The 278,830-nt window shown below is 43.0% G+C and overlaps 3 protein-coding genes and 2 long non-coding RNA genes across 5 annotated transcripts; 2 read left to right on the top strand and 3 right to left on the bottom strand.

Annotated features, from left to right (window-relative positions):
- The first annotated feature begins 35,268 nt into the window (after positions 1 to 35,268).
- LOC134488563 (septin-4-like) lies at positions 35,269 to 55,835 on the top strand. The gene is made up of 12 exons (XM_063291042.1): positions 35,269 to 35,418; positions 36,062 to 36,385; positions 37,465 to 37,558; positions 38,444 to 38,530; positions 39,634 to 39,757; positions 43,150 to 43,284; positions 44,467 to 44,584; positions 45,321 to 45,422; positions 46,304 to 46,400; positions 48,044 to 48,206; positions 53,526 to 53,625; positions 55,681 to 55,835. Exons 1-12 carry the CDS (start codon positions 35,269 to 35,271, stop codon positions 55,735 to 55,737), a joined length of 1,551 nt encoding a protein of 516 aa, XP_063147112.1. The 3' UTR covers positions 55,738 to 55,835.
- Positions 55,836 to 59,734: 3,899 nt separating this feature from the next.
- Positions 59,735 to 61,100, top strand: LOC134494047 (uncharacterized). The gene is made up of 2 exons (XR_010067634.1): positions 59,735 to 60,286; positions 60,363 to 61,100. It is a non-coding gene; the product is annotated as an uncharacterized LOC134494047 (long non-coding RNA).
- Positions 61,101 to 65,682: 4,582 nt separating this feature from the next.
- Positions 65,683 to 114,649, bottom strand: LIMK1 (LIM domain kinase 1). Its single transcript, XM_063298934.1, has 16 exons — positions 114,454 to 114,649; positions 112,597 to 112,693; positions 91,335 to 91,473; positions 84,700 to 84,809; positions 82,302 to 82,493; positions 81,275 to 81,380; positions 80,988 to 81,154; positions 78,988 to 79,171; positions 78,808 to 78,894; positions 78,228 to 78,359; positions 76,744 to 76,803; positions 75,540 to 75,605; positions 71,646 to 71,793; positions 69,636 to 69,691; positions 68,532 to 68,689; positions 65,683 to 67,353 (listed from the first exon to the last, which is right to left on the bottom strand). The coding sequence occupies exons 1-16, from the start codon at positions 114,509 to 114,511 to the stop codon at positions 67,191 to 67,193; spliced, it is 1,923 nt and encodes a 640-aa protein (XP_063155004.1). The 5' UTR covers positions 114,512 to 114,649; the 3' UTR covers positions 65,683 to 67,190.
- A 4,530-nt stretch (positions 114,650 to 119,179) lies between these two features.
- On the bottom strand, positions 119,180 to 163,140 carry ELN (elastin). The gene is made up of 31 exons (XM_063291041.1): positions 163,118 to 163,140; positions 161,860 to 161,942; positions 159,569 to 159,649; positions 157,234 to 157,323; positions 155,050 to 155,094; positions 154,254 to 154,301; positions 153,999 to 154,070; positions 153,256 to 153,288; positions 152,950 to 153,024; positions 151,985 to 152,029; positions 150,434 to 150,475; positions 149,473 to 149,517; positions 148,349 to 148,453; positions 147,224 to 147,289; positions 140,085 to 140,249; positions 138,482 to 138,535; positions 136,658 to 136,789; positions 136,495 to 136,542; positions 135,232 to 135,429; positions 134,263 to 134,316; positions 131,770 to 131,859; positions 131,584 to 131,601; positions 128,571 to 128,630; positions 126,574 to 126,831; positions 126,377 to 126,424; positions 125,211 to 125,249; positions 123,921 to 123,992; positions 122,039 to 122,077; positions 121,318 to 121,341; positions 121,163 to 121,210; positions 119,180 to 119,334 (listed from the first exon to the last, which is right to left on the bottom strand). Exons 1-31 carry the CDS (start codon positions 163,138 to 163,140, stop codon positions 119,309 to 119,311), a joined length of 2,226 nt encoding a protein of 741 aa, XP_063147111.1. The 3' UTR covers positions 119,180 to 119,308.
- Positions 163,141 to 163,256: 116 nt separating this feature from the next.
- On the bottom strand, positions 163,257 to 197,070 carry LOC134495205 (uncharacterized). The gene is made up of 3 exons (XR_010067794.1): positions 196,695 to 197,070; positions 164,659 to 164,706; positions 163,257 to 163,299 (listed from the first exon to the last, which is right to left on the bottom strand). It is a non-coding gene; the product is annotated as an uncharacterized LOC134495205 (long non-coding RNA).
- Between the last annotated feature and the right edge of the window lie 81,760 nt (positions 197,071 to 278,830).

The following is a 278,830-nucleotide window of genomic DNA, read 5'->3' as shown; positions in this document are numbered from 1 at the left end:
TAAGTAAAATCCAATTTAGTTTATGTTCTGTTCCTGTCCTCTTCTTTAACTTGACTCATCTACTTTTTTCACTTATTCAAAGGCTTATGGTAGCCCTTGATCTGAAGAAAGGTTTGCACCTATATTTTATTTTATTAATCATTATGATGTCTGTTATTGAGATTGGGTGATAAACTCTGGAAGCCATTAAACCTTGGATGCCGAACGGGACGTTCAGAAAACTGGCTTGCCTATTAAAATGAGCAGGGTTGGCTCAGGGCCATGAATGTGGGTTCAGCCCATCAACTGGAAACAGCAAAAAATAGCACTTTTGCTTGGGACCTTGTCTGTGCAGAAAATCTCCTTGACCACTGAATGATGGGGAAATGTTCCATTTAAATATATAGGAATATATTCAATAATAAAACAGCCTGTGTTTGCTGGCCGGGCTGGATTAGTTCCAAAGCAAGGCCCTTACGGGAAGCCGATGACTTTGAAGTGGGAAAGGTTTGCTAGAGATGGGAATGTCCTACCTGGGTTGTGCCATGCTCCCCCCCCACACACCCCCGCGACCTGCTTGGTTCAGCCACAAGGTCCTGGTGGGGAGGGCATCAAGCAGGTTTGGAACCAGTCGTCCTCTTGAGCTCAGAGTTCTGGCCAGTACCACTAGCAGGAACGAAAGGGTGAGTAGCTCAGCCCGCTCTTCCACTCAGCAGCAGCTGCACTGCAGTCCCTAACCATTTTCCCTGTCTCCGTTCCAGATGTCTCAGACAAGATGTACGCTGACATTCTCTGGTGGCTGAAAGGTGGGTGCTTGGAGCTCACGATCTCCACTCTGAAAAGACAAAAGCATGCCTTCTGTTTTATTTCACTTGTCCTTGGCTCGCAGCCTTTCCTGAAAGATGCATCTCCTCTGTATTCCTTGCTGTACTTTACAAACATCAAGTGCTGTGGGAACAGGATGGTTTAGTAGTTCCTCCACACTACTAAAGGAAATCTTTTGATTTCAGATATTAATGAAAACGTGTCTGTTTTGCTTCTGCTTTTCAGAGTTATATAGTGTATGGAAAATGATGTTGAATTATTATTCCATTCATGGCTATTTGATTAGCACATTTTGCATTTATGGTTTACTGCTTAGGACATAAACCTATATACGCTTAATGGGAATAATCCCCACCAAATTCAGCAGGTTTGACTCCTGAGTAAGCAATGAGCAAGGCTGCACAGTGAATCTGTTTCAAAGGGAAATGGTTGACTTGATATAACCCATAAGAGAACTTCATTTATATACAGTGAAGGGGATTCTACAGAGTTTCCAAATATTTGGGAAACGATATTTGGGTACAACTCTGTTTATTTGGAGAGTCACTTCCATTGAACCCAATAGAGCTTCTAGGTAGACATGTAGAGGATTTCACTGTTAATTACATTTGATTCATATGAATGCAACTCAACAGCAGACATTCCATCTTTTTTTAATTAACATTGCAAAGGTCATTTGCCATTTTTATTTCATACGAGCTGTGGCAGAGGTACCTTGAAGTGCGTGCATAACTATGAACAACAGCTTTGACTGCCTTAAATCAGATCTAGGCTGATAACAAGCAAACATGTGATTCATTATCTAAATTGGTGCAATTGGCTAATTCACTCTATTTAAATAAATTTATCTACAGCAAAACCTCAAAGAAGGTCTTTATCTAAGCATTCTAACAGAAAGCAGTTAGACAATTAAGTGGGTAGCAAAGTAGTATACGAGGATACTTAGATCTGGAGAGGTTTTTTTCTCCTCCACCCATTTTAGTATTAGGTATTGAGATTGCATTATGAGGAATTATATCTAAAAGAAGTAAAGGCTATCATTAATGCGCCCCCCCCCCAATTTGGGGCTGTAGCATTATTCCTTGTGTCAGGGCATGCTGGGTAGCTTCAGCAGATAACAAGTCCAACACCCATGATAGTGGTGGAAACTCCAGCTTTAAAAGAAGAAGCTTTTAGGTGAATGATACTAGTCTTACTGGAAGGGTGATAGAATTCAGGCAGGGCGAGGAAGCCTTGAGGTGGCTCCAGCTAATAGGTTTTGGAAGGCTGAAGGCTGAAATGGATGGGAAGGACATGAAAGCATGGATGAAGCCAGGATTTTCTGCTTCTCTCCTGGATTTCAAGGGAGATAGGGGCTGTTCGTTTATTTTTTGGAATCACACTAAGATGGTTTACGGGCATAGTTTTTTCTGCGAGGCCCATCTCGAAACTGTGAGAAATTATGCTGCTCACTTTTGGCAGTTCTGGCGAAAGAGGTTTCTGGGGATTGCCAAAAAGAGATTCAAGGGTGTATCCCCAGCCCTAAGGGAGTTGTGCTACCCTCTGCTTAGGATGGAGGCTAAATATTGCATGGCAAGTTCAGCCGGTGTTACTAATCAGGAATAAGGTAACTCTCTCCCTTCTGAGACCATAAACATTGTTTTTTTAGTTTGTGCTAGGTGGTGTCCATCCTGAGATTTTAATCCCTTTCCTGCAAACTGAGGATGAAGGCTGCAACCCAGAAAGCTGACAACCAGATGTAATAGGCAGATCTAATCTCTTTTGCACTCATTCAGGGCAACAACAGAAAAAAGCAGACATGTGCTCAGTGTGCATTTGTTGAACCTGCCAGGCGTAACCTCCTCTGTTCATTGCGAGGGAGGGGATCTTGATGAACAGCCCTGCATATGAATCACTCCTCCTCTGTTGTAATGGAGAGCAACTGGTATGGACAGAGGAGTTCCAGTTTGAATTGGAGCTCTGCTAGTGGTAGAGAAATTTTCTGGGTTGGGATGGATGTGTTTTCAAGTCAGGTGAAGCATCATGCTGACTCACAGGGCTGGGCATACTTTAAAAATGCTTTGGACGGCCCTGAGTGCTTCCCTTTCCTGTATGTTAAAGTAGCTTGACTTGAAAAATAATAATATCATCTATTGCTGGGGGCTATGGGTATAGCCAGTGTTTCTCAACCTTGGCAACTTTGAGATGTGTGGACTTCAACTCCCAGAATTCCCTAGCCAGCCAAACACTCAGCATGGCTGGCTGGGGAATTCTGGAAGTTGAAGTCCATACATCTTAAAGTTGCCAAGGTTGAGAAACACTGGCTATAGCCAATGGGCAATGCTGTTACACGAATGGATGATCGGTCCAACTTTTGGGGGCAGTTATTTTGTTCTTTGTCAGTTTAAGGGGCCAAAGGCCCTTTTAAAGACCCTTTTCCTGGGTGAAATGAATCCCTTATGAGCTTCTCTTTCAGTTCTAAATTCCCCAGTTGGTGATTTTGGTTCTACCCTCTTGGAAAACAGGGGTCCTGGAGTCTGTTGTGGCCCCAACTTTCCCTCCTGCTCTAGGTTGCCCATTGTTAATTGTTAATGTCTTCAATTTGGTGATGCTGTAACTATAAAAGTCTAATATGGACCTTTCTCTTTCTGTCTAATCCTTTATCTTCTGATCGCTTTTCCTTTCAATTTTGGAAATGATGACTCCTTGGAATCTCCTGCCTCCAGATGAAGAGGTAAGAGAGAGAGAGAGAAATTTTCCATGTAATGAGCTCTTCACTGTTTTAACATTTGAGAGACTTACAAACCCAGCTGGATTTGGTTTCACCTGTATTCTATCCCCACTTCTATTTGGTAAGGACTGTTCTCACCTCAAGAGTTTCTGGAGTAGATAAAGTGTGTGTTATGATTTGGGAAGAGGCATGATGTTAGATGTCCTTTGTTTTCAATCATTAGTGAACTGTGTGTATATGTATGGGTATGTATGCACTCAAACAAGCTAAAAGGTAGCCCAAAGGATCTTTAAGTGTGGTGTTTGCCCAGCAAATTCTTATGATGTTGGTTTCCCTTTCTGAGGGCTCATAAATAAAAATGAGTCATCCTGGGAATGCTCATGTATCATAAAAATAGGGTAATTGTTAGCTGGACAAGCATCCACATTAGCAATGGAAAAAAAGTAGCTCAGGCAAATATTCAGGTCTGAAAAATGAACACATTTCTTTTACACATACAGGTGGGTTGATCATCTCTGCTATAGAATAAGATAGAATAATTTCAAATAGATCCAGACAGGCTGGGATGCTAAGTCAAAACCAACAAAATAACATTTTATATGTAAAGTCTTGCATTTAGGTACCCCTCATCCTCCCTCAAGTCAGTCACTGTGTTCTTCTACCTCCCTGACCAGAGAATGGCTGGATCTGACCTGTGGGCAAAGCCCAAGTCTGCTTCCCAGGGCCATCCAGAAGTTGCTACCAAGTTGTAATTTTTAATGTGAATGAAAGGGGAAGATATTTGATACATAAATTAGCTAAAATTGCCATTTTGACCCAGTTTATTGTGGTCTTGCCTACTCCCTGGCGTGTGGCCCCCAGCATCTATCTCTAGTTTACTAAAAAGTTGCACACCTCTTAATTATAGAGCAATCTCATAAGTTAATACAGTAGAATTCTTCCTGTAGGTGGCAACATTAGGTTAGTAATCAGCCAGCCATTCTGCAGCCTTGTGAGAGGGTTATTTAGTACAATAAAATTGTTTTTCAGCCAAGAGAAACCAGGACTGCCTCTGTCCTAAAGTTGGGTGGAACAACCTATTGCAAGAGGCAAAATGCTGAGGGGACTGATGAAAACACCATCTGGTTTTTGTAGGGTGCAGGGTGCTTTACTGAGAATGGGCTTGCACTAGCCAAAATGCTCCTTCCTCACATTTTGAAAAACTAGAAAAGACTTCCTCAGATATTCACCTAAGATAACAGTTCTGATGTAAAATCTAAAAGTCTTTTGTGAACCAGAGTCTTTGGTTATCTAAGTTTTAAGAAGCATCTTTGGGTATCTTTTTGTCTTGCTGCCTGGAGAATGTCCAAGGCTGGACAACCTTTCAATATATAGAGAAGATGAGGTCCACACAGATAGGACATGGCTGCAAAGTGAGTGTGGTCACATGTAGATGACCACTGTTGAGCTTTCTGTTCCTTTTTTGTTGAAGTTTGGGAGGGCTGCATGTTTTACTACTCCATTAAACATATGTTTATACAAAGGAATGAAGCTTACTGCCCTTCAGATTTGGTTTACAACTCCTATAAACCTTTGCTCTGCGGTCTCCAGCATGGAGCCCAAGGATGGCTGTAGGCCTGTGGAGCTTTTTCTTAGCGCCCACCAGGTTTTCTGCCATACCTGATTATCATATTATGTCTAAAAAAGATAATTTAAAAATATGGGGAGATGGCATGTATGAATATAAATTGCCACCTCTGGCACTGTCTTTATTTCCAAGAATGCCCCTCTGCCCTAAATGAATGGCATAAACTCTCTTAGATGGGTAAAGCCCAGAGCTGTGTTCGGAAGTGTCCTAGCCTGTGCCATTTTGCAAGCCTGTCCACGTGTTGCCACTAAACAGTAATGAGATTGACAGTTGCTGCTCATACAGAGCATTGACTATACATTCCCTTGCCTCAGAGAAGTTCCTCCTGACTGAAGCATTGCTGGGGAGATTCCCCATGAGACCTCCCTATTCAGGGGAAAGAGCTTTTTTTAGAAAAAAATCCAAGCCATTCTTCAGCAGGAAACAGGGTAACATACTTGGGCTGGAAAAAGGAACTAAAGAAATATTGCTTCTGAGCTTCTGATCTAAGGTTGCTACTGTATGAGAATTTGGGAAACCCAAGAGAGCAAAGAGGAAACCTTTTTCAGGAACGCCATTTGAGGAACAGGTAAATAAATACATTTAGTCAGATATTGACATTGAGATATATGCTTTATATCTAAGTCTGCCATGAGAACCAGTTTGGTGTAGTGGTGAAGGCACCAGGCTGGAAACCAGGAGACCATGAGTTCTAGTCCCGTCCTAGGCACAAAGCCAGCTGGGTGACTTTGGGGCCAGTCTTTCCTTTGAAGAAGGCAAGGGCAAACTGCTTCCAAAAATGTTGCCAAGAAAACTGCAGGAACTAGTCCAGATGGTCACCAGGAGTCAGTACTGACTCGAGCATACATGCACAATTTCAAAACTTCTCTCCCAGAAATTTTGTCTCCTGCTTTGGTGTAGTGCCTTGATAGTTCTCATAGCTGCTGCCTATCTTCTGAGGGATGCCTTTAATCTTAGCGTATGAAAGAAATAGAGTTCCCACAGCCTATGTGCCACTTGGAAAATAAAAGGAGAAAAGAAGAAGATAAACATGAAATAAATTATGTAGTGCCGTACACATCTTCCTGCACTCAGGTACCAAGTGTGTTCACTTCTGCATGGCTATGTTCATACAACTGCTTAACCAAGTTAGGTAAAAACCTAGTGGTTCATGCACACAACATGTTAGGCTTAGTTGTGTTATTTTTTTTTATTGCTTTTGCAACCCCAGCCAATTTGGTTAGTTTATAGGTCAGTTTTATTACCTGGAGCCATATTTGGGTTTTTAATTCAGCTTTTGTGCAGGAAGAAATGGAGTGCCACATTTAAAACACCAGTTTATTTTTCTCTAAAATATGGATTATACTTTGAATGAACGAACAAACAAATGAATGAATGAACGAATGAACGAATGAATGAATGAACACAAGCTCCAATCTATCATAGAAGGAATGCCTGATAAGACATTTGTCATTGCAAGTACATGTATTTAACTATATACAAGCCATTTCAGTAGTAGAAAGTTTTGGAATTCCCTCTTTGGAAGAGTTGGGAGAAAGACAGTTGTCTGGAGTTCTGGAAAACAGCAGGTAGACAAGTAGTTTGACTTGATCTTTAAAGCAGGCCCAGGCAATCTTTGGAAGACAATAAGGGCCACCATTAATACTGGGGGAAGGGTTGAGAGCTAGGATGTGGGTGGGAGCATGCCATCTGTGGGCAAGGTTGAGGTTGGAGTTTATTTTTAACCATGCTTTAGGGCTTTTGCTACAATTGTGATATGTTTGCCATCTAAAATAGCAGACAATGATGCTGTCAGTTTTCCACAATTATATTGTAGATCATAAGAAGGAACTTGGGGGCTCCAGGTACTCTTTCCTCCAACAACATCATCCCTCCATTTTACTGGGAAGTGTGAGAATTCAGAGCCAAGTAAAGAAGCACATGTTTTTTCTTTGCACACTGATGGTCTCAAGCAGGTTCAATAACCAGCATCTTCAGGGCAGGAAGATGCACTTTTTCTTTTTCATGTATTTGAGCAAATGGAAGCAAGGGGTAGATTGGCCAGTTATTGTGTTGCTGATATTAGGTAATTTGTTATCCAGTTTGGCAGAACAGGTGTTTGGGGACTGTGTGCAGTCTGTGGGTCACTGAGTGGGCTACCAGATACAGGCTCCAAAAATACAAATTATCACTAGATGGCAAAAAAGAGATATAGTGACTAACTCTTTGCTGCTATCTAGTGGTTGTCCTAATTTTTGGAGCTTTGATCAGGTATCCCTAGCCACAGGAAATCCTCCTTTGAAGTAAGGCTAAGAAGGAATTCTGCCCAAAACCAAGGAAAGCCACTGCCCATCAGTGTGGGCCTACTAGTCCCAATAAGATTCTGTCTTATTCCATGTGATATATTGCCAGCAAATTAGTACACAATTAATTGCATTCCATTTTGCAATTTCTTCTTAGATTCAACTTGTCATTATTATTTTTAATTGCAACACCAGCCAGTTTACTGCATAGATGTTAAGCTCTACTAAAATGTTTGTTCTATATAGCAAAATGGTATATACTATTGAAAGAAAAGAGTTGAAAAAGAAACCAGTGATTAAAGCCTCCCTCCCCCACTCCATGGGAAGATAAAGTGACTTAGGGGCACAAGGGAGGTTATCCAGAAGCAATTAATTATTCAGTCAGTGTTTAGTAAAGGTTGAGCAGGAGTGATAGTATTTCCTTGGTCCCTTTGCTTAGCTACTGCTTTTCAGCTAAGCGGTGTGCACTATTCCTATTAAAGGGTCTAAGCATTTGGGTTATACATTACTATAATGCTAAGCATTGGTGTTCATCAAGGTTTGGTCCCATAGATTTGTGGTATACAGTACTGCAATTGCACTTGTTGCTTTTTTTTCTTAACCTGGCAGGGACACTTTCCAGTGCTTTCTATTTCTTTCAAAATATGTATGATTTTTAAAAAATATTAACAGTATGTTAGAAAGCCATAGAATGATCCTATAACCTGTTATAAAGAGTCCAGAAAAGATCCTACCACCATGGTAAGTGACAGGCTGCACCATACAGATTTAATAGCTTCCTGTTTAATTCCCAGCTTTCTTTCATTAGCTAAGGCTGGTAGAACGGATTGAGATTTATCTCCTCTCCTGTGTGAATGCTGTATTCTCACAATCACATGTAAAGTAGGCTAGACTCAGACTGTGATCGGCCCCAGATGGACTCAATAATGGGGTTGTACATTCAGCTGTCTCCAGCCAAAATCCAAAATGCCAATCTCTATAGTGCCTTTTGCAGGTTCATTATTCTACGACAGTCAATTCATTGTAATTCATGTGCCACTGTCCTTTTCTGTTTGTGTGTGTAAATGCGTGTATATGGGTTACTTTAGTAACCAGTTTAAATGTGTTGTGTGAATGTAGCCAGAAACTAATCAAATAGGCTGGATTCACCCAACACACACAAAAAATCAAACCACAGTTAGTGCTAATAAAGCACTGTGTGTTCTGTGAATGCAGTAAACATACCGTGTTGACACAGTCACACATATGTATATAGATGTGGATCAATTTCAGTTGTTTGCATTTCTGGATATTCTTGGGTCATTCTAGACGGTTACAGTGTATCCTACAATGTCAAAATATAGCCCTGTACAACAGCTTCATAAATAAGGTCTCAGTTAAAGCTCATTATAGAAGGATTGAAACAACAAGGTGAAAACCTGGAATTAATGTTACTGGAAATCTTTGCTGAAAAGAACAACCCTGTATGTAAACATTTTATTACCCTGTGGTAATGGGGAAGGGCATTAATGAATAATGTCATGCTAGGATAAGGGCTGGTATGGCATTTCAGTCTTTAATTTATCTTCATCGGTCTGTAATTCACCTAATTGCAGCACAGATTAGGCTAGGCTGGATTTGAAAACCTCAGCATGGGAACAACAACTACAGAGTCATTTTCTCTGCATGCCTGGAGAAGCTTCACCTACCAAAATGGTAGTCACATCATGTAACTGCTAAAGGCCCAGGAGCAAGAGCAGAGAAAAAAGGGAAGCTGGGAGGGGAGGGGAGAGGGAGAGCCATCTGCCTGGGCATCCCACTCTGCAAGAGGTCTCTGGCCCCTTTGGATCGAAAGAAATGCCTGGGCAGCCAGCCAGAGGCTTCCCAAAATAATTGGGCCTCCATGGATAATTATAGCTCTCCCATGCCAGCCACAGGCTGCAGACTCCAAATCTGCAGCATGCGGCTTGAGAATGGTCCACCCTGCTCCATCCTATCCTATCCTAGCTGAGGAGTTAACTTTTATGCTCTGACATTGGAGTCCAGGAGCCCGGATGGAAACAGAGGCAGGAAGGAACACCAGAAGGGATGCTAGAAGGAACAGGGTGGCAACTGATTTACCGAGCAAAGTTTGAACAGTCAGACCAGCACTGCAGGATAATTGGCAAACAGTGATATATGTGCTTGTCTAAGTGCATCTGTGTCAGCTTTGTTTTTATAAAAGACCCAAATGTAGAGATTTGGGGAAGGGAGAAAGAGGGAGGAGATGAAGAAACTGGTGGTATATACCACTGGGCAAACTCTTGTCCAAAGCTGGGGATGCACCACTTTTTGACTATGATGTCTCTGTGATGGGGGGAGCATGCTTAAAAAAATCCCTGTGTGGGCCAAGATTCCTGTAAGCTGTAGTAAAACAAGCCATTGCTTGCCTTGATGCGTGACTCCGTCTCAGTCTGCTCCAGGAGAGCTGTTTATATGCTAGAGGAGCTGAAGGTCTTTGGCCATCAGGCACACAGCTCCCTCCCACTTTCTACTCTGATTCCCTTGGATGGTGGAGGCTGCATTTACAGCATCTCACAATGGGTGCTGTTCTCCCTGTCCCAAGCACTTGTAAGTGGATGCATCTCTTGCGAGCAATCTGCATCAGAGCTTGCTCTGATATTCACTGTATGTTCTCTCCATTACTACCTTCACAGTGTTGAGGATATTCTCAGGGTACCATCTTCATCTAAGGCAGAATATTTTAGCCTCCTCTGCTTTGGTCTCCTGGCTGTTCATGCAACTGGTTGTTTAAACTATAGTGTGTATATTAGCTGCCTGCATCATAGGCTTATCTCTTTTGGGAAGGACTAGTCCTACCCACACTCCTTAGAGAAGACAGAGTGAGAAGCAGACCAGCTAGAGCCACGAGACAGCATCCATTCAGAAGCATTGCCTGTATTAGCCTTGTTCAGATGGGTGCAGCATGTGGCGGAATTAGGCTGACCATATTTCCTTGAGACAAAAATGGGACATTGGGATGGCAAAATGGGATGGGGTTAAAAACAGGACATTGGGATGGCAAAACAGGGCAGGGCTGGGCGACAGGCTGGATCGGCAGGCAGGAACTTCTCCAGCTGGGAATCTTTGGATTCCTTTGTTTGTGAGAGGCAAGGCTAGGCTGGAGAGTCTAGTGAATGGTTGTCCCCGACAAGCTGTTCCCCCTCTGGCTGTGCTTTTACGTTCTTTTCTTCCTGCTGTTTCAAGGCAGGAGCCAATCAGCTGGCCCTTTGATCACCGCCTATCAGCTGATCCTGTTTTTTTCTTTTTAGGTTTCCCGCCGGGTTGAGCTCTGTGGCTTTTTTCCTGCCGTTTCTGCTGAGCTCCCCCTCCTTCCACTCAAGTCAGACTGCATTCTGACAGATTCGTGGGAACTTTCAAATTTTTAAGTAAGGTTTTAAGAAAACGGGACAAAATGGACATTTATATTAAAACAACCGGACAGTCTGGAAATGTTAAAAAAACGGGACTATCCTGTTCAAAACAGGACATATGGTCAGCCTAGGCAGAATGTAACCATGTGCCCCTCGTGTGGGATGATTGAAAGCTGGCATTCCTTGGACTTTCTATAACAGGTGGCAAAACCGGATAGGAAAGGTGTGTGCATCTTCTGACAAATGACACATCACAAAGCTTGTGGCATATTATGCTGAAGAATGAGAGGCAAAAGATTCTGCTCATTTTAGAACCTGGGCTGTATTTCTGATGGCTGACAAGTCCCTTTCTTTATCCTAAGTTTTGCCTTGGAAATCCGAGAAAAAGCTTGATAGTAGTATTGCAAGGGACAGGAGAAAAAAATCATGCTGCATCCTGGAAGGTCAAAATGGATGATGCACAGTAATCCTGAATCTTGGAGAGATTAGTTTTTGGCATCTGTATTTCCTCTTTCCCCATTTATGATGGAGCTTTCCTTGATCCATCCGTTAAAAATGAGTTTTCCCTAAACAGTGTAAGAAACATTGAGGTTCAAGGCTTACTCAGTTTTTTCTAATCCACAGCAAATTCAAAGGAAATCAGTTACTTTTTTTTAATAGAGACAGTTTTGCTAGATTGCATTGCCAGATTGCTCAGATCCAAAATCAAATTTCTGCAAGATTTGTTTTCATGTTATTTATCTTTCATGTACTTATTTTAATGTTCTGTAATTCTCATATCCAGAGAGGCTCACATACATAAAAAGCAAACAGTGCAATAATGATGAAATTAATGGGATAACTTTATTAAATCCAAGCTGCCTGATAGGCCAGATCTAAAAACGTAAAAGTTTTGTGAGTCTATTTACAAGTTAAGGTGACCTTGCTCAATTTGATATCTTTGCTGGATATTAAAACCTTGCTAAAAAGAGTCAATCTTAGTAGTTATGCACATTTAATATTTTTTCTTCACTAATTCTGATTCAGTATTTTCTTCACCGATACTGATCCTGAGCAGATACTGAGGCTATTTACCGGAAAGCTAAGAGATGATTACATTAAGATTTATAGGCAACATAACTTTCAAATGAAATAGGAATTTTGTGGAATTTCTTGTGCATGTATAGAAAAAGGCCCAGTTAAGTTTACCTTGATCCTTGGCTTAATTTCACAACCCAGTTCTTGCAAGCACATGTGGCTACAGTTGCCCAAGTCCCTGTCTTCTAAGACACTTTACAAAAACTTATATATCATACAGTTGAAAGCATTGCAAATAGTTTCTTTCATGTGCATATATAGTGTATGGTTGAGATTAATCATAGAATTCTGAACATGCTTGAAGATACTTTCTTTCAAATCTCTGAAATCTGGAGTGGATTAAAGGAAGCTTCTCCCCTCTCCTTCTTATTTCCCATCTCCTGATGCTAGGTTGCCGCACACACAGAATGCCTGGTGTAAAATAAGCTTTTTGCATGCTCAGAAATTCTTCTCTCTGTTCTGTCAGCTTTGTTGTACTCAGAATTTGGACCTGAAATGTGTCCAAGGACTGAAGCAGTTTTTTTTCTTTTCTTTACTGATAGCCAAACCAGAAATAGTACCCTTTGTTCTTCTAAATGAGTGCATTTCTAAATTTGGGGATTATTTCTTTTTAAAATCTTTTCAGGCTGAATGCTAGCTCTAAGATTACAATTCTGCTATATCTAACTCAGTACAGTTCTGAAGGTGACATTCAGAATCAGAGATTCAGTTCCCAAAACAAGTCCTGGGAATCAGAAAGTTCTGCATTCTTCACAAATCCAGAAAAGCCCTCATTATTTATCCATCAAGACGTACAAGACGAATGCTGGCACAGGAAGCACGTACTGCTGGTGACTCTGCCCATGGAGCCACAACCTTATGCAGATTTTTGGCCTCTGAGGTTTTTGATAATTTATAAAGCAATCTAGCTCAGATTTTTTAGGCTTTGCTTATGCTCAAGGAACAACTGGCTGAGCAAAACAAGCCTATTTTTAATTTTGCATTTGCACATCCTCACTTTGATTAGGCAAACTCGGCCTTTATGAGACTGGGTTAAGCCTAATGTGAGAACAGGGTACCTTTACAGCACATATTTCCAAAGCTGGGGAAAACTCGGAAGCGTGCGCAATTCAACAACTAACTAACTAACTAACTAACTAACTAATTAATTAATTAAAAATTTATTCACCGCCCATCTCCCCCTCACGGGGGGACTCAATTTGCAATCCGACACCTTGCACAATTCCCGAATCACACTCCTGTACAGGCTTCTGAAGCTGGCTCGGAGGGTGCCATAGGCATTCTGCTTATGCTCAGAGGCACTGCCCTTTCAAAGTTCTCTGGGTCCGGAGTGGGAGGGCTCCGAAGTTATCATCAGGATCCTGCCTCTGTCTAGATGTCTCTGCTGCGGCTCGGGGAGAGCTGCGGCTTTTCCATCCAGGCTGCTGCGGTGCTGCTTGGCGGCTCCCCCTCCCGTCCAGCCACCAGTCACATGCCTGCCTGCCTGCCTGCCTGCAGCCTCCGCTAATCCTGCGCCGGCCTGAGAGGGACGGGGCGAGGCGAGCAGCTTCACCTGGCGGCGCGGCGGGAGTCGAGTCGCCGCTTGCCGCCCCTGCAGTGGTAAGCGGGGAGTCTCCAGCGGGGCGGCTGGGCCGGGAAGGCAGGAAGCGGAGCGGCTGCAAAACCCAGTTGCGGTTGCGCGCCACATGCCGCGGTTGCGCCGAAACGCGCTGCCGTCTTTCCCCGGGGACCCAAATGCGGAGTGCGAGAATGGTTTGCGCGTCGTTGGCGCCCGTCGGGGTGGTTGCTGCGTGTTCCTCTCCAGCCGGGAGGGAATGCCTTGCATCTAGGCCGGAAGCCCCGCACTTCATCCCGTCTCCGGGGGTCACCCAGGCCGATGCCCCGAGAGAGGTTAGAGAATCAGCGGTTCCTTGAGCTGCAGGCAGCGTCGGAGAAAGTCGGCGCTGCTGCTTTTCAGCCCCGAAGTTTCTCCTGGGATTCGTCTGGGAGAGATGATACTCCTTTATGGAAGATGTGGGAGTTTTTATACCATAGGAGGACAGTGGTCGTCTGAGCGTGTGCCGAGTTTTTTTCCTCTTTTTTAAATTTCGGGCCATTACGTAAGCGAGGAGGCAGCGACGTATAGGTTAGAAGTCGCGTTTAATCGTTCCTACTTTAAGTCTGGGCTGCACGGTTAGGAGATTGGGGAGAGGGGGTTACTTTTCTGTGCGAGCATCCAAAATGAACCTTATCCAAATTTGATGAAATAGGAGGCCAGACGGTGACAGGAAATCTGATCTCATCCCACCCTCTCTGGCTCAGCTTTTTAACCTGCAGAAATGGGTTGAAAATACCAGCCTATCTCAATAGGCCATTGACTATTGAAATAAGGTGTGATATATGCAAAGCATTTGATTATACTCTCAATAGCTGTTTCACCCAATTCCCTTAATTGGATCAGTGGATCAGTGAAGGGCTAGCAGATGCATTACACTGTAACATGTGGTCAATGCTGACCTTAGTTTTTTGCAGCTTGTGTGCTGTGCAAAACCAGAATGTTTAGTTAGATGGTAATTTCATGTGAATCCAGAACCTGGATTAATTCAGAAGTAGGTGGGCTGTGTTAGTGCAGGCAGAGTGAAGCCTCAGCATTATGGTCTTTCCATAGGCCACTGTCTTGATCTGTTTGGGGGTCCCCTACCACAGGATGTCTCTTCCCTCCCAATAAAAGAGAGAGGTGTTTTTCCCAGGATTGGCCTGCATTCAGCCCCTGCTCCATGTATTGGATGGATATTTGGAAGAAGGTGCTGCATAAACAGTCCAATAGCCTGGAATTTGAGGTAACAACAGGTACTGAGGCTGTCCCACTTATATTGTTTTGGGAGGGCATTAGACAAATTCACGGAAGATACTGACTATCTGGGAGGGGAGGAATAATAGCGGCTACTGTTTATAACAACAACATAAAACTTCCAAGTTTTAGAGATTGTCTAGATCAGCATTTCTCAACCTCAGCAACTTTAAGATGTGTGGACTTCAACTCCCAGAATTCCCCAGCCAGCTGGGGAATTCTGGGAGTTGAAGTCCACGCATCTTAACATTGCTAAAGTTGAGAAACACTGGTCTAGATGAATATGGGCTTGGGAGGGAGGGAACAGCAGAGGTGGTCTGTTGTTTTATTTATGTATTTAGTTGTGTGATTTATATCCTGCCTTTCTTTTAGGAACTCAATGCAACATACATAGCATTCCTTCCTCCAATTTATCTCCACAGTAACAATAACCTGGGAGGTAGGAAGGTCTGAGAAGTAAGTGGCTGGAAATTAACAGGCTGGAAGTTTTTGGCTGAGTGTGGACTGGAATGCTGCTTCAGCGTGCTCCCTGTGTTGCGCTGGGATGTTATGTGTTTGGTCTGTGCTCAAAACGAGATCTTTGAGTAGATGGAACCTCCTTCCAGAGCTGGGTTCCAGCAACGTGAATCAGTTCTGGTCCTGAGAATCAGAACATTTTTTTCCCCTTCTTTCTCACTTGGTCTGACTTTTTTTTTGGCCAGCAAATTCTTATTCCCTTACCACGTTCTGGATTAGCAAGCTGTCTCCCTTACAGCTTTTATGGCAGCTTTTTACGTCACGCAGGAGGACATGCCAGTGAGCATGCCAGATTCTTGCATATTTTCAATTCTCCTGCTAGGAGCCAGCCGGCCATTCTGTGGGAACAGGAAACAGCTTCTCAGGGCTTTCTCTCCCTTCTTTTCTGCCTCAGCTTTGCTAGCAAAAATAACACAGATGCATAGTTGTAATCAGTGAAGGGTTTTCCACAACCATTTGACATGCCGTCCTGGTATAGACAGAATGGCCAACACCCTACCTTCCCTTAATATTATTACTTTCAAACTTTATCCCAAAAATTAAAGTATGGAATGTGTTTCAAAATCAGTTTCGAAGCAGAATTTTTAAAAAAATGATATTTAAGAATTTTATGGTTAAAAGGACACAAGACCTGCAGCAATACGATGGAGTGTGTTCAAATGCACCTGTTCAGGATCTCAGACAACTAGAGAAGCCAAGCCCTTTCTCAGGGAACTTTATTACATCTGCCTCTTTTCTTTCCTTTCCTCTTATTTTTCAGCTGACAGCCAGTATGCTGAACACACCCAATCTTTGTTGGATTTTGTTTTGTTTTTGTTTTGTTTTGCTGCCTTTTATTTGTAAAAAAAAATGTAAAGCATTTCTTCTGTTTTCTCCATGGTCCTGTTTTCGCTATTTATAGTCAGCATTTAGTGTCTTTGTTGTTAGAAGGAATGATGATGATTGTTGGAAATCTGCAAGAGCATTTATTGTGTGCATTTGAAATTGCAAGAAATCAAAGTGTGGTTCGGCCTGTTTCCTGACTGGTTCAGTGGGTTCACGTTTTGGGAAATGTGCTTAAGGCAAAAAGATTATATAACCCCGTTCCACCTTTTTGGCACATGTCAGCAAGTACTGAAATAATTAGATTGGTTCAATGTTTTTCAAATGTCCTGATTCTCGGGAAATTGGAAGGTTGTTTTATTCAAAACCAGTCAAGGAAGCTAAATATATCAGAGGAATCTGCCTGTTATATCTTTGTCTTCTTCTGAACAGAACAGCTCTGACAGCAGGTAAAAAATAATTACTTATGCCCAGAGAAGATGCTGGTCAGAAAACAGGCAAGCGCATCATGCAGAGATCCAGAGAATATTTTCTTCTGATGGGACATGACATTTCTATATCTCTGAGCTGAGAATTATTGAATAATGTGATTGAATTTCTTACAGAGAATTAAATGCATTAAGACACACACACAGAAAAAAAAGACTAGCACAGTAGACTCATACGGACATATGATAGGCAGCTTCTTGAGTGCTCATGATCTCTTCTATTTTTAATACAGATGGTCCTCACTTAACAACGGTAATTGGGACCAGAATTTCCATCGCTAAGTGATAACAGTTGTAAAGCATGATATCACGTGACTGCATTGCTCAGCAGTGGCAGTCCTGGTTGCCATCATTAAGCGAGGATTGCAGATCATTAAGTGAAGACTTCACATGATTGTGACTTGTGACTTCCTGCTGGCTTCCCACAAGCAAAGTCAATGGGGAAGCCAGCAGGAAGTTGCAAGTCTCGGTCACAATGAGCCTTTCCTTAGGCAGCTTGCAAGCAGGCCGGCAGGCAGGGGGTGGGTGCTGCAGCCCGGCACAAGAGCAGCTGGGCAAGGGGGTGCTGCAGTGCGAGTCTGGGTGGGGCTCCTCAGGAGAAAAAGCAATGGGAGTGACTTGTGACCTTACCTGCTGGCATCCCCATTGACTTTGCTTGTGGAAAGCTGGTAGGGAAGGTCGCAAATGGCAATCACATGACCATGGAACACTTCAACCATCGTAAGTGTGAGCCAGTTGCCAGGTGCCTGAATCATGATCATGTGACCGTGGGGGTGCTGCAATGGCTGCAACTTTGTGGACCAGTCATAAGTACCACTTGTTCAGTGCTGTCATAACTTTGAACAGTCACTGAATGAGTGGTTGTTAACCGAGGACTACCTGTATTTTATTTTTGCAATTTCTTATTGTAGAGTTCCTGAGACCTTCACAGTGAAAGGTTGGAGGTCCCAAACCTCCTCTTCCAGAAGTCCTCTGGGTCTTCACAGTTTGGTCCCACTTCCTGCTTTGGGGTCATGGCTGCTGCCTGTCTTCCAGGAGATGCCTCACCTGGAAAGTACCTCAAACCCTGGTATATGGGAGATAGGTCTCTCACACACCCTGTTCTGCCTTTTTGGCAATTGAAAAAGCAAAAACAAAAATAATCTTGATAGTGCCTCCTCCTGGCCATGTGCCAGCCCTACAAGATAGACCGAATTAAGAAACCAATGCCCTATATGTCAGGGCTACTTTTATTGTAACAGCTATGGTAACAGATCTTGCAAGTCTGAATGTGCTTCCCCCTTCCCATATCTACATGTGAACTAGGGAGGAGCTTGTCTGAGATGTTTTCCTAAGTTATTTTCTTGGCCTGGGCTCAAGCCCTGCTTATCTGACTATTGTCTTGGTAGCAGGTCTTCCTTCTGTCCTTCAAAGCCATTCCCTACGCCCTCCACACTGTGAAGCATAGAGGTGCAGTGACTAGAACATCCAACAGTTCCTTCCCCTCTTGGGAGAGAAATCTATTTCACAGGAGATAAAGAAAATCCAATTTTATTAGAAAAAAGAAAAGATAAAATCCAACCCCCCTTTTAACTAAGTATGTAAATGCATTCAGTGTAAAAGAAGATAATTAAGAACTGCCCAGATGATGGTAGTTCAGCAGCCTTGCAAATTAGTTGAAAAAGACAAATTTAAATAAAATACAATACTCTGGACAGACCACAAGATGGTGCTGGTCTGCTACAAATAAAAAGGCCTGTAATATAGATACTACAGAAACCAAGAAGATTCTAAAGAAAAAGTTGTACCTTTATGAACATAGTCTGAAATATTAATGAAGCCTGAAATTAAATACCCAACTCCATACCTTGTACAGAGAGTTAAAGAACATGAGACTTATCACAGCATAGAAAACAAATTTCCAAAACAGTGAAAATTCCTGGTTATACAGAAATAGAAGACTTCCTGAAGTAATTGGTCCTCTGCTTTAATTTCCTGGACTTTTCCAGTTTTTGGGAAATTTCTGACATTAATCTGAGGCTCCTGGGAATGCTGGAAACTCTATTCTTCATCTAGCCTCTCTCCATTGACTTCCACATCTGGCTTTCAAAAGGCAAAACCTTTTCTACATCTAGTAGAGGGAGAGGCTGGGAGTGTTTTTGCTCTGTACCTGTGGTGGAATTTGGCCACAGGATAGGAGTGAACGCATTCCAAGCTGATAAGAGGACTCGCAGTTTGGAAAGCATTCACTCCTTCCTGGGAATCAGCGGCAGTCCAGAATTCCACCACAGTACTGGACAAGGAGCTCTCTTTCACTTGCGGGAATGGGGTTTGTATGAGTCTGCAATCTGGCATGCAGGCTAGATTCACAACACTTATTTTGTCAAACATTCATTTCTAGAATTCATGTACAGGTAGTTCTCACTTAGTGACCACAATTGGGACCAGCAACTTGGTCGCTAAGCACCACGGTTGCTAAGTGGAAAATCACGTGACCGCAACATGCTTACGACCTTATTTTCCCATTGGTCATTAAGTGAAGCACTGCAGTTGCTAACGGGAAAATCACATGACTGAGGCTTAATGATTTTACTTCCACTTTATTAACTCTGCTTGTTGCAAGCCGGTTGTGAAGCACACAAATGGTGATCAAGTGACTGTAGGGTGCTGTGACAGTCGTAAATGTGAGGATTGGTCGCAAAGCTATTTTTTTACACCATGGTAACTTTGAACTGTCACTAAATGAGGCAGTTGGAAAGCGAGGACTATCTGTATTAGGCTAATTGTCTCAAAAGCTATTGGTTATATCTTTCTGGGTGGGGCCCACAAAGATGTGGATTACGTCTTGTTCAGTTACGCAGTTTATGCAGGAGTTAAAAGTGGGTTCCAGACTACTTGGCTTTGAGGATGGAGTTCAAAATGTGACTTGGGGATGCATTAGTAATTTCTTATTTGTCAGATCACAATACAGGATAATTGACTGAAGGTGGCTCTTACTGTACTGTAAGAATATAGGACAGAAAGTCAAAATGTTTGCAGGCAACCAATCCTTTTGCAATGTTATAGTAAGTTGGAATTAATAATTTAGAAAATTCCTGGAGGAGATGTTTTCTAGCTCTAGGGAACCATCAGCCAAGAAAGCCTTTCCCCAAGGACCCTCATGGTTCAAATCTGGTACAGTGTGATGTGCTCAAGAAGTTCTTTTTGAAACTGATGGGGCAAAGCCCACATAAAGGTGGGCATACTTAAAGGTTTGCAGGGACCAAGACGCTTAAGGTGTTCAAACAATCTTCCTGAATTTCACTGGAAATTCTAGGAGTTTCAGTCCCAACACTTGGAGGGTGCCAAGTTCAGGAAGATTGTTTTACTTTATTAAAGAAAAAAATCAAGACTTTTGGTTTGGAGGAGCACAGAGGCTGGGGAATTATGCTCCAAACAGCTGTAGGAAACATAGGTAAAGGTAAAGCTTTCCCTTGACATTAAGTCCAGTCGTGTCTGACTCTAGGGGGCGGTGCTCATCTCCGTTTCACAGCCGAAGAGCCGGCGTTTGTCTGGAGACACTTCCTCTGTGGTCATGTGGCCAGCATGACTAAACAGAATGCCATTACCTTCCCGCCGAAGCGGTACCTATTAATCTACTCACATTTGCATGTTTTCGAACTGCTAGGTTGGCAGGAGCTGGGACTAGCAACGGGAGCTCACCCCGTCACGCGGATTCGAACCGCCGACCTTCCGGTTGGCAAGCTCAGCAGAAGATGGGCTTTCCAAATCCAAGACATAATCCTCTCTGTAAGGAGCTTCTGGACAGTCCCAGAGAGCACACTCACCAATTCCACGAATTCACGCACATGAGGTCAATATACCTGCATTTAGATACATGTGTGTGATTTGGCTTCTCTGTTTCCTGAGATCTTACAAGACTGCAGCTGAGCTTGTCTAGCAATCAGTGTTTAGAACTTTAATTAGTAGATTAATCAGGTAATGCCTTATTTGTTTAATTTGTGGAAGGGATAATGTAAATGTATTTAAGATATGTATCTGTGGGGTTGAAAAATCACCTTAATGTTTGAAGCTGTTTAGAGAAAGAGTGTGCGTATGTGCGTGTGTGTGTGTGTGTATTATGTATACACCAGAATTTCCCAAACTTTGAGATGTATCTTCCTTGGGGAGGTGCAGACAGAGTCCAGGGGAGGTGTGAAGGACCTTTTAGTTACATTGTTACTATAAATTTGCCTTTCCCAAAGTTTCATTGTACTCTTTTCATTGTTCATTTGTGTTCATGTTGGTATTTGGGTTTTTAGGGGAGGTGTGTGCATTAAGATTACACTAAAGGGAGGTGTGGTGGCAAAAAGTTTAGGAACTCCTGGTGTACACACACACCACACAGACACATTAAAACAGAAAATATTGATGATGGGTCATCTGAACGTTGTTGTTGTTTATTCGTTTAGTCGCTTCCGACTCTTCGTGACTTCATGGACCAGCCCACGCCAGAGCTTCCTGTCAGTCGTCAACACCCCCAGCTCCCCCAGGGACGAGTCCATCACCTCTAGAATATCATCCATCCATCTTGCCCTTGGTCGGCCCCTCTTCCTTTTGCCTTCCACTCTCCCTAGCATCAGCATCTTCTCCAGGGTGTCCTGTCTTCTCATTATGTGGCCAAAGTATTTCAGTTTTGCCTTTAATATCATTCCCTCAAGTGAGCAGTCTGGCTTGATTTCCTGGAGGATGGACTGGTTGGATCTTCTTGCAGTCCAAGGCACTCTCAGAATTTTCCTCCAACACCACAGTTCAAAAGCATCGATCTTCCTTCGCTCAGCCTTCCTTATGGTCCAGCTCTCGCAGCCATATGTTACTACAGGGAACACCATTGCTTTAACTATGCGGGCCTTTGTTGTCAGTGTGATGTCTCTGCTCTTAACTATTTTATCGAGATTTGTCATTGCTCTTCTTCCAAGGATTAAGCGTCTTCTGATTTCCTGACTGCAGTCAGCATCTGCAGTAATCTTTGCACCTAGGAATACAAAGTCTTTCACTGCTTCTACATTTTCTCCCTCTATTTGCCAGTTATCAATCAAGCTGGTTGCCATAATCTTGGTTTTTTTGAGGTTTAGCTGCAAACCAGCTTTTGCACTTTCTTCTTTCACCTTCATCATAAGGCTCCTCAGTTCCTCTTCACTTTCAGCCATCAAAGTGGTATCATCTGCATATCTGAGATTGTTAATGCTTCTTCCAGAGATTTTAACTCCAGCCTTGGATTCCTCAAGGCCAGCTTGTCGCATGATGTGTTCTGCATACAAGTTGAATAGGTAGGGTGAGAGTATACAGCCCTGCCGTACTCCTTTCCCAATCTTAAACCAGTCTGTTGTTCCGTGGTCTGTTCTTACTGTTGCTACTTGGTCGTTATACAGATTCTTCAGGAGGCATACAAGATGACTTGGTATCCCCATACCACTAAGAACTTGCCACAATTTGTTATGGTCCACACAGTCAAAGGCTTTAGAATAGTCAATAAAACAGAAATAGATGTTTTTCTGAAACTCCCTGGCTTTTTCCATTATCCAGCGGATATTGGCAATTTGGTCTCTAGTTCCTCTGCCTTTTCTAAACCCAGCTTGTACGTCTGGCAATTCTCGCTCCATGAACTGCTGAAGTCTACCTTGCAGGATCTTGAGCATTACCTTACTGGCATGTGAAATGAGTGCCACTGTTCGATAGTTTGAACATTCTTTAGTGTTTCCCTTTTTTGGTATGGGGATATAAGTTGATTTTTTCCAGTCTGATGGCCATTCTTGTGTTTTCCAAATTTGCTGGCATATAGCATGCATTACCTTGACAGCATCATCTCGCAAGATTTTGAACAGTTCAGCTGGGATGCCGTCGTCTCCTGTTGCCTTGTTATTAGCAATGCTTCTTAAGGCCCACTCAACCTCACTCTTCAGGATGTCTGGCTCTAGCTCACCGACCACACTGTCAAAGCTATCCCCGATATTGTTATCCTTCCTATACAGGTTTTCTGTATATTCTTGCCACCTTTTCTTGATCTCTTCTTCTTCTGTTAGGTCCTTGCCATCTTTGTTTTTGATCATACCCATTTTGGCCTGGAATTTACCTCCAATGTTTCTAATTTTCTGGAAGAGGTCTCTTGTCCTTCCTATTCTATTGTCTTCTTCCACTTCCGCGCATTGCTTGTTTAAAAATAATTCCTTATCTCTTCTGGCTAACCTCTGGAATTTTGCATTTAATTGGGCATATCTCCCCCTATCACTGTTGCCTTTTGCTTTCCTTCTTTCTTGGGCTACTTCTAGTGTCGAAGCAGACAGCCATTTTGCCTTCTTGGTTTTCTCTTTCTTTGGGATGTGTTTTGTTGCCGCCTCCTGAACAATGCTGCCAACTTCTGTCCAGAGTTCTTCCGGGACCCTATCTACTAAGTCCAGTCCCTTAAATCTATTCTTCACCTCCACTGCATATTCCTTAGGAATATTAGTGAGCTCATATCTAGCTGATCTGTGGGTCTTCCCTAATCTCTTTAGTCTGATCCTAAATTGTGCAAGAAGAAGTTCGTGATCTGAACTACAGTCAGCTCCAGGCCTTGTTTTTACCGACTGTACAGATGTCCGCCACCTTTGGCTGCAAAGGATGTAATCAATCTGATTTCGGTGTTGTCCATCTGGTGAAGTCCATGTATAAAGCCGTCTCTTAGGTTGTTGGAAGAGAGTGTTTGTTATGCAGAGTGAATTGTCTTGGCAAAATTCTATCAGCCTGTGTCCTGCTTCGTTTTGTTCTCCCAGGCCATACTTACCTGTAATTCGAGGTGTCATTTGACTGCCCACCTTAGCATTCCAGTCTCCTGTGATGAAAATAACATCTCTTTTAGGCGTGTTGTCCAGTAGGTGCTGCAGATCCTCATAGAACTGCTCTACTTCAGCTTCTTCAGCATTTGTGGTTGGGGCGTATATTTGGATCACTGTGATGTTAGATGGCTTGCCCTGAATTCGAATTGAGATCATTCTATCATTTTTTGGGTTGTATCCAAGCACTGCTTTAGCCACTTTACTATTAATTATGAAGGCTACTCCATTTCTTCTGTGGTCCTCTTGTCCGCAGTAGTAGATCTGGTGGTCATTTGATGTGAAGTGGCCCATTCCAGTCCATTTCAGTTCACTGATGCCCAGAATGTCTATCTTTAATCTTGACATCTCACCAATAACCACATCCAATTTGCCCTGGCTCATAGATCTTACATTCCAGGTTCCGATGGTGTGTTGATCCTTAGAACATCGGATTCGCCGTTCACCACCAGCACCGTCGGCCGCTAGCCGTCCTTTCGGCTTTGAGCTAGCTGCGTCATCACGTCTGGGGCTAGTTGAGCTCATCCTCTGTTCCTCCCCAGTAGCATTTTGACCATCTTCCGACCTGGGGGTCTCATCTTCCGATGGTATACCGACATATCTCTGGTTGTACTGATCCATTTAGTTTTCACGGCAAGAATACTGAGGTGGGTTGCCATTACCTTCCCCAGGGATCACATTTAGTCTGACCTCTCTGTCATGACCTTCCCGTCTTGGGTGGCCCTTCACGGTTTAGCTCATGGCATCATTGAGGTGCTCAAGCTCCAGCACCACGACAAGGTAACGATCCTTTGCTGAAGCATCTGAACGTTAATGGGTATATTTTGTTATTTTTTCTGCAATTTATCCCATATTAAGTGCTGGGGGGAAAAAAGTCAATCATTGTATGTTTTTAAAAATATGCTTTTTAACGTAGCAGTATTTTGCTGAATTCATTGAGGACAGGCCTGACATCACCTAGTGGGTATGATATTTGTTGGTTTGTAATCGTAGAATGTAAGGATTGAAAGGATTTTGGAAACGATCTAGTCCAGTGTTTCTCAGCCTTGGCAACTTTAAGGTGTGTGGGCTTCAGTTCCCAGAACTCTGGGAGTTGAAGTCCACACACCTTAAAGTTGCCAAAGTTGAGAAACACCGATCGAGTCCAACTCCCTGCCCAGTTCAGGAATCTGTGACTATAGCATCCCTGACCGATGGCCCTCCGGCCCCTATTTAAATCCCTGCAGTGAAGTAGGACTTCACACACACACCCATTGTTTCTCAGTCTGTTTTTTGGAACAACTCTAAACAATTCTTCTCCGTCATACATGACAGCCCTTCAGATACTTGTGATACTGTGGTATCTCCCCACAGCCTTATCTTTTCCAAGCTAAATATACTGACACCTTCAACTGTTCTTCATGCATTTTGCTTTCCAGGTTCTTTGTCATCTTGGTTGCTCTCCTCTGGACACACTCCAGCTTGTCACTGTCCTTCTTAGAACGTGGTATTGGTCCTAGTATTCTAAGTGCACAGAATAGAGAGGAACAATGGCTTCTCTTGAGCTTGACATTATACTTCGGTTGATACATCCTTGGATTGCATTTGCTTTTTTTGCAGTTGAATCATATTGTTGATTCGTACTCAGCTTGTGATCCACCAAGACACCCAGATCCTTTTCACACGTATTCCTGCCCAGTATAGTCCCCCACTCCATAGATTTTTCCTAACCAAATGTGGGACTTTACATTTGCCCTGTTGAAGTGCATCTTGTTGTTTTCTGCCCCTTATACCAACTTGTCAACATCCTGAATCATGATACTTTCCTCTAAGGTATTTGCTATATTCCTACCTTTGTATCATCTGCAGATTTTGTGATAATCTTTCCAGTGCCTGATTCAGGTCCTTTACATTGTGAACAACAGAGAGCCTCAGTAGAGCCCTGTGGTATGCCACTTACACTTCCCTTCAGCTTGACATGGAACCATTGATGTATACTAGTTGGGTACAATTGTTCAACCAGTTCTATATCCAGCCAACTGTAGCATAGTCCAGCCTATTTTTGGTCATCTTCTCTACTAGAATCTTGTGGGAGATAGTCAAAGGCTTTGCTGAAGTCAAGGCACACTATGTCCACCACATTCCCGTGGTCAACTAAATTGGTCATACTACCAAAAAAGGAGATCATATTGGTTTGGCATGATTTATTCTTGATAAACCCACATTGGCTGCTGCCGAGCAGTGCATTCTTTTCTAAATGCTCACAGACTGACTGCTTAATAATCTGTTCCAGAGTTTTGCCTGGTATCAACATCAGGCTGACCAGTCTGTAGTTAGCTGGGTCTTCTTTTTGCCCCTTTTTGTTGAGGATAGGAACAACAGATGCCCTTCTCCAATCCTCTGGCACTATGTCCATCCTCCATGGTTTCTCAGAGATTGCAGAGGCTTTTTAAAACCCTCACATTCCTTTTTCTGGAAGTGGGTTAGCATTGGCCAGAAGCGATGATGATCCGGACAATTAATATAGGAAGTACAGTGAGAGGTAATCCTGGCCTGTGTTGCTTCTGAAGGAGTGAGTACACAGCTCGGTGGTGCTCTGTGTCCCAGGTTAGTTACTTGCTGCAGCACATGTGGAACATTCTTTGGCTCTAACTGGTAGAGGGACATTTCTTGCTGACCTTGTTGCCAGATTGATTCATGCCCTTTTCCCCTCTCAGTTAGATTGCTACAGTACCTTTTATGTATCTCTGCCCTTAAAAACCCTTTGGTCCAAAATGTGGTAGTGTAATGATTGCCTATTCCAATAAAAGGAGTCTCATCAGTAGTTACTAGAGAAAACTAATTTATTGAATGAATAGTATGCACAGTACGAAGAAAGCTGAGAATGAGCAAAAGCGCGCCAAATACAAACGTAAAAAGCCTTGCTCCCGTTGCGAACCCTCCCCTCAGGCTAGCATAGCAACCACCCCCCCAGATGCTAGCAACCGTTAGAATCGGCCTGAGAAAGTAACCTTGAACAGCAGAGATAACCCAAACATACATTCCAGAAGATCACAAGTCAGCACAAAGGAAATTTACCAGCGTGGCCAGGCAGGCACGCAACTGCAGATATGACATGTGAAACGTTACGAGGAACCATAAACATCGGAACGGGAACATGACAGGTAGCTAAAACTTTGGCTCAAACACCCCTCTTTTTCTGGCCGCGTTGGTTACCAGGCTGCTTCTGGGCACAGCCCTTGGTGCTGATTGTGACCTCTAGACCCCTAAGTAGTTTGGGATCAAAATATTCAAATGATGGCCTGCTCCTGTTGGAACCATTCCCTCTGAGTCTTACTCCCCACCCCAAGAGGTCAGGCTCCATGGAAGCTATCTTTCTCAGTGACTTTCCAATGTCTGGAATTCTTTTCCACCCGAGATCCATCTGGCCTCACTTCCCTAGCTGGGTTCAGACACACACTAGATTCCAATGAACAATGGCTAGGTTCCTAGAGCACCCAGGCTTTTTCTACCTTTTGACCCTGGAGGAACCCTTGAAATACTTTTCAGGCCTTGGGATACCCCTGCACATTCAGGCTCAAATATAGGCCTTAAATTACAAAACTATTATATTTGTTTCATGTGTAGGCCTGTATATGCATTAACAGTGTTCTTGAACTAAAAATAAAGAATGAAACTTACCTCTTTAATGGGAAGTTGCCTGAATTCGAAATAATTTTTAAAATAAATTGTGATCTCCCAGGGAACCCCTAGTGACCTCTTGTAGAACCCTAGGATGCCAAGGAACCCGGTTGAGAAACACTGGCCTAGGCTATCATATAGTGTGAACCCAGGCTTTTTTTTTTAGGCTTCAGCTGAGAGTTGTTTTTCTCACATGGAATTTGCTGGTTTTATAGCAAAATTATACTAAAAGGGCACTTTTGTTTACTAATTTATGGAAAACCAGTAGAGTGATGATAGGCTTTCATCGGAAGAGAGTTCAACATTGAGATGTAGTCATTGGAAAGGCCTATTCCTTTGGTCTCCAACTGCCTTCTAGGATATTGGCTTACTTAGTAGGCCTTCAGTGACCATTTTAGTAAGTAGGGGGAAGAAGTTATCAGATTTGTGCAAGCATTGAATGTGCTTGAAAATAATAATCATGCTTCTGGCATCTGGTCCCTCTTAACAACCTGATTCTTACATTCTAGACCAGTGTTTCTCAACTCAGCAACTTTAAGATGTGTGGACTCTTAACTCCCAGATTTCCCCAGCCAGCATGCTGGCTGAGGAATTCAGAAAGTTTAAGTCCACACAACTTAAAGTCACTGAGATTGAGAAACACTGTTCTAGACCAAATGTTATTTCCAAGCTAAGTGAGTCCTCTATGATCAGAGGCAGTCTGCTAATGCCTGCCTGATACTATGGGCGGCACTCAAAGTAGACCATTATTGGAAATCAGCTGCTGAAATAAATAGGCTTTTCTCCCACATTATCCTTCTTAGATTATCTCAAAAAGGTCCTGTAGTCAAAGAGAGAGCAAGAAGGATTTAAACTGGTTGACAGCTTATCTGGCCGCTCAGGTTTAACTAGTTACTTAATTTCATTAACTTCTTGATATGTCTGCTTGCCAGTATGTTAAGCTGTATAATGCTTGGATTAAAATTTCCAGATATGAATAACATTTAAATTGACTGTTCATCCTCAGCAAGCCTGCAATTAACAACTCTGCCGGTTGCTGTAAATAATTACTTGATGTTTGATTGAATATATAACAGGGCTTCACACACCTGAGCTGCTAAGTCAGCTTTCCTCTAGTTCTGTTGGACTGTAGTTCTCATCTTTCCTATTTCAACCCTCTTAGAAAGATATAGGCTCATTTGAATACCTGGAAGGAGTTATCATTGTTATAACTGAATCCTTTGTGAAGGATTAGATAATGGGATCATCAGAGGAATTGTCCCAGAGCCCTACCTCTTTGATTTAGAAGTGTATTTTTATTATTTAAAATATTTCCTTACTGCATGCCATGCCTTGCATTTCCAGGAAAATGTACATTGAAACACCATTTATGCAATTTAATAGAGTGATAAGGCAAATATATATTGAAATCTATAAAACATATAGATTGTTAAACCACCAAACCCCCTCAAAACTGGTACTATAATACATAAAGATAAATCCGTGGATGTAAGTAATAGAGCAGAACCATTATGAGAGGTCAAATGACTATTTGATTTAGAGACTAGGGCAGGGAACTCTGCATGCAATTTGAGATATTCCCATTTTGCTGTATCATGTGATCTGGAGTAGAGCTGAATGAATGGATTTCTTCCTGGGGAAACAGCATGCTCTGTTTCAAAATAGCTGCCTTGATGCAGATCTTAAGACATGCAAGCATTGCTGGAATGCAGCCATGCAAATAAAAGTCACTGTCCCCCTCTTCTCTAATTTATAAGCTCTGTTGCAAAACATTCTTTTCTTCAATCTAGATCTCACATCAGAATGGAAAATGACTTTATTCGCCTTTGAGCCAGGGAACAAGCAAGAAGCTGCTTATAAAACTCATTGGTCAGGCAGGGGATGTGGGAAGACTGAATTCTCTATCTAGATTTGGCACTGGGGAAGACTGCATCTGTTTTCTCAAGGGTTCTGGAGTACAAGGGGAAAAATTTAGTCAGACATGTTAAACAAAAGCAGCCATATGCCCTTTCAGAAGCACCTTACTACACCTTGATGACACCTTAACTAAATAAATAAGTATTTAGTATTAATAAATAAGTATTAATAAGTATTAATAAATAAGTATTTATTTTCTAGGATAGCACAGCTATAGTGGAAGCCTAGGAAAAGACACAGTTTCAGATTTGAAGCACAGCATATCCACAGAATATATCAATTTTTCTTCATTTCATTTGTTAATTCATAACTCTTTACTATTTACTTTACATGCCATGGTTATCAACAGGTGGGCTTTTCGGTATTGATCTCTAGCATCTATCCTGGTTTTGGTCAATCAAGCCTTTTACCATAAGGCTTTTTAGTAAAAAGAAGGTGTAAACCTGGCAGGTGTTCAGTCCTTTCTGTGGACTTCCAAAGCTCTTGCTATGGGATGCTTCATTTATATTGAACTGCTGGGTGCTTTATGTAGAGATTTGGGGCAGGCCTATCAACCTAAGAAAACGCTATGGTGCTTGGCTCCTAGGTACCTTCAGGACCACCTTCTTCAGTGAAATCAACCCATCCTTGTGTGTGATTCCTGCAGAAGCTGTTAAAGAGCCCCCATTTTCAAGGGGCAGGGGTTGGTAGACAGGCCTATTTGGTTGTGGCCCCCGTTTTATGAAATACTTTCCCTCTTGAGGTCAGGTTAATGCCTACAAGTTGGATGATTTCCTGGAAGTTGATGATAACTGAGCTTTTCCAGGGAGAGTTTGGAGGAAGGTGGCTGGCCCCATAGGGGATTTTAGTATTATAATGTTTAAGTTGTTTTTATGCTGTTTTTATAGGTTTTGTTCATGGTAACCTTATGGCAGTGTTTCTCAACCTTGGCAACTTTAAGATATATGGACTTCAGCTCCCAGAATACTGGGAGTTGAAGTCCACATGTCTTAAAAGTTGCCAAGGTTGAGAAACCCTGCCTTAGGGGGTTCATGTGAATTGCAATGGTATGCAAATGATTTTTTTTTTTGCAGTGGTATGCAAATGATTTTTTAAAATCATTTTTTAAAAAAAATGCTGATGATACACAACTTGAGACCTGAATCGGGCCATGTGTAGACATAATTGGTACTTGAGACCTATGAAGACCATTAAAATCTGGGCTCTTCCTTCCCCCAGGCCTTGGGTTACTGTGATTGGGAGGGCCTTTTTGTTTGAGTTTCTGCTGGTGGAGGACAGAAGTTGTTCCTTCTGGGTGAAGCTTTTTATGGAGTTTTATTACTGATTGATTTTCTTTTGTATACATTAAGCTGTCCAGAATCATTTTGAGTTCAGTGGTCTAGAAATTTTATTAATAAATAAATGTGATTAATAACTGAGGGCCAGTAAATCAATGTGAATTTGGATAAGGCAGAAGTACTTTAAATGTATAACTCCCAAGTCTGAAAATTACACAAACTGCTTGGGTTACATCAGGGTTGAACTCCTCCTGAAGTAACAAGCTATGTGTTATAGGGTACTCTGGGATCCATCACTGTCTCTAGTGACATTGATGGCTAGAAGCATCAAGCATTCCTACTCAGCTTAATCTTAATTATTTTTATTTATTGATTAAATTTGTTTGCCACCAAATCCATTCCAACTCCTGGTAGCTTATATCAGGACAACATACAATAAAATGTCAGTGGTAAGAAAACAATTATATTAAAACACCCACAATATAAAAATAAAAAATGAAATACATAATAATTATGGCAGTCGCATTCCAAAAATGTTCAGCCTTCACTAGCTTCTAGAAGCTCATTACTGAGAGGCCCAGTCTGATGATGTTGCAGTTGCTGGTTGATCTTTTGGAAAGCCATGTTTCTACAAGGCCCAGGGACTAGAGAGTCTTCTCAGGGCAGAAGCTAGAGCTGAACACCCATGGATGGTTGCTTGCGGTCTGCAACAATGCTCAGGAAGTGTCGATGCCATTTAAGCCATTCCACAACCTTTTGAAGGTCATGATGGAATGGATGGATGTAGCAATTACACAGACATGATGGGTGATATTGATTAGGATGGATAAGCCAAGCTCTACTCAGAAGGTGCAGGATAGCTGGGGAAAGGGGAGTCACTGTGACCCTATTCCTGCCTTGCTCCACTCTGCAGCAGAGGACGCTGCCTTTATTGCCAAGTCATTGTCAGAAAAGCAACTTCCAGTTGAGGAAGGATGGCCAGTTTGAGTTAATTGGCAGAGCATGCATTGGACAATGATCGGGGTAGGGGGTGGGGGCGCAGATTTGACCTCTGATGGCTTTTCCAATGAAAATGCATTCCAAAAGCAAGGCTGTGAACAATTTGTGCCTGAGGGGCTTTAATACTAGTATAGGTGGTTCAGTGGTTTGATGTGTTCAAAGTCTATCCTTTTGGATTGGGGGAACATCTGGAATTCCCCAGAGGAACTATAGAGGTGTAGATGTCTCCAAGCCCAACTTCCAGACCATTCAATTTAGCAGCAAACCATCAAGTTCATTTGAACTAATTCATGCGGAAGGCTTATGATTTTACTTAGTTTTGCATTTAATGTGTTTTCATTGTTTTAGACTCCCTTCAGGGGACTCAGTAGAGGAATTGTAGAATATTGATTTTTAAAAGATATATATCAGACAGCAGTTTTTCTTAAGCCAAGGGGCATATTTTACCTTGAGTAGCATGTTGGGATTACAGACCAAAAACAGATGGGACCATAACAAAAAGTTGGCTGAGACAGGAAAAAAAATAGCGTAATATCTTTTAAATTACACCAGACACAGATAAGCTAACACTAAATACAACTTTAGGGTTACTTTCCTTCTGCCACAATAGAAATTCCATTTCTGAGACAGCTTTTGGGGGATGCTTGCGCACTCTGGGCTTCAAGTAGTGTGCACCTAACATAATGGTTGTGTAGAACCATCTGGGCAAAATTGAAAAAAAGGTAAAAATCACAACTACCACCAGCAATAACAAGATGGTTCCAGAGCTCTCTTTGGATCCAAGGTGGAGGGGGCATAGGACGGCAGAGGCCTTCCGGGTGCTGCCTCTACAGCTGTAGAGCCATCACTAAAGACCTCTTTGCACTTCCACCTAATCATGGCATAACACACCCTGGTGACTTTTTTTTTCTGTTGTGTCCCCATGGCATTGTTTTCCTCTCATTCCCAACCCAAGAGCCAGTAAGGCTTAAGTTGTCTTTAGCTGTAGTGGTGTGAAAGTTTCTGATGCTATTGAAAGGCAGCTTTAAGGTGGGTAAAATCTCTTAGGTGTCACCACCCATCACCTTGAGTGACATCAGGAGACTGCAGCAACTGGGAACAGAGGAAATAGGCGCAGAATAGGGATTGGCAAGAGGGACAACAAATTTAGATGTATTTTGCCCCCAACACAAGCATAGTAAGAGAGCATTTTGATTCAGCAACAGGGAAAAGTCCAAGGAAGATCTTGTTCTGAGTCCCGTAACCTCCATGATCTGGTGAGGTTATCCAGGCTTGTTTACTGATCCTTTGGGAATTATTGAAGTGTTTCTGTTTATTAATAATATTTGAAGTTACGGTAACTGCAATGTTTTACTTGCTTTTTTACTTATTGGCAGCACCCTTAATTGGGTTATTGGATTGACCCATCTTCTGGATTTGGACAGCACACTGATCCATAAACTATCCATATGGGCTGGGCCCCCAGAACTATCATGTATGGATGCTGAACCACCATCCAACAACTTGTGTTTCATTAAAAAAAAAAACCACACACACACAAAATCTTGTTTGTGTTCCCTGGAAAAGGGAGGACCTGGGAGAATCTCTCAGTCTTTATGGGACAGAAGCATTTTCCTTCTAAACATGTGGATTCCAAGCCTGCAGTCTGCCTAAGAGGATGTCTGAGTTCTTCTGGCTGGCAAGGAAACTACAGTCACCACCATGCTAAGCCACAAAAACCATGAAGTTAATAATAATCAAGGCTAAGTCTAATTAAGCAAGTTGTACAAATGCTGAATTTTTACCTGAACTGATTAAACATGTTGTTATATGAATATAGACATCTTTTACAATTAGGGGAGTAATTTATGCTGGCACATTGAACTTTGCATTACCTTAAAATAATACAGTAGAAAGGAACATCTTCAATACAGCCATTCACTTCTTCCAGCACCTAACAACAGACAATTTCTAATAGTAATAAATGGCAGACTGTAAAGGTGAAGGAAGTGAAAAATAAGTTACGTAATAGAGACTGTGAAAATTCCAACACTCAACCTCTCTCTCTAACTTCGACACAACACTGCTAATGTTTATCCCCACTTCAGCACAGTACAATAGAACCGATGCTAACCTCTTCTGCACAATACAATATTGCTGATACTAATGTAACCTCCACTTTGCACAAAACAGTCTCCCTAACCTTAGCCTCTTATCATGCATTTTCAACAGAAGTGCCTGTAGGTTCTGTGGCTGTTGTTACTCTAAGCGCAGCAAGTCCATGTAACAAGTGGAGTATTATTATTTGCAATGGCCCTTTCATGTGGATTTTCAGAATTAGAGACCTGGTGTATCTCAGCTATCCTCACCGTAATATTTTCCTGAGAAATGCCTGATTTCAGATGAGATGAGGTCCTCATATGGGAGTTCCAATTTCTGACCTATTGTGGACCCCTATTGTTGCTGCTGCAATATGAGCATACATAAGAAACTCCATCCACAACTTAATTCTAATTGTTCTTTAACACTGCAGACATACAAACCTCACATACGTACGCTTTCCTGAGGGAATTGATAATTTACAGGTAGTCCTCATTTAGCAACCACAGTTGGGACCAGCAACTCAGTTGCTAAGCAGAGTGGTCGCTAAGTGAAACTGCAGCTGTGCTTATGATCTTACTTCAGCTTTCCTTTGCTTTACAGACCTGCAAAGGCTGTAAACACAAGGATTGGTTGTAAAGTTACTTTTTCTTCACTGTTGTAACTGGTCGCTAAATGAGACACTCACTAAACAAGGACTATTAAATTAATTTAAGTCAAATTTAGCTTTCCGCTGGCTTCTCCTCCTCTTTGGAGTAGTGCTCCGGGCATGTCAGTCCAAGGGCAACTGCTGCCCTTGAAACAAAAGTTGTGCGCTCATATCCTATGATTTTGTGAGATAGGATCATAGAATTGGAAGGGGCCACTTGGGCCATCCTGTTAAAGCATCCCAGAGAGATAACTGTTCACCCTCCTCTTCCACATGTTCAGTGAAGCCCATCAACTCTCTAAGTAATTGGTTCCACTATTGAATTGCTCTTACTCTTCGGAAGTTTTTTCTAATGTTCAGTTGGAATTTTAAATCATTGCTCCATGTCCTACTCTCTAGAATGAGAGGGTGCAAGTATTGACCTTTTTCTGCAATACATCCTTTCAGGTATTTGAAAAATGCTAGCATCTCTCCTCTCATTTTCTTTTCTCAAGTGGAAACATTCTCAGCTCCTTCAATACGTTTTCACAGGGCTTAATTTGTACTACCTTTATCATTCATTCTTCCAGTTACGCTGAACCCTCCTGAAAATGGGGTGTCCGGAACTGAGTGCAGTCTTGAGGTGGGGTCTGACCCGAGTAGAATGGAACATTATTTCTTCTGATTTGGAAATTATACTTTGGTTATCCTAAAATTGTGTTTGTCTTCTTTGTGGCCACATTACACTGCTGCCTTGTATTTAGTCTGCTATCATCTACAATTATACAATCTTCATGGAAGTACTGTTTCCAAACCAGGTTTCCTGCATCTATACCTGCACGTTTGAGTTGTATGTTGAGCCATAAGAAGGTTCTAGACCAGTGACACCCATTAGGTTTCCAGGCTGATTAGTAATGTGAGCTTATGTCACTGCATGACACTGCAGTCTCCACTATTCCTCTGTGGGATCCATGTTGGGGGATGAAAGTATGTTCAGAAATAGATACTATATCACACTTTACATTTTATGTACAAGGAAGATATGTGCCTAAATATTTAAATGGTTGCCCTGATGCACACACATCGTCCACACCTATGACTATGGACAGACGCATCTTCGTTGCAGGGATTCACAGGAACATTGACCATGGGCAGATATGCTTTTAGCTCTAAGCATGTACAGTAGGTTGGGGCCAAAGCCTTGGTGGACTTCTTGTGCACTTTTCTATCTGCTTTATCTGTCTTTTGCTCCTTTTCACCCCTCATTCCAACACCTTCTCTTGCTTTTCAACACCTGCCCTGCCCAATCCTCTCGACTCAGGGAGAGGAGATGGAAGGAACCGTAGCTGCTCTAGAAGAATCCAAGGAGATGCAGCCCAATGAAGCAGAGATGCCTTTTGCTGGTGCCCTGAGAGAGGGTGCTAATCCCAGCCTCTTTGGGCAGACTGAAGAGCCTGCCAGCATCCCCCAGGAGCACACAGTAAGAGTTTTGCATACCCAGTGGAGTTAATCCTGAGTTTTCCTCTGCAGACCCCAGTTTGGTCTCCCCCCTTCCCCCAGTCTGGGTTCTTATTCCTAGGGCATGACTCTTCTGGAACTATCCTTTATCTTTTATCTTCCCAGTAGTACAAATGAGTAACATGCATGTATTATTTACGGATCAGAAGAGGTTCTGTGATTGTTACCTTTCCTTTCTTGAATTTGACAATGGTGAATTAATTACCAAGGATGTTCAGGTGATACGATTGCATAGCAGTTAGTTGTTAAAAAGAAAAAGAAAAAAGAAAGCTTTTTGATACAGAGCTATCCCAGAATCTTCTTGACAGGAAATACTGATCAGAGAAAAGGGTTAGAGGATATTTCTGTTACAAGTTAAATAAGAAGCAAGCTGGAGTTGCACATATGTGTGAATAGAAAGAAAGAATCTCTTGATGCTTTTGAGAGAGTCACTGGAAAGGAAAAGGAGCCTGGAGTACAGTATTAGAAATCAATACTCCACCATGAATGAGAACCTGCAGGTAGCAGGAAGGGAAGATAGAAGAAAGGATATGACACCAAGGTCCACCTCTTCACACAAATACTGTTTTCTCTTTTTGTTCTCTGCCACACCCTCCCCTGCCCAGATAAAGCGCTTTCTGAAGGAAGACCCAGAAGAGACAGAGCTTGTCCAGTTCCTCAGGGATTCCCCAACCGAAAAGACCTGCCATCGTGTGAAGCCAGAAGACATCCATCAGGAGAAAAGATCCAGCCAGGGTGGGACTGAAATGTTCCCTAGTACTGCAGTCCAGGCCATTCCCAAAGATGCTTTGGAGGAAAAGGAGCGGAAGGCCTTCTACCGCCCTCAGCCTCTAGATCTGAAACAGCAGCACATGGCTGCTCCGGCACCCCCAAGCCCATCTCGTCCCAGAAGCCCCTGGGGCAGGCTTGACCCGTATGAATCTGATGAGGTAAAGCATCTCTATCAGCACTTCTGCCATAACCCTCCAGCCTTTTCAGAATCTTCTAATCTTTTGGTGGAAAAAGGCATGAGATTGTGGTCATGGATCCTTGAAATGTGCAGGCATACTCAACCCAGAATCCCCACCCCTATTGACAGGAGTATTTTGCTTATGATGGGGAGTAAGCTTCCCCTAGAAATAATGTTTTGGTGTGCTTCAAATGCTGTAGTAATGAAATTAGTGCCCCCCAATGATGCTTTTGAGGCTGGGCATAATTGGCATTCCCATGCTGGAGAAAGCACAAAAATAAAACAAGGGCTATTTTGCTAATCAGTTGATGACCCACTGACATGAACAGTGGTTGTATAAGGGCACAGAGATCCATTTCCTGAGTCTTGTACAGAAGATTTATGTCATCCCTAAAAATGCTTTAACAAGGATTGTTTCTCTCCAGTGATACTATTCCTGTCATGAGTACTGATGGCGAGCAGGAGGGAGCCCCTATCCAGGAGGGAAAATGCATGCGTAGTACTGAGGAATTAAGCAGCCATTCAAAGAGACACAGATCAGACCCACCTTAACTTTTGGGGTTTATCTGTCTGAGTTTTTCCCACGCTTCTTCAATTTGTTAGGATTCTGTCTTATGTAGCAGTAATAAACACTAGAGACCTACTCCTCGTCTCAGCGTGATTCCTGACTGTTAGGACAATTCCTGTATTCACACAGTGTTAAACCAAGTCAGTTAAAGACTGAGTGGGTGAACTTGCACAACATGTGACGTTTAGTTACTGGTTTTTTGTAGTTTATTTGTGGTATAGAAACTCAGCCTGTTCAGTTAGTATTATTTAGTGCATTATGTGAACTCAGAAATAGATAAAATCCGTAACCAAGTTAGGTTTATTGTGTGAACGCAGCCAGTATGTGGCTTGTGTTTTGCGATTACAGGCTTCTACCTGCCTTGAGAACTTGTGGATTGGATTCATTATAACTAAAAATATCTTTTAAAAACTTATTCCAAACAAATTATTCTTGCAAAAGGCCTGGCAGTTTGTAATTCTGATTTTTCTCTTCTTTTTCCTCTCTCTTAGGATGATAAAGAATATGTGGGATTTGCAACACTTCCTAATCAGGTCCATCGGAAATCTGTGAAAAAAGGATTTGATTTCACACTAATGGTTGCAGGTATCAGTGCTGAAATTGCAAGGGCTGTTTCAGGATGTATGTTTGTTGCAGACTGAAAGCACACGATTCATGGCAGAAAACTGTAAAACTAACTTTCATCTGCCTTATGTTTAAGTAACTTGTTTATACAAGTTTAAAGAGAGGGGAAAATATATTCTGTTGCATTTGATCTATGAGATCTTAGAAATAACTCCACCGTGTTTTTATTGGCCAGTCTGTATTCATATATCTGTGCTAGTGATGCATTTGAGGTTTAAAAAGGAGAGGCAGAGTTTTTCTGCTTGGCTACCTAGGATGATTTGAACATAACAGTAGGTGATCGCATAAAGAGCTGTTTATAAGCCACTCAGTACTGTACCATTTTTGCTAATTGGTACCTGCTCCCCAGGGCCCTTCCAGTTCTGCTGTATGTGATTTGGTGGGGGAGCTTAGGAACTCTTACATATGCAATGCCCATCTTAGTATCTAACCACATTCTATGTCTTTTTTTCCAGTGAAAAAAAGTACTAAAGTACTGTAGCCTTGTCCTAATATTAATAACTTCAAAGCCTTGCTCTGCTGGATTTCTTCTTACTGATCAATGGTACCAGCTCATCTCAAAAATAGTCTTGGCTTGAATTGTAAAGTTGGATTTTATAGCATGCTTTGTGAACTGATGGGACAGTCTAACCTGCGGATACCAAAGAGCTAGAAAGGGGAAGGCTGGTATTAACTATACAGTCTTGCTATGCAAATTGCCAATGATTGCTTTCTTTATCTAAAGTATTCCTCTTTATTTAAAGTATTCCTTACATTTGCCTCTTTTTCCTTCAGAAAGACTACTTCTTAAGAACCCATCTTCCTCTTGTGTAATATTAACTGTTCCTCCTCCTCCTTTCTCCTCAGGAGAGTCTGGACTGGGGAAGTCCACTCTGGTGAACAGCCTTTTTCTTACAGATTTGTACAAAGATCGCAAACTCTTAAATGCAGAAGGTATTCATTTGTTTGTTTGTTTGTTTTGTCTGTATATGTTTTATGCCTCTTTAAGCCTTCCAACTCTTAGTACAGTGTTTCTCAACATCAATAACTTTAAGATGGGTGGACTTCAACTCCCAGAATTCCCCAGCCAGCATAGGGAAGAGCACAATAATATAATACAATATAGAAAAATATAATAACTGTAAAACAAATAGAAGGCAATAAACCAAATAGAATAATCCTAAAGCAAAACTATGTAGCGGTGAGACCAAGCTTGAAGGGTGAAAGATTAGAGGTCTCAATTCTCAGCTCCCAGAAGTCCTTTGGATCATTGCACCCTAGTTCCTTTCTGTTTGGTAGTTAACGCCTGCAACCACCTATCTTCCAGGAGGTAATCTTTATCTGGTGAGATAGGGAGGGCTCCCTTACTGGCAAATAAAAAGAAATTGATAAAATGAAATAATTCCTGTACTGCTAGTCCTGACGGTTTAGTATGAGGTGTGTGACTAAGGAAATCAGTTTCCTACTCCTTTGAAAGACAGATCAATCTCACAAGTTTTACAGAAAGTTAACTTTATTTTTTTTAAAAGGAAAAGGGGAATGGTAAAAGTTTTAACTTTAACTTTAAGTAGTCATGCACCACAAACCAAACAGTTGCAGAGGAGATAAGTAGAGAGCTGTGAAAACCACAGAGAGCATCTCAAGAGAATTTCCAATAGGAAAACCACACAAAGCAGGCGATGAAAGGGTATAGGTCTGTGGCCTTATCTATTCTGCAATATTTCTAGCTCAAACTTATTACCTACTCTTTAGAAATAAATGGATCATTGCAACAAATGTCTCCTGCATGCGTCCCCTGGATTTTTCAGATTCTAGTCAATTCCAGCCTTTAATCAGAGATGCAGGAGCAATGCTCTTTTAATCAGCCAAAGATTTCTAAAAATCAGGAATGAGGAGGGAGATCTTATTTCTGGTGGAAAGGCATTCCACAAGAGGGATCTTATTCTTGCATAGTTGACATTTCAGTTGATTTGGAACCTTGGGATTTTGGTTGTCTGGGGTACACCCTCTCCAACAAGCCTTACCCCATTCTTTCTTTCTTCTGTCTCCGGGGCTAGAAAGGATTGTCCAGACTGTGGAGATTACCAAACACGTGGTGGACATAGAGGAGAAAGGTGTGAAACTTCGCTTAACCATTGTGGACACACCAGGTTTTGGAGATGCTTTAAACAACACAGAATGGTATGTCTCCCAGAAAAGTGGAAAGGAATTTGCCTGGGGAAAGCCTTATTGTGGAATCATGGGAAACTGTGGGGAGGGAATCCCATTAGGCATCACTTGCAGGGCTAAGCTAATCCTTGGATGGAGGCCAAGACTGTGATAAAAATAATCTGCAAGAGACAAAGGCCAGCTGGCTGGAGGACAGGTAAATCCCACTGCAGGCACTAGGAGTCTTGCCCAAGAGGGTGTTTTTTTTTCTGGTGCATTATTCATCTGGGTTTCAGATAGGAGTTTTGAAATCTAATAATACTCATTAAAAAAAAAGATTAATATTTGAACTAGAGAAGAATCCTGTCTTCCTGGAATATTTTTTTTAGATTTTTTTATCCCGCCGTTATTATTTTTAAAAATAACTCAAGGAGGCAAATATACCTAATACTCCTTCCTCCTCCTATTTTCCTCACAACAACAACCCTGTGAGGTGAGTTGGGCTGAGAGAGAACGACTGGCCCAAGATCACCCAGCCGGCTTTCATGCCTAAGGCGGGACTACGACTCGTGGTCTCCTGGTTTCTAGCCTGAAACCTTAACCACTAGATCAGACTGGCATCAAATTGCATCAGATCTTAAGAAAATTACATTTCCCAATGGCATCGTGGTCTTTTCTGCTGGTGTCCAAGAACAATTGTGTGCCAGGTGCCATAAAAGGAGGGAGAAGGGACTTCTGTCTTCCTCTAGCACTCTGAAGTACTGCTATTACTAACCTGGATAATAATTGAACAGATACAAGGGGATGTTTGCAGACTGAGTCACTAGGTTTACCTTATGTGCTTAAAAAAGTCCGGCACATGTGTGAGAAGTCAGAAATCCAGTAGTTCTGGGTCAAGATTGACCTCTATACCCACATCGACCCTCTTGCTGCCTTACACAAAGATAAGAAGCTAGAGTGGCCCAGAAGAACAAGGCTTTTCTAGGCCTTTTGTCTCTGTTACTTTTTTCTTTTCAACTCCCCAGAGATATAGATAGGCGAGAGGGTGATATGGGCAGAAAGAGGAAAGGGGCACCCTGACCTGAGGCTCTTTGTCACCTTAAGCCATCGCTAATTTTAAAAATCACATGCCAGCAAAATAATGCTTAGGATCATCCAACAAAGATTAGAGCCCTCCATGGAAAAAGAGATGCCAGATGTTCGAGCTGGCTTTAGAAAAGGCTGAGGAACACCATGACATTATTGCTGATGTACACTGGATAATTGAGAAAGCCAAATACCAAAAAGAAGTCTGTATGTTCTTCATTGATTATGGAAAGATCTTTGTGTAGATCACATCAAGCTGTGGAACGTGCTTAGAAAAATAATCCCAGAACATCTCATTGTCCTTATGAGAAACCTACAGGTAGTCCTCGCTTACCAACTGCCTTGTGCAGCGACTGTTCAGAGTTACAACGGTGTTAAAAAGATAACTTTGCAACCAATCTTCGCATTTATGACTGTCGCAGCATCCCTCAGTCACGTGATCGCCATTCACATGCTTCGCAACCGTTGCACATTTTCACTTGCGACAAGCAGAGTTAATACTGTGCAGTATGGAAGGCAGAAGTAAAATCTCGTGAGAAGGCCACACGTGATTTGGGCAAGGGGCAGGTGTGGCCTCGGGAAGAAGATCTGTCACAAAGGAACAGGCCAGGTGCACCTTGTCAGCAGCAGCAGGAAGAAGACGGCGAAGGTCAGCTGGGAGCAGCAAGGCCGGCAGGGGCGGCAGGGCCAGCAGGTGCAGGGTGGCAGGGTGGCAGGGTGAGTGGAGAGCAGGGTGGCAAGGCGGCAGAGGCGGCGGAGTGCAAGGTGGCCAAAAGGGCAGAGATGGGGGGGAGATGGGGGAGTTGAAGAAGAGGCAGTCCCTTACCTTACCAAGGCTCGAGGCTGGGAGGGACAAAGCTGGGAGTGGCTTGGATTGGGTGGGTGAGTCCTTGGTTAATAACAGGTGGGATTCGGTTAATGACAGCAATTAATGACAGTCGGTTAATGACTGCCAGAATTGCCGTTGCTAAGCGATGTGGTCACATGACGTCGCATTTTACGACTGCATTGCTTAGTGATGGAAATTCTGGTCCCAACTGCCAGTGTAACTCGAGGACTACCTGTATTGACGTTTTTCAACTTTGGTGTTGGAGAAGACTCCTGAGAATACTGCGGAGAGCCAAGAAAACAAATAAATGGATCATTGAGCAAATCAACTCAGAGTTCTTACTTGAGACACAAATGACCAGGTTCAGATTATCCTAATCTGGACACGTTTGCAAAGTCCTAGCTCTCTGGAGAAGGTTCTGATGTGGCGGAAGGTGGAAGGAAAGAGAAGAGGACGACCAGCAGCAAGGTGGATGAACTCAGTTGCAGTGGCAATGAGTGCACCGTTGGAAGACCTGAAGGACCAAGTTAGGGACAGATCCCCCCGGAAAAAATCTATCTGTGTGGTTGCCAAGAGTTGACACCAACTTGATAGCACATAATTAATTTATATGTTTTTGAAAAGGTGACTAAGATGCTGTCAGATATCATCTCTTTCAGTATAACTGGGGCATTTTCATTTCTGAAGTCATTTGATACCAGATCACAAGATAACTTGATTACTGATAGATTGAGTGAGCTGGGTTGGGCAAATGTGTATGAGGGGGTGCTGCATTTCTGGAGTAGTCCTCCAGAAATAAGCTGATTTCTGAGCTACAGAAAATGTGAGCCAGTAGGGAAAGATCTGAAGGGAAGGTTGATATTTAGTCTTGTCTCCACAATGACTTAGCAGGTATGAACACATTAGAAGTCCCACTGAATTTCTCTAAGCAGCCTCTCCCTCCTCCTACAAGAGATGTTCAAAATTTCATCCTTGCCTCCATCCTATCATGCAAGCATGAATGTGCTACTTATGTATGATCTGTGGAGAAGAGAGTGGCTCGCTCAAGAACTTATGTTGAGACTGGCAGAGGTGGCTCTTGAAACTTGAGGTTTCCAAATGTGAGCTATGTAGCTTGGGTCTTTCCCTAGCCATAATTATATCACAGGCATTTATGGATCTTTCCTCCTCTTCCTGTTCCTTCTCCTCCTCCACCTAAAAAAAGAATGTAACCTCTTAGTTAATTGTGGATTGGCAGAACATAGATCGGGATGTAGATCCCTGGATGATCTGCAAAAAACTGTCAGGGATTTCCTAGCTCTTTAACAACAGCAACAATACCTCTCACAGGCCTATACTATATTGCTGGTGTGAAGAAAGTTTAGGATAACCAGTTCTGGGATTCCTTGGCTCAGCATTTTTAAATTCTGTGCATGTGATATTTGCAGTAAAGTCTAGCTTTGATTGTGCAAACTTGATGCCTGCCTCCCTCAACCTACCAATTCTAAATTATGTTCTCTTTCTTTCCCAGCTGGAAGCCTGTGGCTGATTACATAGATCAGCAGTTTGAGCAGTATTTCCGGGATGAAAGTGGCCTTAACCGGAAAAATATTCAGGACAACCGTGTCCATTGCTGCCTCTACTTCATCTCTCCTTTTGGTCACGGGTATGAACCAAACCAACCTACTCATGTTCCTGGAGCATGCTCTTTCTTAAAAAAGAAACTCTGACTAAAGACTTACTGACTGCACTTGCTGCCTAAAGGCTCTTAGCAGTTTTGTTTTTTCCTGGTCCAGCCTTTTTAACCTCATGCTCCCCAGATATGCAGTCCCTGGTTTTTCAGCCTGGAAGTTATTTGGTTGGAATGCCACTCAAGCCTGTAAAGGCTATGTCCAAACTACATATGTACTGTATATACTCACATATAAGCCCATCCACAGATAAGCCAATCCTTGGATTTTTAACAAAAATACCATGAAAAATGTGTCACTCATGGATAAGCTGACCCATATTTTTCATAGTATTTTGGTTAAAAATATGAGGGTCTGCTTATCCACAGATGGGCTTATCTGCAAGCATATATGGAAAATATGGGTATTTTTTTAAAGTACAGTATTACCATATATACTCGCAGATAAGCCCATCCGTGGATAAACTGAAACTGATTTTTAGTTGCATTCTGGCACCTAAAATTCTCGGCTTATCTGCGACTATATGGTACATTGATTTTACATGACCTTCCTTACAGCATGCTGGACATTGGGGTTTAAAGAAAAGAATTCTCAGTTTGGGCCCTTGCTCCCCAGAATTCAAATTCTTGAAGTCCTCCAGACTGATAAACTATCTAGGATACAGATGTCTATCCATGAGGGGTGAAGGTAATTGGGATAGACTCCCCTAAGTTGTTGGGAAACAGCAAAAGCCTTCAATATAAGTGACTCTAAAATGTGTGATTCAAATGGTATAATGCATTAAATAGTCTGAATGGAAGGCCAAACGTCTTTTAACGTTGCCTCCTACTGGAGTTTGGCAACCCCCAGTATCATTTGTTCTGCAGATGTTACTGCATGAAACAAGGATGTTGCATTTTTGCCAAACCATGCATATAGATTTTTCAACCAGGATATGCCATGTCTGCCAGCTCTGCCTTTCTCTTTAATGTTTCCTTGTATAATTAATTGAAATACAGTAGTAATTTTTGTGGGGCATCATTGATTGCTGCAAAATAATCGATACACATTCCAGCACATGTCAGACACCCCACTTTTCTGCTTATTGGCCAGAAAAGAAATAGCCCTTTCCACAGCTCCCAGGTATTCCATAGTGAACTCTTGTCCCTTCTTGGCAGTTTGCGACCTCTGGATATCGAATTCATGAAAGCGCTCCATCAGCGTGTGAACGTTGTTCCTGTCTTAGCCAAGGCTGACACTCTCATGCCCTCGGAGGTGGAACGAATGAAAAGCAAGGTGAAAGAGGAGATTGGAACAAACCTGGGGACACCCGTCCCACTTCCATGAACAATGTAGAAACACAAACAGAATTCATTAAGATAAATAAATGGATTAACCTAAGCAAAACTAATTGAAAAAGGAAAAGAAAAAGAAAAGGAAGCAAAAAGGGCCAAGATTTTGAAATAGTTTCTTAAGTATAAAAGTCTTAAGTATGTAGTTGTACAACTCATTGTAATTCAGATTTTAAATGCTGAGTTAATTGTAGACCATAAGGAATCATACTGACCTGTGCTTTTGATCTTCTTCGTTACATCCCCTCTTGGTCACTTTGGCTTTGTCCTGCCATCCCGCTCATCCCTCCCTCTCCAACCCGCCCACCCGTCCCTGATATCCAGACTCTGTGACCTTATATTGTGAAATCTGTGTATAGAGATGGCTTTCAGTCTCTCCCTCAAAGTGGCCACATGTATTTTATGAGAAAGTCAGTGAGGGTGAGGAGTTGGGGGTATGGTGCTGGCTGAGTGCTGAGTTTTTCATTCCCCTGCTGGCTATCTGGAGGGCCCTGATTGGCTCATGGAGAATTCTTCGGGCAGCCGTGGGTGGCTCAAAGGTGTTTCTGAGGGTTCAGGGTGGGAAGACAAGGGCTGTTTGGGGGTGCCCTTGTCTGTGTAGTTTGGTCTATAGAATGTAAGGACTGGAATCAAAGCTGTGATTGAGCCGCATCGGCTGCTGGCATGTTCTTCTGTTCTAGATTCGTGATGAAATTGATCATTTTGGGATCCGGATCTACCAGTTTCCTGATTGTGATTCAGATGAAGATGAGGATTTCAAGCTGCAGGATGAAGCACTCAAGGTGAGAGATCACCAAGAGTGGACATTGGGATCCGCTGGTTCTGCTAGATGCACCTGATTGCAAATTCAGAACAAATTCAGAAAGAAGCCCAGTTTTCCCCAGCCATATTCCACATATGCCAATGCACTGACTGTAAAGGAGCTTCTCTTAATATTTGCAAACAGTGTGTTTCATATTTGCTTGCCTTTTTTAAATTAAGGCACATGTTTCAAGATGGGCATGAAGCCCTAATTCCAGTTAAGTCATACTAAAGACAGGCAGCTAGGTCTGGATTGAACTCTTACCCTAAGATATTTTGTCAGCCTTCTCCCATCACACATAGTTATACTTGTGATTTAATACAGCTTTCCCCAGCTGGGTGTCCTCCAGATGTGTTTGGATGGCAGAATGTCAGCTAGGAACTTGGGGCATTGCAGTCCCTATACACGGGGAGACCCAAGAGTGGACTGGGAGACATGCTTGTTTAAAACTGCTGCCAGTCATTATAAACAGGGGTCCTCGGTTGGGAATCCACAGGCCCCAATACCCTTTTTGGTGCCTGGCCTGAATAACTTTAAAAAAGAAGAAGAAGAATCAATTTAAATAAATAAACGAAAGGACATTGATGGAATGCAGAGCACTCATGCATCATGTTTATTTACAACAGGGATCAGCTCTTTTCCAAGCCTTTTCGGTCTGTTTCTTTCTTGAAGCCCTCAGACCCCCCTCTGACTGTGCTGCCAAATTTGGTAGCACAGTCGATGCAAGTTGATGATGCAGTTTCCTTGTCTCTTTTCTGAGGGATGCACTCTCTTTTGTCACTAAATATATGTGAAATAGCGAAGAGTGGGGAAGGTCCCTGCCACCCTGGCTGACCCTTAATTGCCACTGTTCTCCTGCAGGAGAGCATCCCCTTCGCTGTGATTGGCAGCAACACCATTGTGGAGACGAAAGGCAAGCGGATCCGAGGGAGGCTGTACCCTTGGGGCGTCGTTGAAGGTAATCTATAGCTCCATGTGGCTGTTTGGCTCAATAAACTGGGGACAACAGCTAACGGGACTACATTGATTAAATACAGAATCCAGCAAAAATTTTCCATGTTCCCCTAGTTTGAATTAACATCCAATTACAGATGCTCTTGTGGCATGGAAATACAAAATATTGACTTTGGCAGCTCCATGTCTTAGCTTTGGCAGTAGAAATCAATAAAAGCTTCCTGTCCCCAAGCATTAGATTAGTTATTATGCAGGAAGCATGGCCTAAGCATGGTAGCTTTGCACCTTGCGCCCCATATCTTATTGGTAAGATCGGGAGGTGGGGAGGTGGGAGAATATTGACAAGATGCCTCCTTGGGGCGAGCCCAATATTTTGGAACAGGGGCATTCCCAGGGATGGTAAAAAAAGTCAAGATGGTGGGCCCAACTACACAATCAAAGCCAAGTGCCTTTTTTCACAGGCATCACGTTCACTTGACAAAGGAATGGGACTTTAGTTGTGCAGTTGTGCCCTTCTTGGCTTTTTTGACCACCCTTGCAGATGGCCCCAGTGTGGACATGTGAGGCAAAGAACAAGATGGCACCCCTCCTATCCCATCCAAAAGCCACGTGGACTGGTTGTTGAATCATCCTTCTGTGGTACAGATGACATAGCCTCCTTCAGTGCATTGAAGGCAGAAGGCTAGTTTAGGGGCAGAAGCAGGCCATGCAGCAAATACCCTTTCTTCTCTGCTGTGTCCTGCTTCAGTCTGTTCAATTGTAGAGCCAACCCCAGTCCCACCCTATCCTTTTGTCCCTGTTGGCCTTGAAAAATCTAGCTTTAAAGCTGGGATTTGAAGTATGCTGAATTTCAAGATTTGTTACGTGCCTGAAAATGAATGGGCACCAAACATAGCTTGGGAATGCCAATAGGTAGGTGGGTGGGGAGAGAGAGAGACTGATTTAGAAAATATATAATCTTCCTTCATAATAATACTAAGATGAGACCATTAAAAAAAGCTAAACTACCTAAAATGAGACCATGATGAATTAAGGTGCTGAACCTAACAGCTGCTTTAAAAAGTTCTTCAGTCTGTTACAGAGGACTGCCTGTCCACAACCCATTGCCAGACTAGAGAAAGGACTTGTGGCAAATCACCTTTAGCAGAAGGAAAGCAATAAACACAGTGTTTGTTATGGAGATGTACTTTTACTTTCTGCATTTCTGTAGTAAGGAAAAAGGAAGAGATGGCCCCCACAGATCCCAGCAAAATCACTTGAAGCTGGCCACTTTGTGTATACATGTGAAAGTATCTCCTCCAAATGTGTAGGTGGGAGTTGCATATCTTCAAGTTCACTATGTAAGACTTACCTTGAACTGGCCAGGTCTCTCTGGAGTGCAGACTCCTACGAATGTGAGAGGAGCCCAAAGGCGGCAAGCAGAATAGGAAAGCAGTAAGCTTTCCTTCATGTTTCTCCTGCCAGTCTGGACATTCAGCGATAGACATTCCCCAGGCAGGCTCCATTTCACTGTTGTTGCCCAAAGCCATCAACAGGCTTGTCACCTTCCATGGATTTGTTTCCCTTTGTGAAGTCTCTGAGCTAGAGATTGTCACTGCACCACGTGGCCGTGAATTCCATTCACTTAACTCTGCATCCTTCTGCTAGTGGAGAATCCTACGCACTGTGACTTTGTCAAGCTGCGCACCATGCTGGTGAGGACCCATATGCAGGACCTGAAGGACGTGACTCGGGAGACTCACTATGAGAACTACCGGGCTCAGTGCATTCAGAGCATGACTCGTATGGTGGTGAAAGAGCGGAATCGCAAGTAAGTTGGGGGGTGCCGTGAATAAGGAGGTGGAACTGGGGAGGAGGGAAGCTGAGCAGAGGGCACAGCTGAGCAGGATGAAGGAGATGTGAAAGTTGGGACCTGACCCCTGCTTTCAGTAACCTTGTTATAACCTCCTCTCCAACAGGTATGAGGAGGAAAGACAGGCAAAGCGGCCTTAAAAATTCCCAGGTGGAATCAGAGTCTGATGGAGACAGTTCGTCGAGGAAAATTAATACTGGCTTAAATTCACAGATTTTTTAAATTATGATTTAGGCCCCCAAAGCAGGTATTTATTATAACAGCAGATGGGTAGGGACTCTTTTGCAACCAGAATAAACCACACATGTTGAAATCCATTTCCCTGGTTTGTGCAGTTTTGTGCTAGGAGGGGCATCTGTAGGTAGGTGATGCAGAGTTTATTTATAAATCGGAATGCAAGCAGGATATATTTATTACTTTTTTTTAAAAACTCAGAAAGGTGCCAGTGTGTTGGATGTCCAAGTTGGTATCAGGTAGAAAACCCACAAAAGAAGTGAACACACAGAGAAACAGCTCTTATTGACCTTGAGGTTTTCAGCGAATTGTCCTACTAGGAGAAATATACATAAGTCTGGCTCCTTAACTTTTCCCCAGTTTTCCCCCAAATCTGATAACTTCCAGGAATGTGGGACTACAGTTCTCATTTTTCCCAATTTCCCAGTTGGTACAGCCATTGGACATGTTGGGTATGAAAAATGGGAGGTGTTCTACAGTACAGGCTGGGAAAATCAAAATCATAAGATGAAATACAAGGGCGTGTAGCTCCTTGATTCCCTTACAGGCCTTCTTCAGCTCTCCATCTTGCTTACCTGTCAAGGATGGTCTTGGGTAAGCCTTTCCTGAGGCACTGTTTCTCTTAACTCACCTTTTCCACCGTTCAGCTTCTCTCAAATCTTGCTTGGTTTTCTCATAATTCCTTGAAATCTGTCATCCTCGGCTCATTGACTCTGTTCCTCCAGAAGCCTGCTTCCGGCACCCTTGGCTGTTAACCCTTATTGCATCTCTTACTCCTTTTGCCACTATTCCTCTCTGTCCAGCTGTGGCCAGCCAGAACAGATGTTTCACTTTGTTCACAAAAGCCGTGTTTTGGCCCTGAGCAGTCAGAATGTTTCTCAACGTGCCAGTTGCACAATGAAGGAATAAACGCGGGGCATTGTTTTAGCTTGCAAAATAATACAGTAATAATAATTAGTGGAAATTCTGCTGTAGACATTGTGGGAGGAGAGGTGGGTTAGTCCAGTGTTTCTCAACCTTGGTAACTTTAAGATGAAACCCTGGGTTCGTCTATAGTGGCAGAACTTCAGAAGGGAGTCTGTTAGCACCTTTTCTGACTAACAAATGTTATTAAAAGGCATAAGCTTTTGTAACTTGCATCTGATTTCATCAGATGCATAGAGGGGCTTGAAGGATGTAGGATTTAAATTGGGATTAAGGTGGAAGAAGGGAGAGGTTGATTATGCAGATGTAGATTACATATGAGACAGATTACGAGTACCTTTAAATCCTACATTTTATGCCTTTTAATGAAATGTAGGGTGTGGTCTGCTTGGGTGGTCCTTGACTTAGTCCCAAGTATTTGGGAGCTCTGCCTGTTGGATGCACAGGCCTGATGAGCCTCTGCAACTCTTCCACTGCTGCAGTTTTCAGGCTGCATGCTGGAAGGGAAAGGGCCTGGTAGTCATCAGACTCCTCAGCTGGAAAGCAAAGGGCAATATGCTTGGGTGAGAAAAGAAACAGGTAGCAAAAGGGAAAAAAAAAGAAATCTCATTAAGGATACTGAGAAGGCAGCATATTTAAATAATTACTATATGTTGCTGCTGCTGCTTTGCGTTGGTCTGCGTGTGTTAAACTTCAGGGCAGGCCTTTCCCTGTGCGTAGTAAGCATTGGCAGCTGTCAGCTGCTGTTAGCACTTTGCAAACATTTGGGGACAGCCTTGGGTATTTCACAGGGAGGGTGAGATCCGTACGTTCATGTCTGTTGGTATATTGATAGTGAACTGTTTTCTCAGCAGCGCTGACCAAAAGTTACCATTTTCTGAACAAAGCAAATTGGAGAGAGTGTCATTGCGGGAGAAACAGTGTACAGTAGAACAGTGTTTCTCAACCTCAGTCACATTAAGATGTGTGGACTTCATCTCCCAGAATTCCCTAGCCAGCTTACTGGCTAGGGAATTCTGGGAGATGAAGTCCACACATCTTAATGTTGCTGAAGTTGAGAAACACTGGTGTAGAGAACATGGAGGAAACTGCCCGTTTTTTATTGCATCCTGATCCCTATTCAGCATTTTCCCCACATTTCCCATGATTCTTGTCCTCTTTTAATGAAGAGTATCCAACGCTTATATTTTTGATTGATTATATGCCATCAAGTTGTTTTCGACTCCTAGCAATCACATTAGCATTTACCATTTGGCAATCTTTTGCACATTTCAACCCTGCAACAAGAACCCTCCGAGACACAGTCTTTCACATCCCCCATTTTTCCTCTCACTTCCTGGGAAAGAGGATTATTTTCTTGGCAACCCCTGTTGGAAAGGATGTCCAAGAATCAGTGGTTTCAGAGGTGGGCTTCACCTCCAACTCTCTGGCTTCTGAACGGTGGTTCTACCACTTGCAGATTTAGTCCAGGATGCCTGAACCAGGACATAGAATGACCTTCTAGGCCAATGTTTCTCAACCTTCTCAACTTTAAGCTGTGTGGACTTCAACTCCCAGAATTCAGGGAGTTGAAGTCCATGAGCTTAAAATTGACAGGGTTGAGAAACACTGCTCTAGGCCAAGAGAAAATCAGGAAGCGGGGGATGAGTCTTGGAGGGAAACTTCTTCCCTGCCCTGCCTTCCCATGATGAATTGAAGCTTGGTGTCTCCATTCCCTTGTTCTGCTTGCCACCCTGTTTGGAGTGAACGGAGAGGTTCCTCATCTTTGAGATTCTGCTGCAGCGACTGTTCCATGTAGTAACAACTGAGGCCCCGCTTCCAGTTCTGCCTCCACCCCACTCGGCTCTTGGGCTGCAGTAGGCTTGTAGTTGCTGTGGACTTGTAGAGCCAGGCCAGGGTAATGCCAGGTGTTTTCCTCCAGAGCTGCATCTGTCTGGCTTCCATGTATTTCCTATAAAACTATTTTGTTTCCTGCTCATGGCTGTCTGAGCCCCTTCTATTTCGTCTATAGAGGGGAGAGCAGCACAAATTGTGGCGGACCATTGGAAGTCAGCACACCCTGTCTGTAGGCACATAAGATGCTTAACCTTACTGCTGGGTTTGCACAGTGTACTAAGCCTAACCAGGGTTACCACTAATCAGTGTTACCACTGACTGTTTACAGACTGTATGAACACAACCACTAGGCTTTTATCTGACCTGGTTAAGCATATCATATGAACATGAAGATTTGGGGGGCAGAGGGTATTGATGGGAAGGCTTATGCTTGGGATTTTGATCCACATCCTGGGTTCAGTAAGATTATCAGGGTTTTTTTTCAATTTGCAGTCTGTAATCTACTTTCCCTAATAATCTTCTGATCTGTGAAATAACGTGGCAAACCAGACCCTTCAAAAAATCTCAGGCTCCAGGTAGCTGCCCAGCTTTCTTTGGTCCCAGGACCATCTGCAGATTGATTCACAGAAAACACACAAAGCTAATTTCTGGATTAAGTCACTCCATTCCAGATGAAGTCCAGCTTTGTCTCCTTTGATTGGCAGCAGTTCTCCAGGATCTTTGACAGAGAGTAGTCATTTCCATCACTTTCTAGCAGAGATTCCAGAATGGAATCAAGAGTCTTTCTGCACACAGTGCATGTGCTCTGCACAAGGTTATGAACCAAGGGTGGGAGCACATAGACCTCAAATGGCTCTAAAGTGGTGCTGCATGATGCATGTAATAGGAATTTTCATCACTGAAAGGCCACTGTGACAGTAACATGCTACACTGCTTTTCATATAGTAGTTGTGCTCAATCAAAGCTTTTGGAGATGGGGTGGAGGGTAAGGTGGGATGGGAAATTGGTCATGAAAAAATAAAGAAGGAAACAACAGTGTTCCTCTGAAGTCAACACAGAGAGCCTTTCTTTACCTACACTTCACTTGGATTAGTCTATCCTGATGAACATATATGAGTATCCAAAGTTGCCTTATACAGTAGCATGTCAGGCTTACCAGAGTCCTTGTTAAAAAGTCCTTTGAAGAGGTGACAGTGAAATGGAAACCCATTCCTTCCATTTCTGAAGCTGATCACTTCTTCTTAAGCAAAATCCTTATTATAGTTTCAGGAATTCCTTCAAAATTGCTTGAAACAGATGATTTGTTTTTCAAGCTAAATTTTCCAGCTCTTAGAGTTCATGTACCACCCTAAACTATATTTTAACCATGATCTGTTGAACAAGCCATCATTGCTTGATTTGGGCAATAAGCTAATCATGTATTTCGTTGGCTTTGGATGCTTTGTGAATGCTCTTCCGGTTTGTAGTCCCATGGCTTATAGCTTAGTATGTTGTGTGAACCCAGTCTGTTTTATTTTCAGTAAGCTAAAATTCGGCTTGATGTATGAAACCAGACAAATGTAGGCCATAAACCATGGGTTGCAAACCACAGTAGTGGGATTCATGTATTGTGCTAAGCCAAAACTGAAGAAGAACGTTGATGTGTGAAGCTGTTTCCTGGCCTTTGACTGGATATAGTAGAGATTTGACCATGGACCTGCTGAGTTGCAGGTGGAGGTTTGCCAGCCTGATTTGCTGTTGAGGCTCAGGAACACCTGCCTAGCTTTGGTTGTATGTGTGTGAGTTTTCTTATGAGAGCATGTTTTATGGTAAAGCAGCCCTTTCTCCAGAAAAGGCTGGGGCTTTTCTGGAGTGTGTTAGTCTTGCATTGTTCAAAATGATTTGGAAAGGGCCATTAGCCTAAAAGTCCACTCTCCAACCTTATTTTCTATGCAGATTCCTACAAAGGATCCCAGACTTATAACCGCCCAGCTTCTGTTCCACTTCCTCTCTTGATAATTGGTTCCACTATCAAACCACTCTTGCCATTAGGAAGTTTTTCCAAACATGAATGTGAAACTATTAATTACCTTTGCAAGGTAACCTCAGACAGCTGTGGGAAGCCAGGCTCGAATTATATAATGGAATGGAAACCAAAGACAGCGGTTTGATGGGGGAGGCAAATGGGGTGTCTTGCAGGATTGCATACCCAAGCATTTTTCTGCCACTTTGTTCCTTGAAAATGCTTTAATGCATTTCCTCTTCTTTAATCTCTTTTTGTTTTTGATTTTTTGAAAAAAATAGCAAGCTAACCCGAGAAAGTGGGACGGATTTCCCCATCCCGGCTGTGCCCACAGTGCCAGATTCAGAGACAGAGAAGCTGATCCGGGAGAAGGATGAGGAGGTGAATAAAGGGTTATGGGAAAGATTGCTGGTGCTTGAAAGCCTAAAGCATACGGAGCTGCATTGTGCAATGTCAAGGCTTTGCTTAATTTAGCTCAGTACAAGCCAGATTCCCACATCAAGCTGACCACAGCTGGTTTAACAGCTGGGTTCACACATGATCCTGTTTCCGCAGCACACTCAATCCTATCAGCAGTTAAGTGGTGGTTTTGACCCCTGGTTGTAATAATTAGATCAACAGCAAAGCTACTGCACCTTCAAGGTAGGTGCTGGGGAATTTTGTGAGTTGATGTCTACACATCTTAAAGTTACTGAGACTGAAAAACACCAGTCTAGGAAGTACTTAGTATCCCATGAGCCCTTTCACCAGGAGAGTATGGGCAAGGCTTTGTGACATCATTAGTCCTTTCCCCATTGGCCAGGCAGACATGGTTTGGCCACTGCAGCCAGCTAACCATTCAGGGGATGTGAGCTGTACTGCTGGGTCTTGGCAGCAAGTTCCATAATGAAAAGGCTTAAATTTTCAGCCACTCATTCTCTCCAGCTCTTTGTGTTGGAGGACTGGGTATATAAATACAGGTAGTCCTTACTTACCAACAGCGATTGGGACTGGCAACTCTGTTGCTAAGTGGTGTGGTTGTTAAGCATGATGTCACATGACTATGTTGACTTACAATGTCAGTTCTGGCAGTTCTGGCTGCATCTGTTAAGCGAATCACTGCAGGTCATTATGCGTGATGTCACGTGACCACGACTTGCGACTTCCTGCCAACTTCCCCGTTGACTTCGCTTGTCAGAGGCTGGCTGTGAAGGTTGCAAATGGCAGTCACATGACCGCAGGATGCTGTGGCCGTCATAAATGCATGCCTGTTGCCAAGTGCCTGAATTGCAATCACATGACTATGGGGATGTTGTGATGGCCACAGCTCTGAGGACTGGTCAAAAGTCTTTTTCATTGCTGTCATAACTTGAACAGTCAGTGAACGAGTGGTTGGTAAGCGAGGCCTACCTGTACATCTGTTGATTGGACGTGGGTGTTCCCACCATGTGGATGGAGTGATTTTAACCTTTTGCGTGGTTTGAGTTAGTCACTCCTTGGGGGTTACTTGACTGGGGCAGCGGATCCCTTTTGGGTGTTTCTGCAATACATTAGCCACCTTATTCACCTGCATTAGCCTGCTATAGTTCAGCCATAAACTGTGCCTTACAGACTACTCTAACTCTACACATTGTGTTTAGCCCAGACCAAATGAAGACTTGGGAATGGTCAATCCTTTTCCAGACAGGGGCCACATGTTTTCTTTTTCTTTAAATTGATTGCAAAGGGCCATACTGGTTTAGATGCTAGGTTTATGGCATGATCAGAGGGGGTTGAGGTTGTTATTACCATTATCAATTAAATGTATTTGCTGTCCAACTCTCATTGACTCTGGGCAGTTTCCAAATTACTGAAAAGACATTAAAAAAAAAGGTTAAAGATGGCAGGATGACAAACCAGTGGAAACAAAAGAATTTTCAGCCTCCCACTTTTTTTTCTAAAGGGGGGGGGAGTTTCCTAGGTGCATTAAACTTGTTGATGGCTTAGCCCATTAAGGATACAATGCATTTAATCTGGTTACTGACTTAATCCATTTTCTGGATTCATATAATATATTGTTCTGTAAAGTAACTGAATGGTCTGGGTCCTTATTACATGCTAAGCCGGGGTGGAGGTGGGGCTAGCCATAGGGTTAGTCATAACCATCGTATGTGTCTGCATGACAAAAGGGACATAGCCCATTGCCTGACTCTCAGCAATGAGACCTAGGGCTGTGGAACACGTTCTCTCTAAACCTGCATTGGACCCCCACTCCGTCAGTTTTGGAAGATACATTTAGGTATCTCTGCTCAGGCAGGTCTTTACAGATCAGTTTGTTAATTTGTGTTTTGATATTTTCAATTTTGTACTTTGGGGGGCGGTATTTGTTCTGTAAGCTGCTTTGGCTATTCAGTTTGCACAGAAAAGCAGATAAATTAAGCAGATAAATAAATTCCTGCCATATTTTTCCCCCTTCAGTTACGAAGAGTGCAGGAAATGTTGCAGAAGATCCAGCAGCAGATGGAAGAGTCGTAGTAATCATAAATTGCCTGCCCCCCACATATTCCTCTACCCCTGCTGGCTGACATCCTTCCAAGGCAGAAAATGTTTACATCCCACCGGATTTCACTGCATCTCCAGTGCTTCCTTGACATACCATATGATAAACGTATATTGCTGCAATGATCGCCTTAAAACCAAAGTTCCATAATTACTTACCCATCTAAGAAATGAAAATCTCGAAAAGGCTCTACTGCAACCTTCCAACACATGAGAACTTTTCCTTTCTCCATCCAGTCTGGCTACTGATCATCTTTGTGGTGACGTTTCTACACAGTGCAGAACTGAACAATCCTGCAATCACAGCACTGAAAGGAAACTTAACTCTCATCTGACAGCAGACGGTGATAATTTGTACCAGCAACTCTGGCTGGTGCGATTCTGTTCAGATTCCTTTCTAACCCATTAGTAAAAAGGATGCAAGTGTGAAAAAGCAGGCATACCAAAAAAAACAAAAACCCACCCCATACATAAGATATTTTCTCCAAGTCCCTCTTAAAATTATTGGCCAAAATATGATAATGTACATGAGATGAAATGAGAGATTCAGATCTGTGAGATGGTAAAATGGAGAACTTTCAGACTTGCATCAGATGTTGGGAGTGCTTTAAAAGAAATACCTTCCTGGAAAACGTGAAGGCCATGAGCAGAAGCCAGCAGTAAATTCTCCCTTATCAGCCCCATTGAAATGAATGGGAGCTGCCTGAATCTTGCACTGAAAATCTTTCGACCGGATTAAACACACAAGCACTCCCTTTGCAAAAACTCTGTTTTGTTCTGTTTTATATTTATCTCTTCATAAGTGAGAGGCTCAAAATACAGAGTTTATAGTTTTTGCAAGGTAATATTAATCTTATTTAAGTTTTTCAAGCTATTTATCAAAGGGAGGTAAACACAAAGTAGAAATTTAGTCTCCCGTGCATAGCCACAAACCTGGCTGCTGGTGAATGTGCAAAATAACCAGGCTTCTTGTGAGGAATATTCAATCTCATTAGGAATTATTCCTTCTCATGTGTCCTAAGTGATCGTGTCTCTTCTGTGAATATGTATCTGCTCATACACATATTTTACTCTTCAGTCAAGAATACCTAAATTAGGACTATTCAGCAAGCAGATCTTTTAATATGTGGCTTATTCCAAATGGAGATTTCCCTAGAGGTCTGAAAAAAATGCCTGGCCCTCTCCCCTCCCTGGAGGGTCCTTCCTTAAGATCTGCATGCTGCTGCTTTCTTGGGGGGCCACTCTTCTGAACCTGCGGAAATTTCCTTCTCTGCTGATCATGCATGCTGCAGTTACACTTTAAAAGAATATACCGGAGAACAAAGCTACATGTCTTTCTCCATCCAGCAGATCAATTACTCACAGAAAGTGTTGGTGAGACACCCTCAAAGAAGAGAAACAGCCAATTCATCCTCTCTATGCCTCCCTCGCTTCAAGGCTGTTCAAAAGGACCATCAGAGTTCCAAGATCCTGGCAACCACAGCCTGTTGTGGTCTGAGCAGCAAGGCAGTTTCCTTTTCCAAAGAGTGGTGCTGGTGAAAAGTGCCCAGAGAAAACCCAAGGTGATCTTACTGAAGATACAGGTGCATCCCCCTGAAAGCCACTTGCTATTCCAGTTTGGGGTTGAAGTGTGGACGGCCTCTCCTTAAACAGGCTTTCCCCCCCCCATAGGCTCCACAACAAAAGAGAAGCAAAGGATTGGAGATGTTGGAGAGGAATTCAAAGTGCAAGCAGGTGGCACAGGACATGGACCTGTTGGAGCTAAAAGACGTTTCTGAATAAGACCAACAGCCTTTGTTCACTTGTAGCACAGAGCAGAATGCTGACACGCTGAATCAGACCAAAGCTCTCATATTACTAGCATCTGGTAATTAGTGGTATCTTTCCTCTAACCATGGAGGCTCTGTAGGAGTCAGCTAATTGCTGTTGATGCCTGTGCGCACCCTTCTGTCTCATTCTCTTTTCTAATAAGCCACCTGTTCTAATCATCATCACAAGGTCAATGAATCCAGATCCAAACAAACTTGTAAACTGGTACCAGTCAAAGCTAATATTTGTAGCTCAGGGTTGAACTGTGGAGTCCTTGGTGCTCTCTGAGCCTTGTTGTTTTCTTGCAGATGTTTCATTGCCAGGCTAGGCAACATCTTCAGTGCAAAGAGGGAGTGGGCCTTGCTCTCAGTTTATATACTGTGGCTTGCCCTGCTTGTGTTGGTAGGGGTGTTGTTCTCTCCTTGGGAGTTCTTTGATTGGGCTGTTGTTTGCTGCTTGGTTGATTGCGTGAGTTACAAGTTCATCTGGTGTTAATCTTAGTGTTGATTTTTGCATATCTGGGTGTTGATTGCTGGCAAGGGAGTGTACTGGTCTTTTGGCTTTTCTATTGTCTCTTTTGAATGGTATGTAAATGTTGTTTACCTCTATGTGTCTGTTTGAGTGTCAGGCTTCCAGGAATTTTCTGGCGTTTTTGGATTTGGTTTAGGATGCTCACAGTTTCCCAGTTGAAACTATGGTTGAGTCTGTCCGTGTGTTGTGAGATTAAGGAGTTCTCATCGTGTCTTCTGACTGCTAGCTGGTGTTCGTGGATGTGCTCTGCTAGTCTTCTGCCTGTCCGTCCTACATAGTGGCTGTTACAGTCTTTGCATTGTATGTTGTAAATAACTCCTGTTTTTTCTTCTTGGGCTATTGGGTCTTTTGGGTTGCTTAGTATGTTTTGAAGAGTTTTAGTTGGTTTATGTGCTATGGTGATGCCATGTGTTTGTAACACTCTGTTGGTAGTTTCTGAGATGTTTCTGATGTATGGCAGTGTTATCCTTTCATAGTTTCCGTTGGTTGGGTTGTAGTGGGTTGGGTGGTGAGGCACTTTTTGATAAAGTTGAGCGGGTATCCATTTTGTTGGAAGATGCTGTGCAGATGTTCTTTTTCTTTTTTCTAGGATAACACTGCCATACATCAGAAACATCTCAGAAACCACCAACAGGCTGTTACAACCACATGGCATCACTGTAGCACATAAACCAACTAAAACTCTTCAAAACATATTAAGCAACCCAAAAGACCCAATAGCCCAAGAAGAAAAAACAGGAGTTATTTACAACATACAATGCAAAGACTGTAACAACCATTATGTAGGACGGACAGGCAGAAGACGAGCAGAGCGCATCCACGAACACCAACTAGCAGTCAGAAGACACAATGAGAACTCCTTAATCTCACAACACATGGACAGACTCAACCATAGTTTCAACTGGGAAACTGAGAGCATCCTAGACCAAGCCAAATCCCAAAAATGCCAGAGAATTCCTTGAAGCCTGGCACTCAGACCAAGCAGCCATCAACAGACACATAGAGGTAAACAACATTTACAGGCCATTCAAAAGAGACAATAGAAAAGCCAAAAGACCAGTACACTCCCTTGCCAGCAATCAACACCCAGATATGCAAAAATCAACACTAGGATTAACACCAGATGAACCATCAAACAACACAATACACCCTAATCAAGGAACTATTAACTCAGGCAATCAACCAAGCAGCAAACAAAGGCCCAATCAAAGAACTCCCAAGGAGAGAACAATACCCCTACCAACACAAGCAGGGCAAGCCACAGTATCTAAACTGAGAGCAAGGCCCACTCCCTCTTTGCACTGAAGATGTTGCCTAGCCTGGCAATGACACGTCTGCAAGAAAACAACAAGGCTCAGAGAGCACCAAGGACTCCACACTTATAAACTGGGCCAGGAAAAACAGAATATTTGGTTCTTTTGTCTAGAAGGTTCAGAACCCACTGGGCATCATAGAACCATCTCTATAGCAACCATTATGGTATCACCTGCGGAAGCTTCTGAATAAAGAAGGGCCCCAAAACCGCAGGTTTGGAAACAAGAAACCCCTAGATTTTAAGCAGTCCTTTCCATCCAGCCCCAACTGCATACGATAAGATTGCAATTGGCCAGGGTGGGGAAAACGCCTGGCCTGGCCTGGCTTGGCCTGCTTCTGTGCTTCTAAGATACTTTGATATACGTACACACGTTTTTCATTGCATGGAGGAAACATTACTACCTCCTAGTATTGGTGGAGCAAACTGCTGTTACAGAGGCTGACCCCATATCCTTGGCTTCAATATTTATCCTTTATAAAGGTGCTTCAAGAGGAGGCTTTTCCTGTGCAATTAACCTGGTTTGTTCATGCAGTATATCGGGGGGGGGGGGCTGAGAATGTCATCTTCACTAGTAACCATCCTGTATTTATCCTCTTCTACTTTTTTTTTCTATAACATGAAGAAAAACTGGGAACAGGGAAGCTTTTGATTGTTATTGCTGACAGTCCTCTGTCTGAAACCATAATTGCTATCTTTCTATTGTAATATTGTGATGCTATCATTTGATATTCTTGTTGATTATTGATTACTTTTTATTAATTTATCTTCCAGGACACATATGTGGCCCTTGCATTTCTGAATTCTTTACATAGATGAAGCCAAATGCCTACTCTACAATGTCACTATTTTTAACCTTATTTAAGCATTATTGTTGTTATTACCTACTGGGGCATACTGAAAGCTCTTTGAAAAGTGTATTAGCTCTGCGCCACTCTTAAAGTAGCAGTCCACAAGGATATCCATTATCACATTCAGACAAGCTATTCCCACCTTTGCTTCAGTCCAACTTCACGGTTGTATACAAGGAGGACTGTTCTTGTGCCATAATTGAAAGTGCAGAAAACTAGAGGAAGTAGCCCCAAATTCATATTTGCTTTTAAACTTTTTAAAAAGGTTCTAACCTTCATGTTGTGAAGGTAGGCTGCTGTGGTTGGATGCTGGGCATAAAACGTGGTGGCTATTAGGTGTAGTGCCAGGATTCTGGAATGCATACAGTGGTACGGGGGGAGGTATTAATAAATTCAAGAGGGTGCTTGCAACTGTATTGGAAACCCTGCCCCTTTTTAAGGGCAATACAACACAATATGTGTAAAAAAGGGACAGGGCTTTGAACACACAATTGCCCCCATAATCTTGGGTTGTTTTTTTAACTCCTCCCCCCTGCCCTCCATGGATGCTCCTGAATGCATAGTATTGTGTGCTCTCAAGAATGCCTCCAAAACATTGTATTCCCTTATTTTCACTGCCTTAACTGCTGGGTTAGTCCCAGGAGTAACAAAAGATGAGTGTGTGTGAGAGAGTTGCAGGATGTTTAGGAACCCCCAAAAAGCGTTTCTGCTTTTATCCTATCTGTTGTCTGGGGATGGGAAGTATTTATTGAAAAGTTGTAAAAAATATATAGAGGTTTATACATTCTGGTAGTTTATTTTTTAATCCCACCAATAAAGATTGCTAATTTCAATGAGCCTGTTTGAGACTTTGGTTTTTTTAAACGTTGAGCCAAAGGAGGGGTCTGCTCCAGATGTCTATCTGAAAGTCTTTGATTTAAAGGTGGGAATTGGTCTGTGTCTGTATTGTGCCAAAACAATGAGATCTCCAATTCATGCAAGAGACCCACTTCTACTACAGAATATATGTATGTAATTGGACTATAAAGTACATTTCCCGAAGCAGGAAAATGATTGATTACTGTTTCAAAGAGTGGAGGTGGCCTTCTGTTTGGTACAGAAGATGCTTTGGGAACAGTTACCAGCCAAGGCAGATGAAGCAGCATATTCACCGTCAAGGGCTCATGTTGCCAGGGAAACTCAGGGCCCATTGCTCAGAGGTCCAAGTCGGTCTGCAGAAAGGACATTCCAACACAAAGGTGCTCATTCATAGCTGTAATCCCAAATAATTCGGATATTTGTATGGAAAGATCCAAGCCAACTCTGAGGAAAACCCCACATTACCAGTGGTGCCACTACAGACTTCTGTCTGCCGCTGGGCTGGGCTGGAGGTGGCATCATGGGGACATGCCCTTTGAAAATGGCTAGCAAGTTTAAGATGTGTGGACTTCAAGTCTCAGAATCCCCCACCCCCACCCCCCAGCATGATGAGGTTGAGAAACCCAGCTGGAGAGAGTACCAGAGTCCCTCAACCACACCCTGGCATGTTATGCAGAATGATTGGTGGTTGCTAGTCCCACTGGTATGCAATGCTGGGTGGCAGGGAAAAGGAAGCTGATGAATCCAAAGATCACCACTTTGCAACCGTCTTAGATTAAGTCTGCAAGAACAGCATCACTTCCCAGCCTCGTGGTTGAAGTAAAACTTGGCGGTTGAGACAGTCCAAATTATTTTGGACTTTTTTCCCAGCTCAAGGACAGGAGGAGTGTATCTTAATGCTGCTGTGAGGAAGTGCTCCATGCTGCTGCCTGACTGAAGGAAGAAAGGGGTGCAGCTTTTAAAGTATAGAGCAAGGAAGACCAATAGGCCTTCCAGGGGATAATGTCTGAAGAAAGAGGGTTGAGGAAAATACTTGCTGACGCTGAACTCCCAGTCCTAAATTGACAACTGATGTTGCTCTGTGGTAATGGCACTAGTAATTATACTTCACATTTGGCCTGCTCATATCACTGATCATAGATTAACCAGAGCTTTATGAATAGGCTTGAAGAAACCTGAGCAACCTTGTGATCAGCATGGGGAAATGGATTTAATTCTGGCTTGATCCTAGCCTAACCCAACCTACTTCCTAAGAGTGCAGAGAGGATAATGGGAAGAGGATGTGCACTCTTCACCTTGGAAAAACACATCTAGGATTTTGATTAATATATTTCATATAAAGCATCCTTGGTGTCCTGCAGTATATTACAAAATACAGTAAGTATCTGGTCCCTGGCTCAAGGAAACTGCAAGTTCAAATTTGAAGGGACACAAAAACTGGAAATAGAGGCCCAGAATAAATGCTGGATGTAAAGGAATATAGGTTTCCAGGCTATTCAAAGCATTCCCAATATTTCATCTGCATTATTGCCTTGTAAACCATCTGACAACCTTGTAAGGGGGCTCACTATCGTTGACTTAAGTGACTTAAACCCAGAAGTGGCTTGATAAAGTTATCAAGAGGCGAGAGTTGACATGGGAGCTTGGCAAGTCCTTCACCGCATGATTGTGACATTGGCTTTAGCTTCCTGGACAAAGGCAGTGCACGGGTCATGTTTAAAGCTTGTCTGGCTCTTAAGGCTGGAAGGATGAATGAGTGGAGCCAGATCAATGAGTGTAGCTCTACAAAGCTGTCCTTCTGAATGCCAGTAAAGGGATCTGAAAAACCTTCATACACCCTCCAGAGAAATATTGTAAAGAAAATCACAGGTGGCTACAACATGGGGGTGGAAGGACTTTTATTATTTCCATGTAAATTAATTTTACATCACAGTTTTGTGAATTCTGATCATTGTCATCAGAGATGGTATCACATTTCATTTCCAGGTCAAAGTGCGTAGAAATGTTTCAGTCTTTGTCTAATTCATGTTCCTTCCCTTAACATTTCCCATAAAGACAACTAAGGCAGATCATACGATAAACTCCCAAAATCATCAAGGTTGACTGGCTGAACAAGTAATACAAACTCTTCTCTTCAGCTGTCTTACAGAACAATGATCCTGAGTGTGCAGGAGCAGCAGGGGCTACACAACCCCAAGTGTGCCAGAGCCATGTGGAAGAGCCACCTGACTCAGGAAAACTCCACACACACTGGCTGCAACCTGCAGCACCTGAAGAGTTTAAAAGAGCTGGGGGAACAGAATGAGAAACAATGGAAGATGGAGACCAGACTCCCTAAAAGGGGAAGCAGAATGGAAACAAGCGAGTTCCCTGTGCATGACAGGATAGTGTCAAACATCCTCTGAAACCAAGATTGTAGGCATGAACTCAGAAGTCAGAACTTCTAAATGCCTTTTAGACATGCCCATCAGTTAACAATGGGACCCTTTCCTCTTTGAGACCCATTGGGCCTCGGGGAAATGGATTCCTCTTTCACCCTCCATTGCAGACCTCCAGCCTCTCTCACTTCTTGGTAGAGCCACCAGGTCTTCTGCATGGGAAAAGTGTCCCTCTTACACACAGCCATAGCTAGGAGAGACTACCTCAAGCTCAGAAATTGTGTCATGGCCCGCACACAACTATAGATGCAAGAGTCACACTTTGGGGCACAGTTTCAAGCAGCCTTCAAAATTCAAGAAAAACATAGTTAATTTCTACAGATGTACAGTACATAGATGTGCCAATGGAGCAGAGACATTTGCCTACACTGCCCTCTGAAGATCATCCATAAAATACGCAAGGTCTGTCATCTTTTGCCTAAAACATGAAATGCATTTTCAAAAAAATCTGAGCATTAGCCTTTTCTAACAGCTGTTCATAAAAATGTTGATGGATCAAGTCAGAAGCTTCAAAGATATGCAAAATCAAAATATAAAAACTTTGTTTTCCCCCAAATCTAGTACACCGAGGTGAGGTATGCTGCTCTTAAACAGGGAGTCTTGATTCTTTGAAGAGTGCACTTAAGATACAGGCCAGGCTTTGCTGATAAAAGCCAGAAAGGTTTCAAATTTCACCACAGATCAGAACTTTGTGCTGTTTCCCCAAATCCTTCAGATCATACAGTGGCTGTTATACAAACTTTCAGTTTGGAGCAGGGAAGCAAGAAGAGAAGAAATATAGGAACCTGTTTTTCCAAATTAATTTCAGATTTAGTCCATATAACAATGCGATTCATATCATAATCTAGGGACACCCCATCCTACTGTAACAACTGTTCTCAATTCCCCATGTTTCAGGACCTGGAAGCTGCATAGTTATACATGTACCATGGGTTGAGGAGAACTGCTTCCTACTGTAAACTTGTAACCCTCTTTTGAATCTGCAGAATTCCAGACCACTATTGTTAGTTTCCCCGTTTCTAAGCAAGAAGATCCAGGAAATCCACATTTTTGTAGCCAAGATGTCTGGGTGCAGGTTTGGCACAAAGGACCTACAAGCTGGACCAAAAGTCTAGGGAGGGAATTCATTTTGAGACTGCAAAGAATATTTTCTTTCTCCATGTTTTCTTCCTTCTAAAAAAACGAAAATAAAACTGTATCACGAAAACTGGCCTTCAATTAAAAAAAAGATGCTGGCAGTTCCTTGAAAAGAACAGGGGCACATGGGTAAGAGTTTAGGAAGATCCACATCGTCTCCTTCAGCACCTAACCAGATACCTCTACAGAAGCCCAGAAACTGATGGCTAGTCCTGACTTTTCTTACCAGCACTAATAATCAGAGGTAGGTTGTCCCCAGGTTTCCTAGCTGGCATGGTGAAACTCCCTCAGGCCTTCCTGCCTGACCCTCTTGTATTTGGGTTTCACAACCAATGTGTGTCCTGGGTGCTGGAATGCCAGGAGGAGGGGAAATAGTCCATTTTTCCCATTGGCCACTCACACCGTTAGCACGGCAAACCCAGAAAGTCTTCCATGGTTCAGGTTCTTATGAATGCACTCTCAGTACCTGAAAAAGCTCCAAATTTTTCCTTCTTTGGGAAATTAACAGACCATCAAGCGAATTTCCTCCTCCTGCTCTGAGTGATAAGGAATGTGCCTCTTTTCAAGTAGCAGATCGGAATGGCTGCTTCATGTCCCTGTCCACAAAAAGCTAGCAAGGTAAGGAAGAAGTTGGTTCTACCCTCCTTCTTATAACATGCAGAGTTTTAATATGCAGGGGTGGGGTTTTTTTGGCACAAGAGTTCATTTAGTCATGTAGCCCCACAACCCACAAGGGTAAGTCAAAAATGTGTCTCTGTGTTGTGAGGATCCTTGAGTAAGATCTAGCTGGACTCTCCTCTGAAGGCTTCTTTCTACCATGCTGATCATCCAGATGGAAAGTACCTGCTGCCCATTTCCAGGTAATGATCCAATAATACTTACTTTTGTTGCTGACCCTGGTGCATAGATTAGCTCAGCCTTCTCCAATCTAATACTCTCCAGATGGGTTGGGACTGAAACTCCCAGAACTCCCCAACTAGCCTGGCCTCCAGACCACTAGATAAGAAGTCTGGGAGTTGTACAGTTCTGAAGGCTATGTGGCCTGAGGAGTTCTGGGAGTTGTAGTGAAAACAAATCTGCAGGGCACCAGGCTGAGGAAGGCTGGGGTTAGTGCACATCTTATGGCTCTGTACTGAACCTGGAAAGAGTTGGCTAGATTTTCAAGCTATGCACAAAGATCTCCCTTTAAAAGGGCAACTGAGTTGTTTCCTTCTCTCTCCTACTAGGAACCCAGACTGCCTTTCTGGACCTAACAGCATATGGGAGTATGGATGTGCACACTCTCTCTCTCTCTCTCTCTCACACACACACACACACACAATCTTGCAACAAAACATTGACACACTTTTGGATCTTCAGAGGTGGGCAAGCAGTTCAAAGGGGACAGTAATTTGGAGCAGAGAAGGGGTAAGAGGAGAAGGTTTCAGCTCCACCTTATAGCTTCTCTCTGGGGCAAACTGCCTGCTTAGAATTAGTTTTTCGCCAGAAAAAGCAGCCTTGGAGTTTATGTACTTCTGGCCAACATGATTGGAACAGAAGGAAGGAAGGAAGGAAGGGAGAAGCTACGGTGTGCACACAGTGAGACATGCACACAACGCACACAAGTGGGCACTGGCAGAGCTGCCTTCACGTAACACATGTCACCTGGTTACTGAAATGAGCCATTTTTCCTGGATTTGCACAATATATCAACCTCAAATTAACCAAATAGGCTGGGTTTGCATAACATGCTAAGCTATATAAAAAATAAAATACTAACCAAGGTTAACAGTAACAGTAAGCTCAGTATGTTGTGCAAACACAGCCACTAAATCTTTAACTGATTGGGCAAAACATGTTGTGTGAATGTAGTCAGACACTGGCTCCAGGGAGCACACAGACCAAACACCTGCGCAGATCTCTCACGCCTGCCACTCCCGAGGAGCACGAAGGCTAAGCACATGCACAGACCCCCATGGCCTATTCATGGAATAACAAAGTGGGGCTCAAGAATCCAAGTATGCCAGTTCACGTCAACCCAAGGCACCACTTTAGAGGACAACAGTTTAAAGAGGATCTGTAGAGGTGGACTTGGGGGACAGGGAAGGAGCCCCCACCTTAATGCCAGCTTGTGAGCAGCTGCCAGCTGATGACAGAAGCTTACATGCTCAGTGGGGCGTGCAAAGCTTTTTGCAACCACAAAGCATACAAGGAGAAAGTCAAGGACCCCTCACTTCCCCTCCACTTTGCAGGATGCACATGAGGAGAAGGACCTAATCACAAGGAGTATTTACAAGAGCCTGGGCTGCCCCAGACAATTTCTGTGCAAGCCAGGCACAGACCGCATCCCCCAAGGAAGGAAGCAGGGAGAACCAGCTCCCAGTGGTTCAACAACCAGCCCTAGCTGGTTAGCTGCATGCAGCTGGTGGCAGGGTTCAGCAGGAGAAGCTTTTCTTCAGCCCAGCTCATACAGAGACATGCAGGCTTGGGGCTGCTTGCCTGCCCCTGCTGTACTCATTCAGACATTTCAGCATGTGCACACAGTCCACTCTCAGCTCGCCGGTGTGTCTCCCAGAAGGCCCGGTCCAGCTGCTCCAGCTGTGAACTCAGGGGAAGTTGCATAGCCAGGTGCATGCGGAGAGCTTCCAGCCACTGTTCTAACCGGCTGAAGGAAGGTCTGGAGAGAAAGAGCAGAAGAACGTAAGGATTTTTGCTTGATCAGGCTAAGAGCCTCATCTGGTTCCAACGTGGCCTGGAGGGCCATGGGCAGAGCCTGAAGTCAGTACGCCTCTATCACAGTGTTTCTCAACCTCAGCAACTTGGAGATGTGCAGACTTCAACATGCTGGCTGGGGACTTCTGGGAGCCCAAGGCCACACATCTTCAAGTTGCCAAGGTTGAGAAACATTGCTCTAACATTACACAGAACTATAGAATGTAAGGATTGGAAGCAACCTTGGAGATCATCTAGTCCAATTCCCTGCCCAGTGCAGGAATCTACTTTGGCACAATTGCATAGGAACTAGAATGAAGAGGTATACTGCTGAGGTATGTGGAGGTGCTACTCACATCTGTCACAATGGCCCCAGCTGATGTCACTGGAAACCCACAAACAGGGCAGGAAAGTGATGACCTTTCCTTATTATTTATGCTCAGTATCTAGTACGCACTCAGCCCCAAACCAAGCCTTCAGGAATAACTGCAGTCATGAGTAATATGTCCATCCTAGCTGCTAGATGGCCTTAGAAGATGATTTTCAAAATTGGTCAGCTAGATGCCTCCTGCTTGCTATATCATATTGTTTATTTATTCTCTATACCAATATCTATAACTACACACACACACACACACCCTATCTCAATCAACAAGAACCTTGGCTGGAATAAAACAAAGTCATACATGTAAAAAAAAAGAGTACAACATGGTTAAGTAAAGGTAAAGGTTTCCCTTGACGTAAAGTCCAGTCGTGTCCGACTCTAGGGGGCGGTGCTCATCTCCGTTTCAAAGCCTTGGAGCCGGCGTTGTCATAGACACTTCCGGGTCATGTGGCCAGTATGACTCACGGAACGCCGTTACAACATGGTTAAAAAGCCTAATAACCTTGGTTCTTCTGAGTACTATATATTATGCAAAGGCTAGAGGAGACTGAGGGACAGTTGCAAAAGAAAAATATGCAGCTGGGGGTGGGAGCAGCAGAAGAGCAGTTGGGAAAGGCTTAATCTGTCCCTTGAGGCTAAAGACTCATCTCCCCCCCCCCCCAAACCACATGCCTTCTTCTCCCCATATCTAGGGACTCCTCTGGCCCTCGCTTCTGGCATTATTAAATCTTCCTCCCCCCACTCACCCCTTTGCTCACCGTTTCTCAGGATCCAAATCACAACAACAAACCGCAATAGGGAAGAAGCTGGCAGGACAACAGGGAGGACAGTACCGGTCCAGGAAGCCCCGCACGTTGAGGCCAAAATCCAAGGTTCGAGGCAGGTAGTCAGGGTCAGCGCTGACTCTCCCAATGATCTGAGCAAAATAAAAAAGGAGTGGTTAGAAGCTTCTCTGGGCTGATCTAGGATTGGAGAGTAATCTAGAACGGGTCTCCAAAGATAGCCCTTGGGAGATAAACTGAGCTGCATGGAAGAGCTAAGGAGAGCTCAGGCGGGCCGGTGCCAGATGCCTCAAGGACTTTTCAAAAGTCCATGCACAGCATTTGTGTATGTCACCTCAGTAACTCTTGCAGAAATATGCATGACATGATATAATGCTAACAATCCTTACAATAATGCTAAGTTGATGAGGCTAGTACTATCATTCTCCCTTTATGTATAGGAAGCTGAGAGGGGTATATATGCCTAAAATACAGCTTAGTGAGAAATCCCAACCAGGTGAAAACTGAACTCAGTTCCCTCCCTCCCTCCATCCCTCCCTTTCTTTCCTTCTTTCCTCTTTCTTTCGCATTAGATTTATGATGGTGTGGGTTAAGCTGAGTGGGTGGGCTGAGCTGAGACACAGCAACTGCTTCAAAGTTACTGAGTGAGCTTTCATTGTGGACAGTGGACTTGCACTAGGACCTCCCCAGCCCTAGACCAATACTTTAGCCCTGCCACAGGATGTGGCAAAACATCCAGATGACCATTAGGTGGCAGTAAACAGTTAAACGTTCTGCATCTCTCTGCTGCCATCTAGTGATTCTTACAGCTCAGATGGGTAGCCCTGACCCATATACCACACCAGATCTTGGTCATAACGTTCCTTGCTGGCTGGGGAATTCTGGGAGTTGAAGTCCACACATCTTAAAGTTGCCAAGGTTGAGAAACACTGCTTTAAAGTATCCAAGAACAAGAATAGCGGATGCTTGCTTCAGGCATCTGCCAGAACTGTTCTCTGGAAATGTTCCTCTAGATTTCTCAACAGCACCATCTAGCAATCCTTCCTTCTTCCTTGAATGCTTTATTCTCCTGGGACTTGCCTCACAAAGGATGATGCCAAAGGAGAAGACATCCACTTTCTCATCATAACTTCTCCCTGTGAAAGGATGACAAAGGACAAAATAACATATTTAGCTATCAGGCCCAGAGGTCCTAGCCAGTGGTAGACTATTTCTTGGAGTTGGTGGGTTCATCAAGAATTTGGAAAGCAGCTCACTGGTGCTCTCATAAAGTGGCTGCCATAAGGGCCCATGTACTGTCATGATAGGGATAATCTGTCCCAAAGTAGCCATAAATGAAATTGCCCCTTTCTTTTGCTCCCCCCATCTTAGTTTCAATGTGCCCAGAAAAAAAGGCCAAACACTGATTGCATTGCAGCCACCCACCATTTACATTATCTAAGAATGTTCCTAGGATCAGTGTGAGATCCACAGGCATTTCTGGAAAGGAACAGGATGCTGAAAGTTGATGCTTTGCTTTTAACAGACTACCTTCCCATTGAATTATTTTCTAATTTAAAAAGAAAGGAAGTTAGATGGAGTGAGAAGTCTGCCAGACCCAAGGGACAGTTCCAAAGAGGGTCCTAGGGCAAGCCACCCAAATTACAATAATTGGATTTTCCGCCTCCAAGAAAACAAGGAATGAAATAGATGTGGAAAGACTTCAGTAGGATTAACATATCTACTTTAGTGAAAAAACCCCTTTAGGGAGGAAAGAATTTGGCCCCACTCCCTTCCCTGGAGATGACACTGCATCATTACCATGCCTCAGATGCCAAGAAACAGGATTTAAAAAGAGAGGCCCTGACCACAAAGATTGCCCCAGGTCTGCATTAAGACCTGTGCAGGCCCTGGGCATGCTATGGGTCCTGTCTGTGAGGGAGTACCATGTGGCAGAAGAGAGCCTTTTCTGTCATGGCACCTGCCCTCTGAAACATCATTCCCCCAGAGACTAGACTGGTCCCAACCCTGCTGGCTTTTCACAAGGCCTTAAAGACCTGGGTTTGCCATTGAGTCAGGGGCCCTGACGGTGTGGGTGAACCCATTTCTTGGTTAGGCTAACTGGGATGATTATGAGTTGTTGGGGTTGTTTCAGCTGCTATTTATGTTATTTGTAATTTTGTTTACTGATTTGGTTCTGATTCTAACTGTTAGCTGCCCAGAGCCATGTATTTGAGATGGACAGCCATATAAATTTAAGAAATAAACAATAAATCTTTGTAGGCCCTCAGTGTGGTAATAATCCAAATGCTTACATTTATAAATATAAATTTATATCTCACTCTTTTAAAATAATTTAAAATGAAGCTGCAAAATCAAATTGCTGTAAGAATATACATAATAAAGCAGAACTTAAATATTTATTTATATTTATTTAATTTATTTTCTATCCCATCTTTATTATTTTTACAAATAACTCAAGGTGGTGAACATACCTAATACTCCTTCCTCCTCCTATTTTCCCCACAACAACAACCCTGTGAGGTGAGTTGGGCTGAGAGAGAGTGACTGGCCCAAGGTCACCCAGCAGGCTTTCATGGCTAAGGCTAAATATACTCAGTTTTAGGATAGATGAACTTTGGTTTCACAGTTACTTTTCAGATGTTTTTAAACTTAAAGCATATTGGTAGACCCCAAACATTTCATAGGCCCTAGACACTGTTCCTGTTGTGCCTAATGGGTATTGCCTACCTTCAAAGTAGACCAGACTAGGAAACCAAAGTCATGCATGCTAATACTAGTTTCATTAGAAGGTTACAGTAACAGAATCTTGCAAGCCTGAATGTGCTTCCCCCCTCCCTCCCTTTATCCTCTTGAGAAGTAGGGAGAGTCCTATCTGAGACGCTTTCTCAAATTACATTTCTGCCCTGGACTCAGACTTCTTTTATCTGATCGTTGTCTTGGTTGAGGCTCTTGTTCCTGTTCCTCAAGGTTATTCCTTCTGCCCCTTACATAGGCAGCTTCCCAAACATGATCCTTGCTTCCTGCAGTTGCTGACCACAATTAAGCCAGCCCAGGTGGGGCTCCATCCCAACCCCCTGCCCCACTCACCATTAATCATCTCAGGAGCCATCCAGTAAGGATTGCCCACCACTGTGTACCGTTTCCTACGATCAGGTTTCTTCAGGTTTGCCAGCTGGTTCTTCTCATCTACCATTAGCCGAGCAAGGCCAAAATCAGCCACCACCACGCTTTTGTTCTGAGCAAGGTACAAAAATAATTCTTTTTTCTTTCTTTTAATTATCCAGTAGATTCAACACCTACAGTTACAATGTTCTAATGCTGCTGGCAGACTAGACAGTATTTAAGAAAAGAGAAAGTGCCATTTGTGTTCTTCTCAATATCAGCTTCAAACAGATGTGGCTTGTTTTTGAAGCAACTCCAGTATCAGCTAAACTTGATTATTTTAAATATTATTTATGTTATAGACTGTTATTTTGAAATGAACTTATTTTGAAATGAACTTATTTTATACTCACATACCTATTAATTTATTTATTAATATCACTACATCATAAGTGTCAATAAACCTTTTTAATTAGCTTTGACTAAAATTATTTCACGGATTGGGGGGTTTAATTCAACTGAAATAGACAAAGTTCTCATATCTGCCAAGTGTAACAATTAATGCTTACTGATCATGTGACAAACTATTATCAGATATTGGAGAATTTTTAACACTGAGAACCATGGTTGTGCTTGGCTTTTCTTAGAAATATTTGTCTCCAGCATCTCCACTGGTGTAGTAGGTACTAGTACATCTATAGTCTTTGGAATATCTATAGAAGTGTCCATGTTTGTGAACTTCAGTATTTTTTATCCCCTACAGGTAGTCTTTGCTTAACAACCATTTGGTTAGCGATGGTTCGGACTTATAACAGCACTGAAAAAAACTGACTTGTGGCTGGTCCTCGCACTTATGACCATCACACTGTCCCCACAGTCACATGATCATGATTCAGGCACTTGGTAACTGTTTTGCATTTACAACTGTCATGGCATCCAGCAGTAACATAATTGCCATTTTCGACCTTCCCAGCCGGCTTCTGGCAAGCAAAATCAATGAGGATCTGCATAATTTGCTTAACAACCACATGGTTAGTTTAACAACCATGTGATTTGCTTAACAACTGCAGTGATTTGCTTAATGATGGCTGCAAAAATGGTCATAAAATTGGATCAGATTCACTTAATGACCATGTCGCTTAGTGACCAATATTCTGGTCCCAATTGTTGTTGTTAAGTGAAGACTACCTGTATTTTAAATTTCCATCCTTTCAAAATAGAAAAGGTTTTCACGGGATGGTAGCTGAAACCCTACAGATGACCCACTCAATATAGATAAAAGTCAAGAAAGTATTATCATTGATATATCTGATAGTTTCACATGTAGTTTTCTTACATACATACCAATCATACTATTCCCTTTTGGAGTAAGCAAAATTGTGCAAAACTCAGAAAGCAAGTAGCACATAGTACACCAAAGGAATTTCAAAAATAATATCAGAAAGAGAGAGGGAAATAAGCATAATTTTCACTTTCTGAGGACCTCATCAACTTCTCCAACCATGACTCTGTCTTCCTGATCCTCTTGACCCCATCACTCATCCTGTACTGTATTCATTTTGCCATTCAGTCCTTGTTCATTCTCTTTATATCAGTGTTTCTCAACCTTGGCAACTTTAAGGTGTGCGAACTTCAACATCCAGAACTCCCCAGCCAGCCATGCTGGGAATTCTGGGAGTTGAAGTCCACACACCTTAAAGTTGCCAAGGGTGAGAAACACTGCTGTATATGACCAAGCCACCTCAACATACTTCTTCCACACTGGACTCACTGTTGCATTCAATCCACGTGCATTCAGGACCCGTTTGTTTTTCCCCCTGTTTTACTAGTTCTCTGTTCCTGCTGCTTTCAACTTTCTCCTTACATAGCCAGTTCTCACTTCCACATAATAAAGGGGGCAGAAGTGTAGAGAGCTATTTGCACTACTTTTGTCAAACATTAATTCCTTGAAACAGACTACTGCTTCCCTAGCCTCTAGTTTCTAGTTCGTAGTGAGAGCATACTACTCACTCCTGTATCTTTCCATCAGCATTTGAACATTTTAAAATGTCTCCATCCAGTTTTTTGTTAATAGAGAAGACTGAATTCAGTGTGTTATTTATCAGAAACCCTGGTTTCTGAGAATCTGAAGCCAAGCAAAGTAAAAAGGCATTTGGAAATGTCATGCAAAAAACCTGTAAAGTTTAACCACTGCTTTATTTGATAGATAATAATGTAATTATTAAAATAAATGGCATGGGTTTATTGTCTAACCCCCAATCCAAATGAAATTTTTAGTTTTGTTTATGAGGCAGGAATTGCACAATTATTATTTTAGGGAGCTGAAAGTATTGCAAAATTTGAGAATCCTGGTATGAAGTGAGGCAATACAAGGGTGAGCAATACCCTGGGTGGGTACCTGATTATTGAATTAATACATTTTCTAAATTTGTACGATATACTTGAAGCATAAACTAACCCAACAGGCTGGGTTTACAGAACATATTAAGCCTCCAAACTACAGCAACAAAACTAACCACAATTAAATCTAACCAAGCTTAGCATTTGATGCACATACAGTCACTAAATTTTTAAGTGATCTGGTAGTATGTGCACATCTTGTGCATATCCAGCCATTTTATTTAACCTTGAGAAAAGCTGAACAAGGGGCAATGTAATAGTACTGAATGGATATCACACTAAAAGTCAAGACCAGTTTTAAATCATTCCAGAGTGCAGAAAATGGAATAATGGGACAGATTCTGATTTAATGTTAGAAAAAGTTTAACAAGCGCAGTTTGACAGTGGAACCAATTAATGAGATAGCAGCGGGTTCTTCTTTACTGGATGTGTTCAAGCAAGACTGAACAGCTATCTATCTGAGATACTTTAATTTGGATACCAGCACTGGACAGGGAGTTAGACTCAGTGGCTTAAATCAGGATTTCTCACCCTTGGCTTCTTGGCACTGACTGGGGAATTCTGGGAGTTGAAATCCATACATCTTAAAGTTGCCAAGGTTGAGAAACAATAGCCTAAATGGTTTCTTGATCCTACAGGTAGTCCTCTATGATCCTACAGATAGTCCTCAACTTACAACCACAATTGGGACTGGAACTTCTGTCGCTAAGTGAGGCTGTCATTAAGTGAGTCATGCCTGATTTTACCACCTTTTTTGCAGTAGTTGTTAAGTGAATCATGTGGTTGTTAAGCAAATCCGGCTTCCCCCACTGACTTTGCTTGTCAGAAGCTGGCTGGGAAGGTCGCAAATGGCGATACCATGATCCTGGGACACTGCAACCATTGTAAATACATGCTGGTTGCCAAGCACCTGAATTTTGATCATGTGACCACAGGGATGCTGCGATGGTCATTAAGTGCAAGGACCAGTCATAAGTCACTATTTTCAGCGCCATCATAATTTAGAACGGTCGCTAAACAAGTGGTTGTAAGTTGAGGACTACCGGTATAATTTTATTTACAATTCCCTTTTTCAGCTTTCAGGAAAATAAACAACAAAGTCTTGGATTAATTTAAGTCAAGGAATGAGTTCTTGCCCCTGAGAAATCTACCTGTTAATTTGTTAAAAGTGTAGGAGACAATAGATAGAACAAACCTGAACTTGGCTACTAGTTCCAAGTTCTCACTTTCTTATTCACACAAACATCTGAAACAAAGCAGAGATTTGGAACAAAGTACAAAGGATGTTTTAAGTACATCCTTTTAAGAGGATGTTCTTAAAAACTAACGATGCTCTTCATAACTTACCTTCTCAAAATGCAACCAGCAACACTTTCTCCTTGCTTTTAAAATTATTTTTATTTTTTAAAAAGAAACAAACTTAAAGCAAATAATACAAATAAAACTTAAATCAATGAATTTAAAATTCGACCAGCTTACTTCTCGCACAAGGCAGTTGTGTGTATTGAGGTCCCTGTGAATGATGTTCATAGAATGGAGATAAGCCTGAAAAAAGGGAAGGGAACAGTATGGTTAGAAATTCTGGTAGACTTCTTTCATAATGCCTCTCTTTTTTAAAAGGATATTGCTGACCCCACTTTATCCAGTGCTGCTAGATGCTCTAACCCTTAATAGATATAACAAGACTGTTCCTATTTCATAGGAGGCTGAGCTGTCATTTCTAAAATAAAAGTTGACCCAACTATCATGTAGCATACATGAACCCCCTTGCCTCAATTTGCAGGGGTTGCTTCTGGACATTTATGGGGAGGGGGGTCTTCACATTCTCAGAACCATTCTTTTCAAATGGGGCTCTGGAAAATTTAGGTCAGGAGCAAAGCACAGGAAACAGATTGTGAGTGTATTTTAAGTTCATGGTTAATTCTAGCAGCGACGTGATTTCTCTAGTTTTGCGTGTACCAAATCTCTTTCACCCACCCTTATTCATAAGTGAATAAAAATGAACCCAACTGAATCAGATTCAGAAAGTTCACAAAATCCAGCATTGTGCTTACAAGACTGGCCAGTGAGTTATTCTGCAAAGCTCCCAAGTAATTTGCTTTGTTATTTGTACCAAGTGTATGTTGCCTCAAGATATGGAGGCTTCATTTGGTGAACAGCCTTCATGAATTGTTCACATACAGGTAGTCCTTGACTTACGACCATTCCTTTGGCAACCATCCGAAGTTACGATGATGCTGAAAAAATGACTTGCGACTGGTCCTCACACTTACGACCATCAAGCATCCACATGGTCACATGATTAAAATTCAGGCACTTGGCAACCGGCATGTATTTGCTATGGTTGCAGCATCCCAGGGTCATGTGATTGCCATTTGCGCCCTTTCCAGCTGGCTTCTGACAAGCAAAATCCTTGGGGAACTGCATGATTCACTTAATGACCACCACAAAAAATGTTGTAAAATTGGGTAAAAGTGGTCATATGACATCTTGTTTAACAACCGCACCGCTTAACAACAAATTTTCTGGACCCTATTGTGATCGTAAGTTGAGGACTACCCGTACTTTTTAAAGGCCATTGAATAAGATAGAAAGGAAATTTTAAAACAATTCCTGCAAGATCCTTTCTTGATGCCCCATAGAATTCCTGGCTCAGTCCGCTGCAAACTCATGCTCAACTCACCATCCCTGAAGCGATGTCTTTTGCAAAACTGACCCGCTGACTCCAGGGATACTGACTGTCCTGGAAGAGAAATATTGTTGGTGAATGAGCTATCTGGAAAAGCTGGAGTAAAGCCTGTCTGGACAAAAAACCAGAGGCATCTCACTTCTATGTGTGTGGAGAGAGTGGCAGGGAGGAGACTTTGCATCCTTTCCTTGACTTTGTTCAGACAACACACTTTACCTGGTTACCGAATTAATCCATGTTTGCACAATACTCTAAATCAAAGACCTAACGAAGAGCAATATTAACTAAGCTTAGTATATATATATACTTAGTTTTGTACTTACTTTTTCACACATGGCTTCTCCATTTTGGCTTTATTTTTGTAAAATAAATAATGACATGGTGTAATATGTCACGTTGTCCATCTGAGGTTGTCTTTACCTAATTTTAAGACCTGCTAAGGACTGGATGATTTTTTTATTATGTCCTGATATGTAAAACCATAGAATTCAAAGAGGGTGTACTTACTTTTTCCCACAACTGTACATACATACTGTATATAGGAAAGATCTCCCCCAACTGAAAGCGTTGGCATTTGTTAATCCCCATTTCTAATTTCATGTACTGTATAAATGCATGTGCACCATGTGGGGGCTTATTTTTGCAAATGCTCAAAATAACTTGCCTTTTTTCTGAATCAATCTGATTTGAACTAGGAGGAGGAGAAAGTTGGAGGAGCTTAGATATCACTCAAGTGCACAAATGTTGGGTTTGGACAAATGCTAGACGAAACTAAAGGAGCATTGAATAAATTGTGGTTCAGTATGGGAATGGAAGCACTGTCTTAACATGTAGTGTCTGTTGTTATTTCATTTTTTTATATGGCTTAGGAATCAAGAAGCAAAAAAAGTTCTGGTGGGTGTAGTTTTTGCTGGAGACAAAAAGTCTGAGTGGCCAGGTCAAAAAGTCAGATCCTTTGTCTTTCAAATTGATATGCTAATAGTTACTATGGTAACTAATGGTTAGTAGCCTAGATAAAGGTCAATGTTCTCCTGCTTCTGTGTCCTGCTCTCTGCTTCTGCATTTTTGCTTTTGAAATGCAGCTTCTGTGTCCTGCTTGTAAAAAGTTTATCTCCCTGCATGGAGAGGCAGAACTGTAAAAATGCTTTTACTCTCTGTTTTGTAGATACAGTTTATATTTGTTGAAGTTGCTGGTGTGATTATTTGATCTCTCTCAATGGCAAAGCTCTTCTGAAATTCCGTTGCTGATCCTCAGGATCATACACACACACCGACAGTGTCAACTACATCAAGATGTTAAGTCATAATACAAGTTGCTTGGGCACAGCATGGTACATGAACATAGCAATTGTGTTTTATTAACCCTGGTTTACTGTGCTGTGTGAACCCAGCCAGACTGTCTCTGCTGCTCCCCCTCCTCCTGCTCAGCATGCTCGATGTTCTCAAATTAGATCTTAATGTAAGTTCTATGCCCTCACCATGCTCTTAATTATCCCACGAAGTGTGCCTCCTTTGATGTACTCTGTGATGAAGTTCAGCCTCTTGTCTTTGTAGAGGACTCCAATGAACCTCAGCACGTTGGGATGTTCCAGGCAGCGCATTACCTTCACCTAAGGAACAAAATCACAAGATAGTTAATCTTGCATTTCTCAAGAACTCTTGGTGTTGACAGGAAACCACAGGGCATAAAGCCATCAGGAAAACTTTGGCAGTTTTATAACCTATTGGGCCACCTGTTTGTCTGTAAGCCCTGCAGCCACTTCCTAAGCTTTGGGAAATCACAGAAAGAACATTGTGGAAAATATTGTGGAGGAACAGCTAGTCACAGAATACTACAGAATAGTACATGCTCTACATGAGACCTAAAGAATTCAGAAATCCTTGCTTACAGTCTCAGAATACCAGGGATTCTTTAATGGATTAAAGAAGAGGGACACAGATTTAAATTAGGCAACATTTGATGTGGAGGAGTAAAGAGCGAAAACTGAAAGTATCCTAGCAGGAAATCAACAGAAAGGGAAGTTCTATAGCCACAGGACTAAGTGGGAGCAGACCAACCTCTTTAAGAAACGTTCTTTGGGTCTCCTCATCAAAACGGATAAGTTCCTTCATGACCATCACTTCTCCAGTCTCCCGGTGTGTCACCTGATGAAGAAAACAAATGGCATTTAGGACTTCAATGAGGAGGAAACGTTTAGAATCAGCTGGTGGAAAGGGCACAAGATGCCAAGCCTGTACCTTAATGGCCTGCCCGAAACAGCCCTTGCCCAACACCTCGCCATGAATGAGATCCGAGGGGCGGAAGATGCGATGAGGACGGGAGACAACCCGCAGTGATTCCGAGCGACCAATGTCTTTCCTCTGCGAGGAGGGGGAGCCCAGAGAGCTGGAACAAGGCGACTTATCAATGCTGCAGCTCCTCCTATGCAGAAGAAGAAGAAATGTTCTTCTCACAAAAGAACAACGTACAGATGCCCAGATCCCTTTCTCTAGGTTCAGAGGGAAACTGGGGGGCTTTCATCTTGAACCCATTTGCCCTCAATTCCAGCTTAATTAGGAGAACACAGCTTGCAACTGATCCTCACCGTCTGCGGATTAGTAAAATGCTACAGCATGGCCTTTTTCGTATGAGTCGAATCCCCACCTGTATTAAATCAGGGATGGGCAACCTGAGTTATTCCTGATGTTCTGCTGCTCAATGGCATTCAATGAGGCACATGCCTCTTGGGCTCACAGGCTCCCCCTTTTCTTCCAGCATGGCATCAGACTTCTCTGTCTTAGAGAAACCACAGCTTGCTGCATTGTCCAAACCATAGCAAACTGGTTAACATCAAGACAAACTGGTTACCACCAACAATAGTTCCCAGAAACAAGCCAGCTGAGTTATTTCCAATTACCAGAGTTAAATTTAGATCAATTTATCTAATTTAGTTAAAAATTATTTCAAGATAAACACTTCTGCTGCAGGTGCTTAACAGAGGCTGGAGGGAGTCTCCTGGACCCAAAGATCAATCGTGAGGGACAGAAAGGGGAGGCTGAGACACAGTGGCAATGCTTCTCTGCCAGGCTTGGGGCAGTGTTATATGGAGTATGTTGCAATAAAAAAGGAAAGAAATTGCAACTGTGAAAAAGCCCCAGTCTTTCGATATTTACAAATGTTCCTGTCCCTGCCTTAAGGAAAATACTGGTTACAACTGCACACCACCACACACGGTAGCCACATTTGATGAACCTACAGAACTGTTGAGATCTGTTGACCTCTGCTAGGGTATAGCTAATTCACCAATGTAAACTATCTTTACTCAAGTTCTATATTGTCCCATGCACAGAATCCTAGAAAATGCAAGCACACAAAGGAACCTTACAAGGAGGAATCTGACATACTTTGGAAAAACACATTTCCGAGGGTCTGTTGGTCACCAACGGACAGAACTGTAAATTATTAAGCAGAGAGAGGCAGTGTTTGGATAATACACTTACCCAGTTCTCTTAGCAGCTGTATCACAAATAGACTAAACTTGGTTAGTGTTAATCTTGGTAGGTTTTTTTGTGGCATAACGTGTTATGCAAACCCAGCCCATTTAGTTCCTTTACAGTCTGGTATATCGTACTAACCCAGGAAATAAGTTCATTCAGTAAGTACATAAAGGGTGATGTGTGAATGAAGCCAGCATGAGACTGGAAAAGTAGAACTGGAAGTTGGCCAAGAAGACACCATCTTCAGGTTTGCCAGGGATTCTGCTCAAAGTGGCTCTTTTTCCTGCCTGCCTCTGCATTTACAATCGCAGGGCAGCCTTTCTCAACCTGATGCCTTGTAGGCTGCCTTACCTGGCTGGGAATTTTGTGAAGTGTAAGTCCCATCCTAACACAATCTTCAGGACACTAGACTAGGGAAGACAGCACTAACTGTCCTAACAGCCAGGAAACACGCTGAGACAAGGAACTGGTCTCTAATGTTTATTGCTAGTACATAACAGGAATCCTAACAAACTGAAGAAGCGTGGGAAAAACCCAGACATATAAACCCCAAAGGTTAAGGCGGTCCCAATCTGTGAATGGCTGACCAATTCCTCAGTGCTATGCATGCGCTTGACAGTCTGGATGGGAGCCCCCTGCTCGCCATCCTTACTCATGACACTAACTGTTTCCTAGTTGCATTTCTTTAGCACGAGAGGAAAAGCTCTTGTCTGGAGGAAGGGGGATCTACTTCACAGAGCCATCTTCTACTTGATCCTTACATGACAGAGCGTTGGCGAATGGCTGAAGGGTCTGGGCAAGGTGTGTGGCTGGGCGAATGGAGGGGACTGTGCAGTTCTGAAAGGGGGCTGCTTTCAATCATCTCATGAGGGTCATGTTCAATGGTGAGCTGCAGCAGCCGGCTGGTCTCTTGGATCAGAAGATCAATCTGCAGAGACAGAGAAGGCAAGTTGGGAAGAGTGGCAGTGTACCTGATAGGCATGGGGCCACATTATGGAAGCAAAAATGAGAAGAGGATGATTGATTCAGTACTGGAAGAAAAGATCACCTCATCCAGCGGGACATGACGGATTGGTGTGCCATTGATTTCCAGAATGCGGTCACCAACATGGATGGAGTTCTTCATATCAGGGCTTATGCAGTCTGGGTCTAATCTAGGGATAGAGAATGAGGCGGCAAAGGCAGACTGAGGTTACTCTGACCTGGCACATATCTCCCAAACTAAACCTCAGGAGAGCGATACATATGCTAGAGCTTCCACTGAAAACTAGAGGAGAGGGATCAAAGCACTTGGGTTCCCTCACCCTCCTCTCACAACCAATCAACATGATGTAGACCTCCACTCTTCAGCCAGGTGTCCTCCAGATGTGCTGGGACTGCAACTCCTAAGCCATCCAGTTTGGGACTTTTAGGCATCGCAGTCAACACCTCTGGAAAAGGATTTGTGAAATGGGTAGAACTTATTAAACAGTTCCATTTCCAGAATAAAAGCAGGTTTTTACTGTGAGTTGCCCTTCTCTTGTGAATTCAACACTCATATTCACTTGATATTCTGCAGATACTTCAATAATAGCAAATATCACCAAATATTCCCTGAAAACAATATGCAATTATTTGATTCCAACGGTAACAGACTGATTGCATTTGGCAAATAATTCTTGAATGACTTCTTATTTTGTAGTTATTTGCCATGTAACACTCTTGATTATTCCATGCTATTGGATAGACAGCTTGCAAATGCATGACTTGTATTATAGACCTGATTGGTAACATACAATGGAAATCAGTATTTAATATCTGCCAGCTTAGGACAATTCTTATTTAAAGCCCATCCCAACCAAAAATATGCTAATAAGACTAAGAACAGGTGGATGTAAAAAAGAAATGCCCTTCAAATTTCAGACACATAATGTTAAAAATCTACATTTGTAATGAGAAGCTTGGATGAACGCCAAACTGTTGTAAACATTCTCTTTCATTCAGAAGACCCCAGAGGCCTGATGTGGAAGGCAACTTCAGCTGTCCTACAACTTCTGATAGACAAAATTTCCTAATGGCTGGCAGTCTGTACTCACTCGCGGACGCGCACAGTATGTGGGTGCTCAGAACTTCCATGCTTGTCAATGGAGACGGAGAAACCCCGCTTGCCTTCGGAACATGCTGGGATAGACACCAGGGTGACAGTGTGTGGAATCCGAGTGCCAGGAGATTCTGGAAGCAGCTGATCCATCACGGGTGTCACCACCATCTGGTAATAACAGTGCCCACTGTAGCATGGAAGAAGAGGGACCACAAGCTAGGACATCCATTCTCAAACTTCATGATGAGAGAGTCCAAGGGTGCCACCAGAAACTGACTGAAGAATGCTTTAAAAACCTCCTGAGAAGCACCAATATGTCTCCTCTGAAGGAGGTAACTCCAGAAAAAATAGAAAACAAAGAAAAAGAAAAGAATAAGAATTATTCTCTTTTTCTTTCTTTTCTTTTTTTTCTGTACACCTTTTATTCTCTTTTTTCTTTACTTCCCCTTCCTTCTGAGTTTAGTTTGTATTTTCTTTTACTGTTACTTTTTTCTTTTACATTGTTATTAAAACTTTCAATAAAAATTACTGAACTGGAGGAGGAAACTTTACTGGAAATAACACCCCTACCCTAAAGATGTAGTAGACTAACTTTTCTGGACATGCAAAATAAACCTCTGCTGCAATGTAAAAGAGGTAAATATTTATTCAGGAAACAAATAGCGTACTTCAAGCAATGAAAATTATTGGAGAGCTAGAGATGGCGTATTAGACGCAGTCTGCCATGTAGAGTGGAGACTCTTAGAAAGCTTATCAAGGGCATTCTATGAATGGACAGGTAACAGGTCTTTGCTGTGGCTTTCACTTGCCACTTTTTTTTTGCACTAAAAATGTTGCTGACCGTTCATCATGCAAAGCAGGAAAAAGATAAACCTGTCACTTAGCCATTTTGTAACCTCATTTTCTCTGCCTAACCCTCCTGTAGTGGTGGGACCAGCAATTCTCAAGACAGGAACAAGAAAATACACCCTCCCCGTACTGTGTCTGATGCCTCCAGCCTAACAAACCTCCTGTCCCATGAATGGGATGCAACCTGTAAGCAACTGACTAGGCAATAATGAACAAAAACTCAGTTTTATTTTACAGGGAACAGGGGGAGTATAACAAAAGAAAGTTAGATAAATCGTTTAAAAGCAAGTTCCTGAATTTTAAAAAAATGGAATGCAATAAATAGGTGATGCACAACAACAGTTGGCTATACAGTCCTAGGTTTGTACTAGGCCTGTTTCATTTTGTTGGAACGTGACTGGAACATGCAGTGGAAAGTCAAAAGCCCCCTGCTGCTGTTCCTCTGCTTTCCACCTTCAGCCTTCCTCCTCAGAACTGCTTTTCCCTGTCTCCATCTCTCCAGCACCATCAGTCTCTTGTCCCCACAGCAGTTCCATGGGTTCAAGATAAGGCTTGAGTTCTAGACATTCAACAAAAGGCTGTACAGTTTGATTATAATCAAGTTATCTGTGTAAATAAAGGTATAGTAAGTCAACCCAGCACTCCTGGGAAGGGATGGGGGCCTAAAGAAGATTCACATAGATTCTAGGAACAGAGGGCATTCCTGGCCCAATAAAGTCTCCCTTGAGTCTAGCTCAACTCCTGGTAACAAGTTGAACATGTCTATGTTGTTTTTTTGACCACATGGTTTCCTGATTTCTTCTGGCCTGTTTCCCCACTCCCACCCCACTGCAAAATACAGTCTAATCTACAGCCCTGGGATTTATTTATTTATTTATTTTTCAAATTTAGTCACTGCCCATCTCACTCAAAGAGCGACTCTGGACGGATTTCCTACTGGTCTCCCATCTAGGTATTAACCAGGACTGACCTTATTTTTTCAAGGTCAACTAAGATTGGCTAGATGTTTCTACTTGTCTATATGTAAAAAGCAGGTAGCTCAAGCCACCAGTGATTTTAAGCTGGCTTTGCTTCATAGAGTGATGGTAGGAAGACCAATCCAAAAACACAGTGCAGCTGATGGCGGGTTCTGGCTACAACTCTTGGCATATGTTTATGATCTCTTTCATAGTCTTTTTCCAGGGTGCCTCTTGCTATGATCAGGTGTGATCCTCTGCCACATATCTAAATGATCCATACAGGCTTTTGAACCAATATATATTTATGGTATCATAGCAATCTCTGTTGGTTCCACACAGCAGACTCATTGAGAAATCTTTAGAACTGTGTTCCTAGTGAAGGTTATGGAAGATAAGAGATACAATATAGGGGTTTGGATGTTGGGCTTGGATTGGGCTTTTCCAAGTTCAATTTCCCATTTGACCAGGGAGCAAACTGAGGCCAATCACTCTCTCTCTCAGTCCAAACTAAGTTACAGGGCTGTTGTTGTGGGTTTAAAATTAGGGAAGATCCCTATGACCCAATTTAGCCCAACTCCCACTTACCAGTACAGCTTGGATCGTTCCACCAGTGCATAAGTATCTCCATCACCGATGAACACTTGGCAGTTCAGGCAGCTGAAACATTCAGGGTGATATTTTTGCTCCCCGGCCACCTGGAACAGGAACAGATAGATTATGAGCCTTCGTCTCTCTTCCAGTACTTACTTCTCAACCATTATCTTTGTGGTGGTTCTTCCCAATAACCCAGCTGTATCACAGAGCTCCTGTTCAAAAGAAGAGTTGAAAGAGACCAAAGATTATTCAGTTTGAGTCCTGAAACTAATCACAGGCAGGCTCAGACACTAAAGTTCTGGGAGGACAGTGAGGCTGCTTCATATTGCCAGAGAAAGAGATTTGAACATACTCTAGAGAGGAAAGCATCACAGCTCAAAGAAAGACATGCAGGTGGGAGGCCAGGGCCATGCAAGGGCAGAAGAGACAGAAGAGAAGAGGCAGACTGACAAACATATCTGAATCAAATAAATATTTGGGTAATCCATTAATTAACAAAACACTGAATTTACACAACAGATTTAATTTGGTTACTGAATTAATCCATTTTCTGGGTTCACACAGCACTTTTTTTTTTAATCATGTGGCATAGTAGTTCAGTGTTCATGCTGCTTTTTCTTGCTGGGAAATCCTTGTGAGGTCCAGCAGCCAGATGTGTAGACTATTTAGCCGTGACAAGTCACGTTGCCCGGGATGCACCATGAGGAGGCTAGTCTACATTGCACTGAGTTGGGCTGAGAGAAAATGACTGGCCCAAGGTCACCCAGCTGGCTTTCATGCCTAAGGCGGGACTAGAACTCACAGACTCCTGGTTTCTAGCCCAGCACCTTAACCACTAGACCAAACTGGCTCTCACACAGCACATTGATTGATTGATTAACTATTTTTATATACCACAGACTTCTAGAGACTCTTGGTGGTTTACAGAATAAAAGGATAAAACATCAAATAAAATCAGCATTGCCCCACCAGAACCCAGCATTCTCCTCCTTCCTCAACTATTTAAAGTGTTCAGACTTCTGGAAAATGGTCAGGGAAAGTACCAAATGAACCTCAGGAGGAAAAGGGTTCCAAAGAACATACTGAGCAGCAGTGAGTTCTTGCTCTTCCCCTCTCTCCTCTTGCTCCTTATTTGGGGGTGGGACTCTTAACAGCCCTCTTTTGGCTGAATGAATTGGAGGAGTCAGTTCTATTTGGTGTATGTGGGCCATCAGATACTCTGGTGCCAAGACATGAAGGTGTTATAGGTTACAATCAGCAGTTTGAATTGTGCTTGGAAGCCAGTGCAGAGTTCACAGCACCAATGTTATTTGTTGTGCTCACCCTGCAGCAGGCAACTGCATTTTGAACCAACTTCAGTTTCTGGATAGTCTTTAAAGGCGTCACCTTGTAAAGCACAGTACTGTAGCTAATATGAGAGATGATGAGGGCATTGGTAACTGCTGCCAGGATATCATGCTCCAGAAAGGGTTGCAACTGGAGCATCATCCAAAGCTGGGCCAAGGACCCCCTAGCCACTATTCTCATCTGCCTTTCTGGCAATAGCAGTGAGCCTAGGAAATCCCTCAAATACTGTGCTTCCGTCTCCAGTATTATCACTGCAGAAGGTAAAGGGCCAGTTGGTTTCTGGACAAACAGCACCTCTGTCTTGCAGGAATTAAGTCTGACCTTGTTCATACCCATCCAGATCTTAATAGGCTCTAGGCATTGGGTTAGAACTTCCACCAGATCCCAGGCTCAGCCTGAGGTGGCCATAGATAATTGGGTATCTTCAACATATGGAGAATACCATACCTCATACCAAGAAATGACTTTACCTAAAAGCTTCATATGGATGTTAAATAACGGAAGGAAAGGGACAAATCCTGCATCATCCATAAGTAAGCCACCTTCTGGGCAATCTCTTTTCCCCTATTAATGCCAACTGGTACTGCCTACTCAGGAATGAGTGGAACCACTACAAAATAGTGTCTGTAACTCCCAACTTTCACAGTCAATCCAGGAAGATACTGTGACCATTGAGAGATCTGAAAGGACTAGAAGGAATGCAGTCCTCATATCCAAGTCCTGCCATAGGACATCCACTAGGACAACCAATGCCTTTTACATTCCAGGTCGAGGTCTGAATCTTGAATGGAAAGGGTCCAGATAATTCACTTCCCAAACAGCAGTCTATAACTGACTGGAGCCCCACCATACTTTCAACAACTCTTCCTAGAAAAGGAAGGTTGAAGACTGGTAAGTAGTGATCAGAATCCAAGGATGGCCTCTTCAGGAACATATGCACCATAAACTAATCAAATGGGCTGGGTTTGCATAACATTTTTTTAAATCTGTCAATTGTGTCCAATTCTCGGAGACTGCCCGGACAAGTCCTTGGAGTTTTCTTGGCAGGTTTTTCAGAAGTGGTTTGCCATTGCCTTCTTCCCAGGGCTGAGAGAAAGTGACTGGCCCAAGGTCACCCAGCTGGCTTTGTGCCTAAGGCGGCACTAGAACTCAAACTGGCTCTCTTGCATAACATGCTGAGCCACAAAAACCTAACCAAACAAAGCATCTTAAAATCTTGTGCAAATGCAGCCAATTTAATAATAGAAATCTATCTTAGCCAAAAAAAGCAAAGGATCTGCAAGCCCTAGTAATAAAAGTCAAGGAACACAGTGAAAAAATGGGACTAAGATTAAATATAAACAAGGCCAAATTCATGATAACAGGTACAACAACAACCAGCCTTAGAACTGACAATGAAGATATTGAAATGTGGATAGCTTCTGTCTTTTAGGATCAACAGTAAAGGAACAGACAGTCAGAAAATACACTGCAGACTTGCCCTTGGTAGAACAGCCATGAAAGCCTTGGAACAGATGCCTATACTGACAAAAATCAGAATAATGCAAGCCATGGTGTTCTCTATGACACTCTATGGAAGTGAAAGTTGGATTTTGAAGAAGCAGGATAGAAAGCATATTGACACTTTTGAACTTTGGTGTTGGAGAAGACTCCCGAGAATACCAGCCAAGAAAACAAGCAAATGGGTCATTGGACAAATCAATCCAGAGTTCTCACTCAGGCCACAAATGACCAGGCTCAAATTATCCTACTTTGGACATGTTATGCAAAACTGAGCTCTCTGGAGAAGGCTCCAATACTGGGAAAGGTGGAAGGAAAGAGAAGAGGACAACCAGTAGCAAGGTGGATGGACTTAGTTATAGTGGTGATGGGTGCACCATTGGAAGACCTGAAGGAACAGATAAGGGACAGATCGTCATGGAGAAAATCTATCTATGTGGTTGCTAGGAGTCGACACCAACTTGATGGCACATAAGCAGTCAATAAATCAATCTTAAGCCAAATTAATGTGATTATATGATGATGGTGTCAGCCATCACTCCTGATGTACCAGTTCTGAGTCAAGATTATCCACACTCCAGGTTCCTTCCTTGATGCTCAGAGCTCTTGCTTTACTGGAATTCCACAGGAAGTCGCCTTCTCTGCAGGATTCCCTTGTACTTTCATAATTGTCCAATTTACTGCTTCTTGCTTTTGGCAGCTGTTTTGCTCCTGTACAGGTCACCACATGCTGCTTGCAACTGCATCTCCAAGCTTTCTTTGGTATTAGCTTTAACACTTTATATGATGGAGCAATAGCTCTGCTGTCTTGGCCTCCAGACTGCACTTTTCTTCTATAATGCTTTCTTAAATCTTCCTCTATAGAAGTCTCAAGGCATCCATAAAATCAAGCCCTTAAGCTGCACTGGACTTATCACCTTCTTCTTCTCCTCCATCTCGGGCTGCTCTGATTCCAGCTTGCCAACACATAGAGCTTCAGATACAGTCGCAAGGCATTTGGAGAAAGTAGCTCTATCTCAGCCTTGCTGAGCTGGATCAGGGAACTTCTTTGTTTTTGGGTTTTTTTGCATGGGCTGAGTAACTGCTGTACATTGAATCTCCATATCCAACTGCAGCAGACACACTTAACACTTTAGATAAGCAGTTTTTAATCTTCTGAGCTTTAGGCAGCCCAGACAGCTGTGCCTGGTGAAACCTAAGCAGGATCTTTAGACATCTCCAGATCTTTCATGGAGTAAGATCCAGACTGTATTTAAAACTACCATTGTATTTTGCATATCGTATCTCCTCAGGATTTACTTCACATTTCCTCACTATCCACCGACAAAATGACTACCATGCCATGATCATCCTGCCGTGTTGAGACCTGTGCCCATAGGCTCCAAATGCTAAAAGCCACTGTTGGGTTCAAAGTTAACGTCACATTGTGGATTTCCTTCTCTGTCTTTTCTAAAAGGCTTTGTCTCAGCTTCCCCATATTTTCCATTAGTTCATTCCGCAGCTGTTGTTTTCTGTCTCACTTGGAAGCATTCAATCTCCTTCTCGTTTCTGTAGACACCTCTGACTATAGGACACTCACATAATATGCTCATCTTGGGACTGACCAACAATTCAATTTCCCTTTTGGGTTGGTGATTTCCCAGAAGTCTCATGACAGTCTCTTTAAAAATTTAAAGATAAGTATTTCTCCACTTTGCCACATAAACAATTTTAATATTCTTTATTGCACAACCCTCTTCTTTAGATTCTATTTCTAAAATTTCTGTTATTTATTTATATTTTATTTATTTATATTTCAAATTTGGTCACCGCCCATCTCACTTGAGAGTGACTGAAGAGAGTTATACTCTCATAAACTCATAGGAGACCTCTGAAGGATAGAGGGCATGTTCACATTGAACAAAAAAGCTCTGGTACCAATCTTGAGTTTTTTTTTTCTGGCCAAGCAGTTACTTCCCTTTTGGGTATTCCTTTAAAATATGAATCAGCAATTAGTTCAAGCAGGGGGCACCATCATGTGATTTTGCATGGTCAGAGATGCCAAAAATAAACTTTTTTTAAAAAAGCACATCTAATTAACAATGGCCAAATTCTCATGTGAGATCTGCCAATTTGGCCTTCTGGTGAGATTTCAGCCATTTTAATTTATTATCTTAAAATGTTATTATAATAACTACTACTACTACTACTACTTCTACTATTCGTATTATTGATATCCTCCTACTCATTATCACCATCATTATTTTAGAGGTGAGTGGGTTGTAATGGTGCTTATGTGGGCTACCAAAATCCAACTTAAGCTGTTTAATTAAGATCTCAATTTTCTACCTTCTGTGTCTTACAAATATGAACTAGAGTATTGCTTGAACTTTTTAAAAAACAACTCAGCTATGTTTACTTATGTGCATTTTGCTGAAAAATTAGGTAACTGGAGTACCTCCCAGAGAGAGAGAGTAAGTTGAGTGGACTTTGCATTTATAATTGCTGGGTTTGGACTCTGGCTGTTTCTTTTCCTATATTACTCTTAGAAAAAATAATATTCTCCAAAGCAACTGTTGTTTCCTTTGGATATGCTAACCCGTTCATCACAAATAATGCTCAGTGACAAGAGGTAGCTTGGTAATCAAACTTGAGTGTAATTGACAATACTGTTTTGTATTAAGGACTGAAAAATTAACACCATGAGTTAACTAACAAATACATGTAATAATAAATGAAAGGCAACAAGGAAGCTATATTCAAAGTATGTGAAAACAGTGCCTTGATCTCATTAGAAAGCGTGAGAACAAAACTTGGTTAAAAGCAGCAGTGCTAGGTGGTGGTGATATGAGAGGTGGGGCATGCTTTTTGGGACAGGGCTTAATACTTCCCTCTGTGCCATTTCCCCAGGTTGTCACCCCAAAGATGCAATAGGCTCTGGAGAGGGAAAAAAAGGCATATCCTGTTCACTATCATCTTCCACCTACATGACTTTGTTGGGTGTGATGGTGGCACCAAGGATGGTCTGCCTTCCCTCCAATTCACATCTCTTCATTGTTGTTTTTAAGTAACAAAAAAACAAAGAAAAGAATTTAGGGAGATCTATCCTTGGGCAGTAGCCTCCCATACCATTTTTGTTTGCCTCCCTCCCTCTGCAAACACAGGTTGCTTCATGTCCATTCCCCCTCCTCTTTTGGATGTCCTCTTCTCTCTTTTTTCCCATTTCCAAAAAGCTGAAAATAAGTGGAAGGACCATTCGATTGAAGGGGGACCCTTGGCTATCTATTCATAGTACTCCTGAAGTGGCAACATCCAGCAAAAAAAAAAACATTGTTCATGATTTGGTTAAATGCAGTTCTGAATCCAGTTTCAAAGTAGCATTTCTTGCACACCACTTCCACATCGATCAACCTCAATCACCAATGGCCATGGCCAGAGGAAAAATACGCTGGACAGCCCTAGAGATCAGAGGTGCACAACTGGGCCATCATTACTGCATACAGCCCTATAACAACCCATATCCCTTTAAAGGTGACCTCTGAATTGTCTGACCAAAGGGCAAAATTATTAAACACAGGGAAGAATAATCACAGGAATTGTATTTAATCCAGTTTAGTGTTAAATTTTCCACTTAAATTAAATAATATCATGCTGAGTTTTTCCCATGGCCCTAGTTACTTCTTTTTCCTGTCCCACTCGCTTTCTGGATTGTGATCACTTGCGCTTTTGGCCCCAAAAACGTTATGCATGTAAACCAAGTGACATAATCCAGTGATGCTTCCCTGGATGTCCTATCTTACCATGACAAGCCCTTTGGTGATCTGCTCCGAGCAGCCATGGCACAGTTCCCCAAAGTGGGCCCAGTAATCCTTCTTGCAGTAGAGACGACCATCCTTCTCGTAGTACTGATGGGAAAGCAAAGCCCCACATTCGCAGCACCTGCAGTGACAATAAGAACAAAAGTTTTCAGCCTCAAGACTTCTAATGGGAACCTACTGTGTGCAGAGCTTCCAAAACCAGAGCCTGAAGGAGGCATAATCTCACCAGTTCAGATGGGTTGTGCTGGCCCAGCATGCTTAATCTAGACAGCTACTAACTTAGCTGTTGGATCTGGCAGCACATGCTTGCTAGATTAACAGCCACCAGTTTGGGCAAAAGAGAAACCTTATCCAGTTCCTCTGGTACTGCCTTGTTCCTGTGCAATCCAGCATCTGGAGTGCTGGTGTTGCTTATGACTTCAATGGTCATTTCTCTACTGCTTATACAGGGATCAGTGACTATTCAGCTGATTAGAGCTTAGGAGGGGTGTTCTATGGCTGCCAAGCCTTTGCAGTGAGTTTTTTTCTTAAATTGGAGCACCTTCTTTTTTCTGCCACTATGTACTTCTATTGTGTTTCTTTGAAGGACCAACTGGGCAGTGCAGGAAGACTAGCCTAGAAGCGACTATGTTTCTGGGTTCACACAACACATCCTGACCGGGGGAAGATGCTTTGACTAAGGATTGATCCAGAATACTTTAGACCTAGAATGGTCCCCCTCCAAACCTTGAGTTAACTATTGTGTTTTAGGGTTCACCCAACATGCTGAACTTGAAATGACCCAGTTGTGCTGTCTAAATGTAGTCCGAGTGCAGTATTTTATATCACATAATGATATGCTCTGCAGACTAAGGGGGAGCAAATTTAAATGGCTAAAGCCACACTTCCCTAGACAAAGGGCAATGTGACTTTAGCCATTGTTGGATGATTAAGCCCAGTGTTCCCCTTCGTGGATTGCTACAACTCTATTTTCTTGGTTTTTTTAATAATCCAGCTGGGACACCCAGGGAAGACTGCATACCGGTACAACCCTGGTCAGACTAGGAAGTACTGTAAATCTACATGTATGTGGCCCTGGTGCAATGAAGCCATTTATCTAGGATGGAAATATTTTGTTGTGTGACCTTTCCTTTCAGCTCAATGGGAGATGGACTCCTTTCCAATAAGAGAAAGAGGGAACTCCATTCCCCTCTGTATCTTTTTTCCAGAAGTGACCTGCCAGATGCCTCCATGAAGCAGAGGATATGACAGCAGATTTGAGACTGATGAAAGAAAATATTTCTTCATTCATTACTGTAACTAATTCATGGGCACAAATTACAAGGAGGGACTTTAGATGGCTTTATATGGGATTTGGAGAAATTAATTGAGGTCAACCTAACATATAAGACCTGGTGGGCAAGAAGAACCTCAATTTCTAAAAAAAAAAAAAAAGGGCATGAAGGCTGGAGGTATTCAGAAGTAACCTCTGTTTCCACCTTTTTTTCTGAGTATTTTACAGGGGAGGAGCCAGACAAGCAGACCTGCTGGGGATTTCTCCTAAAGAGAAGAGAAATGACGCAGGAGATTCACTTCCTATTTAGAGCTGGCTGGTTGCAAAGCCTCTGTTTTTCTTCTCATACCATGTGATGCATCGTAAGAATCCTGTTAAGGCTACAGCGGCTGTGGGCAATTCCATTTCTGGAAGAAGCTCTGTGTCCTTAGGGTAGGATTGAGATCACAGTCAAAATCTCTTCTAAAATGCAAAAGGAAGGACAGGTCCATCTTCTCCACCCAGTTGAACCATTGCACCCATTCATAAAACTCCCAGGATTCTTTGGCGCAGGAAGTGGCAATGCAGTTCATAGGCACCAAGCTACCTATGGAAACGATGTTGGCCTATTACCATAATAAAGATTGTTTTGATTTGATTTGATTTGATTTACCTGTGGTAACGTGGAACTTATTGTGGTCTTTAGCCCCCCCAGCCCCATTATTTTTTAAAAACTACCTGAAATCTTGCAAGACTACTAAATCTTGCAAGAGTTCAGTATTCTTGTGTGATGTATTATGATATTTCAACCAAGAATGCAAAAGATTTCAATATTCTCCCATAAGATCATTGAAGTTCTCAGAGATTTGTGATCTAGATTTTGGCAATACAGTACACAAATACAGCACCCATGACACAGACATACACATACATACATATATACACATAGGTGAATCTATTACTAAGGTGTAACACCATCTAGGTTCTGGGAAATCCACTGTGCCAAACTTTCTAGAAGCCACACAGCTTTCTACAGATTAACAGTACCACAATGTGTGAGGGATCATCAGTCATTTCTCCAAGGAGCTATTCTTGATTAAGATAGGGCCTCTCAACTAGGGTTCCATGGCACCCTAGGGTTCCGCAAGAGGTCCCTAGGGGTTCCCTGGGAGATCACGATTTATTTAAAAAATTATTTCAAATTTGGGTAACTTCACATTAAAGAGGTTAAGTTTCATTCTTTATTTTTAGTTTAAGAACACTGTTAGTGCCTACACGTGAAACAAATACAATAATGTTGTAACTTCTGGCCTATATTTGAGCCTATATTTGAATGTGCAGGGGTTCCCCGAGGCCTGAAATATATTTCAAGGGTTCCTCCAGGGTCAAAAGGTTGAGAAAGGCTGAGATAGAAGAAAGTATGGAAAATCCCAAGTCTGATTAAGCTGCTTGGACTCCTGCTGATTCATAGTGACCAACTAGGGCTTTGACATCTTAGTTGAAAAGGACCCAGTACAGACTGATGAATGCGGAATTGTAAATGTGAGTGGATTATTTGGAATGGGCTGAAATGGGGAATTCTGGGAGTTGAAGTCCACACATCTTAAAAGTTACTGAAGTTGAGAAACACTGCTCTAGTCAATGGACTGAATTTGTTCCACCGACTAGGCCACACACTCACACACAAATAAATAAAACTTTCCCAGAGCAAAATAAAAAATGAACCTCAGATCAAACTTAGCATATTGGGCAGCTGCAAACACTAAGTCTTTAAGTGGTCTGCTGAAGTGACTTTCACAGAAAATGGCTGTCCTGTTGTTGTATCTAACATTTCTTCTTCCTTTTGTTTTGTATTCAACCCAAGGATGTCTGCAGGGAGGTTAACAAGTCAAGATGGCAGCCACAGCAATCAAAGCCTCTTCCCTCTTTCACATGTGTAACTGCACTTTGCTGAATACCCCATAGTGGTCTTGTTCATACCCTATGTAAATCTGTTATTCAGGAGTAAGCATTCTGTGGCCCATGGGACACATACAGAGCCCAAGTCACTATTATTTTGTGACACATGTAAAAAGTCACTTTTTGGGTGATGCCCTTAAAAGCAGCAGAGTTTAGATTGTGTGGTAAACATCTTGAATTTTTTACCCTTCCTTGGGGGTGCCCTGTTCAGCTCCCCTTCCTTTCAACTGCCAGCATTTTTCTAGAGAAACATAGATTCTTTGCACTCCTGGATAAAGTGTTATGCTTCTTGTTGCCTGATTTTCTGAAATAATCTAAAATAACTAAGAAACTTCTCACAGACCAAGTTGCTTTGAGAAGGAAACCCAAACCTAGTGTTCCTGTTCAAATTGGTTAGTTCATGAAACTTTAGCATTGTTTGTAAGCCTCTTGGGTTATTTTAGGACTGTCTTGATGCTTATTATTTACCATTTTAAATACATTCTAAGTCAGAGTTTCTCAATGACAGCAACTTTAAGATGAGTGGACTTTAACTCCCAGAATTCCCTAGCCAACATATGGCTGAGAATTCTGGGAGGTGAAGTCCACACATCTTAAAGTTGCTGACTTTGAGAAACACTGTTCTAAGTACTAAGCTTGGTAAAACAGCCTTCAAACCTGTAATATTATTCTTCATTGAAGAATAGTCTCATTTTCAGACAAATGCATCTGTGTTGATTATTTGAATTAGATGCTTGAATCTCTATCATTCATGCTGGCCATGAATTTACCCTCTATCTTATTAGGCTATAGAAGTACAAACATGAACACTGATTATATCATCAAATTAAGAACTACAATTCATTTTAAAACATTGTATTAGAATATGAGGCAACCTGGAGGCCCTTGCCAATCTCCCTCATATTCAAGGGCATCCGGATGGTCAAAAAAGTTAAAATGGTGGCTGCAACCAGATGATGCAGCCCCACCCCTTTTAATGGTGTTGCATGAGCAAAACATGTATAAAACGGTGAGGCTTCAATCACGTGGCCCTGGCCACCATCTTTACTTTTTTGACCCCTCCCCTGCAGATGCTTATATTAATGGCAAACTAATTTTAGCCAGAGAAACAGAATTTTCACATGCTCTGAGGCACTACAGCTTAATTATTACTTGGTTGAATAATTCCATGCTGAACATTTTTGGACTCAACTTTTGTTACTCCCTGGCTCAGATAAAGTCAATCTTCCCCAATGAACATGATTTCCATATCAACATATTGGCTACATTCAGATGCTATACACATTTAATGAAACCGATGTCTCAATCACACAAGACACTGAACCATAAACCAACCCAACTGCCTGAATTCACACAATGTACCAAATGACAAAAGGAAAAAAAAATCTAATCAAGTTTAACATTAATGCAGTTAAATACATTGTGTGCAAATGTTATCTGCTGGGCAAAGTGTGTTGTTTGGATACAGTCATTCTGTTCCAGAACAGATTTTGCCTATTACCATGATTTATGATTAACTGCAAGCATAGCCTCTCGTCACTCCTTGGAAAATAAAGTCCACAAATGAGAAGTAGCAGTGAGCTAAACACCCAGTGAACTAACAGATTCTGTAGCTCATCACCCGCCTTTTAGGATCTGCAGCTAATCCATTGCATTCAAATGTATCTTACGAAATTGTAAGCGAAGTACCCTTCTAGCAATGCCAGTAGCATCAGATAACATAAAACGTATTTTTAAAAAAAATCTTCTATGATAATGACTGACCAGAACCAAAATGGCTTCTGAAAATATGCAAGGCCTTAGCTCCGCCCTGCTCTGCACTTTCCTTTTGCTAACTCCATTCATTTCCTGGTTCTGCCAAACCAATGTATCAATAAATGCTTTAGCCATTCATCCAAAAAACCAAACTAATTCCTTCTTGTCCTTTGGCATGGAGTCAGGGAGAAAAAGTGTACTTGCTTCTGAATTTCCAAGTTAAAATTTCTTCTGCTTTAGGCCATTTGAAGTCCTCACCCCCTTCGCTGTCTCTTTCCCCAGCCCTTGACTTTATGCTTGATTTGGAAATATGAGGAAAGGGCTCAAATATCCCATCCTCTATGGGGAAAGGGCCACCTGCAAAGATTTTGTACTGCTGCTCTCAGCTCCAACTCCTTTGTCCTTGAATTCTCTGTTTATCCTCTGGAATCAAATGACCGACTCAAAACATTCTCTCCCCCGCCCTCCCTGCCATATTTCCTGCTTCCAGCAGTTCCTAAGGAGTCAAGGGGGTAGAACCCGGGCCTCACTGGTCCCCTTAATGTGGTTCGCTTGGTTTTAGCTCAGTGTGATGTAGGAATCCAGTGACTGTGGCTTGCAAAGAGGTGCGCATTATTTTTCTTGTTGAAAGCCTGGCTTTTATTAAAAGTAGTCTTAAACATTAACAGAAGTCACAGTAATGACCAACGGTGACATTGCTGGGAGGGGTGAGGATGGTATTTCCTTCCCCACTCCCCAAGTTTGGGAGGTGAATAAAGTAGGTGCATTATGCCTTCTATTTGATTTAGCCTCCCCTGAAAATTACGCTTTTACTTTATGGTTTACTAACTGAATTTTGATAACACTGTATGGGGGTCTCTATGGGTGAATTCACACAACTTATTTACTGACTCATTTAGGGTGAACTGAACCCTAAAAATGGCTGGATTCACCCAACATTACTAAGCCACAAAAAGATTAACCAAGGTTAACATTAACCAAGCCAAAATATCTTGTATGAATCCAACTTCTGGGATTACATCTGAGCTGGTTAAGTGTATTATGTGGATGCTACCAATCGGGAGGTGAAGTGGTTAAGATGCTGGTCTAGGTTCTGGGCCACTCTCAGCCACAGAAACTACTGTTTGAACTTGGGCCTGTCACTCTCTGCCTAACCCACCTCATAGGGTTGTTGTTCTGGGGCAAAATAGGAAGGCGTAATGTGCTATCTTGAGCTCCTGAATGAAAAAGCAGGATGTAAACCTCATACATGTCTGTATGTGATGAGAAAAAGGCTGGCCCATTATGTGATCTGGTTTTGCATGTTATTTAATCCTAGCCTAGAGGACACAACTTCAGCAAAAGATTGTTACCTTGTCGTGGTGCTGGAGCTTGAGCACCTCAATGATGCCATGAAGGGCCACCCAAGACGGGAAGGTCATGACAGAGAGGTCAGACTAAATGCGATCCCTGGGAAAGGTAATGGCAACCCACCCCAGTATTCTTGCCGTGAAAACTAAATGGATCAGTACAACCAGAGATATGTCGGTATACCATCGGAAGATGAGACCCCCAGGTCGGAAGATGGTCAAAATGCTACTGGGGAGGAACAGAGGATGAGTTCAACTAGCCCCAGACATGATGATGCAGCTAGCTCAAAGCCGAAAGGACGGCTAGCGGCCGACGGTGCTGGTGGTGAACAGCGAATCCGATGTTCTAAGGATCAACACACCATTGGAACCTGGAATTAAGATCTATGAGCCAGGGCAAATTGGATGTGGTTATTGGTGAGATGTCAAGGTTAAATATAGACATTTTGGGCGTCAGTGAACTGAAATGGACTGGCAAGCCATCTAACATCACAGTGATCCAAATATATGCCCCAACCACAGATGCTGAAGAAGCTGAAGTAGAGCAGTTCTATGAGGATCTGCAGCACCTACTGGACAACACACCTAAAAGAGATGTTATTTTCATCACAGGAGACTGGAATGCTAAGCTGGGCAGTCAAATGACACCTGGAATTACAGGTAAGCATGGCCTGGGAGAACAAAATGAAGCAGGACATAGGCTGATAGAATTTTGCCAAGACAACTCACTCTGCATAACAAACACTCTCTTCCAACAGCCTAAGAGACGGCTTTATACGTGGACTTCACCAGATGGACAACACCGAAATCAGATTGACTACATCCTTTGCAGCCAAAGGTGGTGGACATCTATACGGTTGGTAAAAACAAGACCTGGAGCTGACTGTAGTTCAGATCACCAACTTCTTATTGCACAATTTAGGATCAGACTAAAGAGATTAGGGAAGACCCACAGATCAGCTAGATATCAGCTCACTAATATTCCTAAGGAATATGCAGTGGAGGTGAAGAATCGATTTAAGGGATTGGACTTAGTAGATAGGGTCCCGGAAGAACTCTGGACAGAAGTTCGCAACATTGTTCAGGAGGCGGCAACAAAATACATCCCAAAGAAAGAGAAAACCAAGAAGGCAAAATGGCTGTCTGCTGAGACACTAGAAGTAGCCCAAGAAAGAAGGAAAGCAAAAGGCAACAGTGATAGGGGGAGATATGCCAAATTAAATGCAAAATTCCAGAGGTTAGCCAGAAGAGATAAGGAATTATTTTTAAACAAGCAATGCACAGAAGTGGAAGAAGACAATAGAATAGGAAGGACAAGAGACCTCTTCCAGAAAATTAGAAACATTGGAGGTAAATTCCAGGCAAAAATGGGTATGATCAAAAACAAAGATGGCAAGGACCTAACAGAAGAAGAAGAGATCAAGAAAAGGTGGCAAGAATATACGAAAGACCTGTATAGGAAGGATAACAATATTGGGGATAGCTTTGACGGTGTGGTCAGTGAGCTAGGGCCAGACATCCTGAAGAGTGAGGTTGAATGGGCCTTAAGAAGCATTGCTAATAACAAGGCAGCAGGAGACGACGGCATCCCAGCTGAACTGTTCAAAATCTTGCAAGATGATGCTGTCAAGGTAATGCATGCTATATGCCAGCAAATTTGGAAAACACAAGAATGGCCATCAGACTGGAAAAAATCAACTTATATCCCCATACCAAAAAAGGGAAACACTAAAGAATGTTCAAACTATCGAACAGTGGCACTCATTTCACATGCCAGTAAGGTAATGCTCAAGATCCTGCAAGGTAGACTTCAGCAATTCATGGAGCGAGAATTGCCAGATGTACAAGCTGGTTTAGAAAAGGCAGAGGAACTAGGGACCAAATTGCCAATATCTGCTGGATAATGGAAAAAGCCAGGGAGTTTCAGAAAAAGATCTATTTCTGGTTTATTGACTATTCTAAAGCCTTTGACTGTGTGGACCATAACAAATTGTGGCAAGTTCTTAGCGGTACGGGGATACCAAGTCATCTTGTCTGCCTCCTGAAGAATCTGTATAACGACCAAGTAGCAACTGTAAGAACAGACCACGGAACAACAGACTGGTTTAAGATTGGGAAAGGAGTATGGCAGGGCTGTATACTCTCACCCTACCTATTCAACTTGTACGCAGAACACATCATGCGACATGCTGGGCTTGAGGAATCCAAGGCTGGAGTTAAAATTGCTGGAAGAAACATTAACAATCTCAGAGATGCAGATGATACCACTTTGATGGCTGAAAGCGAAGAGGAACTGAGGAGCCTTATGATGAAGGTGAAAGAAGAAAGTGCAAAAGCTGGCTTGCAGCTAAACCTCAAAAAAAACAAGATTATGGCAACCAGCTTGATTGATAAGTGGCAAATAGAGGGAGAAAATGTAGAAGCAGTGAAAGACTTTGTATTTCTAGGCGCGAAGATTACTGCAGATGCTGACTGCAGTCAGGAAATCAGAAGACGCTTAATCCTTGGGAGAAGAGCAATGACAAATCTCAATAAAATAGTTAAGAGCAGAGACATCACACTGACAACAAAGGTCCGCATAGTTAAAGCAATGGTGTTCCCCGTAGTAACATATGGCTGGGAGAGCTGGACTATAAGGAAGGCTGAGAGAAGGAATATAGATGCTTTTGAACTGTGGTGTTGGAGGAAAATTCTGAGAGTGCTTTGGACTGCAAGAAGATCAAACCAGTCCATCCTCCAGGAAATAAAGCCAGACTGCTCACTTGAGGGAATGATATTAAAGGCAAAACTGAAATACTTTGGCCACATAATGAGAAGACAGGACACCCTGGAGAAGATGCTGATGCTGGGAAGAGTGGAAGGCAAAAGGAAGAGGGTCCGACCAAGGGCAAGATGGATGGACGATATTCTAGAGGTGACGGATTCGTCCCTGCGGGAGCTGGGGGTGTTGACAACCGACAGGAAGCTCTGGCGTGGACTGGTCCATGAAGTCACAAAGAGTCGGAGGCGACTAAACGAATAAACAACAACAGAGGACACAAAAAAAGGAGACTTGGCCTTTGGGGCACAGAATGCTCACTCCTGATTTATGGATTCACACAGTGTGTGAACTAAGCCACTATGGCTTATTCAACGAAACAAAATAAAAATTTGAAGTCTTTCTTAAATTATAATTTTAGAAATAAATGGCTCTCCCAAGGCCAAGCGGCTGCCCATCTGAAGAACATTTTGCTTCCTTTGCACCATATGGATTGCAGGGGTGTCTGGGGGGCAGGTCCAAAGGGCAACTGCCACCATGCTATCGAAGTGCCACCCCTTTTAATGCACATTAAAATGCAGATTTAAAAAGGGGTGAGACTTCAGTTACAGCCACTATCTTGACTTTTCTAACACACACACACACACATATATACACACACCACTGTGGACATGCCTGACAGTTTGGCTTTGAGGCCAAATGGAATTACTTTATAAACAGGATCAGCTTAGCTTAGCCCATGAAAGTTGTTATGGCAAAAGCCACACAGATCCCTGGGAAGGTGTGCCCAACACAAGGAAGCCAACCTCAAGATGCCTTGCAACATAGGTGGGCAACTTGCCATTCATGGATTAATGCAGTAACCAAGTTAACTATATTAACAAAGTGGATTCTTCAGTTTTGACTCAGCACAATAAGCGTCCATGGATGTAATCTCTTTAGCCCAGCATTTCAGATCAAGGATTTTCCAATCCTGCAATCCCTTTTTAAATAAGAGTTGCTGCCATCTGGACTTGTAGGTTGAATGGCAGGGACTCCCCTCCATTAGACAAGGTGACCTCCCAGGATGTCCTTCAAAGGACTAAACACGTGTCTCTCTAAAGTTGGCCCTTTAGGAAGCCGTTTGCAGGCTGAGGTGTGGCATCACTGATGCTAGAAGGGTTGGTTTTATTGTTGTATTAGCATTATATATTGTATTTGTTATGTTTTACATTTGTACACCACTTACGCCATTTGTACATTATACACATTTGTACATCATCTCTTAGAACTGAGGTGGTTAATAAATCTTAGATGTAAATAAATAAGAAAGCAAGTCTCACACCCTTGTTATGCACATTCCCTCTATCTACTAATAGCAATTTGTTTCAGGCATGTACTCTTCAGTAAATGTGTTGATAAATGTTTCTATGCCATATACAATTAATGTTTACAGTATTTCATTCAGAAGGAGAACAATGGCTTTGTCTGCATAACCTACTTGATTACTGAATTAACCTAAAGTTTGGGGCTTCACACAAAAATACTCTGTACCTGAGTTATGTTATTTAAATGCAACCCAGATTTGTTATGGGAGGGTTGACCTCTCCTTCCATATTCAGTTGTACAGCGTATTAAGTAGTCATTTGTTCTGTTCACACTTGTGCTGAAGTCACCAGAATGGTGTTCAGTGCATTCCAATTCAGTGATGGTTGTCCTCTTCTTAAAGCCATAGGTACCTTGGATTTGAGATACCAAGACAACCAACTTTATATCAGGGTAGGCGATATTTAAAGGGTTCTGGGCCAGAATTCCTAACTTCTGACCACTTGGAAAGCCAAGGGAGATTGCTTGAGAAGGGCTGACAGCAGTGGAAGGACAGGGCAGAACCCCATGTTTACTTTGTTTTGGGGAACATAGAAGAATTTAAGGGTGGGAATGGGAACAATAGGCCTTCCATAGGCTTCCCACTTCCATTTCCACTTTTATTTTTAGAAAAAAAAATGTGGCCAACATTCAATCATTTTTGGCCACGCAAGCTCAGGGTCTTGGGGGATGGGGTGGGGTGAACATAGCTCTGAGCTGCTCACTCCTTTTTTATATGGTCCTATCATGGATGAGAACCTTGTCTGCAGAAGATATGAGTGCAATTCACAGCACCCAACTTTTGTGGTCTTGACCTCACTTTGTCCAGGCTGACCAACTTTCTCTCAGAACAAAAAACTTAACATTCATCTCTCTAATGGAAATGTATAGAGGTCCTTTGCCTTTGTTTCAATTTTTTATTCTTCAGTGGGTCTGTTCACCTGGCCCTCTGTTTTCTAGCAGCTGGGCTTATCTCATTCTGGAATGCAAATTCCACAGGATTAAATGGGAAATCCAATAGGATTTCAAGGGCTTTCAGTGGCCTTGACATTGCTGGCTCTTTTTAACCCTGTCAGTTTGTCAGGAGAAACAGGAGGTGACAAGTGTAAAAAATGTTGGCCCAATCGGAGGTTGATCGTGCAGAATGTTACTTCTCCTTAACCAATTTCTACTTGAGGCAGCAAAGGGATCCACCATCCCTAGAAAAATTTAACAGTGCCTGCAACAACAACACACCCATTAACAGAGGTCACAGGAGGGTTTGCCTACAGATGCTTCAGGCTCATCCGGCAGTGACATGGGGGCCGCCCTTTGTATGAAACACACAGCATGTTCAACTGAGGGAACTGATTTCCTTAATGTCACTTTTAAAGACCTTGAAAGACTTAAATAGCTATTTAATTGCTGGGAGCTTCAATTTAATGTTTAATTCTTATTTTAGTATGCTTAGTAAATTCCAGGGTTACCTATCACTTGGTGCCTATGTGGTTACCTTCTTCAGAGGCATCCACAGGAGAACAGTCAAAAAGTCAAGGTGGTGACTGTGACTTGCATCAAAGCCCTGCCCTTTTGTACATGTCTATGCATGTGTTTGACTGCACAGTTGTGGCCACCATCTTGACTTTTTTGACCCCCCACAGATGCCCCTGCTGTTTTTTTCAAATATATTTTTTAATTTTTATCCCACCTTTATTATTTTTATAAACAACTCAAGGCGAGGAACATACCCAATACTCCTTCCTCCTCCTATTTTCCCCACAACAACAACCCTGGGCTGAGAGAGAGTGACTGGCCCAAAGTCACCCAGCCAGCTTTCATGCCTAAGGTGAGACTAGAACTCATGGTCTCCTGGTTTCTAGCCTGGTGCCTTAACCACTAGACCAAACTGGCTCTCTTAGGAGTTTTAGATTTTAACTTTTAGATTTTAGGAGCCAGCCTCTCAATTTGATAAAGAGGTTTAATGCTTTCACTGGAATAACCATTTCTATTTTCTTGCACTGATTGCCATTGGATTTTATTTTTGAATTTAGGATGTTAGTGTGCTCATTTCATGCTTTTTATATAATCTGCTCAAATAACGTTTGTTTTGAGGCAGATTCAAAAGCTAGGCCTGTGTCTTGAAAAGGCACTTCCATTCAACATTTCACAAAGCATTTCACTTTGGCCTCCAAAGGTCTGTGCATGCATTTCTGTTGAAGCAAAACAGTTTGCCTTCATACGTTGCCTGGCAATATCGAGGCACAATGCCTTGCTTTTCTACTTCTTTGCCCTGGTGCAGTGTTTTCAATCTCAGCAACTATAAGATGTGTAGACTTCAACTCCCAGAATTCTCCAGCCAGCATTCTGGCTGGGGAATTCTGGGAGTTGAAGTCCACACATCTTAAAGTGGGTGAGGTTGAGAAACACTGGTCTAGTGGTTTAAATCATAATTGTTCTACAAAAATGCCACTTTGCACAATCTTATTAAAAATGGAACAACTGAAGAAGTAAATCCTGAAAGCTTTGCTCCTAACCAAGCTCCACTGTGTTCAATGGTTTTTTTTCCCCACTAAATGCACACATCGCTATGAAATCTTAAACCATCATCTATTGAATACAGGAAAAAAATCCTTCTGTCAGCTTAAATTCAAAACTCAGTGAAAATCAAAATGTGCCAGACAAGCTTTAGATGCCTCCAAACCACAGCTGGCAAATGTCCCAAGGTTTACAATGAAACTTCTCCAGAAATCTCTAGAGGAAGAAAGGGAATCCTTCAAATTAGCCCCATCTGGACAAGCAACTGACTGGGTTTGCCAATTCCCTATCTTGCCCTGTTCTTCCATTTCCAGCCACATCACCTGGACCAGCCAGGATCCCCATTGTCTCAGGTCTGTCTCCCACATTTGCCAGCTGGCCGATCAAAACAGAAACCTGGAAAAAGCAGCTTGCACACTGCTGTGCAAAGGAACTCGCTGTGTGACTCGGTCTGTGTTGAGTTGAAAGCTTGCTCCGTTTCTTCTTGCATAGACTTGCATAGCTTCTAAGGAACCGCCCCTCCCCTTCCTTCCTACGCACGCACTCCAGGTAGCCAACTGCAATGACCGTCTCAAGGGGCAAGAATTACCTTACACTACAAGGCCTGTGGTGACTCTGGCTTTAAGTGCTACCCACATTTGAACACAGGAGCGGGTCATCTACCAGGCGCCCAAGGATGTGATTTGCCCAGGTCTCTTGCCCAGGGTCACTGCACATTTTTCCAGCTGAGCTGACCTCAGAAGCGTTCTGCATTGTGTGAATGTGCACATTCTGACCCTGTGAGAATATAGATCTAAAATCTGAAATCTTGCTATTTAGACAACATTAACTCACATCGCTCCACTATTTTCTTACAGCCTAAAAATGAGTTTACAGCATTGTTTTGTAATAAGTTCAAGCTGAAGGCATTCAATTTACAGTGTAGCATCAATGTAAATGAAGATGCTGGGGTGCAGAGAGAGATGAGATGATGAAATGATGGTTAGATTTCAAGAAATGGAACTGACTGATGAGGTAAAAAGAATGTGAAGATTAGCTGGTGCAGACAGTTGTTGATCCCTGTGATCACAACTCAATAAAGGAGGATCCTAGGATGTCTGGTACAAGTGGAGCACTCTAGGATCTCTATGGATCAGCTTGCATCCTGGTTTGGTAAGTACCTAAATGTTTTAGGGTTTAAGTAGCTGCATGAGGAGTGATTACGGTATAGCCATTATGGTAGACTGGGAATCTGTGCTAGACAGGATAGTTTAGAGGGCCTGAAGTAACATGCAGGCTGAAAGATGGTGTGCAAGAAACCTGCCCTGGCAGTGTGCACTTTCAGATGGACCAAAGTAAACCTGTCACAACCATAATGCTACTTTCTTTACTAGATTCTCCTCATGGCTTGGATCAAGGAGAAACAAAATGCCCCCCCTCCTCGCTCTTCTGCACCAGCAACAGAAAAAAAAGAAAAACGAGATTGGAGAATAGAAGACTTCCTCTCAAATTATCAAACATTTTAGCACAGCCTAAAGCTTTCCAAAAGATACTCAGCTGCAGCGTGCTTTCATCCGTTACTCAGACCCCTCCTCTTTTTGTGCCCACCCACCTTTCTGGAATCAGGCGGGGAATGCCAAGTAGCAATGACATCACTCAGGGGCCACCCCATTACATCACCCTTGCAGAACTTCCCAAACTCTAGAGAGAAGAAGGCTAGCCAATCCAGAAGCTCGCTGGTTTAACCCTTGCATGGCAACTGCCCTCTCAAGCACATTGCTTCCCAATCTTCTCAGCTCCCCCTAGCATCTGGCAAGACCACCCACTTTGTAGCAAGGACTGCAGAGTTGCTGGTGGAGCAATTATAGCCCTGGGAGGGATTTGGGGAGAGAGGACTCCCTCGCAGAAATGATCTATCCTGTATATTGGATGTGTTTCCACAACACCGTTAAGCAGGTCAGGGAAAGATCTAGCAGTTGCATTTGCACAACACATGACGTTTGGTTAGTGTGTACCTTAGTTATTACTGTGTGTGTGGGAGAGGGGCTTTGGGTACTGCATAAACCCTCTTTATCTGTTTATGTCTCTTATTGTGAGAACCTCTGAAAATGGAGTAGTTCAGTGACCTGGTTAAGTATACTGTGTGAACACAGCAGCAGGGCAGATTACTGGCTTGGTTAGCCAATTTTTGTTTCCTCAGAGCCACAACCAAGCCCAGACACAACTGCTACACAATCCTGACTATTTCATGTGAGCAAAAAAGGAAATTGCAAGACCACAAGGAAACAAAACCAGAACCACATCCTTACTGTTTCATTCAATGCGTTAGCCCAGTATTCTGTTTCTAATGAAGGACAGCCAAATGTTGGCGGGAAATTGTGCTAATCTGATGGCCAGCCCCTCTGGTTTATTTCCTGAACCAAGCCATTGTTTCTACACTACAACCCCCAGAAAAGCCCACAAGTGGAACTCAGAGACAACAGCCTCCTCAGCAACTCCCAGTCTTTAGAGTTGTATTTCCTTTCCTAACCATCATGGCTATAAAAACAGCTCTGCAGAATAATCCTGATTCTGCTTCCCAAGTCCAAAGAACAGGGAAGGAAGGCAAGAGACTCTCTCTGCATTGTTCCTCAGCAATGAATGCTGTTGCACACCTATCTCTGGAGCAGGTTTCTCAACCTCAGCAACTTTAAGATGTGTGGACTTCAACTCCCAGAATTCCCCAGCCAGCACATTGCTGAGGTTGAGAAACACTGCTCCGGAGTCCAGCTACTGGCTCTGCCCTCTCCCACACAGCTCCCCTGCCTCTCTGGGTGGTAGCTCCCCCCCCCCGCCACCCCGTGGGAAAGAGAATCTGAGGCCAGATCATAAATAATTACTGCAGCCTAACTAGAATCACCAAGGCAGTGAGCAGTAGAAAAGAGGATCCAACCAGATCCTGTCTGGTAGGCAGAAAGTTTGCTTCTTGGACCATATAGGCTGCACTGCTTGTGATAGCACACAAGGCACCCCAATTGAACTATATGCACCCCATTCTTTATATATATATATATATATATATATATATATACACATACACACACACACACACACACACACACACATACATGTACACACACACACACACACACATATATCTCAACTTCTTCCAAACAGTAACAGTGATGCTAGAAGTCATGGCTGCATCACAAGTCAGTCATGCATTTCGTGAGAGACATGGAGAACAGATGATCACAAGCCTGCAGAAAGTTGTGCTTGCAAGTGTCTTCCGGTTCCTATTTCAGATAAAGCCACAGTTCCTATGAAGCTCTGTGCTTAACTGTTTTATTCTAGCCTCTGTCTGAAGTTAAAATTAAACTCCAGGGCAGTACAATCCTCTGCCGTGGCCACCCTTTCATCTTTTCCATCTTCCCATTTTGCTCACCGTCAAACATAATTTGTAAGATCCTAGGGAGCAGAGGACCGTGGGTTTGATTAATGAGCTTCTTGAGCAGAAAGTTACGCACAGCCACGCAGAGCAAATAATACAAAGCAGCATTGACACAAGGGATCTAGCCCTTCCTCCATTGCTGAAGATAATAAAATATGACTTTCCCTTGAGCACGGATGTGAACTTTTGCTGTCCTTTAGCTGTCGGCCTGGAAACTTCATCATAAACTGCAAACTCCCTTTGATCTGCTGGCTCTGCCAAGCATCTAACAGAGCACTGGGAGCATCATGTCTCTGAAGCCAGAGACAGGCAAACAACCTGAAGAGAACCAAAAGCCACTGCATCGCCCAATGCCTTCCTGACACGTTTTGTCCTACTTTGATGCAAAAAAACCTGCTGAAGCTAGTTTATTCGCTTTGATTCTAAAACCTGCTAGAGCTGGCTCATACAACACAGCCGTTCAGAGATATATCAGAAGGTACAAGTGCCAAAGGAAACTTACCTGGCTCTTTCCATCCGGAAGCAATTGCGTTTCAGCACAGTGGCCAGCATGGTTGCGGGAGTCTCTTCTTGTCACCTGTCCACTGATGGCACTTAAAGGGCAGCCAGGGGCATATCTGTCCTTAACTCCAGAGGGGGCTCTGGAGTCTGCCAGCACCTGCAATACCCTTTGAAGTATTCCAGTTCTCCACTCACTCCAAAGAGGCAGGGGAGTGACAGAGAAGGACAAACAGTGACACTGTCCCCTGGATCTGCACCCACTGCTCCGTGACTCAGGCGTCTGCTCTGCTATCTAGCTACCAGTAGGGAGGAAGCTGTCTTGTAATCACACAGTGGGGCAGAACTTGCTTTGCGTGCACGCCTTCTCCACACAACTTTTCCCCTAAGCGCCGGCCCTCCAATGCAGTGGAGCAGTCCAAGCCCAGCTGTCTGAACCTCACTGCCACATGCACAGCTGAATCCATGCATGCTACATGGAGCACTGCCCAGCCCAGCCCAGCCCAGAATGCTTGCCCCTTGATCAGCAGCCCTGCTATTTTGGCTTCCTCAATGCCTTTTCCATCACCGAACCAGCAGCCTGGAAGACGGGGATATCACCAGCACGTTGACACATTATCCATCCACAGCACTTGCTTGGTTTCTCCCCGCCCCATCCTCCCTCGAGCTGCGTTCTCCCAGTCTCCTGAGTGTGGGTGTGAGAGAGTGGCTATCTTATTTCCGGCCAGATGACAGAAAGGAGACAGGCCTCAAGCAGATTAGCCTGGGGCTCTGAGACTATGCTCAGTGCTGAATGAGCAGAGAATAGCTAGCCAGAGGACACAGGAGGTCCTCTGGCTAATGCATAGCAGGCAAGCCAAGTCTTTGTGCTAACCAGCTGCTGCTATCGCTATTAGTGGTTGCTCAGCCCCAGCCATGTAGAAAGAGGAAGGAGTGGGGGCTGCAAAACCAAGAACAGAGAGCAGGAATCAAGAAACAGAAGAAAAGCACAACAACAGGCCTCTCCATCCTGCCCCCCCCCCCACAACACACAAGGGAGAATTATTTATTTTAAATATTTATAGCCCAGCTCTTATGGCAGGTTACAATCCATACAAAAGACAAGGCAGAACAGTAAAACAAAGTGAAGTACATAAGAACTTCATCTACAACCCACAGTAACCATCCCAATGATACCACTAACTTATGTTCAGAAAACATGCTTAGCTGACTGGGTCTCTTCATGATGTAATGGCTTCATTCACACTAGGTTTGCTTAGTGTTAACCATGGGTTAATATGTTGTGGCAACCCAAACTGTGAGGCTTTATGATTCACTGGACTGCATGAACCCTCCAAATGGGTGACTTGAGTAAGCAGTCAAGCACATTGTGTGAATGAAGCCATACAGAGGCACTTAAGGGACAAAAGGCAAAATTAAGCTGTAGATGCTGCATTCTGAATGGGAGAGTCAAAAACCACCAGCACCTTTGGTGCTGAAAAGTTGAGAAAGACAGCTCTGGTTTGGCCCACAAACATAGCCACATCAATCCTATGTAGTTCTCCCAACCTTGGAGCACTGAGGGAGTCCCCCCTGTAGATTTCAATGCTGAGATTGGTCTCTCCTGGGGAGGTGCTCTCTCAAATATTGGCTCCTAAAGCATGAAGGCTCTTAAAGCATGAAGTCTGCCAATTACATACTGTACAGCAGCCAGTGCAACTCTTTTACAGAGGAGGACAGAAGATCAGAAGGAACCTCACCTTCTTCAGCCCAGTGGTTGTTCTTCTATCCATTCATCTCCACTACCTGAGATATAGCTAACTTACATTTGGGGTCTACTGATTCTAAAGAATTTCACACATCAGCCTTCAGGGGAAAGAACTTCTCCTGTTTGGCATTACCCAAACTCTCGTGCCGTTTTGAGAGGTCTGTGAAAGGTAGACATAATGTAAGGGTTCAGAATTTAAAAGGATTATCCTTTAGTTGCAATGGAGAATATCTTTTCCCTAAATCCCTTTACATACCAGAGGCAGCAAGAGTGCCCTTGGCTTAGGGCTTCACAAGTTAAAATATGGTTCCAGTTTTAAAATTAACCTGTTCCAAGTAATCTACAGACATTTCAGTTGATAGCTTAAACAGGGAACATCTGCAAATACATTCCATTGATACTTAAGATATACTTTTAAGTAAATAGGATTTTGTTGTGTGACTCAGTGATGCATTCACACAACACATTTAACCTGGTTATTGGCTTAGTCCATTTTCTGGAGGAGGCATTCACGAGATTTATTGGCCATGAACAAATAGGCTGGGTTTGCACAATATACTCGACCAGGAAAAAAAAATTGATTTCATTTGCACAAAGCAGCAGATTGAGTCTGCTGCTGCTGCTTGCAGAAAATGATCTACCTGATGATCCAGTGGCAGATGATGAATGAAAACAGCAACTGCTTCAATGCAATAGGAAGCAGCCATCTTGGCTGACATCCCAGCCTCCTATGTCGCTATAGCTCCCAACATCTTTTTTAGCTACAAAAAATCCCACAGTGCTAAATCAGGTCTGAAGCCATGGAGGGATGGCATGGAGAGAAACCTTTGCCCTTAGAGTAAAAAGTAAGGAAACTTAAAAATATAGCCCTGTTCTTCATGACCGCTTTAAGCTTCAATTTCTATGTCCCAAGGTCAAAAGGGAGACTCAACTTAGGGCTATCAGATCAGGGGTGCAGACATCCAGATGGCCACTGGATAGCAACAAAGAAATAAAAAGACTAGTCATCTAGTGGTCAGCCAGATTTTGTAGCCCTACTTAATTCTCTGCATTTGCATAACATAAACCTGACACAAGGCAAGGCTTATATGAAGGTATTTATTTGGGGCTTGATTCTGATCCAGAAATAATTGCACAACCCTCTGAAATGACCCCATTAAGCATGTCATGAGATGTCACCAGTGATCCACAAAGGTGGGAGCAGAACCCATTCTAACCTCCTTGTTTAGATGGAGGAATTTGCTTGCATGGAAGTTACTTTCTTGTAAGACTATGGTGATTTGCAAAGCAAAGCTGGCCCTATGGGATATCTGCTAGCACAGCGAGCAATGCAAAAGCCTGGCAGCATGGCTGGCAAAGTTGCATAACAGAAACCCAAATAGTATCTGCTTGTTATTTCTAGTTTGTGGCATCTCTCCTTCCTAGCCTCAGTCTGATATTATACCATAATTTTGGGTGCCTATTGCATAAGTCACATCCAACTAAGAAACATCCAGGATGTACCAGTGAGGCCCAAAGCAGCATTTTACAAGCAGGTTTTGAACATAGGATGTAACTGGACAGTCTTTAACATGCAGGCTTTAACATTCAGCATTTAACATGACAAAACTCTCTCTCTCCCAGGGACAAGGCCTGAAACAGCAGCTGTGCATGTTTGAAATTCTCTTCAGTTTGGGGAAAGGCATTGATTGGCTGATACCTAGGATGTCATGCATATACTCTTCCTTCTTCTTTCCCAGAGTGGCTCTGCAGCTTTTGGAAAATGTGGAATTGTTCATTTTCAGTTAAAATATATCAAGGCTGATAGTTAATCCCGTATTCACATTGTTGGGATTGTAATTCTAACTGGGCAATCATGAACACAACTCACATCAAGAATACTGGAGCAATCCCTGTTCCCACTATTGTAAGACCTAGAAACTGCTACAAGAAATGATGGTGACCATTGATTTAGAATGGCTTTAACAGAGATTAGGCCGATTTATAGAGAACCATGCTAGTTAAAACACCAAGGCCAATTGTTTGCTTGCTTGTCTACCATGTTGTGTGAACCAGCCTATTTGGTTCACCGGTGTGATAATAGTAGTTAAGTTCTCTGACTAAGGCCTGGGAAACCAGATTCATCTTTGATCAGTTGCCCCACTGGATGGATTTGGCCCAGCCATTATCTCTCAGCTCAACCTTATTTCAGGAAGCTGTTATGCAAATAAAATAAGAAGAGATTCCCCCTCCTCCCAGTAGGTCAATTGGAGCTGATAAATAGAAGAGGAGAACTGGCTATTAGTCAGAAAGCTAACTAGGACCCCCAGGTTTCAATGCAGTCTATCAGTCTGTGTGCTTTGTGGAAGCGCTTGGCCACTTTACACAACCACATTCTAGGTTACATGGGATGATCCAGGTGGGAAATTCTGACATTGGTATGGATCCTTACATGCCCTTCATTTGGACTCACAGTCGAGGAGACCAATCTCTGCAGCAAAATCTTGCCTCTAGAGCAGTGTTTCTCAACCTTGGCAGCTTTAAGATGTGTGGACTTCAACTCCCAGAATTCCCCAGCCACCATGCTGGGAAGTTGAAGTCCACACATCTTAAAGCTGCCAAGGTTGAGAAACACTGCTCTAGACCCTGCAGGCCATGGCCATCCCAGAGACCCCCCTACCTGAAACAGCTGGCATGCCAGTTGGCATTTAGGGCTTGCAAGTACTGGCCGTCGTAGATGCTGTGGCTGCAGCTGGCACATATTGGCAGGTCACTTCCTGGGGATCACAAAAGAGGTAGGTGATAGAGGTGATTGCTGCAACCTAGAGGTGATTGCAGCTCTGCCTAAGCTGTACAAATCTGGGCTCTGGCAACAAACTTAGCTATTAAGATTTAAAAGAGTGCAAGTGTTGGTCCATTTTTTATCTCCCAACATCCCATGCTCCTGGGTTATCTCTAAGATTAAATTCTTTTGAGACAGTCCTTGCCAAAATATCGAATGGAAACCTAATGAAAAGCAGAGTGCCTCTGAGAACATGCAGAATGTGTTATCAGTCAAAAACCTCAAGCTGAGCCTGCAACTTCAAGGTTCTTGGTTCTTTTTCCTCCAAAACAGAACCATGATGATCATCCTCCCTCTTCAAGAAGAAAGGCACAGAATGGAAAATAATTTCCTTGTTTCTTTGGGGTTGGATGAGAGCAATTGCCTGCCAGAGGGGAGAGTCCATTCTGCCAGTCCCTAGGGGTTTGATGGCCACAATCTTGTGCAGAAGGTGCTTTTCTGACTTTTGGATCAATGTCTGGTGGCAAAGGATTGATCTTCCATTTCTGTAACCACAGCATTATCTCCTGCTTCACCTTCTGGCACGGGAAGGTGAAGGACAGCTGCAGGGAAACCAGCGGGCCCTATCTCTATTTGCCTTTGCCAGTCACATAAATAGGAGATAAAACCCCCAAACCTTTTTTGGTGGTGAATCCAATCCTACAGCACAGGAGCAAAGCACCTTGAAGCATGTACAGAGTTACTTTTCTTGCTTCACTTTATATGCACTTAACTGCATTAAGCCCTGTCCCAAATTCTCTATTTTGGCACAGGGTCACAAGGATGGGAAGAATGAAGAGGGATTGGGGGGAAAAACCCCCAGCCCTGCTGTAGATCTGCATCTTATTAAAGGTACCATTTTAAACCAGTTCTTACGTTACAGTATAAGTTACAGTATACTGTATAAGAAAAATATCTAAAAGGGAAGAATTATTTCCAAAGTTATAATGCCACCTAAAGCATCCTGCTAAAAACGTACAACAAAAGATGAGAGGTGAGAATAGATCCCACAATCCAGTTTGTTCCAAAATTATTTTCCTTGCCCCTTGGCTAACTAGGGGTCATTTGTTCTTGGTAGGGAAATGGCATCGGGAGACTAAGATCAGGCAGCACCCTGGACAGCACCCACGGGATGGTGGGGGATTTGAAATAGATATATTTTTATTTTGTCACCCCCCTCTCCGCCCCCATATATCTGCCTTTTATGAGTTGGAAAGTATCGGAAGTAAGAGTTCCGTGGCTGAACGGGAGAAGAAAACGCATTCTGTACGTGCTCAGAGGGACCCATCTAACCCTTAGTTTTCTCACTAAAACTAGTTGCGATACGGCGCGCCGGGTACAAATTAAATTGGGGGGTGCGTGCGGGGAGGCGGTAGGGGAAGTGAAAGGGGAGGGAGTTGCGTCAAGGTCCCCTTTCGACATGCCAAGGGCATCTCTCCGTCAGGGGCCTGCCAAGCCGCCCCTCCCCCCCGCAAGGCACTGCGGGGGGCGCGCGCCGAGAGGTCGCCAGTAGTTTCACGTGCGAATGCCTGCTTGCGCGCGTCTTGCGTGTAATGCAGCAAGGGTCGGGCAGGACAGCTCCCGGCGGGACTCAAGGTCACCTGCGGGAGGGGGAGATGCGTGCGGAGGATGCAGGGGTCAAGATATCGCCCCCCCTCCCCGAGGAAGCCGGCCAGCGGCTGAGGTAGGAGGCGCAGGGGGAATCTCCCGACCCACCTTCGTCCTCTCCCATGGGCTCGTCCCTCCAAGTGCAGCACAGCAGCATCAACCTCATGCAACCGCCCCCGCCTGGCCCGGTCAGGCAGTAGCAGTACCAGCGCGGCGGCGGCGGCGGCGGCGTCTCCACCTCCGGCCCGGCGGCGCAACGGACGGGGCAGGGCGGGCGACCGGGCTGACTGCGCCGGCTGCAGACTCACCCGGGCCGACTACGCGGCAGCCCTGGGAAAATGGGGCGGGGGGAGGGAGGCGGGTCTAAACAGGAGAGCGCACGAGCGAGCGAGCAGACCCCCTCCCCGTCTCTTCCAGCCAATGCAACGCGCCAGGCGAGCCAATGCCTGGAGGCCTGGCCCCTCCCCGCTCGCCCGGCTGCAGGAGCTCGTGGCGCGGGGGAGGGGAGCAAAGTCCCGGGCTTGCGGCCAGTCGGCTTTCGGCGCCAGGCGCCCGGCTTGGCCCTGGAAGGGGAAGAGAGTATCTTGGGGACGAGGAGCCGGGGATCAGCCCCCTGAGTGCGAGTGCGGAGCGCCCAGAGGCACTCCTGGAAAACAAAAACTCGTTGGGATCGAAGGGGCGGGAAAATCGATTACTGTGCTACGGGAGCAAGGGTTTCATCCGTGCTATGTAAGCAAGTTCGCGTACTTTAATGGGGGAGCACCGGATCGCTCAGGCCATCCCTGAAGGCCTGCCTTGGTTCGCTCAAGCGAGGACAACTTCTGGACCGCGTGGAGGAGTAGCTCGGCTGTATTTGGGGGAATGGTGGTTTTTTTCAGCAACTGCCACTTCCATTCCTCACCCTCAATAATCTGCAGTAATAGCAAGTGGGTTTCATTTGATTACTTCTACGTCCCTCCAAGGAGCGCAGGGAAACATTTGTCAACCTTCCCAGGTAGACCAGACAGGAAACAGGACCAGATGAGCTAATTCTACTTTATTGTAAGGCTACATTAACAACATCTTGAAAGTCTGAAAGTACAAGCCTCCCGCTGTCTCTTTTTACAGCCTGATATGTTAGGGAAGGTCCCTTCTCTTTCTCTGACCCTTAGGCAGCTGGGTTCCTCCCCCTCTTATCTGATCGTTTCCCTATTGCACCTTCACAACAATCCTCCCAGGTAGGTTAAACATGTTGTCCAACTTCACACAGCATGCTGATTTGTAATATAGACTATTTAGCCTTGGCTTAGCATGTTGGGTGCATCTAGCCATGAATAATTCTAAAACATGAAGTTTGAAGGGATCTTGGAGGTCATCTAGTCCAACCCCTGGCCAGTGCAGGAATCTTCAGACCATCCCAGACAAGTGGCTGTCCAACATTTTCTTGAAAACCTCCAGAGATGGAGCACCCACAGCTTCAGGAGGCAGGCCATTCACTGGGTAACAGCTCTCATAGTCAGGAAATTCCTCCTTATTTTGAGTTTGGATCTTTCTGTGTTAAGGTTCTTGTCTTGCCCTCGGGTGCTCTGGAGAATAAATCCACACCTTCTGCCCTGTGATATTCCATCAACTATTAGAAGACTGCTGTCATGCCTCCCCTTAGCCTTTTCTTCTTTAGGCTAAACATACCAAGTTCCTTTATCCATTCTTTAACCTGGTTTATGTTTATGTGGATCCCAGCCATTGTGGTTTATTCAATAAACTATAGCTAACAAAACAGTCTGAATGTAACGTATGAATCACACTGCATGGCTGAGCTGGGCTTTAAACAGATCTTTTGAATGACTTTGGCCATCTAACCCAGGCATCATACTGGAGTTCAACAAAGAGTTTGTAACTCTTACAGCCCTGTGCTATGATATTGCCATTCTCCATGGAGATGGTTGGAGTCTTCAAATAGCAAGAATTGGCTTTAAGTGCTATTTGAACTGGTGATTTTTGGGATTTGTAGATGAGGCTCATCCAAGCTCTTCGTCTTTTAACATCAGTATTTCTCACTTTAGAAATTAAGCTTCAGGTTTGTGAGTGTACAAGTGTGTATGTATATGTCCTGACTTAGCTAGGCAGTATTTACTTGTTAGAACTAACTGCAGTTAAATTTCCTGCTTAGTCCCTGGTTAGTGGGTGGCTATGGAAAGTCAGTATGGTGAACCCCAAGTACACCCTCAGTCCTGGAGGTAGTCCCAGAATTAGGAAGGAGCAGGACTATCAAAGATTAAAATCACACGTAGGCTGAGCTCACAAATTTAATCTAACTACTGTATGTCAAGTAAAGGTTTAGCAATTTTACTGTATAATATGAAAACTTTGATTGTTTTTTTGCAGCTTAATGTGTTGTGCAAACCCAACCTGCTTGGTTATTTCAGTTCATTATGCGAATCCAGAAAAAGTCTGAATTCAGGAATCTGATCAGCTGTGTTCTGTGTTGCAGTTGTAACGCTCTTAGATTCCTACACTCCATCTGGGAACCCAAAATTTTTCAAATTACATATATTCAGAAAGCCTTATACCAACTCACAATTCCTTTATCTGGGAACAGAAAAACCTCATTCTTTCTGTGCATGACATGGCATGGATTCACTCTTCTTTTGTACAAGAAATGGCTTTGCATTAACCATTATTTAGAGAAATTGATCAGCTCTGAGAAATATCTGTCCCTGACCCCAAATTACATTTCTAATGATTTTGCTATCCACTGTGCCTCTGTATCCACAAATCAGTTTAATGCGAAGGAGGGCATTCATTATACCATCTGATCATGGAAAGTATGCTGGTCTCTCAGTTGTGCAATGAGGGTTGGGATGACTGGTGTAATAGCTGCTGATATCAAAAAGGCACAAATATATTCATCTGGTGAAATGAGCTGCAACCTATGAAAGTTATGCCTTTTAATAAATATTAGTTGGAAAAGGTGCTACCAGGCTCCTAATTGATATATTTGTCAAGTGCAATTTTCCCCTGTGTGGTTTCTTCACAGAAGTACCTTCCCCTTTTCGTGATACAAACTGTAGATTGCCCCATCACCTATTATATATAAACTCTTTCTCAACTTTGAGAAGGTATCTCTTTTGCTGATAGTGTCTTCTTGCACCTTCCTGTTGTCTGTTCTATTCCCAGTTACTCTAAATATTCTGCTACAGTAGTCTGGAGCTTTACTTCAAAACATTTTGTCTTTAGCACAATTTTTGATACACTGCCTCTTGGTTTCCCAAACCTGGGTATATTACCCAAAATTGGGTAAAAGTGGTTTTCCTTTGGGGAACAACACATGAACCCATTAAATTGACGTTGAGAAATTTATATGGCCCCCCAGCTTGAACACTGCAACTCTGGGTAGTATACAATAAATCAAGGAACTGATACAAAAATGAAATAAGTAATTCCTGATAAAATCAGTAAACAAGCTTTGATAGGTGATCAGGGAATGACATTTAGTACGCTCCTGCAGGTGTGAACTCATTCTGTCCTCAACGCCTGAGCAAAACATGCTGTGTGTATCCTGTCTGTTTGGTTAGGTTTTGGCACAGTGTATTCTGCTAACCCACCCTGGAGAAGATGCTGATGCTAGGGAGAATGGAGGGCAAAAGGAAGAGGGGCCGACCAAGGGCAAGGTGGATGGATGATATTCTGATGCTGATGACCGACAGGGAGCTCTGGCGTGGGCTGGTCCATGAAGTCACGAAGAGTCAGAAGCAACTAAACGAATAAACGACAACATTCTGCTAACCCAGAAAATGCATTGTTAGATAATCAGGCTGAACATGTTCAGCATATGTAGTAATTTACTCTAATAAGAAGTATTTGGATATTAATAGGGTTGCACTGTTAACTGAGGTACGAGGTAAGAACTGAGGTACAAGATAAGGAGAGCAAGGATTATTATTTCCAATAGCAGCTACACTCCTGAATGTAATTTATAAAAAAGACAGCTAAAAGTAACACACAAATGTGTTCACATTAGGTGTGTTGGGTGTTTTTTGCTTTGCTTAAGTCCAAGGGCAAAGCCTAGCCTCCGAGTTGCTCCAGTTTATTTCTCCATTCGGCTAGCAAGGGTATTGGGAAATCGGGCCCAGATCTGATCAGGTGGGCTGGTTTGGAAAACTTACCTTTACTGAAAATAAGAATGAGAGAGAGAGATTACCTTTAAAACATTATTTATTAGTCAGGTTTTATTTATTTTATTTTTTGGAAAGCAGTTACTGTTCTTCTTTATAAAAAGTGTCCCATCCCAGTTACATCAAAGTGATTAAACATGAAGATGTGGAGCAGGTCGGCTGGTCATGTACAGGGGTCCCTGGCCAGCCCGTTCATTGGGAGCTGGACAATGTGATGCCGGCGCCCACGTTAGGCATGCCGGGCGCTGCGGCCTGGCCGTGCTAATCCACCCGGGCCTGGCAGCCAGCAGAAGCGGCAGGATTAAGGCTAATCCCATTGACACTGGCAGCTTGGCCTGAGCTGCTCCCCCCGTACGGAGGCAGTGTGTTGGGGGAAGGGAAGGATGGCCGGCAAGTGGCTCACGGCAAAACTAGGGGCGTCCCCCCCACACACTTAGTTCCAAAGAGGGGCCTGCAGAGAGAGACCAGGGGAGAAGCAGGGCCAGCTGGCCGGAGGCTCCTGTCCCCCCACCTGTGGGCGCGGGGCTCAGGAGCAGGCTAAAGTGCTCAGGCCGCCCCCCTCTGAAGCAGCCCTCCTAGGCTGCAGCACCAAAGGGCCCCGGAGAGCTGAAGGCGGGGACGCTCCCCGTGGGACGGTTGTAGCACCAGTGAGAGGGAGGGAGGGGGGCCGGCCGGGGGTGGCAAGGCATGGGGCTGTGTTGGCAGCGGCGGTGGTGGAATCTCTGCTTTTCTCGGGGGGTGGGGGGTACATTCGAGACCAGGCAGTAGCACCAAAGTTCATGAGGTGAATGGTAGGCCGTCGGTCTGGGCTACTTCCTCTTCCGGCCGACTCCTCCTGCAATCCGAAGAGAGGGACAGAATGACCGGGTGGTTCAGCAGGTGGCTGACTGGTGCCAAGGGGGCTGGCCAACTCAGAACTGGGCCTGGGGATTTCTGACCTTGGCTGGGTGGATGCAATATGCTTAACCAGGTCAGTTGGAGACCTAGTTGTTTTATTCGGACATGGTCAGCTTCCAGTAGGAGAGAGTATCTGTAGCTCAGGGCTGAACTGTGGTGTTCTTGGTGCTCTCTGAGCCTGGTTGTCTGCTTGCAGACATTTCATTGCCCGACTAAGTAACTTCATCAGCACCATAACGAAGCAACCAACCAAGCCCAGACACCAAGAACTCCACCAAGAACTCTTCATTAGCATTAAAGTCCTTCTTTGTGCCTGTGGGCTAGTGCGCTCTGTACCAACCCAGCCAGTTTGGTTAACTGATGATTCGGTGCAAAATAAGTTGAGTCAGTAAATGCGGACTTCAAAGAGCAAAAACCATTAGGCACAAATTGGAAGTTTGGTGTGGGATTTGGGGGTTGGAACCTGTAATAGATAGCTTTTATGGCACGGGATAGCAGCTGGTGGAGTCGGTCCGGGCTTGGAAGCTAAGCAGGGCCAAACCTCTTTAATATTTCCAAGGCCACCAGGAAGCCTGAGGGTTTATACCTGAGGGAAGTTCATACAACATGGAAGAAGGCAGTGGCTCACTACTTCCCTATTGCTGCTAAGAAAACTACATGGATGTGACCATGAAGGCCTTAAGAACTGAGCTCAACTCAAAGGAGACTTCACTGCAAAAAGAAGTAACAATATCGACCTCCCTCATAATTAAACAATGTAAAGATAAAAAGTGGAAATCTGAGGAGAGAAAGCTTGGTAGCTTGCCATTACTGCGGTGTGCAATCCTTTGGTGGTTTGGGGGCTGCGCTGTGAAAAAGTCTGTGGGGTCAGGCTCTGGCATGATGATGCTACATAGCTACAGACAGGTCACACAGTTGAACAGCACTGAGATTTCCCATTTTTTCCTGTATTTCAGAAATAAGTTTGGAAGTTTTCCATGTCTTTGTTTTAAACAGTTTATTTAATAGTTACACTAAAGCTTGTGTGTGTTTTCGGCCTAAAAATGGCAAGCAGTTGTGCCACCAGTTTTTGGCAATTGTGATTAGAAGGGGTTTTGGGGGCACAAAAAGGGTGGTGGAAGCCGTTTGTGCCCCTGTGGTTGCCTACGTTTGTCATAGACCCTATGTGACCAAGGACATCAAGACCGCTTGACCTAGTTAGATATGCATGAGCTGATTCAGAAGAATCTCTGAAAGAAGCCAAAATATCTCCTTCAGACCAGCTCAGACCCAGTTCTTTGCTTTGCAGCTTCCTCTCTCCTGGCTACTGCACTCATCTCAGGCCCAAAGGATCTCAGTCTGGATCTCGTTGCTCCAAGGAAGCTGATCCCACTCCTCCCACCAGCCACTCCTGGACTTCTATTGAGGAACCCCAACAACTGGCTTCACTGGTTCAGATGAGGATTACTGTTTTGGGAACAGGGTGTAGGGAACAGGGTGTATTCGTCCTGCTGGGATCAGACCAGCCAATCCTCTTCCGTGTCATCCTGTTTCTGACCGGAAGATTCTAGGACTGCCCTGTGGAGGGCATGTTGGGCATTATCACTTTGGGAGGGAAATGGGCAGTGATAAAGTTTGAGAAATAAATAAACAAACAAACTAGTCTTCTCTTTTCAACTCAATCTGATCCTTGGAGACAGACTATCTCTGAGCATGGAGGTTTTGGAAGCAAGACAGAAACAGTAGCTCTCAATCAAGTTATCTTTCCAGGCTGTGGTCCCACTTACTTTTGTAGCCAAGTGCCCCCAGGACTCCATAGTGCTTCGGGGGTTTACCTGTGTAGAGGAGAAAAAGGGGGTCATTCAAGGCTGGTTAACTAGCTAATGTTCTTCTGGACTATCCTTTGCCCCTCCCCTCCCCTCCCCCAAAGTATTGCTCTTACCTCCATAGCCAGGTACACCTCCACCTGTGATCCCAAATTAGAGAGAAAACCTTGTTAACATTGTTGTAACTCCTCTTAGCCAATCCGCCTTCCCCCTTCCTGCTATGCTAAGAATCCCTCAGGGAAAAATGAGCTCCGCTAAAGCATTTCTTTGTCAGTGGCTGGGTTCATACATTGCAATAAACCATCATTTGCTCAACCACGGTTTAAAAGCAAATGGCTGGTTCATACAACATGCAAAGCCAACATCAGAGAAACCACAACACACTTGATTAAAATGAAGCTGAATAGTTTCTGGCTCTGTGAATTGTGGGAATGCAGCCATTTCTGTGGGGTGAACTAACCACGGGTTTGTGGGGGGGAGCATGTGATATGAACACCGCAATTGTTTCATTAACCCAGGTTTAATGTGTTATGAAAACCTGGCCATTATGCTTTGAGTGTTGTGTCAATTAGGTCAGTCTATTTTCTTTATTAACAACTCCTAATGTTTCCCTCTTATTTCAGTGAGAATTGCAAGGATTTTGAAGGGGCATTGCTCTGTTAATAACAAAAATGATTGCTGCTGAGGTAGTATACCCACTGAGTAAAAACCACCCTTTGCCAATTATTGCCCTGAGGACACAGATATGCTACTGAAGGCCTATCAAAGGCTTTCAGCCTGCAGCCCCTTTCTGCATTTGGATCTGCAAGAACCTGAGTCCTTTCACCCCCAACATACCTGGGTAAATGGGAGATAATCCAAATCCGGGGCCATTTGCTGCAATAGAGGGGAACAGGTGGGAGAGAGCATGAAAAGACTTTGAAGGGGCAAGAAAAGAGAAAGCTTGATTCACACAGTTAAATGAAGTATTGGAGGACTGAGGTAGCCATTGATTTTGCACAGATGTGAAGAGGGCCCTTGCTACTAGAGTACCAAAGGCAGCGTTCATACAATGCACTGAAAACCAGCCAGCTGCGTTTCAGTGCTGGTTGTATCCTTCCATGTGGTTAGTGTAATTGTTGTTTAGTGTAATTCCAAAAGCTTGGGTTGAGGTAATTGTGGTTAAGCTAATCTATAGATAAGCACATGCAAACCCAGCCCATGGCCCTCCTGACATCCTGGCAGAGTGTTTCAGCCCATTCAGGAGCCCAGCATCGTGCAAGTGCAGATGTGGGCCTGTCCATGGAGCTGAAATGTCAAAGCTTCAAATCCCACTGTTCCACTGAATCTATACAGCATTCTGGCATTTCATTTTATATAAACCTGGAGTTTTTTTTTTCTCTAGTCAAAAGGAAGAAAGAAAAAGAGAAATGCAGGAGTTTCCTTAAGGAAACAGTACATAAGATAATCCACTGTATTTGAGCACATTAGGAGCACCAGTTTTGCTGACCCTGCATTGGTTTCCAGTCAGTTTCCAGGTCCAATTTAAGGTGCTGACTTATAAAGCCCCTTATCGCTTTGGTCCTGAGTAGCTTCTACTCCCCTCAGAATTGGCCCATCCAATTAGATCTGCCAGGGAGAAACTGCTGTAAATCTCACACTTTCAGGAGATTCTGTGTGTGTGTGTGCGCATGCGTAAAAGAGAGGCAAGGCGGTGCTGCTTCTCTGTGGCTACCCCAATCTTGTGGATCTGCTCTCTCTATTGGTCTTTCGGAAGCTTTTAAAAACTGAATTGTTTCAGAAAGCTTTCCCTTGTTCTGAATGTTGCCATCTTTATTTTTGTTCATGCTATTTGTAGTTTATGTTGTATGGTAATTAGTTTTATCATGTTTGTAGTTTTTTTTATTCCTACCCTGGATGTTTTAGTCTGACTGTGTTCAATGTAAGCCTCTGAGAGTCTCTTTGGATTGTGGTGGCATAGAAGTATGTTAAATAAATAAAGATATAGTCACCTGAGGCTCGAGGCAGAGGTGAGAACTACCTATGAGTGTAATAAGGCTGAAAGCGAGGTGGGAGAAAGGCACATCTCTCATTTGCTTAATAGGATTGTTCTATTTATTGTAGCTGGTTGTAAACTGATTCCATCAGCACCAGCCAGGTCTGATTGATCTTGGAAGCTGGTTAGTCCTGGTTAGTATATAGATGGGAATCACCTGTAAATACCAGGGTTGCTCACCAGATTGGAAAATTAAACAACAACAACAACAACAACAGAAGGCAGTGGCAAAACCTCTGCTACACTGCCTTTACTATGCTGCTGAGAAAACTGCATGAATATAATCATGAAGAAGTGTACTTTTTAAAAACTTTGAATTGGTTGTAGAAGTGTGTTAGGGTTAAGGTATTTTTAACGGAAAAAAAAATTACAGCCCATCCTGGTCACTCAGAGTTCCTTCCTACATCCTGAATTAATATTCTTCTCTTTTGCATTACAAGGATCAAAATTTGAGATTGGTCAAGGGTAAGTCTGAGCTTACGATGACTAAAATTAATAATAGTATTTAAAATCTAGGGTCTTTCCACAAGTCCCTACTTACTTTCAAAGAAAATGGTGGACATAGTTTAACAGGTACATTATCATATTCCATGTTTGAAAAGATTGGACTGAGTTTCAGGATGACACAGATTTGGGCACAATTTGTCCTCCCCCCTGCATCCCACCGGAAGCATCTTTGCCCACCAAGTATCAGACCTCCAGCTCCTGCACCACCTCCAAAACCAGCTCCTCCCAGTCCAGGGACTCCGAAGCCTCCTGTTTTAAAAAAACCTCAATCAGAAAAAACCACAAAGCGAGTTGAAAAAGAATATGAAATATCTGCTTTTTGTGCCGATTAGATACTTCTAAGCACCCTTGAACCCACCAGGAAGAATCTTCAAGGGAATCCATGCTATCTTTCTGTGCAAAAAGGGATAACAAATTGAAGCTGCATTCAGATTTGCAAATGCTCAGTTTAATTCTTGGTGAATTAATCGAGAACCAAACATAATTTGTTAAGTATTTATATGATTTGAAAAAGCCTACTGGAGGATACAGTACTAATAATACAAAAGGGAGAAATTTTACTGACCCTTCAGATAATTTGGATTTAAATTCCCATGTATCCCGCCCAGCAGAGCCAATGGCAAGGACATGTGAACACTGGAGTCCAAAATATCAAAGGGCTCCAGGTTAGACCTTATGGGGTCAACATAACATTATAAGCTAATGGGTGTGAAATGAACATTATCAAAGCTCTATAGAAATCCTGAACATGCTTAACCCAATTGCTGCTAGCTTTGCACACAGAAAATCCTAAAACCCAGTCTGCAGTATGAGCAAGCCTAAGACAGGCCTCTTTTGGCTTTGGCCAGTCCTCATTTAGATAGCAGAGTATTGGGCCAGCTGACTTAAGAGGCACTACGGAAGCCTTGGTGATCTGTCCCAGGTGATCTGAGAAGAGCTACATGTCAGTCGAAGAAAGAAGAGGCAATTTAGTGGTACAAAAGAGAAATGCTGCAAACTACAATGAGAGATGGTGAAGTCAATGCCAGGAAAGTGATCAAAATTCAAGGTGGCCATCTGAGAACAGAAGCAGGACATTTGGCACTGCCCTTACTCTGGGAATCTGCTCCTCCAACTAAGGAGCAGGCTTTGAGGGCAGAGTTTAATATGGCCTGGTGAACAATGTTGGGCCTTGTGGGTCAGATGGCTCAAAGCTCAGCTGGGCTTAGCGAGCAGTCTTTGAGTTTGTGGCAACCGAACCTGCCAGTCACATGCCAGAGCCTGACTGCTAGGAGCTCTCATTTGTCATACCCTGCCGAACACCTTTGTGTTGTATCCTTTTGTCACATTAAGACAGCTCTGCATGTTCAGGAGAGTGGGAAAAGGAACAGGGCCAAGGAGAATCCAGGCCCACCTCCTGTAGCTAAAGACTGAGCCATAATACCTATGTCAGCCCTAGCAATTCCCTACCCCGGACAACCAACTTACCTGCCACGCCAGTTCCACCCAATCCAGTTCCTGGGACACCTGTCAAAGACAGGGAGCAAGTCTCAGTGGTGAATCCATGGCAGGTCTTTTTTCTCCTGCAGGCTGGAGGCTTCCCAGAGGAATTGCAGCTGCATCCTTTTTTTCATCTTTTCACTCAAGGGGATGTTTTGTCCTAGAGCTCACTTTCCCTGACGGTTGTTCTGAGCCCATCCAAGAACTTGCAGAGCAACCGTTAGGAAAGGCAGGGCCTTTGGCCCTGTGGCTCATGGGAGTTGCCTGCAGGCTGGGGAAGACTTTAATATGCCAGAGGAAAGAGCTGTGCAAGAACAGAAGTGGTCCCTGGTATGGCTTCCGTTTGTTTCAACAGGGCCTGAGCCAGAGAGCTTCCTGCTAGAATGTGCCCAGGTGAATACATTGGTGGATAAGATGTGCCATTTTGGACCAGCCCTGTGCAGTTAATGTATGCAGAAATTGCATAAGACGCACGTGATTTTATTCTAATCCAGTCCTGAGTAACAGCAAAGATTCATTTACTTTGCATCATCCCCTCACCCACTGTGCTCCTCAGCCTTCTCAAAAAAGTTAAATGTGCCACTCACTCCCAAAAGGTTGTTTCTCCGATTCTAACTGAGCTGATTTTTTTCTTTTGCACACACTCTTTCCCTCTCTTCCTTTCATAGACACATTGGCCTATACAGGTAGTCCTCACTTAACAACCATTTGTTAGTGACAGTTCAGACTTACAACAGTGCTGAAAAAACTGACATGCGAGCAGTCCTCACACTTATGTCCATTGCGGCATCCCCACAGTCACATGATCACGATTTGGGCGCTTGGCAACTGGTTTGCATTTATGACCGTCACAGCGTCCCATAGTTTCGTGATCGCCATTTTCGACCTTCACAGCCAGCTTCTGGCAAACAAAATCAATGGGGGAACCACGTGATTCGCTTAATGACCATATGGTCTGCTTAACGCCTGTGGCAATTTGCTTAATGAGCCCTGCAAAAAGGTTGTAAAATCACATTGGATTCGCTTAATGACCGCTTTGCTTAGCAACCAAAATTCCGGTCCCAATTATGGTCATTAAGCAAGGACTGCCTGTACCTACTTTGAGGAGCTAACATGCTGAATTACAAGCAGTTTTTTTCATTCTGCAGAGATACCATATTTAGGTGGTTTGACTCCTGCTTGTCCTCCAATTAGGGGAATGCCTGTGAGATAAGAAGAAATAATTCCCATCAGAACCCTTTGCCAGAGATAATTTTTGCCTGTAAAAATGGGAAATTGTGATCAGGGCTGATTCTCTGGGAAATTACTCCTGTCTCAGGAGAATTTGAGGATTACTCAATGAAGCACAGACCTGCACCAGGTACTCTACCTCCAGGCAGGATGCCGCCTCCAGGCAAGACACCGCCCCCAGGCAGGACGCCACCTCCAGGCAAGACACCGCCCCCAGGCAGGACGCCACCTCCAGGCAAGACACCGCCCCCAGGCAGGACGCCACCTCCAGGCAAGACACCGCCCCCAGGCAGGACGCCACCTCCAGGGAAGATGCCGCCCCCGGGCAGGACGCCACCTCCAGGCAGGACGCCGCCCCCAGGCACAACACCTGCTCCACCTACAGTGAATTTGAATTTTTTTAATCGAGGTGTAGAGAATGTTAAATAAGTGGAAAAGGAAAAAAAAGGATCAAATGCTTCCCATTCTGTGCTTTCATTTCCGCTGTTAGGTTTGGATGGATTCACATGGGTGTTCCACTCCTGCTGAATTCTAGTTTAATAAGGAGGATTTAAAAAAAAATCCTAAAGCTGTTGCATACAGGTAGTCCTCACTTAACTAACATTCATTTAGTGATGGTTCGGACTTCTGATGGTGCTGAAAAAACTGACTTATGACCAGTCCTCACACTGATGACTGTTGTAGTGTCCCCACGGTCACGTGATCACGTTTTGGGCACTTGGCAACTGGTTCACATTTATGACTGTCACAGTGTCCTGTGGTCACATGATCATCATTTTTGACCTTCCCAGCCAGCTTCTGGCAAGCTAAATCAATGGGGAGCGGCATGATTCACTTAATGACCATGTGGTTCGCTTAATGCCCGTGGTGATTTGTTTAACGACTGCCGCAAAAAAGGTTGTAGAATTGGGTCAGATTTACTTAATGATTGTGTCACTTAGCAACCAAATTTCCGGTCCCAATTGTGGTTGTTAAGCGAGGACTACCTGTATCTCCTTTCCTCTTGCTTTCAGTTCCTTTTTGCCTTACCCTTCTGGGTAACTGATTCATACGTGAACGCTGTATGGATGTGTAAAGAAGCCGTATGTCAGATTCCCCGATCAAAGGTTTTACAGAAACCCTTATCGGAGCATCTCGCATCATTTCCTTCTCCCATGTTGCCAGATGGGAGGGGGTGTGAAGTTGGAGTGTGGTTTATTATGACTATGGAGCACATCAAGGACATAGATGTGCTTGAGATATGCCAGGAATACCATCTGGATGGGAGGGGGAGTGACATGGTTTCATGGGAAAGGGGACTAATTAAGGGAATGTAGTTTTAAGTTAGGTTTGAGCGGGAAATCTTTATTCGCAGCTTGCCTTCTGTACCATTCATTTCGCTTCATTAAAACAGTTAAAGGAATCCCAGCCTCCTGACTGTGATTGTGTGAATCCTCGAACGATCAGGTGCTGACACTGTATTTCTCATGCAAGCATATTTCTGAAAGTTCTCTTTGTGTTGCCTCATCTGCAGAAGCTCATTCTGACCCAGGCATATGCATACAGGCTATCACTTGACACTGCCATCATCAGTGGGCGTGGTGCTTGTGCAAGCCAGATTTCCACCCCCACTGATGAAATGGTGTCCAGTGAGAGCATGAAAACTCTCCGAGTGGTATGACAGAGCTACCCCCACCCCCAAGATAGGCAAGGGCAAGACATATGAAGGAATGGCTCCAGATAAAAACTAAATTTAATCTATATTCAATTTCAATAAGACAAAATAAAGTAAGTTAATTACAACCACAATTAATAACATTCCCTGCCAGTCACTTCCAAAAGTGATTATTTGGTGGCAAATTTTAGGTGGCCCAGGGAACCCCATTCAAAGCTTCCAGAAGCCACATGCAGCCATATTGTCTTAAGGTGTGCCCCATTCCTGTACAGGACATTGGAATGAATTCCTAATTTCTGCCCCTGCCCAACTCAGAAATGGCACTGTGGAATAGGGGATCTTGGCAATTTGGCATTTATCCTGCAAAGTTGCAGAGCCTTTTGTTAAATGGGCTACAAAGAGAGAAAAATTTATTTCCCAAGAAAAAGCTAGCTTAAGCAAGGATGGATGCAGATCAGACTCACCATATTTAGCTGCTTTGGCGGCTGCTTTTGCTGCTGCTGCTGCTCCAGCAGCCCCAGGTACTAGGAGAAGGAAGGGCAGAAGAATCAAGCAGTCAGAATGGGAGCAAAGTTCAGATCTCTAATTAAAGAGATAAAAGCAGGCTCCCTTTGCAGCCCAGCTACCCCCAAAAAGGAACTGCAGGGCCGAGGAGATGGGTGGGTGGGTTATTCCTCTGCCACATTGTTTCCCCTTAATTAATAGATTTTTCTGGCTCTGTTTCCCTTGCCATCCAGCAACATCCACTAGCAGAAAAAAAAATCCCTACCACCAATTGCTCTCCTTAGAATTTGGCAGGGTGAACTTCAGTAAATGGAGCAGGTGCTGGGGGGTAGAGGCTTAGCCACCTTTCAAGTTGCCAAAGTGACAGGTTGCCAGTGCAGAGGTGCCCTATACCAGTAACCTGTCACTCTGGCTATTTCTGGTCTACAGGTTTTCTGGAAGACTGCTAGATCTGTGTGCAAAAGTAGCCCACCTAAAAGGTGGTGGGAAACCCTCGGATGCAGGGTGGAGTGCAAGAGAGCTTACACAATGCATTGAGAGAGCCCACTCCTGCTTCATCCTGACCCATCCTCCATTTCACTGACCTGTCAGCTGGGCTGTTTTTGGCAGAGGTTTACCAGTTTTCAGAAGAGGTGTAGATTGAAAGGTTTATGTGTGTTCCTGTCATTTGGGTACAAAAGAAAAACAAAACAAAGCAAAGCAAAGCAAAAACCCATGGCTGCCTTGTTAATTTCTCTCCAGCTCCCAAATGTCCCAACTTAATAAGTGGTATAAGGCTGTGGCAACGCTGGCAGTGGATAGACTGACCATATTTCCTTGAGACAAAAACGGGACATTGGGATGGCAAAACGGGGCAGGGCTGGGCGACGGGCTGGATCGGCAGGCAGGAACTTCTCTGGTTTTCTGGGGCTGGGAATCTTTGGATTCCTTCATTTGCAAGAGGCAAGGCTGGGCTGGAGAGTTTAGTGAATGGTTGTCCCCGACAAGCTGTTCCCCCTCTGGCTGTGCTTTTACGTTCTTTTCTGCCTAGGAGCCAATCAGCTGGCCCTTTGATCACCGCCTATCAGCTGATCCTGTTTTTTCTTTTTAGGTTTCCCGCCAGGTTGAGCTCTGCGGCTTTTCCCCCTCCATTTCTGCTGAGCTCCCCCTCCTTCCACTCAAAGTCAGGCTGCATTCAGACAGGTTCACGGGAACTTTCAAATTTTTAAGTAAGGTTTTTAAGAAAACAGGACAAAATGGACATTTATATTAAAAAGACGGGACGGTCTGGAAATGTTAAAAAAATGGGACTGTCCCGTTCAAAGCGGAATGTATGGTCAGCCTAGCAGTGGAAGAAGATGAACCTGGTTTTAAAATTGGAGGAAGAAACATCAATTGCCCTGTGCTGTGCTGATGACGCCACTCTGATAGCCACAAAATGCAAAGGATTTGCAAGCTCCAGTAATCAATGTCAAGCAGCACAGTGAAAAAATGGGACTAAGATTAAATACAAAGACCAAACTAATGACAACAGGTAGAACAACTAGCCTTAGAACTGACAGTGAAGATATTGAAGTAGTGGATAGCTTCTGCCTTTTTAGGAACAACCATCAATCAGTCAAGAAATACACTGCAGACTAGCACTTGGTATAGCAGCCACGAAGACCTTGGAAAAGATATTCAGATGCCATGGTGTATCTATACTACAAATATCAGGATTGTGCAAGGAATGGTCTTCCCTGTGATGCTCTGTGGAAACGGAAGCTGGGCTTTGAAGAAGCAGGATTGAAATAGCATTGACATTTTTGAACTCTGGTGTTGGAGAAGACTCCTGAGATTACCATGGACAGCCAAGAACATAAACCAATGGATCATCAAAGAAATCAACGCAGAGTTCTCACTTGAGGCACAAAGGGCCAGGTTCAAATTATCCTACTTTGGTCACATTTATGCAAAGACTGAGCTCTCTGGAGAAGGCTCTGATTCCAGGAAAGCTGGAAGGAAAGAGAAGAACAGGACGACCAGCAGCCAGGTGGGTGGACTAATTTGCAGTGGTGATAGGTGAACCATTGGAAGATCTGAAGCACCAGGTTAGGGGCAGATTATCATGGGGAAAATCTATCTGTGTGGTTCCTAAGAATCAACACTAACTTGATGGTACTTAATCAATCAAAGCTGGCAGGGAATAGCTGCAGAAGGCAGCGTCTGGAAGCATTCCATGGAACGTCCACAATGGCTTTAGGGGAGGCAAAATGATATTATCTTCCTCCCAAGCAGTAAAAACAATAGGAAGCATGGAAAAACACCAGTCAGCAGAAGCAGCAGAGACCTTTAATGCACTTATTTGGGACAGAACCAACACTACGGCTCTTTCCCACTTTGAACTGACTGGCAGCCATGGTTTTTGTTTTGTTTTGTTTTGTTTTGGGCAGACAGGTCTACCGCTCTTTTGAAACGCCACTGAATATGTGTTATTATTAATGCTGGAAAAGGTTGAAAACAGTATACCAGCCATATTTCATTGCCAGATTTTTCACTGATGGACCCCTGATATGTTTCCTATAAACAATCCCACCCCTCCCTGGATTTCCTGCAGTGGTATTTGAAAATCAAAAGGTAATATGGGATAACATTACTCTGGCTTGCAATATGGCTTGCCAAATGCCAGAGCAGTGTTTCTGAATAGGAAAACTTAAACGATCTTGGAGGGGGCGTCTCAGCTGTTAAAAAGTTTACTTGGTCCTACTAGCTCTGAGGAGGGTAAGTAAAAAAAGTTTGCTATTGCAAAAAGTACTTATGCTACTGGGGAACTTGGTGCTTCATTCCTCGCTATTTTTAGTTGAAGTTGTAAGGGCATTTCACTGATTTGGCTTAGTTGCCTTGTATTATGAGCTGATCAGGAATTCTGCTGGGGTCCGAAAGAAATAGAAATCTTTCTGGGAATAATAAAATAAATGCAGCTAGTAATAAGTGTTGACATCTAGAACTACTTACCTCCAACTCCTGGGATTCCTCCAATGCCAGGTACAAGTCCGCCACCAGCACCAGGGACCAGGCCACCTCCAACACCAGGGACCAGGCCACCTCCAACACCAGGGACCAGGCCACCTCCAACACCAGGGATCAGGCCACCTCCAACACCAGGGACCAGGCCACCTCCAACACCAGGGACCAGGCCACCTCCAACACCAGGGACCAGGCCACCTCCAGCACCAGGGACCAGGCCACCAACTCCTCCACCAGGCACAAGACCTCTTGCTCCACCAGCTCCTGCTGGGGCAAAACAAACATAGTTACGAAAGAGACAATTTTCTGCTCCATTGTGTAGAACAGTGTTTCTCAACCTTGGCAACTTTAAGAGGTGTGAACTTCAACTCCCAGAATTCCCCAGCCAGCCATGCTAGCTGGAATTCTGGGAGTTGAAGTCCACACCTTTTAAAGTTGCCAAGGTTGAGAACCACTGTTGTAGAAGTTGAAGTTCTCCAAGGAAAACATTCAGTTCCAAATATGAAGCTTCTGTGCTTTGTATTTTCTCCTACGCCATTACCTTTTTTCCGTGCACTTGCAGGTGGCGACCGTGTTCTTATTATAATTGTTTTGTCTTTGCACAGCGAGGCTGCTGAATGATGCAGCAATTTTTCTGCAATTGTTTGTCTCTCTAGAACAGCACTGCTAAATGATGCAGTGTTATGATCATAGGGAATTGCATGTCTGCATGTCTGTGTACCGGAGCGGGTGTTTGCCCTCCTGCTATCGTAGCATCTTATGCAATTTCCCCAGCTTCCATGGGAAGCCAAATCAAAGGTTGGGCATGTCAACGACATCCCACACAATGCTTTTGATCCTTACATGTAAATCTATTACCTCCCACTTGAATCAATTGTTCTTGTGTTGCTGGAAATTCTGCAGGGTAGGCACAAGGCTTTTCAGTTATAGCAGAAGAGAGCTGGTGTAGTGATGAAGGTTTGGGGCTAGCACTGGGGAGATCCGGGTTCAGGTCCACCAACAGCCATGGGTGATATTGCACCAGTGATTCAGACTAACTTGCTCGGGGTTGTTGTTGCAGGAATAAAATGAAGGGAGATCCCCATGCAAGCTTCCTTGAGCACTTGGAAGAAAGGGGGATACAAATCTTATTGGCCCTATTAGTGATAATACAAACCACCACCTGAGGAATACCTGTCTGCTGGTTTCATTATCCTGCTTTTGCCCTATGGTGAATACCTTTGAGAAAGGTCTGGTAACTGCACTTCTATGGCTTTATTCGCACAACACACTTATCCCATTTTCTAAGTCTGCAGTTCTGCACAATATGCTGAGCCACAAACGGTAGATTATCAAATGATGATTAAAGAGAACCAAAGCTATGCGGGGTGAGCAACAAAAAATCAGAAGGAATAGGGTAGCATCTTTTCTGACTGGCACATTTTATTAACAGGTACAAGCTTTGGTGAGCTGCATCAGAGGCTCTGTGCCTCTGAGGAAGTGAGCTGCCGTTCACAAAAGCTTATGCCTGTTAATAAAAAGTGTTATTCAGAAACGATGCTACTCGATTCCTCCTGACTTTTTTTGTCACACAGACTAACACTCATACAATGTCTATAACAGGAGATGAGAGAGGGATCCGTGACAGAGCCCTCTTCAAATGCTACGTTCTCTCCAAAGCGTGAGACGCACCAATCTCCTTAAAACCCAGGGCTGCCTGGCCACTTTCCCCAAGTTCTCCTAACTCAGTACCATTGAACAGATTCTCCCCTTAAGTGAGAAGTGGACCAAAGCCTAGAAACATGGACTCTTCCATTTATCCCTGTGTATAGTGCTCTATTTGCTGTTTACTTAGACTGTGCAGCATTTGGATTCAAAAGTAAAAAAAGGTGCTTTGGAGTATGTGGGGGCACCCATGAAGCACCTGTCTGCAACTCTGTAAAGTTTGGGTGGCTGCTTTTTGTAGCTGCAGCAGAACTCTAAGGAAAGACACATTTGGTTAAGGCAGTGTTTCTCAACCTTGGCAACTCTAAGATACGTGGACTTCAACTCCCAGAATTCCCCAGCCAGCCATGCTGGCTGAGGAATTCTGGGAGTTGAAGTCCACGTATCTTAAAGTTGCCAAGGTTGAGGAACATTGGATTGGATGCCCTTTGGAACATCCTTCCCACAGAGATAAGACAGATGCCTTCTCTTCTGGCCTTCCGAAAACAACTGAAAACCTGGTTCTGCCACCTCGCTTGGGGCGGGAAGGGAAGTAATCACCCCTGGAGATGGTTAGTCCCCTAAAACGACCTTTTAGATACACATGAGTGATATTCCAACTAGCATCATCATCTGGATTTTATACTATATTTATCTTCAATATTATATTTGTATAATACATTTATTTATGGTATTTTAATGTTTTTATCCTTGCTGTAAACCGCCCAGAGTCCCCCCTTGGAGGGAGATGGGCAGTAGCAAAGTTTAATAAACAAACAAACAAACAAACAAATAAAGGAGTTGCAGACAAGTGCTACCATCAAGCCTCTATACTTTCAAATGTATCTTTTTGCCTTCAAATCTGAAATGCTGCATAGCTCTAGTGTTTGCCAGTAGAAACTGCTAGTTCAGGTTGGCTAGATTTACAAGCCTGCTCTAAAATACCAGCATTTTGCTGCCTGTGCTGGATTGAAGTGACCTTACCGTATTTTGCTGCCTTGGCAGCTGCTTTTAGGGCGGCTGCAGAACTTCCTGGAGCTGCAAATAGGAGGAAAATAAAGATGAGGTCTTTGGATCACCAACACCTACTCTGCGTAGTTCCCCAGCTCATGACAGGGTTGGGATCACCCCAAGAACCACCACAATGGCAGCCTAACTTCAGCTGAATAACCATGAAACCACGATTGCAAACTGAGTGTGAGTCAGCTGTGTGGGGTGGCTGCAAAAAAGGCAAACCCAAGTTTTAGGCTCATCAGTGAAGGCACAGTGTCCAATCCATGGGAATGTGTCCAATCCATGGGAATAATACCCATCTGAAGTATTGTGCCCCTTCTAGGCACCTTCTAGGCTTCCCTTCCCTGGATATGTTCAGTCAGAGACTGGACAGCCACCTTTTCAGGAATGCTTTAACTTGGATTCTTGCACTGAGCAAGGAGTTTATTTATTTAATTCATTTATTAAACAAATAAGTGAATACAGCTGCTCATCTGCCAGAAGGAATTCTGGGTGGCAAACAAGTCACAATGCAATTCCAACACCCTCCACCCACCCACCCCCCTCATTTAAGCAAAAAGCAGTGTTGAAACCCATGATAGAACTTGCATCCATAAATCAACCACGTCATGCCAGCTCCATCAGCATCTTAGCCCCAGTGCCTGGGGGAAAAGGCAGGTCTTCACTGCTTTCCTGAAGGCCAATAAGGTCGTGACCATCTGTATCTCCCCAGGTTGTTCCATAAAACAGGCACCATGATGGAGAAGGCATGCTTCCAAGGCCCCACCAGCTGACACTGTTTCACCAAGGAGTCCAGAATTGGACTGGATGACCTATGTCTATGGGACTTTTCCCACTGTTGAGTTAAACTGCTAACCACCCATTGTAGAGTTGGCGCAAAACAACATTGGCAGTAATTCTGTGCTTTTATATTAACTTCCAACATACATAAAAACTTACCTATTGGGCCAACTCCCACTCCGCCAGGTCCCACTCCACCAGGTATTACTCCGCCAGGTCCCACTCCAACTCCTCCAGGTATTACTCCGCCAGGTCCCACTCCAACTCCACCAGGTATTACTCCGCCAGGTCCCACTCCAACTCCTCCAGGTATTACTCCGCCAGGCCCAACACCACCGGGCCCAACTCTGCCAGTTCCTGAAAAAAATATTGAAACAAACAGATTAAGGAGCAATTTATGTTTTTATCTGGTTTAGTAATGTTTGTTAGAATAGGATGAGATATTAATTCAACCCCATCCCATTTATTTTCAAATTATCTCTGTCTCTACCTCTAAAGCGAGAGAGAGAATGGAATGCTCAAGAATACAAAAAATGATATCACCGAAGCCTCCACCCCACCTCCGATTCCTTGTGCTATGGGAGCTGACTGCAATTCAGAGGTCCAGCAGAATCTCCTATTGTCTCCACAAAGATGCTGAGATGTTGAGTTTGGTTCTGCTTGACTGACGGATTTGATTCAGTACAAATGAGAAACAATCAGAATGCAAGATCCCCAAGGCGAAGTCTACAACAGTGTTTTTCAAACTCAGCACCTGCAAGATGTGTGGACTTCAACTCCCAGCATACTGGCTGGGGAATTCTGGGAGTTGAAGTCCACACATCTTAAAGTTGCCGAGTCTGAAAAACACTGCTCTACAAGGATGATGAATGTTGTCTTACAGAAAAGAAAGTGATAAGGGGAATAATAAACTGAGGGGGAGACGTCGGCGATAAATCTTTTTGATTCTGCTTGAAGGATTGTTTTAGTGGGTAGGAGCTGAATGCATTTCTGAGGCAATGCCCTGGATCTCATGGAAGGGTGGAGACGGAGTGGGCAAACTTGGCTCGGTAGAAGCATTATCCAACGATACATTAACATGTATATTCATACTTTATATTAGGCCCAGTGAAGGTTTTTAACGTGGATTTTCAAATTAAGTTAACAGGCATTTTTCCTACAGAGGGGCTTGCTTTTCTAAAATAACTTATACTATCTATGGATCCTTTATAACAATACATATTTTGTTAGGCTCAAGGTATGTAATACTTTTAAGATGCCTCAGTCAGCAGTTTATCGTGCATGCCATTCCATATTTTATTTTATTTAATGCTCTGCCGATGTTTGGCTTTCTGAAATAAATCTTCATTTTGCTTCAGTGCTTTGCATCCTGCTATGCACAGACTCTGATGCAATGAGGAAAGAAGTAGGCTGCATATTTACCATACAGTGCTGCTTTCGCTGCTGCCGCTGCCGCTGCCGCTCCAGCTCCTAATGGGCATAAAGAACACAGTCAAGTTACAGGCAGAATCCATACAGGCATGGAGCTCTTCTTCTTATCTAAATGCACCTGGGACTGCTGGCACACCAGGAACGCCACCAATACCTGGGCCGACGCCAATGCCACCAGGGCCAATGCCAATGCCACCAGGGCCGATGCCAATGCCACCAGGGCCAACGCCAACGCCACCAGGGCCAATGCCAACGCCACCAGGGCCAACACCGCCTGGAACCAGCCCTGGGAAAGAAATTATGAAATTGAAGTGGAAACTCAGTGGAAACTCAATTCAATTGAGTTGGAAACTCAGTGGAAACTCAAAAGAGATCCACCAAAACACTTGCTGCCTACCAGCCATGCTTATTCAGAAAATCCATGCAGTGCGATCACTCAGTGCTGCTAATCATCAGGGCAGACTCAGGAGGGAACTGCCTGATGCTACTATCAAATGGCCGCATTACAGCAAAAATATCCTGTATCTAACTGTGTCTCCCAAAGCGCTAATCTCTCCATGCTCATTCTGTATTCATGCCCACGTGTCTACCTTCCGCTCACTGACATACAAGTACTCTATCCATGTATACGTTTCACTCGTGCAGGCAAAGACACAAAGGTCTGAGATCAGTTTCACAGGCGGTGTTTGCCGTCCCATCACTCTGGTCACTCAGATTGGTGGGATGCCCAGGCACAGCCTTTTTATGGATGGCCTCCTCCGTGAGGAATTCTCTCCCATGACATTTCTGGTCAGCCTCTTCTTTGGTGCTTTTTCGCTGATCCAAAAGACTTGCTCCTTTCCTCTTAAGTTTTTATTGATCTCATTGCTGGCCTTCCATGTACGTGTCAGTTTGATGTACGAGCCAGTTTGGTGTAGTGGTGAAGGCACCAGGCCAGAAACCGGGAGACGGAGAGTCCTAGTCCCACCTTAGGCACAAAGTTAACTGGGTGACCTTGGGCCAGTCACTCTCCCTCAGCCCTAGGCGAGGTAGATTGTGGAAGTTAGAGCTTTCCAGGTAAAAATCCATGTAACTTCCCCAAACTGCAGAAGCACCACTGCATGCAGTAACTGCTTCCTGTAGAAGCAAAAATAGGATATAACTGGACATTCAGTCAATCCACATTCTGCCTGGAAAGCCTGAGTTTTGCAACTTGCCCATGTTAAGAAAGTCAATTGAATTTTCTAAATTTCATTTTGCATAATTTACAGTTAGAGGGGAAAAAATCTCAGAGTGTATTTTCTTCTAGTTTTGTTTCAGCATTTTCAACTATGGAAAATGTTAAGAAGTATGTAATCGATGGAAACCTTCCCTGACTCCAAATGTACTCTAGGGGCACTGGGTGTGCTGCTTTAGATCTTACTACTGTCAGAAAGCAGAAACTCAAAATCCCCTCCTATCTTTCCCCACCAACATGTCACAAGTTTCCCTGCCCTCCACTGCATTGCATAGACCAGTGTTTCTCAACCTCAGCATCTTTAAGATGTGTGGACTTCAACTCCCAGAATTCCCCAGCCAGCCATGCTGGCTGGGAATTCTGGGAGTTGAAGTCCACACATCTTAAAGTGGCTGAGGATGAGAAACACTGACATATACTGCTGGGTGTCAGAGGGGTTGGGAGACCTGTCTGTATGACAACATCCCAACACGTTGTTTTCTGCAGTAGTTGTAACTTTTCATGCTGGATTTACCAACTGTCCTTCTAGCTTCTGAGATGTCACTAAGCCTCCACATTTACTAAGTCCAACTTTGCCCATCCCAGGAACTAAAGGCTTGAAAGTTTAAAAGAAAAGAGAGAGAAAGGGACTTTCCAGGGAACTGAACGGGGTGCCTGATCCCACAATGTGCACTGGAATGATATCTACCTACCTTCAGTTTGCTGCAGACACCCCCTCCACCTCCCCCAAACCCCCAGCTTTCAAATAATTTGGACACATACCGTATTTTGCTGCTTTAGCAGCAGCTGCTGCTGCTGCTACTGCTGGGCTCACTCCTGGCAGATTCAAGCAACAGAAGAAACAGGAGGTATAGCTTAATAATAGAAATGTAATAAATTTCAAATACAGTCTTCCACCTTGCTGTGATAATAATACAAAACTGGAAAATCTTACACTAATTTTAGTAAGTCTTGGAAATACACCATTGGGGCCAAAGGGGAGGAGATAAAACAATTTATCCTGAAATATTTGCTGGCATCATACATAAGCAGGACTTCAGGTGCTGGGCAGTTAGATCAGCCTGGCTTTGTTACAACAGGAAGCTATCCAGGTGTGTAAGGGAGATGACACTTTCCCAGCCACCACTTCTGCCTTGTAAAATAGGGGTGATCAACTTGTAGCCTTTACTTCATGTTCAGAAGCCCTCTTTAAGCAAGACACCCAGGTAGGGGGTGAAGAGAAGGGGGTTGCAAAAAGAAGAAGGTGAGTTCCCTTGTTCATTTTGGCTATGACCACCCACAACCATCAGATAGTCCCCAAGAGACTATATACCACCCCCAGGACAGTAGCTCTAGAGGAAAAAAAATCCCATATAAGCTATAAGCAAAATACAGTGACGTAATGAAGCAAGCTTTTTGCTGGCATCCTATTATTCACTTTATAGGCCATGGAATATAAACATTCTCAAAGCCACCTCAATTGCTGTACTATTTACTTTATTCACATGCTATTTTATTCTTTTCTAGAGAATCATTGCTTCATGCATTCATTCTTTATACTGTTGTAATAAACACACGTAATCATTCCAAAACATGACTTGTCGTTTCCTCCTTTCCCCACATGGCTGATTCATTTGCTATTACCTCACCCGGTGACTTAGCTAAAGGTAACTTTCATGTACTTGTGTGGTATCTTGCTCTTCCCTTTTGCAAGGCATGGGCATGTGGGAAGGGACTTTTGTTAGTCCAGCACCTGTGGCACTGTGAAGCAGGCACCGAAGAAACCACGGTCTTTGCGCTCTCCTACTAAACGGCCGGAGAGAGAACCCAGATCGGCTCACAGGGTTTTCTGCTCCTTCTCAGCTTTTTAAGATCAGCGGATAGAGATCAGCCCCAAAGTGCTTTTGAGGAGATGCAGTCTGGAGAGTAGAGACAGAATCACTGTGGAAGTGCCCTTGGTATCAGGCTGGGGGAAGAGGTTGGGGAACAGGCTTTTGGTAAATAAGGGGCGGGTGGGTTCAGCTCTGCTCCTTGTATGGATGTTAAAATTAGGTTTCTGCTTCAATTAGTAGGATTAGAATGATTGCAATTACATGATGTTGCTAGAGATGGCTATTTGAGCGGATCGGATAACCTCTGCTCTCTCTTCACACATGCCACAGAGGATGTGTGTCTCAGAAGATGTTGACCTGCTAATACTGTTCCTATAGGGCACCTGCTTGGTGATGTAACCTAAAAGCAGTGAATAGGTATTAATATGTTTGAAGCCAGTGAACAAGTTTATAATTGAGAGCTGTTGGACTAAATGGAATGTGACTATTTGTGAAATAGAAGCAAATCCTGATTTCACCTTCTCCTCTTCTTCCCCTTCCCCTAACCTACTTACCTCCCACACCAACTCCTCCTGGGCCTATTCCAATTCCAGGTGCAATGCCTGGAAGTCCACCAACACCAGGAAGACCAACGCCAACACCACCCACGCCAGTTCCAGGGACTCCTGGAAGACCGATGCCGACACCACCCACGCCAGTTCCAGGGACAGCTCTGCCACCTGCAAAGAGAAAGAAAGGCATAAAGGGCACAAGCAAAACAAGCTGGAATTGGGAGAATGTTGCCCTTCAAATTGGCTGGAGTAATGAATCTCTTGAATGTTGACCAATGCTGGTCAAATGGGCTGGTCAAATACTGACAAATAATTGGTATTAATTTATTAGGCTGGCAGAGGAGAACAGAGAGAAAGTGCTAATTATAGAAAAATGCTTTTCTCAAAAACTCCCACTGATTGACAATAAAGAAATAAATACAGACATAAACATACCCACACAATCAGCTAGGAAAGGCTGGTGGGTGAAATGGAAGTTTCACCCATAATCTCTATGGTCAAAAATGTGGAAGCACAGGTTGACTTATGACCACAATTGGGACTGGAACTTTGGTCGCTAAGTGATGTGGTCATTAAGTGAGGCACCACATGACTATGCCTGATTTTATAACCTTTTTTGCCATGGTCGTTAAGGGAATCTGGTTTCCCCCATTGACTTTGCTTGTCAGAAGCTGGCTGGGAAGGTTGCAGATGGCGATCTCATGACCCTGGGACTCTGTAACTGTAAATACATGCTGGTTCCAGGTGCCCGAATTTTGATTACGTGACCATGGGAATGCTGCAATGGTCATAAGTGTGAGGACTGGTCACAAGTCACTTCTTTCAGTGCTGTCATAACTTTGAACTGTCGCTAAACAAAGGTTTACGGACTACCTGTAATTGTTAAAAACTAGTAATATACTAGTTTGGAATCCTCAAGCCACAAAGAAATGGAAGGACTTGTGGGTGGAAGACAAGAATAGTATAGTGGCTAGGATACTAACCTGTGATTTAGGAAACTTCCAGATCACTTCTGGAAGTTCTGAACTTCAGCCACTTCTTCATTAGGTCAGTCTTCCTGAGGCTGGCACCATACATATGCATAACTCTTATAATGACTATAATTCCATTCATCCCCAGCTAGCATGCTCACTATTAGCTGTGTTGATAAGAACTGTAGTCCAATATATTTGACTATATCAGGTTAAGGAAGGCTATGCTAAGTACTTCTACACAATCCAACATTTGTCAACCTTGGTAAGGATATTTATATATCTCTGTGTGCACGCATATGCACCACACATATTTGGAAAGAGAGGGAGAAGAGCTTTATTACAATAATTAACTATAATGCATTTAATAAAACTGTATGCTACTTCCCAATATTACACATTTCAATGCATTTCACAGTCAGTAATACAAATATCAACGCTAATCATAACTAAGTTTATAGTAACATTTAATTTTAAAGTATGGGAGAGAACAAAAATGAAATAAAAACTTTCCTTATAGCAGCCATACAAAGAAGCCCCAGGACTTTAACAGGGACCTAAAAATGTTACCGTAGATGCCTGAGAAACATTTAGGCAGAATGTTCCACAATTAAAAGTGCCATCATCGAGAAGCTTGTTAGACAAAAGCATTCTTCATAGTACTGAAGGTCTTTCTAGATCATGCAGTTGCTTAGCCAAAGTATAACATCTGGATGTGTCCAGGTGCCCCATTCCGCTACCCAGCTGCCACGTTCTGCTCCAGCCACAGTGCAAAGGTTGCTCCCCCTCCCCAGTGTAATGAAGTGATTATATGTCATTAAATCAGTGTTAACTCATACTGTAGTGACCACTAGGTCTTCTCCAGGTGAATCTGTCTCAAACCTGGTCCTTCAGGTCGTCCAAAGGCTGCATTATAGTAGTCCAATATATGAGGACACCAGGCCATGAACTATTGTAACTAGGTTGCTCATGCCCAGAAAAGGGTGTAGTTGGTTAAAAGGTGATGATAGATGCTCCCAACTAAGGAGGTTACTTGCACCACCCATGACAAGGATAACGCTAGGAAAAATCCCAAACTACACACCTGTTTTTCTGGGGAAGGGCAACTTCATTTCAGATCACACAAACTCTTTAATTCCTATACCACAGAACCACCCATCCACAAGACTATAATTATTGTAATAGTAATGGTAATTACAATAATTAATATTATAATATTGTAATGATGACAGAGAAAGTGTGCTTTGAGCAGAGTGTGACTCTTAATGACTTCATAGTTATGTTTGTGAAGTTTTCTTGACAATGAACTGGAAGTGGTCACCGTCACTGTCTTCATACAGGAAGTTTCTTTCACGTCACAGTCTAACCACAGCTCTGGGATTTCCCATCTAAGTACTAACCACAGCCAATCCTGCTTCAGTTTCTGAGATCAAGGTTAGTTAAGTGCTGCCACCTAGGAAGGACTTCTCTTGTTATGAATGCAATGATATCAATTTTATAATAATTATTTTATTTGCTGCTGCAATAAGCAGTCATTGCAGCCTTTGCTACTACCTAACTGGGCAGTTGTGAGGATTGTAATGATAAAATAAATGTAATATTTCATGAATATACAGTATACTTAGTGCTGGTGCTAAATCCCTCATAGGTACAGGGGTGGGAATCTCCTGCTTCAAAGAGGGTCTGTCATGATGGGAAGTTACTATCTGCTTATTAAAAGCTTATGGTTTTTAATACAATTCGTTAGTTGGAAAAAATGCTACATGACTCTTTCTGATTTTTTTTAACCATAAACTAACATGGCTCTCCTCCTACAATAACTGGGGGGGGGGGTGAGGAGGAGGAGGAGGAGGAAATTAGGCAAATCTCATCAACAGATCTTCCTGTAATTCTAAATTTGCCATTCTCAACATCATGCCTTCCAAATATTTATGAACCAGTAATTCTGAATGTAGAATCCTGAGAGTCATAGTCTAAACAGCACCCGTGATACTCCTTCTACCTGCCATCTCAATAGTTCTTGCTACATGGATGGGGGTGGGTTGATAGATCACTATACCCTCAAGCTACCCTGTGACCACCATCAACCCATTCTTTTAGGTAGTTCAAAACATTGCATGGAATGACTTGCATGTTGTAGCCAGAATGATCCACTAGATGGCAGCCCATCTCCCGGATGGCTCTATCTCTGACAATCACAATGAATGGTTTCAACAAAAACTTTCCCATTCTTTCTTGACAAGACAACATGGGCAATGTGTTTGCTTCTATGTCAGATGTATATATGAAAGAGAGAAAGAGGGATTTATATTCCAGCTTTCTGTCCATAGGGCATTCAAGCAAACACACTGCCCATCATTATCTTATCACTATGGCCTCAGATGCTGGGAGGGCTATCCTATGACAGCAAAAGTTACAGTAAAATTACGAAATAACTCTTTCTTATAATATAGTAGGTGATCAGTAGCACCACTTGGGGAAGGAAGCAAATATGGGTTTAGTTACATATTGGGAGAAAGAAGAAAGATATATCTAGAACAGGCCTAGTTACCATTACTGAATTTTTGGCAGATCTGTCATAATAATTGGATTGATAAGTACATGAATTCAGCATAAACAAATGCAGCTATTATTCAAACTTCAGACCAACTGTCTTTCTGAGCCACTGGAAGAAGTGGCTAATAAGTTTACAATGTTATCTACAAACCAATATTCAGCATTAGAAGGGGAGGCCATCTTGAATTGGCTCAATTGAACATTTGGCTTTCATTTTGGGCTCATAAAGTACAACACAATAACCTGCAAGGCGATTTATTTGATTAGTGTTTGGGTAAATTCAGCCAATTGTAGTTTATGTAACACGGCCTAGCTGAATGAGCAAACTAGGTTAACATTTCCCTGGAAATACCAAGGTGGCAATTAGGACCTTAGTGATCTGATTAAGTCTGCATTTCAACTTTAACCCATGCTAACAAGGGAGCAATACATATTCTAACATGGTATCTATTTCAGGGAGCATACTTAGGACAAAAGTGTCTGGTTTCACATAACACGTTGTACTAGGCTAAAATGGTTTGTGGCTCAGTTTGTTCTGAGAACTAGTCAATGGTTTACTTTGGCTTCTAGCACAAGATGACCCCTGACACATTAAGAATAGGAAAGGTGGTGAGATTGTATTTTGCAGCCTGCTGCTTGGTTTGGTTGAAGGAGTAGGTGCTGCTGAGAAACAAGAGAACCTTAGAACTAGAAGAGCACGGCCTGAGGTTTGGATGGCATAAAAATAAAGGTAAAGGTTAACGTAGCTTTTAAAAATCAGTATACTGGAAATGCCATATTGAGAATATGGAATAGATATAAACCCTGATTGTGCCTGAACATGCCTTTATGGATCTCAACACAAGAAGGATTTCATAGAAAAGAAACAGCAGGCAAAGAGAGATGGTTAACATATCAGGAGTTGTTACAACAAGGGCATGGAGAACATGAGATGAAATCAAGAGATCAACTGACCGCAGAGGGATTTAGCTTTCAATGGTTTTCATATGCACAGTTAAGAGAAAGATTTAAAGTAGCCAATAGGACACTTGGAATTGAGCAGCACAAGACAGAAATTGACATTGAGCTATGTACAAATGATGAACATGTCATTGCTAAAATGTGTAAACTTTTGTTGAAATTTGAAATGGAAGAACAACAAGTGAAACAGTGTATGATAAAATGGGTTAAGAACTTCGGACATTATACACTGATGCAACAAAGGGAAAATATATGGCTGAAAGCACTGAAATTTACATTATGCTCCAATTTAAAAGAACTTTTATAAAATTATGTACCGTTGGTACATGACTCCAGAAAAATTATCTAGAATGCTTAATTGTTTTAATTGTTTTATAGTTTTATTGTTGTAAGCCGCCCAGAGTCACTTGCTGAGATGGGTGGCTATAGAAATCAATCAATCAATCAATCAATCAATCAATCAAATAATAAATAAATGTACTTCAAATTTATGTTGGAAATGTAGAAAACATGAAGGGTTATTTTCTCATGCCTGGTTGATTTGCAAAAATCCAGATAATTCAGGGTTCAAATATACACAGTGATACAAAGCATGTTAAAGATTAATATTCAACTGAAACCATAAATGTTCTTTTTGGGACTAATGGGTAGACAATTAGAAGAGTTATGGAAGATGGTTTTTATATATGATAACTGCTGTGAGCTTATTATATGCACAAAGATGGAAAGACTCTGAAATGCCCACAATGGACGAATGGCTGAGGAAGATGACAGAATTAGCAGAGATGGCAAAATTGACTTGTTTGATTAGAGAAAGGACAATAACTAAATTTATTACTGATTGGAAACACCTTATGGACTTTTTGCTGAAAAAGAAAAAAAACGAACTTGTGACCTATGCGTTTGATGATTAGAAAGGGAATGGAAAGAAGGAATGGAAAGAAGGAAACTATATTGTAACCTTAGAGAAAGAGGGTAAATTATAAATGTGCTTGTAACTGCTGACTGGAAGCCACTTCTTTATAACTTTCTTTTCTTTGCACTTTTTTTCCACTTATTTATTACTTTTCTTTATTTCCTTACTTTTTTCTTTCAAAATTTGTATTGTTTTTATTCTTTTAAAACTTTCTTTAATAAAAGTTATATATATACAGTAGGTTAAAAAAAAAGGATAGGAAAGATGGAAAAGCACTGTGCCTGGAACATTCAACTTGGGCCTCTAATCATGCCTAGATAATTCATCCTTTGTAAGAACAGCAACTGCAGAGGCTGTAAAATCAGGGAAGGGAAGGAAACTTTCTAGGCTGGAGTATTGGATTTCAAGGTAGCTCAGAACCCATCTGAAACCAAGCCTTGAGCTTTTGCTTCTGGCTTTTGCTTGGAGCCCAGAAGCCACAGCTGAGGCACAGAAAAAGGAAAACACCTCAGAGCTGGTGCCCCTGGCCCTTGATTTTAATCCAGGATGGAAGTTTGGGTAGAACTTCAGAGGCTGGAAAACAGCACACAGTCTCACTATCTTGCTTAGAAATGCTCACCCTGGTGAAACCTGATGCTGCTGTGGTTTCCTTAAATCCCTTAAACTGCATGACTCCCCATTGCCAGCTCACTTCTTCAATAAAAAAACAGATGGCAGGCTGAGACACTTCCAGGAAAAAGTGGTAGCAAGCAATGTAGATCCCAGTGTACAGTTCCCAAAGACAGCAGATCAGGTGCAGCTGGGAAAGGTTCAGTATTTAGTACATAAAGAGGAGATGCTCAAAATCCATCCTGTTTGATCCTGCACTTTTTGATTTGAAGCTATCCAGGTGATTTTCCTCCATCTCCCAGATCTTTTTTTATTTTTGAAGAACACAAGCAGCACTTGCACCCATCGGGTTCAGCATCCTGTTTCCGGACAGGAGCAAAATTTCCCACCCCAAACCCAGCATTCGTATCAGGTCACTTAGGGAGATTAGCTAGCTGTTAAGTCTAGCTAGAAGCTTTGGAAGATTTAACATGGTTTGCCCAATATCTGAACTGGGAGAACAGAGGTAAATTTTTGAGGGCAGAAGGGAGATGGATGGATGGAGGAAGGATTCATTCTTCCCTTGCCTGGTTCCTCCATACGCCACCTCTTTCCCTGCTCTCTCCAGTGTGGAGGCATGTTTGTTACAACCCATTCACAAAGCATCAGGCGAAAGGACTGCAAAGGAGCAGTGACAGATATGGAAGAATTAAGCCTTTCCCCCCATTTCCTCTTTCCAAACGGCTCCCTTCTGCCCTTCTTGTTACAGCAGAGGGCAGCCTTTGGCTGACCTCAGCTGGTCTCCAGAAAGCTAAATAGGGATAGGCCTGGGAAGGACTTAGATGACAGATCACCAGGAAATGCCAGGGTTGAAGACTGGATTAGGAAGTGAAAAGAAAAGAAAAATCCCACAAGGAGGCAACAGTACACCATTTTCATCCTGTTGCCAAGAAAACAACATGGATGTGCCCATGAAGTCAAAACTGAGCTCAAAGCAAGGGAGACTTTCTTTTTCTCTGCCAATTCTAAGTTATTTCACAGGAGATTCTTGGTGTCCCATTAGTTTGGTCCATACATTCCTTTCTCCTCCTACAGTTGCTTCAGTTCCAGGTTCCAGTTCTAGCCCATCTAAACAAGATGAACCAACTCACCGTAAGCTGCTGCTTTGGCAGCTACTTTGGCGGCTACTGCTGCTGCTGCCGCTGGTCCACCTGCACCTGAAGGAAAGAAAAAGGTGAGAGAAGCACCCTCATCCTACTATTTTTGAGACATCGATGCAGTGTTTCTCAACCTTGGCAACTTTTAAGATATGTGGACTTCAACTCCCAGAATTACCCCACTGCACTGATGCCAATAGGAACAGATGCCCCTACTGTATCTGGATTATGGATGGACTTCAGAAGGTCATGCCTGTGATGGCTGAAGTAGTATGGCTGTGGGGGAGCATAGCTGGACTACATGAGTTGGGTCTGCTCCAGACTATTCTTATAGCCATATAAAATTAAAGGTATTGTTGGATGTCCAAATCCAATGGCATAGGCTCTTGAGCACTCCATAACTTACTGACCACAAGGAGCAGTAGGGTGTAGATAGAGAATTAATGTTTTACTTTGTGTCCCCCTCCATTACTCTGCCTCCTCTTTGCTAATCTGTAGTGACTTCCATCTACCCTTCTTCCCAGGGACATAGACAATCCTGGTAGGATGTAGCTAGGCTTTGCCTATCCCTATCGTGTATTTCCTGTTTATAGATGTCCTTTACGTTTTTAGTTATAACACCTGCTTCACTAATCATTGATCAGGTCTGTTTGTGTCTCAGGAATGCTCATATGCACCCACAGAATGCTTCAACCTCTAAGGTTATGAGTCCAGGATGCTTCTGCTGCACTTTGACTTCCAAGTATTGGTGGGCTTATCCACTTCTGCGATGGAACTACAAAGCAATGTGAGGATGGCTCCCAGTGACCAGCTAGTCTTGGATCAGTTCAGCTGCACTTTACACTTCTAGGTGAGGGAAACAGAAGCAAAGTCCCTCCAATTTTGCTGGACATGCATCGGTCCCAGCCAAGGACCCAAGGATAATGAAAGCTGGACATGGCCATTCTCTCCATAGCTGACTTACACTAGTAGGTAGAGCTAGAATTTGGGCTATAGACCTTAGTTTTATCCATTTTAGTTTTATCTGCATCACAGTAGCCCATACTGGACTCTCCTTATTCTCGGGCAGTGGTCCAGCAAGACAGATCTGATATTTCTATCCAGTATACAGGAAATTACCTATTCCTCCTGGAACACCACCAGCACCAACACCAGGCAACAATCCTCCTCCACCAAGTGTCCCAACTCCAGGGATGCCACCTGTCCCAGGCAAGATTCCAGCACCTTGTGAGAGAAAAGCAGGCATGCATATCTGTCAAAGTTGGTAGAGTTTTGGCTCCCAGCAGAATGGAGTGAAAATATTTCCAATCCCAGCATAGCCCATCTAAGACATTTGACCTCCAAGTTCCCAGCCCTTGAGTTACTGTGGGTCTTAAGGTCTGAAAAACATGGTTGTCTGCAGGATTGATCTCCATGGAAGGACCATCTCCTTTTTATCAGTATGGTCAAGGAGATACTTTTAAGGTAAGGCACTTTGTTCCATAAGTCTTGTAATAATTAGAGCAGAAATTCTTTAGGTGATGGAGGGCTCACTGACCTGTTTAGGCAGTGGATACTGTTGTGTGATATTGTGGGTTCAAGCAAATAAGAACAAACAAGAATAAAGAATAAAAATAATTAAATAAAAATGGCTAAAGTCTCATGAGATTTCATGTGATAACACACAGATCTTTGAGATTTAGCCATTTTTAAAAAGTTTACAATTATTATTATTAGGAGCCCTTGGGCCCACAGTGGCCGCATAGGTTCTAAAATGTTAAATATCTATTCAGTGGGCTGAATTTTTGAGTACAGGTAATCCTCACTTAACAACCATTCATTTAGTGATGGTTTAGACTTACAACGGTGCTGAAAAAAAATGACTCATGACCGCTCCTCACGCTTACAGCTGTTGCAGTGTCCCCATGGTCACATGATCACTTTGGGTGCTTGGCAACCAGTTTGCATTTCTGACCGTCGCAGCATCCCACAGTCATGTGATCACCATTTTCAACCTTTCCAGCTGCCTTCTGGCAAGCAAAATCAATGGGGAAACCACATGATTCACTTAGTGACCATGTGGTTTGCTTAATGCCCGCAGTGATTCACTTAATGACTATTGCCAAAAAGGTCATAAAATTGGGTCAGATTTGCTTAATGACCGCTTCACTTGGCAACCAAAATTCTGGTCCCAATGGTGATCATTAAGCAAGGACTACCTGTACTGCAAAAGTGCTGGTAGTTCTTTTTGGTTTGCTACTTACCGTATTTTGCAGCTGCCTTAGCAGCAGCTGCCTGAGCTCCTACACCTGCAGAAGAAAGCAGAGGAACCTCAGACATTTTTGCCCCTCTTTGGTCATCAACCCAAAATAGAAATATCCATTCTCCCAAAGTACATCACCATTTTCCAGGATTAGCAACTGAGAATCAGGTTCAATTATTGAGAAGGAAATTGGTAACTCCTGATTAACCCCTGAGAGGAAGGGAAGCTAGAGCTTAAGACAGACTGAGGAATCTATGGGCTTCCAGATTTGCCTGAACTATAATTCTCAGCTGTCCCAGCCATCATGGCCAATATTGAAGATGTTGGGAGTTGTGGCTCATCAACATCTGGAAGGTCATAGGGTTCCTCACTGCTGCCCTACCTCCAAATATTCAGTGTCCTTTCACCAGTAAGGGCAAAACCCTGATCTTTCTGGGCTGAGCTAGAAAGACAGCACAAGTATTATGACTGAAGAACAAAAACAAGGAAACTCAGATATTGTCAGCCCTTTGAGATAGGCCAGATCAAGAAACAGATACTGCAGGGATTCCAGGAATGCTAATTTATTGTTGTAGAATATAACAGCAGAATTGTGAAACCAGTTCAAGTTTCTCTCTGTCCTATCTTCTGATAAACAAAATCAAGACAGAGTAATTTGAGTTTCTTTCTCCTGCTGGCTTCAATCTCTGGACTGCGTAATTGCTTCTCCAAGCCAGTCCTTAAAAATTATTTCATATCTTCCAAGGTCATCTCTAAATTCCTTTACAGATATACAGTAGTGGAAAACCTTGTCCTGTAGCAACATCTGGAGGACCACAAGCTCACCACATCCCTGGCATTCTCTGAGCATGTCACAATGCCAAATTTCCCCAGAGCACAGCAGGAAGACAGCAAGGCACATCTTGGAAGGGCATTGCTAACACTCTTGTCTGACTTTTGGGCAAGCACACAAAGACGTTTACCTGTCCCCGTTGGATAGCCAGCCTTCCCTCCAGCTGCTCCACCTAAAACCACAGAGAGAAGGCAGACCTGCTTAAGAATAGCTATTAATATTAATTTTATTATATAAAATTAAATTTTATTATACAAATTTTTAATTTTAATAGCAATATTAAGCTGTTTTGTATTAATATTGTCTAATACAAAATGTAAAGAAGATTGGAGGAAGAAGGGGGCACTGGGGGTCTTCTTGGTAAAAAACATCTCCCAGATGTTCATAAGTAAAGGAGATTATATCTCCTTTAACTCATCCCTGTTGTGTTTTAGAGAGAGAGAGATCTCTTGGTAGCTCGCATATTTAAACAACATCCCCAGCCCAGTGCTTTCCATGTGTTAGACTTCCACATCCATAACCCCCAGGCAGCTGGAAGGTACTGGGTTGGTGAAAGGCTGTTCCACATCTAATTATGGAACTAGATCCAATTTCACTCCACTCTTATGATCGTCATTCTATAGGCAGCAGGCTCAGAAGATCTGCAAATAATTCTCAGCTCTGCCTCCTATCCAAAACCACAATTCCAACCAAAGCCACCAGGCTTAAAACTAGATTCAAACCAAATGATAGAAATCAGTAAGGAAGACTTGCTCACATAGCCAGGCTTACTATGAAGCCTGATGCCAGGCTTCACAAAAGCTCCTTTTAAATTGTTGGCTCACCTAGTCCTTTCCTTATTTAAAACATTTATATAGCTGCCCATCCTAAAAACAACTCTGGGTGGCTTACAACTGATAAAACCATATAAGACAGGATAAAACTATCAGCAATAAAACTAAAAACAGAAAAACTCGGTGCCACAGCCACATTTCTCTGATGCACCCACATCCTTGTCCCACCTTGACCTCACCGTATCCCAACACCTCTTCCTGGAAGAAGAGCCAGGTTTTAAGCACTCTCTGGAAGAAGGATAGGGGCGTGTCCGATCTTAGGGCAGGGGCTGCGATGAAAAAGGCACACCTTCTAGGTCCTGCAAGATGGCAATGTTTAAGGGAAGGGAACTGGAGGGTGCCTACCCTATCCACTCTCGTGGGATGGACAGATGTCCCCAGGGAGACGGTTCTGCAGATAACCTGGTCCCATGCCATGTAGGGCTTTAAAGGTAACAACCAGCACCCTAAATTGCATCCAGAAGAAAACTAGGAGCCAGTGCAGCTCGCGCAACAGGGGTGTAATATGGGCAAACCTAGGGACACCCAACGCTGCACAAGCCGCTGCATTCTGGACCAGCTGCAACTTTTGGGTGGACTTCAAGGGTAGCCCCACATACAGTGTGTTGCAGTAATTCAAATGGGAAGTGACCAACTCATGAGTGCCTGTGAGCAAGGCCTCCTGGTCCAGGAAAGGGTGAAATTGGTTCACGAGACAAATTTGTGCAATCTGGAATCCACGTGATCATTCAGTTGTTTTAAGGCCGAAGGTGTGCCCATTTCCATCAAGCCTCAGGCATTACTGGTACCTTGCTTCACAGCCACTGAGCAAAGGGTTTAGGAACCAAAGTCTTGCCAAGAGGACTCACCGATAGCCAGCTTGCCAGCACCATAAGGCAGACCATAATAACTACCTGGAAAGAGAGTTCCCATTTGATCAGAACATGCACACAGGAAGCTGGTATTTGCTGAGTCAGACTACTGTTCCAACTAGGATAGAATACAGTCTTCATAGACTGCTAGAAGCTTCTCTTCAAAGATTTTTCACAGAACTGGTTCCTTGGGATTTTATAACCAGGACAGCTAACCAACTAAAATGGAGCTCCTGCTGGCAAATAGATGCTCTGTCCTGGTACAATGGCGGTCACATTAATTCTGCTTTAAGCAGTAGAGCAGGGGAATTCTGGGAGTTGAAGTCCACACATCTTAAAGTTGCTATGGTTGAGAAACACTGCAGTAGAGTGACCATTAAAATCTCATTCTCTCTCAGCAATTGGTTGGGATTTAAAAAGGATGATTTGCATTGGCATTCAATTTTTCATCGCCGCATGGGAGAGGCTACACAACTGAAAGGAAAAAAACTAATAGTAACAATAGATTGTTTATATGCATGGTGGTAACTGCTGCCTTTACTGAGAAGCTTGTAAACTCTTAAGAAGCTTACAGACAAAGATGCCCCCGTTTTACAGAAGTAGAAGACTCTGAGCTACATGTTGATTTGCCAAACTAATGCATAAAGGGTGGGCTTACAGATCATGCTATGTCATGCTTCACTTAACCGCTGCTTTCCAAATACACCACAACCTATCATGCTAGGCCATAAACTATAATTTACAAGCCAACATGGCTGGTTTCACACAACAGACTTTATTTTTGGCTTGCAATGTTATGTAAATCCAGCCTATGAGCCCATGAGGGGGGAGGGGGGAGAGGGGGGAAAATATGCTGTATATTTTAAATATAGGCAGTATATTTTAAATGCAGAAATAGGCTATTTGGACAAACATTTCAGGGTTTTGTAAAGCAATTTGGTAAGTTCTGGATTGAGGATCACCTGGGAGTTTTGGTGCTTGGATGGGATAACCCAGAGGTAGCCCTGGCTGCTGTGCACCTCCAAATCCTCCAAGTCCTGTAACATCAAGGAGAGGACTGACAGGGGAAAGGTCACAAACTAACAATGACCTAATACATTTTTTGCCCCATGTTGTAGCCAGTAATCTGCATGGATCAGTCTCTTCCTCAGCTATCCTGGAAGCAGGGTGGATATGTGGTATATGCACAAATGCACCCTTCCTTCCTTCCTTCCTTCCTTCCTTCCTTCCTTCCTTCCTTCCTTCCTTTTTTTAAGCATCCAACCTACCAGGGATCCCAGCAAAGGCTCCAGCTCCGGCTCCTGAAAGAGGAGTGGGGGAAGCATGTTAGAAATTGCTTCTGACGCAAATTAGCAGTGTGAATATGCCAGGAGAGAGGAAAAAAAACGGTAGCTAGCATGCAGGATATTTCAAAACCTGCCTGAGTTATAAAGGATTTTAAGATATATGCAGTGTTTCTATTAATTCTTCACATACAAGCAGTCTTTGGTTAAAAATCCAGTAGTTGGGACCAGAATTTCTGTCGCTAAGCAATGTGGTTGTAAAGCGTGACATAACGTGACCAGGTAATCCACAGTTCTTAAAGTGTGGTCTAGCAAGCCTTGAGGGTCCTCGAGACCCTTTCAGGGGGCCTGCGAAGTCAAATAAATAAATAAATATTTTAAAACTTCTCCATTTTAATTTCTAATATAGTAAATATTGATAGATATAAACCAAAGCACTTTGGGGTCCTCAATCATTTTTAAGACTGTAAAGGGGTCCTGAGTCCAAAATGTTTGAGAACCACTAAATTAGCAGATGGTAAAATCTACCCCTTGGAGAACAAATCCTTGCCATAAATCAGTGTTTCTCAACCTTAGCAACTTTAAGATAGGTGGACTTCAACTCCTACAACTCCCCAGCCAGCATGGCTGGCTGGGGAATTGTGGGAGTTGAAGTCCACCTATCTTAAAGTAGCTAAGGTTAAGAAACAGTCATGAACAGTAACATTTGGGGTGGAGCTGCCACTTACCTGGGACTTTGGGTTTGACACCTGTTCCAGTTGGCACACCTGGCAAGACTCCTACACCAGGATAGCGGATCCCTGAGATTTACAGAAAGAGCAGCTTCAGGGTTTTAATTTGTGTCTTTTTGTCTCACATGTTAAATTAGAAATATTCCATCATTATTCTTGGGGATTGTTGACATGAGCTAAATTTGCACCTGTGCATTGAACGTCAACTTGCTGAGGGAAGGGTGGGATGGACTTGATGCAGGCCGAACTCACCTGTGCCAGGAAGTACACCTCCAGGGAAGACTCCTGGAATTCCAACCCCTGCCAAACACAGAAGAGAGACTGTGATGCAGCCGTTCTTCCTTCCCCTCTTCCTTCCATGTCTGTCTCCCACTGGGGTATGATGTCTAATTCAAAAGCCTAGTTGGAAGGATTCCCTCACTTGTTCTTGTTGCCATTTTGATGGTCTCAGCAGATGGCAGCATATAACTGATCTTAGAAGCTAAGCAGGATCAGCCTTGGTTTGGTTAATACTTTACTTGGATGGAGAACCACCCGCAAATTTGAGATGTTGGCTTGGGAAGCTGAAATAACATCCCAGAAGAAGACTGTGGCAAACCACTTCTGTAATGCTAAGAGGCACTGTGAATTAGAAAGCTCTGGGCAAGGATTTTAACTAGGAGAGAGTCAAGGTCACTAGGTCAACTTTAATTTCTACCTGGTCAAAAACACCTGCTAAATTGATTTTAGCCTCACTTCCTCAATGCTTTCATTCTTGTTTGCCTGTTGTATAGAACTGTACAGCTTCCAAGCAAGCCCTAAAGCAGTTAGTCTCAACAGGCATTTTTCCCTCTAAATTATCTGCTGGCTAGTTCCTTACTTCTCTCTAAGATAGCAAGTAGAGATCACTTATGCCAACAAAATTTTGGTCCCAACTGTAACATGGCTTTTAAAGCTGCAATCCTTCCCCAACCTGGCACCCTCCAATTGTGTAGGGGCTTCAATTCCCAGAATTCTCAGTGTTCATGCTAGTTAAAGCTGAAGTTTCTTGGAGCAACTGCTGACCTACCAGGGATTTTCCCAGGCTTGGCTCCAGCACCAACTCCTATACCACCTGTGGGAGCAAGGGAGACTGGTTGGTACAGTGCAAAAGCCTCAGTCTAGCATAAATATTTGTCAAATTTCTTGCTCTCAGATAAATGAAACACTGGTCCAAAGAACAGGTTCAGACAGGAAGCATTGTCAAGCAGTAGTACAAAAGTGCTTTCTGTTGGATCATGCAGTCTTTGTGGGATTGTACAAGACAAGAATCAAGAAAAGCACTTCAAGGGTTAGACACAAAGGACTAATTTATTTTGGCTCGAACAAATTAAAACATGGTGGGCCAGGGAGTAGAACTGAACAGCCAATGATTTCAAAAGGCATTTAATGGGCAGCGCTATTGCTGGTTGTTCTTTGATCTTTTTCATCCTCTCTTAAGATGAGCTTACAATAAAAATAACTGCAGTTTGCATAAGAATATTAAATAACTGTGGAAAAACTTTCCTCACACAACTTTGTGCTTGGGCGTCTGCCAGGCAGGAAAGAGAAGCAAGTGATGAAACATGCAATTGTTATGACTTATGTACTTGCATCCAAGGTCAAGCCAAAAGTATGAAAGGTCAGAGTCTACACCATGACATAGCAACTCACTTTTCAACATTTTTTTTTTGTCCTCAAAGTTCATAGTGGATGCCTGTGCTTTTGTGGGGCTTGAATGGGTAAGAGCCCCAATCAGTGTTATGGAGAACTTTGAGGACAGTTTGCTCATTCATTCATTCAATTTATATCATCCCAACTATACTAACAGGATATCAATGTCACCTTATTACTCTTCATTCAAGGGGCAATTTTTACAGTTGGATTGGGTTTCATGCCTCCAAAGTTTAAAAGTGATTCTCCCTCCTCAGAGAGTGTTTAAGCCACTTCCTTTCACACAATACATTTAATCGGGCTTGCAAATCATGCTGCTGGATGAGCATTAAGCCTGATTGTGTGAATTTAACCTTATGATTCATAAGGTATTGTGTGAATTCAGAACAACGTAAAGCGTGTTGTGTAAATACAGCCAGTGCATCAGGAATGCATACTTCTCCCATCTGAGCAAATGTAAGGATAGTAGGCTGAGATGCAGGGAAAGATTCAGGAACATGATATGGAGATTGCTATTATCATGGCCTCATTCATAAGCACTGATTATTAGATTCCTGAAATACTTTTTTAAAAAGCCTTCTTAAAATGGCATAATTACCAAGATTGTGATGTTAATATGCCATATGTCTTCTATTTATTCACCCCACTTTTGGCAGATGAGAAGTGTCAGAGGAGTCAGCGAGCACTTACCTTCAACCCAGCTGATACCACAGAAAAGCCATCTATCTCCAATTACTTATTTTACAAGAAGAAGTAATTGGAAATATATGGGTCTTCTGTGGAATCAGGATTATTTACACATAATGGCTAACTTCAAGTAACATACTAACCAAGTCATTTTAAGTCCTGATGGTAGCTTAGATAGGGTCAACCTTCATAAGGTCTTTGGTGATTTAGTGTGTTTTGTGAACCCAGCTCTTGTGGTTGGGCTTATAGCTCAATGAATTCTTCTGTTGTGGAAAGGTTCCTTATTTAAGTGGCCATTTTTCCCACAACAGTACAAACTCAAAAAATGGGAAATTCAGTAACCAAGTTTATAGGCATCTGGCCACCATGATGCCACAATGTCATTGCACAATGACTCAAAATAATGCAAGTACATATTTTGTATTATTTCCATGATGGTGTCATGATACACACAATACCACTTGCCTCCTGGCCCATGACCAAGATAAGCATGTTGTGTGAATGAAGCCATAATGAAGTATGTTTGTCTCAGTGTTTCTACCAAATCCTACACTGCTTCTCTAACTTGATAAGCAGTCAGAGACTGTTCCTCCTACTTTCTCCTTGTTTGAATCATGGCACAGACAGAAGAGGACACTGAGCTTGCTGAACTTCTGGTCTTATTTGGAGCTACCTAAGATTCTTGGGTGCAGGAAGACCGATGATATAATTACTCTGTTAATAGACTTACCTCCAGGTAGTCCTCCTATGCCGCCACCAGGTAGTCCACCTATGCCGCCACCAGGTAGTCCACCTATGCCGCCACCAGGTAGTCCACCTATGCCGCCACCAGGTAGTCCTCCTATGCCGCCTCCAGGTAGTCCGCCTATGCCACCACCAGGTAGTCCTCCTATGCCGCCTCCAGGTAGTCCACCTATGCCACCTCCCGGTAGTCCGCCTATGCCACCACCAGGTACACCAAGTCCTGAAGTTGGTAAAACACATAGTTATTGAGGTCTGAGGACCAGGTTGGGGATGGGGTGAGGTTAACAATTCCCTTATATTTAGACTTCTTATATCTAGACTTCCCCACCCCACTCCAAGATTTCAATTTGGAGTGACTGGAAATAGAATTTGCTGCTGCCACAGGAGTAACCTTCCCACTGTTTGCCAGGTCACACAAAGACACAGAGGCTACTTCCTCTAAGCTAGCAGGTGGGCCTATTGTGGAGTACTCCTCTCCTTCCCAAACAGATATAGGATCAGATTAGATTAGATTCCCACCCTTTTAAAGGCTGTTTGAGAAGAATCAAGGACAGAATTTCGGGGGAAGAGATGGCAAACTGAAGACAGCTTCGCAAAAAGTAGAGCCAATGACTGCAGAGGAATGAAGAGATGGCGAGTAGACTAGCTCTTTATAATTCCTCTCTGGACAAGGAGAGGACTTGAGATTGTCCACAAGTGCCCCAGGCAGTTGCACCTTGTGAGGAGACTGCAAGACAGTGGTGTCTGGCAGGTCCAGAACTCTGGGAGATGAGGGAATAGCCATAATAAGACAGGACTTTAAAAATTGGACACTAGAGGGTACTAGAAGGAACTAAATTTTCTTCTTTTCTAAGAAGAAAAGTCAAACTCGACTTACTAATATAGAATGAAGCAAAATATTTTAACACTGGATATATTGAAGAACATTTTTGAACAATGGGCCCAGAAATTAATTTTAAGAGTGTCTGCCTCTATAGATAGACTATGTTTAAAAGATGCTATGGAAGAGGAACAAGTATTATCTGACATGATTGAGACTGATTTGAAAGTGAATTTAAAAATGACAGGCTACAAGAATGACATGGAAAAAGATGCTACACTGGACATACAAAAGAAACTGGCTGAGGTCTTAATAATTAAAAGAGATATTCAAATAACAAACCAATAGAGTGACCTGGATAATTTTCCTATATTGGATTTACAAAAGAGGCTTGTTAAAGCTTTGAAGAATTTTGTGAGAAGGGACAAAGAAAAAATGAAAAGAAATCAAGTTCTAGGACATTATTTGAAGGGCTAAAGATCAAGATTGTTAGAAGTAAAAGGAAGGAATATAAAGTTGGTTTATTTGATCAAGATTAAAATAGATATTTTGTTATCTCTGGTAACCCTTAATGGACTTTTGCTGACATCAGGACTGAAATGACAAGGCCTTAAGGATTTGTTAACAAATAAAAGATGGGATATGGGAAGAAGAGATCATTTGTTTTAAGAGAAGGTGATACGTTACTAAAATTGTTAATACTTGTTGTGATGAAGGGGAAAGTCACTTCTTTATATGTTTCTTTTTTATTATATTCTTATTTTTTCTTTTCTATTTTTCTTTCTATTTTTTCTATTTTGCACCTATTTTTTGTTCTTTTCTTTTTTTTTAGTTTGGATCAGTTTTTATTGTTGTAAATTGTAATCTTTAATAAAATAGTTTGTCAAAAAAAAAAGAAGAATCAGGGACAGAACATTCACTCATAGGGAGCAGTCACAGGAAGCCTCCTCTAAGGGCAGGAAACACAATGCAATGACATCTGTATCAGGAGTCACTGAGATATCATTTGGGAGTTATCATCTATAGGCCAAGATGGGGAGAAAGCAGATAGAGAAATGACCTTATAAGGATGAGAGAAAGATGTAGGACTTGGCAGAAAATACGGGTAGTCCTCGCTTAACGACCACAATTGGAACCGGAATTTTGGTTGCTAAGTGAAGCAGGCATTAAGTGAATCTGACCTGACTTTATGACCTTTTTGTGGTGGTCATTAAGTGAATCACTAGAGGCTTTAAGCGAACCATGTGGTCGTTAAGTGCATCACACAGTTCCCCATTGATTTTGCTTGCCAGAAGCTGGCTGGAAAGGTTGAAAATGGCAATCACATGATGCTGCGACAGTCATAAATGTGAACCAGTTGCCAAGCACCCAAATTGTGATCATGTGACTGTGGGGACACTGCGACAGTTGTAAGTGTGAGGACCAGTCGTAAGTCGGTTTTTTCAGCACTGTCATAAGTCTGAACCATCACTAAACAAATGGTTGCTAAGCAAGGACTACCTATACCAAGAAAGCCAGGTAAAGGCAAGGAGGAGTTGAACAGACCTTGACTTCACCCACGATTTTTTGCCCTAGTCTGGGCTGTGGCAAGATGAAATGGGATCAGAATATGTGAGGTCAACAGGTAAAAACAGTTTCAACTCACCAGCTTTAGCAGCGGCTTTATAGGCTGCAGCAGCAGCAGCAGCAGCTCCACCAGGATAGAGCCCTCCTGGATATAGGCCACCTATAAAAATGCACAATTCATTTTTGGCGGGACCAGCTGTGTGTGTCAATTGTTAGCAGGAAAGCCCCAGGTTGGGTTGAGACACTGTCCTAAGCTATGGGTTACTGAACTGTGGCTTACTGAATAAACCCACAATGGCTGAATTCACGCAACAATCTATGCCAAAAACAATTGTACTGTGGCTTGACACAGTATACAAACTTAAACTTGAGTATGCAGTGTCTTCTTTGTGCCCCATTCTGAATGATTCACACAAGCAATCCAACGTGACAGGGGATAGACAAATCCCCAAGGGCCTTCTCAGATGTGCCGTAAGGCACATGATTGAGTCAAATGACTTAGTCCACAGAGAGCTACACTTGCCTGGGTTATTTTTAGGGTCCCTGACATCCAAACTAACCTATTGTATGTATTTTGTCAGTTTTTAAAATCATTTTGCCACCCATCTTAGCAAGTGCAAGAAAGAATAAGCCATGTGAGTGAATATTCAAGCAACAGAATGGCTGCGAAATCTACATTTCAGTGCAATTACATATGAAACATACATGTGTCACATAGCTAATAGAGAACCTCTGGCCATACTAAAAGATTGGTAGTACAGTCTAAGTACATCTAATTCTAATGTCCTCTTCCCACCGTGCTATTAGTTGTTCCCTCGTAAGTGTGTCTATATGAGGGAAGAAGTCTGCCTTTGACCACAGTTCCCCCAGGATATGACCTAAAGATCTTGGAGACATGGCAAACATACCTCGTATTCCAGTCCCTCCACCTCCTGCAGAGAAATTTAAAAAAGAATTAAGGAAGAGAGCAAAAGAGAGAGGGGCTTCCTAACTCTTTAAACAGCAAGAATAACACAATCAGAAGACCAGCCCAACACCATTTGGTCTTCCAACCAGGGTTTCTCAACCAGGGTTCTGTGGAACCCCAGGGTTCTGCGAGAGGTCGCTAGGGGTTCCCTGGGAGATCATGAAAAATTCTTTCAAATTCAGGTAATTTCACATTAAAAAGGTAAGCTTCATTCTTTATTTTCAGTTAAGAACACTGTTAGTGCATCTATACTGGCCTACCCATGAAACGAATGTAATAATTTTGTAACTTCCGGCCTGTATTTGAGCCTGAATGTGCAGGGGTTCCCCGAGGCCTGAAAGATATTTCAAGGGTTCCTCCAGGGTCAAAAGGTTGGGAAAGGCTGCTTCCAGCCATATAAACTGAAAGCAGAAAGGAGCCCTCTCCTCGATACAAGCGCTGCAGTGGCCATGTGCGGAAAACAGTGCCACACAGAAGACAGGGCGAGCACATGAACCAGCGCACCAAGCAACATTTTCCTCTGCCCGCCCACCTCATAGCTGGGGGAAGAAGAGAAAGTAGCTTTGTCAGTCCCCAAAAGCAGCAGCAGGATTACCTGGTTTGGGAAGTTTTGCTCCTGTTCCTAGTCCTGGGGAAAAAGAAAGATGCTCTCTACAGTTAGGCTGAAAAAGCAGCAGCTTGTCTGCACAGTTAATTACAAGCCATTTTAAAATGCACATTTCTCTCTCTTTCTCTCAATAAGTAAGTATTTAAGTGTGCAGAGCAAAGGCATCATTAAAACCATTCAGCAAGTAGAATACAGGATTTTTCATCTGTTCTGCATTAAAAATGCACAGATGTAATGATAATACAGCCCCCCAAAAGGGCAGTTTTGAGGTGGGGATACCATACATCCATATAATATAATGCATATATACGTATTATTCAGAACAGAACATATATATTACATGCTGTTTGTGTTGTATCAGTAGAATGCTACACAAAATGAATCCTCTCCCCACAATATTGCTCTTCTGATGGGCTCTTCCAATATTCCCATGTCCATTATTAATTCTAAGACAGAAACATTAAATAAGCTGAAGGATTAGTGCTGAGCCAAATATTATCAGAAGAGAACTTAAGATCTTAATATGGGCTGTGTGCAAATAGGAACCCTGGCAGGGAAGTCTTTCTTTATGGGAAACAGGGGTTGATGGTGGGACAGTGGCAAGTTTTTTTAAAAAAACATTTTAGTGCTTTAAGAATGTTGACATGAAATTCTTCTCAGAAATCACAACCAGTTTGAATTCTGCTTAGTTATTTGGGATCAACCAAAGCTGGCTAGATGCCGCCACCTGGTTTGATGCATGCTGGGCAGCCTTCTAGGTTGAGGTGAAGCCTAGTTAGCTGAGACAGTGACTCACCTGCTCCTCCAAATCCACCTCCAAAGCCAGCTCCTGTGGAAGAAAGAACAACTGCCTTCACCAGTTTCTGAATCCCATCCAGTCTGGGACAGTGAAACAAACATCAAAAAAGGAAGCAATTTTTCCAGATAAATTGTATACCCAGAAGTGTGACACTTCTTGTGGGTTAATTAGGTAGATGTGCACTTTGTAAGGCCAGTTTAGAAGAAAGAATATCCTTTAAGGATTTTTTCCAGCCTGTGACAAACTTTCTTCCCCTGGATATAGACACATGCATGCACATGTAACACATGGATATAATTCTTGTTTTAAAAATGTTTGTCCATTCCAAGGACCACCTGCTTGATTTTATCCTCACAGCAACTCTGGAAATTAGATTAGTCTGAGAAATCTTGCCTGAGCATTTCCATAATATTTCCACTCCCCAGTTCTTCAAAAGCTGGCTAAAAAAATGTCTGCAACTGTCTTTACTACTGCCAAGCTCACAATGGAAAAAAAAAAAGCCTAAACTACTGCTCTGCCCTGAATTGCCTTAGATCTTGTAGTGACAAAAATGCTCTCATCTCCATTTTACATACAAAGGAAACAGACCATTTCACCCTTCTTTTTGCTCAGGTTACTGAGGAGAGATGCAAAGCTGGCAAACTAGCATTCCTCTTACAGGACCTTTTAGATGGCTGAAGCTCAGGAGCTTGGAGGAGAGGTGAAGCAAGAGCTCCCTCTAATGGGAAAAGAGCCTGTCCCCAAAGCTTTGCTGAGCTCTAGCCTTTTCAACTGAATGCTGCATGGCAGCTGAGCTTGAACATCACAGAGGTGTGGAAGCAATTCAGAAGTGGTGCAAACACTTCATGTGGAAGTCTGGATCAGTGAACCTCATGGCAGGGTGCACATTTCCAACCAGGCTTCTCATAGGCCGATTGTGCAAATGCTGGCCTGCGCAGCTTTTTGGAAATGCCATCTAGGCTAGCAGGCAGGCATCAGCATCAAGGTATGACTATGGATTTGGTAACTTAATGATCTGTCAGTTGTGATAGAATCACCGAACTGTGAAGTTGGAAAGATCCCCAAGGATTACCTAGTCCAACCCTGTGCAATGTGCAGGAAAACTAATTAAACTATCTGTGAGAGGTGGCTGTCCAGCCCCTTCTTGCTCCACAGATGAAGAACCCACAATCTCTGTTGTACAGATCTTACCATCAGGAAATTTTCCTTTATATGATATATTTTCCTTTGTATTTCTTAAATCTGTCAATTTCACTGGGCATCCCCATGTTCTACCATTATGGGGGAGGAAGAAGAGTTATTCAGTGGCTCCACACTATGTATTATTTTGCAAAACAACATTATTTTATAAGCAAACACAGCAAGAAATCTTGTCCCATTCCATTAGGGATTTACCTGTGCCCCCGAGTCCACCTAGGCCTCCAATGCCACCTGCTCCTGCAAAGATCAGCAAATTTTCAGGCCATGCAGAAAGCACAGATTGTTAACAATTCTTGGTCATTTCAATGAAGCTTATAAAACGCTGGTCCCAACCCTGAGATTATATTGGTTGTTTTTTCTCCAGGTAGGAGTTCTGAGCCAAGTATATTCATATCTATATTGTGCACTTCCCACAATAGGGGAATGGGAAGCACATTTGGGGAATTTGACAAAGAACTTTGAGGAATGCTTTTTAAAAAAAACGGGCTTACATAGATTCATTTCAGCTACTAATAACATCCCTAATTTTGCTGAAGAAAAGGAATTGCACAATAGGGTAATAACTAAGGCAAGGAAGGAAATGAACTTGCAGATGGTTTTTGGATAAAACAATAAGGGCAAACATATTGCCAGTGAAAGCAAATTAAGATCACAAGGTGATTTACATTTTTTAAGACTCCCCAATCATCTTTTCCTCCAAAACTCTCCTTAGTGAAGAAATAAGAAGACAGAATCTGTCTGAGACAGAAGATCGTGACAGATTTTTTTTCCCCACATGAAATACCCTCAGTGTTACGAAGAGCAAAGAGGAGGGTAATCAACCTGTTTTATAAAATTACATTGGATGCTAAGTGAGATTTTAATCTGTGTAGGGAATATCCCCCATATTCTAAAGCAGATATGGAAACAGACACCCTTGAAACACTGCAGAGTGCCACCCTGAAAGCAGATCTATCTAGATCAGCGTTTCTCAGCCTGGCAACTTTAAGCAGTGTGGACTTCAACTCCCAGAATTCCCAAGCCAGCGTGCTGGCTTAGGAATTCTGGGAGTTGAAGTCCACACAGCTTAAAGTTGCCAAGCATGAGAAACACTGATCAAGGGGGTAGATGGTGACCTCCGAAAACACCAGTACCCACACTGAGCTACGTGATGTGTTGAGTGCTCAGTGGAAAAATAATCTTATATAATACCGGAAAATGCTTGAGATTTTATGATTTGTCTTGGCATCTGCTGCAACATGTAGGAACATACTATTCTAAAGTTCCCAGCCCCTTTTCTTGTGGTGGGAAACTAAGAAAAATAGTTGTGTTAATCATCTTATAGGCATAAGGCACTCATGCAAATTCACATTTCCCCTTTTCAAAGGGAGGAAAAGACCCTGGATTTTCCACTCTCACCTCCCTCAAGTAATGCCACTGTGCAGAATAAATAAGCAAATAAATAAATAAATGCCCTCCTCCCCAGCTGCTCCTTTTCTAGCTCAGTGTTCCGGCTGAACTGAATTTGGTGTCACAAGAAGGCATAGACAAATGCATCCCCGATGTTGTGCAATCATGGCATCTCTAACACTTACTTGGGATGGTGCTAATTCTTACCTGGGTAGTATCCTACTCCTGGAACTCCTACTCCAGCACCTGGAACCCCTGTCAATAAGATAAGAGACAGAGAAGCTTGTTTCTGGATTGCAGGAAGACCTGGATGGAACCCAATCAATTCATACTCCTTAGCTTAACCGCAGTGGCCAATAAAAAGCATTAAGCAGCTTTGGGAGAAAGTCTGCCTCCCTTTCCCGGTCCTGCCTGCCATTTTCCCCCACCTTTTGCTTGTCCATGGGTGTTGATAGGGAGGGGGCAAAAAAGTCAAGATGGTGACCACAACCAAGTGATCAAAGGCCCAGAAGTCAAGATAGTGGCCACAGCCATACAACTGAAGCCCTGCCCTTTTTTACATGTGTTGTGATGTGCCATCTACCCTTTCCTAGGTTCACCCAGCACCATGAACTAACTGAATGGGTTGGATTCACTCAACATGCTAAGCCATTAAAACAAAACAAAACAAAACAAAACAAAAACAAAACAAAACAAACATCCCGACCAAGATGAAAATGAAGCAAGTTCATTATGCAACCATTATGCAGCCATTAGATCATTAACTTAAGGTCTTGGGCAAACATAGCCAGCAAGTTCAATAGGACTAATACCCAGATGAATATTATTATTAATAAGTATAATATTATAATTACATATAATATAATCTATAATATAATAGTAGTATAATAATATTATTAATATTATAATATTACTTATATTAGATGAATATTGAGAGCCCGTTTGATGTAGTGAAGTCATCAGGCAAGAAACCGGGAGACCGGGAGTTCTAGTCCTGCCTTAAGCACAAAGCCAGCTGGGTGACTTTGCTCTCAGTCACTTGCTCTCAGCCCTAGGAAGGAGGCAATGGCAAACCACTTCCGAAAACCTTACCAAGAAAACTGCAGGGACTTGTCCGGGCAGTCTCCAAAAATCGCACACAATTGAACGGATTTAAATATACACAGTACACACACAGTACATACATACACACACACACATACACATTCATGTATGTAATCTCAGCCTTCATTCAAAAACTCATGTAAGACTGTTACCAAAGTCCCCTGCTTAAGCCCCAGTAAGTCATGGATGGCAGAAATGCAATTTGAATTCAAGACTTGTAAACGTATGATCATTTAAATATACACAGATAGGTGAGTATATGCATACATGCATACAAATACCCCATCTGCCCCAGGTCAGTGCTTCTCTCGCTCTTCAGCTCCAGGGACTGGCATTTGGTTCCGTCCAATAAAACTTCATTTCCTTTGCCACCTGTGCAGGTTACACATCAGAGCCCAGTACAGCTCATGCTTGTTGCTACACGTTCTCCAGCCCCTCCTTTCTCTTGCTGGCACAATGCCCTTATTGCTTCTTTCCTCTTAAATAAACATTTATGTCTGTGTTTAAATGCAGCATATTTTGCCTTGGGATTCAAACGAGAGGGCTGGCCTCTTTCAGCCAAGGGAAGGCCAGAAAGAAGCAGATTTTATGGCCAAAGAACAATTAGTGTGTGTTTAGATGTGCAAGTATGCATTAGGACTACCATATCCAGGCTGCAAACATCCAGATGACCACTAGATGCAACAAACGGATGCCCCAAATTCTTTTTGCCACTATCTACTGGGCCTTCAGATGTTTCCAGCCCAGCTTCAGTAGCCTTAAGAGACATGGATGTGGATTTTGTGGGGAAGGAAAGAAGGAAGGCTCAGCTGGAAATGAGTCATACAGTAGATAGGAACTGGGTTGGCCAAAGGCAAGGTTTTCATTCAACTCAGCATTACACAACTTCAGGCCCAGAACATTTTTCCAGTGCCCAGTCCAGCCTCAGCAAGTATGAAGTAAATAAGGAGAGAGTGATTCTTAGCATATGCAGAGTGCATTTGTCCTCTAATCATAAAACCAGAGGCATGCATCAAATTACAAAATATAACTTGCAGAACACTGGTATTTCTCATTCTGCAAATGGGAAAACTCTATCTGGAACTGCTAAGGCAGAGTAGGGGGACAATATTTGGGGTGGAAACACATCTGAGTGCAGCAATACAGTAACATCCTCGCATCACTTGTAGCGGGGTGGTAGCAAGGGACAGAACCCCAACAGCTTGTGCAGAGAAACCCTTCTGACACCCAACAGGGACAAAAAGGGCAGGCATACCACCCCCTTTCTCACACCAAAGAGCGCCCCATATTGCCACCACAATATTACAAGTTGCTAGAAAGTTTCCTTCATCAGCTACATAAGATGTCTATTTACTCAGCCTGTCCTGGAAAGAGTGTTAGTCAACTGAAGGTAACAGTTGAAGCAACAATTCTTGACAATCCTTTAAAAAAATTTAATCTAATCCAGATCTAGTTACTTAGAGCATAGCAATGACTCAGCCACATTTGCTCTCTTGATAAGTGGTTATGGCAGGTTTCCCAACCTGGCATCCCCCCGCTGTCTTGGATTACAAGGCACACTACTTCCAACCAGTGTGGCCAATGGCTGGGTTGATAGCAGCTACAATCCAGCACATCTGGAGAATGTCAGGATGGGGAAGACTGGCTTCTAGACTGAGCTTGAGGAGCAAGAAAGGAAACAATCACAGTGCACTGGCATTTAGAATCTATGTATATGCATTGGAAGCCATGTGGAAGACAAGTGGAATATCCTCATGTGGCAAAACGGAACAGTGGTTTATCCAGGGCAGTCAAAACAGTTGGAGAAATTAGATTGTGAAAAGCCTCGGCTAGTCTTCAGATCACAAGTGTTGTTTTTTTTCATGAAAGGCAGTTCCTGCAGGGGCTGGGTTTGGATGTTCATTTGTCAAAAAGCCCCCATAACTGGATGTACACATCATACTAAACCATGCTACGTTTAACCATAACTTATTGAATCAACCACAATTGTCTTGAGTTTGCACGTCATGCTAAAGCTGATTCGTTTTCTAATTAAACAAACCCAGCCTGCTTGTTTAGCTTAACCCTAACGCAAACCTAGCAACTTAGCATGTTGTAGAAATGTGTTCAAAGAGAAATCCTGGGGTTGGCCTATGTTCAGTTCTCTTCTAGGGAACTGGACAGAATGTTGTAAAACAAATCAGTGATTTAGCAACCTCCAAGGAGCCCAAATTCATGAGGCAAAGTTGAATCAACAACACACCCTCTGAATATTTAACAAACAGCACCCTCCTTCTGACTGCCCTTACTCTAAAATTGGCCTTCTTCAATCTGGGGCTCTGCACATCTATTAAATTACAATTCCCATGATTCCTACCTAAGATCCTGCTGGGTGTGCTGGCTGCAAATCAATCAGGGGTGTTGTAGTTTAGCATATGTGGAAGGCCTCAGGTTGAAGAAAGCTATTTTGCAGTTCAAACATATTTGGTGGCAAATATTTACTATCCGGATAAACAGCAAGGAGAGTCGAAAAGGAGTTGACATCTGTGGCCCATGTATGCTCATTAACAGATGTGCAGGATGTATGTGTCACCCCATCCCAGCAATTTAAGGTCAAGAAAATAAGATTTTAGATGGCTGATGAAGCATCTTCATTACACTGCATTAACTCAGCATTGCATAGTTATTTGTTTAAGGCTGTCCCCAAAAACCCTCTTAATTGAGAGCAATGCAAGCAGGACCGAGCGTGACAAAATGGATTGCTCAGTGTTAGGGACCAGAGCACGGTGTTTTCTCCCCCAGGCAGGCCATCATGTTGCTCCCAATTCCAGTGTTGAGGCACCTGCTTCTCAGTTGGCTGTCTCTTCCTCATTCGTTCCTTACCCAGCGCACACGCAGTGTACATTCAAGATTGGATCAGTGGATACACATCCAGCATTCCCACAGCTCAGGGGACATCCAAAAGATGACCAAAGTTGCCATAACGTCACAGAATGGGTGTGCTATTACAGAGTGACACTCCAGATCAGTGTTTCTCAACCTTGGCAACTTTAAGATGTGTGGACTGCTACTCCCAGAATTCCCTAGCCAGCATTCTGGCTGGGGAATTCTGGGAGTTGCAGTCCACTCTTCTTAAAGTTGCCAAGGTTGAGAAATGCTGCTCCAAATAGTTACACCCATGAACTTCACTGGAGTGCTGGATGAAGTTCTGCGAGAAGAAGGAAGGAAGGAAGGAAGGAAGGAAGGAAGGAAGGAAGGAAGGAAGGAGTTGTGACAATTGCTGCTCCTGTTTTGAATCAGGGATGCAGAGAAGGTTCTGGGAGGTTAGCTGGGAGAAAAGGAGACATGATCATAGTCTTAGGGAAGACTGGGCAGGGAAGATACCAAAATAAAAGAAACAACAAAGGCAATGCAGTCGGGTAAGTTACGAGTGGCATGCTCCCCAGAACCCCACGCTCCCCATCCACCAACGCTCCCTTCTCTACATTCATAGTGCTCCATTTCCTGCAAGCACCAGCGGCTTCAGTTGGCCCCTTGTCACAGTTTGTGGTTTTTCCCCAGCCAAACCCTTCTGTCTCTTGCTGCTTCCAAAGGCCACCAATGCTCCACTTGTGAGACTTTTCCCTGAGGAGGAGCAGCAGCAGGGTTGGGATTATTATCCGCAAACCAAGGACTTCCACAAAAAAGGAATGCTGTTCCCTTTTGGTCTCTGCCAGCAGAGAATTGCCCACTCATAGGAAAAGTAGTGAGCCACCTGTTTCCCAGCTGTTGTTCTTTCCCTGAAGCTGCCTAAGCATGTGTGAGACCGAGGCCAGATCAAATGTTACCACCTGAACAGACGGCTTGGGCTGAACTGGAGAAGGCTTTTTTCTTTAAGCAAGCTGGAAGACAATGAAAGAAAAAGACAGCTGATCCCCAGATCAGTAAAACGGTCCAGTTGGTATTTTTCAACCAGCTTAACTTCCTCCCAAGAGGGACTTAAAACTGGTTTAAACTCCAGCATTCCAGCTTAATTGGTTGATGGATTGCAGCCAAAGTTAAGTCAACACAAGGCAGAAACCCCCCGACAAATGAGCCAGAGCAGATTGAAAAACCAACTGGATGTTTAGTGGAAGCAGATTGAGAAATACAATGAAAAATAAGGGATGATATAATAAACACAGACACAATGCAGAGAATGGGAGGGGCAGAAGAGACAAGAGATCATGGATTCCCAGGGCAGGGCTGAAAAGGAAGATTGTCCATACTGATCCCTTGCAAAACCAGATATATAAACCTTCATAAGCCCAACCAGCATTAGCCATGAACAGAAAAGAAGTCAAGCTACTAAGCAGCTGTACATTATATCAAACAGCAGCCAAAAACCAAGGAGTCCTCTAATAAGCTAAAACTAAGGAAGGTACTTAACCAATCTTTGATAATACTGCCTAGGTTCACACAATATCCTAAATCTGAACCCAGGCTAAGAAAACACAATTGCTGTGTTACAATAATGTGCTGTGCCTAAATAAACAACATCACTGGATGGCCTGGTTCATACAACATACCAAGACAAAGGCTGGGTTCTCACAGACAGCATGCTAATTCACCATTTACCCAACATGTTGTACATACCCAGCTAATAAATATTTAAAGGAAATTTTCCTATATACTACTCAAAAGAAGTTCAAACAGATAAACTTAGGACTCTGTAGAGCAGTGTTTCTCAACCTTAGTAACTTTACAATGTGTAGACTTCAACTCCCAGAGTTCCCCAGCTACCAGAGAAACACTGCTGTCGAGCAACACTAAAACACAGGCAAAATACCAGCAATAACTCATTAAAGTTATGAATCGGTCGTTCCCTCCACTCCCCCCCCCCCTGGGTTTTAGCAGGCTGAAGGAAAGGATGGGCTGTTTGGCTCAGAAAATATGGTGGATCTTTGGCTTTCATTTAAACAGGGTTAGGCAACTGGAGATGGAGGCAGCAGTAAACAATGTTGCATCATATGCTTGAGTATGCCTTGGATCTTCCTTTTTTCTTATATTTTTTGGCCAAGGAACGAATGCTTTTAAAAAAGGCTTATCATTTTTCTGTGTATGCTGCCTCAAAATTCTGGGGAATCATACCCCTGATTTGGGGCATTGGTTGTCAATCAGAGCTTTTGAAAGATTACAAAAAGGAACATGCAAATTATTCATATAGGAGGACCTTCTCCCATTTGCACCTAACCTTGGCACAAACATGTCTTAGCCACATTTTTCTTGCAGTATCTTCATGCCTTTGTCTTCACTATGTCCCCAGTCTTTAAGAAAGAGAGGTTTAATTCATCCTTAGCTATATCAGTGTTAAAGTAGTATCTTCCCCCTTATTTTGATACTATCCAAGGACAATCTTCAGGTATCTAAAAACTGTTAGGCTTGTCCCTCATGACTTTGGGGAAAAGTCAAGGGACTACAGTGACTTGTGGACAGTACTTTAATTCAGCAGCAGGAAAAGGCCTTAAGAATTGGATTTGGGGGCTCAGAAATATGATCTGAAATGCTTGCAAGTCAACATTGGAGACAAGACTATGACCTTGTTGTGGCCAAAAGTTTCAGTTCCAGTCCAAACAAAGCTGGAATCTTGGGGGAAGAAGCTCCATTCTCACTTAGAGCCATTTGATCTGAACCAGCGGAAGCTCATTTATCACTAGCAAAAAATGGTTGAGAAACATGGCTGAAAATCACTTTCTTTAGCCAGCAGGGAGCCAGTTTTTTGTTGCTTTTTTGATGGAGTTCCTCATATGTTTCCCAGATTTCAGATGAAGGGGCACGTTTGCCAAATTAAAGCAAACTGGGTTCTTACCGTTGAGAATATTTCCTTTTAGAGTGTATTTAAGATGTGCTAGAGATGAGTACACTGTTGGGAGACTTGCAAGAACAGGTTAGGGATAGATCATCATGAAGAAAGTCTATCTATGTCTCCCTAGGAGTCGAAAATGACTTGATGGCGCATAATTAAAAAAAAAAGCTTTCAGAAAAGCCCAACCTGCTGAGACTCTACATGAATTGGTGGACATGCCTGCTTGCAAGGAGGAAAATCTACAGACCCATCCCATGAAAGTAGGTAGGTATCCTTGATGCAAGCCAGCCCTGTCTTTGTGCTGGGAGTGACTCAAAACAATGATGGCACTTGACTGGCAGACATTAAGAATTTCGTGTTGCCATCCAAAGTACCACTGAAGCAATAGATCACAAAGAAATTATAGGGGACCTTCCCCTCCAAAATAGATCTTTGGATCCATGGGCTTTACATGAGTTAATTAACTTGTTTCTCACACTAATGTCCCCAATAAACTCTAGAATTACGAAGCACAGTGATGCCAAGCACTGGACTGTCCCCTTCCCAAGAAATACTTTTAGAGGTCATGACTGCTTTTGGTTCCTAATGCAAATCTTACTGGGAGACAGCCAAATGTTATAATATAACAAACAATAACAATGGAACCAAAAGAAAACACAGAGCTGTATAAAGTTAAGATTGGGTAAACTTTGTTGGCAAGGCTCGCGATGAAATTTGACTTGAGGAATTCCAGCCCAGCTCTGGTCCGGCAGCTGTTTCCTAAGCCGTTGCTGTTGGATGCAGGCCGCTGAGCTAGAAACTGCCCCCCTCCCCCCAAATTCAGCTTTCTGATATTCGGCCGCATCCAGGTTGTCCAGCAGATGGTGCTGAGATGCCAGTCTGGCCAGTAACAAGTCTGGAGTGGTAGCTGCCTATGCTGGGCCTTTATGGAGTGTGCTTTGTAAAAAAAGCAAAGTTTCTTCCCTTCCTAAATTGGATGGTGGCCACAGGCCTCCTTCCTTCCCAGTCCTTGTCTTGGATCAGAACATGCCTCTTCCTGTGCTGCAGGGGAGGCAAAGATCGAAGAAGCTTAGAATCAAGCACAGTTTGAGAGGCATTCGTTTAATCTCAGGCTCGTGATGATTCTTAACTTAGCACCAGAACTGATTTTTCAGCATCAATGCAGATCAACCCTAAGAGAAAGCCTGAGCGTGCATGTGCCAAAAGTAAGTATATCTTTTCCAGCCAAGACTCAAAGGATAAAGGACTGCCCAGAGTCCCTCCTTTGGGGGGGAGATGGGCAATAATAAAATCTGATAAATAAATAAAATAAAGGGCAGGCTTGCAACTTAAATTTATACAGTATTCTCATGCTCATGTGCACCACCCAAGAGTAATCCAGTCAGCCCAAAGCTTATGTAATGAAGGGCATAGCCTAAAGCAGTGTTTTTCAACCTCAGCCACTGCAAGATGTGTGGATTTCAACTCCCAGAATTCCCTGGCTGGGGAATTCTGGGAGTTGAAGTCCACACATCTTAAAGTGGCTGAGATTGAAAACACTGGCCTAGAGGTAGATATCTAGCTCTAAGTTTTTCCATATGCAAACCTGGTGTCACAGCGCCTTTTATATCGCTAGAGAGATTTGCTTCACGTAATAAATCACCACCAGCAGAATAAATAACATGGAGTACATTTCATGGATGATACATGTGCCAGTTGTGTGGGATTATGCATTTTAATATTACCCACCACGAAATAGTACTCTTTCTTATTGCTAGGAGGGAAACATTCAGTAGCCCTTTTCCTTGCATGAACTTTTTCCTTGTAACCCGTCACTTCACCTGTATTTCACCTTATTTGATTTTCACAGTTATGAACAGACTCTATATTGCACTCAGCACCAAGGCTGACCCTGGCTGATTACAGATTGGCTGAATTCTCACAATACATAATAGGATACTTAATTATCCTATTTTCTGGATTCACACCATACCCTGAACGATAACTTAACCAAACAGATAGTGTTTGCAGAACACACAAAGCCTTGAAAAAGCTAACCAAAGTTTGCAATGCTGATTTAGCTTAGCCTGTTTTGCAAACATAGCGGACAACTTTGAAACTGACTTGGTTAAGCATGATGTGCGAACATGACCTCTGGGAGAGTTCAGAGCCAGCTTCATCCCAACCCTTTGGCATCAGCACCTCGTTCTAAGCCAGGAGCAGACAAACCATGATGTTATGATTTAGCACAATATGTGAACCCAGCCAATGTCAACCCTTTGCTGCACTCTGTCCACTAGATTGAAGAACCCAAAGACAGACAAAATATGAAATTACTGCATTAGCATGCATAAACACAGTCAGTGGCAGCTGGAAAAGGGGAAGCAAAGTGGCTTAACAAAACATTTGACATTAGCCATTTTTTGTAGTAGCAGTGGTGGTGATCATGGTGGTGGTGGAAGAGATTATACATCTTTAGATGAATCAGTATGGCAGAATTGGGGACTCTGTAGCCCTATAGATGCTGCTGAATTCCTACTCTCTGTAGCCCCATCTGGACATTCCCCTGTAAAGTAGCATTGGGTAGGATTTAGTAACTCCCATAATCTGTTGCCATTGGCCATGCTGGTTGGGGCTGGGGGGATCTGTAGTCGGACCTCTTTGACAATAGCTTCTTCTGGCACAGCTCAGCTCAAGTTAAGGAATCTCTAAAAGGAAAGGTGGGCCTCAAAGTTAGCACCTGGACAGCAGATGAAGCAGTCTTCTTGCTAAGCAAGCATGTGCTGGGCTGCAGACTTACAACATTATCTGAGGCCTGATTTTTTGGACATTATTAGTCCCTCTGTGTTCACTAGGACTTACCCCTAGGTAAGCATGCCCAGAACTGTGGATCAAGCGTTGGTTTTTCTGGGCTAAAAAAATCTCCAAACATTTGCTTTACCACGTATGTTTTAATAATTTAGCGCATTATCCCTCAACCAGATGTTTTGCTAATGAGTTGGACTTTAACTCTCCTATTCCCCAGCCAGCATGCACAGCCAATAGTTGGCTGGGGATTATGGGACCTGACATCTAATATGCCTGGAAGGCACCAGCCTAGGGAATTTGCTTGCTTTAATATAGTCATTTTTATCTCAGTTTCCTGGCAAAGGCTCTGTGCTCTGGACAGTTACTGTCACTATAACTACTGATCTCAATTTTAACCTTGTGAGGAGACTTCAAAGGAAGAGAGAGAAGCAGGCAGCTTATGTCCACCCCAAAGCAGGAAGCAATTCAATTCTCTCTCTCTCATGGAGAGAAGGAGGGGGAGAGGGAAGGTAAGATGGATGGATGATACTCTCATCAGGAATTTTTTGAAATATTACCATCTGCGTGCACCTCTCATTGCTATCCCCAAAGTACGCTTTTGGAATTCAGAGCCAAACATTTGAGATCTTTTACTGTCTCATCTAATTATACATAGGTCTTTACCGTTCACGATTTGCTGACAGCATTGAGAGTTAGTTCCTTGGCTTGAGTTAGAAAGAACCCCAACCCCCTTTCAAATTCTGATCAGGAGATGGCAAATGAACATTGTTGGTGGATTTGATCCAGGATCAGACCAAGAGTTGAGACAAAGAGGAATGAAGCCAGATGTTGCAAGGGAAGATCCTGATGCATGGGCATGAGGTTTCAGAGATATAACAGCAGCCACTGTAAACGGAAACAGATTCCTAGAGATCCTTGTGAACTTGTCAGCCCTGGGACTGAGAAAAGTGACAACCCAGACGAGCAAAGAAAGTCAGCAGGGCCTGTCAGTAACGGCATATGAAAGTGGTGAGGTTACAACACATGCACACAAATGCAAACTGACACACATTTTGGTGACTCAGGAATGGGCAGCCATAAAGTGCAATTCCAGGAAGCTAGGAAACTTCACGCGGGAGACTTGGCAGGGGTGGATCTAGCAGTCTCCTACTCCCAGTCTGATTTATGGCTCAGTTTGTATCTTGCTTCTCGGCTGAAGCCCATCTACAAGGAGATTTGCTTGGCCTTGCAAATTGACAGTTCAGTGTTGTGAAGGGTGTTTCCATTTTATAATACAACCCCACTACCTTGTTCATGGAATTTGACAGGAAAGAGGGAATTCCAGAGACATTGTTGTCTGCCATTTGTCACACTGTGTTTTTCCAACACAACTTCTGCCATTTTGCCTCCTTACTGGAAAAACAGAATTGCTTTATTACGCTTGATGACCGGGAAGGGTGAGCAGATGATGGTCCCTTGAGCAGACTTTCCCAAGGAGATGGTGCCAGTCTCGGCATAGCTCTGGCTTGAAAGAGGATACCCTCTGAATCACAGGAGCATCTCTTAATAAGGAAGGCCTTCTAGCGTTAATGGTATGTGAGAAAGACCTTGAGATGGGGCGAAGAGACGCTGGCTAGGGAATGGTCAGATAAGAGAGGGTGTAGCCCACAGCTGCATAACGGGCAGAGAAAGTGGCTCAGAAGGGACCCTCTGTAACTTCTCAGGCTATAAAGGAGATGGCAGGAGAATTGTACTTTCAGACTTGCAAGATTCTGCTACTGTAGCTTTACAATAAAGTAGAATTAGCTCATCTGGTCCTGTTTCCTATCTGCTCTACCTGGTAAGACTGACTTCTAACCCTGCAGCTTCAGCCTCCAGTTAAAAGGCCTTGGGATTCAGGTGGCAGAGCTGGGAAAGGTTTCATCCTCCAGGGGATCCTAGAAACCTATTGATACTCAAAACAGACAAACAGCAGGGAGCTGCCTTGATTTACTGGAGGGATGAGCAGCGCTTTGCCTCCAACTGGTCTTTATTGCAGATCAGAAAAAACAATGGCATGATTTCCAAGCCATGGTTCCTCTTCTTCCAAGCCTGATCATTTCAGGCCTGATTTGGGTTCTCTCTGGTGACAAAAAAACATACTCTGCACATGTTCAGAGGTACTTTTGAAGTTGTCTAGAATCTGTGGGCTAGCTCAGAAACTACAGCCCAAACCTAGATTAAGCTCTTTCCCTTTCTTTGGGTTAGCACTGGAGGGGGCAGAGGGGGAGATACATGGCCACTTGATTGCATTATTGCAATATCAATGCTCAGAAAAATAAATAAAGTTTTGGAAAATGTTCCCTCCCCAATCCCCACCCCCACTTTCCAGGATTTGGTATGGAAAACAAAGGGGTGATGTGGAAAAGAAACTCTTCCCTAAATGCAAGAATTCCCCAGTGGCTTTGCTACAAATATGAGTGTTTTTGGGGGGGGGGGACACAAAACACATTGTCCTTGTGCATCATTTCCCATCCCAAAGGGTAAAAATGAACTTGGGAGAGAGCAGAAAACCAACACTGGAGCTGAAAAACATCGCCACTTTTTTTTTTTTTTACAATGTTTACATATCTTTTCTCTGTTGTCGGAAAGATTTTTCTTCCATCAGAAATGTCATGGCTTGAGACAGACTGACAAAGGGTTGATTGGAAATGTTATGCATAACCCAGAGAATCCTTGATTTGTTTTTGTTTTCATCAGCAACAAGAAAGATAGCAGCCCTTGCAACCAAGAACCGATACCCGAGTCCAGATGCAAATAAAACACCAATGCACAACCACATTAGGTAAAAACCCAGTGGATGCAACCGTACAACACGCTAAGCCTGGTTAGTGTTAGCCATAGTTAATTTTTTTCTGGCTTATCTTCTTGGGTGAAGCAGCCCATGTGCACCCAGAAAATGAACTGATCCCGTAACCAGTCTAAGTGTGTCATGTGAATGCAGCCATAGAAGTCAGATGAAACCCTGAGGCTAACCTGCACTGACAGGGCAGAACTGGCTCAGTTTTATTCCCTCTTAAATAGTGTGCCTTCCTCCACTGAATTCTGGGAATTGCTGGCTTGGTCTGTACACCTTAAACACAGTTAACTCTCTGCTTTTACAGAACCTCAGCTCCCAGGGCGCCCAGATGATGAGACAGAATAAATATGAACCAGATTAAGTTTGTAGCCAGGATAAATAAGAACAGAATAAAATCACTGTTGGCTTCCAGTCATTCCATCTAATCTAGCACTTTGTTTCCTATAGTGACCAAGTGGATGCTTCTAAGAAGCTCGTGAGAGCAACAGCTCTGTGGTTTGCACTGTCCCAGCCCCGATGCTCTGCGACAGGCTTCCCCTGGCTGTGGAGATTCTGTTCAGCATTAATTCTGGTAGTTGTTAGCTATTAATTTCAGCCATGAATCTGCTTCATTTTCAAGCGGTGTATGTCCTATATATTATTTAGATGTCCTATGTGTGCATGTGCACATGTGTCTGCATGTATAAAAAGGTCATAGCACCTGATGCAATTGAAGCACCATTGCCAGACTCATCCCTGGCGTGGACTTGTCTTCCCAGTACGATCTCCTTTTCAGCCTGTTTATGGCTGCAGACTTCTGCATCACCAGTTGTCTGCGGGCCCTATCTCCCAGGGCTTAAAAAGGGTCAAGATGGGTGGGCTGTCTGGGACACTGATGGTATGGGTTGTGTGTTGCAGCCTCCTTGGGGAACTGAAGGCGCCTGTGTGCTGGCTGGCTGCAACTCATCAGGGGAGGGGGGGAGCTGCCTCTTCCCTGGTGTTCCCCCACACCAGCAGAGCCTCAGAGATATGTGGTGCCCTGTTGGCTGAACACAGCTTTCCCCAAACCTCCAGAGGAACTGATTCAGCATCCAGGCAAAAAGGAGGCAGAAGAACTGGAGCTCTTCTGCTGGGAAATGTGCTTTATTCTCTGTCTGTCTGTTGCTGTCTCTTAAGTAGGAATCCCTGCCTGCTAATCTTGGTTGGGTTTCGGGATGGCAGATCCTCCTTGAAATGTCACTTAGACAAAGTGGCAATTCCAGCCGCAGTAACAGAGACTCTGTGGAGTACACCCATCACGCTAAGTCTGAATCAACCAACCTTCAATCAAATCTAGTTTGGTCTAGGGCCAGTTTGGTCTAGTGGTTAAGGTGCTGGGCTAGACACCAGGAGGCTGTGAGTTCTAGTCCCACCTTAGGCATGAAAGCCGGCTGGGTGACCTTGGGCCAGTCACTCTCTCTCAGCCCAACTCACCTCACAGGATTGCTGTTGTGGGGAAAATAGGAGGAGGAAGGAGTATTAGGTATGTTTACTGCCTTGAGTTATTTATAAAAAGAATAAAGGCAGGATAAAAATTAAAGTAAACAAACAAACAAATAAATAAATACGGAGTAAGTGGTGGGAAGCAAACTGCATTCAGCACGTGCTTTGAGACTTGCTTTTAATTCATGCGAGGTATCACATTCCAGGGTGAATCCAACATTCAAAGGAGACCCTGGGGCCTTAGTCATACAAGCAGAGGAACGGTGGAGAACAATTCACTGCCAACTTACTATTAGCACATCACAAAGATGGAGGATGCTTGGATGCTCAACCAAGTGAGGTAAAGACTTAGCAGATACAATTTGTCCAGCGTGCTGAACTTGGGTGGTGTCAAGCTGGGTTTGTTTTCTGTGATTTAACATATTGTATAAACTCCATTTGTTCAGTTTATTGTTCAAATACTGTGCAAGCCCAGAAATGAGTTAATCCAGTAGCCAGATTAAATATGTTGTCTGAGTCTACCCATAGAACTGGAAAGCACCATTTAGACTACGTACTGGGTCTAATCCCCATCACCACCCATTGCTATAATTTTCAACAACAGTCACAGTCCAATCAAAATAATATTTACTCAGAATTAAATGTCTATAGCCTTCCAGATTTAGTTTTTTCAGTCCTTTGCATCAGTTTTACTTCTTTCCACTGTCTCTTCCTGGACTGCTTCAGATTTCTTAGAGATTTCTCTTTGTAGTTCCTAAAGCATCATGACTAAAATCTGTTCTAGTCTAGAATCCCTGTGCAGATACTGTATTTACCTGAAACGAAGACTTGTTTTTTTTCCCTCTCTCAAATAATCCATATTTGAGGCTCAACCTCAGATTTGCTGGAACTCTGGAAATGGAGGCAGATGCGTTTGGGAATAGGATCATGACTTGAACTCTGGCCTATCTTCCTTTTTGGCAGACCCAGTACTGATTATTTAAATCTGCCTTCAAAAAGGCAGCCCTATATTCTTCTAAAAAGGGCAAATTTCACATACCTTTTACTCTGGAGTAATTACATTATTATAGTTTTAAAGTGAAAATTAATGCTGTTATTTTGATTGCTGTTTGCATAGGAACATTCAGTAACTTTTGGCACAGAGGCAGAAAGGGAGACTAATAGATCCACCACATTTTGCCGCTTAATATAGAAGCGTCAAAAGTTTTGCTGTGCCAGTAACGCCACATGTCTCGAGACATACCCAGAATCTTCTAAAAGCATCAGCATCCAAGATGACAGCACTGATAAGATCCAGAGCCATAGCACAGAATTGGAATTTGCAACACACAAGAATCATGAATGACAACTCCCAGTAGCTCTCTCCATTGGCCATGCAGTTAGGGCAAGTTCAGCAAAATCTACCAGGCCACTGTTTCCCCTCCACTGTGAACAGCATAATGTGGTCAGTTCCTGCCATCTCAGCAGTATCCTGGGAGAAGGATCAGATGTGTACTTTGCAGAGCACAATAAATAGGAGGCAGGTGAACATGTCATCACTTTTAACCCTGTGTTTGATCCCACACTGATTGGCTGGGTATGTACAACATGTTAGAGTTGGCTTGGATTAGGTAGGTTGGGGTTCAGCATATATGGGAACTTGGCCAGAAGGGTAAATCACATTATCGATGATCAGCTTGTTTGGGCATGGCATGCTACGAGAACATTGTCATTGAGTTTATTAATCTAGGTTTAGGGTTTTTAGTGTGTTGTGTGAACTCAGCCAATGCAATTCAAAGGGCCAAAGCAGGGTTCAGGATTAGCTGAAGACTCCAACATGAAATGGTGGCCTTTGAGGTATCGGGTAGGTTGAGTTTTCTAGAGTGAAAGGCCAAAGTCTCTTCCTACCACAGTGTAACCTGCCATCTAAGCAGGCCAGAATGAGGCAGGCCCATCTGAACCACCTTCCTGGATCAAGTTCTTGTAATCCTGCATCCTTGTTCTTGCAGTAGCCAATTTGGTGTCTCCAGCAAGTGGCACATAAAGGCAACAGCAGTTCCCCCAGAAGTAATATTGGGAGACAGACTACCTTCAAATCTTTACCTATCCCAGCTACAGCTGTCAATAAACGTCTCTTTGTCCTCCATCTGAATGGAGTTGTCTAATCTCTTTCTAAAAGGCCAGGAATACCCACTTTGCTGTGAGTGTTGCCTTGTAAACTGGTACACAGGGTAGCCACATGACTGGCCACAGCCTTCTACCAGAAATGCTGAATAATAGGTTGCGCACATGGAGGCTGAAGAAATCAGATGGAGGGATTATTGCAAATGATTTATGAAGGCACAAGAATACATCACTCTGGGCCAGGATATTAATTTGTCTAGTGCTTCTGGAGAAGGGCCAAAATTCTTCACATATATTACATCTTTGTAACCTTGCGTAAGGTGGTCCAGGAATTCATTATTATCACCATATGGCTGATCTTTGTTTTGGGGAAAGGGAGGATACTAAGCCTGATAGATTGCAGCTTAGCTATGGGTGAGTCTGTGAGAGAGTTGAACTGGGGTCTTCCTGGCCTGTGCTCACAAGCTCCCAGGCATTTGGCTGTCAGAATGCAAGGAGGGAAGCGGCCCTGGCACACGAATGCTCGTATGACTGATGGCACGCAGGACTCTTTGGAAGTGGAGTGTGGATAGTGCTTAGCTGTGCATAACTACTTGTGCATTGAGTGTGCCAAGTGTATAGATGTGCAAGAGAGGTTACAGCAGTGTTTCTCAACCTTAGCAACTTTAAGATATGTGGACTTCAACTCCCAGAACTCCCCAGTCAGACATGCTGGTTGGAGAATTCTGGGAGTTGAAGTCCACATACAGTATCTTAAAGTTGCTAAGGTTGAGAAACGCAGGGTGAAACTACAGGGTGAAATGGCTAAATGAGAATTTGTGATAAGTACGGCCTCTGTTTATCCCGGCCTGAGTAAGATCGGATTTTCTGTCATACTGTTGGGCTGAGTTTGCACAACACATCAGACTAGGTTAAAATGAAGTTGTGTAGTTTACGTTTTGGGAACCCAGCCATGGTCTGGGCTGTGTGTGAACCAGACCATCACTTTAAGCCATAATATGGGTTCTTCGTTTGGGCATACCATGCTAGGCAAGACAACAGCAAAAAAGTGTTTTTTAACTGAAGTTCAGCGTGTTTTGTAATCCAACATAGGTGCTTCAATCATCAAAGCAACACGAGGAAGACAGTGTTAATTTCCGCTTAGTGAAGAATCACTGAGGTGTTTGTCTTGTCACTGACTGAAGGACTTTTTACCTTTTAAAACCTTTTAGCCAAGCTGAATACAATTGTTTTTCATATACTCTGGAGGGAGGTACCCTGAGGCTCTAGGGCACCATACAGCGCCCAAGCTCCTTTTCTATGACACTTGAAATCCCTCTGACCACTGCTGGTAAAAATCAGGTACTGTTTTCTACCATTTTGAGTCAGGAAAAGGAAAAGAAAGCTTCAGTGATAAATTACAGCCCTTACCCCACCACGGCTCTTCTCTACCAAGCACTCCTGGTGGACTGAACTCCTGCACTTTTGATGCTGAACTGGAGGACACGTGCATCTACTTTGTCTCCTTTGCTGGAAGGTGAACCTGATGCTTTGTCTCCTGCCTTCTTCTTAGCCAGAGCTGGACACAAAGTCTGTCACTGTTGGTGTGACTGGAGTCTTTATCGGGAGAGGCAAGAGAACCTGCAGAGGTGGGTAATTTTATGTGTGCAGCCATACCCCATAGCCTCATGGGAGAAAGGACCTTGGGGGCTGTGGAGACAGAAGAAGACACTACCCTCACCTCCTGATTCCAGGGAACAGATACCGTATGCTGCTATTTCTACATTGATAATCCCTCCTGCCCCCTCTAAGGGATGACTGTGTGTGCCCCTCTGGCTCCTAATTATTTCCACATTTTTGAGGCCATCCCATCACAATTTGGGGTCTTCTGACTCACTGACGCAGCAGATCCTCACGTGAGAGGCTGTTGGGGATGACAGGAGGCAGGCATAGAGTTTGGGCTGCTGGGTCAGATTGGGGGCTGGCTAGCAAGTAGGTTGGCTAACCTGCAGCCCGTGCATGGATAGTTGAAGAAATGGAGTAATTCCTCACTGTGGAGTTTCCACCAATCTCTGTGGCAAAAAAACTATCATCACATGAAATATGCTGTTCTCATTGCTGATCTCTATCCAGCCTCTATTCCTGGCCATTACAGTCCCTGACTGCCCTCCAAGTTGTGAGTGACACCCAGCAGATTTTATCCACCATGAGACTGTCCTTGGATGGTGTCAGAGTAAGTGGGAACATATGACATTAACACAGCTAAGGATGATTTAAGGTGGCCTTACTTATGAGCTGGAAAGCAAGATGAAAGCAAAGTCACAGTGGAATTGTCAAAAAAAGATATTGATGCTAGGCCATGTTGGAGCCATTGTGGCCCCCATCTTGACTTTTTTGATTCTCTCCCTGCAGACACCCCCTATTGTAAGGTAAATCTGCTTTTATCCAAGTGAACTCTGGGAAAGCAGGTTTTGATGATGTGGAAAAAACCATACTGGATTACTTGTCTGGTCAAGTAATACCTCCCTTTGCCACACTTCTACCCATTCCAAAGATGTCAAATCAGTGTTTAGAGAACATTTCTGGAAGACCAGTGAGATATCTTTCTAAGGCAGATGTTAGTGGAGTTTTGTTGGACTTCATAGTGGTATCAAAGCCTGAAAAATGTGCATCCTCAATTTCTTTCCTCTGTGTGCCAAAACTTTAGTATTTGGATTCTGGACAATTTTCACACCATCTTCAGGCTTTGGATCTTCAATTTGCAGCATGTAAATCAAAGGAATGATCAGTAAGTGCTTAGGAAATTAGGCATTTCCCCTCTCAAAAACTGGCCTGTGATTTTTCATTTCATCAGATGGTAGTTGCTAGATTGTATTGCCTGAATCCAGATTTCAGAAAAAAGGGGAAAACAAATCAACAAATACCATATTTCCTAGCCCACTGAATGTGAGACACTCCTGGAAAGAGTTTACCTTTCAGGCAACTTGTTAAAATTTCACAAAAGCACTTTCAGAGTCTGGATTTAGTACTTGGGTTTAATTTGTGTTGTTTTTTTTTCTTTCTTTTTTTCCAGTATTCATTTTCTCCTAAGACTGCTGAAACTGCCAAACAGACCATGAATCTGTAATCCAGTTTCTCCCAACTTGGTGACCACTACAGATAGCTTCAGCTCCTATAACCTCCAGACTGAAAGCAGATTTGTAAATGCTGTCTGCTGCTCCTTTCCACCTGTAGTTATACACTGACTTGAGTCTTTTTTGATTTAATGGCCTTATAAATCATCATCATCATCATCATCATCATCATCGATAGATGGACAAAAATGCTAAGTCCAGTCTAAACATCTGGCTGACTGTATGAATAATAATAATAATAATAATAATAATAATGATAATAATAATAATATCATCCAAAATAAAGAAGACTAGGAAGCCCCATGTGCCACCAAAGAAAAGGAAAGGGTTGGAATTTAAAAAAAATGACCTCCTTTTTCCAATCAGCTCCCAGCTTTGGGGCGTCTTTTTCTACCCACCCTTCACTTCCAAGCCAGATGTTCTCAAGTGTATTAAAAAACATAGCAGCCATAGATAGCCTTCATTCTATGCACTTGTCACCCTGTGTACTCCTGTTGTAAAAGCAATCTGCTCTTTGAAGCCAATCAGGACAAAACTGCAAAAGAATATTTGTCAGTGAATTCTGAATTTTTAAAAAACAATCACAAGCCAAGGGATGGAGAAAAATCTACCACATGTCTCTTGGTCTGTTTGGTCCAGAGCCTGCTGTGTCTGTTAAACAGATTCCCCCGTTTTCTTGGAAGCGGTCAGTTTTGGACCAAAGAGAAATGTTTAAAATCACCTCCTAAACTTCTTATGTCATAGAGTGCTTTGTCCTGAAATGTACTATTGGTAAGAATCCAAGCTCTGTACGAAGAAAAACTGGTCCTAAAATACATTTATATGATACTGTTTGTTCAATGATAGCTAACAACATTTTGTGTTTCTAGATCAACCAAAGCAGTAACAGAAAAAATAAAAATCCATCTGCTTCCTTCTGATTTTTTTTTCAGTTGAAAATCTTTTCAGAAACATTATTTTACAAATAGCACTGTGTGTTCGCAGGATGCCCAGACTGAGGTTTACCTTAAGCAAGATGGTGGGATTAACCTGCCTGTCATCGAAAGACAATCAAGTTACATATCCTGAAAACAGTGACTGCCTCACCATAGAGGTGCGATATTCCAGCAAACTTTGTGCTGACTGGCATTTCTTTGAGATCCACAACAGGAAGAAAGCTCATAGCTTTCAAGACAGCTCGTGAATCGATGGGGATTGGAGCCACTACATGATGAGTAGGAGACTGACCACTAATCCTTACACTAGCAAATTCATTTTAAAAAGAAGCCCATACGCATCTACAAAGGGTAAAAAACAAAATGGGAGCAGAAGAGAAGAAGCAGAAGGGAAGCAAAGGAGTGACTTTAGTTTTTTTTAATTTTATTTTTTTTAATGTGTGCTCCAACACCCCTGGCGACATCATTATATAACTTTAAGATGCTCTTGATTTCTTGGGCACAGATTTTTTTTTTTTAAGGATGGCCTTGTTCAATTTCATGTGCTTCCTTCAGATTACCTTTTCCCCTACATTCCTTCAGCACGATCTCTTTCCCACCAAGCACAGCTTCCAGAGTTGATGCATTGTGGCAAACAAAGGAGGTGGAGGCCATGCTAGGCCTGTGACCCCTCTGCGACCATGTGCACTGAAACAAGGAAGTGATGGATGGAAGCTAGAAAATGGGGAACACTACCATCCAGGCAGGACCCTGCTGTACCATATTCCCTGATGTTTGCGATTGAACCCATCGTAGAACCAGCTCTTTCCCTATTCTATGCCAAAGTAGAAAGCAATATGAATGCCCACTAGTGTGAATCTCTAGGCCAGCGTTTCTCCACCTCGACAACTTTAAGATGTGTGGACTTAACTTTCAGAATTCGCCAGCCCTAGGAAGGAGGCAATGGCAAACCACTTCTGAAATATCTTGCCAAGAAAACTGCAGGGATTTGGCTAGGCAGTCTCCGAGAATCGGACACGACTGAACGGATTAAAAAATCTCTCTCTCTCTCTCTCTGGGCCATAGGTGATAGGTTTCTTTTAAGGCAGCAATGTTGCTTCAGAAGCAGCAACATATCACAGCCATGCGCTTGAATGTGTTCTCACTGGAGGCTTCTAGGGGAGGTATGGCAAACTGAAGACTGCTCTGCGAAAGCGGAGCCCATGAACACGGCAAAGACCAAGGAACTGGGGAGTAGACCAGTCCCTAGGAACCTCTCTGGATAAGGAGAGGATGGGAGATTGCCCACATGTGCTCTGGGCAGCTGATCCTCACAAGGAGACTGCAGGACAGCGGTTTTCCGCAGGTTTGAGTGTCAGGAGACAACGGGATTAGCCAGCTTGCTTGCAAGCACGGCAGAGACTTTTAAAGGACACTAAGTTCATAAACCTCACTTTCTAATTACTTTCAGAAGTTGCTCATTAACTACATCTAAGCTATTAGAGACCTTCGGAATGACAAGTTTGAAAACACTGGGTGAGTCTGCTGTCATACCTGAACAAATAAAAATTTTAATCATAAGCTTAAGAATTTAAAGAATCTGAAATAAACAGCAAAATGCTAAATAAGATTTTGATCTTAGAAAGTTATAAACAGACTAAGGGTCCAGATAAAATTGGAATACTGAAAATTTTACAATAAGATTTTGGAATTAATTATAATGTACAAACAGCTTCTTGTGGGAAATAGAACTTGTTTTGGTTTTTGCAAGACATAACACAGATAAGCAATTTCATGATTTTTAAAAACTGGACACTAAGAGGGGACTAAAGATTTTATGTAGAGGAAAGGCATCTAACATGATGCAAAATGTGACAAAAAAAATATTGAAGGAGACTTTTGAAGAATGGTATAAAAAAATAGTAGCCACAAAATCAACAATGTCAGTAATGATGTCTGCTTCTATGGATAGACTATGTCCAAAAGATGTTATTGAAGAAATGACAGATGTAGAACAAATTTTATCGGACAAGATAGAGATGGTATTGAAAGGGGATTTACAATTGACAGGCCAAGAGAATGACTTAGAAAAGGATGTTTCACTGGATCTACAAAAGAGTCCCTCTTTTGGGGGAGATGGGTGGTAATTAAATTTGAATAATAAATAAATAAATAAAACTGGCTGAGGTTTTAAAATTTAAAAGGGAAATACAAATGACAAACCAAGAGAGTGACCTGGATAATTTTTTCCTATTGGATTTACAAAAAAGACTTGTTAAAGCCTTGAAGAACTCTATGCAATGGGACAAAGAAGAAATGAAGAGAAATCAAATCCTATGACAATATTTGAATGAACTAAATATAAGACTGTTAGAAGTAAAAGGAAGGAATATAAAGTTGGTTTATTTGATCAAAATTAAAACAATATATGTTGTTACTTCTGGCTACCCTTTATGGACTTTCTGCTGACACTAGGACTGAAAAGATTATGGTTATGGATTTGCTTATAGATAAGAGATGGGATATGGGATGAAAAGATAATTGTAACTTTAGAGAGGATGAAGAGTTACTAAATTTGCTTATACTTGTTGTGATGAAGGTTCAAAGCCACTTCTTTATGTATTTCTTTTCTCTTTATTATATTCTTACTTTTCTCTTTCTTCTTTCTTCTTTTTTCCTTGCACTTTTTACTCTTTTTCTCTATTCTCTTTTCTTTAAGTTTAGTTTGTATTGTAATTTATTATTATAATCAACATTCTTAATAAAAATTGTATGTATGTACGTATGGATGGATGGATGGATGTAGTGTTCTCACTCGAGGGAATCCTTTGCTCACTTCATCTCCTGGCTCATAGGAGCACGTTGGCATGATTTGATAAAAGGTGCCAAGTGAATTAGTGGTAGGAGAAGGGAGGGCAAGGTAGATTTGCAACCATGACATGCCCTGGAACATGGGGAATCACCAGCAATTTATTCTTTTATTTCTGTGAAGTGGGGGAAGGGGTGCATTGAGGTATGGATCGGAGGGGGCAGGATGAGACACTAGATTACCATCCCACAAAGGAGCACTGATTGGCTGAGAGTTCTGCCTGCTGGGAGCTATACACTCACTGGTATCTTAATACAAGCATCCTCTGAGTGTGCTGATGCCAGAAGAGGTCTGAAAATAGTAAAAACAGCCCGGACTGACCTTGAGTGCATTTTAAACTGGATTCAGAAGAAGTAGAGAAGTTTTGGTTTCCAGTAGCAATATGAGTGGTAATCCATCCGGAGAACAGCCCAGTGAAAATAATGCTATTTCGGTGGGTAGAATCAATCCCGCTGGGTCTCGGAATAGGATAGGATGTGGGTGAGGAGCTTTTGAACCTTGACAGTCTTACTGTTTCCCACTAGCAGCTCAGAAAGTTTACCTGCTCATTCCCACCTTATATGTCATACAGTATCACCCCTCTACACAACTGCAGTATTCTCCCGCTGCACATGCACACACACACTCCTCTCACAGAACTCTGCACTCCTGCTGTGCTTTTATTATGCAGAATCTCTCTCCAATAGCCACCACTAGTTTTCAGAGTTAAAATACAGAAGAATCAACATACTGGCTTCCATGAAAAATGCATACAGTATACAGATGAAGGCCTAGCGTGCTGGTGGGCTCACTGGAGATGCTGAACAAGTCAAGTACATGTTATAACACTCTAACTCAGTGTTTCTCAACCTTGGCAACTTGAAGAGGTGTAGACTTCAACTCCCAGAATTCCCCAGCCAGCAAAGCTGGCTGAGGAATTCTGGGAATTGAAGTCCACACCTCTTCAAGTTGTCAAGGTTGAGAAACACTGCTCTAACTATAGTCCTGCCCCAATCTACTTCATAGTTCTTGCTTCAAAGTAAGTAAAATAGTCCAAGAAAAAGCTGGAAACAGAGCACAACTTTTTAGGTTGTGAGTTTCTGAAAAAAACCAAATCATTTCCACTTGGATATTCACAGGTCAGCCCTCAGCACCTGGTTAAAGGCAGGATTATTGGCTCCAGCCAGAATTAAACATGGCCGGTACCTGACCACTTTGCAGCCATATGTGGGCACACCAATCATTAGCGGGCCGGCAGTGGAATTCTGTCCCCATAATGTGGTTGGACTGGCTTTTTTTTCATACAATGGCAGCCACAGTCTTGAGTCCAAAGTTCAGACCATGGAGGAGGTCAGAAGTTGAAAGTTCTAGCAAATGCCGGCAGCTTATGCCTGGCCTGTGTAGAGCAGCCAGAGCAGCCAAGCTAATCAGCTTAATGCTGAGACTCTGAGGCACCGTTCTGAAACAGGGAGGAGAGCAAAGACTTCAAGGAACGGGGCTTCGTAGCTTCTATCTGCTAGGCCAGGGTTTCTAACCAGGGTTCCGTGGCACCCTAGGGTTCCACGAGAGGTCACTAGGAGTTCCCTGGGAGATCACGATTTATTTAAAAAGTTATTTCAAATTTGGGTAACTTCACATTCAAGAGATAACTGTCATTCTTTATTTTCAGTTCAAGAACATTATTAATGCATATATACAGGCCTACCCACGAAACGAATATAATAATTTCATAACTTCTGGCCTATATTTGAGCCTGATTGTGCAGGGGTTCCCCGAGGCCTGAAAAGTATTTCAAGGGTTCCTCCAGGGTCAAAAAGTTGATAAAGGCTGATCCAGAACCTCTGTGGAAAGCCATACAGCTGTGACATGAGGAAGTGTGAGAGAAATCATGCGCAGCACAGTTAGCTTTCAGTTTGGTAGTGTCAACCTGTGGTGGCCATTGTAAGTTTGGAGGTCAGGAGTTAGGTTAGCAAATTATATGAACCCGTGCCATTTGGTTAGGTTAGAGTTCAGTGTTTTATGTGAACACAGAAAATGGATTAATTCAGTAACCAGGATAAATTTCTAAATGTAACCAGAGGGAAAAAAGGGCTGGGTATGTCAGAAATGGCATCATCTGAACTCCCTATGCAATTGCACAAATGAGACAGGATAATAGCACAATAAAAACACTTCTTGGAAACACCCACCCAGGTCAAAGTTACGCTGACTACGATGCGACTATGTTTGTGTGTGAGAAAGAAGACACTGTCATCTAGTTTGCACATCTACAATGCCAGGTTACACTTAACCCTGATTGGCTGAATAAGCCACCACTGGCTAGGTTCACGTGATAAAAGCCATAAAACCATGCTTTAAACAACACTGGCTGAATTGGCCAAAGACACTGATCTTGAACCATCCAGCCACACACTAGCTTAGTATGATGTGTGAACCCAATCCGTGCATAAATGTCCCCTAGTCTTTGCCAAAAACAAAAAAACAAAAAACACAGATAAAAGTAGAAGGAATTAATGGAGTGCTTGAGAATCAATTGGCCTAGCCCTCTGCTCGCCTGGCTCAGCTTCTCACCCTGAGGAAGGGGACAAAGTGACTTAGCAGCTTAAGCATTGCTCTGCCAACTCCGACTGACTTAAGAAAACAGGCCAAGCTTCTACGCATCGCTATCTTTATGGAATCCAGAAGGGGAGTCTTTCTTTTTCTTCCATGCAAGCCCCAGATCTCTCCACTTTATATTTTTGTTTCGTTTGGTTGATGGAAGAACAAGAATAAACCACAGCAGGAGCTGTAATCTTATCTCACAGGCCTCTTTTAACAAAAGAGGTTTCACAAGGACACAGTTCAAAAAGAAAAAGAAAAGAACACGCAATAAAGCAGAAAGCCAAACAACTTTGTTAATTTGCCCCAGCTTCGTTCCAACAGCTGCTCAGTCTCTGGCCCCCATCTCCTCTGGAAGGGGCTGGATTGCACCGAGAAAGCAAGTGCTTTGAGCTGCCAGGTTTATGAAATTATGAGGCTGGCATGGACTGAGGAACATTTTTCTTTTTCTCTCCTGCTCTGTCCAGCATCCTGTTTTCCACTCATGTGCCTTTGAAAACCCCCCAAGCGGCCAGGGGGTCCGTAGGGGGGGATCAAAAAAGTCTACATGGCTGCTCACCTACGTGATTAAGCTGTGCTCTTTTTTAATGTGCACCGCATATAAAAGTCACAGTTCTCCTCTGGGGATTGTCCCCAGAATCAGGCTCTCAAACATAGACTGCATCCAAATACAGAGATTTCTCTTCTTAGACACCATGGTGAATCTACTTGGGGATCTAGCCACTGCCCATTTGTCTTACCCCTAAGCAGGGCCCTTCTGGTAAGAGTGAAAGCCTTGAAAAACATATACAGCCAATTTCAGTGGGTGATTTACGTAGGTTCTCAGTGATCATATAAACTGCTCTCTCTGTGCTATCCATAACTGTAAAAACTTCAATCATGTTCCATATATAGGTTGGGTTTGTTTTTTTTAGTAAATCTTCCGAACACCTTAGTTTTGCCTTGTAGAAAACCTGATTACTGAGAATTACTCTAATGTCCCTTTTCTCTAATTCTCCCAGTTCAACAGGGTAAATTTCAAATCCTGGTGTATGTCCTTTTACTGCCACCTGAAAATGAAATGGCTTGGTTTTGGAATAAAAACGAACTGCCATTAATTTCCAGATGCCACGTTTTAGACATCCAACAGAACTGGGAAATTTTAAAAAAGACGCCTTTTGGAATGCACAAACATGATTGTCTTTGGCGTTTCTGTGTCAATAAATGAGCACACTGGTTTGGAAATGCCTGTGGGCACGTTTTTAAGCCTCCCTCTTGTCAATCTGATTGTCATAATTTGCACTGCTCATTCTCTGCCATCCCTTAAAGTTCCTTTAAGTTCCCCCCATCCCGTAAAGTTGCAAAATGCCCAACAGAAAATTTGGTGGAATTGCTTGGTATAACATGCTGTTTAAGTTGAGCTTTGCTTTCAGAGGGTTCACACATCATGCTAACTCATCATATGGTCTGTCTGGTTTAACATGCTGTGTGACCTCAGAAACTGAAGGTTGTGATCTATGGTTTCTGGTAAGGATGTGCAACTTGCACCCCTACGTACCCAGTAGTCTCCATGACCCTTTTCCACTGACCTGCAAATTCTCCAAGATGCCATCACTAAAAACTGCTGGGTTACAGTGTTGCAATGTTCCCATTTTTAAAATGGGAACAAGTCAGTGGAAAAAGGTCATGGAGACTACTGGGTACATAGGGGTGCAAGTTGCACATCCTTACCAGAAAAAAAGAAAAAAAGCAATAAAATAAGCAGAGCTTCCAGTGTGGTTCACCCATGTATATTACTATTAATAATAAATGAAAAAGAAAGGCGACATTCCAGCCTATTCCCTCTAGTGCTATCACTAGAGAAGCAGGTTTAAAAGTGCACCCTCAAGTGGCAGAAAGGTTGCTCAGCTGAGCTTTATGGTGTAGCATAATGTGTGAACCTTGTGTTTTATTTGGCAAACGATCAGGGGCTCACAGGTATGAAGTGGGGCTTCAGTCATGCAGTCCTGGCTGCTTCTTACCTTCTTTGACACCCCCCACATCCATGGACATCCCTGCAATCAATAATTGAAACTTACAGCTTAAACAGAATATGTGAGCCCAGCCAATATTTTGCTGAGAGGAAAGCAAAACACTGCGACAAAGAGGTAAGAGACAAAGAGATAAAAATTTCCTCTTCTTCTTCCTCTTCCCCCCTCTTCCTCCTTCTTCTCTTCCTCCTCCTCCTCCTCCTCTTCTTCCTCTTCCTCCAGATATATCCATGGCATTTTGAATTCTTATAGGTTTTTGGCGGTTCTTTTTCCCCTAAGATTTTTGTATGTCAGCAATGTTAAGCATGGAGAAGATACAGAGCATGTGGCCAAATACTCAACACTCAGTCCTAAATTTTGAAATTCCAGCATTTTGCAAAAAAGGCTTCAAAGCACAATACCATATTGAGGATGAAACTAGACATCCAGAAGAAAGCTAGTTCCAACACAGAAAAAACAGAATGAAAAAAGGGTGGGCTTCTGAATCCTTCCCCCTCTGCCTCTTTCCACCTGTAAATCCTTCCTTTTTTGGATCTACTTTCCACATCTTCTGAACATGGCTCTAGAAAAGTACCTGGAGAGGTGGGGTCAAGGGGTTTCTTCAGAGAAACTGAATAGGTAGAGAATAAAGCACCATCCCCTGCTTTCTGCCTCTATTAATTCCCCCTCCCACCCACCACCCAACATTCACACACACAAAAAAACCACTTTGTAGCTTGTTAGTCTGAAAGCGGGACCTGTTGCATTTCAAGTTTTTGTGCATGGGGACCTGGGGGTGTTGACGACCGACAGGAAGCTCTGGCGTGGGCTGGTCCATGAAGTCACGAAGAGTCGGAAGTGACTGAACGAATAAACAACAACAACAAAACATTGCAACAGATGCTACCACCTGGTTGACTTGGCTCATCTTGAGAAAGCTAACTTAGGTTGAACCTGCCTACTCTTTGGATATGAGACTACCAGGAATTCGCAGAGAAGTAGCCTGATTGCAAAGACAAATTCTGGAAGAAGGCGATAGTGAGCCACTTCTCTACTATTGCCAACAAAATTGCATGGATGTGTCTATGTAGCTATCAGGACTTTTGCTCTGCTCAAGGGAGATTTTCCTTTTTCTTTACATTTGAGATACTTTAACAATAATAAAATAATTGCATTCTTTGGAATCTCGGGTAACTAGACCCAAATTTGAAGGGCTGCCAAATGTGGTATGCATCCTATTTTTCTAAAGCCATTCTCTGCAATCCGTTGCATGCTTACTTGGGAGTAAGTCCAATTTAACCAAGTGGGAGTTGTTTCCAGGGAAACACACAGAAAATTGGCTTGTAAGGGATTGCTTTTAAAAAAGGGAACTTTTTGAGCCTGGATACCTGCAGATTTATATGCTGTTCTTCTGTTAACATTTTTCAAAGCATCTTTTTTACACACACGCACAATCAGGGGTCCCAGTCTAGATTACATTGCCACTTGCTTTAGAACACAGTGGAAAACTTCAAGACTGCTTTGATGGGATAGGAAAAAGTGTGTGTGTCTGCTCAAATGAATCCAGTTTCTTCTATGTGTTATTCCCACAATGTGAAAATGCAACCTAGGAAACACTGGTATAGATTTCCACTCCACTCTGTAACTGCCCCCCCCAAACCTAGTCTAAATTAATCCACAAATAACATGAAAACTGTCCAGCATTAGTTCTTAGCAAAGAATTTACAAGCCTGTTAGGAATTTGTGGCACTTGGACACACTCAAAGAAGAAAAAAGTCAGCTCTGCTCTGGTCAAATCAGAGCAGAATAGAAGTCTAAGCAGAAAGATTAAGAGAGTGAGTTCTGGTTGTCTGAAGGCAGTTTTTGACTCAGCAAAAGAATATAGTCTTCTTCACAACAAGTGGCATTACCAAGCTAGCCGGGGTCAGATCTGGTTAATATCTGGATGAGAGACCATCAGGCTTATTGAACAGACAGGGAAGTTGAAAAGTATTCCAGAAGAAGGCAATGGCAAACTAATTCCACATTATTGCCATGAAAACTACATAGACATACATCTGTAGTCACCAGTAAAATTCAGGAGAAATTTTATCTTTCCCTTGACTATGGCTCCCTCCTTCCCAGAAGTCAAAACTCCCAGACAGCCCCAACACACTCTTGGGGGATTTTTTCCCTACAAGTATACAGTATGTAGAAGGAAATAATTCATACATAATTCTTCAGAATATACTCTCAAATCTGGACAAAACTTGGGGGGCATATTTCTGTGGATTTCATGACTTCCCTGCCTCATCTAATAAATATTTCTTGAAAAAAATGCTTGGCCAACATTCTTGTGTTCCAGCAAGAGTGAGACCTTGGTTTCTTTTCTATTTTCTTGAATTCTATTGCTGCATACTTAAGTATGAGCCAACTGAACTGGCACTGAATATTCATAGCCCCCATACCTAAATCTCTATGTATGCCACATCCACAATATAGCTTGAAAGACCAACATGGAAAGGACATTAGCCACCCAGACATTCTCCTGAAGTAGCCCCATTTCAATGAGCAAGACCAGGTCTCCCTTCTTCCTCAGATGCAACAGTGAGATAGATACTATCCCCCAAAAGTGAAAGGCAATGACCAGAAGGAACGCTTGAGCATCAGGAGGCTTTAGGATCACCCATGTCTCCTTTTTACCATGCAAAGAGCTGGGAAGATGAAAAAGAGAGGATCTGAACTTTAGATCAGATTTTCCAAAGCAATGGGGGTTGGGAGGGGGAAGGACATACTGAAGCATGGATCTGACAATATTACAAAATTAGACCAACTTATGGGTGGGGTGGGGATGATTATCAACAAGCATGAGCTATGATGCCTAAGTGGAACCTCCCTGCTTGGTGCAGTGTACTTCTGGATGTTAAGAACAAACAAGCAATGTGGAGAGATGCAGCCCTTGTGCTCTGCTTGCGGGCTTCCTGGAAGTATTTATTTGGCCACCGCTGAACATAGGAGTGGCCCACCAGATAGTAGATGGACCATTGCTGGAATGATCCAACAGATGTCTTATAAAAGAACTCAAACCAGGCTAAAGAGATCATGGAGACAAGCGATCTGCTCAAAAAGCAGAAGGCATCAGCCTCACACTGCAGCCTACAAAGTGCACCAACATGTCCCTTTGTGATGTTGGAAAAGATGTTGGGTCACTATGTTGCACTCAGCATCCTTCAGGGCAACAGTTCAAGGGATCTTTGGATGTGCCTCTCAAGTTGGGTAACACAGCTTGTAAAAGGGATCCAGGCAGGCATCTACTGCAGGTGCCATAGGGCACGATCACACAGCCTACCTAGGCAACTTTTCCAGGGAGCTCAAAAGAACAAGCCATGGAGAACACTAACTCTCCCCACTGAGGTCTTTAGCTAACTTTCTAGGAGAATTCTTTTCTATCATATCTAGTCCAAACCCCGTCCAGCAGGTCTTCCCAATACAGTAAGGTGTTGTGTGTGTATGAGTGTGTGTTTAAATAATTATTACTTTTTTTAAAAAAAGGACTTTCAGAACACATCACTCAACAGTCTGTCTGGAATGCTGACAATTCCAAAGAAAACAGGTTGGACACAGAGGAGAGAAAAGGAATAATATCCCTTAGGGGCACTTGTATAGAAAAACCTCAAGGTTTACTTCATCACTATCTCCAGCTACATCCTAAACCTAAGGAACTGATTTGTTCCAAGACAACAGACAAGTTGCAAGGAGTCACAATAGTCAGGAGGAGAGTGAGGTTCCAAAACAAGGGGAATGTCCTTAAGAGTGGAACCCCACGGAGGGTGGCAAAATCCAAGAGGCGGAGCTGGGTTGGCACAAGAGGCACAAGAAGACTCTATGGACCCTATGCAGCCAACGTTTGTCTTTGTCCCTGAAATGGGGTACAGTTCCTGTGTTTCTACATGGAGAGGGGTGAAGCATTCAGGCTGTCACTTAGACTGAGAGGGACCCACATACCATGCATGTACCCTGCAGGTGGGGATTCTCACGAGTGAAGGAAACCCTTGCAACTTCACTCTACAGTAAAAGGAGCCAAGAAAATGCTGGGGTTCAAAACGAACCCTCCAACTGAGTCTGCAGGCTCTGTGTCTGTTTCAGGAACCACCCAGCCTCAGAGGTGCTCCGATCCTCTTTCAGAACCTGCTTGCAGGATCCAGAGTGGAGTGCAGCATTTTGGAAACACTTCCAGGGATCCGCGTGAGCACTCTGGACTCGCGACTTCACCTCCCACCTTCCCCCACCTCCGCCCTTCCTTCCAAATCGTCCTGATTCATATGGCAGATGTCTTGGCTTTTTACTTTTGAAAAGGCAATATTAGCGCCTCTCTGGGGAGCAGCATCTCCACCCCTTCGATCTGGGCACCCCAGAGACGGGCAGGGAAAGGGGGCTCAGAAGATGCCCACCCTGCTCTCTGCTGCTGCCGAGGGAAACCTGCCTCAGCGGGGTCCTCCGCCCCTTCCCTTCTGCAAGAAGGACTGGGGCGGTTTTGCCGAGAGCGGGGTGGGGAAGGAGTGCCCGGGGCTTCCCGGGGTCTCCAGAGCTGGAGCTGGAGTGGAGGCGACGAGAAGGCTCCGCAGCCAGGGGGCGGACCGGCCGAACCCCGCTTGCAGGAGGAAAGCACCTCTCGGGGGCTGGCCAGAGCTGAAGCCGGCGTAGCCTGTCCGGGGCGCTTCTCTTACCTCCTTGCCACGAAGCCGGGAGGCGGGAAAGCAGGAGGACGAGGGCTCCAGGGAGGAGGAACGCAGTCCGCAGCCTGGCCATCTTTCGACGCAATGCCCTAGTCCGCTGGCAGCCCGAGCGTTTTATCCCAGCGGTGCTGCTTAATTGTGGCTTCCAAAGATGTAAGGGGAAAGGGGGGGGAGGGGAAGGGCTCAGGACACTACGTCATTGGGAAAGGGCAAAGCCACGAGTCTCTCCAAGCGCCTGGGCTGGCTTCCCTTTGCAATTTTTCTCGCGCGCTGCTCCGCTCCAGATCGGTGCATCTCTTGCCAACAGCGAGCGCGGCTGCCAAGGAGACTTTAGCGAGGAGGAAAGAGCGGGACTGAACTTCCTCCAGCTTGGTAGAGCAGCGCACCCCTCGGGTCCGTCGCCCCACCCCGAGGCCAGAGAACAGACCCCGAGGCCAGAGGTCAGGCGGCGGGCGGCGGCGGCAGCGGGGCGGCAGGTCGCTGGGTGGAAGGGCTCCTCCGGCTTGGGACGCGGGCGCCTTTTCCACTCCGCAGGCACTGGGGGCAGGGGGGAGCTGGGACAGACGAGCCGGGCCCGGGGTCCCCACCAAGAGACAAAGGAAAGCGGGGCGCAGGGGAAATGAAGCTGGAGAGTCTGGAGATAACTTATCTGCAAAGAGTTTGTTCTCCAAGAGGCTGAGCCGTGAGATGGAGCCAACTGGCCCCTGGAAGCAACCGCTGAAATGGTTCGTGTTCGGACAGCCGACACCTGGGCCCGTGCTCAGCCCAGACAGGAGGCAGTGTCCCAGGTGTGTCAGGGCCCTGCAGCCTTTGTCAGAAGGGAAAACCGATGAGCCCTTTGCAAACCAGCCAAAGAACCGGATCCAAGGTGAGGCCCCGGGATCCAGGAAGTTTCATTCTGGGGACCTCCGGCCTGCCATACTCTACACAGGGGTCTGGACAACCCACCCACAGCCTCCTCCGCGGCCCGGCGTAAGATGGAGTAACATTCATCCACTCTCCTGACCAAGTTGCTGGAAAGAGCTCACAAGAAAAACGCCAATACTGCATGCCTGTTTTTTGTAAATGTAACAATTGATTGGGCACAACTCTGATTAAAACAGATCCCTGCCTTGTGCAGCATACAATTTAATGATGGGAAAGAATTAGAGCTTGGGGCTCTGAGATGTGTAGATTCAGGCTTTGGGGGATCCGGTTGAAAACTAAGGTGTCTGTCAACTTCTCAGAAAAGTAGATCCTCCTGAAAAAGCACCAAACAGTGCTGAACGTCTTAAGTAAAAAACAAATAATAATAATAATAATAATAATAATAATAATAATAATAATTTTAAAAAAAAACCTCAGCAGAGGTTTAACATTCTGAGCAACCACTGAGGAATGAAGAAGTTCCCTGAAAGGAAAAAAAGTGATTAGAAGCTGTCATAAAAGTTTCTAAGGAGATGGTAGGACTAGGGAAGATCCTGATATATGAGACTCCCACTTACTTGGTGACTGACATATATTTTGCGTATGCTCAGAAGAACACATTGAAAAAGGAGTGTGTCTCTACAAGTTCTAAAAAGTAGGTAGGGCATATTAGTTACACTTGTGGTGACTGAAATGTGTTTCCATGTGCCCAGGGAAACTCTTAGCATGAATCCACACATTTTGTGGTGTGCCTTGTTAAGGAAAACTTGTGTCTAGCAAAGGTCCACCATCTGGAAGAAGTCCACAATCTGGGTGCCATCACCAACAGAGTCCTGCTCCTTCCCATACCACCCAACGAGCTCTGGGTAGTGGAGGCACATGGGACAACAGCCAGGAACATCTACCTTGCTCTGGACAGCGGAGGTATGTTGGGAGGAAGGCATGGCACATTTGAGAATTTTGGGGAGTCTAGTCTTCCTTTCCAAGGATATGGATTTCCTTCCCTACCTCCTAAGAAGCCCATTATTTTATTGACTTTGATGCCAGAAAGCGATGCCTTTTCCAGCATTGGCGGCAAATTCACTGGCCCACTGCCATTGTTTTCAGAAAGAATGTCAACTTTTGGAAGGCATTAAGCAAATCTGTTTGATTAGATCAAAAAATATTCAGTCTGGTGCTGTAAACAAGAAAAATTGAGCTCTGCTAGCCAAAGAAGGGCATTTAGAGTATACTTCCCCAAACCCAGAAGATGAAGGGAGGGAGGATTTCCAAATTAATGGGGAGCACAATATTGTGATGTCTCTCATGCTGCAGGCATCAGAAGACTGGGTGAATGGACAGTAATGGAGAAATCATGATTTAGTAGGACTTAATTGATACCACAGTGTTGAGAAGAAGACATTTTAAATGCTTTTTAAAAGGGAATTTGCTGATGTGGCTTCCTTGCCTGAGAAGCCAAGTTGGCTCATATTGACTATAGTCCAATGACCAAGCATATGTTTTGCATGCAGGAGATCACAAGTTCTCAAGATCACAGTGTCTGTATTGGAAGGATCCTATTTGGAACCTAGTGCCACAAGACCCAGTGTTGGCCACTAGCTTAGAAAGAGGGGACTGAGCCAATTTACGAAGGAGAAAAAGATTGATGTTTGATGGACATACATAATCAAATTCCATGATTATGGGCAGTATTGTTTCTGGGTATCCAACTGATAAGAAGCAGGGGAAGGTCCTATTGGTGGTCTTCCCGGAGGCATCAGATTGACAACTATGAGAAATATAATGCCTGGTCCAACAGGGATCTTCTGAGGTTCTGATGATACATCTCAAGGGCCAGTGCAAATCAGAGTAGACCAGTGTTTTCCCTACCCTTTGGGACCAATGGGTACATTTGGAATTTTTAGAGTGTTATAAGCACCCTCACAAAATTGTTGCCATGGTGGGCTTGGCTGATTCCTGGGTCCTTAGAATAACCATGGAATCTTCCTTGCAGTGTGAGGTTCCATGACCCACCTGATGGCAGCTTCCACTGCTGTTCTTCCTTTCAGTTCAAGAAAGTCCAGTGATCAACTTCTTGCCTGGGTTCCCCCAAAGCCAGCTTTTTCACCTCCAGTGAAGGTCATTTCAAAGGGACTTTTCAGGATGTCACTGGAAACCCTAGTGTTTCTAGGAAGTTGAGAGCACTATGAACATTTCCCACTCAAGTTATTGCGTGTACCGGGATGCTGTTTGGCCAAGACATTGTTCAACACAGATAGTACCTGCCAGGGATGTCCTCAGGTTGTGGTAAAAAAAAAAAGTCAAGATGGTAGCCATGCGTGTTACATGCAACACACACACAAATGGCAGAGCTTTGATCACACTGTGGTGGCTGCCATTTTGATTTTGTTTTGTTTGTTTGTTTTTACTGTACCCTGCGGATATCCTGATACCTGCCTAGTCCTTCTTTCTTCTGGCTATTGGCCTGGCTGTTTCCAGAGCTGCCTGGTACAAAGCAATCTGACTTGGTTTCCCCAGTTTTCTACCATGGGCTGACTTTGGAAAAGCTGAATGGGTTTATTTCCTTGGAAAAAGGAATGTTGCCAAAAGCTATACAGAAGGAAACAATAATTTTGTATGATATTAGAAGGGGGGGGGGAAATCCTATTGGGTTAACGGGAGAGAAGGACATATTGAAGAGGCTTCTGATCCCAAGTGTGTGTTATTATTTGCTTGTTTGTTTGTTTTGGCAGCCAACAGAATTCACATTAGCCAAGAAGTCTAACAATAGATGGATTGGGGATAAGCTCAGTGGATCTGAATGAATGCCAGAGCACACAGCTCTGGTTAAAAAGGGGTGGGGGGAAATGGCAGCAGTGATGATTGAGAAATTTCCTCTGAGCATGTGCAGGGACTGTGTCTTGCTCCTCTGCTCAGCCCAAGCCCATTTCAGCCATGCTGCAAGATGTTGAAGGCGCAGTGTTGTTCCAGCACATCCAAGCTGCTTGCATTTGGATTTCTTCAAAGCATTCACCTTTTCTCTGGGAGTTCAAGACAGCACATTTGGGGTCTCTCCTCATTCTGTTCCCTCAATCTGTTCCATGATCCAGTGGAGACTCCTAGCTGGCTGGGGAATTCTGGGAATTGAAGTCCACACATCTTGAAATTGCCAAGTTTGAAAAAACACTGGTCTAAAAAGCTACCCAAGACAGAAAGTGGAACTCTTCAACCAATGCAGTCTTTGAACTCTGGAGGCTTCTAAGAAGAGGCTGGACAGCCACCTCTTCAGGACAGTTTAATTGGTTTTCCTACACATTGCAGAAGATTGGACTGGAAGATTTCTGTGGTCCCTTTCCACTCCACCATTGTATGATTCCATTGTTTAAACCAGTGTTTCTCAATCTTGGCCATTTTAAGATGTGTGGATTTCAACTCTCAGAATTCCCCAGCCAGCATGCCAAGGCTGAGAAACACTGATTTAAATTGTTCTTCCTTGCCTCCAATACTTGTACCCTGAAATTGTCAGAAAAAGAGACATTGCATTTTCAACATTACACTTCTTATCTGGATTTTGTAAGCAAAACATGTTCACAACGAATGCAAGGCAGGCGGGTTCGATTCTGTCTGCACACATGTGCTGTGGGACTGCAACCCTTGTTATCAGATGGCCCGACACTCTCTTGGGCCGCAGCCACTTGAGGTGGGTGGGGAGCATGATTGACTGAAAAGAGTAGCATATGAGACACCCCTCCCCTCCACACACACAAACACGCTCCCACTCCTTATTACAGCAGAGCCTCACAACTGTAGTGGGAAGGTCACACTTTCATGTACAGAAAATAAGAATCCATAGTAGGAGGTTTCAGATGTTTTCCCGGCAAGAATTTGGCTGCCGGAAAGGCAAGACACTTGACATCCTCATTTAGGAATCTGCACACCACTCCTTCCAAGCCAGCCTGATTTTCAAAATGTAATCAGCTTTCAATCAGAGGCAGCATCACTGCTGACAAAGACTCTAACAACTGGGTGGGACTTCAAACTGCCCTTCATGCTGTCTGCGTTTGCACAACATGGTTAAGCAGATCAGTTAAAGGCCTCATGGTTATATGGGTATAACATGCCAAGCAGGGCTAGTTTCCATCTTGGTTTCCTTTTTGGGGCTTTAGGGTGCCATGCAAACCCAGCCTTTTTGATTAGTTTATGATCTTATGGATTGTGGAAACTTTGAAAAGGTGTATACTCAGTGGGTTGTGTGAATGCAGCAACAGGTACGGATGGCTGGGGAACTGCTCTCAAGCAACCTCAGACGTTTTCAGTGTTCTGGAAGGAAACCAGAAGAACCATCCCGATGTTTTCCTCTGAAACATCAGGGGACAGAAAATTTTGCTCCCTGGTTCCTGCTAAGGGTTCTATATTTTTTCTTGACAGAACCAGAAGGACCATTCCTATACTTGTGCCTTGGTTGGGATTGATCAAGCAATGGGAGGCTCAGGTGAGCCCAAAAGGAACAGGAGCTTTCTGCAGACAGAGATCCACTTCTTGGCAACAAAATTGTTGCATTTGCCATTGTCTTCTCAGGTTTTTTTTGTTACTTCTTTGTCTGTCTTAGAACCTTGGGATTTCCTAGTGGCATTCCATCCAGATATTAACTAACTGCATAGTTTTTCAGAGATCAGCTAAGGTTGGTTTGATGCTGCCACCTGCTGTTACAAAGGAAACAGCTTCCTAGGTGTTCATGCTACCCCATTCTCTAAAGCAGTGTTTCTCAACCTTGGCAACTTTAAGATGTGTGGACTTCATCTCCCAGAATTCCCCAGCTGGCTGGAGAATTCTGGGAGCTGCAAGTCCACACATCTGAAAGTTGCCAGGGTTGAGAAATACTGTTCTATAGCACCCTTTTTGAAATCAAATCTGAAGTCGTATACACATGCCTACTGCACCTTTGCAAAATGTACTACTCTGGTTGGCCTCCTTATAATGTACTCTTCCTACTTTAGTAGCTACACTGGCTACTTTCAGGTGCTGCTGGCCAAAGCCACTCACCGGCAGCAATGCCATTTGCTTCCAGCCCTAGACAAGAACAGAGTGTGCTTATTACTGATTTTTTTCCTACCACTTCATTCTTTACCCGTCCTTTGTTCTATTTAGCCTGACTGACATGACACAAGTGTGGAGGAGGCATGTGGCATGAAGTAAGAGGGAACTCAGTACCCCAGGAGAACTTATTCCTGTATCCATCCTCCATGCCTCTGACCTGTTAGCCAAGCTATTTTTGGATATGGGTTTAGTGCTCTTTCAAAACAGCGCTAGACCCATGTTGAGAAATATCCTGATGACTGAGTCACAAGGACAGAGCACCAATGTGTCTACTTCGTATTAGTCAGGCAAAAGTGGCTAAATTTGCTGTTCGAAACATCAACCTACAACGTGCCCAGCCCCTATTATACATGATAAGTAGGGAAAGCAGTGAGTGGCTGTTTTTCCTGCTAGGAGGTGAGACCTAGTGAGAGAAAAACACCAGGGGAATCCAATCTTCTCCTGCATTACAACTGTAAAATAGCACGACACACCGGCCTCATTATTGAAGCCAAATACGGCTTGGCTGCTGGGGCAGGAAATTTCCTACTGACATACTTCTATATTTTCTCTGGTGGACTGCATTTTAACACAATCATAGGCTGTGCCCTCAGTAGCTGCAGATCGACAGCATTCCTGTTAAGCTACCATAAGTGGGCTGCACAATCCTGAACAGCCACTAGGTGGCAAGAAAGAGTGAGTTTTATGTATCCTCTTGGTGCTTTAGGGTGGTCATCTGGACTGTTGCATCTGTTGACATCTGTTGCAGGCCAGATATGATAACCCTAATTCTTAGAACATAAAGTCTGGTTTGCATTAGATACTAAACTTGGCTAAAAGGGGGTTGCATCATTTTGGTTCAACATGTTGTGGAAAGGAATCCAGCCAAAGCTTACTTGCACCTTTCTATGGGCTGAGCATAAAATGGGCAGGGGGTGCCTCAACATTAACAGTCCAACAGATTTCTCCTCCCCAGATAAGATCATTAGAAGGAACTCATGTTTCTAGTGCCTCTACCTTCTTTTCAGACCTATTCCAGCAGTGACCTCAACAGTGGGGACGTGGCCTCCCATTTACAGATCTAGAGATGGCCAGGCTGAACTTGACCAGCCCTCTTAAAGTTTCTTTTCATAAAGAAACTTTAACATAAAGAAAGTTCAGTTTAAGGGTTCCTTATCACCTGTTCCCATAAGCCAACATACTAAATCACAGCAACTAGACCTAATGGCCACATCCATACAACAACCCAAGCTTGGATTGTTTTCATGTGTGCAAGCACAGCCTGTTAGTTCAATGTATTCCGTGAACCAAGAACACTGCTTTATTTGATAACCTGGTTGAACTTGTGTGCTGCAGTTCAGCAGTAAAATGAAAATTTAAGCAGGGGCAGAACCAGTTCCATAGTTTTAGGAGCCCTAAGATGGATGGCAATTCTCAAGAAAAGAAGTTTGGCCAACAGCCCACTACCCTGCATTTCCTCATGCCTTTCCTAGCTCTTATGGAGGGGGCAGGCACCCTCCACAGCTCTTGTCTGTGGTTCCTGGAGAGCAGGGGTATCTGCAGGGCGTGGTCAAAACAGTCAAGATGGTGGGCGTGCCAATGCAATAAAATTTCTGCCCATTTTTATGTGCATCCTGCTGGAGCCTCCTGTGACTGAAAATAGGGTGGTATACTTTCTTGCCATTTCTAGATAGGAAACACAGTAAAGCTGTAGCGCACAGGATTAATAGTTTTTAAAAAGGATTTTTCAACTCTCCAAAAATGGGAAAAAAGAAAAAGAGAATCTGCCCCGCCTACCTGCATAATGATACTCCACCGATTTTGCATCCTAGTTCCACCCTCTGTGACTCTTGTGTGCATCCCCAGTATTAAGGGCAGTCCAGTTATAGAAAGTTTCGGCCCTTCTGTTCTAATGGGGGTGTTCACACCACACACTTACCCAGCAGAGGTAAAAACCTAGCTGATGCATTTATACAACATGCTAACCTTACTAAATGTGAACCTTGGTTAGGCTTTTTTGTGGTTTTAGTACAAATTGGCTTAGCTTATAGGTAGTCCTGGATGTATGACCATCCGTTCAGCGACCATTCAAAGTTACAATGGCAGTGAATGAATGGTGGTTATGGCCAGTCCTTAGAGTTACAGCGGTCCCAGCATGCCCATGGTCACGTGATCAAGATCTGGGTGCTTGGCAACCTGTTTGCACTTATGACCAGTTGCCAAGTGCCCTGCGATCATATGATCGCCATATGCAACCTTCCATGCCAGCTTCCCCAGAAAGTCAAAGGGGAAGCAGGCATCGAAGAGCGCAAGTCACTGGAGTAAGTTTCCCCCCCCATGCACCCTCCCCCAGCCCTTCTGCGTCTGTACCAGCCACTTGCACACCCCCATGCACCCTCCCCGACCCACACTGCAATCCCATGCACGCTCCCCCACCCAACAGCAGCCACTTACCTGCCTGCCAGCCTGGGACTTGCAACTTCCTGCTAGCTTCCCCACTGACGCTGGTTGTGAGAAGCTGGCAGGAAGTTGCCTCGCCTAACGACTGTGGGATTCAGTTAACAGCAGCAACCAGGACTGCAAGGATTGCTATCGCTAAGTGGTGAGATAGCGTTTTACGACCACATCACTTAGCAACAGAAATTCCAGTCTCAATTGCCATCATAAGTCTAGGAATACCTGTATGGTTAATATATTGTGTGCACCTGAAAAGTGGGATAAGCATGTTGTGTGAATACCACCAGTGTGTAGCACAGCAACACCCCATCCCATCTTGTTCTTATAACTTCACTCTCCTTCCATGATAATTAATTTGCCTAATATTTGTCTTCTTTTAATGGATTGGTTTCAATTTTGTGTTATTGCTTTTATATTGCTATAAAGTATTTTCAGTTTATATAGATAAGACATGGAATACTTGTCTATCTATTTGTTCAATAAATAATAGATAATAGATGCTGGTTTCTTGATAATCATTGTCCCCACTCTTCCTCCGATATTATTTCCATGCAGTCCTCATAAGGCAACCTTGTAGAGTTGTGAGGAAAATCCATGTGGTAGGTTAGGCTGAGAGATTATGACTGGCTTCAGGTCACTAAATCAGTTTTGTGACTGAGGGGGGATCGGAACAAATCTTTGAATGCAATAGGCAAAGGAAGGGGAATTTATTGTAAAATTACCATTTCAGCAGCAATACCACAAAATGTATTATTTTCAATAAGGGAACTTCCATGTTTGGAAACAATTTACTTCTAAGCATTGTATGAAGGGAATAAATTACAGGATGAATATTGCCTTTGAGCCCTATCTAGAAAATATCTAATCCACTAGCTAATGCCACTGGAGACAGAAGGCAGAGCTAGAGAGATTTTTGGGTTAGCAAAATGAAGCCTCCATGTTTAGAGGCAATATACCCCTGAAAACCAGTGGATGGGGGGGGGGACCACCAACAGAGCAATGCTGTTGCCTTCATAAGTTGTTTGTGGGCTTCCTGGAGGCATCTGGCTTGCAGCTGTTGGAAACAGGATATTGGATTAGATGGACCTTAGTTTGGTCCAAGAAGGCATGCCAGCTCTTCCCTGGGTTTCAGGAAAAGACACTAGAGCTATTTTGGGTCTCTTTCTAGCATTATGAGCGGAAAGCTCTTTTGTATTGTGCAAATTATAAATATGAGCCATCCTGGGTTCTAGAAAGAAGTTAGACTATAAATAAAATGCTGTATTCTTTTTTAATTTGTTGTAATCTTGGCAGAAAGAGGAACACAGCATTTTACATGAAAAACAAAAAGCAGAATAACGACTTTTCTGCTATGCTCTAAGTAGATTTTAACTACTACTAAGTAGTTGTTAACTACTTTTTAGCTAACATTAAAGGAATTGCAAAAGGAAAAAGATGAGAATGGCACCAGAATTATAAAATCCTATCCAGCAGAAGAGTTACAGGAAGGGGGAGGGGGGCTGTCAAAAAAGTCAAGATGGCGATCACAATTGTTCCTTGAGGATGCCCAAGTTCAGTAGGGCTCCATTTCTGAAAAACAGCCTCTTGGTTCAAAATTTCACCAGCTGAAAAATCAGCAGGATTCAAATTAGTAATGACTCTAGTTTTGCAATCCCCAAAATAATGCCTATCAGGCCCCTTGCCACCACATCTACTTTTTCAACATTTTAAAGGTTTATTTTTATTTGAAATACAATAAAAACTGTCAAAGCAAGCCATCAGTCTCCAGAATCATCTTTGTTTCCAAGAATGTCCTCTAATTCCATATGGGCTCCATAAAAATGCTTAAATAATAAAAACAACACTTGGCTGTGATAGAGCAAACTTTAGCTCTTTGCTTCCCTCTGCTGGTCATCTGGATGTTTGCAGCCCCATGTGGTAGCCTAACTAAAATGTTGGTAGACATCTTGTAGAGCAAAATGCTGGACCAGTATTTTCTGAATGAATGTTTGCTTCAGCAATGAGCAACAGAGTCTCAAAGGAACCAATATGTCCACAGATACCTGTCTTGGTACCCAATAGCCTTCCTGCCTCATCTGATTTTAATTTCTCTAATTTGTTCAATATGTCTATGTGCATATGTAACAAGTTAGGGAAAGGAAGCTCTTTCTGCACAGGGCAGACTCTTCCAACACTATGGACAGACACACTTAAAAAAGAAAAGGAAGGAAAGGAAAGGAAGGGACAGGAAAAGAAAAGAAAAAAAGTCAATTTTATTGCATGTAAAATCCATGTGTTTGTTTGGCCAGGAAGACTGGGCTGCTTGCCAAAGGAAGCTGCAGGGATGAGTCTCCATAATGTGTGTGAGAGTGTGTGTTTGTGTGGGAAAGAGGCATGCTGTAACATGAAACACTAGGTTCTAGCATCAATTTTATTTACCAGAGTGCCTCTTGAGACCCTTGTAGGCCCATTGATAAAACAGTAGATGGTGCCAGCACAGTGCTTTGCTTAACGTATGCCCATCTGCTAAGGGGATGATAAAATAAAAATAAGGCCCTTTCCTCACACAAATTATACATTGATCTACGGTCAATACTAGACCACTGTGTTCCCACAGTACTTTGGGACTTCTAGAGGTCTTCACAAATGGGGCTGATTTGGAACCTCCAGCTTAGTTGCTGCTCAGTGTTTCTCAATCTCAACAACTTTAAGATGTGTGGATTTCAGCTACCAGAATACCACAGGCAGGAGAAGACTGCAGGGACAGATGCAGTGGGACAAGTGCTTTTCCATGGGTGGGAATTCTTGCTTCTTAACCCAGAGGTTTCTCCCTTCCCTCTTGAAGTCCAAGCTCTACAGCCTTTTGTCACTTCTCCCCTTGTTCATTGGAATTAAATGGAATGGCAACTTGGCCTCTCATCTGACTCTGACTGAGTCCTCAGCTTGGTTTTTCTTCCTGGTTGCCAGAGCTAAGTCAGCAAGAAAAGAATGAGGACAGGAGACACAGTTCTAGCCAGAGCAGGGTCAGGCTGTCAAAATCTGGATGACCATTAGATGATGGCAAAGGAATACAGAAATTGCTGCCACTTAGTAGTCTTCTGGAATTCTGCAGCCCTTAGGCTGGAACACCGATTTCCCCCCCCCCCCATGCTTTTCCATTGGCAGGGATGCAGCCCTCCCCCAACCATCCTCTGCAACCAAGAATCAGTGATGATTAAGTGCTTTCTACTATGAACCTACTTGTATCCAGATCTACTGAATAAAAAGTAAGCTATCTCTATTTTTCTTCATCTAACTACAGTGTAAAGACAGAATTTATTTCTGAACGTAATTGAGCTTAATGTGCAAATTCCTTTTTTGGTCCACGCTTCTACTCTGCAATATTGCTGTTAGCTGCTTGGAGTTCTTTTATTAACCTTTAAAAACTCCAACAGTAAGAATGGGAAGGCTGGTGACTGTGTGGAAGGGCCCTGTTTGGCTGGTTGGAAGCTTTCTTGGGCAGGGAGTTTTTGTTTCAAAAGTTCCAAATGGGCTTAATGGATGAAAGGATTGCCCACTGCTGACCTCCTAATACTGTGTGCTTTCAGCTACTCTAATTCACAAATCCTTGCCCAACTCACATCAATCTAAGATAGGGCCCCACTCAAGCATTATATTCTAGGTTTTACACTACCGCTGTTTGTGTTTTAATGAGAGGCAGGAGCTGTTACAACCCAGATTTACTAAAAATGATAACAAATGCTTCAATAAACTTTTAAAATCAGAATGATCTTCTATGTCTTTGGAAGTTATAATTCAGATTATGTATTTTATTGGAATGCTAAAGCTATCAAAGGTGTAAAAGAAGAAATACAACTGGTTGATACACATGATCTTTTGTGCACTTTCACCAAAGTTCAGGACTAGATTACAATCACATTAGAGCAGAGGGCAACCTTGGATGCTCCACGTTTTGGCAATATTCCCTAAATTATCATATATTCAAAACATTGCTTATATGAGAAGAGGGAGTAGATATATTCTTCCTAGCACCAGAGTGTAAGACAAGAACCAATGAGGGGAAGCTTTACAATGAGAGAAAAACATTCAGGAGGAATTTCCTAACTGTGAGAGCTATTAAACAATGGAACAGCTTGCACTCTTGTGGGTGTTCCATCACTGGAGGTTTTCAGGAAAAGACCGGACAGCCTTTTGTCCAGAATGGTCTGAAGATTCCTGCACTGAGCAGAGGGTTGGACTAGAAGACCTCCAAGGTCCCTTTCAGCTCTATGCTTCTATGAATTAAAGGAGACAAACTATTTTCTTGGCAACAGACCATATTTCATCTGGATTTATTTCAGGTACCCAGATTCTTAGCAAAGATTTTAAAGGCAAATATCAAACAGTATTTTGCTGGGTCACTCAGATATTTTGGTTCCCCTCTAATGCTTCTACTACCCTCTTAAAGGCATGGAGGGATCTGCAGGGCTGTCACACATAAACATGAGAAGAGACTCATTTGGTCAAATGAAAGTACTATCTACTGTAGCATCCTACTTCCAGAACCCACAGGGTTAGCCCTATTGCCGTTCTCACACTGGCAACTTCTAAAAAATCATGTTGCTGTATGGCCCCTCACCTAGCATCCATCTCCCCTGACCAAATTCTTACACCAGTCTAACCTTATCAACCCTCTTCTAGGACCTTGGCTGAATACGCACAAATCATGTAAGTGGGTTACATCACTTTGCACCAGGTTAGTGTCACTACCAATTAAAGCAGTTTGATGTCCCTGATGGTAAGGGCATAAATTCCTCTCCTCAGATTGTTGCCTGCCAGGAAATCGGAACACCTAAACTAGCCTTTCGCAACCTGATATCTTCTAGATTAGTTGGGGTTGGAACCTCCAGGAATCTTAGCCAGCATTGCTGGGACCTGCAATTGCAAGAGGTCTGGATCACACTGAGTTGGAGGAGGCTAACCAAGGCTGTGGGCACATGGATCACAGGTGCCTTCAGTTTTTGTATTGAAATTGTAGTGAGGTTCTAAAGCAGTGTTTTTCAAACTTGGCAACTTCAAGATATGTGGACTTGAAATTCCAGAATTCAATTCCCAAAAAGGAAATCTGGGAGTTGAAGTTCACACATTTTAAAGTTGTCAGGTTTGAAAAACACTGTTCTAAAGCCTCTATACCAGGGTTTCTCAGCCAGGGTTCCGTGGAGCCCTAGGGTTCCACAAGAGGTCACTAGGTGTTCCCTGGGAGATCATGATTTATTTAAAAAATTATTTCAAATTCAGGCAACTTCCCATTAAAGAGGTAATTTAGATTAAGAACTCTGTGAATGCATATACACAGGCCTATACAAGAAACAAATACAATAATTTTGTAACTTCTAGCCTATATTTGAACCTGAATGTGCAGGGGTTCCCCGAGGCCTGAAAAATATTTCAAGGGTTCCTCCTGGGTCAAAAGGTTCAGAAAGTCTGCTCATACCTAACATTTTATGCCCCTTAATATCCAGCTTTGATTTCTTGTCTGGCCAGACCTTTATGTATTATCTCTGAGAAATCCTGGAGGATGGGTGAAGTGCCTGTTGATTGGAGGGGAGAGGGCAATATATTCTCCATATTCAGAAAGGTGGAAAATGCACCAGTTAGATTGACATCAGTTCTGTAGCAGGTTGTAAAAAAGAATGATCTCTGCACCTTGAAAACAATGCAGTAATTATCAGAAGTCATAGGGACCCTAGAAGCTATCTAGTCCAACCTCCTCAGTGGAGAACTCACTAGAGCAGTGTTTTTCGCAGGACCCCTTCGCACTTTTAAAAATTATGGCAGGCCCCAAAAGAGCTTTTCTTTGTATAATATTTACTATATCAAAATTTAAAACTGATGCATTTGCTGCCACTACCACTTCTCATGATTTGATTGTTTGATGGGATTTTAATACTCTATTATTTTTCAACATAGGCTGGCAAATAATTTTGATTTTGTGGATCCCTGGGAGAGTCTTGGGACACTTTAAGGAACACTGCACTAAAGCATCTCTTGAGAAATGGCTACCCAGTCTTGGTCTGAAGACTAACGAAGGAGAACTTGTTATTTCACTTGGCAGGGCAGCCCATTCCACTGACTGAGAGCTTGTATAGTCAGTGAGTTCCTCCTGATAGCAATGCTGAACCTTCTCCCTTGTAACTTTAACCCATTGTTCTAAGCTGCCTTTGGAGCCATAGGTTCCAGTTCTTCTACTGTGTGGCAGTCCTTCATGTATTTGAAGATTGCTATCCTAGCTCCCCTTAGTCATCTTTTATGCAGGCTAAAAATATACCTGAATCCTGTAATCATTCCTTGTAAGTCTTGGTTTCTGAAGTTGCTCCAATTTGTCACCCTCCTTTCTGAACTGTGATGCTGGGAACAGGATTCTAAATGGGGTCTGACGAGGGCAGAGTTACTTCCCACGATCTGGACACTCAGCTTCTGATAATGCATCCCAAGATACCATTTGCCTTTTTAGCTGCTGCATCACGCTGCTGGCTCATATTTAATTTGTGATTGACAAGGGCAGACAGATCCCTTTCACATGTCCTATTGCCAAGCTATGCTATATTTGTGCCTGACATTTTATGCTACCCAGATGCATTTCTCCCTGTTAAATTCCATCCTATTCATTTCAGCTAACAATTTGAGCCTGCCTAGATCTTTTTGAATCTTTCCTCTTTCATCTAAAGTATTAGCCACTCCTTCCACTTGGTGTCACCTGCAAACTTTTCAGTTTCTTCAAGTTCCTCAGGTCACTGATAAAAACAGCACAAAGCCCAGGACTTAGTTCTGTGGCACTCTAGTTGATACCCTTAGCAGTGTGAAAGTGACACAGAATGACATGTCCTTTAGAGGGTGAACGCTTTTGTTGTCTTTTTAAAACCACTGCAGGAGTCAGATATTTTTTTATGTCAAATATTTGTTTTGCTTCATCGTTGAATCATCTTAAAAACAAACCCTTGCAGTCTTTTTATTTTTTTGTGCAAGCAGTCATCAAATAGAAAGCTGCTGGGATGGGGTGGCTGATGAGGAGAGAGAATGCTGGATGAACAGGGGGAGCAGGGAGTTATTAATCTTTTTTGACCAGTGAGCACAGCTAGAATTTGGAGAATATGCCAGAGGTGTTCTTGCCAAATGGGTGCCATGACAGGTTTGCTTGTTCACAAAATGGCTGTGGCTGATGGTTGCCAGTCACAGAAAGATGCTTCAGAAGGCCATCTGGTTTCCACCAGCAGGCTCCTTATCACCCAGTTACTTTTGGTTGTTTGCCCCAGGTACTTAACTTGGTTATTGAATTAGCCTATTATCTGGGTTTGACCAAGGCACTGAAACATCAGCTAATAAAAAAAGGCTGGGTTTGAGCAGTTTTTTTGGGGGGGGGTGTCAAACCAGTCCAGTGTTGCATCATCACAACACAAACCTCATCCCTTTTGTATGTGTGTGTCCCAAGGGGGTAGAGTTTGTGGCATGATGGACAGTGCTGCTTTTGTACACTGGAGCATCAAACTGAAGCCTTCTCCCAGTTGTTTCTGCCCGTCCAATTCGATCTAGTAGGTTGGGTATGCTGCGGGTCCCGTCAGCCAGGGAGTGTTGGTTGGCGGGAATTAGAAGGTGTGCCTTCTATTCCATAGTGCCTGCCCTCTGGAACATCCTCCCTCCAGAAATTAGGGTGTCCCCGACCCTGTTGGCCTTTCGTAAGGCCGTGAAGACCTGGCTTTGTGCCCAGGCCTGGGGCCTCGAGCGTGTGGATGGGCCCGTCTCTTGGCTGTATTAACATCCATGCATTGCTCACTTGGCAGCCATGTATATTTATTTTGTATTTATTTTATGTTTTAACTGTTTTAATTGTAATTGTTTTAATTGTTTTATGGTTTTATTGTTGTAAGCCACCCAGAGTCACTTGCTGAGATGGGCAGCTATAGAAATCAATCAATCAATCAATCAATCAATCAAATAAATAAATAAATAAATAAATTAGTGGCCTGCTAGAACCACTGAAATGGAGCAGAGCTTGTAACACAGTGGAGAAGCTACACAGAAAAAGAATATTATCTTTAAAATAGCTTCAATGAGCACATCAGAGAAACACAGTTACTGATCTTACACATTCAGCCCTCCCAAGCATAAAGAATTTCATGCTTAGACATATTAGGTTAAGAAGTAGAAAGAATTTCTTACTGACTTTATTGTTGCTTCTGTTACATCCATCTTGGTGGAAAAGGTGAAGTTCCTTTGTTCTTCTGTTCTTTCTAAATACTTAAGTTTGCCCTAACCTCTCAGCCCTACAGCTGCCAAGAGCTGTGTGGAAGAAAGGGGCAGAATCCTTCATCAAGGCCCGAGCATATGGCCCTGATGAATGGAGAGCAGCAGCATGCTTGCTTCTCCCTGGGTGGAAGAAGGACGATGAGAAGAGAGAGGAAGTGGGAGTGGCAACAAACAGCTTCCTCAGAGTTGCATTGTGGGACAACTCAATTTACATGCTACTTCAGATGCTAATGAGGCATGCTGGATTTGCCAGGACTTCCAACACAAACAGCCAGAGTTGTGGGTGCCCATGCTGGGTTCATATAACAGGCTAAGCCACACAGGGCTGTCAGGGGCAGGGGAGGTTGTCCAAAAAGTCAAGACGGTGCTTGTGACCATGTGTTTGAAGACCTGTCCCTTTTAATGTTGCATGTAAAAAGGGGTGGGTCTTTGATTGCATGGTTGAGCTGCCATCTTGACTCTTCTGATCCCATGTGCACAGGCAAATGTAATTAAACCTAACCAATCACAGCATGTTGTATGGATGCAGCCATATGTCTAAGTGTGTTGTACAAATCCAACCCAAGCTTTCAGCTGTAGCCTCCTGCCATTTTTCCCTTCCTAAGAGTTTCTGTGAGGCATTCCTATAAGGAGAGCCAGTTTGGTCTAGTGGTTAAGGCAGCGGGCTAGAAACTGGGAGTCTGTGAGTTCTAGTCCCACCTGAGGCATGAAAGCCGGCTGGGTGACCGTGGGCCAGTCATTCCCTTTCAGCCCAACTCACCTCACAGGGTGGTTGTTGTGGGGAAAATAGGAGGAGGAAAGAGTATTAGGTATAGTCACTGCCTTATTTATATTTATTTGGTATATTCACTGCCTTATTTATATTTATAAAGAAAAACATGTTGCTGCTACAGATATGCCTTGCTTTGCGGGATGCCACCTTCCCATTTTTAAAGAGAGTGGGAAATGAAGCTTGACATGCAACAAGAGAGATGTCGATAGTCATTTTGAGTCCCACATTTTCTTACAGTATTTGGACATTATCCAAATTTCTATAGCCGCCCAGAGTCACTTGCTGAGATAGGCGGCTATAGAAATCAATCAATCAATCAATCAAATAAATAAATTTTGTGGCCTTTGTACCGGCCTGTGGCTTTTGGCTTTGCAGCACAGGCCCTGTAATGGAAAATGACTGCCACACAATCAAAGACCCACCCCTTTTTACACACCATATATGCAAATTGGCTTCCTTCTTTCCAGCTTTAGGAATGAAATACTGTCTCTACACCCATGCAGACCTTTAGAAGTTTTGAAGGGGCGAGGCGGAGGCAAACAACCATCACAAAGGAAAGTACTGTACAAAGCATGTTGGCTTGCTCCGCTGATAAAGTACAGCTTGATGGCGCATCATCTCTGAAGAGGCCAGCCTGGGAGAGACCCCAGCCAGATGTTTGCACATCCAGCTGTTATGCGCCTGGCAGAACTCCTCAGGTCACTGACCAAGAAGCAACTGAAGTGCCCTCAATTAGAGACAGCTCTGCCTTTTGTGGGCCCAGCTTCACGGGTCTCCATCTTGCCTTTCTGTCTCTCAAGCGGGTTTCTATCTTTTTCCATTTGGCTCTGGATAGCTCCAGATGGCCTGTCTGGGCAGATGTGAATTCTGCTTCTGAATGAACACAGCCTTTCCCTCCGCCCCCACCCCTTTTCTTCTTTCGGTTCTTCTGCAGCTGCGGGACAGAATTACAAAATATGGCAAAATGAGCATGCCGGGATGTGAGACAGGTTGAGCGGAGCATGTGAGCGGCTGCACAAGAGGAACCACACAAGTTGCACATGATCTTGCTTTCCTCTCAGTGTGGGTGCGGGGGAGGAATTGGACTGAGCAGTGCGGTGGAATTTGAGGGGTGTAGAAACGGCAGGAGGCTGTTTCAGGAGGAAGAGGAGACCGGAGTGGCTGGCAGCCACTGAGCTTTGACAGGGCAAGGAAAGGGTAACTCCACTTCCCAGCAACTGCGCCATGCCCACTCCTGCAAAGGGTATCAGTGAGCAAGGAATACGGGTAGTCCTCGTTTAATGAGTGAAGTGAAGCAGTCGTTAAGTGAAACCCCAACTGTGCTTACGATTTTACTTCAGCTTTTCTTTGCTCTACAGACCTGTGAAGGTCATAAATGTGAGGATTCGTTGTAAAGTTACTTTTTCATCACCGTTGTAACTGCGAATGGTTGCTGTACGAGTCAGCCACTAAATGAGGACAACCTGTATCTTCCATCTGCCTAATGGGAAGTGAAAAAAAAACCCTCCCCCAACCAGCCAGCCAAGTTGCTGCTCTTGGTCTCATGGCAAGGAGAAAAAAGAGGGAAAAAATGATTTGATCTTTTTGAGGTCAGAGTTGCAAACTCAGGCCTTGGGGTGACTGGGGAAGATGGGGTGGGGGATGATGGAAGGGCATTTGCTTCAGAGGAAGGAGGGAAATTGCAGGAGGTGGGATGAGTTGGAGTTCACACTACTGGGGTACCCCCCACTCACAGCTCCAGAGAAAATGCTGCCGAGTTGTATTCACAGGAATCAAGCTTAAATGTTGTTGGCAGAGCTTCCAAACTCCATACCATAGCATCACAGAGAAATGGGGATGGTGCTGATCTGAGATTGGCATAGCTCTAGGATCTGGATGAGGCCTGACTGTGCCTTGAATGTGCCTATTGTTCTAATTCCAGGTTATTGTTTTTTATAGGCTTTACAAATGTAGATGGTATTAGATTTCAGAATCTTATCCTTGTAAGAAGTCAGATAACCAGTACTGGATTTGGCAGATTAATAACATCAAGACCTTAACATGCATTGGCAAGACTCGATTGATTGAGATGAGCACATTTAGAAAAAGTGCCACCTGTGGCTTTATAAACCAGGGATAGGTGATTCAGAGTTCATGGGCCACCTGCAAGCCCCAGCATCTCTCCATCCATGAGTGTGGCCAACTTTTTAGTCATTTTGCCACGTTGGGGTAAAAACATGCTTCTTTGTTTCTTTTTTTGTTTCTTCTGTTAAGGAACAAATGTGTGCCTCAATCCTTTTAGGGCCTTGCCATTACACCTCTTTAAATGTTCATGAACCCCCATGAATAGAGTATTTTTTCTTATTTTGGGAGAGTTTTAAGGGGGCACCTAATTTAACCTTTTAACCCTGCTCACAAAACAGGCTGGAAATACTCTCCAGAGACACTGTGAGATCACCATCCGCAACACTCATAGTCTAAATCAGTGTTTTTCAAACTTGGCAATTTTAACATGTGTGGACTTCAACTCCCAGAATTCCTCAGACAGCATGCTGGAATCCTGGGAGTTGAAGTCCACACATCTTAAAGTTGACAAGTTTGAAAAACACTGGCCTAAATTAAAAGAATGGTCCCCTCAGTATGTTGCTGATGAAGCCAATTTAGTGGCCTGCTAGAACCACTGAAATGGAGCAGAGCTTATAACACAGCTGAGAAGCTGGCATAGAAAAAGAAAATTATCTTAGAAAGCTTCAGTGAGCATGCCAGAGAAACACAGGTTATGGATCTTAAACATTCAGCCCTCCCAAGCCTAAAGAATCACACGCTTAGACATATTAGGTTAAGAAGTAAAAGAATTTCTTACTGACTTTATTGTTGCTTCTGTAACATCCATCTTGGTGGAAAAGATGAATTTCCTTTGTTCTTCTGTTCTTTCTAAATTCTTAGTTTGCCTTAAACTCTCAGCCCTACAGCTGCCAAGAGCTGCGTGGAAGAAAGGGAAATTCCAGGCCCACCACAAGGTGGCCAGAATGGAGGAGAGCAGCACACATCCGTGTGCTTGCTCCTGGTGAAGAAGAAGGAAGAGGTGGAAAGGAAGTGGGAGTGGCAACAAACAGCTTCCTCAGAGTTGCATTGTGGGACAACTTAATTTACATGTTAATGAGGCATGCTGGATTTGCCAGGACTTCCAACAGTTAACCTGTTATAAACAAAAGGCAACCAAATCAGATCAGGTCTCAAGATACTTTCATTGTATCATAGATAGCAGTTTGTCCAGTTTACCACTATCATTCTCCACATGCTCAGCATCAAACAAGGTGAAGAATATTCCTTTAATCTGGGTGATTTGGGGCCAGTCACTCTTTCTCAGCCTAACCTATCTCACAGTTGTTGTTGGTGGGAAAAATAGGAGGCAGGAGTATTAAGTATGTTCACCACCTTGAATTGACCAAAATGTATAAAAATGGTGGGATAAAAATCTCTCCCTCCTCATCATCATCATAGCAACACTGTTTTAACCCTGTAAAGCCAGCTGATGATAATTCATGACCCTGTAATCCAATGTTTATTTTAATGTTTTTTTATTTATAGTATTTATAGAAGCCTTTTATGACACCCAAACCTCTTTTATTTGCCCAAAACAGAATTAAAAAACCTCACACATTTGGAAATAGTTTGAATTATTTTCAGGGACTTTCATTTAACACAGTGTTTCTCAACCGTGGCAACTTTAAAATGTATGGACTTCAACTCCCAGAATTCCCCAGGCAGGGGAATTCTGGGAGTTCAAGTCCACACATCTTTGCTGAGGTTGCCGAGGTTCAGAAACACTGATTTAACATATTGGGCCGCATCCAATATGGCCCATATTCTACACAGGCAACACAACTTCCCTTTGCTCTTCACTTTCCACCTTCCATTGGCATACCCCCATCTGTTCTAGAGGCTGCCAGAGCTTCAGATTTTAGTCATGGAAAGGGGGTGGAACAGGAAAGAAGAATTGGTTGTGCTGAATTCTGCCCCTCTGTCAATAGAGTGACATCACCAAATACAAACCATTTATTTATTGATGTATTTGTTTATATCAGAGGTTGGCGGCCTGTGGTATAGTCCTTTTTTCACACTCCCAAACATTGATGTATGTGTGTGTGTGAATGTGTGTGAGCATTATTAATTAATAAGATTAATTACTAAGATTGGAGCACCGATCTGCCCAACATTTCCAGGGCTGGGAAGACATGGACGGAGGCTGATATAATGTGGAATCTGCTGATTTCTTGGCATAACCTCTTGGGCAAAATGGTCCTTTTAATAAGTGATGAAACTAAAGATTTCACTGATTATTTTTCAACCAGTATTAAAAACTGAATTGTGTTTTCTGTGAAGATCCTCTTCATGGTACTTGTGCTTGAGATGTCTTTCATGACATTTCTCTTTGTGGTCTATCTGCTGCCTCTTCGTCTCCATCTTTGAATTTCTTGATTCCTTAGTCTGCTTCTGCAGTCTTTCCAGCCCCTTAAGTTTCACAGATTTCCTGATGATTTTCTTCTACTCCAGCCAAAGAAATAGCAATGGCAGGGGTGACCACAGAGGTGGGGATGATATCAAAGAAATAAAGATGGCCTCTGTGATTGTGCAATCAAAGCCCCACCCCTTTTTGATGCACATCATGTATGCAATGCATGAAAAAAAAAAAGAATGTTGCTTTGATTGTTTAGTTGTGGTCACCATCTTGACTTTTTTGCACAGCCCCCCCCATTGCCCCTAAGCAATGGCACTATTATTCACTCTGAATTTGCACAGCCAAATGTGGTTTCTTTGATCTTGGTTTAGCATGTTGGATTTGTATTCAGCCAGCCATGGTTCAGCTTACCACATTTAGTTTGGTTTAATGTTTCCTTGGTAATCAAGTACTATAACTTTAAAATGTGCTCAGATTTTCAATCAGGTTCTTTTTCTTCATTTTCTGCATAGCTTCTCAGATTTCTGTGCCAAAAAGACCTCAAAGTATAGTATCGCTTTTCTTCTTCTTTTAAATATTGTAGGAGAAGACCTGTGTTGGTTCATGATAGCCCCAAATCAGAAGGCATCTGGACATACCTTTTCAGACTAACACATTTTACTGCAGCTGTAAAAGCTTGTGCCTTATACTTTATGCCATTTAGTAAAATGTGTTACTCTGAAAAGGTGCAGCCATACTTCTGATTTTTCTTCTTGTGCTGAGGCTGTCTGCATTCTGCTGGGGAAAAGATACCTTGACTTGGTAATCTTGCCCTTCTACAGACCTAAGCTAATGTCTCTCTTCAGAGAGTATTAAATCTCTTGCAGGGGGCAGAAGAAAAAGAGGGCAGACCATCTGTCACTGTGCACCTGTAGACCAATCCATATGTGTAACCACTAAGCTGATAGGCAACGTACAGTGTAGTGGTCTTTCACCCACTACACTTGATAGGGTGTGTTTTGAACTGCTGATAACACGCTGCAGGAGAGCTCCCTTTTCTATCGTATCATTAATGCCGTGTTTCTCAACGTTGGCAACTTTAAAATCTGTGGACTTTAATTCCCAGAATTCCCCCCCCCAGCATGCTGGCTGAGGAATTCTGGGAATTGAAGTCCACAGATCTTAAAGTTGCCAAGGTTGAGCAACACTGCATTAATCGAAGGGGGTGGAACAAAAGCACAATGAATCAATCCAGCAAGAAAAGCAGAACCTTCAGCGCTGTGATTATCAATGTGGGTAGAGCAGGGATTGTTATTCAGAACTGGGTGCTGGAAGCTTGGCCCTAGTTTTATCCCACAAATGTTTCTGGGGCCAATTCACAGTCCTCTTTCTCCAAAGCAGTAAAGCAACTGGAGGGCCCTTTCCTTTAAGAATGCCCGCTAAACTCTGGAACGTTTGTGAACGTTCACATCACGGAAGCTCATCTGCATTGGTGAGGGCCTGCTTGTGTTTTCAAAAGTTTTCAGGACAATATTCATTTAAGTCAATTCTGTTTTTAGCTGAAGACACAAGGATGGCCTAGGGAATCAACCTGAGGTTTGCCAAGGCCATGTGTTCAAGCCCGGTGGAGTGCCGAGTGCCTGTTCTGTGAGTCATCCTTTGCTATGTTTAGAAGCTTCACAGGACACATTTTGCTCAGCGTCCAAAAACATCTTTCCTTGCTGAAGTCAGGGCTCCAGTAAAAAGGGTGAAGATGAAAGGCTGGCTAATTCCAAGAGTTGTTCATGCTGGGGCCGGCAGGCGACCGGAGTTTTGTTGACCTTGGCTCCTTGCAGGCTTGGCATGCTCTTGCCTCACTTGGCATCACTTTCAGAACTAATCTCCATCTCCAACTAATTTCAGCTTGCTCCCCCCACCCCAAAAGTGGGCAGCATGAGAGCTGTGTAGCGACTTCCCAAAAAATGGTAGGGCCCAAGGCTAAAAGTGGGGTGAGTGCAGGGGAGCAAAGCCCCCGGCTAATCAAGGCTGGAGACAGAGGCAAGGGACATCTGTCCTAACCCCAAAGCAAATGCTTCTAGCGAAGCTGAGAAGAGCACATTTAGAGCACTCGGAAGAAAATGCATCTGCACAAAGCAGCTTCTTTATGTAACTCACTGTAACAAGATGTAGGAACCCCCCACTGGCTTAAATGACCTTAAAGGAGAGACTTCTATGAGCAAGATGGGATGTTAATTATCACGGCTACATGGAGCCTCCAGATCCAGGAGCAGTCTGCCTTTGAAAATAAGTGGAAGGAAATAATACGGCAGAAATGTTGTGTCTTCATGCCCCGCGTGGAGGCGTCCCTTGCTTCCTCTGCTTGTGGGATTCATGGGTAAGAATCACAATGGTAGACTAGATTGCTTATTGGTCTGAGAACCAGGACCCTCTTTGATGCTACTACTGTGATAGTTTCACTTTAGAAGAGCAGATTTCCAACATAAAAGAGGAATGAGCATCTTTAATAGCTAAATGACAGGGTAGTACTATCTCTCCATCCATCCATCCATCCATCCATCCATCCATCCATCCATCCATCCACAGCAGTGATTCTCAACCTTGGCAGCTTGAAGATGTGCAGGCTTCAACTCCCAGAATTCCCCAGCCAGCTATGGGGTTGAGAAACACTGATCTACAGTATCCCCATTTCTGCACATGGAAGGAGTTATATATTTTCCTTTGAAGAAGAAGAGGATGTGCCTGAATCCAGCAAGGCTGATATTTTAGACATATTAAGCAAGGTGATCTATGATCAGATACTAAAGCTTGGAAATGCTCAGATTTTCAATGGCTGCACAATTCCATGTATCTGCCATATCACATGGCCAGCACTGGGGTCTCTTGAAAAATGAGTCTGATTTCCACAATTTTGGCATGACGCTGGAGGAGAAGTGAGGCGGGGTCCTTTTCTTGCTGCCTGGCTGGATCCTCCCTCCCTGTGCAAGGATTCTCTCAGAGTTGTCTTGCAAACCCTTTCGGAGGAACGTAACTTGTGCAGACTTACTTAATTAACTTCTGGAACTCTTTGTCACAAGATGCAGAGATAAGGGCTGCTAGCTCCATTGGCTTTAAAAGGAGGCGAGACAAACACGTGGAGAATGAAAGGTCTGTCAATAGACATTAGACACGTTAAGGTTAAGTACTACCAGACTGAAAGGATATATATTGCAGCTTCTTGCCCAAAGACAAATCTTGTCCTCAGGTCAGACTTTAGCCTTCTCATCTTCTCATATTTCCCTCTCTCTGTCTTTCAGGATGAAGCATTCAGAAATCAAGATCACAGAAGAAGTAAACATTTGACTGTTGGAACAAAGAATGCACATTATGCAGTTCAAGAAAATAAAACATCATTATTGTTGTTGTTGTTTCTTTTTAGCCCACTTTTCAGGATAGTTTCAAGATAGTTCAGAAGTTAAAACAACTTAACAATACAGGAAATAAAAACAAGTACATTAAAACTCAAATAATAGCACCAGGGACCTAAAATGGCCTGGCTTTGCAGATTTCCTAAAGGCAATCAGATGCAACCCCCAAAGAAACACATTTCATAGCTTTTGTGATTATAGCTGTCACCATTTTTATTTGCAACCCCCTTGCTGCTTTGCCTAATTTAGCTTGGGGGTCTTACCAATCACTGAAAATGACTGAAAGTACAGAATTCCACAAACCAAGGATCGGGAAAACTCAGACACCATTTTGGCTTCTGGAACTAAATTTTTCAATCACACAACTCCATACTTATCTTCATAACTATGAAAATAAGGAACTTGTTTACTTTTAAAACAGAAGGCATCGTTTTGTACCATGCACCAAATCTTGGTTCTCACGGTGTCTCAGCATATGTATAGCTCTTTATGTAAATAGTTTTAGGGTCCAAATTTGCAGTATTTAAAAGAGCCTCTCAGCCCCCTGCAGATTTGCTGGAGAAGCCCTTGGAACCTCCTGGTCTTCAAAGGATGAGAAAACCAGAGAGGAAGAGGGGAGCCAAGGCGTTGGAGGCTTGAATTCAGCAACAGCCCTTGTTAGAGGATGTGCTCTTGAGCGTATGCAGAGCTCTAAAAGAACAGCCATTAAGTAGCAGAAAAGAGAAAAAACGTTCAAAATATAGTTGTCTTGGCACTGAGGATAAAGTATAGGTTTAGCCCAGCTACTGGTGGATACCATCAGGCATTCATATAAATATAAATGAAATTTATTAAATATAAATGAGATTTATTAAGAAACACATAAGATAGGAATGCCCTGTTGTGAAGATAAAGGTAGAAGAGGGAGCCCTTCTTGCCTCTTCAACCCACTGATTTAACTCACGATAGGTGATAGTCAGGCCCAGGGGCAGTGTGCAAAGACCCTTTTCTTTGGCCTTACTTGGCTACTTGGCCTTGGGCTCAAAGGCTTATAGGTGTGATCTCCAATATAAGGTCTGCGCACTGCATGTAGCCATGTTTCATTTAACAATGGGTTAGTATAGAAACTACAATAGGGTCTCACAATAGGCTAAGGCTAAGCCATAAGTGGCTGGGTTTGCAAGCCACAGTATCTGGGTTTGCCTATCATATTCAACCAAAGCCAAGCAACCTACATCATGGCTTAATGCAGTGTTTTTCAACCTTGGCAACTTTAAGACGTGTGGACATGCTGGCTGGGGAATTCTGGGAGTTGAAGTCCACACGTCTTAAAGTTGCCAAGGTTGAAAAATGCTGGCTTAGGGCAACCTGAGAACTTGGCCAGTATCTAAGGATTTCTCCCACTCTACTGAATGGTTTGCTGCTCCTCTTTGCTGTCTTGACCTTTTCATAAAGTGGGCCAAATGCAATTCATTAAAGAAATGTCTTGGCGGGGCATCCAGACCCACTTCTAGTCTTATATTTCCGATGATGCTTTTATTCACACCCTTCTGCCCTTCCTGTTCTCTACCTGCCAGGAGCCTGTCATTCTGGATCAGGCCTTGGCAGGCTCCAAGGGTGACATAAGGCTCAGATTTGTTCATGAATAGCCTCTATATATACCTCCAGGTGCTGCATTCCAGACACTCATGGCCCTCCAAAACAAGACAAAGAGGCTTAGAAAATGGCTGGCACAGCGTATTGGCTCTTTTTCCAGAAACTGCATAAAGAGGATGGGAGAGGCACTGGGTATGCTTGCAAAGAAAATGGGGTAAGTGTCTCCAGCCAGGCCCCTCTCAGTGTCCAGGGAGCACATTTCAAAGAAAGCCCATGCACAAAGTTGGGAGGGAGAGCCACAGGGTGAGGTGACCATACCTAGCAAGAGGAGAATGTCCCATGGCCAGGGGCAGCCCCAGAATGCCCACCCCACCATTACTGGAGTAACACAGGCATTCTGCTAGTCAGAAATGGCTGCCAGTGTTTTGATATCCTGGCCAAGAACAACTCCGTGACCAAGGGTTTTGACAACAGTTCTTAAGGAACAAACTGCCAGGCTTGGCTTAAGCCTGACCCGTGAGCTCAGCCCTGGACCTTGTTTTCATGATGCTGGAAAAAATTACAACTATGATGATCAAGGTGAGGTGGTTTCTGAGATCATGCAGAGTATATTCTCATTTTTTTGGCACATTCTCCCTAGAAAAGCATACCAGGGAATGACTCTGTGTTTAAAAGACAGATTAAAATGTTCCTATCCTGTTGGGCCTTTGGGGGATTACAGACAATGGGTTGGTCCTCAAGAAAAATAGGACTATGGACTTGGCTGTATTTTGGATGCTTGTTATGTTTGCAGGGATGGGGCCATGCCTGGGAGCAGCCAAAGGCACCACTGCTTTGATTGAATCCAAAACTGTATTCTTTTGTAAAGAATAGACAATTCACAGAGAAGGAGAGGGTTCGATAACCAAAGGAATTAACCAAAATGTCACACACAATATATCTGTAGTTTATCCAGACCATATATATCTGGATCCAGTATATCAAGACCATATTGCCTTGAGTGAGGCCATCCTTTTCCCCAGAGCAACACCCCACAAGCATTTCTCCTGCCCTTTGATGTGAGAGCTGCACTTACAGACACCCCAGCAGAAGCTCGCCCAAGCCTTCTTTCAGCTGCTCTGCACCTTCCTGAGCAGGAAAGATGTGGGGCAGCCGAAAGCAGGGAATAGGGCTTGGAAACCCTTCGCCGGAATAGCGAAAGAGCACTCTCATCATCAGAGGCAGTGTCCCTCTGAAGAGCAGATGCTGGGGCCAAGTTATAAGAAAGAACTTTTGTCTTCAACCCATTTGTGACTTTCCCTGGAAGCATCTGGCTAGCCTCTCCTAGTTAGAATCAAGATGTTTGGTAGGATGGAACTTGGTTAAGCTAGTGAAGCTGTTCTTAAGACATGGGGGTGGGGGGGTTGTTTGTTTTTAAAGCAGGAGACAGGTTTACCCTGCTTTTCACAGTGAGCAGTGGCTTTTGTCTTGATTTAAAAAAAAAATCTCTAATTTGTTGCATATGGTCTCCAAAGTAGATATTTCACAATAAGACACAACTTATCCATTAATATAAGAAAATAGCCTTGTGGCATTCAGGAGATGTTAGAGAAATACATCATGGCCGTGGATGGCTTCCAGCCTTCGATGCAAACTGGATTGGGAGAGGATTCTACTTTTAAACTAAACAAGAAACAACAACAAACCCCCTCCCATCAGAATGGTGTGGGTGGAAAAATCTCAAATCGTACCAGAAGGAAGAGCTCCCCCCACTTCACTGTCCTTTTTTCCTTTTATGTTTAGAATCAGTTGCACAATATATATTTAGGGAACCATCTGAATAGCATGGATTTTGGTTGTAATGTTTGGTATGGCCTGGGATCACAAACAAGAGAAAGCGGGAAGGCCTGGGATTGGATGCTGGGAAGAGGGCTGTTGCAACCAGGTTAAGGACCTTCTCCACGCAGCTTCACCGGGAACGACACGGACGTGCTTTGCCATGATTTTCTGGGCTGTTCTTTGACTTTCCGGTCTAGCTTACAGCCCTGTTATTTAGGAGCCAAGCTGTACCTGAAGAAGACTTTACCGTGTAGAAGTCCTTTGCCCTTCTATATCCAGAGTGTGACTCTTTTAGGCCCAAATGCTTTGACTCACCTGCGGGCAAATCTTTGCACAGGACGGGTCACTATGTGGTGACAGCCACCAGAGGGAGCTCTTTTAAATAGCCTTCCTGAGTGCCTGGGTGGTTTTGCATCAGTCTGTCAGTTGAGAGAGCAGCTCCGAACAAGAGTGGAATTGGGTAACGCGCAGGCTGGTGATAATAGACAGCGTATGATGCCAAATCCTGCTCTGACTATTGATGTCCCTGGGAAGAGTGTATCAGGATTGTTTGCTCCATCCACCTGACTCCAGTTAGCACCCTGGCAGCCACACTTTGGAAAATGCCCCGTGGAAATTCATCATTCGCTGAAGAAGGTGCCCAAGGCACTGCAGGATTCTGTGCCAGAGACCCCTAAGGAATGTCTCTTTAAATGTTGGATGTTTGCAAACTGCTGCATTACAGCAAGGCTGTGTGAGACTGTGATGGAGGCCCAGACTTATTCAGAATTCCTTCAAGAGTCACTCCGGGACAATTAGTGTCACCAGAAGTGACACATCTAATTAAGGCTGATGCTGCATTTCCTTTCTGAGACTGCATTCCCTGGCCTCTAATTCAAACCAATTCCACTTGGGTTGCGTTCTCCCAGCTTGATCTTGAGACCGAGGTGACTTTTTAGGAAAGTTGGAGAGCCAAAGAGAGTTGGTTGTTTTGTAGGCTATGCGCGTGCGCACCCAGACACACATGGAACACACCGTCCCCTGTCTGAGAGAGAGCGAGAGAGACTCAGTCTGCCCAGCTGGGCTGGAACACGTTGAACTTAGCTGCTGGCTTGCTCTGCGTCGTGCGCTCCAACCCCTTGGTGCGGGTCAGGGAAATTGCCTCCCTCCTTTTGGAATGGGCCATCTCCAAGAAGAGAATGAGAAAAAATAAATATTCCAATTTTGTAAAAACACCAGAAAGCTGTTTTCTTCTTCAGCTAAACAGATATATGAATGATGGGCCTGCAGCTCAACCATTGTGTTGGTTTCTTTGAACCCCGTTCTGAAATGTTAAGGCTGTGCCCATCCCAATATGTCTGTCCTTGATCTGCTGTTTCCTTAACACAATCCATTTGTAGAATTTGTTTGATTGCTGAACTTAATAAACTTTGGCTGTCTTACCCAGCAAGGCTGCTATGATTGACAGCCACCCTTCAAGGGTTTTCCTAGCAACTTCTACCTGAGATCTTCTAACTCAAGGGCTGGTGACTCTTTCAAGGAGTGGGCACCACTTCACGATGAAGCAAGTGCCCAAAAAGATTTTAAAAATTAAAAATTGCCAAGGTCTCATGGATGCCAGTGTTCTGTCCCTGAGATCCTGCAAGAACACTGAAACTTCATGAAATTTCAGCTATAGTTAATTTGTGTATGTAATTTTGAAGTTCTGTGGGCATGATCAGGGTTCATCTGCATAGCCTTCTTGCCTTAAGACACCCACTGATTTATATAGGACATGTCCTCACACGTTGCTTGCATCTCATTGCTATCCCACTGCTAAAGCAGACTGACATTGACTTTAGGTATTCCGTTGTGAAGCTGGTGTTCTATCCCATCACAAGTAGACAATTTAGGGTGCAAGGAGGAACAGCCTTGGAATGACATGCTCCAATTGGTTTGCTGGGGGACTGCTCCCCCCTGCCCCATCCAGTCCCTGGGCACTGTGCCTCCATGGCCATTTTGGCTGTGGCTCTGAAGGAGACTAGGCCCCTCAGGTGGGTGTACTATTCTACTTTGGGGAGAGGGGGACTGGACATGGGAATATCCATCCAATGCAAGACCAGATGCAGTTCTTCCAGGAGACTGATATTCCCATTAGCAAATAAAAATTAACCAGAAAAGTCTTTGTCTCTTAAAAGTCTCCAAACTTTTCCAGATTGAGAGATTGATGTTTTAGGAATGATTACATGGTTTCCAGCCCCTGGTTCTGGATTAAAGTGCTACAGCTAAACAAAAATAAAAGTATTTTTTTTTATAACTCATTCCCAATACAGTTTTGAACACTTTATTGCATTAGGCTGTATGACCTGGGGTTTTTTGGCCTTCTTCCTCCCCTACCACTAACCAGTTTTAATGTACTTCAGCAGTCCAGGGCAAATCTTGTCCTGCCTGTGCTTCAGGACAAAATGCCTTCATCTCTTTCCCCCAGGCAGCTGAATCCTGGACAAGACCATGATAAGAAACCATGTTTAGGCTGTACTCCTAATTATTTACCTAGGAGTGGGTCTTACCGAACTCTAAAGGAATGCTTCATATTGTGCTGTGCTTTTTAAAGATCTAAGCAAAGCAAAGCCTAGGGGCAGAGATTCTTGAAAGACAGAGGTCAGCAGCCTGGGAGGGTCCCTCACAAGCACGGATGGCTGGAGCACAGGAGAGTGAAGAAAGATCTGTTGCTTTACACTGTCTGCCTCTTGACCCAGCCGTATTCAGGGGACTTGGATCCTGCCAGCACCTGCAGTCAGATCCTGGGCTAAGAATCCAGAAGGGCTGCTTGAGCCTGGTGCCAGTATGTCCTCGGGACCTTATCCAGAGGAAGTAGTGTTTCCTTTGGCTGACCAACCCCACTTCCCCTGGTGACTCACCTCAGCCTCTTTCCTCTCCATGCCGCATTGGCACCTTCAAGGCCTCTGACTCTGTACCCTCTCCCTTCCTTGGCACAGGAGGGAGCGAAATGCCCATCTTATCATCATCCGACCATTCCCAGGTTCCTCCTCTGCCAACCCTCACACCTTCTCGCCTTGCTGCTGACCCAGACGTGCACTAAGCTGAGTGGTTGGGTGTGAGCGGAAGGGATTGGGTTCAGAGACAGGCTAAACTTCTCCAGGCCTGTTAGAGCGGCCTCAGTGGGGCTTGGTTCCTGGACGTGCAGAGCAGCCACCTGCGGGCTCCCGCTCGCTCTGCTTCTTCTTGAAGAAGCTGGCAGGCCTGTTAAATATTCCTCTGCTGAGCATGTAAGTGCACACTGAACTTTGATCTCTGGACCTGAAACTCAGTTGAATCCACAGAAATACATCTTTAATTTCTGTGTGCTTGGATTCATGCATGCGCGTGCTTACAGATACAGAAGAGAAACGCCTGCAGCTTCCTTTCCAACCCCACTTTCAAATGGCTATCTGGATAGTAAATGCGGCTGGGCTGCCTTCATGCTGCCTGACGTACAGGGAACTTAGGGTGGCAGCAGGGAGATTGGCAGAGGACTGGGAGTGACAGGCTGCAGCAGAAGAAAATGGGAAAACGGGGGTGCACTAGGGACAACCCATGGAAGTGGGAGGAAGAAGCTGGGATGGGAGGGAAAAGCTGGAATGGGAAGGCCTGTTGAGGGAGCAGAGAGAAGCAACCAGCAAGATCCGAGCTAGAGATGTGGGAATCTGCACTATAGCCAGTCAAGTCAATAACCTGATTTCCAGGGGAAAAAAAATTAAGAGGAGGGAGAGAAAAAAGAAAAAACCTTTAAAAATTGTGCTTTTTTATTCCTTTTTGGCAAAAAACAGGCCAGCTGTAGCTGATCTATTCTTGGACGGTCATTGGCAATTACCAACTGAAAACGAACTGACTGGGCTGACTGGCCTGTTTTTTGCCAACAAGAAGGAAGGAGATGTGCTGTCATGACATCTGGGCACATTAGCCCTGCGAGGTAGTCCAGACAAGAAGCACAACCAGGAGTACTAGCTCTATCTTTGTTGTTAAGTTACATTAACAGAATCTTGCAAGACTGAAAGTATTTCTCCCTGCCTTTCCTTTTACTCTCCGGAAAACTAGAGAGGGTGCCTTCTGGAATGTTTCCCATGCCCTCCCTCCTTCTGTGGGCTGAGATTCTTTTTATACACGGGTCTGCAGCTTCCCTCCTGTCTCCCAAGGTCATTCCCACATACCATTACAGGGCATGTGCAATTACATCACTAGGCAATTACATCACTCATCCCACAGTGGCATCATGATGAAGGCATGAAAGGAAGGGCTTGTCACTTACACCATTGCAGAATGGATGTCTCTGCTGCAGTCAGAAGCATGAGTAGGTTAACCTCACAACTTTGACTTCCTGTGAAATAGGTAACATGTGATTGTTTGTACCCACCATGGCAGCTCGATTATGTATTGCCATTCCCAAGGTAGCCATTTTGTGAGCTCATTCACAGCATGCTTGAAATTCCAAATATGTCCCTTGGTCCCTCCACTTTGGAGAACCCTGGTCTAAGGCCTGCTGATCAGAAATGCGCCAGCTGCGTTTGTACAACATGCTTAATCAGACCAGTTAAACATCTACCATGTGCATTTGCACAACATTCTAAACTTAAGTGTTAACCTTGGTGAGATTTTTTAAATAAGTTTCCTGTAAGAACCCCATGCTGGTTAATTTATGGTTAGTCTATGGTTCAATGTATTGTACAGTACCAGAAAATGTACTGCAGAGTCTTCGGGCTTCTAAGGGGTTTTGGTAACTCTGGGGATAAGAAGAGCTCAAGGCTCAGATTTTGAAAATTTGCAACTGTTCTGAGTAGCAATATTGAGCTGGATGCACCAAGGGTCCAATTCACTGCTTGGTTTCGCATAAGTCAGGAAGGGGTTTGCTCGTTTACTGCTTAGCATGTTGTGTGAGTCCAGCCAACTGCAGTTTATTCAGTAAAGTGTTAGTTAAACAAACTATGAATTAGCATGATGTTTCAACCTATTTAAATCACTGTATGGAACCACGTAGTTTCCAACTTTGCTCTCCCTGATAGTCAGTTTGTAAGGGTAGTGGAGTTACCATCAATAATGTAGGAGTTGTGACCAATAGAGATAAAAGACAATGAGAAAATAAGTCTAGAACTGGTGCTAAAGGTTATTGATTTGCTTCAAGGCTGAGCTCTTTTTCAACTGGCTAATTTGCTCTAAGTAAAGAGCATTCTCTTTCGAGTTTACTGTCAGTTGTACCCAGTCTAGGACCCACAGATGTGTTAGTCCACAACCCTCATAATGAGGGAGTGAAGGGTGTCGTAACTCAGGAACTGACATAATGTAGCTCGTGGTGGTGGTGGTGGGTACCTGTGTCTCCAAACCTCTTCCTCCTGCCTCTAGAGAACCCTCTCTGACCGAGCTGTCGAGTATGATTGATGACAATCATTATGAGACGGGAAACCTGAAAACTGTTGCATAATCCCTAAAGTAAGTTTAAGACTGTTTTTGGAAATGAAGAATTCTCCTAAACCCCATCTCCAAAAATTCTGGAAAAAAATGGAAAATCCCAGGACTGATGTATGACATTAGTCAGCCCACCTTGTATCATGGCCTCACACAGTTGTTCCCTGCAGATGTTGAGTGTAGTCCTCAAAGGTTGACCATCCCTGATATATCCACATTTAGGTATGAAGTAATGTGATGGACCAGTTCATGGAGGTCATTGGGATCAATGGCTATTAGCCTCTGAGGGCCATCTGCTGGGAGACGAGGGGCCTTCCTTGTGTGGTTGGTCGGCCACTGTGAGAACAGACTGCTGGACTAGATGGGCTAGGGGTCCAATACAGCAGGCATGGCTTATGTTTTTATGTTATGTTCTTATGTGATATCGTCAGATGCATAGGCTGGGTTCACACAACTCAGTGAATCTGGATGCAGAATTAATCCATTTGCTGGATATTCCCAATGTACTGAATCATACAAAACAAACGAAAGTTGAAACTAACCAAGATTAGCATTCTGCATACTGCCCTAGTCAAAACATGTTGAGTGAATGCAGCCATGATCATTAATTGGCCGGAATTACTTTCAGCAAGAAGACAATGAGAATTTAAAAGTAAAACAAAATGGTGTCTAAGTACCTATTGAAAGGAGCAAGAAACGTATCCCCTCACTGAAAATAATTCTTGTCTGCTGGAAGACCCCCTTAAACCCTCCCCCCAATCCACATCACTTTGACTTTGAATCCCAGGGTTAAGCTTGCAACTGAATAGAAAAGATATGGAGAAAGATATAATTTATTTACTATTTATTTATTATCCGGGCTGCAAAAATCCAGATGGCCACAAAATGGGCAGCGAAGGAATAGAGAAAATTCTCTTTGCCCCAATCTGGTAATAATCCAGAATGTCACTGGCCGCTTATGCATGCCTACTCTTGATGGATGACCTGGAAAAACATCCTGTCAAGGCTGAAGTGAGAATGCCTTTCATGGCATGTTGTAACACTTCTTGATTGAGGATTGTTTGGAGGGAGTGTCAGTAAGATAATAAATTCAGCTTGTTAGTTTCAAAACAACTGACATGATTGAACTTAAATAAATATTTCATCTGTGGTCTTGTTGGGGCAGGAAATTTGATGTCGAGTTCCAGGATCAATTCTTCAGAATAAGTAGACATCCCCAAATGCAGTACAGCTTGCTTATCCCATTTTGAAATACATGAAATTTATTATTTATTTATTTATTAATCAAATTTATCACCACCCATCTCCCTGGAGAAGGGACTCTGGGCAGTTTACAACAAAACACAGATAAAAGCCATATTAAACTATAGAATAATATAATACATAATAAAATATAACTATGGTAGGAACCCGAAATAATATACCTATTAACAATTAAAGAGCCTCTTTCTTCACAAGACTGTTACCAGAGCAAATGTTTTTAACGTGTTGATTAAAAAAAACAATTGTTGCTTCCATCTCTCATTCCTGGGAATCAGTTTGGCTTTGCAGGTATTTATTTATCTATCTATCACCATAAACTAACCAAATGAGGGTTGGATTCACATGACATGCTATACCACAAAAACAAACAAACAAGGTTAATAATAACCAAGGATATTGGGTGAATGAGCTACTAGGTCTGCAACTGTAATGGTATGTGAGAAAGACCTTGAGAGATGGAGCGAAGAGACGCTGGCTAGGGAATGGTCAGACAAGAGAGGGCATAGCCCGCAGCTGCATAATGGGTGGAGAAAGAGGCTCAGAAGGGACCGTCCGTAACTTCTCAGGCTGTAAAGTAGACGATGGGAGGTTTGTACTTTCAGACTTGCAAGATTGATGTAAGCCTTCCCAGGTAGACCAGACAGGAAACATGACCAGATGAGCTAATTCTACTTTATTGTAAGGCTACATTAACAGAATCTTGCATTTCCCTTCTCTGGTCTATGTAAAAAATTAAGCAGGCTCTATTGATCAATTTGGAGTTAAAAGAAATGGTTGAAACCTCCTGATACATCTCAAACTGGGGGTGGACATTTCTTACTGAGGGGCCACTTTCTCACAGGGCTAATTTATTGGGGTCTGCATCCCCATGGTGAGTGGAGTAAAAGGTGGATGGGGGCACAGCCAAAAATGTTCAGAGCCATATTTCTCTCTCAGAGATTGTCTTCTCTCTCTTTCTAATAAAGGATTACAGATAATTTGGAGTCAACATAGGTGTTCACAACTTCCCTTTTTGCCTCCCACTTAGAGCCAGCTGTTCCTCCATGAAGTTCAAGGACGCCATTCCATTTCAGTCTCACAACTCTGCAAGGTAAGCCAAGCTGAGAAGGAAAACAATGTTGGCTACCTTTGAAGCCAGCCACTCATTCCTGCGAGTTTTAGAGATAAGGCACAACGCGCCTTTGAGGGGAATTCTATGCATACCGTTCCTTTTTTAGCAAAGAAGAAAAGCCAAAGTTTCCTCATGTTGCATTGCAGAACAGAAGATAAGCTTGGCTGAATCCAGATAACGGTCCATGTAGTCCAACATGTCATATAATAGAGTGGCCAACCACCTACATCTATGAAGCCTACCCAAATGTGGACATGAGGCCCTCTTCCTCTGTTGCTTTCTAGAAGTACCTATGATGTCTATGATTCATATAGCCATAAGGACTAATATCCAAAACCATTGACAGCCACTATTAATTTGAAGTCCCCCTTTAAAACTATGTAAATGAGTGTTTCTCAACCTCAGCAACTTTAAGTAGGGTGGACTTCAACTCCAAGAATTCGCCAGCCAGCTTTGCTTGCTAGGGAATTCTGGGAGTTGAAGTCCACACATCTTAAAATTGCTGATGTCAAGGAACACTGACATAAATCCACGGACATCATCATCTCTGATGGCAGAAAATTCAGTGGTTTGCCTATGTGTTGTATAAAAAAAGGTCTTCTATTTAGAGCTCCTGAATCATCCACGAACTTCTCCCTGCCCACATTTTCTATACCATGCACAATTGTATGTACCTCTCCCCTTACTTGTTCTTCCTCCATGAAATAGTACGAATGACTGTAGTTTCTCCATGTAAGAGTGCTGCTGTTCTAGTTCCCTAATACTTTTGATTGGCCTTTTCCCCCCATCTTTTTGCAGTGCAGAACTTACATAGGGATGTCTGTAGTACATTTTGCTTTGCGTGCAGGTAAACTAAATTTTTTTCTTGGAGGAGGCACTGTCATCTACTCTTTCTTCCCAGCAGGACAGAATTAAGTTACTTCTGTGCTAAGACTGCCATAATGTTGTTGTGGTTGTTTGAAAGCATCCCATCACAAGAAGTAATGCATTTTCATCATGCCTTCATTTTAACATCAAATGACTTTGGGTTGATCATGCGCAAACCTTATGGCATGCCTCCCCATCCCTGGCCCCAAGGTAGACGATAAAGCTCGGTACCCAGATTTCACACATGGCTTTGACGTGTTCATTAAAATTCATTTTGGCCCCCCAGAATCACGCAGGACAGATTTACATGCAGGCAAAACATCTGAGGAATTTCAAGGGAAGCCAAAAAAAGAGGAGGGGGCACTTGCAATTTCTCAAGAGAGGGCCCATATATCCCCAGCATCCTTTTGCAGGCTCAGACCTGCTAGGGCTTGCCAGGAACCAATACATGGCAGAAGCCAAGGGGCGGAGCCAGGCAGACAGGGTGGGGTCCTTGTTTGTGCTGTTTTCCTTTTTGGTCTCCATCTCTTTTGTTCCAAAAGTTTTTTTGTGTTTTGTTTTTTTTGCCTTTGTCAGCCTTCCAAGTCCTCTTGTTCTATCTCTTCTCACTCACCCCCCCCTTCCCGTCCCACCCCCTGGTGTCGCAGAGCAAGCTGTTTGCTCCTGTTGGCAAGACATGCCTGTCTTATGGTGTTGACCTTGGCCAGCTCTTGCTGCGGCTGGAGTGGGATTATACCATAAATTCCTGTCTTCTAGGAATCTAGCCTGGGAAAGCAAGGAGAATATTTGATTAAAATGCTTGACATCTTACCACATAACAGAGCCATTTGGCACTGAGACCTGTTCACTGGGAAGGGGGTCTGTGTACAAGCCAAGGTAGATGGGGAGCAGTTGGGGAGGGGGGCGAGGAAAGTGTTGTTGACCCATGCACAACTGGGCACTGGTGGAATCAGAGCGCTTAAGAGCCACAGAGTTCAAATATGGGAAAGGAGAACACAGCAAATGTTTGCATGCTGAGGCAATCAATGTATGCTTGTGGCTAGAAGCAACCTTGTAACCCCCAAACTATCAAGAAAGGTCTCTGCCTGCCAGGACCTTGCAGTTGGATGTTCAAGCTGGGCAGTGGAGGAAATATGAGGGAGACAGAGAGACAAAGGGCCATGGGAACTGATTAGTCTGAGCAATTCTGGATTGAAATCCTCTATCTACTGTCTTGGGAGTGAATTCTCTTGAACTAACTGGGACATCCTTCTAGCTTGACAGTCTTCTTCGCGCCAAAGAAAATTACACTGGGGTGGGTTCACATGATACGCTTAGATGAGATGAAAATGGGGTTAGATACAAATTTCTGGCTCATCTTGTTAGGGGAACCCAGCCCTTGTCTTAATCAGACCATTACATCACGCCATTATCTATTTCTTTATTTGGGCATAGCATGTTACCAGTTGTGGGTTGCTAATCCAGACCGAGGGTTTAACAAACCATGAGAACCTGGCTACTGTGTTAAATAAGGTTTTCTCCTCGGAATGTGGAAAGAACTGTCCTTGCTGTTGTTTCTGTGTGGGACTTGAACTCAGCTCTGTGATGCAGATGCTTCAGGTGTCATTCCACCTGTAACTTGGCACCCAGTCCTGAGAGCAAAAAAGGCTGAACTCAGAAAAGGGGAAGGGCTGAATGATGGGGTGAAATTGAGGTCAGTGAAATGGGCTGTGCTGGAGAGAAACATGAAATAAACATGGTTTTGACTGAGAGGAAAATTCTATCTCTGTTTCATATTTTCTCATCAAGAATGGTCATCTACTGGCACGTCATTAGTAGACTGCACTATACCTGTAATATACCAAAGTTTGTCTTAAGGACTTCCGTTATGCAAGAGGAGATATTTCACCTTGAAGATGGCATGCCATGCTGAGAGGTAACATATATGCATGTACATTGTATACAGATAGATGGGCATGGGCATGCACTTGCCCAGTCATACCCATGCACAGCAAGGCCATGCGTATGCATTTCTCTTATTCTGCAAAACTGCTTTAGCCCACTTGGGCATGAATCTGGGGATGGAATTGTGAACCGCATCAGAGAAGGCCATCTGAGCTGCATCAAGGTCACTTGGGACTTTGTGTGGGGTGAGGGGAATGTGATAGCAAATAAGTTGGAGCACCTGTAGGGTCCCAGGCGACCTGTGGATTCTGGTGCCTTCCTCAGTTTGTAAGGAAGACAGGAAAGAGGGGGAAGAAATCTGTGGTAACAGATGAAAGTTGCTGTGGGCCACTGAGGATACTTTCACACTAACATTACCACCATCTCAATGCTTCCCTTACCCTCAGAAGCACTCTGGAATGCTCTGTGATTATCCTTACCCAGCCATTCCAAGGACTTTAACCAAATCAACCAGCCTCCTTCCCCCTGACAAATAAGGGAATGCAAAAAAATGCAATGCACACCCTCCCCAGCCTTCTCTCACCAATGAAAACCAATCCACAAAGGGGCTCTAAGCCACTCCAGAAGCAGAGTGAGGGCACCAGGGCATTCCAACTGTTTAGCTGGCTTATCAGAAGTGGGAGAGCCTAGGAGCCAGGAGGTGATTCTTGGTGAGAGTTCCCAGCTATGGCGAAATTGCTTTCTCCTAAGCCCTGCAGAGTACAACAGCAAAAATTGCAAAATGGAAGTTTTTCAAATTAAGATTTTGGGTGGTCAAGCTGGAAGAAAATCTCGGCTGCCTAAGGGTGACATGAGTGTAGGAACTTAGGGGCACAATGTTGTCCTGGGCATGGCACCAACACCCTATAAGGCAGTGCTCTGAAAATCAGCCCAGTGCAGCTGAATATAGGCACACACGGCTTCCACCACTTTAGATATAGAATGGAAATTGGAGGATTACCCTTTAAAAAAATAAATGGAGTTCATGGGGCACAGGAAGGAAACCTACTCCACCTCTGCCTTATCTCCCCACACTCTGCTACCTAAAGCTATTTTTCCCCAGTTTGATGCTGATATCAGACATGAGACAGATTGCGAAGAAACAGCTCCAAGTAGAGGAGAACAGGGAGCTAAAGCAGGTTCAGGGACAAATTTTCCACTGAAGCATAGAACTGGAAGGGCAACCTCCATGGATTTTCTCCTGTCCTTTTAGAAGAATGTAAGGAGTGTCATGCTGGATCATATCAAAAGACTATTTAGATCAGCCTTTTGTTTTTACAATGGCCTCAAAGAAGTCATGAAAAGCAGACTAGCTTTGATTTTGAAGGTATTATATACTTGCCATGAGTAGTACATACTGACAGCCCTCTCCTCTCCTTCATTACATGCTGGTGTTGCGAACGCATAATCTCTGGCATTCTCAATACCAGTAGATGGCACCCACTGCCCTCCCCTAATTTGGAAATAAAAATAAAAATGGCTGAAGTCTAGACAAACTAGCCAAATTTGATAAGTTCTCCTTGTTCTTCCATAAGAACTCACGAGACATCAATTAGTTTGGTAATTTAAAAAAATCCTTTTTTTTAATTAAAAAAGACAGGGCATGTGATTTCATCCAAAATCACACCATCTGCTTGAAAAGATTAATGAGCCCCGGTTTATGCCATATTCTGAATTGTTTTAAAACATGTGTTCCAATTTGTCTAATTGCCACGAAGTGCTCATCCTTCACACATCACTGATGTATTAACTAAGTGCAAAAATCTACCTTATACTGAAACTTAGCAGGACCTTTTTCCCAATCCATTTCTTTTAGCTTCTCAGAAGAATTGGCTTTGCATGTAGAAGACCCTATGATCAACTGGGCAAGCTTTCATTTTAGAATTTCTCAGTGTTTCCTTCCTTAAAATGAGAGGAAACTGCACTGCTTGTAGGTCACCATATTCAGCAGCCCAATTAGAAGGGCTCTGGATCCTGCAAAAAAACCCCAAGTCTTTGGGGCTCTGGGCAGCCCACTCCTAAGTTAAAGGGTCTCGAGAGCCAATGTTGGGGTACATTGTTTAATAATTTGATTTGTCACAGGAAAACTCCTTAGGAGAATATCTGGTTTGCATGTAAATTTGCCCAAGTTTGATACCTGGCATCTCTATTTGAAAGGATCATCTCAGTGACCTCAGAGATTTGCTTTCCATCAGAATAAGTAATACTACATCACATGTACCAGGAGACTGATATAGGATAGGGGTCACTGGACATTGTGTCCCCGGCCCAAGGAGGCAGCAAAGTAATGCTGCTGTACTCCTTTGATCAGAGTGGAGGGAGCTTCTGACTAGCAAAATCCCATCAAAACAACAACCCAAATCAAGGAAAACTGCATTAAATAACTGCCCCTGCATCTGAGATTTGGGATTTTGAATGTGTAACTGCTAAGGCTTGGCAGCACTCATTAAAGAATTGAAGAACTGGGGCTCACTGATAGAATTCATCCAGTCCCACATTCAGTCCAAAGCTGATCTTACAGACTTGGGGCTGAGCCCAGCTGACTGCCAACTTGAATTAATTCAGAAGAAAAAGCTGAAGGCCTGAAGCACCGGCCTGGGAAGAGACTGAGCGGGCATGAAATTGATAAACCACTTGGCCTGCTAGAGAGAAGTGATACTAACTAGTCTTTGTTAGTATTGACTCCCATGAGGATCTGACAATTAAGGCTCTGGGTTGGGATTACTGATCTGGTGACCTTTGGGCAACTTTTGAAACAGGCTGTGTAAATGGTTGTTGAAGTGTCCCTCTTCAGGTCTTTTCTCCAGGCCTGTAGATATTGCTGTCTCCCTTCTCCTATGGATGCAATCAGGTCCAGGCTGTGGCAATTGGCAACTGTGCCCAAGTCCAAAGCTAGAGAACAGTTGCTGAACTCAGATGCTAAGGGCTAGTTGCAACAAGAAGTGGGCCAGGAGGAATGTGTGACATGGTTTGCCCAAGTGGGGCAGGTTGGCCTCTGCTTCTTTATCTCAGGTTTTTATAATCCAAAAGCTGCAGGCTGCACTTCCCTTCCATGCTTACATTTCCAGATAGTTCATTAGCTCATTGCAGCCATGATGATCCAGGAACATTCAGTAGTCTAATGTCAAATTATGCTGGGAACATCCATCAAAGATCTACCAACAAGCTTTCAGAGGTATCCGCTGGTGACTGGGAATTCAGGGAGTTAGGGCATTGTGGGAAGTAGGATATATGTGGAGAGCCAGTTTGGTCTAATCATGGTTAAGACACTGGATTAGGAGCACAGAGACCTGAGTTCTTAGTTCTGCCATAGGCACGGAAGCCAACTGGTTGACTTTGGGCCAGGGACTTTCTCTCAGTCCTAGGAAGAAGGCAAGGGCAAATCACTTCTGAAAAGATTTCCAAGAAAGCTGCATGGACCTGTCCATGAAATCACCAGGAGTGAAGACTAACTTGAAGGCACCCCACCGCCAAAGAATGTATTTTAAATAGACGTATATTCCAGAAACTTAGTTTTATAAGGCACTTGACTACCAGCTTTTTTACTTAAGCCAGACATATCTTGAAAAATTGCTCATGGAGTATGACTTTTGTGAATCTTCTGTGCATCTTCTGGCCACATAGTAAAATCTATGCTTCTTCCTTGGCTACGCTATAATAATATCATATATCATATCATATCATATCATATATCATATCATATCTTTTGAGCATGTGCAGAATATCTTTTTATTCAGTGCATCCATGCCTCTATTTGCTAGGCTTCCATATTTCACAACTGATCCAGGCTTACTTTCAGCAAAGGCTTGGGGTGTAGATCTTATTTCTCAGCTGTGACATGTATGAATTAATAACAAGGTTGAAGACACTGAGGATCAGCCGAGTCTTTTATCACTGAGCAGACACAGTTAGGCCATAACTAACTGGGACAACAAAAAATAGCACTTCTCGGTCAGATCAAGCTTGAGAACCTCAGTGAGGAGGAAGAGGAAGAGAAGCAGCAGCAACAGCAGCAAGTTTGGGAGGGTAATCACCTGTTACTAGCAGTTCCATTCAGTACAATCTGGTGTTTCCAATGGAAGGGTCATGTCTAGCTTAACAGCGTAGCATTCACAAGGATTATGAATGCAGCAGAGAAATTGTTGGGAGGACATGCATTATAACTGGGGATGATTCAGTGGTTTAGAGGGCTGGTTGGATGAAAGCAGCAGTCCTAATGAAGACAGGGTGGGAGAGAGGTCAGTCAGGATGCTGCCTAGCCAAGTTCGTCTGCCCGAACTCTTCCAGTGTATTGGGCTTTCTAAATATGCCATCTTGTCTTGTCTCACCCCTGCCAGGGACTGTACCTCTTGCTGATATTAGCCGAGCATGCAGTGCAACTCATCGAAGGGATGCAAGGCACAGCAGAAAACAACTTCCCCACCTCTCGAGGGTCCACTAAAAAAGTGGAGCAATGTGGGGATGCTGGGTTATCAGTTTTACAACTCAGCCCTCACCAAAGGACTGGTGTGCATAGATGGATGTTAATTGAAACCAGAAAGGCTGGATCCAGGCAGACAAAATACGGGGCTGAGTCAGAGCAAAGAAGACCCAGCCAGCTCCTGGTTGACAAGTTCATGCAGGCCAAGTTGGATCATGGCTCGCTGCAATCTGGGGAGGGGCTTGTCCTCCAGATTCCCACCTGCTTTCTATGCAAGTCTGGCCAAGGACTATGGACAGGGCTGAATTTCTTCAGGAGCCCAGTTGTTGCTGGTATATACAGTACATTTAGTTCTTAGAACGCTGAGCTGGGGGTTACAAACCCAAGGGCCTGTTTTTTCACATTAGATACAATGAGGTTCTATCATACATAACTGTAAGGCAGGCTGATGACTCCTTTGAAGCCACTTCATAATCCCTGATTTGCACCATCCTTAGAAATAATTCTATAGGTTAAGTTCGTGATTGTATCCCTCTGTCAAAGAGGCTGACCATAGTGGGCTTGAATAAAGTTTCCAGTGAATCCAAACTCTCTACCAGAAATGATGCTGCCTATTCAAAGTAGGCATGAGGCTGAATCTTGCCTTGGCTTTTTTCCAATCAGCCTCTGGTTGGAGGTTGCAGCCTCTGCTGCATCTCCAAATTACTGTAATCCACATCCAGTGTAGAGATGTGTAGTGTAGGCAGGATAACCCCCTCCAGCAAAAGCTGATTAAAATAAACAAACAAACAAATAAATAAATAAATCAAGGCCAGAACAGGAAATCATGCAGAACTCTAATAGGGAACTTCATCTGAAGATGGATAATTCTCTTTATACCGCTGGGGTGAGAATGGCTGCAGTGTATGCAATTAATTACCACACCCAACAATGATAGAGAATAGAATGGCTTGCCTTGACAGGAGGCTTTAGCAGGAGACTGATATTCTTTCCAAATCGGAAATGGACAAAGAGTTTCTAATTTTAATTCACAAAGAACATGTCCTTGATGATCAGAGTTTAGGAAACATTATTAATAAACCCAGAGACGATGTGCCTGGCAGTTTCAACATGTTTCTTGCACCCTGATGCAGTTCACTCTGCGCACAGCACAGCTCTCAGTAGGAAATGAGACAGGGTTTGTTTTTCCATGCAGCAAATGCTCCATTCCCATGTTCTTGACACCTCTGACCTGGCACTCCTGCCGCCTCGCCATGTTCTGACTCCCCTTTCCACTTGCAGGAACATTTTTCTCGCAGAGGCAAAAGGGCCTGTTGCTGGCAGGTGCACCAGGGCTTTCTCTGGTGGCCAGACCTTGTCCATGGAGTTGCATTCCTGCGGGTGGAGGCAGCTCCCCGCTGCTTGGCTGCTGGAGTGCTTGCTGTGCGAAAGCAACTTGTGCCAGGGCCAAAGTCTTCCAGAGAAATAAAATAAACACAATTCTAAATGGAGGCAGGAATGAATGAAGTAACATGGAAGGTATGATGCTGTTCCACCCCGCTTGGCCCCGCCCCCTCTGCCTCCTCCCCTCACCCCCCACCCCTCCAGCAGCTTCATCCAAAGTCCACAGACATTGTCCCAAGAGGGGGTTACTGGGGGCGGGGGAGAAGGGAAGGATGTCAGGGTAAATCAGGGTGGCTTGGCCTTTTTTCAGAAATGGCCTCTCTCTTGGAAAATGTCATTTGTGGGTTGGTGGTACATGAACTGGTGCCAATGTCTGAGGCTGTTCTAGAGCGGAAAGGTCCAGGCTGACTGTGAGAGTTACTCAGTGAATGAGGGAAAGGCGTTCTGCAGAAGCTTAGAGGATCTCTGACTGAAAAATGGGAAGAGTGGGAGTGCAATGACAGTTGCTTTGAGCTTCCAGAGAAGAGATGGGATATAAATCTATCCTCATCCTCATCTTCATCCCCATCACTGCTTTTGTAGCAGGAAGATGAAAGGTCAGGAAGTCTCTGGTGCAAATGTCATCTCTGCCATTCTCTGCTAAAGGCAACCCGTCTGTATCCCCAGGGCGACACGGAGCCCTGAACCTTTTGTTGTCATTCTATGGCAAAAATGGGTGGTATGGTGTCCCACCATTTTGGAGTGGGAAACATATGAAATAGACTCAGCACGTTTAAAAAGCAAAACAAAAGGAAGGGAAAAAATATATAATACATGATGATATCGAGGAAGAACAAGTTCTGTAGTTGAGCCCAACTCAGGCTTGTTGGAATGAAGTTAGAAGTTGTTTATTTGTTTAGTCGCTTCTGACTCTTCGTGACTTCATGGACCAGCCCACGCCAGAGCTTCCTGTCGGTCGTCAACACCCCCAGCTCCCCCAGGGACGAGTCCATCACCTCTAGAATATCATCCATCCATCTTGCCCTTGGTCAGCCCCCTCTTCCTTTTGCCTTCCACTCTCCCTAGCATCAGCACCTTCTCCAGGGTGTCCTGTCTTCTCATTATGTGGCCAAAGTATTTCAGTTTTGCCTTTAATATCATTCCCTCCAGTGAGCAGTCTGGCTTTATTTCCTGGAGTAGGGACTGGTTTGATCTTCTTGCAGTCCAAAGCACTCTCAGAATTTTCCTCCAACACCACAGTTCAAAAGCATCGATCTTCCTTCTCTCAGCCTTCCTTATGGTCCAGCTCTCGCAGCCATATGTTACTACAGGGAACACGATTGCTTTAACTATGCGGGCCTTTGTTGTCAGTGTGATGTCTCTGCTCTTAACTATTTTATCGAGATTTGTCATTGCTCTTCTCCCAAGGATTAAGCGTCTTCTGATTTCCTGACTGCAGTCAGCATCTGCAGTAATCTTCGCACCGAGAAATACAAAGTCTTTCACTGCTTCTACATTGTCTCCCTCTATTTGCCAGTTATCAATCAAGCTGGTTGCCATAACCTTGCTTTTTTTGAGGTTTAGCTGCAAGCCAGCTTTTGCACTTTCTTCTTTCACCTTCATCATAAGGCTCCTGAGTTCCTCTTCGCTTTCAGCCATCAAAGTGGTATCATCTGCATATCTGAGATTGTTAATGTTTCTTCCAGCGATTTTAACTCCAGCCTTGGATTCCTCAAGCCCAGCTTGTCGCATGATGTGTTCTGCGTACAAGTTGAATAGGTAGGGTGAGAGTATACAGCCCTGCCGTACTCCTTTCCCAATCTTAAACCAGTCTGTTGTTCCGTGGTCTGTTCTTACAGTTGCTACTTGGTCGTTATACAGATTCTTCAGGAGGCAGACAAGATGACTTGGTATCCCCGTACCGCTAAGAACTTGCCACAATTTGTTATGGTCCACACAGTCAAAGGCTTTAGAATAGTCAATCAAACAGAAATAGATGTTTTTCTGAAACTCCCTGGCCTTTTCCATTATCCAGCGGATATTGGCAATTTGGTCCCTAGTTCCTCTGCCATTTCTAAACCCAGCTTGTACATCTGGCAATTCTCGCTCCATGAATTGCTGAAGTCTACCTTGCAGGATCTTGAGCATTACCTTCCTGGCAAGTGACATGAGTGCCACTGTTCGATAGTTTGAACATTCTTTAGTGTTTCCCTTTTTTGGTATGGGGATATAAGTTGATTTTTTCCAATCTGATGGCCATTCTTGTGTTTTCCAAATTTGCTGGCATAAGCTGCCAAGCTTGCCGATCGGAAGGCGGTTCGAATCCGTGCGATGGGGTGAGCTCCCGTTGCTAGTCCCAGCTCCTGACAACCTAGCAGTTCAAAAACATGCCAATGTGAGTAGATTAATAGGTACTGCTTCGGTGGGCAGGTAACGGCATTCCGTTTAGTCATGCTGGCCACATGACCACGGAAGTGTCTACAGACAAACGCCGGCTCTTTGGCTTTGAAATGGAGATGAGCACCGCCCCCTAGAGTCGGACACGACTGGACTTCATGTCAAGGGAAACCTTTACCTTTACCTAGCATGAATTACCTTGACAGCATCATCTTGCAAGATTTTGAACAGTTCAGCTGGGATGCCGTCGTCTCCTGCTGCCTTGTTATTAGCAATGCTTCTTAGGGCCCATTCAACCTCACTCTTCAGGATGTCTGGCTCTAGCTCACTGACCACACTGTCAAAGCTATCCCCGATATTGTTATCCTTCCTATACAGGTCTTCCGTATATTCTTGCCACCTTTTCTTGATCTCTTCTTCTTCTGTTAGGTCCTTGCCATCTTTGTTTCTGATCATACCCATTTTTGCCTGGAATTTACCTCCAATGTTTCTAATTTTCTGGAAGAGGTCTCTTGTCCTTCCTATTCTATTGTCTTCTTCCACTTCCACGCATTGCCTGTTTAAAAATAATTCCTTATCTCTTCTGGCTAACCTCTGGAATTTTGCATTTAATTGGGCATATCTCCCCCTATCACTGTTGCCTTTTGCTTTCCTTCTTTCTTGGGCTACTTCTAGTGTCTCAGCAGACAGCCGTTTTGCCTTCTTGGTTTTCTCTTTCTTTGGGATGTATTTTGTTGCCGCCTCCTGAACAATGTTGCGAACTTCTGTCCAGAGTTCTTCCGGGACCCTATCTACTAAGTCCAGTCCCTTAAATCTATTCTTCACCTCCACTGCATATTCCTTAGGAATATTAGTGAGCTCATATCTAGCTGATCTATGGGTCTTCCCTAATCTCTTTAGTCTGATCCTAAATTGTGCAAGAAGAAGTTCGTGATCTGAACTACAGTCTAACTACAGTTAGAAGAGCTGCCATCAAACAGCGTGTTGAACCTGATTACTAAATTATTACATTTTATTGAATACTGAACAATTTTCCAGGTTCCCCCAATATCTATTTATTTGCATTTGTTTAAAAGAGTTGTATACCAAATTATAGTTGCCAAACTAGGTTGGATTTGCACAGCAGCACCCTAAACGCTTCCCCACTCAAAAACTTCCCAAAACCCAACTGTCCCAAGATTAACCTTAACCAAGCTTCATTTGGACTGACCTGGTTAAGTAAGTTGCGTGTACACAGCCAAAATATTTTAAATACATATTATGCATGTTTTTTAAATTTTGAATTCTTTCTGTGAGCAACTTTGTGTCTTATTTAGCAGAAAACCCAAATTAAAATATTTGAAATGAGTCAACTACATGCATGTTTTAATGAGTTTTAACATTCTCTTAGTTAACATTTGGAATGTAATAGGGCTCATATATTTGGTACTGTAACTGTTTTAATTGTAATTGTTTGATTGTTTCATAGTTTTTTATTGTTGTAAGCAGCCCAGAGTCACTTGTGGAGATGGGTGGCTATAGAAAGTGAATAAATAAAATAAAATAAAATAAATATACAACCATCAGACTGAAGGAACTTGCTGATGATCTGACCAAACCTTTGTTGATTCACTTTGAGAAATCCTGAAGAATGGATCTGTCAGACGAGCAGAAGAAGGAAAATATTTTGATCTTCAGACAGGAGAACAAAGAAGAGTCAGAGGACTACAGACCAGCCAGTTTGAACCATGATTTTAAAACAATTGGTCTCTAAGCACCTCAAAAACAATGCTGTGATTTTGGTAAGTCAGCAGGGGTTTGTCAAGAAATATTATTGCCAGATTAGCTTTATTTCATTTTTTGCTCAAAGAACTTTTGAGTAGATTGTGAGAACTCATAGATAATATATCTCAATTTGAGCCAAGTATTCCAATCAGCAAGCTAGTTAAGTGTGGGCTGGGTGGCCTGACCATTAAGAGGCTATATGATTGGCTTAAAAGCTGGGGTGCTTATTATAGTTCCTAATCAGACTGCAGTGAGGGATCAAGTGGGATGCCACTGCTCCAGTTCTGGACCTGATGCTCTTCCACATGTTTATCAGTGACATTGATAAAGAAGTAACAGTCAGGTCTGCAAAGAGAGAACGACAAATGGCATGGCCAGCAGCATATAGCAATAGCCCAGGGAGTAGGCAAAATGAAAGAAGATTAAGCTCTAAACTTGTGTAGCTAAGGAGCCTATATAAAATCTGACAAGTGGTGCAGAACTCAAGGATCCAAAAGCCAAAACGCCCATGGAGTGTCCTCCATATCACCAGCTGGCGGGGGGGGGGGGGGGACTACCAACCACAGTGCTGCAACAGGAATGGGGCAGGAGAAGACAGACAAGAGTTTTATCACCCTAAATTCCCCATATATAGGTATTTCATTGAAAAGTAGGGTACTTGCTAGGACTCTTGTGTTGTATCTTTAACCTTTGTTTTAATTTTTCTTTTAGAAAACTTTATTAAAGCATTTTCAAAGTATACATAAAAACTAAAAAGACTGAAACAACGAAGCCTACAAAGATAAAGGAATAGAACTAAAAAGGTGTGAAAAAAACACAAACTACTACAAAGTGACTTCCCACTTTCTATAACAAAGATATACATAAATCAATATCTCTTATCCCAATTCATATTATAGTAAACATTATTTCTATAAAGCATTTAAATTCTCATTATTACATTCCCTTCTAAAGCAAAGTTACCCTCCCAATTAAAGAAAAACATATAAACCCCTTCAAACATAATTTGGAACCTAATATAGTAACAAACACGACCCTTCTTCTCTATAATTTACTCCTATCTGCCAACTCAACTAACGTTAACCAAAACTATAAAAATTATCCAAACAGCATAAACATTTACCTAAACCCTTAAAAAACCATCCTGATAACCAAATTTAAACAATAACCTAGGCATTTACCAAAAATGTAAGAATTTTCAAAACAGCATAGCCATTTATCCAAACCTTTAAGAAACCATCCTGATAAACACATTTAGAAAATTATCCCACTTCAAAGTAAATGAAGGCATTTACATGTCTCAGTATTATGTACAGAGCTTTCTTCTTGTCAGTTTCAAATTCTACAGCCTGCTTTAAAAAGCCCAAATATTTGTCCAAAATCTTCCAGCCTCTAGAGTTTAATTCTCTTTCTTGATCATGGTGTGGTGGCAACACTGTCTTCTTATCTTCAACTCAATTTTCCTTTGACTATTTAAATGTACAGTAAGTCACCAATGCTCACCTTTTTCTTTGGAGAAACCACTTTACTCTTAAGGAAGTTTTCAGCCTTATCAGTTCCTCTCCATTCTTGTGACAATTTGGACTCCACAAATTCTGAGAAATGCTCCAAGACTTGAAAAACAGCATTATGGAGATCTTTAAATATCAGATTTATTTCCTCCATATTTCTTAACAGTAAGATAGACTATGGCACCCTCTAGTGCCTCAGGAAGGTAAAGTCATTAACGCTGTAACTGAACACTCTCTCCAGCCTTTTTATCTCCTGGTGCGGCCAATCAGGAAAATAAAAAGTAGTAACAAAACAGCATTCCCATGGAAAAGTGAAAGCAAATAGATCAGAACTCCAATGTGCACATTCAGCAAAGAAGAAAAAGTTTTATATTCCTCAAAAATCACTTTAATAAAAAAAGCAATAAAAAACAAAATTCTTTAAATCTCGATTTAACAAATTATTATAAAAAGTCAAATTACCAAGGTAATAATTTTCAAAAATATTGAGAGTCACCAAGAAATTCCACATTTCTTTGTTGTAGAAAGCCTCTCTTTGGTAAAATTCAAACAAAAAAACCTTAGTGCTGTAGAAATGGGGTGGGCAGCTTTAAAGTCTATTTTGGCTTCAGAGCGGCTTGGGAAGAAGATGACACCCCCCTCCCAGCTGATCACTTACCAGTCGATTGCGAAATGCTGTTTTGTGTTCTTCTGGCTGTGACCAGCCATATGGAAAACATATGGGGTGATTCCTGGGGTTCTCTTTAGCCTGGAGAATGCTTCTGGACTCCAAGGAACCCTGTCTGAGCCCAAGAAAAAAAGCCGCTCTGACAGGTCAGTCCACAGACAGCGGAAAAAACCAGCTCAAGCAGCCATTGTCCCCACTGGAAGTCTAACCTTTGTTTTAATAAAATGTTCATTTAACAGTGTTCTTAGTTTCTTGTTCCTTGGATTAACTATCTAGATTGCAAGGGAAGTCTGACATTCTGCTATTTTTGCCTGTTATACAATTTCACTATTAGACCACTTCACTGTTACACTATTTCACCTTAGTCTGATCCAGCAGTGTTCTCATTAGCATGAGTTACAAGTAAAAATTTAATGTTCTGAGACAGTCTTCTGCAAAGTATCTATTACAGGAAAATGAAAACAGCCAGAGAGCTATTATTTTCATGGCCTGTTTGTGAGTTGTCCAGAGGCCTCTGGATGACTTCTATAGGAACGCAGATGATAGACTAGATGGGCCTTTGGTCCCCTCCAGGAGGGTTCCTCTTAAATTTTTATACCATAATTCCATCCAAGCCAACAGAAAGAATAAGAGATCTTGGCGGAAAAAATAGGACATTAAAAGTCCCAATGAGTCTCAACAGTTTGTGAAACCAGGACAGAAACAGTGATTAGTTCCAGAAACCAGAGTTGTGTGAACTATTTCATTATTTGCCTGAAGGAAGTAACACCATCAAAGCTGGCCTTCCCAGGCCCATCTCTCAGAGACAGACATCGTTGCACCTCACACTTCCACAGCTCTACCCTTTTGGATGGCAGCATCCAGAACTTCTCCTCAGGGACTCAACTCACATTTTCCTCTGCTGATATCAAGCCTTCCATCTGCCAGGCATCTTGTCCAAGCTGACTCCTAGACTCCCCTTCCCATCCTTGTGCAAGGCAAAAGGGGACAAATTTGGCATCTTTTATAATATTCTTTTCTTTGACTAAATTCTGTCTAGGTTGCTGCTTGGGTGAAGGAAACCCTTAGCTTCTTACCACTGATGTAATATAGAGTCCATGTTCTCCTTCTGAATTGCCCAACTTCAGGTGTCTATCTGTCTTGTTTTCAAGATTCTTCTATGTAGCATGAATGTGGAATTTCTGTCATATACCAATCCAGCCTAATAATCAGAAATTTGAAAGAAGACAACTGCATAGAACTTCCATATACTTCATACTGTGAGATGAGCAGAAGCAGGTATACGTATAAAACCCATAATGAGAGGGCTTATTTGACCTGGAATATGTTGAGATTGATGATAATTGATAGAAGGTAGGGAGGTAGGGATGTAGGGATGGATGAATGGATGGATGGATAGATGATAGATAAAGATAGATATATATAGTGTAGGGTATTTTGGAATTTTCTAAGGCACTTCTTTCAACTCCATACACCTAAAACTCTCTCAACACTGATTTCTTGGTGGTTCCATTTCCCCCTTTAAATTCTTCCTCAAAATGTACATCCCCTTGGCTTTAGTCCTGAAAATGAAACTAACCCAAAGATGTGGCATTGTCCCTGCAGGTACATATCCCTTCCCTCACCTCCACTTCCCTCTTCCCTCCTTTCTGATATGGATCAGCAGCTGCAGATCATTGGGCCAAATCCAGCCTTCTAAAAAGAGATTTGGAACAGAATGAAATTCACTGGCAGGTCATTTTAAACACTTTTGCCTATTTCTTAAATGTTAATATAGGTTCCTTGGGAAAGTAAACACAAGAAATTAAACTACTGTATAAAGAACACTGTTTTCATATACTTTCATGTTTATATGTATTCTGTACTTTCCCTTCCAATAACTAAGCCCTAAGTAGCTCACAGTTAAATGAACAATTTAATTGTATCATTAACCATTGATTATTACCAATAATTTAAAAATCCAAGCCAAATTAAATATGAAAAACTAATACCAACATTCAAGAGCTAGGAAAAATTAACAGAAATATAATTCAACTATTCCAAACATTCAATTAATTCTTAAAGGTCAAATGTTTCAGTTAATAATGGAATAATAAACCATAGTTTAGGATCCTGTGAAGTGGCAGAAAAAAATTCATACCACAACATCATAGTGCAAAGAACCGTCAAGACCAAATACAGCTAAAAGAAAGTTGAAGGGTGACCCTGGAAAATACCCCATAGCTTAGCTTGTTACAAGGGCACTGGAGCATCCAGGTACCTTCTACAGCCTAAGACAGTGTTTCTCAACCTTGGCAACTTTAAGATGTATGGACTTCAACTCCCAGAATTCTCCAGCCTGCAAGCTGGCTGGGGAATTCTGGGAATTGAAGTCCACTCATTTTAAAGTTGCTGAGGTTGGGAAACACTGCCTTCAGAGTAAAGGAGACAGTTGAAATGCTGGGAGGCAGGTACTGGTGAAATTTCCCAGCTTCCAGTTCTGAAAGAATCCAGCTCCTCCAATTATAAAACAGAAGCTTTGGGATGCCAGCACATGAACCCAGGGAGGCAACCTCCTAAAGGAATGGTGCCAGGACCTTGTGAAAAAAGTACTCTAAGTATCCCAAACCTGTGATGCTGGCATGAGCACAGATGGGGCCATTCCTTCCAATAAAGAAGTTTGTAAATACTAGTGGCATCCTATTGCCCCATGTCATTAGTTTTGATGTGATATGGGAACATCTGTTCCCCATATTCTGTAGTTGATATTTCTGTCCTCTATGAATCCAGAGTTCCTGACAGCTTCCCTGCCACTGGCTCCTAAGGGAATCTGTTTGCTTTCTCTGGACCTCCTCCAAGGGGATGAGGAACAATGCGGGGGATCACTGACCCTATGCCATTGCCTTGGGTGCACTACAGGCAACTTTCCCCAAGTAGATGATTCTAATTTTGATGCAGGGCTTCTGCTAGGTCATTGCTTGAGTCCTCTCTTGGCTCTTTCCCCCAAAGCTCACAATCCACCTCATTCCTTCTGCGTGGCAAGTGTAAAGCTCATCAACATTCCAGTGTAATAGAGATTTGGGAGTTGGAGAGGGGAGGAAGGCACAGCAAGTACTCATGTAGTTGGGACAACTACTTCCCTGGAGCTGAGTGCCAGTAGAAAACTTGGGAGTTCTTCAACAAACCAGCCACAGACAGAGCCTGGCTAAAAAGATCTGGATCCCCATGATGTGTCCAGATGGGGCACTTGCTGGCAATTCCCTCACTCTCTCTTGGCCAAGTTACCATGTTGGGTTTTTCGTACATGCCTAATCAACACTCATGCATGAGAGTTGATTTTTCTAATGCTTTCATGCTCCCTGAGCAGAACAATGTGATGAGAGAGAGTACCAGAGTCTTCCAGCCTCAAATAACACTTTAATAAGTATATATGCAGTAGTAGACATACTGTATGGGTTGATCACTTTATTTATTATATTTATATCCTATGAATTCTAGTTGGGCTTATATTGTTCTCCACCCTAGACTTTTTACCCCAGTACCATATAAGGTAGGTCTGGATATGAAAATAACTGGCTGAACATCATCCAGCAAACTTCAGGTCCAAGCATGGACTTGAACCACAATCTCCTTGGTCATAGCTAGGGGTATAAAAAAACCCTCCATACTATGGATTTCTATGGGAGTGGAATTGTAAGTTCTACCAAAATGAATTGTGTGCCCTGTCATGAAACCCAATCTTAAGTGGAATCCACTGACCTTTCTCACTGGCTAGTAAACATAAGGACAAATAAAACCGGGAGTGAGGCACACGCTTCCGAAAGCTGCATATTAAAAGGGATGGTTGTTTTAATAAACCCACATCAACAGAAATTAAACTTAAAAAACCTGCATTAGGGAAATTTACAAAATTATATTTAAGAAATTTTACTGTTAAAAGGAAGGTTTCTTGAGGAATTTTGGGTCAGCAGGTATATAAATCAGGAGAATGGATATGGATTTTTAACAATGTTCTTTAATATACAGTAAATACAGTATACACACACACACACATTTCATTGTTCATTTCAATGGAATGTGTTTGGGTTATGTGCTCTGTTCAAGGACTTTTCCCGCGGACCATCAGAAGCCATTAGGAGCACCTGGGATTGTGAGCCTGGGAATATTCTACGGGGGGAGGGATCTCATTTGCACCGAGGGTTTTTTAGTTTGCATTTGGCACGCTTTTTCCATTCTCAGCTTTCTTTGTGATCCTGCATACTATTCTTTAATAAATCAGATATCTTTATGAACCTGTTCATGAGTCTGATGGTGTTTTAGGATAGGCAATCATTACACATACATAGACATACAGTACATACATACAGTACAAAGAACAGATTGATGCTAATCTGTAGACATGCAGACTTTGCCCAGCGCTTTGATGAAATGGCTACCATATGGGGCAGATTTCTCTCTTCCCACAATGGCTGCCCAAACACTCATTTATTGAAAGAGAAATGGGTAAGTTTAATTCATCTTCATCTATTGGAGCTATTTGAAAGAAGGGGTGGCAATAGAGTTCGCCATTACCATTTTTCATCAGGGTACAGCATTTCTGCAGGCCTTGCTAATACTGAGGAACCTGGCTATGGATACCTATGGCCCAGAGGTGAAGAAAGGCACATACAAAATTGGCATGCCAGTGAGAAGGGCCTGAACATAATCTTCCTTTGGCATGTTTATTTTCAGAGTGCAAAGGTGTTTCCATGTGGACAAGCTTCCAATCACACGTACATATTCTTCCCAACCTGCACTCAGAAGTGGTATAGTCCAGATACTTCGTCTATTCTCCATCAGAATGAGATCTGACTGAACCTTGCTAAGCCTGAAGTACAGGATAGGTCTGAGGAAGCAGGGGTGTAACAGGACTTTGCTGAAGGACATGAAGCAAGCATGTTCCTTTAGTGCACTTGCCAGGAACTTAAGCAGACTAGGCCTTGTTTGGAATACGATATTAAAATATCTCTTCTGATTGGGGATAGGATTCAGTTCATACTGAGTCAAAGAGCAGGAGATGAAGTCAATAACACTACTAAAAAGCCCAAAGCAAGAAGAAGGCATTCCTATGAGAAGCAGATGGTTCTAGTTCTCTTATTTTGTGTCATGTGATTACAAGACATGCTCTTCCTGTGTGTTGGAGCATGAGGGGCCAACAGTCAATTCCAACAGAGTGTTGGTTTTAATTTGAAGATTTAACTGGAAGAGTGTTGGGAGCCTTTTGTAAGGGAGGCAATGAGAGCAATTGACTCAGTCCCCACATAGAGCAGCAGTATCCAAGCATGTTTTAGTATCTGAAAGATGGATCAACAATTTTAATTCAAGGCTAGAAAATGAATCAGTGGAAATATAATCACAAGCATTATTTCAGCATGTTGCAATTCCTCTCACACTCCCATTTACTGGGCCATTGACTTCAATGGGCAAGACATTGTGGAAAAGGGGAAAAAAATCTACTGACCTAGATTGCAATGAGAAGAAGGAGGGTTGCAAATAAAAATTCTGCCCAATTTCTCTCTGGGCATCTCAGAATTTTAAAAAGGCCCATATTGAAACTCCGATCATAATTGAAATGAATAGGAAAACCCTGTCTATCCAAAGTATTGGGAGACAGTATGTAAGAATAGACTTTTAAATACCCATGGAGTTGGCTTACTCTTCATAATACAATCACTGTATTGTGTTTATATCTCAAGCAAGCAAGGATATGATCGTTCCGTGTTTTTTCTGCTTCCTGTTCACACCTTTAGGGTGTTACATTTATACTTTGTGTTTATGTTGTGTTTTACTTGATTTTAAAAGTTGCAGAGCTAAATCACTGAGGCTTGAGGGGCAAGGTTACTTTTGTCCAAAAGCCTTGATGACCTTCCCTTCTCAAAAATATTCCACAAATTGCCCTATGTAAAATCATTGTTTAAAAAATCTAATAAGGGAGCAAAAGCAAAAACTAAGGAACGGCTAAGCAGCGGACAGCAAAGAAAATAAGCAGGGAAATTCAAAACTGGCACTCCCTCTGTTCCTGTCAAAAGTGCTTAGAAGCAGAATGGTTTTGTACCCTTCTCCAAAAATAAGAATGAGAAGAAGTTGGATGAGGTTCTTCAGGAAAGTGAGTCATAAACTCTGGGTACCAGCCTTGCAGAGAACCAACCCCTGAGGAGAAGAGCTACAGGCAATGTGGGTGGGAAGAAGCCATCTTAAGTGTTAGCAGCACATTTATACCAATATCTAGTTAAGATAACGGACTAATCTCTTTTATTCTTTCCAACCCGACAGCATGTTGGAAAGAAATTATATAAAGGGACTCGGGACTCGAATCCTCACAGCCCACTTACTGCAGCTCAAAGGCATTTCTCACTGTTTTTGAGGGACGGGGCCTCATGATGTTACCTCCATCTCTCTCCCAACCTGCCGCTGAAGCACCTAGAACCACCTTTAGTTGTTCCAGTTTGGAAGTGGTGTTTTCTTTCTCCCAAAGCAAAACTTTCCATATTGTAAAGGAATTTGGAGCTGACCTTGGGGAAAGTATGAAAAAGCTGTTAAGGGAGGAAGGAAGAAATGAGCTGTTAAGAAAGGACTTGGACAAGAGATTACACAGCAGAGATTGAAGCAAGCATGAGAAAGGAATTCAGCTAACCCTGCCTTGATTTTGTTTCATATAAGATAGGGCATAGAAATTTGGAGAGACTTTTGATATTCTATTAAAATATCCTACAACAATAAAGTAGCATTCCTGGAATCTCTGCTGTGGCTGTTCCTTGACCTGGCCTACCTTGTGAAGCCATTAGTGGACAGCTAGGACCACTGAATGGGGCAGAGCTTACCACAGCAGAGAAGCTGCACACAGAAAAAGAGTATTGTCTTAAATAGCTTTAATAAGCACATCAGAGAAATACAGGTTATTGGTCTTACACACTCAGCCCTCCCAAGCATGAAGTATCACATGCTTAGACAAAGTAGGTTCAAAGTAAAGTAAAAAGAGTCTTACTGATTTTATTCTTGGTTCAGTTACATCCATCTTCGGTGGAAAAATGAAGATTCTTTGTTTCTTCTGTCCCCTAAATTTAATGAACTCTTAGCCCTCATAGCTGCTAAGAGCTGCATGCAGAAAATGGGAAAAATCCTTCTTCAAAGCCCAAGCATGTGGCCATAATGGAGGGAGAGAGAGCAGAATGCTTGCTACCTCCTCAGTCAGTGGAAGAAGGAGGAAGAGAGAGAGAGGAAGTGGGAGTGGCAACAAACAGCTTCCTCACACATACGTATGCTAAATGAGGCATGCTGATTTGTTAACATCTCCAACACCTTGAAGGGCTAACACATATGGACAATCTCTGGCAATGTGGGGTGATGCAATTAAATACAGCAATCTGCCCAGTTCCAGTTGACACAGCAGGCCTGCAGGAATGTCCCACCACTTTCCTGTGCTCCTACAGGTTTTAGCTTTGGCTGCAAGAAAACCTGGAGACCTTTTTTTCCCCTTTAAATTGGAATGCTGAACTCCTAGGACAGATATAGAACTGTCAGTAGGAATCCTGCCATTTGGTGTGTGGGTATGTAGAACGTATGCAGGAGAGATTGTTAAAGTAGGGGAAGCACATCTCTCTCACACACGTATACGTACCGAGAGATATGTGAATGGGAGGTAGGAGAAAGAAGAGGTTCTTTGCCTGACCAAAAAATAATTCGCAGAGCAATTGGCTCCAGGGGGGAGAAAGCCAAGAAAGATGGAGATGATGCAATAGCTCGGGGAGTGCTGGTGAGGGCCTCCCTCAATAACCTCTGCTATGCTGATGACACCACCCTGACAGATGAAAATGCAAAGGATCCAAAAGCTCTAGTAATAAAAGTCAAGGAGCACAGTGAAGAAATGGGACTAAAATTAAATATAAAGAAGACCAAACTCACAGCCAGCCTTAGACCTGACAGTGAAGCCACTGAAGTGGTAGATAGCTCTGCCTTTTAACAATCAGTAGCAAAGGAGCAAGCAGTCAAGAAATATGCTGCAGGCTAGCACTTGGTAGAGCAGCCATAAAGGCCTTGGAGAAGGTATCCAGATGCCATGAGGTGTCGGTACCTCCAAAGACCAGAATCATGCAGGCCATGGTATTCCCCGTGACGCTCTGTGGAAGCAAAAGTTGAAGAAGCCGGATAGGAAGAGTATTGACACTTTTGAACTTTGGGGTTGGAGAAGACCCCTGAGAATACCGTGGAGAGCCAAGAAAACAAACAAGTGGATCATCAAACAAATCAACCCAGAGTTCTCACTCAAGGCACAAATGATCAGGTTCAAATTATGCTACTTTGGACACATTATGCAAAGACCGCATAATAATCTTTGGAAAGGGCTCTAATGTTGGGACAGGTGGAAGGAAAGAGAAGAAGAGGATGACCAGCAGCAAGGTGGATGGACTCAGGGTGGTGATGCCTGCCCTGTTGGAAGACGTGAAAGACCAAGTTAGGGACAGGCTGTCATGGAGAAAATCTGTGTGGTCACTAAGAGTTGACCCCGACTTGATGGCACATAATCAATAACTCCGGCAGACTTTTTTGAGGGGGAAGGGTTGTTTGGGAGAGGAATATTAATCTTCTACTTCTCTGACCAGCCTGACCAGACTCATTAAAAGAGTTCATAGATGCTGCCATCTAGAAGTTAGGTGGATCAATGCAAGTTGGATTCAGATTAATTCCTACCTCCAGCTCAGTAAATAATACAAATTAAAGGTAAACAAATAAATAATAAAACTTGAACCCTCATCCTGCCACACAACATGTTCAGAAGACCAGTTGTCTGCTGACTTGCCTACTGATAGATAATGCTGGGTGGGAGGGGACATGACAACATAGAATACATCAGGTGCTGCCATGAAACTACCATATATCAAGTTGTGTGAGGACAACAACTCTGCCCAGTGTCACTGCTAAGATGTGGTAAAGCTAGATTGTGGGAGCAATACAATGTATGTTGATATAATTTCCTCCTAACTCAAGGATAGAAAAAAAACACATTAATCTGACTGGGGAAGAACACCCTGTCTTTTGGTCTGTCTGCAGGATAACTCTCCAGAACTGAATAGAAAAGGACTAGACTTAGTGTGGTGGGACATGGAGTTTGAAAATGGGCTGGATCAGGCTGGGTGCTGTGGAGAAAAACATTCCAGGAAAAAGTCCCCCAGCGTATCCCAGTGGGAGAGGCAGTTGGCAGTAATGTGGAATGCAACCAACTCCTCTATTTTAAGCCCCCTCCCTCCTCCTTTCTGATTATGTGATCCGTAGTGGAGCATATGCAGCCAGCCCCATGCTTTCTAGTACACACACATACGCCAACCCATAGAGATGCAATATAAGGGGAAAGCAGAAACACACACAGTGAGCTAACCCATATATGTACATCGACCCAGATTAGACTCTCTCACACACCATCAGGCCACACAGGTACACACACCTTGGTTATTCCTTGGAGGGATAGTATACACATGTACACAGATGCTACATGTTACATTATCACACAGAATAAAATACAGACACTTCCTATGAGCACTACTGGTAAAGGAAAGAATCCCAAAAGCCATGATGTCCCTTCCTTGTTTTGAAAACTGATTTAACTATTGGCCACAATCACTGTAACAATAGTAAGAATCTCAGAAGTGTAGTTGATTACTGATGACTAAACAGTGTGATGGCAGCAAAAATAGCTAATGTGATTTTAGGCTAAATTCATTAGAATTATTGTTGCCAAGTCATGGAAAATAACCATTCTGCAGACCTCACCTAGAGCACAAGGCTCCAGTTCTAACAGTTGGAGGGAGGGAGGCAAGAAGGGTGGGAAGAAGGAATATATCGATATGAGATTTTCTGAAGCCAGGAGTCAACTCAGAAAACTAAAGTCCACAATTCTATCCCATAGTGAACCTGAAAAATCTCTTTACTTTCCTGGCAGAAAAAGCAACTTCAAGTTACGTGGGAAGACCAACTCACTGCTTAGATCATCACTTGAGTCCAAATCTTTGTAGAAATCATCTCTACTGGTCTACAGAATCTGCACTGGGACTTAACCTAACCTCTCAAGGATAATTAATGGTTGAATGAATACATACTTGAAGGGCAAGGTGGCCTCCATGTGGACACTGAATTTTAAACCTGCTGCATCCCAAGTCAAGCCATTACTTCATCTTCTCTACTGTTAGGTTTTAATGGCAATGACTCTCAGGGGCCTCAGGTAGAGATAGTTCCCACAATTCCTAGGAGAAACTGATTTAACTAGAGATGCCAGGCATCAAAACTAGTTACTGGAACATTGCATTGGGTTATGCCACTATCACCATCATCCTTCAACTCAGAAAACCATGTCATATATTTTTGTCAGTGGCACATGACAAATATTGTCTTCAGGCATTCATCCTGCTCACTGCTGTTTGAAAAAATAGGTATAGAGGGGCATATAAATTCCATAAACAAACAAACGAATGAATGAATAAAATACTATGTCATGTTAAGCACCCACCTATTTTGACTTGATATTTCTTCAAAAGTTCAGGGCCTAAAAACCTCACATTAGGGTTAAAGGCATTGATTTTCTCAAAACACTGTACAAAATGCAGCTATAAAATGTTGCAATCTAAAGCAGATGACTAGTGTTGGTAGAAAGACTTCTTAACTCTTAAGAATGCATATGTTTTCCTAGACTACATTCCTGGTACATGGAATTTACAAAGAGTTATTAATACTTTGAGCACAGGGCTTAGGTAAGAGAATTACAGTATTGTACAATACTATTTGATATGATAACTTTTTGTCAGATTTATAGCCCTATGGGGTTTTATGTGTTGGAAGTGTGGGAGGGTGGCGGTGACACAAAACTATAGAAAAAGCTTTTGGTTAGATTAACTTGAGTTGTTTAGTCTGACCAAGATAGTTGTGTTTGACAGGGGAAATGAAGCGAACAGTTACAAGTCATACATAAATGATGAAAAGTTTGAGCAAGTAGATGAATTTCTGTACTTGGGTAGAATGTTTACTAAAATGGGGAAATGGATGGAAACATTTTAAGATGTTGAAATGCTTGTAGAAAGGTAGTAGGTAGTGATGTGGTCAGTGGTGAGGAACGAAAGAAGCAAAAATGGCTATATAAGAATGTGCTTCTGCCCACTTTGCTATGTGGAAATGAGAGCTGGGTGTGTAAAGAAAAACACAGAAGTAAATTAAATGCAGTGGAAGTATGTGTGTGTGGTAAAACAAGAAGAGATAAGGGCAAGAAAGAGTGGTGCTGAATGAATGTGGATTGAACACCACAGTGGATTACCAATAAGAAAGAAGTATATTGAGGTGGTTTGATTATTCAGAAAGAATGAAGACTGAATTGCAGAACAAATATATAAAACAAGAGTGAATGGTTCAAGAGGAGACTAAGAACATTGTGGTTGAGAGGAGTTGATGAGGTCCTCAAAAAGAGAGAGGTGAACAAAACACAGTCCATGACTCAGTGAATGGATGTGGTAGAAGCTGTATGGTGCCATGGTGTTCTTCTGCTTGTGAACTGTCGGCAAAAAGCAGCAGAGCTGCTCAGTTGGTGAATGGAAAGGCATCCATCCTCACTGACTCACAAAAATGCTCTATGTTTTATTAGCTCAATCAAAAAGGTTGAACAGCTCAAAGTGGCAACCTTGGGGTGATCTCCAGAATACTGGTTGCTCCTAAAGTCTTGCAGAAGCTACAAACCCACTTTCTGTATATTCCTATTGTAAAAGGGTGCAGACAAGTTCATCCACCTGATACCTCAACAGGCTTTGCAGATTTACTTCATCACATCAGAATCATCCCAGTGAGGAAGACTTCCAACTGGCAACATCCCTGTTTTTATTTCAAGAATTTGTGGAAATTTTGCTAGGCAACTTCCGTAGAACTTCTGAAGTCAACTGTCTTCCATATGAAGAAAATATCTCTGGAAGATGTTTGAGACACAAGGGGAATGAGTGCTTTTCTCTCTCTCTCTTTTTGGCATCAAGGATGGGATAGATGCTGCAGTCTTCTTACCCAGCTCTATTTCTATTCTCAACTGACCTTCACCTTTTCTTAGTTTTAGTTAACACAGGCTCTTCCTGTCACCATAATTAATAATATATCCTTCTCTATCAGCCACTTCCAAAAATCCATTCAACTTTATTAACCAACAAAACTCCAAGGGCAGTATGTGATTTGGAATCACTCTAGGTACCACCCGCTGGAGCTTTATTTGCCACCTCATATTGAGAGGACCACCACTGATCACACCAAGGGTCCTTCCGGCCCAAGAACCCATTCCTGAAATCTCATGAACAGAGCAGGAAACAAAAGGTCTTGTGCTGCTGCTTAATTGCAGCCTCTTGTACTTAGAAGCAGATTGCCTCCTTCTGCAGGGACTGCATTAGGCTTTTGCAGCATTTATTTATTTCTATTTTTGGCCCCAAAGGTTTTCAAAACAGCTTTCAGATCATTAAGTAAGAATGTCCTCAGGTTACAATATGAAAAGACAAAGCAGAAGGGGGGGGGGACTACTGTGTTCAGGAGGGAAAAGGCAAACCAATTCTGAATTATTTCTAGGAAACATTATTAGTAGACTTCCTCATTTCTGTAAGGTGGAAGGAATGAAGGTTTGAAAGAATCACCACTGGTAGGTCCCCAAGGCTTGATTTTTTGTTTTTAAAATGTTCAGGTTCCTTTCTTCTCCTTAAGCAAGTGAACAATTGCCATTTCCTCATATGGAAATGTACCACTGAGAGGGAAGTTTAATAGACACTGCAGATTCTTCAAGGAGAATGGAAGGCCCAGATGGAATAAAAATAGGAATTGGAACAGGATACATCATGGATAGGACAATAATACAGTATGAGAAGTTGGAGAAGAGGAAGGAAGGAAGGTGTTGGAGGTCCTGGCAAATCCAGCTGCCTCATTAGCATGTGCATTAGCATGTAAATTGACTTTGTCCCACAATGCAACTCTGAGGAAGCTGTTTGTTGCCACTCCCACTTCCTCTCTCTCTCTTCCTCCTTCTTCCACTGAGGGAGAAGCAAGCATGCTGCTCTGCTCTCCTTCATTGGGCCTTGATGAAGGGTTCTGCCCCTTCCACGCAGTTCCTAGCAGTTGTAAGGCTAAGGATGAATTGTGTTTAGAGACGAAAGAAGAACAAAGATTTCATCTTTTCCACCAGACATGGATGTAACCGAACCAAGAATAAAGTCAGTAAGATATTCTTTTTTACTTCTTAACCTACTCTGTCTAAGCATGTGATTTTTTTATGCTTGGGAGGTCTAAGTGTATAAGATCAATAACTTGTGTTTCTCTGATGTGCTCATTAAAGTTAAGATAATATTCTTTTTCTGTGTACAGCTTCTCAGCTGTGTTAAGCTCTGCTCCATTTCAGTGGTTCTAGCAGGCCACTAAATGGCTTTGGAAAGAAGGAAAGAAGGAGGGAAGGAAGGAGGGAAGGAGGGAAGGAGGAAAGGAAGGGTGGGCTTGTATGAACTTTCGTACTATTAATATAACTATGATTCAGGGAGATTACTATACATCTTGGACATACGCAGAATGCCTTCTTTGCCTTTGGGGGAGAACTTTTAGAGCAACAGAGACCACAATGTCTTAAGTAAGTTGCAGGCCTGGTCATGCTCTCCTTTCAAAAACTAAATATCCTTCTGTCAACTGAAAAAAAATAGGGAATCCTTCAATGCTTGCCAAACCCCAAATCTTAACCCTGAAGAGGCTCAGGGGATCAATATATCTGCAGCTAAACATGTCCCTCCCAGATTTACCATATACATGCATGCATACATGCATATAATCTTTCCTTCTCCAGTTGTTTCTTCATCAAAAATTCCACTGTTCCATCAGCGCAGAATTAGCCTTTGCTTTCCATCTCCACCTCTTCCCCCTAAGCTATTTATGAGTACATTCTTATAATAGACAGGACACGCTGGGGCTAAAAAAGAAAGAAATCTTAAACATGACACCAGAGCAGTATCATTTTTCTAAATACTTTAAAAGACACACTACATTCCACACTGAAAGATGTTTTAAAACGTTCTTCCTTTCAAAAACACATTTCTAAATGCACTTTTCTCAAAATAATGAATCTCACAGGACTGTTGCTGTGGGGATATTGTTGAAGGAGGGAATCCTATGTCTGCTCCTGTGACCTCTTACAGGTAGTCTTCAGTTAACAATGGTAATTGGGACCAGAATTTCTGTCACTAGTAGATGGAGTTGTGGAGTATGATGCCACACGACCACACCGCTTAGCAATGGCGGTTCTGGCAGTTCCAGTTGCCATCATGAAGTGAATCCAGCATGCTGTTGAGTGCGAAATCATGTGGTTGCCATTTACAACTTCCAGCTGGCTTCCCCAGTGACTTTGCTTGTCAGAAGTCAGCAGTGAAGGTGTCAAATGGCAATCACGTGACTGTGGGACACCAGGCCCACAACTAGGGTCTGTGTCACCCAGGGCAAACATGGATTCCGCACCCATTTTGGTGCCCCCCAGCACTCATTTTGGCACCCCCCCCCCAGTTGCAGCCCTGTGGGACACTGCAACATCATAATTGCAAGCCGATTGCCGAGCACTCAGATCATGATCATGTGACTGTGGGGACACTGTGATGGCTGCAACTATGAGGGCCGGTCATAAGTACCATTTGTTCATGCTGTCCTAAGTTTGAATGGTTGCTGAATGAGTGGTCGTTAAGCAAGGGCTACCTATATTAGAAAATATTAGAATAATCTATCAGGTTGGTTCATGTCAGGGTTCAGAAGTTTCCAATTTCTCAAGCTTCTCTAAATCTTGTCCATTGGATTTTGCATCTGTTGGACCTCGGATGTTAAACAAAATAGGAAAAGTGCTTGAAGAGCATATTTCTACACTGATAGTCAAGACAGACCTTGCTAGATCTGTCAAGTACAAGGGATGATGTTTCATTCTAGCAGGGCTGAATTTATATCAGCTTCTTAATATGCAGAAAGAGACTTGACGATATCTCAGAAGAGATCTTTCCTTGTTCTATAAAATATTGCTAGGTTACTACAAATTTTTGTATTTATTTGCATTTATGTCCTTTCCATATCAAGTACCCATGGCACCTAATAGAAAATATATGCAGATATAATAAAATGCTTGTTAATTAGTAGTAGCTGCTTGTATATAGCATCCAGTGGCTACATTCACACAATACACATAACCTGGCTTTTTAATTAATCTGTTTTCAGGATTTGCACAATACATTTAACAAAAAACAGGCTGGAGTCACATGATCCAAGCACAAAAAACTTGTGTATCTGCTAGGTATTCACATGGTCTAGTTAAGAGTGTGGTGTGAACATAGCCTATTAGAAAAATTGCATTAGAAGTGGTGATAAAGAACAACTATATAACTATTATATTATCCAACTACAATTTTCCATGCTGTTGTTATTTGTACATTAGTCAACCATTCATATCCCATCTTCCTTCCAAAGGGTTGGGGTGGGTGACATGCAGGAAGATATCTTGGGAAGAGGCCAACCACAGTTACTTATGTCATGGTAATACTTGTGTTAGACTACTGCAGAACACTGTACACATAGCTGCCCTTGAAGACTGATTCAAGGTCTGAAATATAACTAGTTCAAAAATACAGCTGGTTCAATGTTTTATTAACTGGCAAGGTGCCACTCAGAATATATTTGCTACTGTTCAGACAATCTGCATGGTTTCTAGCCTGCGTCTGGGTACAATTCAAATTGTTGATATTCTGTCAATCTGTGCACTATTTGCTCCCCACTCTTCAAGTCACAGAATACTTACAATGCTTCAAAATATTAAATATTTTGGCATGGTATACCATGGCATACAGAAATCCAATTTTTGGAGAGCCAAGTTCAAGTGCATCTATGGCAGTGAGGCATATTTACTTTTTTGTCAGTCCAGTTTATCCCTCTTTATTCAGCAGCGGAATGGTCTTCTGTACGTTAAGATTGTAATAACATTTCTGATGGATGAAATCCTTTGTTGTGAAAGTTTTCTAACTGGGATTGCAGTCAACTGTAAAGTGGATGATTATTTTTACTGGCCTTATGTTTTGAAAACTAGTCTTACCTATTTCAGACCAACACTGTTCATCTGTTTTAATATATTTGTTTTGCATTTAACTTTCCCTACTTTTTTAATATTTGCACTTCAATGGCCTTTGGCCACTGTTTTAAATAGCAGCATAAACACTAACTTAAAAGCACCATCTAAAACATAAAAATCAGGCAGCACTAAATTTGGGCTCTTCATATGACCTACTAATTAGAGGTCAACAATGCTTCATCAGCCCTGTTGAGAGGACTTGAATGGACATCACTCTCAGGTCATCCCTCAGCTTGCTTTTCTACTCCACTTCAAAAGTGGTGTCTTCTGACTTGTGCCTGCATGAACCTAGCTGTGTAATTTCTCTGCTGCAAATTAATTTGACCTAGGCAATGTCTACATGTCCTACTTCAGAAACATTATGCGAAGACCCAGCTCTCTAGAGAAGGCTTTAATGCTGGGAAAAGTGGAAGGAAAATGAAGAACAGGATGACCAGCAGCAAGGTGGATGGACTCAGTTACAGTGGCGATGGGTGCACTGTTAGAAGACCTGAAAGACCAGGTTAGGGACAGATTGTCATGGAGAAAATCTATCTATGCGGTTGCTGTTGACAACTTGATGGCATGTCATCAATCAATCAATCAATCAATCAATCACAGTCTACATTCCTGTTTCTCACCTCCCCAGCTATCTTTGGAATGTCTGCATCCATGGAGAGAAACATCTGTCCATCTACTCCCTCAGTTCCTTACCAAAAAGCATATCCCTCCCTCTCCCCCACCCCACATATTAATAAAATAAAGTTGCAAGCACTTCATCTACCCATCATTCTGGCAGATCCCTTTTGAAGCCTTTATCCAGTCCTTCCTCCCAGTTCCTATGCTAAGAGCTGGGAGGGATGCTGGGAGACTGGGCCATTGAGACATCCCCTCCGATGTCAGCACAAACCACCATGAAACTCAGACACTTTTGCAGTATGCAAGGAGAGGTTCCCTATTTGCTTGAAACCTTGCAGCTGCAGGAAGAAGTCAAGATCCAGCAGGATGATAAACAGCCAAAGATAATATCAACTAATCAGCTGGGGCTCAATTCACTTTGTGATTGGATCTAAACTCATGTCAGCTAATGCCTAAGTCCCAGAAATCAATATATTTTATACATGGTTTTACACACTAAAAACCTCATTGGTTAGTGGATTGTTGTTTATTGCCATGAGTGACGTAATGACCATGAGTGCCATGTCTCTTAGCATTCATCATATTTTCTGCCCTACTGCCTTACCTGATTTTTAATGTGTTTTTAATGGGAAGTTTGCATGCTGTGAATCCTTTATCATCGTCTGTCTCCAAGAAAGATGGTGGGGCCCCATTCTTATTTTTAGAAAATAGACATTATGCTGTTCCTAAGATTTCAGCTGTGCTCACCAAATAAAAAATACAGCCTGCTTCTGGATTAGTGTGTCCTCTTACTTTGTGAATTCAAAAATTTGAAGGTGGGTATAGAAAGCACACAAGGCGATAGCAACTTTCCCATCCATCTCCTTTCTGCAGGATCTTGTATGGTAGGTTAAATTATGATCTTGTGAGTATCTGTGTGTGTGACCTGATACTTGTGGTTCATCAACACAAAGAAGACATAAGATGGACACACTGGGGTATGAATCAACCCTATTGTTCTTTGACAGCAGGAATATTGCATAATATATGTATTTCTGGGGTTTATGTTTCCATTCTTTTCCAGATGTTTATAGTTCTCTTATTTGGTCTAGATACACATGGCACCCAGCATTCCTGGATGCCCAGCATTCCTGGATTATGGATACCTTTCTTTAATTTGTTCTAGAAGTACTTAATCAACTCACACAGTTGGAAAATGTTAAGGCAGATGCGGAGGGGAACCTGATTCTAATGAAGATGCTCAACCCAATTAACTTCTTCTATTCATATGGTTAGCTGGTTCTTCAACAGGGTTTTGAATGCATCAAGTCATTCCAGAAGCATGAGATGTTCTTTTTATGGAGGAGGAAGTGACTTCACATCTGACAGGAAGTAGCCATTGTTTGCTTAGAAGGCACTTTTGGGTCAGACGCTTCCTAGGGATTTAGATTGTTTCCAGGGCACTTAATTTTTTTTCCCTCAAAAAGATTGAAGCACATAGAAAATCTCCCCATTCTCTTTTATTCTCTCTCTCTTATTTCCCAAAAGGAGATGAAGATGTTCTTGATTAAAGGAGTTAGCGTGAAATTAGCTTTAAATGGTTCAGTGTGTTGGAATGGACAGAATGCTGGCAACAGCAAAGGACAACCACCCCTTCCCATTGTTCTTGTGCATGGTTCCTTTGTCTAGTGCCTTCAAGGCATCTCTCAAGGCTGGATGGGAGCTGGCACATGTACTTACCTCTGGTTACCTCTCTGCAAGTTTTCCTGTAAGTTGTCATCAATTGGAGACATCTGTACACCAGGAAGCTCTGCAGACGGCATCAAAGTATGCCTTGTCTGTCATTTGATTGCCAAGAAGTACAAGCCAATCTTGTTCCTGGATCTTATCTTGTACCCGAGCAAGTTATGGATTGTTAAGGGCCGTGCAGGCATGTGTCTTTCCTGCTGCATATATAAGTCGGAAAACAAATGAAAAGGCCACACACGTGGGCACACACATGCATGGAGGAAAGGACCAGAGCTTTCAACCCCTATTTCTGTTATGCTGGGACCAAGGCTCTAATCCAAGTCAAAAGAACATGGTGTAGGTCAGAACATGTGCGACATGAATAAAGAAAAGAAGAAAATATTGGATCTAGTCACTGGACTGAAATAATATATTCTCGATCCAGTAACTAGATCATTCATATACACACACACAGACACTACCTTGGATATATTGCCCAGACTTCAGTGCAGACCCAAGGATAGCCAAAAGTCTTAAACCTTCTCAAGCATTTTAAAAAAATCTCTCTCTCTCTCTCTCTCTCTCTCTCTCTCTCTCTCTCTGTGAAAGAGAGAAAGAGAGAGAGATGAAATAAATATAGCTTCTGTTGTCTGGAAGGATGGGGAGTTGAACCCCAAAGCATGTTGTCTCTAGCACTTCATTGTCCTCAAAATCTGGACAGAATCAGTTATTTTCTAGGGACCAGAGGGCAGTTGGAGCATACGAAAACATGTTACAAAGCTGGAGGGACAGATGCCCTAAATGTACATTCTTTTAATGAAAACAACAAGCAATAGGCTGTTAGAAATGAAGTGGGATGAGATTTGGGAACACAAGGTGAAGGTAGGTGAAAGTAAAGGAAGATGGTGCTGCATAGCTGAGGTATTTGGCTAGTTGTAGCTTTTGCTGTCACATCAACATTGTGACTTGGCAACCTTAAGGGGGGCAAGGAGGGCCAAGAAGCCGGGAGAGGGCTGGAATATGCTTATTGATTCAAATGAACTTTCCCATTCTTTGGCTATAGATTTGTGTTTAACTCAAATAGAATATAATTAGGATTTTAACTTAATTCCAAACCACAAAACAAAAAGGGAAATTCTTGAAGGCATAAAAAGAAAAATTTTTGAATTCTTCTTAGAATCATAGATTTGGAAGAGACCATTTAGGCTGAGTCCAACCTTCAGCTCTATGTAGAAATCCAAATTAAAGCATCTCTGAAAAATGTCTATAAATCCTTGAGAGTTTATATCTTTTATGATGTTGTTCCTTTCATATGGCCAAATCTTATTCCAATACTTCATACCCACTGGCATATGCTTGCTTTGTTTAATGATGCAACAAACCAGTTGTACCTATGAGTGAGTGACAGAATAAGAACATTAAGAATGACATTGGTGGATCCATTAAAAGCCCACCTAACCCACCATCCTGCTTCTCTCAGTGACCAACCAGATGCCTCCAGGGTTTCTGCAAGCAACAACCCTTCTTCGTTTTTTTCTCCCACTAACCTGCATTCAGAAATAGATTGCTTTCTGAACATGGGGGTTCTGCTTATTTTATCATTGCTCTTGGCTGCTGACAGCCCTCATATCCTTCAGAAATCCATTTAATCCTTTCTATAAAAACATCAGAAGCGCCATGATAGGATAGATCAAAAAGGAATCCAGCAATCTACTTCCTATGGCAGTCAGCCAGATATCTCTGCAAAGTCCACAACTACTTCAGGAAGGCAATAATCACATCCCACTGTTAATTACCCACAAAAGATAAACATGAAGCACTTTAACGCTTTCTAAAAGCGTACGGATATAAATACTTATTAATAATAATAATAAACATTACTCTCCCTTGATTATTCCCCTGAAAGTTGTCCCAAGTTCTAAACAGACTTTCATGCTTGATTAAGTACCTGTAAAGTAAGGTGTTGGGCAACTCCCAGAATTTTCAGAAATGGTCATTTGAATGGAGAATTCTGGGATTTGAAGCATTCCACACATCTGGAAGTTGCAAGACTTGAAAATATTGTCCTAGACCCACATAAGTTCTTTGAGGAGAGATGTCAGCAAAAGACAGAATGATACCCCACCTATTTCTGGATCCCACCCCACCCCACCCCACCCCACCCCAGCACTACTGAAAAGTGATGAAACCTGAACAGATTACTTCCGCAAACATCTTTGATGGGGAAAAAGTTGCTCATGCCTGCTGCAGTCTACTTCTCATGTAAGAGTTGAATCCTTGTCTACATGGGTACCAGGTTTGTATCTTGACTCTTGCAGAATCAAACTACACCCCTTCGTTCCTTGCAGAGGCACCAAGGCATCCAAACCAGCCCAATATCCAGCAAAGAGCTGCCCTTTGCTGGATATGTTCCAGCAGAGGCTGACAGTCACCTGGGGACACTTTAATCTGAATTGCTACTCTGAGTGGGGGCCTGTACTCAATATTGATGATGTTGATGTTGCCACTGATGATGTTACCTAGTTGGGAATGAAATGTCTGCAAGCAAGCAACCAGGCTTGTTTGAGAGCACCAAGAACTCTGCCATAAATAGCCTAAATCAGTGTTTCCCGAGCTCAGCAACTTTAAGATGCATGGATTTCAGCTCCCAGCATGCTGGCTGGGGAATGCTGGGAGCTGAAGCCCACACATCTTAAAGTTGTGGAAGTTGAGAACTACTGACCTAAGTGGCCCCTTCCAGCCATAGGATTTTATGATCTCCCACTCCTACCATCAAGACGACGTGCTTGAAGATTGCCTTTGTCAGAGCAGTTCAGGTTCTTCTGTCTTTGAGCAGGAGCTGAATTAGGAGTACCATCACTGGGGCCCTCAGAGACAAAAAGAATACGATGAGAGAGAAAGAGAGAGAGAGAGAGATCTGCAAGAATGGGAAAGGGGACTGGAAGGTCCACGGTGATCAAAATAGGATTACAAATTTGCAAAAGTCAAGCTGGACCAAATTCAAAAAATTACCATGAACAGCAGACACACTGGAGTTATATAAATAGGAAAAAAAGACCAGCTACCAAGCAGAAATGGTGGAGAAGACTTCTGGGCCAATCCCAAATACATAACAAATGGGGTTTATTATTTTACCTTATTTTATTTCTATCGGTAAGGACAAAATTACAAAACCCACAGTCCACAAAGCATGCAGTGGCTCTGTCTGTCTATTTGACATTCACAGCTCACCCTGTCCTGGTATCAGAACAGAAACAGTTATTTTTATTAAAAGCAAATTATTCCATTAAAAAGCTATTAAAATTCATGGGAGGCTGATTCATTCTGGACTGGGAACAAGCCCAAATGATTTATCTTGATTTGTGTGCTTTCACCTAATTTTTTTGTTAAACACCTCATTTGGGTGACATTTCCTTTAGTCCACATGATCCTTGTCTGCTGATATTCTGTGTTGAATTGACTTAACCAACACATTTGGTATTGTTGACAAGGAGCTGCGGCTTTAGGGACGCTAGCAGTAGGGAGCATGTTCTACCATTATAAAAATGCTGGGAAAGACCCTGGCTGAAACCCAGTGTCTTCCTTTGACTACAAGGCTGGGAGTTATGGAGATTGGAGTCCAACATATCTGGAGGGAACCAGATTCAGGAAAGCTAGTAGGAATGATGTAGCACTGGATGGACTAAGGTCTCACTTAAAGTAAAGCAACTTCCTAGGATGCCAGGAAGTTCTTATATAACAGCTTAATGTTGACGGGAGGAAAGTGGGCAAACCCAGCCCACAAACATGCCTTAAATGCTGTCTCCAAATTTCACCCCCCTGCAGAAGGGGAGGTGAAATGGGGGATAAAAATGTTGGCTCAATTGTACAAGAATGGTGTCACTGCCTAGCCATGTTGCCAAAGGAAGGCAAGACCAACAAAGGCAAGAAAATAGAGTGTGGTGTCCCAACAGTAGATGAGGAAACATAACTCATCCAAATAAGACCGATATGCTGCATGTTTGGTTGGTTGTTTTTGTGGTCTTCCCCAGAATAGATGACTTTTCAAGAAACACCAACTCTACGCATTTTGGGCACAGGCCCTGCATGGGGTCATGGAAGTATGGAGAATCCATCTTGACCACAGCACAGCTCTGAGCCAGCCTGTTTCCCAAGAGACCCCCAGATGTTTGAGGCAAGCCCTTTGCATCCCATGGTGTGCATCTCAAATAATGCACGTGGCCACTCTGCCCAAGACAGCTTCTGGGTGGGGCTGTAAATGGAGGGGGGGGGGAGATGCCAGAGGCAAATGAACTCATATCCTTTGGAAAAAATGAACAGGCAACAGCTGTTTACTCATTTGCTTAAGGCAATGGACATGAGGGCACTCACAGCTAACTAATTGCAGATTTTGAATGAACAAAAGGAACTGGATCTCTTTCTGTTACCACAATTGGCTTGCAGAACATTATTTTCTTCTTCCCCTCCAGGCAATGACCTGCTGAGAATGTTGAATGGTGGGGGTGGGGGGGGAGATTTTTCCTGAATCTTACGGGGTGTGTGTGTGAGAGAGAAGTCCCAGGTTCAAATCTTCACAAGAATTGCCTTTCATGATTGATCCATATTGCCTGGCCCTGTGCTTGGGAAGGCAACCTGGTGCCCACAGCCACTAATGTTACTGCACTTACCTCCCTTGGTGCCCAACTCAGAGGAGGGCATACTTGGGGCCATGCAAGAATGGCTGAGGTTATGAGATTATGTATACTGTACAACAGGGATTCTCAACCAGGGTTCCGCAAGAAGTCACTAGGGGTTTCCTGGGAGATCATGATTTATTTTAAAAAAATATTTCAAATTCGGGCAACTTCACATTAAAGAGGTAAGTTTCATTCTTTATTTTTAGTTTAACAACACTGTTAATGCATATATATACAGGCCTACACATGAAATGGATATAATAATGTAACTGGTAGGCTATATTTGAGCGGGAATGTGCAGGGGTTCCCCGAGGCCTCAAAGATATTTCAAGGGTTCCTCCAGGGTCAAAAGGTTGAGAAAGGCTGCCCTACAAACACCTTCATAAATGTTAAGGATTCTTAATTGCAGCAAGCTATATACCTGCTGAGGGAGGGAAGGAGGGAGGGAGATATGTTGAAACTCTTGTTCTGTTAAACCAGTGTTTGTGTTTTTTAAACTTGGCAACTTTAAATGTGTGGATTTCAACTTGCAGAATTCCTCAGCCAGCATGCTGGCTGGGGAATTCTGGGAGTTGAAGTCCACACATCTTAAAGTTGCCAAGTTTGAAAAATACTGTGTTAAACAAAGCAAGAGCTTCATTGTATTATTCTCCCCAATTCCCTAAATAGGAGGAAATTCAAGGGGCAGCTTCTATAGGCTTCATTGCCTTGTAAGGGTAACTCACTGCAAGATTTATGAAATGCATGTGCATGGGTGCATTTTTTTAAAAAAAAATTTCCCCCTTACAAATAAAAACATTGAGTGTTTGGGAAGGAAAGCAGACCACGCTTGCCTGTAAACTAACATCGGTTCCTCTCCAAAGCAAAGAGATCTTCCCATTTTGCAAAAGAAGGTGGTAAGATTTTAGATTTATACTACTGTGAATGCAGGTGGGTTTTCCCCCATATTTCTGAATGCAGTAAACTAGCACGGCCACAGTGTTTCTCTTGGATGTCAATGTTTACAGCATGTCACTATTTTGATCACCCGAAGGAGCATTACAACATGCATCCTCCCTTCTCTGAAATCTGAAATCAGCTCCACTGACTCTGCGGCATGATTAACCAGGTAAGTTACAAACCTAACAACTGTTTGCACAACAGGGTAAACTTGCATTATGCTATCCTGGGTTAGGGTTAGTTTATGGTTCAACATGTGATGCAAATTCAGAAAATTGATCAATTCATAACCAAGTTAAGTGTGTTCAAGAAATATTGCCCACTGTTTCATATTATGTAATAAGTGGATTTGCTTTTCGGGGATTTTTGCAGCAGAAAGAAAAATTGTGAAGTTTTGAAGGAAAGGGATAGGCTGTACCATTTTCCAGTATAGGGGTGTGTGTGGGATCCATGTATTTAGACTGGTGTCTCTCAACCTTGGCAGCTTTAAGATGTGTGAACATCAATGCCCAGAATTCCAAAGCCAGCATGCTGGCTGGGAAATTCTGGGCATTGAAGTCCACACAAAGTTGCCAAGGTTGAGAAACACTGATTTGGACAAACCCAAACAAATGGCAATCTCCTTGGAAGCCTAACTAGGACCTCATTCTTGTGTGCTGATTATGATCTGTGGGGAAGACTTTGGCATAGGGGAGCATGCCGAAGTGATCTAGTCTAGTGCTAGTCAAAATTGGTACTGTCCAACCTACCACCTCAGCCATCCTGCCAGGTGTTGCCCAAAGATGGAAGCGCTCTTGTTCTTCCTCCTAAGAGGAGCCAGATGGGCCTAAGCTCTAGTTTGGAAGCCAGTCTTTCTGAGCTTGAGTCTCCTCATCGCATCTCCACGTAGCTGTTCTGGCTGGTGGTGTATCATCCATCTCAAGCCTTGGCTGTCTTTCCGTCCAGACTCACCCAGCCAAGGTTAATCCGCAACAAATGAGCGAGTGAGTGCTTGGGCTGTGCGTGTTGCACACTGCACATGCCAGGAATGTCTCACATACTTTTGAGGGACTGCAGCAACTTAGAGAAGTATATGAGTCACACCATCCTGTGCCAGAAACTGTTTCCATGCAGAGCAGGGAAGCAAGAGAATGTAGAGAAACTAAAGGTCCACCTAACTCAGTATCCAGAAGTGGCCAACTACCTGCATCCAGGAGGCCAATCAACCCAGCCTATCCCAGGGCTTTCTTTTCAAAAGTGCATTGCTCCTGTCCCTGGAGGTTTAATAAGCAATGATGGATCACTATCCTAACAGATTCATTCTTCTTCACAATCTTTTTACACAAACTTGTATTTGTGAGATGACAGATATCACTTCTTAGGGCAGCAAATTATACATACTCGCTGTGTTCAAGGAACATGTTTAATCAGGTCACCTGAAGACCTAACAGATGCATTTGCATATACCATGCTGCTCTTGGTTAGTGTGAATACCACTGACCTATTTTTGATGGCTGAATTTATTGTCTGAACCCAGCCCATCTTACTAGCTTTTGGATGAATGTTTTAGGGAAATCTAGAAAACGGGATAATGCCATTAGAAAGTTAAGCATGCTATGTGAATGCAACCCTTATGTATGAGAACTTTAGGACTTTCAGAAACTTCTTGGGGAGTCCTTGGAGAAATATAGAGTTAGGTAAGGAGTTCAGATCCCATTTTTGTGAGGCCAAAGACATGCAGCAAGTTTTTCTCTTCTGAGTGGTACCTTTGGTTGGTACCTTTCCAACCATTTTGTTCTTGTAGCTCATTGCATTCTTCCTACAGGAGCTGATGGAGACAGGCCTAAACCACCTAGAAATCTCAGTAATTAGAAGTATACTTAGGCTAAGTAAATAAATAGGGAGATAGGGGTTGCATATATATTTTGCAGCTGGCCCAGAGTATCAAGCTGTGCTCTACTACCATTACTTATCCTTTGTTCGCTTGCTGCTCCTGCCTCCTCCTTCCTTTCTTAAACCTCAGTGCCTTAGTCCTCACTGCTGCAAACTCTGAATAAACAGAACCATAGAGCTCCCAGGTCAGGGCTTTAAAAATCCAGTCAACCATTAGAGGGCAGTAAAGAGTTTTCCTGTGTGTCTTTGCTGCCATCTAGTGGTATCTAGATATTTGTAGCTCAGCTCTTACAGCCCTACATAGAAACATCTGGGCAACTTAAATAACTTTTTACTGAATTTGAGAAGAGCAATATTTGCATTTAGTAATGGGTTTAAAATTACCACTAAAAAGTTCAATATTTAGGAATATATCTGACAAAAATAATAAGGATTGGTTTAAAAATAACTATGTATCAAGCTGGAATCCTTTAATAGCAGATATCTCTAAATGGAAAAAAACTAAAACTGTCATAGCTAGGAAGAATTGTAGCCATTAAAATTATTTTTTTACCAATACTTAATTTTATTTTTCAAATGATTCCAGTATATATTGGCAACAAAGTATTAAGTGACAGGCATAAACAAGCAATGAACTACATATGGTCCAATAAAAGACCAAGGATTACATTCAAGATTTTTTCAAGATTTGAAACACAGAGGTGGATTAGCAGTTCCAAACCTTAAACTGTATTACTATACTAGTTGTTTAACATGGATCTCAGAATGGATTGAATCTCCTTATGGCTCAGCTACTTTTACGAAAAGGACTGGATTTCCAGGTAGTCTCTGTAAATATCTCCAGGTTGATACAAACAGAAAGAGACCATTTATAAGAAATCATACAATCATAAGAAATCTCTTGGACATTTGGGGCAAATATAGACAACAAATAAATCCAGATTTTTCCCCTCTTGCTTTGTTATTAAATGTTTACTTCCATGAAGAGGAAAGTACTACAAAATATGATCAGTGGAAGGTTAATCGGTTAGATTACAAAATTTAATTACCAGTAAGATAAAGATAAAATTTTATTTTGCAGTGGTTTAGTTTACCTGACTGATCTCAGTATCTTCAAATCAGTAGCACCATACTAAAAGAATTGCAGGAATATTGAAAGACTTGACTGGATTCAAAAATCTTATAGTATGCAATTCAGAGCTGATTTAGAAACGGTTGGTGAAGTATGACTTAGAATCTGATCAAGTCAAAGATCCCCTGATTAAATGGATGCCGAATTGAATGCAGTAATAGAGATGCAACAATGGGAACTTCCATGGAAGAAGAATATTAAATTTGCTCTGAATATCATTCTTAGAGAAAATTGGTATAAGTTTTTTTATTGATGTATCACTCCATGCTTAATTGCTAAAATAAATAATTCATTCTCTAAAAATTACTGGAAATGTAATGAGCAAGTCAAATCATTTGTTCATATTGGTGGCAATGTTGTAAAGCTCAACAGTTCTGGAAAATGATTCATACTAGAATGAAACCAATTTTAAAAGTTGAATTCCCACATCAATCTGGAATATTCTTATTAAACCCTATTAAACCATATATTCTTTCTAAAGATACTGAACTAGCTTTATATATGATAACTGCTGCAAGGATATTATATGCTTCTTACTAGAAAGGTAATCTGGTTCTCTCTTTGGAAGAATTGTTAACCAAGTTGTGGAAGTATGCTTTGATGTCAAAAATAATTCCTTACCATAAAAGTAAATTTAACATAGTATCTAACTCAAAGTGGAAAACATTCCTGGACTGTAACTTAACACATAGATTTGTATCATATCCCAAATTTGGGTTTTATTATGTCATAGTTCATAACTTCAATTTCATGTGATATTTAAAGCAGAACAGATTCTCAGTTTTGGCTCAATCTATTGTAGCTTGTAATTTTATGTGGTGATTTATATTGTGTTGATTGTGATTCTTGATATCTAACTTGGTTTAAAGCTCAATAATGATTTTAGTCATTTAAAATGATGTATTTGTTAATATATTGTTTTCTACTACATATTAAGGTTACTATGGTAACTAATCATTTTGGCTGGGTGAAGAGGTTGAATTTAATTGTCCCCTTTTCACCTGTTAATGATTGCATTGCCTAAGGGAGGAACTTGCCTGGACTTGTTTTAGTTTCAGTTTCTCTTCTGTGTAGGCTTGCAGAGAATATGCAGCTGAGAGAAATCTCTCCTCTCAGCAAAAAATATGTTTGCTTTCTGTAAATAAAATTATTTTTATAGAAATGCCTGGTGTGTGACTTTTCTGATCTCTCCTGGGCCAAAGGCTTTCTAGCATTCTGCCAACAGTATTATCTCCAATCCTTCATAATTTACTAATGATACACCAGAAAACTATAACTTTCTTGACATTTTAGGCCCCCTTTTTACTGATTTGTGCTTCATTCTTTTAACTCTTTCTTATTTTCTCTTTGTGTTTATTTATCTATTTATCTAATATTGTTCCCTATCTTTGCTGTGCTGCCATTCATACATGTTTGATTGATGATTGATTATGTGCCATCAAGTCGGTTTTGAATTTTAGCAACGATGTAGATAGATTTTCTCCATGATGATCTGTCCCTAACCTGGTTCTTCAGGTCTTCCAACGGTGCACCCATCACCACTGTAACTGAGTCCATCCACCCTACTGCTGGTCATCCTCTTTTCTCTTTCCTTCCACCTTTCCCAGCATTATGGTTTTCCAGCATACATGTCATGGTTCCTGTTCCAATGTTCCTGGAAAACATCGTAATGGGTTCCCATGCCATGGGGCTGACACAAGTTGCTGTACGGGAGGGGGCTGCTCCTGTTCCTTGTACCAGGCTGTGATGCGAGGAGTGAAGAATGAGGAATGTTTGGGTTATCTCGCCCTGTCAAGGATGTTTCCTGCAGACTGGCAGGAACCGTTCGGGGCACCTGTGGGCATGGAATTGTACTGACTTTGGGGGGAGGGACTGGGAGTTGCTTGGGGCTTTATTGGGAGACATCCCACACTTTCACTATTCTCAGCTTTGCTTGTGATCCTGCATACTATTCATTATTAAATCAGATATCCATGAAAGCCCTCTGTGAGTCTGATGGTGATTTTGAATAGGCAATCATTACAACAGGCTTCTCCAGAGAGCTGGGCCTTTACATAATGTATCCAAAGTAGGATAATTTGAGCCTGGTCATTTGTGCTTCAAGTGAGAATTTGGGATTGATTTGTTTGACAATCCATTTGTTTGTTTTCTTCGCTGTCCATGGTATTCTCAGGAGTTTAATGCCAAATTTCAAAAACATTGATACTCTTTCTATCCTGCTTCTTCAAAGTCCAACTTTTGCTTCCATACAGTATCACAGGGAATACCATTGCCTGAATGATTCTGATCTTTGTAGGTATAGACACATGGCTACTCTACCAAGTCCACTCTGCGGTGTATTTTGTGACTGTTTGTTCCTTTCCTGTTGATAGTTGATCCTAAAAAGCAGAAGCTATCTACCACTTCAATACCTTCATTGTCAATTCTAAGGCTGGTTGTTGTACCTGTTGTCATTCGTTGTCATCTTCTTTATATGTAATCTTAGTCCCATTTTTTCACTGTGTTCCTTGACTTTTGTTACTAGAGCTTGCAGATCCTTTCCATTTTCAGCTATTGGAGTAGTGTCATCAGCACAGCATAGGTTACTGATGTTTCTTCCTCTAACTTTAAAACCACACTCATCTTCCTCCAATTCAATTTCCCTTAATATATGTTCAGAATATAGGTTGAATAAATAAGGAGCGTATACACCCTTATCTCATTCCTTTGCCAACTTGGATCCAGTCTGTTTCTCCCTGTTCTGTCCATACTGTGGCTTCCTGACCTGTATATAGATTTCACATGAAGACAATAAGATGTTCTGGGATTCCCATTTTCCCATTTTCCCAAGCACATTCTACAGCTTGACATGATTGATACAATCAAAGCCTTTCTATAGGCCTTTCTATAGGCCATCTCACCGTAGGGGCGAGATGGGCGGTGAATAAATTTGTAAAATAAATAAAATAAATAAATAATAAGGAAGCACATACTGACTTCTTTTTGGTATTCTTTGGCTTTCTCAATTATCCAGCATATATCAGCAATAATGTCTCATGTTCCTTTGACTTTTCTAAAACCAGTTTAAACATCTCATATGCCCTTTTCCATGCAGATCTCTAATCTGTGTTGGATGATCCTAAGCATTATTTTGATAGCATGTGAAATTAAGAATATTGTACCATAGTTGGCATATTCAGTTAAGTCTCCTTTTTTTGTCATTGGACTGTAGCTTGACCTCTTCCAATCTTTTGGCTACTGTGTCATATTCCAGACTTGCTGGCATAGCTTGGTTAGAACCTTTACTGATTCTTCTGCTGCTTGCTATATTTCTGTGGACTCCCATCAATTCCTGTGGTCTTCCAGCTTGGTAATGACTGGAATGCTGATCTAACTTCAACCTCTAGTACTAGAGGTTCTTATTATTTAAATTTATATCACCGCCCATCTCCCCCAATGGGGGTTCTTGTAAGTAGGGGATATTTTTTAAGGTATCTTGGATGTTGACATCTCTATTGTACAGTATTTCAGTATACTCCTTCCATCTTCATTTGACCTTCTTTGAATCATTTACTATCTGTCCACTGGAATCCTTTAGCATACTTATTTGAGGTTGGAACCTCCTTCTGAGTTCAGAGATCTTTTGAAGACTTTCCTTTTTTTGCCATGTCTTTTTCCATCT

This window comes from Candoia aspera, chromosome 1 (assembly GCF_035149785.1).
Source record: "Candoia aspera isolate rCanAsp1 chromosome 1, rCanAsp1.hap2, whole genome shotgun sequence".
NCBI lineage: Eukaryota > Metazoa > Chordata > Lepidosauria > Squamata > Boidae > Candoia > Candoia aspera.
This window is presented reverse-complemented; position numbering and strand designations above follow the sequence as displayed.

Bases quoted from the DNA above. Each gene is read 5' to 3' on its own strand.
- LOC134488563 (XM_063291042.1), top strand. From the start codon at position 35,269: ATGGAAGGAACCGTAGCTGCTCTAGAAGAATCCAAGGAGATGCAGCCC. The intron at 39,758-43,149 runs GTATGTCTCCCA...TTTCTTTCCCAG, and splicing joins GCTTTAAACAACACAGAATG to CTGGAAGCCTGTGGCTGATT. The intron at 45,423-46,303 runs GTGAGAGATCAC...GTTCTCCTGCAG, and splicing joins TGCAGGATGAAGCACTCAAG to GAGAGCATCCCCTTCGCTGT.
- LIMK1 (XM_063298934.1), bottom strand. From the start codon at position 114,511: ATGAGGTTGATGCTGCTGTGCTGCACTTGGAGGGACGAGCCCATGGGA. The intron at 112,694-114,453 runs GTGGGTCGGGAG...TGTGATCCCCAG, and splicing joins GCCCATGGGAGAGGACGAAG to GAAGTGACCTGCCAATATGT. The intron at 78,360-78,807 runs GTTGGTCTGCTC...TTTGTTCCTTAG, and splicing joins AAAGAACGTTTCTTAAAGAG to GTGAAGGTAATGCGCTGCCT.
- ELN (XM_063291041.1), bottom strand. From the start codon at position 163,140: ATGGTAGAACATGGGGATGCCCA. The intron at 136,790-138,481 runs GTATGTGTCCAA...TTTCTTTCCCAG, and splicing joins TGCTAAAGCAGCAAAATACG to GGCTGGTTCCAGGCGGTGTT. The intron at 121,342-122,038 runs GTATGTTGGGGG...TTGGGATCACAG, and splicing joins ATTATCTCCCATTTACCCAG to GTGGAGGTGTACCTGGCTAT.